Source organism: Hyperolius riggenbachi, chromosome 3, assembly GCF_040937935.1.
Source record: "Hyperolius riggenbachi isolate aHypRig1 chromosome 3, aHypRig1.pri, whole genome shotgun sequence".
In the NCBI taxonomy this organism is placed as follows: domain Eukaryota; kingdom Metazoa; phylum Chordata; class Amphibia; order Anura; family Hyperoliidae; genus Hyperolius; species Hyperolius riggenbachi.
In genome coordinates, this window is record NC_090648.1 from 87,190,346 (window position 1) to 87,430,667 (window position 240,322).

Here is a 240,322-nt window from a genome sequence, read left to right on the forward strand (position 1 = left end):
CATTGTTTTGTGCCTTCAACTTCACATGAGTGTAATGAAAAAGAAAATCCCCAAAGACATCCCATGGCCAGGTTCTCTGCTACCATGTCCAGGTCTTGATTTCATATTATCTGACGCTTTAAAGAGAATCTGTATTGTTAAAATCGCACAAAAGTAAACATACCAGTGCGTTAGGGGACATCTCCTATTACCCTCTGTCACAATTTCGCCGCTCCTCGCCGCATTAAAAGTGGTTAAAAACAGTTTTAAAAAGTTTGTTTATAAACAAACAAAATGGCCACCAAAACAGGAAGTAGGTTGATGTACAGTATGTCCACACATAGAAAATACATCCATACACAAGCAGGCTGTATACACCCTTCCTTTTGAATCTCAAGAGATCATTGTGTGTTTCTTTCCCCCTGCATCTCTCATGCACTGAAGTTTCAGGCTGCTTGTTTTTCTCCTGCAAACAGCTTTGCCCTTGTCTGTAATTCTTCAGTATGTGAAAGCCCAGCCAGCTCAGAGGACGATTTATCCAGCTTGTAAAAGATAAGAGAGAAGCTGCTCTAATCTAAATAATACACAGGCAGTGTGCATAGAGGGGCCTGGAAGGGGGAGTTCATAGCAGAACCACAACACTGAAGAACTTGGCAGCCTTCCAGACACAGGCCGACAAGTCTGACAGGGGAAATATGCATTGATTTATTACAGAGATAGTGATAGCAGAAAGTGCTGCAGTAAGCCAGAACACATTAGAATAGCTTTTGGAACTTGTAGGATGATAAAACACATAATGCAATATTTGTTACGGAGTCTCTTTAAGATCTTCAGTGCCAATACAACCTGTCATCTAATTAGCCACCTTACTTATGACCGGTTTATCAAAATGCATCCCCTCATAAAACACGTCTTTAACATTTGCAGAAGTTTATAGCATTTCACCTTCTTCTTTAGACATTTGCTAAAAACAGAAAAGAGCCCATAGACATCACAGACATAGACTTCACAGACCACCTACAAAATTCACAACGAGCAAAACGAAACCAGGTGGTTGTGGATGCTTGATTATACATTTCATCTGCTACTAACAACTACACTATACAGAAAGGAAGTTATAGTACTAATGTGAACAATCATTTTCTCTTCAGAATCAACTCAATGCTTCTGGACCTCAGCAGGCGTACTTACGGACAAATAGAGGCAGACAAATTGTATGTGAGGAAGGATATCTCTACCACTTTGATCGGTACAGTGTGGATCGAAAAAAGAAATTCTGGCGATGTGAGAAAAAGGGAATCGATCCTCCATGTCTCGGTAGAATCCACACTTGTAGCCAATCGGGAGCTTTGATTAAGATTATAAGAGAACATAATCATGCTCCATTGGCGAATAGAGCAGAAATTTGTGGCATCAGGAACAGGATGAAGGAACGAGCATTAACCACCATGGAAGTACCTGCCCAAGTGATTATAGAAACATTGTCACCAGTACGGCAGGTGGTACTGGGAGATTTACCAGCACGAGAGTCAATGCGTCAAATGGTGAGGTACATTAGAAAATGTAGGAGAGCTGCTCCACCCATGCCAAGAAATCTCTCTGAAATAGATATTCCGGAACGATACAGGAACTATTTTATTGCTGATGGTGTGTGGGAGAGATTCCTGCAGTACGATTTGGGACCAAGTGACCCATATGGAATATTAATTTTCAGTAGAACAGCAAACATGGAGTGGATACATACAGTTAAGTATGTATACGGGGATGGGACTTTCAGAGTTGCTCCGGTGCACTTCGCACAAGTGTTTGTCCTTCTCGGAAAAAGAATACAATTTGTGGTGTCACTGCTGTACTGCCTTCTCCCAGACAAATTTCAACGCACCTACACAAAAATGTTTGAGGCGATAAAAGAAATGTGGCCTAACTTTGAACCAGACCACTACTCCACTGACTTCGAAATCGCAGCAATCAAAGCATTCAGTTCAGTTTACCCCAACTGTCATATCAACGGATGTTATTTTCATCTTCTAAGAAATATAAAATCTAAATTGGACAGCATGGGGTTTAGACGAAGATATACAACGGATGCTGACTTTGCAATACAAGCTCGTATGATAGCTGCCCTCCCATTCGTGCCTCCATACGATTTGGAGGAAGCAGTGGATGTGTTGAAAGCAGAAATTTGCCCAGAACTCGTGCAACTGTTAAATTGGTTCAGTTGGGTTTACATCGGCGTTTGCGAGGGTAGGATTCGTGCACCGATCTTTCCTCCCGCCCTGTGGTCAGTGTACGATCGTACCCTCGCGGACCAAGATCGAACAACAACTATGCAGAAGCTTCACATCGGAGAATTCAAACGGAGTTAGGGATGTCTAGTCCCACTCTATGGAAATTTATAGATGGGGTGTGCAAAGTTCAAAAAGGACGAGATGCAGTGATGGCACAATTTTTGAGAGGAGAGAATCCGCCTCAAAGACGACAAGTTTACAGGGACTGCCATAGCAGATTAAAAAAAAGTGTAGAGGAATATGATCTGCGCACTTTCAATGAGTATTTACGAGGAATTGGATACAACATCCAATTCCACTGAGTTTAATCCATGCTTCTGACACTGAACGATCAGAAATAATATCTATCAATATTGATTTACATTTTCACCTTCAAACCGATTAATGACTAATTCGAAAAGCTTTAGCAGATTACAAACAGGCCAGCAGGGTAAAGAAGGCTCAATGAACTGAAGGGATTGTAGGACATCCACTACCCACCCTATTTGGATATGTGTTGTTAGAAACCATTGCATTGTTGCCCTTGCTTTATGTTTAAGGTCGTAGTCCTGCTGGAAGTTGATCCTCCGCCTCAGTCTCAAGTCTTTTGCAGTCTCCAAGTAGTTTTCTTCAAAGTTTGCCCTGTATTTGGCTCCATCCATCTTCCATTCAACTGTGACCAGCTTCCCTGTCCCTGTTAAAGAGAAGCACCCGCAGACCATGAGGTTGCCTCCAACATATTTTACAGTGGGGATGTTGTGTTCATAGTGATGTGCAGTGTTACTTTACAGCCAAACATACCGTATTACATTTTGCACAAATACCGTTTGTCATTTTGATCAAAAAAACTTCTATTTTGGTCAAAGATGACCAGAGCACCTTCTTCAACATGTTTGCTGTGTCCCCCACATGGCTTATGGCAAACTTGGAAAAGAGTTTATTAAGCTTTTCTATTCACAATGCCTTTCTTCGTGCACGACTAACAGTTGTCCTAAGGTCAAATTCCCACACCTGAGCTGTACATCTCAGCAGCACATCCAGAGTCGCCGTGGACCTCTTGCCGGCCTTGTTGTGACATACTCCTTTAAGGCTGCTTACACACCAAGACGTTCCAGGCGCACGTTAGTGCGCCTGTAACGCTCCCCCAACGCACAGCAATGTAACACAAGTGGGCTGTTCACACAGCCCACGTTGCATTACATGCAACGCTGCACGTTCGGTGCAAAGTGCAGCATGCTACGGCGTTGGAGCGGCTATAGCCGCGTTAGACTGTTTGCACATGCGCAGTGGGGGGCGGAGAGGAGGCGGGGAGAGCCAGCTACAGTAGCCGCGCACATGGCTACTTAATATTCACTGCACTGGCGGGCGCTGATTGGCCGGCAGGACCACGTGATGCGGAGTGTCTCGCTCCGCATCACGTGGTCCCGCTGGCCAATCAGCGCCACTCTGGGAGACATTATAGGAATCGAGCCGCCGAACGCGGCTCACTCTACCGTCGGCTTTTGCAGCACCATACGTTGTGTTAGGTGCACGTTATGCGACCTTAACGTGGCACCTAACACAACGTCTTGGTGTGCAAGAAGCCTTATTCCTGAATGATCACTTGAACAGTGCTCCATGAGATGTTCAAGGCTTTGAAAATCTTTTTGTAGCCTAAGCCTGGTTTACATTTTTCAATAACTTGATCCCTGACCTGTCTGGTGGGTTCTTTGGACTTCACGGTGTTGTTGATACAAAAATTCTCTTAGACAACCTCTGAGGCCCTCACAGAGCAGCTGTATTTGTACTGACATTACATTACACAGAGTTGCACTCGTCAGGCAATGTCTATGGGCAAATGACTGCGCTGAGAACAAAGGGAGATTAATAATTACGCACATCCCAATTTGCAGCTATTGAGTTTGAAAAAATGTATACAATGATGTATGGTTCTCGTTTACATTGTCACAAATACATCACTTTCATTTTTCCTTCATGCGGAATTTCTATAAAATTGATTCATTTCTGTGGTAGTAATCGGACAAAATGTGTAACACTTCAAGGAGGAAGAATACTTTTGTAAGCCACTGTAGGTACACTAGATATTGCTTTACTTACAAACATTGCTTATGTACATTTCTACAAGCCATTCACATGTACTTGTTCGTATGAGTTAATATATATATATTTTTTAATTATTTAATTTTTATTGAAGCATAACATAGAATACAGGTTTCGTTAATAAGAATTGCATGACAGTTTAGTCCAATGAATTTTAAACAATATATCAGCAATGAGTATCATAGTATATCACCTGTTATCTAGTAATTTCTTCCTTTTGAAACATGTAATTACTGTTAATTATAGTAACTGAAGAAGCTAGGCCTTAGGGCCCCTTACTTTTGTTACTTGAGATCAACATAGGGAAAGAGAACTAAAGAAACACGTATATCGTGCATTTAGAAAGGACTGATATAATCATCCATTTCTTTACTTTACCCAGGTATAGCCTACCCTCTAAACTCCATGGTAGGTAACTTAGGTACGCGCAATTTGCCTCAGCAGAATGAGTGTGGGGAGGGGTGGTAATATGGCGTTGGGAAGGGTATGGGACGGGAAGGGTAAGAGGATATTGTAATGGGTTTATTTGTCTACTTATAGGTTTATCTTATTTAATTATTTACTTATTTATTTGTTTATTTTTTTTTCTATTTCGGCTTAGTTATGTCTTAGTCTAGTGTTAATATAAACTTGTCAAGGGTGAATATTAGATATGCTTTAGTGCTAGTTTTGCCCAGTCAATATTAGGGGTAGGAGGGTTGGTGAGTTAATATATTTTATATCTAGTCAAATAAGATGCAGGAATGTTATGTACTATAATTGTCACACAGTTTAGTGACACTTAGCTGTACCTCTTTTTCATGTGAATGTAATAAAAATATATTTTTTTTTTAATTTTATTTTGACTAAAAAGTTATTGAAATATGGGCCATTCATAAAATCAAATCCATGATCACTCACCAGGAGCGTTGCTAAACCTATTTTAGGAGAACTGTGCCCCCAACATGTCCACGGAAGTGCCCAATCTACTTCATGCGGTGCACCGCTGTCTCCCCCAGCCGCTACTGTTACCCCCCCCCCCCCCCACTGGAATCCACTGCCAGCATCCAACATCGATCAGTCAACTACCACTGTGCAGGCGCTACTACATAGAACACCGCTCTGATATTCCGAAGTGACATCTATTACGATAAGTGGTCAAGTCGCACGGTGATCTAGGTCTGATAATGCGGATGGGAGGTGAGTAAGGTGTCCCTGACACTGACTACCTAGCTGGGGTTGCCTGTCACTCATTACCTACAGGGTTGAGAGGGGGCATGCCTGTCACTAACTATCTGACATGGTGGTCCCTGTCATTCACTACCTAACTGGGGGACTCACTATCTAACCTGGGAGTCCCTGTCACTCACTACCTAACTGGGAGTCTGTTTCACTCACTATCTAACCTGGTGGTCCATGTAACCCACTACCTAACTGGGTGGTCAATCAATGTCAATCACTATCTAACCTGGGGAAGCCTGTCACTCAATACCTAACCTGGAAGGCGCCAGTCACTTAATACCTAACCTTGTGATCCATGTCACTGGCTATTTAACAGGGCGGGGGGGGGGGGGGGGGGGCTGACACTCACTAAGTAACCTGGGGGTGCCTGCCACTCACTATCTAACCTGGGGGTCACTGTCACTCACTAAGTAACCGGGGAATCCCTATCAATCACTATGTAACCTGGTGGTCCCGGTTGTTCACTACCTAACTGGGGGGTGCCTGTCACTCACTATCTAAACTGGGAGTCCCTATCACTCACTACCGAACTGGGATGCACCTGTCACTCACTATAGAAACCATACAGAAAAATATAAACCGATAGAGAAATAAATTTATTTTTAAAAACACTACATTATTGTGCTTATTAGTTTACTAACGAGATTAATACATTTAATATTATAATATATGTATATATATATATATATATATATATATATATATACATACATGTATGTATATATATATGTATATATATATATATATATATATATATATATATATATATATATATATATATATATACTGTATATATACACATATATATATATATATATATATATATATATATATATATATATATATATATATATATATACACATCTATATATATATATATATATATTTTATATATATATAATATTTTAATTACATATATGTATATATATATGTGTGTGTGTGTGTGTGTGTGTGTGTGTGTGTGTGTGTGTGTGTGTGTGTGTGTGTGTGTGTGTGTGTGTGTGTGTGTGTGTGTGTGTGTGTGTGTGTGTGTGTGTGTATACACTATATATATATATATATATATATATATATATATATATATATATATATATACTTACATACATATACAAATATACTTACACTAATTGCAATAGACTTACACATTTTAGGTTCATAAATTAAAAATGTTTTATTAGAAATATTTCATACAGTATGTATATCGGATAGATTTACTTTAATGATTACAATAGGGAATTTACAATTAATTGATAGCCGCAACTACTAACAACCAAACAGCTGTATAACCGCTACATTGCCGATATAGCGGCTATACTAAACAATAATTTTGTTACAGTACAGTACAGCTAGCAACCAATAAACTTTGCCACCCTTCTACTACAATAAGGAAATACGAAGTACTTTCACGTTAGTGTTTACAATTAATTGATAGCCGCTATTACTAACAAACAAACCGCTGTATAACCGCTACATTGCCTATATAGCGGCTATACTAAACAATAAGAAGCTTTTACAGTGAAATACATAAGCGGCTTCAGTATACACATAACTACCGGCTAAGGTTCTCCACGTTACTGTTTGTGTAACTAAATACGGCTATGAGCCGGCTAACAACCATTGAACGGTTGCCGTTAGACATTAGCTTTGCGGCCACAGACGCGTCAATTTCTACCTGCGGACAAAATACTCGTACCGCCCTGGGAGTGCATTTCTGTCTGGAATTATAGTGAAAAGCTGTACATTTTTTTCAAGAATTTTAGGCCTCCAATTCTTAAGTCATAACTCACCAAAATATGTCAGAATAAGAGCATGTAGACTTTATGCATACAACTAAAAGACTAGAACACAAACTTGTTAAATTAATTAAATGTATGAATAAACTTAAAACATTGTGAAATTGTACAAATAAGGCAGGCAGAGAGTAGTCAAAATCCAGGCAGATGTCGTGCAGGTGGCAGGCAGAGAGTAGTCAAAATCCAGGCAGAGGTCTGTGCAGGCAGCAGTATATTACATATATATGTATATACATGTATGCAGTGCTGCTCATCCAGATTCCGGATATCCGGGTAACCCGGATAGCCGACCTTTTTTCAGCTATCCAACCAGATTCGGATTCCCGATACCTGGGCCCAAATCCGGATAGCTATCTGCAGATATTTGGGCGCATAATGCGGATATCCGGATCTGAAATACTGTAACTAAGGAGATGACGTCCTGGAGCCAGAGGGCTCCCAGCAGAAGCCCTAGCAACCAATCACAGAGGGGAACCCTGGCCAGCCCCACCTGACCTCATTGAGCCAATCAGAGGGCTCCCAGCCTAAACCCTGGCACTCAATCACAGAAAGGAACACTGGCCAGCCCCCTGTATAATAAGGAGGGCTGCCATGATGAGACATATTGTCCTAGCTTGCTAGATGCTCACTGAGAGACATGCTCCAGTGCTGCTGGCCTAGCAAGGGCTGTACAGTTATAAACCAAAAGCTGTTCAGTGATTAACCCCTTCACTATCACTACTCTATTGTGAAATCGTCAATTAGCATGATGTCATTGTGTGACAGTCAGAGTGTGTGCTCCAGTGCTGCTGGCCTAGCAAGGGCTGTACACAGTGATAAACCCGAAAGCTGTTCAGTGATTAACCCCTTCACTATCACTACACTATTGTTAAATCATTAATTAGCTTGATGTCATTGTGTGACAGTCGGAGTGTGGGCTGCAGGCAGCTGCTATGTGTCTGTGTGTGTGCTGTGCACAGACCAGGCCAGCTGCTGCTTGCTGGCCAGCTATTAGCCTTAGCTAGCTACAGTATAGGTTAGTTAGGTTAGAGATTAGGGGATAGGATTACTGTGTTATTGTGTAGTTAGTACTGTAGTACTGCAGTCAGTGCTAGTAGTTGTTAGAGTAGTAGAACTACTGTGTTAGCTTTCTACAGAACTGCTGTGCTATGAGCAGTGCCAGTGTGACAGTTAGTGTGCACTAGTGTCTTCTCCTCTGCTCTCTGACTGTCACTCGGCACTTGGCACATATCACTTGGCACTTGCCACGGGCACTTGGCATGACTTGCCACGTGGCACTTGGAAAGTGCCACGTGCCAAATACCACGTGACATGTGCCAAGTGCCACATCCGGCATGCTCCTGGCACACGTTACACCTGCTGCTGCTGCATTGCCCTGCTCCTGCTGCATGTGCTGCTCACACCGCCAGGGTGCCAGAGGCCACTACTGCTGTGCTGATACCACCTAAATTTAACCCAAAACACGATTGCTGCGTAATTTTTTGGAGGTGTCTTGGCTGAAAACTGTCATGTCCCAGTTGTGCGGTTGGACTTTGGACACAATGTGGGCTGTTCGACCGCTGTCTGGAACCTAGGCCTGGTGTTAATTTACAGCCATTTTTTTTTGGGGGGGGGGGGGGAGAGATTTCACATCATCAATTAGTGTTCCCCTTTAAAAAATAATGATGCTACATGCCTCATTTACCCTAAAAAACGTTTTTAAACCAATTTAACCACTTAACAACCTCTGCCACGCTTATCTACGCCCCTTTAAAATTCACCTGAGTCACAGGGGCGTAGATAGGCAACTCCTGTTTATTTTCCTGCTGTGCGCGATCGCGTGCGTGCGTGCGGACATGCATACGCGTCGGGCACCCGCTGGTCTGTGATTGGCTGATGTGAACATGTGTTCACAAAGCCAATGACAGTGCTTATTCATGCAGAATGTGTGTAAACATTGTATCAGTCACTATGCTGTTACAGTTACTGAGATCACTCGTGAGAGGATCTCAGATAACTAACACAGCATTAGTGACTGATCAGCATCGGTGAGGTTTTTTTTAAATAAATTATACCCCCATTAAGCCCATTAACCCTTGCCTCCCTTAAATGTGAAAATTGCTGTGGTTTTTAGGTGAAAAACCCCGTGGTAGAGAAGTGGTTAAAGGGCACTTCCGGTTTTTCTATCCGGATATCCGAATCCGGACGGATACCCCGGATACTGAGGTCGGATATACGATCCGGATTGGAAAATTTTGAAATCGGATATCCGACCCGGATTGGATATTAATGAGACTTCAGAGTCTCTTTAAGGAATGGAGAGATGTTGTAGCGAGGTTGAAATGCTAGCTGTTGACAGCATAGAGGTAGTGTGATTAAGGGCTATGAAGGTAGTGTAGTGGAGAGTGGTGGAGTGTGGATGGAAGTAATGGTGTTCATACACGGTACAATAAAAACGTTCGATTTTCCAGTGTTTTCGATATAAACGATTAAATCGAATGAAGGTTGAAAATATTTTTTTTTTTCCATCAAGAGAATTGAACAACTATCCCATTTTTGGGAGAAAAATCTGATTGGACATGTTGGAAAAATGTTGATGATTGTGTGATGAAATTGTATCATGTATGTTGAATTGTATGAAAAGATCTTTTAGATTTAAATTGTAGGAAATGTTTCAAAGTTATTTAACTATATTTGTACTGTGAAATAACATGAGTGAAATTATAATGGTAGTTTTTAAAGTTGTAAACTATTCCTTTTTAAGTTATTATGTTGTGTTTGTATAGCAAGTCGATATTTTAAATAGAAAAGCTTGTTATAGGGGTAAAAACATTTTTGACCTGCTCAGTGTGTGTCTTCCTTTATCCTTTGTCTCATAATGGGTCCCCTTGTAGTTTCTCTTTCCCCTTTCTGGTTTTCTCTTTGTTTAGCCTGTGGATGTCTTTGGTTTTCCCCATATGGTTGTTTTATGTGGATTATGTTGTAGACAGTGTTTCTTACTACTGTGTGTTGCTATAAATTGTGTATGTATATCTGTTTCTGGCCGTTCTGTGATTCTTTGTGTGTGTTTTTATTTTTTTTTCTCTTCGACAGTTTACATTTTTTGGGGGGAATGTCTCTGTGTTTGTTCAGAGTATTTCTATGTGGCCTCTATGGCCTAGGTTCTCAACATGTGGTATGCATAGTCTTACAAAGTGGTAAATCTTATTTAAAGCGGAATATAACCCTGCATTTCAACTTTGCTCTAAAACATTATTTACAGCATATTATATGCAAAAAAGCATTTTTTTTTACTAGACCAGCATTGGAAGGGTTAAACACAGAGGTTTAACGTTCTGTGGAGAGATATGCAGAAGTTCAGATTGTTACATTCTATTTAGTTAAATGTATCTATTGAGAAATGTTACACACTCTTTGGCTGTCCTCCAGCTCCTTCTCAGTCAGAGAGAGTGAGTCACATTCAACACTTAGATACATTTATGTAAACAAAATGTATCTATGTCAGCTTCGGACGCATCTGCAGAAATCTCCAGGAACTTTAAAGCTTTGTGTAACCCTTCTAATGCGGGTCTAGTAAAAAAAAAATGCTGGTTGCATATAATATACTGTAAATAATGTTTTAGAGCAAAGTTAAAATGCAGGGTTATATTCCGCTTTAAACACTAAATAAGTTTTGTAGCCAAATTAAAAATAATAGTAAATGCTTCAATTGTTACTTATTTATTGTTTACTATGCTAGTGTGGACTTGGTGGGTAGAGGGTTTATAAATGGGTACATACCATTAAAATGTTGAGAAATACTGTTCTATGGTACCCCTTTGTTAGTGGTGTATATATTTTGTTGATTGAATTTAACTATTCATGGTAATTTAGTGTGCTGCATGTTGCAATGTACGATGTATTATTTGTTCATATAGGTAGCATGTTGTATGTCATGAAGAAGATGTAGAAAATGGCTTGAGTACAGGCTTGTTTGTACTTATTTGAAAATAGTTTGGCATGACTGTTATAGTTTTGTGTCACTTGTGGTGGGATTTTTCTGCTAGTATAATGAAGCTCAGTAAAAAAAAAATTCTATTGGAATGTTTTGCAAGTAAATGTCACTTTGGTTAATTGAGAAGTGAAGTTAAAAGCGTATGGAGTGGAGTATTGCATTTTGTTTTTTCTTTTGTTAACTACAAGTGTTCTGGTAGTTCTCTAAATATATTTGGATGCCGGTTTTTGAATTACATTATAAAAGAAATGCAATTCATCGTGTCAGTTCTGATAATGTTATGCAAGTGTTTTGTGGCATGCTTGGTCAGGGTATGTGGCTAAAACTATGAAAGAGAAAGGATTCGCTCGGCTGCTAGGCAAATTGTATTGCTTATTTTCTAATATGGTTGATTCATTGTACCTTTTTAATTATTACTATTTTTTTTTTAATCAGTAGGGCTTTGTAGTCACAGCAGCAGGTGGAGTTGATGGTTTCATGATGATTGTTTTCAGATGATTAACATTTTTAAGTACTTTGTGAATATGGACTTAAAGTGTAAAAGAGCTTATAATAAAATTATTTTATACATACCTGGGGCTTCCTACAGCCCCATTCGTTCCGTTTGCTCCTATGCTGCCATGTTTTGGCACACACAGCTTTTGAAACCGGGTTCAGTAACTTTTGTTAGTTGTAGGCAGTGTACTGCAAGAGAAGTGTGCTATTTGGGTACCTTTCCATCAGCTGCTGTAGAGATATGTAGAGTGTGTACGTATCCTGCATAGCTGAAATTGACTTAGGTCTTTGACAGGAGTCTGTAGTTGAAGTTGAGTGCAGGTGAAGATGGAGGCGTGGGAGTGTTTGGAGCAGATGGTTCTAGAGAAAGGCCCATGTATGTAAAAAATCATTTGAATTTTTTTTTTTTAAGTTTGACATACCTTCTTTAAAGGGAATCTCCAAGCAAAATTAAAAAAAATGAGTTTAACCTCCTTGGCGGTAACCCCGAACGTAGTTCGGGGTAAGCTGCGCAGGAGGTTTTCTCAGGCCCTGCTGGGCCGATTTGTTTAATTTTTTTTTTTGCTGCACGCAGCTAGCACTTTGCTAGCTGCGTCAGCACACCGATCGCCTCCGCCCTGCGCTCGATCGCTGCTATCCGCCGCGCCGCGCGCCCCCCCCCCCCCAGACCCTGTGCGCTGCCTGGCCAATCAGTGCCAGGCAGCGCTGAGGGGTGGATCGGGACTCCCAATGACGTCATTGAACCAGTAACGGGTAAAAATTTATGTGTTAATGTTCCTGGACTAGCGGGAATGTGTAAAAATGTACGCAATGCGTCCCGCCGACCTCCGAGGTCGGCAAGCTGCCAGCGGGGGACTGGAGCAGCAGTATGTGACTACGAGGGCACAGGATGGCTGCATGGGGCTGGTGGAAGCCCCAGGTAAGTGAAACTCATTTTTTTATTTTGCTTGGACATTCCCTTTAACCACTTAAGCCCTAGGTCGTGTTCACTTTATGCATCCGAGCAATGTTCACCTCCCATTCATTAGCCTATAACTTTATCACTACTTATCACAATAAACTGATCTATATCTTGTTTTTTCTGCCACCAGTTAGGCTTTCTTTGGGTGGTACATTTTGCTAAGAGCTACCTTACTGTAAATACATTTTAACAGTAATAATAAGAAAAAAACTTAAATAAAAATTCATTATTTCTCAGTTTTTGGCCATTACAGTTTTAAAATAATACATGCCTCCATAATTAAAACCCACGTATTGTATTTGGCCATTTGTCCTGGATATTTCACAGTTTAAATTATGTCCCTATCACAATGTATGGCGACAATATTTTATTTGGAAATAAAAGAGCATTTTTTTCCGATTTGCATCCAGCACTATTTACAAGCTTATAAAAAAAAATAGAAATATTTTATCTTTACATAGATATTTAAAAAGTTTAGACCCTTAGGTAAATATTTGTGGTTTTTTTTTATTGTACTGTTTTTTTTATTATTATTATTAAACATTTTATGTGGGTATTTTTAGGAGGGTGGGATGTAAATAGTATTTGTTTAGGATAAATATACGTGTATTTTTTTTTTACATTTAGATGTAGTTTTACTTTTTGGCCACAAGATGAGTTTGTTTATAATAATAACAGGATTACATTTAATTAAATCGGTGACAATGTAACAGATGAAGCTGCCGGCTTCGGCTCTGCCTCCTCTCCTCCCCCTTGCCTCTCTCCTATAGAATACTGGCAGCCAGGGGACATGCGTGTCCCCCCCCCCCAGAGTCGTTCGTTGTGACAGGGAATCTTTCCATTAGTTCTTGCAGAGCGGGTGCTGGCAGAAGCAATGTCTGCAGCTTCCCCGCTCTAATTGTTTCTTGCGACTGGTATTGTACTGCTATCTCGGGGACACGCATGTCCTCTGGCTGCCAGTGTTTTATAGGAGAGAGGCAAGCTGGAGGCCCCCGGCTGCCCGTAGGAGAGAGGGAGGCAGGGGGGAGGAGAGGAGGCAGAGCTGAAGGCGGCGGCTTGATCTGTTACATTGCCGCCGGCTTAATTCCATTCAATTCACTAAGTTTTGTTACATTTGCCTGCAGGAAAATACATTAATCTTTCAGGAATAAATGTCATTTCTAACATTGGCCGCAGCGCAGCGGCCACTTCGCACATTGGCCGGCCAGAACCTGAAGTGGCCAGCCAGATCGCGAAGTGGCCAAACTTTGGGTTCTGGCCGTAACATATACACAGGTGTACTTTACATGGGGGCTTTTCATATTGCTTGTGACTTATTTGTTATTTTTAAATATTTGTTAATTTTTACAATTCTAATTTATTATTTATTTTATGAAACAGATAAGATGCCTACCTGCATGGTTTACGGCTGCACAAATGGAAGTTTAAAAAAAACTTGAAGACAACTATATATTACATGTATTCCCAAAGGAAAAAGTAGAAATTAAAAAATGGTTAGATTGCATTGGATACAATTCTGTGGACATCGATGAACTAATTGATGAAATTCAGTAGAAAAGAGGAAATGATCCACATCGAATTTGTTCGAAACACTTTACCGATGACAGTTACGAAATTAAAAAAGTTAACAAGCAATAGTTATTGGAGCTGTACGAACTTTATTTATTCTAAATAAATCCAATGACAATGACAAACAGCTGGAAAAAGAGACATTTACAGAACTGGAGATAGTGATCTGTCTGAACAGAATATCCGTACAGGCTTCGATGAAACACAATATGTAGGAAATATACAAAGTGTTCAAACTGATATGGAGACTGTGTCTGCTTTTGAAGAAAACCCAATTGAAAGACAGTCCAAAAATTACACTCAGAACTTTGAGAGGATGCAAAATACTTCACATGTCTTGAAAGAACTTAAATCATCAGCTACACAGACCCTATTCTCTTGGCCAATCGATCAAAACTTCCCAACAGTTAGTAGTTGTATGTGGGAAAGATACATTGAGGAAGACACAACGTTCAACATTACAATACCAGTAACAGAATACACAGAATGAGTTTTCTTCAGAGAGTCAGGGAGAAATGCTGTATAAAAATAGTGATGGTGAAACCATAGAGATGCATCCAAAGAGTGTTGAAGATCCAGAATATGAACCTGAATCAGTTTCTGAAACCTCAGATGAAGAAATTGAAGACAAAATAGAAATACCATCTGGTTTTCAAAAAATCCAGGAGTTAATAGAGGATTGTGGTACACAAAAAATGAGAACTCTCTTGGTTTATGAAGAGTGCATACTAAGTTTGTTTAAAAAAATAAAATGCCAAGGATCCCAACGTTGCTGCAAACCAGTGTTCTATGTTAAAAAAAAAATCATAGGATCGTACATGTCAGTTATGGGAGCATGCGAGAATGGACATCTGTTTAATTTATGGGAGAGTCAACCTAGAAAGAACAGAAATTATTTTGGAAATGTTTCAATTGCAGCTGGTGTTGTGTTGAGTGGGTCATGTTTTTAAAAAAAAATCGAAAAAAAATTCAGGTACTGGGAATGTATGCCATATCAGCAACTACCTATTATCAAATGCAACTAAAATGTATTTTTCCAACAATTGAACATAGTTGGCTTCAACAAAAAACTCTACTGAAAGATGAATTTGCAAATAAAGATTTAGTTATCCTTGGTGATGGGCAGTGTGATTCACCTGGTTTTTCTGCTAAGTACTGCACATACACAAAAATGGAAGAATCCACCCAAAAAATTTTGCATTTTGATATCCAACAAGTAATGCCAGGAGTTTCATCAGTCGGGTTAGAGAAAAAAGCATGCAAAATTTCTTTGGATTGGATAACTGACAATTACAAAATGGGTACTCTGTGTACTGACCGACACACTGGAATTAAAAAACTTCTAAAAGAAGATTACGAAACAATAGACCATCAGTATATTTTATGGCATCTCTGCAAATCTTTGCAAAAAAAACAAAGGCAAGCCACAACAAGCAATGCTCTGAAATTTCAATGTGATTTAAACCGGCAATTAAACATCAATGGTGGTCATCAAAAACATGTTGCAAGAGCAAAATGGCAATGATCGACAAATGGATGTCAATTACGTTGTTAACATTCACAAATGGGAAGAAGGAGGTGTATCGTACAAATGTGAACATAACCAACTATCTGAGTCTGATGTTGAGGAAATTAAGTGGCTAGACTACAAATCGACAGCGTATGACAAATTTAGAGATATAGGCCCATATGCAATTAACTTTTGCACCTGAGTTATCTCATAGGAGATCATTTTCCTCTTCTCTAAAAAGTAACTTTTTAGCATTTTACAATTGAAAAAGTACCCAAAAAATTGCGTGTGCATTCCGATCGCCGCCGCTCCGCACTCGATCGCCGCTGTTCGCCCCGCCGCCCACCCACACCCCCCCCCCAGACCCCGTGCGCTGCCTGGCCAATCAGTGCCAGGCAGCGCTGAGGGGTGGATCGGGACTCCCTTAGACGTCATGACGTCGGTGACATCATCCCGCCCCGTCGCCATGGCGATGGGGGAAGCCCTTCAGGAAATGCCGTTCTTTGAACGGGATTTCCTGATCAAAGATCGCCGGAGGCGATCGAAGTAGGCGGGGGGATGCCGCTGTACAGCAGCTATTTAAAAAATAGTGTTGCACTGCCCCCTGGCGGTTCCTAATAGATCGCCAGGGAGGTTAAAGAAAATTGTGAAATTCAAGTTGTGTCTCATGGCGATGATATTCCTGTAAATATAGCATTATTTGAAAAAACATCAAAAGAAGTATTGCAAAAGAAATACAGCTCACGTTTTTTGTAGTGTAGTTTTGGAAAAGTTTGTAAATTTGCACTGATTTATTTTATTTTTTTTAAATATTCAGAATATTCATATTTCATATTAAAATAAATATGTATATATAGTATTGTTTATCAATGTTTGGAAAATATTTTTTTTTTTCTATATAGAAAAAAAAACATAACCTGGTACTAAATTTATGATACAAAACATTAGTATGTTTTGTTGTTTTTTTTTAAAAATGTTTATACAATTTATTTTGTTATACATCCTGGTTTAAAAAAAAAGCAAAAAAATACTCTTACCTGGGGCTTCCTACAGGCCATTGCAGCTGTCTTGTTTCTTCGCCTAAGCTCTGATGGTTCCCGGTCTTTTCCCCAGGCATAGCTGAACACACTAGGGGCTTGATTCACAAAGCAGTGCTAACCTACTTAGCACGTCTAAAGTCTTTAGACGTGCTAACCAGGGTGCTAAGTAGGTTAGCACCGGATTCCTCAATCAAGTTTTACGCGCGCAAAGTTCTATGCGCGCGCTAAGTCCCATAGGCTTTAATGGGCACTTCGCGCGGAGCGCCCTGCGCTCTGTGCAGTGCGCGCGTAAAGTTTTACGCGCGTAAAGTTTTATGCGCATAAAGTTTTGTGCGCGAAAAGCTAGTTTAGACGTGCTAAGGGGGTTTTCACAGGCGTGCTAACAGTTAGCACCGCTTTGTGAATCAAGCCCCAGGTCTGGTTGTGAGTCAGCTGCTTATGTTCTTCACCGTATGGGTCACTTAATATCTCTGAGGTTATCAGAAAGGTACTACCGTCTTTCCCCGAAAATAATACAGTGTCTTATATTAATTTTTGCTCTAAAAGATGTGCTAGGGCTTATTTTCAGGGGATGTCTTATATTTCTATTAGGAAGCGCCTCTCAGCAGAACATTTCCTGTTCCTTTGTTCTGTCATGTTCATGGATTTGAAAGTATGATACTGTAATGATCAGGCGCCTGCTCTGTCATCCCTGCACACAGCTGATAACCTTGATGTGTGCTGGGATGGCAGGATCAGTGCCCGATTGGCACTGCACCACTGTGTCCCCACTTACTGGCTGCCTCTTCCTCCTCTTTAACTTCCGCTAGGGCTTATTTTCGGGGTAGGGCTTATATTGGTATGCATGCACAGTAATTCTTAGCCTATGTATTATCTTCCTGTTGACTTTAATGGGACCATGAGAACCGCACTTTGGAGCGCAGAAGTAGTCGACTCAGAACTCAACCTGGTGAGGTCAAATGCACCAGGAGAGAAGAGCAGGAGCCATCAGAGCTGCGGTTATGGCATAGAACGTCTACCACGGTCTGAAGGAAGTCCCAGGGGTTTTGTTTATTTAAATTTTTTGTTTTTTAGGAATACTAATTTCCAGGAGATGCTACGCTGCTGGTGCATGCCTCACCAAGAAAGCTCAGATCAGTGCTAGCACCACTCTGCTGTCCTTGAGTCTGATCCTGTTCCACCAGCGGTCCCGTGACATGGGTTGTGGTACGCCTGGCTGTAGCCGGGACCACAACCTCGTCATTGCTGTCGGTCACAGAGCCAATGGTGTTCACCGGTTCGTATTCTGACCCGGATGATTCGTCGGATGAGGCTTCCCAATTGCATTCACCTAACTGGGCCAGAATATCGATAGCCTCTTCAGCGGAATACCCCTTTTTTTTTTGCCATGATGGAATGCAAGATTTAAAATAACCCAGGAAAAAGAACATTACCTAGCAAAAGGGAGTACTTGTGAAGTAGAAAGCTGTGGTCACTGAGTTTTCATTTAAAAGAAAAATCAGAAATGATATTTACAGCTCTACAGTTATGGTACAATGTTTTTTTGCAGTGATCAAGGATAAAAATTCTGTCACTACGGTGAGGTGAGATGAACGCAAGTGTAGGCGAACGAACAGAACTGATCGGTCAAACACAGAGTTTTTAGTGTATCCTAGTTACCCTAATTTAGTTCTGACTGCGATCAGTAATGATCAATTACAGATATTACATAGTAACAATGCTGATCAGCTACAGTGAAGATGCTAATCAGCAACTAATTAGTGACTGTGGTGTGGTGGAGTGGGTGCTAACTGACGCTAACTACCTAATAAAGGGCCCTAGCTAAATAACTGGACAAAACTGTTAACACTAGTGATACTAAAAAAGTGACAGTTTTCACTTAGCACTGTTTTTAGAACACTAGAATAGTGACAGAGGAGTGATCGGGTGGGTTATGAGGGGGGTATGAGTGTTTGGCTGGGTGATCAGAAGCCTGCAGGGGGCAGATTAAGGCCTGATCTGATGATTAGGAGTGTTAAGGGGTGAAAGGTGGAGACCTGAGGTAATTGATGGGTGTCTCAGTGTGTGATTAGAGAGAAGGTTAAATGCAATCAATGCACTGGGGAGGTGATCAGGGAGGATTTGTGGGCAATCTGAGAGTGTGGGCAGGTGTTTGGGTGCCTGCAAGGTGCAGATTAGGGTCTGATGTAATGGGTATCAGTGACAGGTGGTGAAGGAGGGTTATTGATGGGTGATCAGTGGGTGATTAGAGGGTAGAACAGTTTTAAACAATGCACTTGGGAGGTGATATGAGGTCGGGTCTGCGGGCGATCTAAGGGTGTGGGTGGGTGATCGGGTGCCCGCAAGGGGCTGGTTAGGGTCTGATCTGATGGGTGGCAGTGACAGGTGGTGACAGGGGGTGTTTTATAGGTGATTGACAGGTTATTGAGTTTGGGAAAGGTAGAACATGTACCATGTGTGACACGTGTTCAATCTTATAATTCAATTATTCTTGTTGAAGTACTTAGTATTGCAGAATGTTAGGAAGTAGCCTAGGTAAATGTGTGGGAATATCAGGTGGTCCTACATGGCCATGGCATGCTTGGGCAATATTTAGAAGATAAACAACTTGCCGATGAAGTACTTGATTTACAATAACCCTACTTGCTGTAATTTAAATCTCCAAATGTTTCATCACCTGCTACAACAAGAGATAAAACGCAACCAGTATCTGTACAACAACAGTGAAAGGAAATTATTTGGGGACATGGAGTTGTTCTGGCTAAAGTACTGGACACTAATGCAAAATGCCTATAGGCTCATGTGGTCATCTGAGGAAGTGACAAACATGGTGAGTGGCAGTGATGGCGCCATCAGCGACTTGATACAATATGCTTTCTTCCTAGAGCTAGCCATGTGTAGAGTGGTGAATCAATCAGTAGAGTAGTGCGAACAGGAAGAAAAGATAAATTTGTAGGAAACATCACAACCAGAACAAGATTTGTTATCGACAATTGCAGCATCGCAGAGGAGAGGGGTGGAGGAGTAGTCGTCATCTGGTGAAGAGGCGTCAGATGGAGAAGATGTTTTTTTGAGGAGAAGACGGAAGAACATCCGCAGCATGTGTCGCAGGGGGCTTGTACTACTCACCTTTTCATGTGGTACTGTTCGTGGGTGGGTGGGAGAGGAGAAGAGCTTACCTGATATCACTGAGGAAGAAAAAGAGTAGATGAATAGTACGTCGGCATCTAATTTTTTTGTAAATGGCGTCTTTCATGCTGTCCAGTCTGTTGAGGGAACCCTCACATATCCAAGGGGAATGAGTTGTACTCGGTATAGGCACAAAGTGACGAAGATGTTTCCAAATCAGCAGAAGGCAGAAAGGATGCAGCACTTGCAGAACAAGCTGGCAACTATGCTTTACAGTGCGTTTAAGGGTGATGTCACAGCATAGCAGAATAAAGGTACCACTGGCAGTAATTTTCCTCCTCCCATGTCCACGCAGACAAGGACATGATACTCCTGTGAACTCAAGGTGATGATGGAAATGCGTACATTCTTTAGTCCAACGTTTCGCCTTAGACCTTCCAGATTCACCCTTATTCAATGTCTAGACCCGCAGGTAGATGACTACCTGGCCTTTACTGCGGATGTACACAACATCGATGAACCCCTGGACTACTGGGTGCACAGGCTTAACCTGTGACTAGAGCTGTCACAATTTGCCATCCAACTTCTGTCTTGCCCTGCCTCAAGTGACCTGTCAAAAGGGACCTTCAACGCATATGAATGCATAATCACTGATAAAAGAAGTCACCTAGGTGAAATAAGTGTTCAATATCTAGCCTTTAAAGGGAACCTTAACTTATCTTCCGCACACGTAGATATGCGGCAATGCGTATTTTTGTACACGGTGCGTTCCGCAACAGCGCTAATTGCAGCTAAAGAAGAATAATCCGCTACACCATGGGTAGCTTATAAAAGATTTCTTTAACTTTATTAACACATCAGAAGATACACACAAGGCTCACGCGTATCGGAGCTCAAAATGACTCCTTAATCATAGCCAACATACCCAAGGGCCGCCCCATAGTAGCGGGCATTGGCTCCTTGGGAGAGCGTCTGGGCCAATGGGTGGACGGTTGTCTTCAGCCCCTTGTCCGCCGGTTACCCGGTTTCTTACGTGATATCACACATTTACTTAACAGCCTGGAACCTTTAGAATGGTCCAACAATTATACCTGGATCACGATGGATGTGACTGCACTTTATTCTTCCATTCCCCATGACCTTGCCCTCAGAGCATTAGATTTTCATATCCGAAAATATGGCTCCTTTTCTGTAGCCACTAGGGACCTCCTCATGTCGGCGGTAGATCATCTGTTGACCCACAATTATTTTATGTTTGATGGGGTTTTCTATCTCCAAAGGTTTGGAGGTTCTATGGGAGCCAAATTCTCCCTATCCCTGGCGAATTTATTCATGGGATGGTGGGAGGAGCTCCGCATCTTTGGGCGGAGAACCCCTTTTCTGAGTATATTTTTTGGTATGAGAGATATATAGATGATCTGCTGCTGATATGGGGGGGGGGGGGGTCCCCCAGATCTCCTGCCCAATTTCTTGGTTTACTGTAATGATAACAGTTTTAATTTGTCTTTCACCATGTGCCATAGTCCCACTCAGATAGATTATTTGGATCTGACTCTGTGTGGTTCTGAGACATCGGGTAGGATTATCACCAAGACTTTCAGAAAAGCGTGTGCTGGGAATTCGATTTTGTTGGCGTCCAGTTGCCACCCGAGCCATACTCTAAGGTCGATTCCTTATGGGGAAATGGTTAGAGTAGCTCGTAACTGTTCTGACCCTGAACATTTGAAACAGGAGTTGGATGTGGAGGAGAGGAGACTTCGTGAACGGGGGTATACCGCTCATGTGATACGCGATGCGCGACAACGTGTGTCACATAGGGATCGTCGAAACCTTCTGGGGATGAATGCCGAGAGCAGAACGAGGCAAAAAAAGAATTTGACTTTTACAACTCTTTTTAGTTTGGAGTATAAGAAGGTAGTTAACATTATAAAAAAATACTTGCCAGTTCTGCACTCGGATCCCAAACTCCGAAGGATTCTGAATGACGGTTGTGACTTTTCTGCACGCAGAGCTCCCACTTTGGGGACACGTCTTTCTCCTAGTTTTTTCTCCAGCACATCTAAACCGACTCCTACTTGGCTGACTTGCAGAGGTTCTTTTAGGTGCGGATATGGCACCTGCAGATACTGTTGTGTTCACAACCAGACACGGGAAATTATATCACTTACAAAAGGCAACAGTTTTGCCATGAGACAGTATATTAACTGTAATTCTAACAATGTTGTTTACCTCATTACCTGTGTCGCTTGTGAATTACAATATGTGGGATGCACCACCCGCCCCCTGAGGCAGCGGATCTCTGAACATTATAACGGACCGGCTAGGTGCATTAGGAATGAGGCTTATGTCACTCAGGCTTCCAGTGTGTCTAGGCACTTTTTGAGGGTACATGGGGTAATATGGGCAGTTTTGTCTTTCAAGGAATTGACAGACTAGCACATTCCCCCAGGGGAGGAGATTTACATAGGTGTCTATTAAAACGAGAGGCCTTATGGATTTGGAGGTTGGGCACACGTGTACCTACAGGTTTAAATTTGAGACTTGATGTCAGTCTAACTTATGATATCAGGAACTAAATCCTTGCACATATATAGCCCGTTCCTTACTTCACCCCCCCCCCCCCCTCCTTTCCCGCCCAATCACCCTTTCTGATGGCCACCTTGTCTTTGCTATCTGAGATTTATTATATACTGTATATTATATATACATTCAATTTGTCTATATGTCTTGTTGCTGAACCATAACAGCACTGGGTTTTTAATTATTTTTCCATTTTTGTATACTGGCATCACCATTTTACATGTATTTGTATTTGTCACTTTAACCACTTCCCGACCGCCGTACTGACAATTGGCGGCCGGGAAGTGGACCCCGCAAGGACCGCCGTATTGACAAATGGCGGCGGTCCTTGTAGAGGCATGGGCGGAGCGATCGCGTCATCCGCTGTTAACCCGACGATCGCCGCATACAAAGTGTATAATACACTTTGTAATATTTACAAAGTGTATTATACAGGCTGCCTCCTGCCCTGGTGGTCCCAGTGTCCGAGGGACCACCAGGGCAGGCTGCAGCCACCCTATGCCGCACCCAAGCACACTGATTTCTCCCCCTCCTGCCCCAGATCGCCCACAGCACCCCTCAGACCCCCCCGCCCACCCCCCAGACTCCTGTTTGCACCCAATCACCCCCCTAATCACCCATCAATCACTCCCTGTCACTATCTGTCAACGCTATTTTTTTAACCCCTCCCACTGCCCCCACCTGATCACCCCCCACCCCTCAGATTCTCCCCAGACCCCCCCCCCCCCCTTGTGTACTGTATGCATCTATCCCCCCTGATCACCTGTCAATCACCTGTCAATCACCCATCAATCACCCCCTGTCACTGCCACCCATCAATCAGCCCCTAACCTGCCCCTTGCGGGCAATCTGATCACCCACCCACACCGATAGATCGCCCACAGATCCGACATCAGATCACCACCCAAGCGCAGTGTTTACATCTATTCTCTCCTCTAAACACCCACTAATTACCCATCAATCACCCATCAATCACCCCCTATCACCACCTGTCACTGTTACCCATCAGATCAGACCCTAATCTGCCCCTTGCGGGCACCCAATCACCCGCCTACACGCTCAGATTGCCCTCAGACCCCCCCTTATCAATTTGCCAGGGCATTATTTACATCTGTCCTTCCCTGTAATAACCCACTGATCACCTGTCAATCACCCATCAATCACCCCCTGTCACTGCCACCCATCAATCACCCCCTGTCACTGCCACCCATCAATCAGCCCCTAACCTGCCCCTTGCGGGCAATCTGATCACCCACCCACACCAATAGATCGCCCGCAGATCCGACATCAGATCACCACCCAAGCGCAGTGTTTACATCTATTGTCTCCTCTAAACACCCACTAATTACCCATCAATCACCCCCTATCACCACCTGTCACTGTTACCCATCAGATCAGACCCTAATCTGCCCCTTGCGGGCACCCAATCACCCGCCTACACGCTCAGATTGCCCTCAGACCCCCCCCTTATCAATTCGCCAGTGCAATATTTACATCTGTGCTTCCCTGTAATAACCCACTGATCACCTGTCAATCACCCATCAATCACCCCCTGTCACTGCCACCCATCAATCACCCCCTGTCACTGCCACCCATCAATCAGCCCCTAACCTGCCCCTTGCGGGCAATCTGATCACCCACCCACACCAATAGATCGCCCGCAGATCCGACATCAGATCACCACCCAAGCGCAGTGTTTACATCTATTGTCTCCTCTAAACACCCACTAATTACCCATCAATCACCCCCTATCACCACCTGTCACTGTTACCCATCAGATCAGACCCTAATCTGCCCCTTGCGGGCACCCAATCACCCGCCTACACGCTCAGATTGCCCTCAGACCCCCCCTTATCAATTCGCCAGTGCAATATTTACATCTGTGCTTCCCTGTAATAACCCACTGATCACCTGTCAATCACCTGTCAATCACCCATCAATCACCCCCTGTCACTGCCACCCATCAATCACCCCCTGTCACTGCCACCCATCAATCAGCCCCTAACCTGCCCCTTGCGGGCAATCTGATCACCCACCCACACCAATAGATCGCCCGCAGATCCGACATCAGATCACCACCCAACCGCAGTGTTTACATCTAATGTCTCCTCTAAACACCCACTAATTACCCATCAATCACCCCCTATCACCACCTGTCACTGTTACCCATCAGATCAGACCCTAATCTGCCCCTTGCGGGCACCCAATCACCCGCCTACACGCTCAGATTGCCCTCAGACCCCCCCCCCCCTTATCAATTCGCCAGGGCATTATTTACATCTGTCCTTCCCTGTAATAACCCACTGATCACCCATCAATTACCCCCTGTCACTGCCACCCATCAGCCACCCCCTGTCACTGCCACCCATCAATCAGCCCCTAACCTGCCCCTTGCGGGCAATCTGATCACCCACCCACACCAATAGATCGCCCGCAGATCCGACATCAGATCACCTCCCAAGTGCAGTGTTTACATCTGTTCTCTCCTCCAAACACCCACTAATTACCCATCAATCACCCCCTGTCACTGCTACCCATCAGATTAGACCCCTATCTGCCCCTAGGGCACTCAATCACCCGCCCATACCCTCAGAACGCCCTCAGACTCCAGCCCTGATCACCTCGCCAGTGCATTGCTTGCATCTATTCCCCCCTCTAATCACACCTTGAGACACCCATCAATCACCTCCTGTCACCCCCTAGCACACCTACCCATCAGATCAGGCCCTAATTTGCCCCGTGTGGGCTCCTGATCACTCGGCCAAACCTTCAGATCCCCCTCAGACCCCCTTCCGATCACCTCCCCAGTGCATTGATTGCATCTATTTTCCCCTCTAACCACCCCCTGAGACACCCATCAATCACCTCCTGTCACCCCCTAGCACTCCTATCCATCAGATCAGGCCCAATACAACCTGTCATCTAAAAGGCCACCCTGCTTATGACCGGTTCCACAAAATTCGCCCCCTCATAGACCACCTGTCATCAAAATTTTCAGATGCTTATACCCCTGAACAGTCATTTTGAGACATTTGGTTTCCAGACTACTCACGGTTTTGGGCCCGTAAAATGCCAGGGCGGTATAGGAACCCCACAAACTGACCCCATTTTAGAAAAAAGACACCCCAATGTTTTCTGTTAGGTGTATGATGAGTTCATAGAAGATTTTATTTTTTGTCAAAAGTTAGCGGAAATTGATTTTTGTTTTTTTTTCACAAAGTGTCATTTTCCACTAACTTGTGACAAAAAATAAAATCTTCTATGAACTCGCCATACACCTAACGGAATACCTTGGGGTGTCTTCTTTCTAAAATGGGGTCACTTGTGGGGTTCCTATACTGCCCTGGCATTTTAGGGGCCCTAAACCATGAGGAGTAGTCTAGAAAACAAATGCCTCAAAATGACCTGTGATTAGGACGTTGGGCCCCTTAGCGCACCTAGGCTGCAAAAAAATGTCACACATGTGGTATCGCCGTACTCAGGAGAAGTAGTATAATGTGTTTTGGGGTGTATTTTTACACATACCCATGCTGGGTGGGAGAAATCTCTCTGTAAATGGACAATTGTGTGTAAAAAAAATCAAACAATTGTCCTTTACAGAGATATTTCTCCTACCCAGCATGGGTATGTGTAAAAATACACCCCAAAACACATTATACTACTTCTCCTGAGTACGGCGGTACCACATGTGGCACTTTTTTACACCCTAAGTACGCTAAGGGGCCCAAAGTCCAATGAGTACCTTTAGGATTTCACAGGTCATTTTGCGACATTGTTGGTTTCCAGACTACTCCTCACGGTTTAGGGCCCCTAAAATGCCAGGGCAGTATAGGAACCCCACAAATGACCCCATTCTAGAAAGAAGACACCTAAACGTATTCCGTTAGGAGTATGGTAAGTGCATAGAAGATTTTTTTTTTGTCACAAGTTAGCGGAAAATGACACTTTGTGAAAAAAAACAATTAAATAAAATCTTCTATGAACTCACCATACTCCTAACGGAATACCTTGGGGTGTCTTCTTTCTAAAATGGGGTCATTAGTGGGGTTCCTATACTGCCCTGGCATTTTAGGGGCCCTAAACCGTGAGGAGTAGTCTTGAAACAAAAATGACCTGTGAAATCCTAAAGGTACTCATTGGACTTTGGGCCCCTTAGCGCAGTTAGGCTGCGAAAAAGTGCCAATCATGTGGTATCGCCGTACTCGGGAGAAGTAGTATAATGTGTTTTGGGGTGTATTTTTACACATACCCATGCTGGGTGGGAGAAATACCTCTGTAAATGACAATCTTTTGATTTTTTTTACACACAATTGTCTATTTACAGAGTTATTTCTCCCACCCAGCATGGGTATGTGTAAAAATACACCCCAAAACACATTGTACTACTTCTCCCGAGTACGGCCCAAAGTCCAATGAGTACCTTTAGGATTTCACAGGTCATTTTGTGAAATTTTGTTTCAAGACTACTCCTCACGGTTTAGGGCCCCTAAAATGCCAGGACAGTAAAGGAACCCCACAAATGACTCCATTTTAGAAAGAAGACACCCCAAGGTATTCTGTTAGTAGTACGGTGAGTTCATAGAAGATTTTATTTGTTCTCACAACTTAGCGGAAATAGATTTTTATTGTTTTTTTTCACAAAGTGTCATTTTCCGCTAACTTGTGACAAAAAATAAAATCTTCTATGAACTCACCGTACTACTACTTGTCATTTACAGAGATATTTCTCCCACCCAGCATCGGTATGTGTAAAAATACACCCAAAAACACATTATACTACTTCTCCTGAGTAAGGCAATACCACATGTGTGGCACTTTTTTGCAGCCTAACTGCGCTAAGGGGCCCAAAGTCCAATGAGCACCTTTAGGCTTTACAGGGGTGCTTACAAATTAGCGAGGACAGTAAACACACCCCACAAATGACCCCATTGTGAAAAGTAGACACTTCAAGGTATTCAGAGAGGGGCATGGTGAGTCCGTGGCAGATTTCATGTTTTTTTTGTCGCAAGTTAGAAGAAATGGAAACTTTTTTTTTTTGTCACAAAGTGTCATTTTCCGCTTACTTGTGACAAAAATTAATATCTTCTATGAACTCACTATGCCTCTCAGTGAATACTTTGGGATGTCTTCTTTCCAAAATGGGGTCATTTGGGGGGTATTTATACTATCCTGGAATTCTAGCCCCTCATGAAACATGTCAGGTGGTCAGAAAAGTCATAGATGCTTGAAAATGGGAAAATTCACTTTTTGCACCATAGTTTGTAAACGCTATAACTTTTACCCAAACCAATAAATATACACTGAATGGGTTTTTTTTTTATCAAAAACATGTTTGTCCACATTTTTCGCGCTGCATGTATACAGAAATTTTACTTTATTTGAAAAATGTCAGCACAGAAAGTTAAAAAAATATTTTTTTTGCCAAAATTCATGTCTTTTTTAATGAATATAATAAAAAGTAAAAATCGCAGGAGCAATCAAATAGCACCAAAAGAAAGCTTTATTAGTGACAAGAAAAGGAGCCAAAATTCATTTAGGTGGTAGGTTGTATGAGCGAGCAATAAATCGTGAAAGCTGCAGTGGTCTGAATGGAAAAAAAGTGGCCGGTCCTTAAGGGGGGTAAAGCCCACGGTCCTCAAGTGGTTAAGAATAATTGGCCACACCCATTGTGGGTGGGCATTTGACTACTTAAACTTGTGATGACTCTGTGTATGTTGGCTATGATTAAGGAGTCATTTTGAGCTCCTATACGCGTGAGCCTTGTGTGTATCTTCTGATGTGTTAATAAAGTTGAAGAAATCTTTTATACCCTACCCATGGTGTAGCGGATTATCCTTCTTTTGCTGCATGGACTGAGACCAAGATTTCCTGCTCCCCTGGGTTTTTGCAACAATGGTGATAGCGTTTCCATCCTTTGCCTACTATCAAGCGCTAATTGCAGTAGGGAATGCGTCCAATAATACGCATGGCGGCCGGCCGACTGGTGAGTCGTCAAAAATGAAACTAAGTGACAGCGGGGGACCGGAGGATTCCAGAGCGGCTCCGAGGGCACAGGACTGCTGCAGAGGGCTGGTAATAGCCCCAGGTAAGTGAAACTCTTTACCCCACGTTCAGTTAAGGTTCCCTTTTACAACATGAGTGAGGCATGCATACCAAAGGGCTACTGTCTGCCCAAATACTAAATCAGTACCCATACACAGCATCTCAGCTTGCAGGCTGCTTGACTATCTTCTCCGCCACAACCAAAAGGACCCAGGACTCCAGGGGGATTTAACAATTGTAAAGGCCGCTGGTAGCATTCGCCGCTAGCAAAACCATGAAAAAAATTTATTTGATGTGTGCACATACATGCCTTACTTTTCTGGCTGCACTGTGGCTGCAACAACAAAACAAAAGTAATGTACAATTGTCAATACCTCTTCGTAATCGTTACATAGCCACGGTGAAGGGTCTTACGTGTCTCAATGAATTAATGACCATCGGCTGTATTACTTAGTATAGTTGTTCTGTCAGAATGAAGCAGTACAGTAATTTCACTAACTGACTTAAAGTGGATCCGAGATGAAAAACTAACTATAACAAGTAACTTGTCTATATATCTTATGTACAGTTTACATGGTTTAAACAGCAAATCTGTCTGCATACTGCTTTAATAGAATGTGATTATTTCTTCCTGTGATACAATGACAGCAGCCATGTTGTTTGTAAACATTACACAGAGGCAGGCTTATCTGCACCATCAGCACTCAGACTGAAAAAAACCTAATCCCCCTCCTCCTCCCCTCTGCCTCTGAAATCTCTGGCTAGTAATACCTCCCCCTCCTCCTGCCCAGACTGAGCTCCCATGAGCCCTTGCTACTGCCAAGGCTCTCTGAAAACTGTGGGTGGGGTTTATTTAGTTTATAGGGAATTAGAGTATTAAAACAAAAACAAAAAAAGTATTTGGCTTGAGGAATGCCCTATAAACAATAGCAAAAGGAACACAATTATGCAATGAGTAAAAGTTCATCTCTGATCCACTTATGTATACACACTCAAGATGTTTTAAAGCACTGGATGCCTCCAATTATAAATTGTAATGTGATTTCTGCTCTTAAAACGCTGATGTGCTTCAAATCCTTATTTTCCCCCGGGACTTTTGAAGAATATCCCACTCCGCCATGACCCCTTCCAGGTGTTAGACCAATTGAAACAACTTTTCCATCATTTCTGTGGCCAGAATTAATGTTTAAAATTTTCAAAAGTTCACCTGGCCATTTAAGTTTATTTTGGGTTGTACAAATCAGAACTTTTGTTAACCATTTCCGGACCGAGGTGATAGAGATCTACGCCCTGTTTTGATGGGCTCCTGGCTGGCAGGGCGTAGATCTCTATCACCGGCGCCGCCGCTCCCCGCCGCGATCGTGCGCACCGAACCGGCTGCACTTAGCTGTCTTATGACAGCTAAGGCTTCCGGGTATCGGCAGGAGCCGTCACTGATTGGCTCCCTGCCGTGTGATCGCTGTGAGCCAATCACAGCGATCACCCTCCGAAAGGCAACATAGTTGCCGTTCCGCTTCCCTCTCCCTGTCACTGTGGATCTTGTGTGACAGGGAGAGACGCACAGCCTGCAGCCGTGACAGGCTGTGCGATTTTAGTGTAAAAAAACACTTTTTTATCCAGATCTCCCCCCCATGTATCCCTTGATCTCCTCTATATATATATAGATCTATATATATATATATATATAGATATATCTATATAGATATATCTATATATATGTCTATCTATCTATATATATATCTATATATTTTACTGGATTGTGATTTTAACCACTTGCCGACCGCCCCTACCTAGGGGAGGCGGCAAAGTGGAGCCCGCAACGACCGTAATACGCCGATCGGCGGCGGCTCGTTGCGGACTAGCTGGCCGGGGATCGCACGCTGGATGTGCCCACTCGCGACGTCAACCCGCCAGCCAATTAGCAGCGGCGGCGGGTTGTTAACCCCTGATCTGCCGCATGTAAAGCGGATAATACACTTTGTAATGTATACAAAGCGTATTATACAGGCTGCCTCCTGCCCTGGTGGTCCCAGTGATTGAGGGACCACCAGGGCAGGTTACAGCCCTCCTAGTAAGTACCCAAGCACACTGATCCTGCCCCCTGATCGCCCACTGCACCCATCAGACCCCCCCTGCCCACCCCTCAGACACCTGTTTGCACCCAATCACCCCCCTAATCACCCATTAATCACTCCCTGTCACTATCTCAATGCTATTTTTTAGATTAGGTCCTAAACTGCCCCCTGTGGACTCCTGAACACCCCCCCCCCACACCCTCAGATCTTCCCTAGACCCTCCCCCCTGTGTACTGTATACATCTATTCTTCCCTATAATCACCCTCTGATCACCTGTTAATCACCCACTGTCACCACCTGTCACTGCCACCCATCAGATCAGACCCTAACCTGCCTTTTGTGGGCACCTGATCACCCACCCACACCCTCAGATTGTGTGCAGACCCACCCTCAGATCACCTCCGAAAGTGCATTGTTTACATCTGTTCTCCCTTCTAATCATCCACTGATCACCCATCAATCACCCATCAATCACCCCGTCACCACCTGTCACTGCTACCCATCAGATCAGACACTAATCTGCCCCTTGCGGGCACCCAATCACCCGCCCACACCCTCAATTAGCCCCCCAGACCCCCTCTGATCAACTCGCCAGTGCATTGCTTGCATATATTCTCCTCTGTAATCACCTACTGATCACCTATCAGTCACCCCCTGTCACCACCTGTCACTGCTACCCATCAGATCAGGCCCTAATATGCTCCCTGCGGGCTTCTGATCCCCCGGCCAAACCCTCACCCGCCCCACCGCAGTGACAGAAATTTTTTTTCTGATCACTGCTGGTACGACTTAATTGCCATGTCCAGGTCACGATTTGAGAACATTCCTGCACTTCAGTGCCAATACAACCTGTCATCTAAGAAGCCACCCTGCTTATGACCGGTTCCACAAAATTCGGCCCCTCATAGACCACCTGTCATCAAAATTTGCAGATTCTTATACCCCTGAACAGTCATTTTGAGGCATTTGGTTTCCAGACTACTCCTCGTGGTTTTGGGCCCCTAAAATGCCAGGGCAGTATAGGAACCCCACAAGTGACCCCATTTTAGAAAGAAGACACCCCAAGGTATTCCGTTAGGTGTATGACGAGTTCATAGAAGATTTTATTTTTTGTCAAAAGTTAGCGGAAATTGATTTGTATTGTTTTTTTCCACAAAGTGTCATTTTCCACTAACTTGTGACAAAAAATAAAATCTTCTATGAACTCACCATACACCTAACGGAATACCTAGGGGTGTCTTCTTTCTAAAATGGGGTCACTTGTGGGGTTTCTATACTGCCCTGGCATTTTAGGGGCCCTAAACCGTGAGGAGTAGTCTAGAAACCAAATGCCTCAAAATGACCTGTGAATAGGACGTTGGGCCCCTTAGCGCACCTAAGCTGCAAAAAAGTGTCACACATGTGATATCGCCATACTCAGGAGAAGTAGTATAATGTGTTTTGGGGTGTATTTCTGCACATACCCATGCTGGGTGGGAGAAATATCTCTGTAAAGGGACAATTGTGTGTAAAAAAAATCAAAACATTTTAATTTACAGAGATATTTCTCCCACCCAGCATGGGTATGTGTAAAAATACACCCCAAAACACATTATACTACTTCTCCTGAGTACGGCGATACCACATGTGTGACACTTTTTTGCAACCTAGGTGCGCTAAGAGGCCCAACGTCCTATGAGTACCTTTAGGATTTCACAGGTCATTTTGAGGCATTTGGTTTCTAGACTACTCCTCACGGTTTAGGGCCCCTAAAATGCCAGGGCATTATAGGAACCCCACAAGTGACCCCATTTTAGAAAGAAGACACCCCAAGGTATTCAATTAGGTGTATGGGGAATTCATAGAAGATTTTATTTTTTTGTCACAAGTTAGTGGAAAATGACACTTTGTGAAAAAAAACTATAAAAATCAATTTCCCCCCCTTAGCGCAGTTAGGGTGCAAAAAAGTGTCACACATGTGGTATCGCCGTACTCAGGAGAAGTAGTATAATGTGTTTTGGGGTGTATTTTTACACATACCCATGCTGGGTGGGAGAAATATCTCTGTAAATGGACAATTGTGTGTAAAAAAATCAAAAGAAATCTCATTTACAGAGATATTTCTCCCACCCATCATGGGTATGTGTAAAAATACACCCCAAAACACATTATACTATTTCTCCTGAGTAAGGCGATACCACATGTGTGACATCTCTTTTGCAGCCTAGGTGCGCTAAGGGGACCAAAGTCCTATGAGCAACTTTAGGCTTTACAGGCTTTACAGGGGTGCTTACAATTTAGCACCCCCCAAAATGCCAGGACAGTAAACACACCCCACAAATGACCCCATTTTGGAAACTAGACCCTTCAAGGTATTCAGAGACGGGCATGGTGAGTCCGTGGCAGATTTCATTTTTTTTGTCACCAGTTAGCAGAAATGGAAACTTTTTTTTATTTATTTTTTTGTCACAAAGTGTCATTTTCCGCTAACTTGTGACAAAAGATAAAATCTTCTATGAACTCACCATGCCTCTTAGTGAATACTTTGGGGTGTCTTCTTTCCAAAATGGGGTCATTTGGGGGGTATTTATACTATCCTGGAATTCTAACACCTCATGAAACCTGACAGGTGCTCAGAAATGAGAGAAATGCTTCAAAATGGGAAAATTCAATTTTTGCACCATAGTTTGTAAACGCTATAACTTTTACCCAAACCAATAAATATACAATGAATGGTTTTTTTTTCAAAAACATGTTTGTCCACATTTTTCGCGCTGCATGTATACAGAAATTTTACTTTATTTGAAAAATGTCAGCACAGAAAGTTAAAAAAATCATTTTTTTGCCAAAATTCATGTCTTTTTTGATGAATATAATAAAAAGTAAAAATCGCATCAGCAATCAAATAGCACCAAAAGAAAGCTGTATTAGTGACAAGAAAAGGAGGTCAAATTCATTTAGATGGTAGCTTGTATGACTGAGCAATAAACCATTAAAGCTGCAGTGGTCTGAATGGAAAAAAGGCTCAGGTCCTTAAGGGGTGAAAAGACTGTGGTCCTTAAGTGGTTAAAGTTAGCGTTCGTACTTCGTGAACATAAACGTGAAAGTTAAAGCCATTTCTAATATACAGTAGAGTGATTGAAAAAGTTGATAGATTATAAATGTGATAAGTGTGAAAAATATGGATTAGACAACTGTAGAAAGGATGTAAGTAGGAGCACAACAATGAATAGGTGGTCACTGTGGATGGGAGGTTTGCAATGGCACCACTGCCCTAGCCTACACTTTGCAACAGCATTTACATTTCACCTTTCTCAAGATAGCACCTTGAACTCTGCCCAGCCTATACCTTTCACCCTGGCCAGTGTACAATATACAACCTTGGTGGTTTGCATCTTTCACCCTGTCACAGCTAGCAGCAATCTACCTCAGCCATCACCTTTCACTCTTACCTGTTCTGCACCATGCCCCACCTTGCACCAATAAAAATGCTTCAAACTGCTACAGCTAGCACCCTACATCCACCCCCCCTCCCCCAGCACCATGCTAACAGCTCGTTGTCCACAGCCAACTCCCCACCAGCTGGACCATCATCTCCATAACTTTATCGCATAACTATAATCCTTGGCAGCACAGCATCACTGTTAGCCAAGCTAGGCAGTCCAGCATCATGTTTTGGGTTAATTATTTAAATTTTTTAATAAGAGAAATTTTTAATATTCAATACGTGGGGGTGATTGATAATTTAAAAAAAAAACACTTAGCTTTAATGATTGTTTTTATATTTATTTTAAACTACAACCATAGTAAATACATTATACATTATATATATTTATTTAGAAGTCATAGTAATTTTGATTTAAAAGAAATAGTAATTAGTGTTATTGTATAGTTTTTTAACCACTCTGGCGTTCTATTTAAATTGCCAGGGTGGCGGCGGCGGCGGCAGGGTTTTTTTCATGTCATTTTTATTTTCATGCTGCCAACTTAAAGTTGGCAGCATGAAAGCCCACTAGAGGGCGCACATGGTGCACCCTTCTGATCGCTTTCGGCGATCACAAGTAACAAGAAATCCCGCGGAGAGCGGGATTTCTTGTTGGGCTTACCCGTCGCCATGGCGACGATCGGGATGACATCATGGACGTCAGCCGAAGTCCTGACGTCAGACGCCTAAGATCAAGCCCTTTGCGCTGCCTGAAAAGGGTTTGGTCCGGGCAGCGCAGGGCTCTGGCGGGGGGAGGGGCCTCTTCCACGCTGCGTGCGGGCGATCTGATATCTGACGATCAAAGACCACACGCAGCTAGCAAAGTGCTAGCTGCGTGTGACGCACTTTATTTTAAGTAAATCGGCCCAGCAGGGCTAGAGATATCAGCCTCGGCGGCTATTTACAGCACATGCTTTCCTCAAACGTTTCCATTGAAGTACAATTTAAACAAAGTCACCAATCTGTTGTGTTTCTCCTAACATGATTCCTTATCTGTCTTCTGGTTTGTAATTCTTGTGCTGTGTAAGGATCATTTTAAAAAGATCGTTCTCCTTGTGCGTTTTCAACAATTCTTTGAAAATCATATAGCTCATTTATCTTAAAAAAAAATTTAAAATGATTAAATTCAATTAAATTTGAATAATTTAAAAAAATGTAGTAATTCAATTTTTTTTTTCTACAAAATAAATTATAAAAATAATAAGTATCTTAAAAAAATTGATAATTAAAGTGAATTGATGAAGTACACATATTGGGCATGATGCTATTCAAGGTGATTATTAGCTTGCAGATGTGAGCAACTTATCACCAACCAATCGCACGAGGATTACCAGCAAATCCTATTGTCAGTTTCACAAATGAGATGGCCGATCATTTGGGATCATTACTCAGGCGAAAGCCTGAGATATGCTCCCTTACCACGGGCGATGAGGAGCGTGGTTTTGCCATGGGTTGCTGTCCATCAGCATCACAAACTCGTTCCCTACACATACGCACACCAGCCGAAAACCTGCCGCCATCTTCCACCCCTGCATCTAGGGGTCTCCTTTAATAAGGAGACCTCCAGAGTTCTCCGCCGACCACCGCTAGTCTGAGTAACCCCCCACGGGCAGGCTGTGAACCAATGTGGAGCTCCGGCAGCTGATTCAAATATGCTTTGCCTGGAACTCTGCTTTAGAGTAAATACAGTGACTCATACACTTTAATCATACTTCGGCACTTGGGTAGAGATGTGGTGGCTGCCGGGTGTTAAGCGGCAGTAAGGAAATTTCTTTCAAATATCTTTTAAGCAATGTGGGGGGTTACTCAGACTACCAGTGGTTGGCGGAGTATTCTGGAGGTCTCCTTATTAAAGGAGACTCCCAGGTGCAGCGGCGATGGCATGCGTTAGCATTTTTAGACCTGATTTATGCATGTGTAAGGTAACACTCATTTCTACCGGAAAGCATCGATTCCCTGAGGATTGAAATATAATAGGATAGAGGCATGGCGTTCTCCAGTATGCAGTGTTTCTCTCCCTACCCCTAAATAGTATCCTAGTGTACAGTGGCTCCTTTACACCCCTACACATTTCAATGGTGCTTTATTTTCCCCCACATGGCTTAATTTATTTAATTGGACTTTAGGGCCCTTTTCCACCAGCGCGTTTGCGCTGGCTGAATCGCAAAAACGCAAACCGCTAGCGATTTTACAATCGCTACGGTTTGCTTTTTAACATAGGAATCGCGGTAGGTCATTTCCACTACCGCGATTCGCTTTTGTCGGGAACGCGAACGCGCGGCGGAGCGATATTTGCCGCGATTTTGCTATGCAGTGCATAGCATAGCAAAATCGCGGCCGCAAACGTCGGGGGAATCGCCGGTTTTGCGATTCAGCAATCGCTAGCGTTCAGCGTGAACGCTAGCGATTGCAGGTGGAAAAGGGCCCTTACAACAAGTTTAGCTTACCAGGTGGTCTAGAGTGGACCAAACATAAAGCAAAGTTGGAAAACCACTTGAGGGCCACATTTGATGGTTCTGAGGGCCAGTTTAAGTACTTGAACTAGAGTTTACCATTTGTGAATTATATATATATTTTTTTTTATTATTTCATATAAGCCTCCTTTATTGTAATTAGTCAATGTAATTTTGTTAATTTTAAAAATCTAAGTCATTTACAATTTTACCATTCAATTCCATACATACGTGTATGAACACATTTTGTATTTCAAATAGAAAGTTTCATTTTAAATTTCTTGTTAATGTAATGTTAATTTTTGTGAGATCTAAATTTATTTTTGTGATTTAAAAAAAATATAAAAATAGTACACTACTAACACAAAAGTTATACTGATCTCTAACATTTATAATGCTCTAGCAGTGTTATACAGTTGTTTAGTGAGTTGAGTTAAAGAGGAACTGTAAGGAGGAATAAATATTCCTTAAAAAGCAGTATAAGACAGTGATTTAAGTATATAGATAAGAAGGATTGACTAATAAATGTCGTAACCCTGTCAGCAAGGTGCTGTAAAAATGCCATGGGCAGCCTGGGAGGATCCCTGTTTACTACTGGCAGGAGTAGCAAGTTTTTTTTTCTTTATCCCAGCAGTTGAAAACACGCCCACAGTGAAGGTTGTTACACCCTCCTTCCCCAACCTTTTTTTTTCCTAACTGACATAATTTGCAGAAGCCCAGGAAGTATAATATGCACATGTGTAAACAGAAGCAGACAGGGAATGAGCTGGAGATGCTGATTAGTGTATTGTAATATAGCTGAATAGCAGAGGCGTTTCAAGCCACTGGCATTACAGCATAAGGGCCACTAGCTGCGTTTTTGCCAGAAACGCAAAACGCATGCGTTTGCTGATTCTGAAGTGCAGCTTGTTTAAAATAAGAATCTTGGGTGGCCTTTTCCACTGCTACGTTCCGGTTTTTACAAAATGCAAACCCATGTCTGTGCAATTATGATGCGTTTTGTGTTTCAATGTAAAGTATAGTAATGCATGAAAAACGCATAGAAATGTGTTTTGCGTTATGTATTGATTTAACCACCAGTATCTATTTTCAAGACAACACTTGCCATTTGCCAATCAGAAAAACGGAGACTGCAAACGCATAAAAAAACGCACAAAACGAACATCAAAATTGGGGAAACGCAAATGCGTTTGCAGTTGCGTTTTGCAGTGGAAAAGGGCCCTGAAGCACAGAGCTGTCTACAAAGGCACTGTAAATTTTCTGGCAGTCCAGGAAAAAAAAGTTTCTTTTCCATGTCTTGAGAGACTGAAAACTAAAGCTAGCCATACATCAGGCAATGATGGGCAGATTCGACCAAGAGACAAATCTCTCTCTAATCGAATCTGATTAGAGAGAGATCTGTCAGCTGCTCATACACCACAGTCCGATTCCCGATCAATTTCAGCATGAAATCTCCTGGAAATCGGCAGAGCCCGCCGCTGTTCCTCTGTGTATAAATGTATGTACATGTATGTGTATTTATACATTACCTGTCCTGTATCTGTCTTCCACCGCTCCTCCCTATAAATGCCGGCCAGCGTAACGTCGCACATGCACGCCAGCGAGATATGTGCCGGCAGGCGCAGCAAGTATGGGAAGTGTAGCAGCGGATTCAGAAGAGGGCGGTCACTGGGACACAGGACAGGTAATGTGTAAATACACATACACACATAGCGCCAGGAGTTTCGTCACTCACCCCGATATCGCTTGCCTTTTACCGCCATGCACCCGACCAACCACGATAGCCAATTTGCAGCATTTCCGATTGACTCATGTGCCCAAATATCAGCCTGAAATTGGTTGCGTTGTCAATCAGGCATGCACTTGGCGGTGTGATTTTAATCTGATTTGATTATAAGCTTTCTCCCCCCTGCACAATTGTGCTAATGACTGCATCTGCTCGTCCACTGATAAGAAATACAAAGATTTGTAGACAGTCCCTATTCAGTATTCTGCAGGGTCTTGAGTACAGCACCCTGCCTCCAGCCTTTTCACCCCAAATCCCCAAGAGCTTTGTACTGTAGTGATGCTGGAGCAGTCTGCAGAGCCAGCCATCAGAGTAGGACAGATTGGGCCCATTCACACTGGGGATCACAAAATGCTGGCAATTAGCGTTAGCGTTTTGCGGCTGTGATTTTTTTTTTTGCAGCAAACGCATATTTTTGACTACATTTTCATGATTTTTGAGCGATTGGGATTACACAAGCACTTTAATCTGCAGAAACCGCCTACGAATCGCCCCAGTGTGAATGGGCCCTGAAGAGCACACTCATCTGACATCATCTGCAGCACTGTACAGAGTACATATTCATGACGCTGACTGTCCTCAGAGGAGCTCACAATCTAATCCTACCATAGTCATAGTGTAATGTCCTACCATATTATTATTATGTGTTTATATAGCACTGACATCTTCTGCAGCACATTACAGGGTACATAGTCATGTCACTGACTGTCCTAAGAGGAGCTCACAGTCTAATCCTACCATAGTCATAGTCTAATGTCCTACCATATTATTATGTGTTTATATACAGTTACAACTGAATGTGCAAGGTAATGTCCATGTTTCCCTATGGCTCAAGTGGTGTGATATTACAGTTTAACAGTGTGCTGACCAGGAAGCTGTTAAGGGGTAATGGCCATTTTTAAAATGGAGGATGGAGAATTTAATTGATCACAGTGGACAAATGGGACGCAGGAGAGGAGAAAGAGATTGAGGAGTATACAGGAGGTAAGTATGATCTGTGTATGGTTATTTTTACTTTTTATTTTCAAGTCAGGTTCTCTTTAAAGGAGTCATCAAGGGATATGAGGAAAATAAGTGCCACTTACCCGGGGCTTCGTCAAGGCTGACCAGGACGAAGGCTGACCAGGAGGTCAGCCTGTACTGCACCTGCGTGAGCGTCGCTATCACTGCCACGTGGACCGGAGCGTACTGCGCAGGCGTAGTAGTTCTGCGCCTCTGCAGTATGCTCCGGTCCACGTGGCGGTGATTGACAGCACCCCTCACGCAGGTGCAGTACCTCCTGGTCGGCCTGACGTCATCGCCGGGGACCGGAAAGCTTCACAAGCGAACGGCTCATCGCAGAGCTGCACCAAGGGACATGCTGGGAGCTTGTGGCTGGACGAAGCCACGGGTAAGTAGCACTTATTTTCCTTCAATTCCCTTGAGGACTCCTTTAAAGGGAACCAGAGAGGATGGACTATACATACCTGGGGCTTCCTCCAGCCCCATACGCACGGATTGCTCCCACGCCGCCGTCCTCCGCTGCCTGGATCTGCCGCCACCTGGTCCCGTCATTGCCGCGAGTCGGCAAGTCGGCCGGCGGACGCGGCCAATTCTCCGCATCACCGGGTGCTCTCCCCATACAGATACGCATGTGGCTGAATACTGCGCAGCCGCATGCGTACATGTATGGAGGGAGCCCCTGTGATGCGGACAATTGGCCGCGTCCGCCGGAAGTGACGGGCCCGGTACCGGCGGATCCAGGAAGCTGAGGACGGCGGCGTGGGAGCGATTCAGGCTTATGGGGCTGGAAGAAGCCCCAGGTATGTATAAAATCTTTGCCCTTTTTCACCCCTCGTTCCTCTCTGGTTCCCTTTAAGGCATAAATAAGGGACAGCTGGAGAGGTCTGACTTCTAGCTCTGCACTTTTACTACTTTCTAAGCAAAGCACAGGAGACACAGCAGTGTAAAGCATGCTGGCAGCCTGTCACTGAGTCTGCACTGCTCTCTGCTTTGTTTTTGAACTCAAAGTAAAAAAAGTTCAGGCTAAGAAGTCAGACCTCTCTCCCCCTCCCCCAGATGCATCAGACAGGCAGTGTTTTCACACTGTATACATTTTATCAGATGCTGGAGATTACCTGTCATGCCTGTGGGAGAGAAACAGTGAGGAGGACAGTGGATGAGTGAGCAGGCTGCTAGATACACGCTGCTCACTCTCCTGAAAGCTGCTGGCACTGAACGAGATTTGGGGGCGTGGCCGGCTCACTCTGCTGCCTGTCTCTTGTTGAAGGAGACTTTTTTTTCCCCCCAAACACCAGGAGAGAGCTTGTGACGTTTCTAAACGTCACTACCCAGAAGGCACTGAGAGTAGGCTAATTATTATACATCCGCGGAGGCAGCTAGTGTGGTGGGCGTGGCTTACTGGTTAAAGCTACAGAAACTAAGTAAATTTATATTATTTTACTAGGAGATACTTGTTTTTCCCCTATAAAGTGGGCATGATGTACACACTGGTGCTGAGTACAATAGGAGGTTACAGTTCCTCTTTAAGCAATATTTACAAGAAATAGAAACAAAAATGTGAATATTAAACTTAATACCTAATTATAAAATTCAAAACACTACAGGAATACTATATTGTTGTACAGTAACCACAATATCTTAAATCTACATTTTTAATTTAAATAAAAATACTTTCATGTTTAATCTTTATAAAACAAAAACTATAATGTTTTAACTTTAAACACTGAAAAAATTATAGGTAAAAAAAATAATATTATATGATACTAAGTATTTAAAATTAAATATTTTTACCACATCAATAGATACCTCATCACTTGAGTCTTCACTACTAGATCTTACATTAGAATTTATTAAAAAAAAATATTAATTACCTCAAATTAACATAATAAACAAAACAAATATTTTAAATAGTGTGAGTTAAAAAAAAAGAACATTCTTTAAATAAGAAAATGTATTACATTTAATAATACTGATAAAAAAAAAATAAGCAATAGGTCCAACACACAGGACCTCATGTATCTTCACCTGATCACCTTAACTTTACATTTCTTAATATCAATCAACCGTTATGTGGTAGCACATTATTCTAAAATGCAAAAGAACAGCATGCACATTACCATTACTGATTTCTAACAATCTGTATTTTAATTTCAAAATTTTAATCTATTTTAAAAATCCTCTTCTAAAATGTTAGTTGAACATATGTTATAATATAACTGGATAAATGAAAATCTATTAATTTAATTAACCCTTACATAAACTGGACGAATAATTGCATAACTAGCCAAACAAATTAAAACAACCACACTAATCATTAGTAAGGTTACAAGGGAAATTTGGTTGATTATGCTTTTGGACATTTCTTAAAAATTATAAAAAATGTTTTAATAAATTTAAAAAATAAATAAATAAATGAATAAAAACATCTCAAATAGTAAAAAGGAAAGCAAAAAACTACAAAGATAATTTATTTACACTCACCATGAGTGATGATAACATAGCGGTATACAACTTTTCTCCATGTTTCAACATTTGACTAAACTTTAACTCCTTATAAAACATTCAGTTTTTGAACAGGTGTCTTCCAGTATTTTCAAGCTAGGTACAGGTGTATAACCTAAGTAGGTACAAGACAGAAACATGAGGAAGATGTAGACAATAGGTAGAGTAAGCTGAAAGAGACAGAGAGAAGTAGATGAGAGAGAAAAGAGGAAAAGAGAAATATAATCCTATCTCAGATCATCAACACACAACTGTCACAGCAAACCACAACCCCTTATCTGTAAGACAGCAAGCACCTTAACAAACAAAGAGTCAGCCAACTAGCAAATGAACTAAAGGAATACAATACAAACCAGAGTCTCCAAGAAAGCCCTAACTCAACAATTACACAGTTAACCACAACTTCCCAACACCATAGAGAAAGAGATAACAACAAGCATGACAAAAATATAGAAAACCATCTACCCTACAATGGCTTCACAGAGCAATAGAGGGAAGCATTATGGGGGAAATCAGACCTTTACTTTAAAACCAACGAAGTATATTGAGGTGACACCCACAATAGTGTCCATCCTCCGAACTAAAAAATTGAGTCCCATGGAATTTTTTGCCAATTACAATATAAACAGACTGAAAATGACATCCATTATAATCAGCAGCAAGAGCATCCAAGGGCTGAACGCTTCTACTTTTGGAAACGAAACCAATGATCCATATTTTTAAAAGAGACTTACAATAATTGATATCCAAATCAGTCAGGAGACATGTTACCGGGAAGAGGATAAATCTTTCATATCCATGGGGTACCAGGAATTCTATATATATATATATATATATATATATATATATATATATATATATATGTATATATATATATATATATATACAGAAAAACAGGAACATTATACAGTGCTGCCGCTCAAAAGGCATACTAATCTGGAACAAGGAGGAGCTTAGAGAACAAATCAAAGTAATCAAACGAGAAGACAGCCATATCTGAATCAAAATAAACAGCTCAATCCTAACATCTCAGTCAGACATGTACCTATGTACAGCATATATACCACCAATATAGTCCCCTTACTACAAACCTGACATCTATGAGATACTACATAGAGAAACCATCTAATTTTTTTTTAATTGTATTTATAAAGCGCCAACGTATTACGCAGCGCTGGACATTAGTGTAGGTTACAGAAAATATTTAGGGGTGACATACAGCAAAATGACAATACAGGAATACAAGAAAGACTAGATCACGCAGCATAGAATGAGTACAAGGTAATGCTTAGTCAGTCACTGGATGGGAGCATAGAGATTAGGCAAGTTAGGGTTACTCAGATGCATAGCACGGGTTCACAGTAATTGAGGTGCATGATCAAGTAGGATACAAAAGGAGGAGGACCCTTCCCAAAGGCTTACAATCTAGAGGGAGAGGTAGGTAGACGAAAGGTAGGGGCCCAGAGTTCAGCTACTGTTTTAGAGCACTTGTGAGCGGTAGTAGCCCAGAGTGAAAAGGTGAGTTTTAAGGGACTTCTTGAAGGAGGGGGCTACCCTAATGGGTGGAGGTAGAGAGTTGCATAGTTTTGGAGCAGCTCTTGAGAAGTCCTGGAGGCATGCATTGGACTGGTTGATGCGGGGTATGGTCAGGTGAAGTTCATCGGAACTTCGGAGTGAGCGGCTAGGTGTTTACCTCTGAGTAAGATTGGAAATGTAAGTTGGACAGGTTTTGTGGACAGATTTGTAGGTCAGACACAGTATCTTGAATCTGATTCTGGACTGGATAGGAAGCCAGTGGAGGGATTCATGAAAGGGAGCCGCCGTGGATAATTTTGGCTCCCGCATTCATTATGGACTGCAGTGGGGCAATTCAGGTCATATGGAGACCAGACAAAAGAGCATTGCAGTAGTAGCAAGATAGGAAATTATGAGAGCATTAATGAGGAGTTTGGTGAGGTCAGGAAAGGGCGGATCTTGCAGATGTTACGAAGGTGGAAATTGCAGGACCTTGAGAGGTTTTGGATGTGAGGGGTGAAGGAGAGTGCAGAGTCCAGGGTGACACCCAGACATCGGGCTTGAGTATTCGGGCGAGTGGTAGTGTGTTTAACAGTGACATGCACATCTGGGAGGATCATGGATGGCCGGGTGGGAAGATCATAAATTCCATTTTGACTAGATTTAATTTCAAGAACCTAGCGGACATCCAGTAGAAGATGGTTGATAGGCAGGAGGAGACCTTGTCAGGATATGTCAGGGGTGTGGAGGTAGATCTGGTTGTCATCTGCATACAGATGATAGTTAAAAACCATGAAGGAGATAACCTTGCCAGTGGAGGATGTGTATAGGGTGAACAGTAGGGGGCCAAGGACCGAGCCATGGTGGACTCCCCCCACCAAGAGGTGGTTGGTGGTGTACGAGAACTCATTGAAGGTCGTCGTGAAGGAGCGGTTGGAGAGGTAGGATGAAAGCCAGTTCAGGGCAAGATCTTGAATGCCCATGGGCTAGTGGCACTGGAGGATTAGGTAATGTTGTACTGTGTCAAAAGCTGCTGAAAGGTCAAGGAGGAGGAGAATGGAGTATTTACCTTCAGCTTTAGCTAAGGCAAAGTCATTGAGCACTTTGGTGAGAGCAGTTTCAGTTGAATGGGCAAGCCGAAATCCAGATTGCAGTGGGTCTAGCAGTAAGTTGGCATTGAGGTACTGGGTTAGGCGTTTGTGAACCATACACTTAAGGAGTTTTAAGGCAAAGGGGAGGAGGGAGAGAGGGTGGTAGTTGAAGGGTAGCGAGGGGTCAAGGGCAGAGTGCTCATCTATGGTGACTTCAATGCCAGAACAGGCACAGAGAAAGTTTATTTGATCTCTGAGGTAAACACATACATACTTTGATAGAAGAGATATTATAAAGTACTAATACAGACATCAAAAAATAGGTACAATATAACAGCAAACAAAAGTGGAAAAGCCCTACTGAACGTTTGCCATAGCCGCAGCATACATATAATAATTAGTTAAAATAGGGGAGACTCTATAGGGCGATTTATTATGAACTCCAACGTAGACAACAGTGTGGTACATTTTGCTGCCACAGACATAGACACCATTAATATGAATGCCCTCAAATTCACCCCTGAAACACACCTATCAAACCACAACCACATATTGCTGTACCTAAAATTCACCAATAAACCAACCATAAAGCAGCATCACCACAATAGGGGAAACCCTTTTTCAAATGAAACAAAGAGTCTGTCATCAAAATCACTAACAAGAACAACACTGCAAAAAAAACACAAACTGCTAACAAAATGTAAAACCAAACTATATGAACCAAATAAAAAAAAAATGTCAAACATGCATTATAGGACTTCATAAAAATCTAACATAACATGACAGAACTCTCTGGCCTCAAGCAAATCAACTTTTAGATTTTCACAAATAAACAATTCAAAAAATGGTAAGACATTGAGTGCAAAGCTGTACGTAATTCACTAAAGGCAGCCTCTAAACAAAAGCACAGAAACCCCAAAAACCAGGGCCTAAGGGAATCACCTGACCACCTACAGAAATAATACAAAGACAACCTTAAGTGGAAATGAAAAAAAGCAATAACTCGAACAAATTCCAACAGCTAGCATACTCCCTTCAATACTACTCTTTATGGGAAACAATTACCGTATTTTTCGGACCATAAAACGCACTTTTTCTCCTCCAAAAGTGGGGTGAAAAGTCAGTGCGTCTTATGGTCCGAATACTACACTTTGTATCATCGTGGGCCAGCGACACTGACTCTCCTGCACTTCCACTTATCCTTGCCGTAACGTAACTGCCCAAGCAGAAGCCTGTGAATAGTTTGAGCTCCATCTGTGCCCCGTGGGTTTTACTCACCTGCCAGCTGATAGATTTGGGAGAGGGTTGCGATAGGTTGCTGGGTGCTGGGTGCCACGCTGGACCGCGGTGGCTTGCTTGCTGGTGGAGGCAGCAGCTGGTTTCGAAGATGCAGCTGATTCACATGAAGGAGCTGCTGGAGTCTCTGACCTACGTGTCGCTGACCCCTTCTACACACAGGCGTGGGTTGCTGGGTACAGTGGTGTTGGTGGCCCAAAAGTCGGAGGTGGCTGACGCACATGAAGGTGCTGCTGGAGTCCCGGGCTGTCGCGGACTTCCCCCGTCCATACACAGGCACGTGTTGTTGCTGGTCGCGGCTGTGTTGTTGACGCTGGAGGGCGTATTCCGGTACAGAGGTAGGAGGCAGCGGCCGGTGCACGAGGTGGCTGACGCACATGAAGGTGCTGCTGGAGTCCCCGGCTGTCGCTGACTTCCCCCGTCCACACACAGGCACGTGTTGTTGCTGGTCGCGGCCGTGTTGTTGATGCTGGAGGGCGTGTTTTCCGGTGCAGAAGTAGGAAGCAGCGGCCGGTGCACGAGGTGGCTAATGCGCATGAAAGAGCTGCTGGAGTCCCGGGCTGTCGCTGCCTGTCCTCCTCTCATACACAGGCACGTGTTGCTGGTCGCGGCCGGGTTGATGACGCTGGAGGGCATGTTTTCCGGTACTGCAGCGGCCGGTGCATGAGGTGCTGTTTTTCTCCATGCAGGTGAGCCCTGGGCTGCGATGCTGATGCAGTCTCTCACGCAGACAGTGCGCTGCTTTTCCTCATGACAAGACTTCTGGTGGTCCCTAGCAGACTGGAGTGCTACATATTCACCTTCTCTCTGCTGCTCACCACAACTTTGCCAGGGGGTCTTGGGCTGCCGGTCGGCATCATGGCTATGTGAGTGCTTAATATGCTGTAACTGAGGTAAAGGGTGAGGAGACTACTGTAACTGGGGGGGGGGGGGGGGGGGGGGGGGGGGGCGATACATGTAATGAAGATTACTGTAACATGGGGTATTAATGTAACTGAGAGGTTATAGCTGTAAAGGGGCTTGACTGTAACTGCATTACTGTAAGGAGGGGGTAATACTGTAACTGGGGATAGTAACTAGGGGTAATGCTATATCTAGGATGGGTATTACTTTAACTGGGGGGTAGCTGTAACTGAGGGTAGATTACTGTAACTGTGGGATATTAGTGTAACTAGGTTTTTTTTTACAGTAACTAAGGGGGGAGATTATTGTAACTGGGGGGTATTACAGTAACTGGGGATGGGATTATTGTAACTAAGGAGGGATTATGGAGACCGTTTGGTTAAAGAAGCTCCATAAAACACCCCTGCACCATGGACACACCAGGTTTAGTATAGATTTTTTTCCCTAATTTTTTCCCCCTAAACCTAGGTGCGTCTTATGGTCAGGTGCGTCTTATGGTGCGAAATTGATAGAAAACCCAAGAAAATACCTCTTCACATCAACAATGTGCACAAGTGGCTCCACTACTTCAGGGACCTCCACATAGAAATTCCAATCAATGCCCATACCCCCCCCCCCCCCCCCCCCCCAAAGAAACAAATAGTTGCAAAACTGAAGGAAATGGATAAGACAATTAAGGACTTCCAAAACCAACTAAATACTCCAATCATGTTGCAGGAAATAAGAGAAAGAACAAAACTGATATAAAATGCTAGAAGGTTTGTGGTACCAAAGGCAACATGCACAATATAATCAAATACAGCCCCCCAGACATACATAAGGCACATGCAAGACTAATAAACATCATCCTTAGTGTGGGCCAGGGGTGTTCCTATGATCCTGAAAGATCCTGGGCACCCCTGTACAACAAAGGAAAATACGTGTGCAGCTCTCGTAAAGAACCACGGCAAAAAAAAAAAATGGGCGTGACCATGTAACGGTACAGTGGTCATGGGTCATGAGAAAGAAGCATTAAAATATCCATCCACATTCTAATTAATTCTAACATTTCTGTGGTATTTTTTCCCTGTTGGATTCAAACCACTCAAGATCTACAGCCACTAAGGGTACGATCAAGAGACCTCCCCTCCTTCAATGTTACGTAGACATACCCAATAACTTCTTACTGATTAGTTAGTGACCTTAGCCGAGATTCGATTGAATGTCAATAAAATGACTATGTACCCTGTGCAGTGCTGCAGAAGTTGCAAGTGCTATATAAATACATAGTAATAATATGGTAAAACATCAGACTATCAACATATCAGGATTACATTGTGAGCTCTTCTAAGGACAGTAAGTGACATGACTGTATGCAATGTAATATGCTGCAGAAGAGGTCACTGCTATATTAATACTTAAAAAAAACACTATTAGACTATGTGTATGCTAGAATTATGAGCTTCTCTAAGGACAGTAAATGACATTACTATGTACTCTGTAAAATGCTACAGGAGATGTAATTTTATGTCAATAAATAATAATAAAAATTATAATATGGTAGAATATTAAACTATTACTAAAAAAAGGGGAAAAAAAGGGAGAAGCAGAAAGGAGTAAGATGGCAGCATGGGGATAAAAAATTGTCACAATTGCAGGAGGTCCTAGGTACTCAACTAATACAATGCAGAGAAGCAATACAGCGCTGCACATTACCTGCTTCTGACTACACGACAAAGCCTGTTAATTTCTTTAGTGTAGATCATCACCATATTGTGAAACCAATCACCATGTGACACATACTGTCCTGCATCAAGAGCTAAATGGTGATTGGATGCACAGCATGGCAATAATTAACAATTGAGAGAAAATAAGAGGACCTGTCCTGCAAATGGGAATAGGTAATGTAAAATGTACCACCGCTATTTTGACTAAATAGGTGTAACAAACTCACCTGTCAGCGCTGAGTCCCGCGGCGTCTGTCATGGCGTGTCGGCTGTTACACGTGCGTGTGCAATCTGTTGTTTCACCGCCATCTAGCGTCCCCAGCATCCCTGCAGCCGAGCTCCGTCATCCACGGGTGCGCGATGTGACTGAACGCTCGCGCGCGAGATCAGGTGGTTTTTTTATAGACTCAGGAGGCGGGTGCATAGGTGTCAGCAGTGAGGTCATTAGCCACGCTGGAATCATCTGCACAGTATATAAGGCCAGGAGTTTCAGTTGCTAACTGGCCTTGATTCTAATCAATTCGCTGGTTCTTGGCCCTAGCTAGCTTCTTGAGATACATCATATATGGTGGTACACACCATATATATGTACTCCAGTTAGTCAGTCGTTTAGTTGTTCATTGATAGCTGTAAATTGTAATTTACTAGAAAAACATACCTATTGTATATTTATCTGTGTACCGACTTTTGCCTTCCTCTTGACTCCGCTCTTGCCTGTCGATTCTGTACCTCAGTCATCTGATTCCTGTTATCCACTCGGCCTGTCTCTGACTCAGTTATTGACTGATCCTTGTGATTTGACATCTGATATATGTGTATGACACTGCTCAAATTGACTACGATTTGTTTAACGATTTTGTACCTCGACAACTTGTGCACAAGTACTGACTGGTCTAGACCTCATTCTGTATTGTATTTACTGTACCTGTTATCTCGTCACACCCAGCGTGATCATGAGATAGTAAGAAAATGGGGCCTACTTTAACCTATTGCTAGAGGGCCTGAAGGACAGTACTAAAATATAAACTTTCTGAATTGGTAAAAATCTACAGTATAGATGCAGCAGAAATGGTAGCTAGATGCATGTGTTGAAGGCCTTAGTACAGATAGTGATTTACAGTTACTTGAATATTGCTAGTCAGGGGCATTGTAGAACACACAATATAAGAGGCATATATATAGGAACAATAGTTGTGTAATAACATTTAAAATAGATAGATCTAATGTAATTACTACTTTACTGTTAATCACTCACATATATTGCACTCTAAATAAATAATAGGAAAGAGGTGTATTGTTCGTTATAGGTAACTTTCTATAGGAACTATTGAAAATTAAACAAAGTACTTGTGATGCAGTCCTCAGTATACGTAGCTAGCTGTAGGTACTACTGTAACAGTAGCCAGTTGCATGTAGTTTAGGATTTAAAAAAAAGTAACTATCTACATATACTACAACAGTGGTAAACAGGTACATGTGATACAGGCCTACAAACAGGTAACAAGCTATAGGTACTGCTGTAATGGTAGTCAAGTTAGATATTGATGCCTCCATATGAACCTCGATATAGGTACAGTTTTAATGGAAACTAAGGTACATTTGATGCAGTCCTGTAACAATTTCACCTCAGTCCGGCGGATCCTGCAAAGTTTCCCACGACATCTTCTCTGGTACTCGCTCGCACGGGGAATTTCCAGCGCTGTCAGCTTCAGAAGGCATCCCCGGCGTCCCTCGAGCGGCAAATCATGACAAGGCGCAAACACAAGAGCCAGAGCGGTTCTTACAGATACAGACTAAGGAGGCGTGTCTAACGCTTCACCATCCTCATGTAGGGCAGGGCTCATTCCCTCTTCTAGGGTATACTAGACCAAGCAAGGCAATTGCTCACTGGCCTTGATGATAATCAGTTCGCTGGATCTTGGCCTACCTAGCTACTCTTGATCTACTTTAATATATTGTAGACGCCCAACATATATTTAGTCCAGTTAGTCAGTCGTTTGTTATTTTCGTATTGATTATCTATTTTGTAATTAATTCGTAATATCCTAGTGGTATTATTGAAGTAACATCTATTGTATGATTCATATGTTTACCAACTTTTTGCTTGCCTCCTGACCTCGTCTCTGTCTAGTCATACTGTACAGTAGCTATCTGATTTACGTTACCAACTCGGCCTGTCCCTGACTCTGTTACTGTCTGATCCTTGTAATACGACTTACATCTGAAACACGTGCATGACCCTGCTCAAATTGACTACAATTTATCATAACAACTTTGTACCTTGATATCGCTAAACTTGTGCACAAGTTCTGACCGGTCTACGACTACACATTGTACTGTTGTTGTGAATTTATCTGTACGTAATTTTGTCACACACCAACGTGATAAGCCCTCTGTATAGTTAACGATGTATAGCTACTAATTTATTGGTTGCCAAATACATGTAGTGCCCACAGGATAAATAACAACAAATTATTATGTACATCTGTGTAGGTAGAGATCTAAAAGTACTTCAGTAATTTTATCAAAATAGTTGTATTACAGGCCTTTGTATAGGTTACATTCTGTATGTACCTTTGTTATGCTAGACAGGTACATGTGGGAAGCCAGTGGTGGTTCCAGGATTTTTTTGGGGGGGGTTGCTATGCAGGTGCTTGACCAAAATCTGGGGTAGTTGATGACCCACGGTGCACAATAGGTGAGGCTACATTCTACAGCGCATGAAGTGCACTGTGGCAAAAAAGTGGGTATGGATGTAACCTGCGACACGTGAAGTGCGCCGTAGCAAAAAAATTAGCGTGTCCATGACCGGAATAAGGGCGGAGTTAACTATAATTAAAAATTTCAGAGCAAATACAGTGGCCCCAAGTTTTGTTAAAGTGGACCCAAAGTAAAAATACAAGATTACAGAAATAAAATCTATTTTCTAAATTATAATAATAAATAGCAGCCTTTTTTCAGCTGCATGATAACAAATATAAAATATTTTACATTTATTGGAGAAACCCCTCCCTTCCTTTCATACTGCCGGCAAATAATCCGGCAAACTGGTGGAGTATATGGTGTCCAGCAAAGGAGGAATTGCTAATGGCTGCCACCTGTATAACCCTAGTTATGCAAAGAGAAGGGTGAAAAGCATGCACTGAAATGCTCATAGGCTTGAAGGAGTGTTTATTTATATTGTATGTGTCAGAGTGGTGCAACTAAATATTTTGAATTAAAAAAATGTTTGGTTTGGGTCCGCTTTAACCCTTTTCCCGTAAAAAATGTTCAATCATATTGACAGATTTGCCTAGAAAACATGTTCAATCATGTGGCAGATTTGGCCATAAAACACATTCAATCATGCGGCAGATTTGCCCAGAAAATATATTCAATCATGTGGCAAATTTGCCCAGAAAATACGTTCAATCATGTGGCAGATTTAATGTGTAAACAGGGGCCTAATTATTTAAAGAACAACTGAAGTGAGAGTTATATGGAGGCTGCCATATTAATTTCTTTTTGAACAATGCCAATTGCCTGGCTGTCCTGCTGATGTATTTGGCTGAAGTAATGTCTGAATCGCACAACAGAAACAAGCATGCAGCTAATCTTGTCAGAACCAACAATGTCAGAAACACCTAATCTGCTGCATGCTTGTTCAGGTTCTGTGGCTAAAAGTATTAAATGTTGAGGATCAGCAGGATGAGCCAGGCAACTGGTATTGCTTAAAAGGGAATAAATATGGCAGACTTGATATACCTCCCTACAATTGTGCTGTAAGTTACCTGTCTGCCTAAAGACTCATACACGTAATTTGAGCAAATTTGCTCAGAAAATATGCTCAACCATGTCGGCAGATTTAACCAGAAAACTTGTTCAATAATGTGGCAGATTTGCCCAGAAAATACTTTCAATCATTTAACAGATTTGCCCAGAAAATACTTTTAATCATTTAACAGATTTGCCCAGAAAATACGTTCAATCATGTCAACGGATTTGCCCAGAAAACATGTTTTTAATCATGTCGGCAGATTTGCCCAGAAAAAACGCTCAATCATGTTTGCAGATTTGCCCAGAAAACATGTTCAATCATGTCGGAAAATCCAACCCCGGCACTTCCTCATTCCATCTGGATTGGCATCTTGCCAAACTGTGCGTGTTATTATTCATAAGAGCAAACTAAATGACTGAGAAAGATTTATCTAGGTCCTTCAGCATTAATATTTGTTCTAGATCACAAGATGCCAAGGACAGTCTACCAGTCTTGAATTGCACGCTATATGCATGGCGAATTTGCAAATACCTGAAAAACATTTTGTTTGGTAAACTGAAAGTATGTTTGAGAGCATTGAAGGACAGTAGACCCTCTTCACCCACAATGTGCTGTATGGGCTTAATACCCTGAAGGGCCCATATCCCAGGGTCTGGAATTTGCGAGAAGTGTATTAGGAAGGGGTTGTCCCAGATAGGAGTGTGGGGAGATAACATATTTGCTCCACCAGTATATTGAAGCATACCCTTCCAACTTTTAACCGTAGTAAACATAGGGGTTGTACACCTGCAGTCACTCTTAGTCCCTCTGAAAGCCAGAAGAGTGAGCCTTTCATAAGAGCCCAGTCTAGCCACTTCCACTGCAATAGCAGCATGTATGTATCTTGAGAGAACCACCACCGTACTGTTACCAGGACAGCAGCACAATAATACAGGTGCATGTTGGGTAATGCCAAACCACCTTGGTCTGCTGGTAGATGCAGCGTAAGGAGACTAACTCTCGGTACATTCTCTACCCCGATGAAGCTGGAGATTAAGGAATGTAGTTTCTTAAAAAGAAAATACTTAGGAATGATTATTGGTGTTTGGCGTAAAATGTAGAGAAATTTGGGAAAAAATATTATTTTGAAAATATTGATTTTGCCAGTCAGGGAAAGAGGAAGAGTCTCCCACCACTTTTTTGTTTGAGTTTGTCCACGACTGGTTGCACATTAAGGGCCCGTTCAGACTACAAAATGCGGACCGCAACGCTTACGAACGCACGCATGTCTGCGTTCGTATGCGTTGCGTGGCTGATCCCATCACTGAAAAGTGAATGGGACAGCCGCGCGTTTTTGTAAAATCTGCGCGCAGCATGCGTTCCCGGACCGCACAGGTCCGGAACGCATGCTGTGTGAACATCAGACATTGCACTCTATGCAATGTCTGATGTCCTGCGTGTCGGCCCCCCCGCACGCGTTTCCAAAACGCATATGGAAACACGTGCAGTGTGAACGAAACCTAAGATTAAAGAAGTCTGTTGAGTGTTTACTAACATAGATACCTAGATATTTAAATTTTGTTACCCATTGTAGTGGGCTGGGATAGCAATTAGTATCATAATTATCTAAAGGCATTAAAACAGATTTCTCCCAATTTACTCTAAGGCCAGAATAGTCCCCAAACTCATTAATTATAGAAAGGGCAGCTTTAAGAGAGTCCTCCGGATCTCCCAGGTACAATACAGTATCATCTGCATACATTGAAACTTTTTCAATGAGCGAGCCAACTGGTATTCCCTTGACCTCGGTTGAGTCTCTTGATAAAATTGCCAATGGTTCAATGGCTAATGCAAATAGATAAGGAGACATTGGACATCCCTAACGGGTGCCCCGAGACAACGGAAATGGACAAGAGATAGCACCACCGGTTTTTATCCCAGCCATTGGGGCACGGTATAATGCTTTTACCCAGGAGACAAATTTATGCCCAAACCCAAACAGTTTGATTTTAATGACTTGAAGCCGGCCTGGCCAGGTCGGGTGCGCCACTGGAGAAGACCCAGAGCCTGCGTAGCGGCGCCGATGGCACGTCCTGCCTGAAATGGGTGGAAGGAAGCCCCAGATCTTTTTTTTTTTTTCAAAATACAGGAGTGTGGATCTTCCATTTAAATAGGTGTTTACTTTCCTTTTTGAACAGACATAAACATATATCATCCTCATTACTCTACAATTTTAATAACAGTTCATTATACGTTTGAAGAACTGTAGTAGTCATATGTGTATGGAGGCTGTAACATTATCATCTCGCAAAAAAACAGTATAAATTTGCTTAAAAAAAAAAAAAATTATAAACCTACATATAAAGTTTATCAGCCATCATTCATACATTTCTTTTAATTTATTATTTTTTTTTATAAACAAATCATAACTACTAGCCGACCCGCAGCGTAGCATACGCCGCATAAGGGGGTAGAGGGCAGGAAGGGGGTATTGGGCACAGCGGCGGGGAGGGGGGTCGGACGCCCCCTCAACTGGGTCCCTCATGTGTGCTCCCCCTCCAGCTTAAGCTCAGCAGGAACCCCCCCTCCCTCACCTGGGTCCCCCATGTGCGCTCCCCCTCCTGGTTAAGCACAGTAGCAGCCGCCACTATTAGTAAGAGACAGCGGGCGAGGATGCCTCACCTCTTCCGTGTTCCAGCGTGGGTTCCACTGTTGTCACTTCCTGCAATGCCACCCACTGTATTGGTGTAATTTGCCTTTTTAAAACAGAAGGAAATCTGTAATAATTCAGCTATAAGTGAACATTTGTGGTTACCCACAATGCACTGCTACTAAATATGCCAATTACTTTTTTTCACTCTTAGTAACCCAAGCAAGCATCCAGATCCACTGGTGTATAGCAAGCCTTTAGCTTTAAATTTTACACAGCCATATCAAACCCACATGTGACAGCCTGTTTCAGACTTTTGGTCTTCATCTGTACACGGCAAGGATTGATACAGCTGTATGAGATAGGGCTTGGGCCAGTACAACAGAGTAACCAAGCAGCTCAGGGTGACCCAAACCACTCAGAATGTATAGGGGGATAAAAGGGACCAAAAAGACCTTCTACTAAAAAAATCAAAGCTTGGTGTAATTTGGCTTCTTAAAACAGAAGCAAATCTGCAATAATTCAGCTATAAGTGAACATTTGTGGTTACCCACAATGCACCGCTACTAAATATGCAAATTATTCCTTTTCACCCTTGGTAAGTCAAGCAAGCCTATGGGCCTGATTCACAAAGCGGTGCAAACTGTTTAGCACGGGTGTGCTAAACAGTTAGCACGTGAAGTGCCGTTCACGGACTTTTGCACGCGCAAAGTGCCGCGATTTGCGCGATAGCGGTCTTTTGCGCGCGCAATTTGCCGCGAATCGCAGCACTTTGCGCGCGCAAAACTCCACAATCGTGCGATTCACAGCAAATTGTGCACGCAAAAGACCACGATCACACGAATCGCGGCACTTCACGTGCTAACTGTTTAGCACACCCATGCTAAACAGGTTGCATTGCTTTGTGAATCAGGCCCTATAGCTTTACATTTTACACAGTCATATCAGACCCACATGTGACAGCCTATTTCAAACTTTTGGTCCTCATCAGTACTTGGCAGGGATTGATATGGCTGTATGAGATAGGGCTTGGACCAGTACAACAGAGTAACCAAGCAGCTCAGGGTGACCCAAACTACTAAGAATGTATATAGGAGGATAAAAGAGACCAAAAAGCCCTCCTACTAAAAAAAAGCAAAGCTTGGTGTAATTTGCCTTCTTAAAACAGAAGCAAATCTGCAATAATTCAGCTATAAGTGAACATTTGTGGTTACCCACAATGCACCGCTACTAAATATGCAAATTATTCCTTTTCACCCTTGGTAAGTCAAGCAAGCCTATGGGCCTGATTCACAAAGCCGTGCGAGCTGTTAAGCACGGGTGTACTAAACAGTTAGCACGTGAAGTGCCGTTCGCAGACTTTTGCGTGCGCAAAGTGACGCGATTTGCGCGATTGCGGCAAATTGCGCACGTAAAAGACCGCAATAGCGCAAATCACGGCACTTTGCACGCACAAAAGTCCGCGAACGGCACTTCACGTGCTAACTGTTTAGCACACCTGTGCTAAACAGTTTGCACCGCTTTGTGAATCAAGCCTTATAGCTTTAAATTTTACATAGTCATATCAATCCCACATGTGATAGCCTATTTCTGACTTTTGGTCTTCATCAGTACTTGGCAGGGATTGATATGGCTGTATGAGATAGGGCTTGGACCAGTACAACAGAGTAACCAAGCAGCTCAGGGCGACCCAAACCACTCTGAATGTATATAGGAGGATAAAAGAGACCAAAAAGCCCTCCTACTAAAAAAAGCAAAGCTTGGTGTAATTTTCCTTCTTAAAACAGAAGCAAATCTGCAATAATTCAGCTATAAGTGGACATTTATGGTTACCCACAATGCACTGCTACTGAATATGCAAATTATCCCTCTTTGCCCTTGGTTTGATATGACACTACTTCTTCTTCTTGCTTGGACCAGCCCCTTCTTCTTGCTTGGACCGGCCCTGGGGGCAGGGCGCTACTTCTTCTTCTTGTTTGAAGGTTGAGGCACTTACTCTATTATACATATAGATTATGGGCCTGATTGCTAAAGCAGAGCAGCTAAATGTGAAGGAGTGCCCGGTTTGCCTGCCTTACATAGCAGCGCTCGCTGCCTTCCTTAGTTATGCACTTTGCTTACATAGCAATGTGCGTAACTTTAACTGCGGGCGGTCCCGTGAAGTATCGTTACCACAATACTTCACTTGCAGCCGCTACTATTTTTATTTACATAGTGGTAACCATATTTCACAGGACCGCCCGCAGTTAAAGTTACGCGCGTTGCTATGTAAGCAAAGCTCATAACTAAGGAAGGTAGACTCCTTACATAGAAGCCAGCACTGCTATGTAACAACAATAACAACAACAACAAATAACATTTGTAAATCGCTTTTCTCCCGTGGGACTCAAAGCGCATAAGCATGGCTCCGACCATCGTGGTACAGAGGAAGAATTTTATAAGTCTGGAAATGCCAGGCTAAACAGGTGGCTTTTCAGTCTGAATTTGAATAGCTCCAGGGATGGTGCTGTCTTTACTGGGTGTGGCAGGGAGTTCCAAAGAGTAGGGACAGCATGACAGAAGGCTCTATCTCCAGATTTTTTGAGGTGCACTCTGGGAGTGGCCAAGTTTATAGAACTTGCTGATCTGAGGTTGTGAGAGGTGTGGTGCAGCTTCAGCAAGTCCTTCATGTATCCAGGGCCCAGATTGTGCAGGGATTTGAATGTCAGCAGTCCAATCTTGAAGAGTATTCTCCATTCTACTGGTAGCCAGTGCAGTGAGCGAAGTGTAATGTGACAGTGGCGAGGCTGGTTTGTTAGCAATCTGGCAGCAGCATTCTGCACTAATTGCAGGCGACGCAGGTCCTTTTTGGGGAGGCCAGCATGAAGGGCATTGCAGTAGTCCAGCCGTGATGTGATGAAGGCGTGGACTAGGGTTGGAAGATCCTCTGGGGGAATCAGATGTTTAATCTTTGCAATGTTCTTCAGATGAAAGTAGGAAGATTTAACTACAGATGAAATTTGTTTTCTGAAACTCAATTCCCCATCGATTAGTACGCCAAGGCTGCGCACAAGGTTGGAGCTGTTTATGCCTGAATTCCCAATCCTGATTGGTGTTGCTTTAGGATAGAGCTGTTTTGATGGTGAGTGATGGCTTTGGACAAACAGGACCTCAGTTTTGTCAGCATTCAGTTTCAGCCAGTTATCATTCATCCATGCCTGTAGCTCAGCTAAGCAAGAGTTTATTTTTGGAGTAGGGTCTGTTCCACCAGGTTTGAAGGACAGGTATAGCTGTGTGTCATCGGCGTAGCAGTGGTACGTCAGGCCATGACGTTGGATATGTGTACCGAGTGGCAACATGTAGATTGCAAACAGCAGAGGGGATAGGATTGATCCTTGTGGCACTCCGAATTGTAGAGGTGCAGGTTTGGACATTATAGGATCTAGGGATACTCTCTGTGTTCTGTCAGTCAGGAATGATCTGAACCACTGGAGGACTGATCCACTGATGCCACAGTACTCCTGCAGTCTGTTAAGCAGGATTTCGTGGTAAACTGTATCAAAAGCCGCTAAGAGATCCAACAGGATTAGGATGGAGCATTCCCCTCTGTCCCTTGCCATGAGCAGATCGTTGCAGACTTGGATGAGGGCTGTTTCACAGCTGTGGTGTTTCTTAAAGCCAGATTGTAGAGGGTCCAGGATGTTGTTTACTGACAGCCTGGTTTCAAGTTGCAGATAGACAGCCTTTTCAATAACTTTACCTAAGAAGGGAAGGTTGGAGACAGGTCTGTAGCTGCTCATAGCATCTGGATCCATGGAAGGTTTTTTAAGAAGGGGCTTGATGATTCCTTCTTTTAGAGAGGTAGGAAACCTCCCTGCTTGCAGAGAGCAATTTACTATTTTGTGAAATGCTGGACCAAGCAGGTCAGGGCATTTCAGCATATGTTTAGTTGGTCCAGGGTCCAGGTCGCAGGTTGTCTGGCGGAGGCGACGGAGGATGTCTGAGATCTCTTCCTCACTAATACTTTTGAAGTCAGTCCAGGGTGTTAGGTTGTTTTTGCAACTATTTCCATGAGTTGAATAAGTCTTAGGTGCTGTGGACTGAATGAGAGACCGAATAGAGGATACTTTGTCAGCAAAGTAGCAAGCAAATTTCTCGCATAGCTCCTTTGAGGGAGTTATAGTAGGTTTTAGACAGGATGGGTTACATAGTCTATCAACTGTGCGAAATAGTTGGGCTGGCCTGTTGGTGGCCTTTGCGATCTCCTGTGATAGGTAGGAGGATTTTCTGAGATTTTCGCCACTTCCTTTCTAGTCTGCGCACTTCTTTCTTTAGGTCCTTTAGTGAGCTGTCAAACCACCGTGCATGGTGAAGTGGTGTAGACCGTTTAATGCGAACTGGAGCAAGGGCGTCGTAGGCAGATGACACTGCATGGTTGTACATCAGGACCATGGAGTCTGGGTCTGCGCAACGATTGGTTAATGCGTCGAAGTTGAGGGTATTCTGAACGTGCTGGGGTGAGACATCTTTCAGAGAACGGTATTTTATGAGTTCTTTCCCTCTGTGTTTTATCGCTGGTGCTGTCAGAGAGAAGTGGATGGTGTGGTGATCTGACCATACCACTGGGTTTATATCCATGTGTGATATTAAAAGTCCGGAATGAAATATAAGATCCAGGGTGTGCCCTTTCTTGTGGGTGGGGAGGTTGACAGCCTGAGAGAAACCCAGTTCACTCATTATGAGCAGTAGTTCACGTCCTAGGCGGGAGTCGTGATCTTCCACCCATGCATTAAAATCTCCCAGGATGATCCATCTAGGGTGTTCCACTGTTAAGCAGGATAAGAGTTCAGATATTTCCTTAAGAAAGGCTGGACCATTTTCTGGGGGGCGGTATATGAGCAATATGTTGATGTTTACTTCTGCTGACAGTTGGGCTGCAAGACATTCAAAGGTTTCAGTGGGGACTATGGGCAGGGGCCTTATGTTCAAAGAGGATCTGAAGCATATGGCAACCCCCCCCACCCTTGCGGACTTGTCTCTCACAGTGCAAAACTGAATAATTGGTTGGCACCGTTGCTTCAAGAGTTGGCCCTGCATGTTTCCCAAGCCAGGTCTCTGTCAAAAAGTGAGTATCACCCACGTCTTGAGCCGGAAGAAGGCGTGGCTAAGCGCCGAAACGCGCTGTGACGATCAGACGGCTTGCCGAGAGGTGTGGGAGCCGGCGGTTTGTCCCCAGTCCCCCTGCTCACCATCGCAGACGGATCCTTGAAGCCCTGGCCAGGCTCAAGACGTGGGTGATACTCGCTGGCGGCCCCCTACATGTGCAAAACTTGCACACACACTGTAAGTGCAATTGTTTTTAGCGTGGAATTTTGAAATAAAAAGTTAATGCACCATAGGAGCGCACCCTTGTTCTCTTGTTCCCCATACGCTAGATTTCTGGCACCACCCAGTGGAGGGAGCAGCACCGTGGGCATAACATATATTTAAAGGGCCATACCTAGCTGAAGCTAGCGCAGGATAAACTACTTTTCTTTCTCTGTCAAAAAGGTCAAATCAGAGATCTCTATTAGGTCATGTATAGTTGCAGTCTTATTATTTGTCGATCTAGCATTGCAGAGAGTGGCTGTGATTGAGCTTTCCTGGGGACACTTATGTTTTTTAGACTTTGATCCACTACCTCTCCTCCCCCTTCTGCTTTTCTTGAGTATCCCAAAGGATTTTAAGAGGAGAGCTAGTGAGTTGTTAATTTGTAATTGTTTCTTGGGAGGGCAGGCAGAGAGAAGGTCCTTTGATGAGTATTTGTATGTTGACATTAGAGACAATAGACCTGTTTAGATGGCTTTTACTTCTGGAATCCTGCTGAGATCAAAGGGAATCTGTGCAAACTCCTTTCATACCTACACAGAGTTGGATCATAGATTTATTTTAAGTAAAGTTCCTTGTTTTAGAGTTATGGCCCATACTCACGGGCTACAATTGTCACCGCAACACACGGCGCGCGCATGTTGCGGCGACAGGTCGCCCGTGAGTATGCGGCGTTGCACGGGCGCGCACCCCGAAATGTCGCTCGTCGCTAATGTCGCCAGGCGATTGAACCGCTCAATCGCCTGGCGACAGTTGCCGCCGCAACTCCGCCGCAACTGTCGCTAGTCCGCGTGAGTACGCGGACTAGCGACAGCAACAAGATAGGAATACATTGGGCTTCCGGCGGGGGGAGGAGCAACAGCGACAGCTTCTGCCGCATCAGTTTCCAGGTCCCTCGGCCGTGTGTATGCGGAGGGACCTGGCGACAGGCTGTCGCCGGCCTGTCGCGCACACGCTCACATGTGCTGGCGACAGGCCAAAAAAGTTGCCCGTGAGTATGGGCCATTAGATGATAAATGATAACATAAATGTGGAAAATAGTCACTTGGTGCATATGCGTTGGATAATGTATAAAGGATTACTCACAGGGTGGAGTGAGGGCAATCACAGGCAATCATGTAAGGGAAGCAAAGCAAGCGCTCCTTGACATTAAGCTGCGCTGCTTGGCAGCACAGCTTGATGAATCAGGCCCTTTATTAATTAAAGCTGTACTCGGTTGTAAAATGGGACAATAAGTTGTCCTATAGCAATATTTTTATCCGTTCCCTATAAAATACATTCCCTACCATCAGGCCCTAAGACCACTGGCATTTTACAGTCACCAAGTGATTGCTGCCATTATACAAAGACTGAGTGACTACAGCTTAAAGTGGTATAAAACCCTGACATAATACTCAATAAAAACAAGTTTTCCTACTTTTTATATGCCATGCGGTTATCATATTTGCTTTTGTGCATAAGTATTATTATTCATTTAGAAATTAAAAGTTTCCAAAGTACACTTTTTTGCTTTGAGTGCTGACTTTGCATTTTATTCAAAACTGTTTTTTTTCATGATTGAATATAAGCAGAAATACTTTCTGACTGTCTGTCTTTGTTCAGGAGACTCTGCAGTGTCAGAGAAGTGTTTCTTTACATTCCTCACTTGATACAATTGAACACAAGATAACATTATCTCCAGTTCGGATTCATCCAGCTTTCCTGGCATTAAGCTTTTTTGTGTCCTGTGTTTAACCCTTTGAATGCTGTTCTAGTAAAAAAAAAAATGTGGTTGTATATAATATGCTGTAAATAATGTTTTAGAGCAAAGAAGAATTTCTGGGTTTCATTCCGCTTTAATGTCAGAGAGACTGGCTGATGACACTGTGAAGTTATACCGTCTCACTGATCATGAAATGTTCATATGGCTATACATTAAAGGGAACCTTAACTGAACGGGGGGTGAAGAGTTTCACTTACCTGGGGCTATTACCAGCCCCCTGCAGCAGTCCTGTGCCCTCGGAGCCGCTCTGGAATCCTCCGGTCCCCCGCTGTCACTTAGTTTCGTTTTTGACGACTCACCAGTCGGCCGGCCGCCATGCGTTTTATTGGACGCATTCCCTACTGCAATTAGCGCTGTTGCGGATCGCAACGCGTACACAAATACGCGTTGCTGCATATCTACGCATGCGGAATGCGGCAACGCGTATTTTTGTACACGGTGCAGTCCGCAACAGCGCTAATTGCAGTAAATAATGCGTCCAATAATACGCATGGCGGCTGGCCGACTGGTGAGTCATCAAAAACGAAACTAAGTGACAGCGGGGGACCGGAGGATTCCAGAACGGCTCTGAGGGCTCAGGACTGCTGCAGGGGCTGGTAATAGCCCCAGGTAAGTGAAACTCTTCACCCCCCGTTCAGTTAAGGTTCCCTTTAAAGTGACACCGAAGAGAGAAAAAAAAACTTATGATATAATGAATTGTATGTGTAGTACAGATAATTAATAGAACATTAGTAGCAAAGAAAACCAGTCTCATATTTGTATTTTCAGTTATATAGCTTTTTTAAATAACATTGCATCATTCTGTAATATTTGCAGTTTACAAAGTACACTCTGTATTTCAAACTATCAAATAGAGCAGGGCTAATGACCTTTAAACTTCCCTGCAGTGAAACCTTATCTGTAGTTGTATTTCACTGTTTCGTTGATGTATAAGTGCTTCAGAAAACAGCACTGTCTTCAACCCAAGTTGTGTGGAGAGCTCAGAGAAGCTCTTTTGCTTAGCTAACAACTGAAGTTTCTTAATTCTTCCTGTACTGGAAACAAAATTAGACTTTTTTTTTTTGCTACTACTGTTCTATTTCTATTTCTTTCTACACATACAATTCATTATCTCATACATTTATTTTCACTTCAGATTCCCTTTATTTATTCCTCACTTCACTTTGAAAATGCTATTTTCAATTTCACACAACATGGTCAATGAAAACAAAATTCTTTCCCGATGCGAAAATTTACAAAAGCTATGAAAATCGTACCTTTTGCTTGAAAGTCAAATTTTACATTACATTATTTTCATGAAAATAAATGCGTAAAGAATGTTGCCATTTTCGCTCATCACTGCTGGATATCCACATGGTGGAGTTAAAGGAACACTATCGATTAACATTTTTTTTTATCTGCGTTTGAGAGAGTTCCTGAAATGCTGGTAAATTAGGATGTGTACATTTAACTTGCTTATCTCTTTTGTTTACTGTAACGCATTCCTTTCACTCTGAACTGACAGCAGTCTGCTCAATTCTGACTGGAGAGTAAACCATGAGGGGAGGGGAATTCCCTCACAGTGCATTTGTTAACCCTGTGTGTCTGCTCTCAGCAGCTGCCCATGTTTCTAAGCTGTCTGTAGGAGAACAGAGGAAATGTTACTTGTTATAAACATTTGTAATTGTCTGTGACTCCACAGCTCTTCATACTTTTTTTGCTTTCAGAGAAAAATACTCTCTAGTCTGATATGCAAAAAAAAACAACCCTGGTTGTGCATTGAATGCGAATGATTTGTCCAAATAGAGCTAAATCCTACACACAATGAATTACAGCTTTTGCCTCTGATATTTAACATGAAAAGTAGGAAAATCTTTATATAGCTACTTAGACATTATTTGTACATAGTCATTTTAGAACACTTGGGTATTGATAGTGTTCCTTTAAATAAATAATAGTGGCATGTAACTCACTGAACACACTTGATCACACTGTGGACAAGCAGTTTCCATAGCTGACCTGAAGAACTATGTAGCAGCGTGACATCCAAAATTCAGCTCAGCACTGAAATAGGAAGGAAACAATATATTCTGCTGTTCAACTCATCATAAACTTCTTCCATCGTACCAACAACGAAGTTTGTGAAGATAAAAAAAGGATGGGGAAGAGGCATGTGAAAAGAAGGCCTGATTGGGCTATTCTGGTTCTGGGCATGGATACAACTATATCAACCATTCATTATGGTTGATATAGTTGTATCCATGCAAATGCTGTATTCTCCATTCTTCCACCTCAGGCTTCTGAAGTGGTTGGACACATCTTGGAGTATGTTTGGTCAGAAGACAGTTCATACATGTGCTGGAGCCCTGTCCTACTCAGTGCCAACTGATAAATCAACATAAATCAACATCTGAACAACCATTACAACAGTTTATGCATGCCCTAGATTGTACTTGTTCTCTAAAGTTACTCTGTGTCCAAATTCCAAAAGAATCCTATTATTGTTATAAACAAACTTCATTTTTAAAGCAATAACATATTACATAGCACTGTGCATTAGATAGGGAAGACAAAGTAACACATGGACTTTACAGCAATAAAAAAACGGTACACAAAATAGTGATGTAACAAAAAAATAGCAAACTGATTGAAATGTAGGGATAAATATAGCAGATGAGTCACCATATGAACAGATGAGTTCATATGGTGGCAGAGAAGAGACAAGAGGAAAGAGGTCTCTACCAGATAGGCTTGCCTGCTCTTCTATCAGCTTGAATCAGTCGACCCATTCTCCTCTAACCTCTAGCATCAACAAGGCATTTTCGCCCACAGGACTGCCGCATACTGGGTATTTTTCCCTTTTCACACCCTAGAAATGGTTGTGCGTGAAAATCCCTGTAACTGAGCAGATTGTGAAATACTCAGACCAGTCCGTCTGGCACCAACAACCATGCCACGCTCAAAATTGCTTAAATCGCCTTTCTTTTCCATTCTGACATTCAGTTTGGAGTTCAGGATATTGTCTTGACCAGGAGGACCACACCCCTAAATGCATTGGAGCAACTGCCATGTGATTGGTTGATTAGATAATTGCATTAATGAGAAATTGAACAGGTGTTTCTTATAATCCTTTAGGTGAGTGTATATGACTTTGACATGAATTCTACAATAGCCACGCAGATTTCTGAGAGTTTATTATCATTAGCTATGGTGGTGGTCAGCTTCCAACTTAACCCTCAAGAAGACGTTTTTTAATGACAGTCCATTAACAGTCCGACACCGATTGCACCTTCTTCCCTTCTGAACATTTCTTCTTGGTGATCATTGGCACAGAAGTACTGTATACGTGTGTCTGAAAGGAATAATAAGAAGGAATTTTTTCCTTAAGTGATGTAGGAGTTGAGTCATAATAAAGTGGTATGTTGTTACAGATTTACGCATGTTATTTTACTTAAGTAACACTTTATACACCTTGGCACATATGTAATTCACTTTTTCTCTTGAGTTTTCTCCTAGGTGATATTTTCAAACTTGTTAATAAAATATCACTTAAACCACCGAGAAGCAAGAAAATACTCAAAATAATTTTGATAGTACTTTTTCACCAACTTTAAGGTACTGTTTCAATTGTAAAAATGCTTAACCCCCTTGCCGTTCCAATTGTTGCGGCAAGCGGGCAGCGCAGCACTTTTTTTTTTTTAATTTATTTTTTTAAATCACGTAGCTAGCATAGGCATCCCCCTATGTTCTTCGATCGCCGCCGGCGATCTGCGCAAGCAGGAAATCCCGTTGAGAACCATGGCGACGGGGCGGGATGACGTCACCGACGTCATGGACGTCGGGACGTCAGAGGGAATCCCAATCCACCCCTCAGCGCTGCCTGGCACTGATTGGCCAGGCTGCGCAGGGGTCTGGGGGGGGGGCTCGGCGTGGTGGCGATCGCGCACCACACGCAGCTAGCAAAGTGCGGGAAAAAAAATTATGAAAATTGGCCCAGCAGGGCCAGAGCAATCCTCCTGCGCGAGTTACCCCGAGCTCAGCTCGGGATAACCGGCAAGGAGGTTAAAAGTTATTTTAAAGAGAATATGAAAATTATCTCTAAGGAGATAACTCAGGAGAGAAAATTAATTGCATATGGGCCCTTTACGTGTACCAGAGATCAAAAGAACTGAACAATCCATACTTACCCGGGGCCAGGGCTTCCTCCAGCCCCAGAAGCTCATCGGAGTCCCTAGCCGTCCTCCTGCAGTCTGCCGTTTAGCCGCGATCAGCCACCGGTAACTGGCTCAGTCGCATCGTGGCCTTCTACGCATGCATGGGAGGTCCACGCATGTGCAGAAGACCCAGACTAGACCCAACTGAGCCTGTTACGGGGGCTGATTGCAGCTGAACGGCAGACCACGGGAGGGCGGCTAGGGACTCAGACAAACTTATAGGGCTGGAGGAAGCCCTGAGTAAGTATCGATTCTTTAGTTCTTTTTATCTCTGGTTTACTCTAAGTCTTAGGCTAGGTTTACAGTGGCAATTCCGCTGAGTTCTTTGCGACAGCTGGAATGCAGCGCAATGGATCGGGAAAGCAGCGCTGCATGTTATCTGCACATTGCATCACAGTCAGTCACGCATACAGTCAGTTAAAAGCAGGGGCATTGCTAGGATCATTAAAAGATTTGGGGCATCAAGCACAAAGGAAGAGTGTGGCATGCTGCAAAAATGGTCATGATGTGGGTGGTGAAAAATGAGCATGGGCATGATGTGGGCATGTCATAACTATAATGTATGTAACACGTAACTTAAAATCTTCTGGCCACTACAGCATCTATCAGAGGACAGAGAGCAGACTGATAGCACAGGGAAGCCTCTTTCCTCTCTCCCTCCCTGCAGCTGCGAGACTGAATCCAGCCTTGCATCAGCTTCTGAATGAAAGACACACAGCGATAGTGTGCCCACTACTGCTCTAACCCGAGCGGCACTTTTTTCAAATGTTGTCCCTCCCTCCTCTCTGACTGGCTGGCCACAGCAGCACTAGGGTTGGCTAGGGGAAGCAGGTGCTGCCCCTATTGGCAGGAATCTCCCTTCACTGCTGCTCTGCCCGGGATCATCTTTGACTGCAAGATCACGGGGCATAAACTCAGTGTGCAGCGGGACAGAGCCTTGGAAACATTCAGGGCACAGTGAGAGGAGATTCAGGGAAGTGCCCAGTGACCTCCCTGGTTAAAAATTTTGCAGTAACACACTGCAGTGCATTACGATGCTGCACACCATAATACCGCCACCCACCCACCGCACTGTGAGGGTCACATAGGTGGTGAATTGCAGTGGGACAAGCCGTTCTAAAGTGGCCACTATGCTGCACCACAATGCATCACTGTGAACATTGCCTAAAGATACCCATACACATATAGTTACACACACACACTACATAGATTTTTAATGCTTGGCCAAGTTTCCCACTACCACTGGCGTAACAATAGGGGAATTGACCCCTCACCTCGGGCTCTCCTCTCAGCGCTCCCCTCCTGCAATCATTGGTGGTGCTCGTGGCAGCCGCGGTGGTGGCGGCAGGCAAGCTGAGCACATACCTCCTTCTGGCCGGTCTCCGAACTTCCTGTGTAAACAGAAAGTTCCATAAAGCACTTAGTGCCGGAGACTTCCGGCCAGAAGGAGGTATATGCTCAGCTTGCCTGCCACGAGCACCACCAATGATTGCAGGAGGGTAGCACTAAGAGGAGAGCCTGAGGTGAGGGAGGGGGGGGATTTCCCCCCTCCCCACCGATCTGTGGCCACAGCTCTCCTCTTATGCTGCGACCCCTCCTGCCCCCAAAAAGTCCCTGAGCGGGCCCTGGGGGGAGGGGGGGCCCGGAATTTTTTTTTGCAGGGGGGCCCGGGGCTTTCTAGGTACGCCCCTGTTCACTACCATGTCATTTGAGAGCCAACAGATTTTGAATGCTATGACTAGATTGTGTAGGCAGGCTCTCATATTACATGGAAGTGGTAAAACTGGGCAATCAGAATTGGATCTGTCAGGAAGTACAAGACAGGGACTGGGCACTGTCCAATGAGCAGTTTAATGTGATCTATGTTGTCAATTACATTATCGGGTATATTGTGAAATCCACTGGGACAAGATGAAATATAACCCAGTCAGGGCCCCACATTCTGGCTATCCCAGCCTGCATGGGTGACAAAGGGTTAAAGAGGCTGGGAGGGGGACCCCTCGCCGTGCATTTGTATGAAACGTATACAATGTGTATATCTTTTTTAGCATGCTCTTACTGTTCTCTCTAACATGTGGCAAATTTAGTTGATAGCATGTATGAGGGTTTTGCTATTAATGGTGGAAATTGGTGCCATTGACCTCGATAGAAAATGCCTTCAGAACACGAAATTCGGTACTTGCCTGTGGAATGCCGAATTTCGAAATCAGAATTCGGGTGTTCCAAACAACCTTACTCACAACAGCAGCATTGTATGCACATACTCTCTCATTCCTCCCACACTGACACTTACTGACTTTGAGGTTGTTTGAAGAGCTCCGCTGGTGGAGACGTCCAGTGACTGTTTGCTCTGCCTACAGAAGAATTTGCGATACTCTCCTCTCACCTGCAAAGTACAAATAAAAAATAAATTGGATTAAAGCTGATGACCTGGAATGCACTTCAAGGCTCCGCTACCCCTCCTTTTCTTGCATACACATGCAAATAGCGCAACCCACGTTACCTAGGTAATGCGTGTGTTGCTAGTGTAATAGGGCTTCGCACTTAGTGTGATGCACATTATACTGGCAACGTGCCCATTACCTAGGTAACCTGGGTTGCGCTATCAGTAAAATTGCGCCCTCTACTCATTTATTCGACATTATTATTTCATTATTATTATTTATTGGATTTATATAGCACCAACATATTACGCAGCGCTGTACAATACATAGGATTACAGACAATGATAACCGAGGTGACCGACAGCACAATACAGGTAATAGGCAATAGATACAACAGTACAGGTAATAAACAATAAGATGCACAACACAATGCAGGTAGTAATACAATGGCAGATCATATACTGGAGTGGTAGTGCTGATAATACAAGTTCACATATTCTGTGTAGAGTGTACAATCAAGTATGATACACAAGGAGAGAGGGCCCTGCCAAAGGCTTACAATCTAGAGGTAGGGGGTGGTGACACGCAAGGAGGGAGGGTGCATAGAGGGGTTCTTGGCAGAGAGAGGGTACCGTTGAGGTGAGGTAGGCCTCCTGGAAGAGGTGAGTTTTGTGTGCTTTTTTTTTGATGGTGTTGAAGGAGGGGCAAGCCTGATGGGCAGTGGGAGAGAGTTCCACAGGATGGGGGCAGCTCTAGTGAAGTCCTGCATTTGTGCATGGGTGTGTAAGATGCATGGGGTGGTTAGGAGGTTTTTGCGGGCAGCCAGGTATGTATCTGCTGACCAGGTCAGAGATGTAGGTTGGGCAGGATATGTGTATAGATTTGTAGGCCAAACATAGGATCTTGAAGCGGATTCTTTTTCTTTCCAGTGCAAAAAGTCAAGTAAAACGTGAAAAATCTTTATTTTTACTGCAAATTTTAGTGTGGAAATTTGTGAAAAAATAAATCATAAACGTATTACAAAATAATTTTCAAAAATCATTTTAACTTAAAAGTCGAATTTTATTTTTGTGAAAAATAATCAGAACAGAATATTGGCATTTTAGATCATCACTGGTTATGTATTCAGGAGCTCTCATAATACCAATTAAACAAACCACAACAAAAAAGAGACTTTAATGCTCCTGTAAGAGCAAAACATTTTTATTTTTTTTTAATCACCTTTACTAATGGACAACTGAAGTGAGAGAATAATAAAGACTGACATAATTTCTTTCCTTTTAAGCAATGCACATTGCCCGGCAATGCTAATCCACTACCTCTATTACTTTTAGCCATAGACCCTGAACAAGCATGCTGATCAGATATCTGACTGATGTCTGGCTGGATTTGCCGCATGCTTGTTTCAGGTGTGTGATTCAGGCACTACTGCAGATCAGCAGAACACCAGACAACTGGTGTTGTTTAAAAGGAAATATGGCATCCTCCATATCTCTCTCACTTCAGGTGTCCTTTAAATGCAGAGTACAATTAATAACATTTAAAGTAATGGTAAACGCCACAACAACCTACTATAGGGTCACCAAAACCTAGCTCTCACATAAGAACATAATCCTAAATATTCACTGGTATTTCTAACAGAAACATTTGTCATACATCTTTGGAAAATGATTTTTTTGCATTCACTGTAGCAGAGGCCAGAATAATTTGTCATATACATTTTTTGAATTACTGTTTGTTGCAGCCGCTGTAGCAGAGGCCAGAATCATAAGTCATACATTTTTAAAAAAATGATTGTTTGTTGTATCTGTGCTGCACTGTGCTGATGAACTACACGTAGCAGTCAGAACACATTGGTCAGCAACAGTGCACAGCACAAAAACACAAAAAACAAAAAAACAGTCCTGAAAGGACTAGAGGTTCTCTAGTCAGCGCACTACAAGGAGCAGCACACCACTCTAACAGCTACAGTGCACTGAACACACAGAACAGCAATCTAACAATAACCAGTAAAAAAAAAACCTCCTTAGGACTATTGGATTCTTTAGTCGGTGCACTACAAGGAGCAGCACACCTCTCCAACAGCTGTAGTGCATTTAACACACAGAACAGCAAGCTAACAATAACCTGAGAAAAAAACAGTCCTGAGAAAGACTATGGGATTCTCTAGTCGGTGCACTGTAAAGGAGCAGCATATCTCTCCAACAGCTACAGTGCACTGGACACACAGAACAGCAAGCTATTTATGCTATCCCTCACTCAGCAGAGCTCGTTACTAGCACAGCAGTCACAGGCAGAATGTAAAATGGCTGCTATGCTTGTGTTTTTATAGGGGGTGTGTCCCAGGAGAGAGAGATCCCTCATTGGCTGTCAAGTGTCTGCTGACTCTGGGGTGAGGGGTCAATTTTTAGCTCCATGTAAATCTATAGGGCGGATCTAAACTTTTGTTTGCTGGTGGACGAACGTCCGATGATCGCTGGGAGCTGTCCGCCACCCACTATTTGGGTCCACTTTAACTAAATAAAAAATATTTGCAAGGACACTAAACTAGACTTGTATCATATTACTTGGTCTTCATCCAAGTCACAGAGAATAAACAGAAGCGTGTTACCTGCTGGTTGAGCACACAATGCACTAGGAAGATGTACACCCCTTGGAGGCTGTTACAGATGGTGAAGATGTATGAGATTCCCAGGGAAAAAGATCCAAACTGGAAGAAGCCAATACCCCAGGTGCAGCCAAGAATGAATGTCTGGGCCAGAGCTTTGAATGTCAGTAATCTGGGGAGAAAAAAAAATCCAAAAAGCCATAACCATTCTCAGAAAGTATCATTACAGTTCTGTAAAGAGACAACATAAACTACCATTCACCTGACTCTTACCAAACCGAAAGCCAAGGTACAGTATAACAGTAAAGATGCTCCTTAGACCATCTAAACTGTTCCCTGGTGATGTCTTGATCAGTGGTCCCATCCTGTCCTAGTGTGCGTACACATCCAATTTTGATTGGCAAATTTTACCACTGGCAAATTTTACAACTCTCAAGTACTGCTCACCTTCACAATCCATAGTATTGAAAATCGGTTGGCCCTCATATTATTATTTATTTATAAAGCGCCAACATATTCCGTGAGGCTGTACAATGTAAGAAAACAAACAAGGGATACATAATGATACAGACAATGATATACATCAAATATGGACACTGGTACAAATACAGAACTGGTGACTACAATAACAGATTTAACATGATGACTAAAATGTATAACGGTGCAAGCTATTAAATGAATAACATTCCAAGACCCAAATGGAAGTGGTAAATTTGCCCAGTTATTGACCAATAAAAATTGAATGTGTGTAAGCACCATCATTATATTTGTGAAAGCATTCTAAAGGTGCATACACACCACTGACATGTTGTCCGTTAGGGATCAATCCCCTTGAGAAATATCGCTGGGCTGGCCTGTACAGAGTTACAGACACATTTTGTTGCTATTCGGGGGCTGAGGGACGACAAAGAGGCACGTATTTGATGTCACGTGGCAGACTGGGGAGCGGCATGCACAAAGGGGTTGACCGCCGCTTGGCCAAGTTGATCCGCTGGACAGATCGCTTGTAGAGCAGCGGTGGAAGGTCACGGGCTACTGTGCAGACACCAGATTTTCGGCTGAGGCGGTCATTATCAGCCGCCTCAGTCGACTTTAGTCATGCGTGTGTATGACGCTTTAGTGTATGACATTTTTTGTACTTGCCTAAAATGCTTGCACTGCACTGTATACATATGCACTGGTTTATCCAACAGAGAACCTTACCGAGTGTTCTTCAGAGTGGACACATTCGTGTTCAGTGAGGCCAGCCTCTTCCTCAGGAGCCAAACAGTGAGGACTAGCAGAACTGTGTTTACCTGGGAAAATAGGATTAGAAGAAATTCAAAGAAAAATTCAGTAGATGTTGAAACATATGAGGGCGTGGGATAGAAATATGTATACTGGAGCTTATGGGAATACAGTATGTAGTCCCACAAGCAGATAATAACAATATGGGGGCATGGTGCTGCGGGATGAAGCAAAGACTCATGGGAGGGCTTTTGTATAAAGCTTGTGACATATGTGGTACCACATTAACTGTATGATATTGATGTTAAATTTCAGGATTTTTTTTAACTTGAGTCATAATAGGCCATTGTTCCCCACTACAACATCTAGAACACTGCACCAATGTATGAAAAGGTAAATGCCCCTTTATTGTAGATAACAGCTCAGTCCCATGACCAATGGCCATATCCTTTGCTAATTCCTGGTACAAGAAACAGGCTGAGCATCCCCAAAATGCTTTAAATGGGTGTATATTATCCCATCTCCCGTCAGTTGGGCACAGGGTGAGCCGGATGACAGCTCACCCTGCTGCCAATGAAATTTCAGACGGGGTTAAATACCTTTCCCCCTCTAAGTCATAGCAACGCGAAGGGACACATAATTTGGGGTTCGGCTATTGCCAGCATCCAAATTACTCTGAAAATCTTGCTGCAACACTATAGCCTTAATAGCATTACATCTCTGGTGGCGCCCAAGTCAGGCATTCCGTAGCTGTGTGTGGGTGTCAAAACAACCCGTCTCGCTTTAGGCTACTTACACACCAGGACGTTGCGTTTAGGGGACGTTATAGGGCACATAACGTGCAATGCCTGGTGGTGTTGGAGCAGGACGCTGCCAAAAGCCGCGTTACAAGCAGCTCTTGGTGCCCCTGCTCTGTTGGAGGCGCTGCGGAGACCACGTGAGCGGAGCTCTCCGCATCACGTTGTCCCGCCAGCCAATCAGCGGCCGCTCCAAAGAGTAAACACTGCAAGTGCAGTGAATGCCAAGTAGCCATGTGCCTGGCTACGTAGTGGCCTCTCCCCGCCCCTAAAATAAAAAAAATCCACACATACTGAGCATGTGCAAACAGTCTAACGCGGCGTAGCCGCGTATAAAGTACTGCATGCAGTACATTGTCTTGACGTGAAGCGTTACTGTGTAACGCAACGTGGACACTGTGAACAGCCCATTGATTTTTCATTGCTGTGCGGTGGGGGTGCGTTACAGGATGCACTAACGTGCGCCTGTAACGTCCCACTGTGAAAGCAGCCTTAGAGAGAGATGTGCCTTAAACTGTCAAAAATATGGATCTTACATGGAAGTGAGGCCAGCAATCAATAGACTAGAATCATTGGTACGCGAGGGGACCAACTGTGACACAAATAGAGAAGCCCTTGTATTTTGCAATAACATGAATTAAGACACTTTAAAGTAAAAGTAAAAAGTACAGGAAAACAAAGACCATAGTATACCCCCTCCCTTCCCTAGTAATAAACATATTTTATTTCAAATTATGGTAATTATGAAATTTTTGCACAGTAAAAATTTCAGGTTCATACTGTTTTAATTTTCCCTAAACCAATAACAATCAAATTCTTGTCAAAATAAATAAATAAATAAATTGTATGGTGTGTGGCCACCTTAAAGAGACTCTGAAGCCTTACAAAATCTCCCTTTTTACTTACAAACCCTCTTGAGCATTATGGTAGTAGCTGAAACGCTGCTATCTCGCGGCTGAATGAGTCCTCTTTGTCCCCCAAATCCCTGGGGCAAAATTCGGGGAATTGCTTCCTATAAGAGGCAGAGTTTACCGTTGTAGATCTGCCTCTAGGCGCTTCAATCTGCTCCGATCACCGCCTCTCCCCGCCCCTCTCAGTCTTCCTTCACTGAGAGGGGCGGGAGGAGGCGGAGATCCGAGCGCAGATTGACACGCTTGAGGCAGAGCTACAACCGAAAGCCCTGCCTCCCGGGCAGCAAAATCCATGACCAAGAAAGTCGTGGATTTTTGCCCTGGGGATTTGGGGGACAAAGAGGACTCATTCAGCCGCGGGATAGCGGCGTTTCAGCTACTACCATAATGCTCAAGAGGATTTGTAAGTAAAAAGGGAGAGTTTGTAAGGCTTCAGAGTCTCTTTAAGTCAGCTGAAATAGAATTATTAGGAAAAAAAATGTGGTCATCAAACACATATGCCAGTGTAGAGTAGGGTTCTGGTGGGTAACTTTTAAATGGCCAGACAGTATACTTTGAATGTACTTTGAGTGTACTTTGCACATGTGATTCTGGGCTTTTACTGAGATATAAGATTTAGGGCTCGTTTCCACTAGAGCGAATCTGCATGCGTTTCCTGCATGCAGATTCGCTCAAACAATATTAGTGGATGGCGCCGTTTCCACTTGTCAGGAATTCTGTGCGGCTCGCTCTGCAGAAAAAATCTGCACAGCAGAGCCGTCAGAATTCGCACGCCGCACACCCGCACGTGAATCGTCGGTCATGTAACTAAATAGGAAAACCGCAAGCACTTGAGTCTTGCGGTTTTCCCGGCGTTTCCACGCGCGATTTCGTTAAAAAACCCATGTCAATGCTTGCCGGCATTGACATGGTTAAAATCGCGTTGATAAAATCGCGAATGATTCCGAATGAAAATCCGCATGAAAACGTCAACGAATCCGCAACCGTATGCAGATTCGTTGACGCGTTTTCCGCGAGCAAATCGCATCGCACAAGTGGAAACGTACCCTCAAAGTGGACACAAATTAAAAATACAAGATTTCAGAAATAAAATCTATTTTCTAAATTATAATAATAAATAGCAGCCTTTTTTCAGATGCATGATGACAAATATAAAATATTTTACATTTATTGGAGGAACCCCTCCCTTCCTTTCATATTGCCGGGTCAGAATCAGGCAGACTGGTGGTGTCCGGCAAAGGAGGAATTGCTAATGGCTGCCCCCAGTATAATCCTAGCTATGAAAAAAGAAGGGTGAAAAGCATGCTCTGAAATGATCATAGGTTTGAAGGAGTGTTTATTTATCTTTGTATGTGTCAGAGTGGTGCAACTAAATATTTTTAATTAAAAAAAAAGTTTGGTTCGGGTCCGCTTTAAGGTATTGCGGTTCTGTGGATACTTACACAGATAAGCACACAGGCCGGACCAAGGAAACTCCATATAATACTCCTATGAAGCCAGCAGCTGGAGGGGAACATACCAATGTACAAATAATGTCAGGGATTCTTTAGGTAATGAACAGACACTGTTAGTGATTATTTAGGAAATGGTGAATTAACCTACATTTTATATGAAATTGCTATAAACAAAGATTAGTACAGCATAAGCTTTTTTCGTAATTCAATCATATTGCAAATCTTTTTTTTTTTCTTTCATTTCCTTCTACAGCCAGCAAAGACTTTACAAAGCTGAGAGTGTGATGAGTTTGCACTTTTTTGCTTTGCCTTAAATGCATATTTGTGCCCACACTCACCCTTTAGCATGCATAGCTTAAAAAGTATCAACCTATTGAAAGACTGGCAGCACATAACAAAAGTTTTTTTTGATGTGGCAAGATAGTGCATCAATGCCAATCTCACAAGTGAGCAGGCATGCACAATACTTACATGCACAAAAAAAGCAGAGAGTTGGGTTCATGCTTGCAGATGTGGCATCAGTTTAACAGGACTAAGAGAAAACGCATTGGATTTAAACCCAGCCACAAGGTTTACGGGATATAGCAAAGCAAATCAGATAACAAGGGGCACACAGCACACCCATAAATTTGGTAGGCACCATGGGCCACATTGTAATTATCAGCTATGGAAGTGCCAGGGAGTGTAATAACCATGCCTGGTGCCTGATGTTGTTGGCAGGATCACAGTCGCTGTGCTTGCTCACAATTGCTGCACCTCATAGACACAGCCGCAGCAACCTGTTTTTCCGCAGTGGCTGCTCCACCTATAGGCTCACAGCCTCTGCAACTCTGCAGCGGTTTCCTGGAGTAACTGATTTTGCTTGATAAACTATGTTATTTGAGTGCCGGAGGACAATATCGGCACTTTCTTGCACCCATTGCAGATCCAGGTTCATCTCTTAATGGAGGAACTTAAAGGATACCTTAGTGCTAAAAAAAATGCCAAAACTGACGCCTACTGTGTGTGGGGAGTAGTGCAGAGTCTTACCGCCCCTCCCTTGCCCCGGCATCAGTCTCCCGTTTCCTGAAAAGCAGCCCATTGTAAAGTCCTAGTCAAGGGGGTCAGTGTCCTCTGATCTGGACAACTGGCAATCCCGCAGGAAGACGTATCTGGCACACATGCGCACTAGACTTGAGGTTGGCGGGGAATGCAGTCACAAGGCCCCCAAGCGGACATACTGTGCATGCACAGCATAGTACATCCAGATTAGTGGGTACTGGCCCCGCTGCCCAGGACTTTATAAGGGCTGCTTTTCAGGAAACCGGAGACTGACGCGGGGCAAGGGAGGTGCAGTAAAACTCAGCATTACTCCCCACACACACAGTAGGCATCACTTTTGGCAATTTTTTTAGCGCTAAGGTATCCTTTAGCCAAGGTTTGATCTTCATCCCAATCAGTAGCTGATACCTCCTTTCCCTTAAGAAATCTTTACCTTTTCTTGAGTAGATCATGGGGGGGGGGGGGCTGTATGGCTGATATTGAGGTGAAAGCCCTCCCACAATGTGATGTCATGACCTTGGTCCTAATAGTTTGCTGACTGTGAACCTCATTGCATCGCTTTTTCCAACCGGCAAGCAGTATTTCCCTCTGTGCATAGAACTCTAAGTAACAAACATTCCATACAGATCACCTGGCAGAACTAAAGATGCCAGCATCAGTGATACATCTCAGAATGTAAATCAGGAAGAGGAAAGATTTTACAGTAAGCATGTTGGAACTTTCTTCATACTCAGTGTTCTGTACATACAGATAGGCACCCAGTATAACAAGTTAGAACTCTTTACTTAACCTCCCTGGCGGTCTATTAAAACCGTACTTTTTTTTTTAAATCCATGTAGCTAGCCTAGCGCTAGCTACATGATAGCCGCTGTGCAGCGGCATCCCCACACCCCTTCTGAACGCCTCCGGCGACCAAAGCAAACAGGAAATCCCGTTCAGAATGGGATTTCCTGTTTGGCTTCCCCGTCGCCATGGCGACGATCGGGATAACGTCATCCACGTCATGGTGTCTGCGGGAGTCCCGATCCACCCCTTAGCGCAGCCTGGCGGTGATTGGCCAGGCTGCGCAAAGGGTTTTGGGGGGGGGGGCCCTCTAACGCGGCAGGTAGTGGTAAATCAGCGGGGAGCAGCGGCAATCGGCTTGTACACACAGCTAGCGAAGTGCTAGTTGGGTGTAACAAAGCAAACCGCGTCAAAATCGGCCCACCAGGGGCTGAGAAATCCTCCGTGGCGTGTTAGCCCGAGCTCAGCTCGGGCTTACCGCTGAGGAGGTTAAGGAAAACATGCAAACATGTATCATACACAACCATCAGGAAGTTCAGCTTGCTTAGAACAGGGAGAATACAGAGTGAAATACAGGAAATGACAATCTCATTAAGATTACCATCATGTTCTACACACATTGACATCTTATGGCTGTTTTACTATACTGCCGTTTAAGGTAATAATTCTGTTGCTACTTCCAATAGGGCAACGATTAAATAATCTATAAGTAAATTTTTTTCAAAATAAGCAATTTATTCAAGGTAATTCACTGTTCGTTCACTATATACTTACCATCTGAAAAGCAAAAGTTAACACTGAGGCTGGTTTCACAGTGGGACGTTACAGGCGCACGTTAGAGCAGCTTGTAACACATCCCAATGCACAGCAATGAAAAATCAATGGGCTGTTCACAGTGCCCACGTTGCGTTACGTTGTAACGCAGCACGTCTACATAACGTACCTGCATGCAGTACTTTACACGCGGCTAAGCCGCGTTAGACGGTTTGCACATGCTCAGTAGGGGTTGTTTTTTTCATTTTATGGGCGGAGAGGAGGTAGCGTCCTGCTCCAACACCACCAGGGGTTGCGTTAGAGGCACGTTATGCGACCATAACGTCCCCTAAAACGCAACGTCCCACTGTGAAACCAACCTGATACTAATAAAAGAGAGTCAAACTAGTTCTGGATTTTAAAATGGCTGCGGCCCTTTATTAGGGTTTAATCAGGTTTAATTAAGATATCAAATTATAACCAAACATACCCAACCGATCAACTAACTCCAAAACTGTAACCATCAATTTTTTAATATGACTCGGCCAGCTAGCCGTGAGCCAAACAAAAACACATCAGGTTTCCACCCACTACCCGGTGGGTGTCCCATCCCACATAAAGGTGCCAGCGATAAAAATAATTAAAGGAGAGGGTGGGCAGGGAAAGAACACAGCAGGGTGCTCTCACACTTCTCAGGTCTTCTCACAGAGTGGTCCGATCAAGTGACCTTCAGCATATAAGTATCAACTTGACCCTGGCCCCAGGTCAATCTCTTCACCAATCATGACCAGCCTTAGGTCATAGCATCAGTCAGGCTCCTTCTCACCTAGCAGGTGCAAGGCAGAAGTGGAAAAACTTCTAGACCTGTGGAGAAAGCAGATAACACCATCCACCAGCAACCAACTCTCCTCATACATTACCCTTTGCATTACTCAAATAGGCCTCACCGTGAGGTGCTGCTGTTATTCCACAGTAGCACATATCCATTCTGTTATTTTCACTACAGTTCCTGTTTTAAAAAGATAGAAAAGAACAGGGGTGTAGCCATAGGGGGTGCAGAGGTTGCAACCGCATCGGGACCCTTGGGCCAGAGGGGCCCCGAGGGGCCTTACCTCAACTGCAGTATTATCTCTCTATTGGTCCTGTGGTCATAGTAATCACTTCTATAGATACTTTGAATAGCGGTAACCATTAACAAACTGTTCCCCATCCCCTTCTTGCACCTATGACACTGTAGTTGCCATTGGCAGGTTTTGGTGCGCCGTATCAATTGTTATGTATAGAGTGCTTGGGGGGCCCCATTGTAAAACTTGCATCGGGGCCCCATTGTAAAACTTGCATCGGGGCCCACAGCTGCTTAGCTTCGCCACCTGAAAAGAAGGAGGTGCTAAAAGGCTGTGGTGAAATCCTGATTGATAAAAGTGTCTGATTTGGGCCCTGTCTTTCAGCTACAGTGCTTCATGCATTTAATTAATGTATAGTGTAAAAGCTGACAAACAATCCAAAACCCATATGCAATTAACTTTTCCTCCAGAGTTATCTCCTAGGAGATAATTTTAATCTTCTTTTTAAAATATCTTTTTAGCATTTTACATTTGGAAAAAGTACCCTAAAGATAGTGAATAAGTACTAGTAAAAGTATTTTCTTGCTTGCTGGTAGTTGAAAAGTTATTTTGTGACAAGGGCCCCTAAGTAATTAACTTTTCCGCATGAGTTTTCTCCTAGGAGATAATTTTTCATCTTCTATTTAGAATAACTTTTCAGCACTTTACAATTGAAAAAGTAGGTTAAAAAGTACTATCAAAATTTATTTTCTTTTCTTTTTGCTGGTGGCTTAAAGGACCACTATTGCAATAAAATGTAAAATTTAAAATACACGCAAACACATACAACTAAGAAGTGCATTTCTTCCAGAGTTAAATGAGACATACATTACTTTTCTCCTATGTTGCTGTCACTTGCACGAGGTAGTAGAGATCTGATAGAAGCGAGGTTTTGGACTAGTCTGTCTCTTTATCAGGGATTCTCAGGATGGCCTGTGTTCTTTATAAAGATGCTCCCTGAAAAGGATGTATACAAAGATGCTGCACACTTTTTTGGGCAGTTGGACTGAGCAACTGCCATCAGGGGCGCCTCTAGGCATAGGCAGGACAGGCCATTGCCTGGAGTGCCATTGGTCCTGGGGGCGCCATGTTGCTGGATTAAGCCATGCCCCTTGTATGAAGCCACGCCCCCTGCCTAAGCCCCACCTCCTCGGGTGTTCTATTACTTGTTTCTGCTGCCTCTGCTTAGCGTAAGTTGCTGGCAGCTGCCACTGTGTCCCTCTGTGCCTTGTACATCCTTCCCCCCCCCCCTTTGTGCCTCCTTCTGTCCCTTTTGTGCCTCCTTCTACCTCCTTGAGCCTCCTTCAGTCCCTTGTGCCATGTCTGACCCCCTGTTTGTCCTTCTGTCTCTTTTTATGCCTCCTGTCTCCCTTTTTGCCTCCATGTGCCTCTTTCAGTCCCCCTGTGCCACCTGTGCCTCCTTCTGTCCACCTGTGCCTCCTTCTGTCCCCCTGTGCCTCCTTATGTCCCCTTGTGCCTTTCTTTGTTCCCTTGTGCTATCTCTATGCCCCCTGTTCCTCCTTCATTCCCACTCTGCCTCCTTCTGTACTCATGTGCCTCCTTCTGTCACCATGTGCCTCTTCAGTCCCCATGTGCCACCTCTGTCCCCTGCGTCTTCCTCTGTCCCCCTGTGCCTCCTTCTGTGCCCCTTTGTGCCTTCTTCTGTCTCCCTGTGGCTCTGTCTGTCCCCCTCTGCCTCCTGTCTCCCTGTGCCTCCTTACATCCCCCTCTGCCTTCTTCTGTCACCCTTTTGTAGCTCCTTCTGTCCCCCTTTGTGCATCCTTCTGTTCCCCTTTGTACATGCTTCTGTTTTCCTTTGTGCCTCCTACTGTTTCCCTGTGCCTCCTTCTGCCCCTTGTGCTTTTTTCTGTCCCCCATCGTGCCTTCTCCTTTCCCCTGTGTGCCTCCTTTAGTCCCCCTGTGTCTCCTTTCCTCCTGTGCCTCAATCTGTCCCCCTTTGTGCCTCAATCTGTCCCCCATTGTGCCTCCTTCTTTCCCCCTGTGTGCCTCCTTCAGTCCCCCTGTGCCTCCTTCTGGTCCTCATGTCATTTGTTGTGCCTCCTTCTGGCCCTCATGCCTTCTTCTGTCCCCTTGTACCGCCCACTGCCCCTTTGTGTACCTCCTTCCGTCCTCCTGTGCCTCCTTCTGTCCTCCTTTGTGTCTCATTCTGTCCCCCATTGTGCCTCCTTTTGTTGCCCATTGTGCCTCCTTTTGTCCCCTGTGTGCCTCCTTCTGTTCCCTTGTGCCTCCTTCTGTCCTTTTTTGTGACTTCTTCTGACCCTCATGCCGCCTCCTGTCCCCCTGTGCCTCCCTATGTCGCTCTGTGTGCCTTATTCAGTCCCCCTGTGCCTCCTTCTGTCCCCCTTTTTGCCTCATGAAAGTGGAGCCCTGCCTATGTGTATTTTCTGGTGAAACGCTGCCGCATTTACGTGTATTTTTCTGTTGAAACGCTGCTGCAATAAGTGTCATTTCTGATGAAACGCTGCCTCATTATGATTGTTTTTCTGGTGAAACATTGCCGCATTACAATTATATTCTGGTGAAACGCTGCTGCAATACGATTATTTTCTGGTGAAACACTTCCGCAGTACGTGTATTTTCTGATGAAACACTGCCGCATTACGATTATTTTCATGGGGGAGGGGGGGTTGGGGGAGACGCCACAGGTTTTCTTGCCTGGAGTGACAAAATGACTAGAGGCGCCCCTGACTGCCATTCACTAAGTGTTTTTGAAAATGACGAAAACCCGAAATAAAAGGGCTACTCCAAAACCTGTCAGTTCTGTCAGATTTCTACTAACTACTGTAAGTGACAGCAACATAGGAGAAAAGTAATGTATGGCTCATTTTATTCTGGAAGAAATATGCTTGGTATTTGTATGTGTATTTAAAATGTTATGATTTTTGCAATAGTGGTCCTTTAAAAGGCATTTTATTTACATCAACTAGGATAAAACTCAAGAGAAAAACTAATTACATATGGGCCCTAATCTCAAAAGAGTGATAAAAGTTCAATGGATAATGTTTACTCTACACAGGAGCTGAATAAACTAAAACAGTGCTGTCCATCTCCATGGAGACCACAAGGGCTTAGATCCTCACACATTTTTGGCCCAGTTGAAATGAAGTGATGGGACTGAATCAGGAGATGGGACTGATAGGACTGAATCACCAAGCGTCACATGATTATCATGTGACGCTTGGTGTAATGGAGCGCACACGCAGCCCAGAGTAGACGCAGGGGACAGCGTGCTTCTGAGCCGATCGCTATGCGCCGGCCAGAAGTGAAGAGAAGAAGATTATATACAGGTCAAGGGTCAAGCAAGTCGCTGGGACACCGGCATGAATAGTTCAGGACGGAGGTCACAATGGCCTCAATTCACTAAGATCATGCTAGAGATAAAAAGGCAAGAGAAAACTTACCTCCACACGTGAGAGAGTTATCTTACCTCTTCATTCCTTAAGTTACCTCTCCTGTAGTTAATTTACCTCCTCTGTAGTTAATTTACCTCCTCTGTAATTAATTTACCTCCTCTGTAGTTATTTTCACATGCAGCTAATTAACAGCCTGTCTTTAACTCTGGAGTTATTTTAAGGATTGGAGAGTTAATTTAAAGACAGAAGAGTTAACTTTAGGCTTGCCTGAGGTAAAATGTTTCCTGAATACTACATGCCTTATCACCATGGTAACAACTCTAGAAGAGTTATTAAAGACAGGAGATAAGTTTAGTGAATTGAGGCCAATATGTGCTTTTAACCCCACACACACTGGAGTTTTCTGTTTTTTTCAGCTGTGGTATCCTTTAAGTCGAAACAATGTGCTATCTCTGTCCCCTGTACCTCCTCTCTGCCCCCCTGTGCCTCCAGTGCCCCCCTCTGTGTCACCTCTGCCCTCTGTGCTTGCTTATACAAGCTTATTGAAATAGGAAGAGCTGAGATTTGAACCTAGGTCTCCTACGTCAGAGGCAGAGCCCTTAACCATTACACTATCCAGCCACTACTATATGGCTTTATAATAACTGTGACTCCACCCAGACTAATAATTTGATAATCTGTGGCAATGTACTATTAACTTCTAGGTTTTATTTACTGAAAACAAATCACTGTGAACAAAACAGGCCTTTGTGAATGTCTACAATGTTCTATAAACCTTTTATATCTCAGTAATACAGGATAGAAAGGTAGAACTTACTATGTTTTTGTTGAATATCCTTGTGGATGGATAGCTGCTGAGATGCCCACAATCACTGCTGGGATCCCAAACCCCAGAAGACACATGGCTGGGAATTTTGAGCGTCGAGAGGTCATATAGTTGACCGAGTGCAAGTTCTGGATCATCATGAAGAGGAGGACACTCTCAATAGACATCCAGCAGAAAGCACACAGGAACATATACTGTAGACTACCGGCAGTGATGGAGCACATGACCTGTGGAGTTACATAAGAAACACATTTGATAGACTTGCTTTATTTATCTGATTTGTATTTGCAAATCTTATGTTAGGCCAAAACTGATGGGTTTTTTTTAGATGGTGGTTATAGTTCCCCTAAGCTTAACAGAATACCCTAAAAGCTTGGGGTGACCTAAAACCACTAGGATATACCCTGTGTGAATTCCAGCAGTGAGGTATTCCTCAACTGGAAACATTTTGATTCAAAAAGATTGATTGCTTTTTTTAATACAAATGTTTCCAGTTCAACTGGTGTCTATGTCTTCTGGAGAGGTAAGCAATTACCTCTCTTTCGTATTTGTATTTATATTTTAACACTCGTATTAACCACTTCCGGATTTCCTGATTTCAGCCTGATCTGTGCTGTGGGGGCTCTTCAGCCCGCAGCACAGATCAGATATCAGGCAGGGCGATCAGACTTCCCACCTTTTTTCCCCACTAGGGGGATGTCCTTTCGGGGTGGGGGGGGGGGGGTCTGATCGCCGCCGCGCTGCTGTGCCTAGCGGGGGGGCTCCTCGAAGCCCCCCTCCGCAGCGCTATTCCTCCCTCTGCCTCCCTCCCGGCAATCCTTCCTGCGCCGCCTCAGATAGGCTTCAGCCTATCAGATGCCGGCGATCCCCGGCCAATCAGAGGCCGGGGATCGCCGATTTCCTCTATGGCGCTGCTGCGCAGCAGCGCCATATGTATGTAAACAGTGATTACATTTACCCTGCGAGCCGCGATCGGAGGCTCGCAGGGTGTTCACGGAGACACCCTCCGTGAACTGTGATGGAACGTTTCCATGGAAACCGCTTCAGGATTCAGGGGCGTACTTATGCATACGCAGAATCCTGAAGTGGTTAAGCGCCTCCATCCTACCCATTAACAGTAGGGATGAAATTTACAGAATCGCAGAGGCAGGGCTTCATTAGTGACACAAACATTAACCTCATAATTCCATGCACAACCTCTGACCTAAAGTCTGACCTGAAGGCGGTTGCCCATTGGCATTTGTGAACCAGCGTGTCCAATTTAAATACAGTATAGTCACCATAGCAAACTCCATCCCTATTGGCCTCCTAAGATAAAGTCAATGATCATGGTCAGTGGTCATGCTGGACATTAAGAGATGGAAGTTCACTTGCTGCAGCAAATTCAATTTCTATAATCAGTGCCTGTACATTTAAATGTTGCCAAGCCTGGAACATCTCCTCCCCTCCCGCCCAATGCATGTACAGAAAAAAGAAAGATGAATTAGTCAGTTACCTTATTCTGGGTCTGTCGAAGCCCCACCAGAATGAAAATCTGACCGAGGAAAAGGCATCCACACAGAGCTGTCAAGATGGGAGTGTGAGTGTTCCTCAGAGAGCGACACAAGGTAAACGTGAGTAGAGACAGGCACAGGCAGAAAAGAGAAACACTCAGACCAATGTGGGAGATAATTGTAAGACCGTAATGATCCTGTAATGAGAAAGACGTCGGAATCATAGTGTAAGGCAACAAGATGCAGAGTTTCTGTTTAGAAATCAATCAATGTTTATATTTCTACATCTCTCTTCCAAGACAGAAAATTAATGATTGTGCAGTAAGTGCTACCTGATATTGCATAAATTAATAAGTTTTCAGAGGCAATTATCTATAACGCAGGTGTCAAACACTAGGCCCGTGGGCTGAACGTGGCCCTCCTAGCCATTTTATTTGGCCCTCAAGTGCTTTAAATGTGCATCATTGTAAGCAGTAAAAGAAAGACAGCACACTGCCTGCCACTCCATAGGAGCACACCGGTGACAGTGTTTCTGACTGAAGGATTGTTAGCCGGGGTGAAGCAATAACTCACGGGAAATTAGCATGGGGCCCGATTTGGAGATCCAAACTGTTCAACCCCCCACCCCCATGTGGCTGGTAAAACACAAACCTTCCCCACTATCTCCACATAGCAGAGTAGCGCAGCAGAGCAGTTCGATATTTACCTGCTCCAGTGAGGCATCGGGTCCTTTCTGTTCATCCTGGAAGTGACACCTCAATCACATGACATGCCTTAGGAGTCGGAGATATGCAGCATATTGCGTGAGGCTGTCAGGAAGACCAGAGGAGACCCAAAGCAGCACTGGAGCAGGTACATATTAAACTTCTTTACTGTGCTAACCTGCAGAAGGGGGAGAAGCAGGCCCCTCATGGTCACTATAGTACTTACACCACTGAGCTTGAGACTATTCAATAAATGTTGAATCCTGATAAAAAATTTGAACAGCGACTTACACTATGTTTTAGATTTTGGCCCCTTACATATATTCATATTGAGTTTGACACCACTGATCTGCAGCAATTTTTTTATTCTTATTTTTATTATTTGTAGTAGTAGTAGCAGTAGTAGTAGCTTTGAGTCCGCCAGGAGAAAAGCACGATATAAATGTTATTTGTCTTGTCTTGTCTTATTATATCTGCTTTAGAAAAGTAACAAGATAAAAATGACTGACGGTTGTAAACAACATATGATTGATTACTTATTAACATCCCCAAGTACTTCCGATGCCAAGCGCATCCATACTGCACACACACGACTTCAACCCGTGATGGTGCAAGAATGACATGACCTAGCGAGGATCGAGACGTCTCTATGTCATCCAAAGCCTTTTCTCTACTTAGGTATGTATCTAACCTGAAGTGATTTCTCAGGGCATAACTTAACATCATGGGGCCCCCCAGGAAAACTTTAAAGGGGCCCTTAATGTTCACACCCCTTCCCTTGCCTACCCTTGGTGACCATCACCGCCTGGGGGCCCATCTTGGAAGGGTCATCAAATATTTGTGCCCATTACCACCTTTACACTCATAACAAGTGCAACCACAAAATCAACTGATCTAAAGGATCGGCCGCTGTATCTAAGGGAGTGAAGTAGAATTTGGGGCGCCCATACAGCTCTGCCCCCCCCCCCCAGTCTCAAGGGGTTCTCTTTTATAGTTATTCCTCTGGCAATAAATAGATTAATGACGGGGGGAAAATGATCCTTGACTAAATGAAAATGCCTTTGTATAGATTGCATTAGTGCTACAGTAATGTGAATGTTTACAGTACATAAGATGTGACCATTTCGTTTTTAAGTGACTCATCTTAGTGACCTCAATTCCAAATGGTGCCATGAGGACAGCGAAGCTGGAGAGGTGGCAGCAGCTGCAGGTGGTGTGCGTGGCATTAGAATGTTTCGTCGTGCATCCTCTATCCGACCAACCGTTCTCTTCAGGGTTCCAGAATACACAGACTAATTTGTGGAATGGAAGGAGGGACTGAAGAAAAAGCACAGAGAAACACAAGATTCAGAGTTTTTGAAAGTATCAATGCAAACATGCAACTGTGTTCTAGTAAATTGGTGGTACAAGTGGTACAAGCTGGTTAAGTGCTGATACAAACTGACCTTTTCTTGGGCAATTCTGAAGATCACAGAGGAATTCAGGCTGTGTCTATCTGGGTTTGTGATCATGCCAGTCACCACCTTTGAATTGAAAATAGAATCCTCTGCTCTGTCTACCAAAGTCAAACTTAGATATGATGCAAGATCTTCATAGGTGATAAAAACGGCACCACCTGACAAGAGAAAAAGGACTTCAGAAAAGAAAGACATAGCCTTTTATTGTATCACTCATCTTAATAAGGCTCAATTCCCATCTGCAGCCGGACCACATTTGGCCAGCGGGAGGGGTCAGTGTAGCGTCGACTCAGATGGTCCACTGTGGAGCCCGGATGGACAGTCTAGGGTAGATGCATTTCAATGATTGTCTGTATGGGAAACACATCCCCCTGTCCGAGATTATCACAGACGGCACTATAAAATACTGTCAGTTTCCATTGCAGTAAAATGAACAAAACATTTCTGTTTTACTCTCAAATGGTAACACAGCCTTAGCCGTGCATCTTTATACTGTGCAGTGGGTTAGAAGATATTTGTTCCATTATACTTTTCAGATTGATAATATTGGTCTACTGTTCTTTACATAAGTAAGCTTGTTCCTATACCGGGTTTCTCATATGTGAGCTTATTGCTTGCAAGTTGCAATCTTCTTTATTTTATTTATTTATTGTATTTATAAAGCGCCAACATATTACGCAGCGCTGAATACATTGGGGCAACACGCTATCATGCTACATTAACTACCGTATATCCTTGAATATAAGTCGACCTCGTGTATGAGTCAACTCCAATATTTGACCCTCTTAAGCTGGAATTTTTTTATTGAGTCAAGTATAAGTCTACGCAGCAAAGTTAATGGTTTTACTTGGGGATCAGAAAGAATTAACACCTGCATTTGGGGACCAGAAGGGGTTAATGACATTTCTGCATACAGTATTGCAGCCATCAACCCCTCCTGTCCCTTAAAGCGGACCCAAACCAAACATTTTTTTAATTCAAAATATTTAGTTGTGCCACTCTGACACATACAAAGATAAATAAACACTTCTTCAAGCCTATGAACATTTCAGTGCATGCTTTTCACCCTTCGCTTTTCATAACTCGGGTTATACAGGTGGCAGCCATTAGCAATTCCTCCTTTGCTGGACACCATCTACTCCACCAGTCTGCCAGATTCTGCCCCGGCAATATGAAAGGAAGGGAGGGGTTCCTCCAATAAATGTAAAATATTTTATATTTGTCTTCATGCGCCTGAAAAAAAGGCTGCTATTTATTATTATAATTTAGAAAATAGATGTTATTTCTGAAATCTTGTATTTTTCATTTGGGTCCACTTTAAGTGCAGCCAATAATTCCTCCAAGTTCCCAATTGCTGCAATGATTCACTCCCCTTCCTGCAGCCCAGAATTTCCCCCCTGCCCTTTCCTTGTTAATTGTTCAGATCTGTATTCTCTTGGCATTTCCTTTATCAGGAAAGTGGCACTTACCACTCACTGGGTAAATTGCTGCAACTGGGAATGTCACTAATAGTACACACATTACTCAGTGTTGTCCATGACTCATGTATAATTCGACCCCTATACTTTTATTTAGTGAGTCTGACCTAGATTTCTAGACTTATAGTCGAGTATATACAGTAGTATTACATTTCCCCAGCCATTCTAAGCTAAAGAATTACTTCTTGCGACACTTAGGGCCCTTTAACACCCTGTCTGTTGCGTTGCAGCATAATTCTACATGCCTGCTCACTGCCAATACAATTCTAAGGGGCTGTTCACACTTCTGTGTTGTAACAGATCACATTATTCTAACTCACTGCAGGTACTCTACAATTCACTAAGGGGAAGTTCGGTAAAATAATTTGAGTTGGTAAAATACTGCATTCTGTATTTTCTACTATTTTTTGCAAACTCAGATTTCTAGTAGAAGTTCAGTAATATACCCCCCAACAAAACATGCTTTAAACATGCTTTAATTCACTAATCCCTGCTCAGTAAGTCTGTGGAGCAGTTCAGACAGGAAGCTGTGAGTTTCCCACAAGTGCCTGCATGACCAGTTGTTTCCACCGAGGAAGCATCTGAGCATGCTGGTAACCGAGGCACACTTGGGCTTTCTGGGTCACAGAGCACATCGGGGTACACTAGCACAAGAAAAAACCTCAGGACATGTCGGGGAACTGCCAACCTCAGAGCCCGATACGACAAGACCAAAACCAGGACCGGGCAGAAAATCATCACGAGTAATGGTCACAGGTACTGGTCTTTCAAAAGAAGACTTGGAAGTTTCTGTGACTATAATAGTATCTAACCAAAACTCATCATTGACTATGCATGACTGAAGCTCCACAAGAGCTGCAATACCTAGAGGAGCCTCTGGGCTTCCTGCAGGAGGTTAATTGCAATATGTAATATTGACTCATTCAGAGTACGGGGTGGAAAGTCATTACTTCCCTCAGTTTTAGATTCGCAAAACCAAAGCGCTGTCTCACCGCTAGACTCGGCTAACAATGTCGAATCCGAGGAAACAGAATGCAAAATTTGCGAATCCAAGATCGTTTTAGGTTGTGACACTGTGAGAAAACGCGGAAAAGCCGCCACGGGTGCTCAGAGCAAGGCGGCTGATTCCGCGTCCAACACGGTGGGTTGCGCGCGTGGGCCTGCATCTGGCAGCATGGCTGAACGTGGAGAAACCGCCGCATGCTCGGATAGCAGTGCGGCTGGTTCCGCGTCCGGCACAGCAGATACATTGCAACACATGTCTGGTGTGGCTGGGACTGATAGTCCACACAGGTTCAGAAGGACGCGCGTGCGCGTTGAGAGGCAGAGCTTTTATGACAGCCAGAAGGGTGTCAGCTGACCAAGCCGGTCAGCTGACAATTCAACCACTTCTCATTGGTCCAGCACTTAGGGGAGGCGCTGGAGAGCGCTATAGTATATATACTGGGTGCTGGTCATTTCTCTGGTGTCTGCCGTTGCGATCACTACGTGGTATCTGTGTTATTATTATCCTGTTATACTTCAGACTAGTTCCAGGGTGTTGATAATCAGGGAACTCACACCCAAGACTAGGGAACTGTATTACCATCCTGTTATACTTCAGACTAGTTCCAGGGTGTTGATGATCAAGGAACTCACACCCAAGACTAGGGAACTGTATTACCATTCTGTTATACTTCAGACTAGTTCCAGGGTGTTGATGATCAAGGAACTCACACCCAAGACTAGGGAACTGTATTATCACTCTGTTATATATCAGACTAGTTCCAGGGTGTTGATGATCATGGAACTCACACCTAAGACTAGGCATTGTTATTATCTGTTATGACTTTCTGCTTTCCTGACCACTCTCTTGATCTCTGATTTGGTACTTCGCTATATCTGATACTCTGTTGCTGAACCCTGCTTGTCTTAAGATTCCGAATCTGTCTCCTGTCTCTGTATCTGATCTGTCTGTCTGTTGCCGACCTGGCCTGTCCGACCTCGAGAACTATCTCCCCCGTTTTGAGATAGTTCACAGACCTGTCAGTGACACTTCACCATTGGTGTCACTCACACTCTGGTCCTTCCCACTCTCAGCCTGGCTCCGCCCCTTGGGGAGCATCAGGCCATTGGAAGGAACCTGTTCTCTGAGCAATATCTCTTACTGCCTGGCACCCTCTATACGGGTGCTCTCCTCAAAGTATTACTGTTGCACCAAACACTCATATTATTCGGGTGTCCAGAGGTTAGAGATATATCTGATTATCGGTGATACTGCAGATCATCAATAATCGGGTATATATCTGTATTTTAGGTGATACTGCAGATCACCGATAATCAGATCCTCTCTGTGTTACACCGATCGTTATAGAAACGTTATTAGTCATATTAATATCACTCTTGAGGCTGCATGGTTTAGGAATTTTTCCCATAGTAGGGTCATAGATGGAAGATCTTTGAGAATCACTGGGAGAAAAAGATCTGTCTTTAAACGACAAGGGATCCCACACATCTTTTACAAAACTGACACAATCATGTTGATCATAATCTGCCAGAACCTCTGAGAAACAGGCATTAGATTGCGCAGATTCAAACTCCAGACAAGCAGGAGAAAATCTTTCAGAATTCACACAGTTGTCCACCACAGCAGTACACCCATTCATTTCAGATCGCACAGTGTCTAAACTCACTTGCTTTACCCTACCCCAGAAAGGCAAGAACAATTATCTGACAACGGTGTCTCTTTATTGAAGTCGATTGGTTGGTGTGTATGCAATTCATCCAAAATCGTCTGCCACACACAAATCACCGGATCCACAATACATTCGTCACACTCATCAGATTCAATCAAAGTGTACACGGAATCAACACAAGCATTAAGAATCACTTCGATTTTTGCGATGTAAAAATCGCAAAACGCCTTCCAATCAATCTCGAACTCCTCAATCAAAGTTCCAATCTCCCACGGAGCAAATGGAGGTTCAAACAACCCTGTATCAAGGTAACATTCATACGGGTTGGACTCAGGAACATGCATAGACGTTTTTACTCCTTTAATATACTGAATGGTTTTGCATGGAAGGGATAGAACAGCTGACTGATTAGCAGATACAAACTCATCAAAAATGGGTGGTAAACAAGGCAGTTTAAACCAGTGGGAAAAAATCAATGTAAGAAACTGATAAAGATTATCCTCCCAGGAATTGCTTTTCAAAATACCATAAGCTCACACAAACGGATCTCATTGCAATAGCGTATAAGGTAATCGGAGAGCCGACGTGGACGGATCTGTCAATTGGAAGGTGGGATTCAGCAAAAATCTTACACGTTCAGCAAGGAAGTCTTCCTTGGTTTCAGAGTCTAGTCTTTTGAAGCTCTTAAAGGTATAAGAGCAAAATTCGACAAAAACGTACAAATCGGAATTAACTCTACACTGGGAATTTTGGTTTGGCTGGTCATTCTGTAACGATTGTGGAATTATTTCCGTGGTCAGCGCACAAGATGCGTGCTGACACTGCGGAAATCCTCCACAAGCGTGTAATTTAGATAGAACCCAGCTTCAGGAATCAGGAATTCTTTATTTCGCCAAGCATAACTGGGTCATGCCCGGAATTGGGTTTGGCACCGTACATATAGCTCCGAAGAGACAGCGATAGGTAGCGTAGAACCAGGGACGGATCTAGGGGGGGCAAACGGGTATCTTGCCCCAGGCGCAGTTTGTTGAATTCTTAAAAAGGCGGCAAAATGAATGTCAGTTTAGGCGCCAAAACCTGACCTTTAGGTGCCAAAACCTGACCTTGCCCCAGGCGCAACTTGGTCTTGATCCATCCCTGCGTAGAACAGCAGAACAGAAGTTGTATTACACTTATACACAGAGGACAAGCATTTACAGCAGAGGACAAGCATTTACGGAAAAATCACATTATATTGCACTAACGTTTGCAATTACATGCAAGAGCAGCAATTATTCAGTACCCATGGCAGGTCAAAAGACATAGAATGGCCTATCATTAGAATTGTGTGCAGATGGGAGTATGTTGAGGGAATTTAGGAGGCTGACGGCCGCGGGAAAGAAAGAGTTACTGTGTCTGGAAGTCCTTGTGGAGATGGCCCGAAGCCTCCGTCCCAGTGGGAGCTGACAGAAGTAGCGGTGGCCCAGGTGAGTGGGATCGTTAGCGATCCTCAGCGCCCTTGATCTCAGTCTTCTCTTGTGTAGGAGGTCAAGTGGGGGAAGAGGTCTCCCAATGACCCTCTCCGCTGCCCTGATGACTCTCTGAAGTGTGAGCCTGTCGCTGGCGGTGGCGCCAGTGTACCAGACAGGGATGGAGGAGCAGAAAATCGATTCAATGGTGGCGGAGTAGAAGCTGGTCAAGATCTCTGGGGCCATGCCGAACCTCCTCAGCTGGCGAAGGAAGTAGAGTCTCTACTGGGCTTTCCTTTGGATGGCAGTGATGTTAGGCCTCCAGCTGAGGTCACTGGAGATGGTAGTGCCCAGGAGGCGGGCACACGGCACTCTGGCCACTTCCGTACCGTCAATGAGAATTGGTGGTGGGGTGGGTGCGGCCTTCCTGAAGTCGACGATTAGCTCGACAGTTTTTGTAGTGTTCAGCACTAGCTTGTTCTCCTTGCACCATTGGGAAATTCTTTCCACCTGCTGACTGTACTCCTGGATGTTGTCCTTGGTGATGAGACCGACAATGGTGGTGTCGTCGGCAAACTTGATAACCTTGACCGAGTCTGCCTTGGATCTGCAGTTGTTTGTATAGAGGGAAAACAGCAGTGGAGACAAGACACAGCCTTGAGGGGCACCTGTATTCGTGGTCATGGTTTGTGAGTAGATGCCACCCAGCCTGACAGTTTGGGTCCTGTTGGTGAGAATGTCTGTGATCCAGAGGCGCAGGCTTGGGTGCACACCAAGTGTGGCTAGTTCTTCCTGTAGGATGCGTGGACAAATAGCGTTAAATGCCGAGCTAAAATCCAGGAGTAGAATTCTGGCATACGTGCTTGGTCTGTCAAGGTGATCATAAATGGACTCCAGGCAGATGTTAATAGCGTCATCAGTGGACCTATTCGCCCTGTACGCAAACTGATGGGGGTCTAGAAGGGGCAAGGTGGAGATCTTGAGGTTGGATAGGACTACTCGCTCCAGAGTGCAATGCACCTGTAGAGGGCAATTCCCACCGGCAGATGGAGCTGTGGAGTGCAGACGAGCACAGCCTCTGCACGGCCACAGATGCCAGATGGGGATTGTACGAGTTGAAGCAATGCAGGGCAAGATAGCCCCAAAGAGAGAGAGAGCACAGGGACAGAATGAATGTGTGTCCACCAATCTAGTTGCCACCCAGCGATGGTGAACACACATCAGCATAAACAAAGTATGAACGCAATCGCAAGAGTGGCGATTGCCAAAAGTCACACAAGACCGAGCAGGACAGAACACGAGAGTAGCAAAAGGCACAGCAAGCAAGAACAATCAGAACATCAAGGAAAATAACAAACGCTAGCTAAACGCGAACACCGCACTCATTCGCAACAGCAAACGCGTTTACACACGATCACCGCGCGTTAGGCGCCCAGTAATAAGCGTGCCACCCTAACTAACCAATGAAACACAAATTTTAAAATAGAGAACGCGAACGCTTGCTAAACGGTTACCTCACCGAGCCTACAGCAAGCGTTCGTAGCAGACGAGACAGACAGATGGGGCTACCAGTAGCAACCGCTGCTCTGGCTAGCACCCCTAAGGCAGAATACAGAAGAAAGCACTGCCACTACCACTAGGGCGAATGCAATCCAGACAGATGGAGCAGCCAGTAGCAACCGCAGCTCTGGCCTACACTCCCAGACAGACAGAACGATTTCCTGGCGACCGCCGCTGGCGACAAGGCAATCGAGACAGAGAGGGAGAACAAAGTAATACAAATAATACAACCTGACTGCACTAGAAGGGATGCCTAGTGCAGTCCCCAGGAATTACTCTAAGATCATCTTTAGTAAACAAGCAAGGCTGATACTCCAAGAGAGTTTTGCAGAAACAAACCACCATGACCAGCAAAGGATCCTGGGAGAACATGGTATTTATACTGCAAGCCTTCAAAGGAGGCAGGAAGGCAATTTGCATGACAAATGTATGCAAACTCCTCAGCAGATCAACTCTGAAACTTGCAAAGCAAAGACAGATCTCTTTTCCAGAGACCTGCAGCCCTCAGACTTAAAAAATGGACAAACAGCTGTCTGCCCGTGCAGACAGCTGAGAAGATCATTACAATACCCCCATTTGTATACTTCCCATAAAGGGACACCTTTAAGGTAGGACCGCACCTTTTTATCGTTACTGTTGTCTCTGCCATATAGAGCGTATTTATATAATTCCCTAGACCGGGCGCCTCCTAACCCTCCCAAACCAGTTAGTACCCCTATGCTTAGGGGAAAATCAGCATCGGAAGGCTTCCGACAGATCTATTTTTTCGGAGCAGTGACCAACAGCCAAGGCCGAGTGGGGACGGTACTTCCCCACATGCGAGAACGAGTGGTTGCCTCACCCAGCAACCCACTCTTGTGAGTATCCTACCTTTATAATTACGAAAAAAATTTCTGATTCACTAACGTTATTGCACCAGATTGAGCTCCCGTACCTCCCTATGTTCTTTTTTCTCTACCCTTCTACAGGCTCTCCCTATTGTCTATCTGCTACATCTGTCAACTTTTACTGCATGGAGATTGAAAGTTACCAGCTGGTCAGAGCTGGAGATAAATACTGAACACTTTCACTTGATTTACTGAATGCTTTAATCTTTGTGAATTGCAATTCCTTTAGGTATTTACCGCACAACTCAGTAATTTATCTCACTAGTCGGTAATTTCAGGGTTGTAATAAGTTCAGTAAATTGGCTTTTGCCAAGGTGATCGATAAAACCAGCTATTTTCTGCTTCACCAAATGCGGTAATGCTTAGGGCCCATTTCCACTTGCGCGGAAACCGGGTCGAATCTGTAGAGTTTCCCGGCAGGGAAATCTTGTGGAGAAACTCTGCCATAGGGAGTAACAGAGCAGCCAACCGAATCGCTTGTGCTAGTGATTCGGCCGGCTTTTCCATCTGAATTTGTGCCAATCCCATAGCCGTGCATGGCACGGCTTATGGGATTCGTCAGCGTAAACGCAGATCCGGAAGTGCCTCCACGCGTCTGGCAGACGTGTGCGGCAGCAGTGGAAACGGGCCCTAAGTGAATTGTCAATGTCTAGTCTCCATTCCAGTTCTCACTCATAATAATGCATGTGTTATGCAATGCAACGCTGTGAATCCAGCCTGAGGCCTCTTTTTCACAAGCTGCTGAAGTCAGTGAAATGACTGCCCATTAGCTGCTCCCATTTGCCGGCTTGGCACTTGCTAGCGCTCAGCACAGGCGGTAGACAGGTGGCACCTCCATGACCAGACATGGCATAAAGCGTTTATTGCTGCTGGGTTATGCTGCCACAGTCAAACATGACGCACTGTGTTACAAATTTAGTGATGATCGTAATATGTTAATTATGATTACGGTCAAACATAATTACGATTTGAAAATTCAATTGATTTTGTGTAACACATTTGTAATTTTATGTTAATTACACAAATTTAGCTGTTAATAGCAAACCTTGCAAAATATAATTTTACTGAGTTTAAAAAAACATTTTTCCTTTGCATTTATAAGATCGAGGTTCTAAAAAACTCTTTTTGATATTTTTTTTACTTGTTCTCACTATTCCCCTTAACATATGTAGCAATTTTGGTGACAGGGATTTGCTATAAACTACTACTCAGTACAAAATTACGTGTAATTCTGCCAACATTTTGAATTTTTTTTCCACAAAATGTTGCATTACGGTTTTGCATTTTAATTGAAGTTTACAAAGCAAAATTATGATTATGCAAAATTTGTGGTTATCACTAGTTACCAAATATTATTGCCGAACGGCATTTGTGGTCGGCAGCCGCATGGCTGAGCTGCCCGACAAACAAGCCGTTCAGCCATTCTTGGAAAAGAGGCCTAAAGGTGGGTTAGGCTAGATTTACACTGAATCAGTTGCGGTCAGTTATACCACAACGGACAACTTTTGATTAGAAGGAGTTTTCCATGTTTCTCTGTGGGTCAGTTTACATCTATGCGTCATAACATAGACTTGTAACGTGTACCAGAGATGCTGACAACGCAAGATTTAATACTTACCCGGGGCTTCCTTCAGCCCCATAAGCACTGCTGACTCCCTCGTTGTCATCCTGTGATGTCCTCCCGCGGTCTGCCGTTCAGCCGCGATCAACCCCAGTAACTTGTTTATTCGCGTTAGTCTGGGTCCACTGCGCATGAGCAGTAGGTCCGCACATGTGCAGAAGACCCCAACTGACGCAACTGAGCCAGTTACCGGGGCTGATTGCAGCTGAACGGAGGCACGTGGTAGGACGGCGAGGGACTCAGCAGTGCTTATGGGGCTGGAGGAAGCCCCGGATAAGTCTCAAATCTTGCATTGTTAGTGTCTCTGGTACACTTTAACACTTTAAGTCTATGTTATGATGCATAGAGATAAACTGACCCACAGGGAAACATGGAAAATTCTGTCTTATCAATTGCTCATTGCTTTATAGCTGACAGCAACTGATTCAGGGTAAATCCAGCCTAAATAATGTATTTTGTGTTCTGTTAACTGTGGCCAAAAACAAAAGACACAGTTAAAAGCTACTAACTCAAGAATAAAAATGTGAGAAATAGCATAACACGTTAAAGAGGAACTCCAGTGAAAATAATGTAATAAAAAAGTGCTTCATTTTTACAAGAATTATGTATAAATGATTTAGTCAGTGTTTGCCCAGTGTAAAATCTTTTAAATCTGACATTTATTACATGGTGACATAGCTGGTGCATGTTTTTTTTTGCAGTTGGAAGCAGCTGTAAACAGCTATTTCCCACAATGCAGCAAGGTTCCCAGACAGGAAACTGCCAGGAGTACGTACTCAAGAGTTTCTTGTGGTAGGGGTTTCACCACACTATCAGTCATACAGCGCCAGCGAGGGTCTGTTTGTGAAAAGGAATAGATTTCTCATGGGAAAGGGGTTATCAGCTACTGATTGGGATAAAGTTCAATTCTTGGTCAGAGTTTCTCTTTAAACAAGTCATGTGTCACATTACCTCTGTGGCTAGGCACAAGAGTGCAGGGAACTTCCATACTGTTCTGTCCTGATGTCAGAGTGAAGGATGCGGTGTTGGAGATGCAGGAGTCACCTGACTTTGTCATGGCAATATCTAGAGAACAATATGGTAAGTTTAATAAAAAGACTGAAGTTAAGATGGCAAAAATACTGGAGCCCTGTAGTGTAGAGTTGACACACTAAGGTGATGGGGGTGTGTAAGGCAAGACAGGTAATTTGGGTGTTAGCACTAATCAGACTATTACACTACGTAATTACACTGTGTCAGAGACAGAGCTCTTAACCATTACACTGTCCTGAACCTATTCAGTGAGGAGACCTTGGACAAGACTCCCTAATACTACTACTGCCTATAGAGAACGCCCTAGTGGCTGCATCTCTGGTGCTTTGAGTTCACCAGGAGAAAAACCCGATATAATGTTCTTTGCCTTGTCTAATCGGGAAATTAGGCACCACCATAGACCGGAATGATTATTTGTGGACATGACACGCCCAATGATTAAATATGGTGCAGGATCACTTTCACAACTTAGTAATTTGGAATGTTGAGGGCTGGCAAACCTCTTTCATATAATGTGGTGTGGGTTGCATTGTTTTTATACTGAAGAACCAATTAAACCAATCTAATGCACTTCCTGTTGATTTCTAGCTGCATACAATTTATATGAAAAGTGCACACGCTCCAGAATTGTTTATACCCTTGACCATCCCTGCAAGAGAGAGTCGGTGGTCCCTGGAGCAGCTGCTTTGGAACAGGCATCAAATACATCTCAAGCTGCAAACTGGACTGGATGTTAGCTCTTGTTTTGATTTTCTGTTGAGGTGGACTTCAAATGGAGACTGGCATTTCAAATCTGCAGCACCCAAATGGGTGAGATTTATTACGAAACTAACCTAGGAGGATTGGGATGAGGTCTGGGAACTCCCTCGTCAGGTGTCAATAGCAGCTAATGACCGCCTTATACCAATTTTTCTAAGACCTAAGCATCTACTCAAGATAGGAAGAACACAGTCTGAGGGCTCAAAGTGATTTGAAAAAGCTCTTCCTAATGTAATGCTATGGGGGATTTTATAAAATCACACCGCTCTAGTGGGATCACACCCATAGCATTACATTAGCAAGAGCTTCGCAAATCACAAAGCACTCAGAAAAGCACTCCTAGTGGGTTTCAGGCCTGACTCTTGCTCCAGGTGTTATTTATATGCGGCTGTGTTATATGAGAGTTCACTGATATTACTGATATGATGGATGCATATTCTGACATTTTTGACGATATGAGCGTATAACTGTGTATGTCATATGCACATTTGATTGTTTATTCCTTTTGGATGTAAATCGCTTTATTGATATTATCTATCATGTATTCAGTGATATGTTGTTCAATAAAACAAGTTAAAAAAACACACAAAAAAACAAAAAAAGCTGCAGCACCCCACAACCACTTGCTGCAAAAAAAAACCAATTCTTTTATATTTGGAATTAATGGGAAATGATTTTTTTTTGTGTATAGTTACCATAGTGGACCAATGAAGATACTTCCTTGGAGAGAGAGGTTTCCCATTGGTTTCCTCCTGATGAAACCTCGTCACTTAAAGCGCTATAAAACCCTGACATAATATTCAGTAAAGACATGTTTTGTGCATAAGTATTATTATTCATTTAGAAATTACCAGTTCCCAAAGTACAGGTTTTTGCTCTGAGAATTGCCTTTGCATTTTATTCATAACTGTTTTATTCGTCTTGTAATATAAGCAGAAATGCTTTCTGAGTTTCTGACTGTGTTCAGGAGTGTCTGCACAGTCAGTGAAGTATTTACTTAATTGTATCAAGTGAAGAATGTAAACACAAGATAACATTATCTTAAGTTCGGATGCGTCCAGCTTTCTCTGCAGGGAACTTATAAGTCATGTGTTAAACTAATTGAATGCTGTTCTAGTAAAAAAAATGTTGGTAGTGTATAATATGCTGTAAATAATATTTTAGAGCAAAGAAGAAATGCTGGGTTTCATTCCGCTTTAATACTGGAGGTAAACAGGTTCTCACCTAACTGGGAGGTGCTGATCTGCTGGGTCCTGGGATCAGCAGCAAATGATACGATTGCAATACTCTCCACAGCAAGTAGCATCCCAGAAGTCTGAGATTGGTCAATCATGTAGGAATCATTCTTCTCTGCAAGAGCCTGGGTGATCTTGTTTGCAGTCTGTTTTAACTTAATCTACATGTTCAGAAATAAACATTGGTGAATAGGTTAAAAACAAATCCTAGAACCAATTACAAAAGAATCTCCTGATGTTGTTCACATGTACAGCAATCTAACTGAACAATGTTTGTGCAATTCTATTGATTTACCATACTGTAGCCAGAATGCGTAAGTAATTTAATTACTTAGTCATTTTCAAGCTTCTAATACCACCAATCCGCAATAAAGCGTGCAAATACACTAAGTCTAACTCTAGATAAATCCTGTAGAAAAAAGGGTTAGTTCACAACCTGTCTAAAGCTAGCAAAACTAACAATTTTAATATCAAAAACGGTTATGGTAATATCTCTCTCTAAGGAGATGTGAAACCTTGGTGGAGTTTTTTCAGAACAGCACTTCGATAACAATTTTTTAATTGTTTATTTAAAGAAATAATGCAGAACTAAATATAGCAATTGAAACAGATCGGTACAGAAAAATAATGCTCAAACGTGAAAATAATAGCTGATTACAGTCTGAGCAATGGGTCAAGTTACCGTATGTCCTTTGCGATAATAAGTCCAAACGAAAGAGACCTGATATCCAATTATAGGAAGGTCTGTGGATAGAAGTCCATGGATAGAACAGCCAAATCCGTGATGGTATAAGAATGGCTAGAGCCTCTCCCCTCAGTCTGGAGGTCCAATCAATTTAACCCCTTCTCCACTGGAGGGTGTGGATGGTAACAAGAGATGTTCTCCCACCTTTAGCAATCTGACCTCAGGCTGAAGTCCAGACCCTATTGTCTTAGGGACCGAATTGGGTGTTTTCTCCAATTAGGCCATAACTTGGTGGATATCAGACATATCACATAAAAACCAACATTTTACATTCCATCATCATGCTCTGAACCAATGGATATCAAACTTGCTTGGGGTGACACCTTCTCTGACTAGGGAGTCAATATCTCAGGTATAGAAGGTGGCAGATCAACACTTTGGGGACCAGACACCTCCAGCTCAGGTTTAAGGCATATCTGATAAGTTTGACATGCCTGGCATCTATGGAACAAATGACTAGTCTTTCATTGCAAGGTGAATTAAAAGTAATTTCTCTAACTCTGGTCAGGCTATGTGCAGGAATGTGGTCACCTAATGACTTTATGACAGGGTCTGGTTTCACTGTTTGTAGGTCTACTAAGTGGGGACAAAGAATGTGGAGTGGATCTGTCTTTTGAGGGTTTATTGCTTCTCTCAGGAAGCATAAACAAACACTCACATCCCCCAGTGCAGAGTTCTGGCCTGACATGAGCACTGTTTTCTAAAACTCAGGCTAATGAATTAAAGGGGCTCTCCAACTCATATATTGTGAGTATTTTTGTATGATTGCGCAGATGGCACATTTCTGCCGGTGAACCAGACCGTCACTGGTAGGCATTCATATTTTGCTGGGGATGGGGGGGGGGGGGGGGCTGTTAACACTGCGTTGTTTAATAGGGACACTTTCTGTTTACATGAATGAGTGCTGCTATTAGCAGCAATGATCCAATTTTAAGTGAGTGCACGAGCACGTGCACGGGCGTGTGCGGGAATGACGGGAGCGCGCGTGCACGAGCGTGCAGCGAGGGTTTATGGACATGAATTCCACATCCTGGAGGAAAAGCTAATCAGGACGTGAGATTCACGTCCAAAAATCTAAACAGGTTAAAGGATATCCGAGATGATGAAATAAATCTATATTTACTTACCTGCTTAGAAGTCACGTGTGTCCCTCCCCGCAACTCCGGTCTTCTCTCAACTCCAACTGGCAGCCTCTGAAGAATGGCCAACCCCAGATGATACGCCATCTTCTGCACATGCGTCGGTGTGACTATATCACTGGGAGAATACTGCACCTGTGCAGTAGTACTGCGTAAACGCAGTACGCTCTCGACGACGTGGGCGCTCGCACATGCCTGCACAGAAGGCACCGACCCATCAGGGGTCGGCGATCCTTCAGAGGCTGCCAGCAGGACCCAGTTAAAATGATACCCTAAATGCCATATCTCATCACTAGTTGGGAATGTGGTGTACCATTATCGCCAACCTGCGCGTTTGTAGCGATTGGATCCGATCACTACGGCGCACAGTTTGGGAACCCCGGCGCTGTACAGATACATTGCTAGGCAACAGAATAGCAATGTATCTGTACAGTGTTTGGTCTTGGAAATGTCGCTCTAGCGATCACATTCAATCACTATGGGCAGCAGCCATTGCAAGTGTCCATGAACCTTAAAGAGACACTGAAGCGAGAAAAAAAATATGATACAATGAATTGGTTGTGTAGTACAGATAATTACTAGAATATTAGTAGCAAAGAAAATATTCTCATATTTTTATTTTCAGTTATATAGTGTGTTTTATGACATTGCATCATTCTCTAATAATTGCAGTTTACAGAACACCCAGAATTCTAAATTATTTTTTTAGAGCAGTCTTGTGAACTATTGAGCTGTCCTCTGGCAGAAAAAAGAAATTCTTCACTGACAGTTAAGATGATACACTTCAGAAGACATCCCTCTCTGCTACTTCGTAGATGCTACGTCGAAGTCGTAGATGCTCATGGCTTTTTTGCATAGAGATAACAACTGGAGTTTCTTAACTCTTCCTGTACTGGAAACAATTAGACTCATGTCTCTGATCCAAATGTTTTATTTCTTAGCTGTACTACGCATACAAATCATTATATCATATTTTTTTCACTTCAGTGCCTCTTTAAGGCCAAATATAGGTGACATAAGGGGTTAATTAGTTAGGTAGGCGTTAATACTTTGGATCATAGGAGAAAAAGTAACATTCAATCAGGCACTGCAGTTGAATGAGATTTATTCAATATCCAAACGGTGTTCAGTAAATTACAAGTAAGTTGCTGCATGCAGTGGTAGGTGCATAAGTCACAATCATTCAATTTGTGCAAGAGTCAGAAAAATTACGAAACAATTGTGTCCTACCATGACTGAGGCAACTTGCGGTGGGTGCAGGGCAAAACACGGGTAGCCTAATGGCCGTTTTGCCCGCCGGTGCTTCTTGTGAGACTGTCATGTATCAAGAGCACGCAGGATTTGCTACTGAGGAAACAGATTGTGATGTAACCTCCCTATCAGCAATCCGAACTCCCTCCCCTGCATTACACAGTGACTGTGAACCCTTGTAGTGCCGTTTTTTATGCTCTTTTGAATAGACAAAGTTAATACTTTGCTTGGGGGGGGGGGGGGGGGGGTGTTGAAAACTTTATTGTTTAATGGTGTGTGTGCACAAGCGCGGCGGCTATTCAAAGTGCAGGATGTGAGTTTCACATCCTGGAATGCGCAGGAGGGCTAATTAGGACATGAAATTCACGTCCTGAAATCTAAACTGGTTAATGTAAGGCCTGAACGATAGCATTGAGTGAGGGCCTCTTGGGACTTTGTGGCCATACAAAATATATGTATTCAGCTTAGTTTATTTCTAGTAATGTGTATATAGTCTGTGTTTTGTTTCTGTGATACTGGTTTTCCCTCCTTTTCTTTCAGGGTCCTGGGATGTTACTGAGGCTGTCATCTCTGGGCAGAAGTTTGATAGTTAATCTGTCCTGATTGGCATCTGTCAGATGGAGTGGTGAATCGGCAGCCAATGATCAGTGACTGTCTCTCACAGCCTGAGTGATGCTGTCAATTTCTCCTCACTTTTAGTCAGGACAAGCTGTGATTCAGATGTGCTGACAGTTCTCTCTGTGCCTCATTTTCACAGAACCCTAATTTTCATTAATTATTTAATTTCATTTTGTTTCTCTTATTTTATTTCTTTTCTTTGCAATTTATTTATTTATTTATTTTTTTAAAGTTACCGGGTTTTTCCTGACTGATCCTTTTGGATTCTACAATGGATCAAATCTTCACAAGGCTGGCTGCTGTGGCTAGATCCGAGGGGGAAGAGGAGCAGCTCCGCAGGATGCTGGATTGTTTTTTCCCAATATCACCCCCTTCAATTTTCACTGACCTGCCTTCTACTTCAGATGCTTCCAGCCATCAACTCTCCCCTGGTGCTGTGGACGTGACACCTGTGGTCCTTTCTGCATCTTCTCCATTGGATCAGCCTCCCATTCCATCTGCTGGCCGCTCCAGGAAGGATCGTCATCTGGACCAGCTCTGCACCGTATTGGGGACAGGCTGTTTAGAAGCGCCGCCAGCAAAGAGGAGCAAGAAGCCTAGACAGCCCTATTCCCCTGATGTGCAGGGAAGGAAATCTAAGCGCACTGCCCACACAGGAAGCAGCCGCTCTGCTAAGGGCGGAAGTGGGCGTGGTCACGTGACTGGCAGGGGCCATCTAGCCAGTGATCCTAGGATCTGTGTTCCAGGATCTGTCCCTGCTGGCACTGCCTGGAACCTGCCTCCTCAGCAGCTAGCTATAGATTTTTTGCGTCCCTCTGCTCCTGCTACCTGCTCCCCCCTCCTCTCTTCCTGCATCGCTGACCCGGCGCTCCCATCCACCTCTGCGGTCACTCCTCCTGGGGCTCCCATCTTCAATCCACCTCTCATCTCTTCTCCTCCTGTGCAGCATTAAAGCGCTGCCACTGCTGCTGAACCTAGGACTCCGGATGCAGGATCCTCTTTCCACCTTCTGTTGCAACAGCTTCAGGGACTTTCCTCTGGGGATCCTCCATGGGCCGCCTGTTTATCAGGGGCCCCTACTGCCACATACAGCCCGGATCCTTGATCGCTCCAAGGGCCAGCAGCTACTCCTGCCGTCAGCCTGCTTCTGCAGTGAATGCCGTTGCTGGTGACGGGGATTCCAGTTCCTCTGATGGGGAAGCTGATGCTCCAGTCCGAACTACTAGACACAGTGAGAGCAGGGGTGAAAGCGGGGGTTTGAATGAGAGGTTCAATGTTTTAGTTGATTGTTTGAAGCAGGTGGTTGAAAGACTGTCTGCTCCTGGTTATGCTGCTTCACCTGCTGCGGTCTGGGTTCCTCCAGGCAATCAATGCTCTAATGCTGTTGTCTCTCCTCCGGTCTCTGCTCCTTCATTGCCTGCGGCTGATGTTTCTCTTCCAGTTCTTAGATCCGGGGTTTCGGAACTTTTATATAAGGAATCTTTTCCTTATGTTCCGTCACCTTTGGGTTATCATTTGCCCCAGACTGTGAAGGAGAAGATCTGGAGAGGAGAATATGTAGATCTTTTATCGCTATTGCCTTTCAGCAAGGATTACCTTTTGAAAGATAAGAAGGAAGAGGAGGACAGGCACAGGCCTGTTACGAGATCGTTTAATAACTGGTTGCAAGCCTTTTTAATTCTGGCTAGTGTTATTGTTGAAAGGCAGCCTGGGTTGTTTCAGCATTTGGATGCAATATTCGAGGCCCAACGCCAATTTGGAGGGATAGCTTGGTTTCAATATGATGTTGCATTTCGTCAAAAGCTATCAATCTATCCCTCCATGCGTTGGGGCTCGAAGGATCTTACGCTCTGGTTAAGCCTCATGCTACCCCAGCGCTCACAATCTTCGAAACCGGCTCCTTCGAGTAGTAGTTCGGGTACTGTTACTTTTAAAAAAGGTTTTTGTCATGCGTTCAATGATTCACAATGCAAATTTGCGGCTAATTGCCGCTACAAACATGAATGCGTGAACTGCGGCGGCCTGCATCCGGCGACTCGTTGTTACAAGAAAGTCTCTGCTTTCTCTCCACTTAGGAGTCCTTTCTCAGAAGCTCGGACTCCAGTGAAGGTTCCCGAGCTAATGCCGTGGCTAGACCGCTTTCCAAATCCGGAGATCAGTCGATTTCTGGCCAACGGTTTTTCATTCGGTTTTTATATCCCTCCTTTTACTGGCTCAGGTTGTTCCTGGGTCAACAACCTGAAATTGATTAATACTTTGTTGCATATAGTTCAAGAAAAGATTGACAAGGAGATTGGAGCTGGCAGGGTAGCGGGCCCTTTCGTAGCACCGCCATTTCCTGACTTTAGACTGTCACCCTTGGGAATTGTACCAAAAAAGGATCCAGGCGAATGGCGCCTAATTCACCATTTATCTTTTCCCAAGGGTGACTCTCTAAATGACTCAATTGATGCTCATCTAAGATCGGTCTATTATTTGTCTTTCGACCAGGCTGTATCCGTGATCAGAGGTTTTGGTAGAGGTGTTTTGCTCGTGAAAGCTGATATTAAATCAGCCTTTCGTTTACTTCCGATCTGGCCAGGGGGTTATAACTCCCTTGGTTTTCAGTTCAATGGTTTCTTTTACTATGATATGTGTCTCCCCATGGGCTGTGCTCTCTCGTGCTGTTACTTTGAAATTTTTGCTTCATTTTTGGAGTGGGTAGTGCAACAAGAATGTCATCTCGGTTCGGCATTGCACTACTTGGATGATTTCCTTTTCGTCGGAGCCCCTAGTACGGACGAGGCCTATCAACTGTTTATCACTTTTCATCGAATTGCTGACAGATTTGGTGTTCCACTGGCTGAAGAGAAATCAGTCTTACCGACGACCGAATTAGTATTCCTGGGGATTACCATTGACACTGTGTCAATGGAGTTCCGTTTACCTCCAGAAAACATTTCTCTGCTTAAATCTTTGCTTAATCGGTTATTAAGCAAATCGAAAGCGACGGTCAAGGAGTTACAGGAGCTCCTTGGCCGTTTGGCTTTTGCGAGTCGGGTTATGCCCATGGGGAGGGTCTTTTCTCGGCGGACAGCGCGTTTATTATCTCGTTTAAAGAATCCGCTGTGGCATGTATGCCTGACTAGGGAGGTGAAAGAAGACTTACTGGTCTGGTATAGTTTCTTGCTTAACTACAATGGCAAGTCCATGTGGCAAGAGGACTTTGTCAAGGATGAGCATATGGAACTGTTCACGGATGCAGCCGGGTGGATTGGCTATGGTGCATATTGGAGTGGTCACTGGAGTGCTGAGAGATGGCCGCCATCTTGGTTCGAGCACGGGCTAGTTAAGAACATTGTCCTGCTTGAACTGTTCCCTGTATTAGTGGCATTTTCTATTTGGGGGGAGGCATTCGCTAATAAACGCATCCTGCTTCAATCGGACAATAAGGGTGTTGTCTATGCAGTAAATTGCCTTTCTTCCAAGTCTCTCCCGGTTTTGCAGATTCTTCGTCAGTTAGTCCTGCTATGTCTCAAATTTAATGTGTGGTTGAAGGCCACGCATTTACCGGGTAAGTCCAACCTTATTGCTGACGCTTTGTCTCGGCAGCACCTGTCTGTTTTCATGGTTTTGGCTCCAGCAGCAGACGAAGAGGGGATTCAGTGCCCGGCCCGCTTATGGACATTAATTGGGACTTGGTGACAGCTTCTGTGCGTAGCTCACTCTCTGCTAAAACATGGGCTGATTACTCAGCTGCATGGCAGGAGTGGTGCAATCATGCAGAGTTGTTCCTCAGGTCTCCCTTTGCTGATGAGGTTGAACTGATAGTGTCTTTTATTTGTGCAAAAGTTTCTTTAGGGGTCTCTGTCTCGTGCTTGCAGAAGAAGCTATGTGGTATTTCCTTTTTAGGAAGCTGCATCATTCGCCTCCTTGCACGGACTATGGCTTGGTAAGGCAGATGATGAAAGGCTTCCGCACAGGCCTTTCTGTTTCGGATGGCTGTAGACCTATTTCCTTTGAATTATTAGGGGATTTGTTGCAAATACTTCCCTTAATATTCACTTCAGAGTATGAAATCCGTCTTTTTCGTGCTGCATTTTCGTTAGCCTTTTTCGGCGCATTGCGAATATCGGAAATGGTATCGACTTCTAAATCAAAGCATTCAGGTCTGCGATCTAAGGACGTATCTTGTTCGGATAAGTCGGTCCAAATTTATATAAGAAAATCTAAAACGGATCGGTTGGGTTGGATTTCCTTGTTTCATTTAGACGGTTCACTTTCATGCCCGGTTTGCTCGGTTAGCGCATTTTCCGCAGTTCGGTCGTTGTCTCCTTCTTTTTTAGCACATGCTGGTGGATCAGCTCTTTCGATGTTTCAGTTCAGAGCTGTTCTCAGCAAAGGCATGAGCACCTTGGGTTTGCAGAGTTTCAGTTTTTCCAGCCATTCCTTTAGGATTGGAGCCGCGACCGAGGCTGCTAGGTTAGGTTTATCTGAGTCTGGTATTAGGAAAATAGGTCGCTGGGATTCCAATAGGTATCTCCTTTATGTTTGGCCTGCATTGGTTATTTAATTACCTGTATTTCTTTCCTAGGTTTGAAACGAGTGATGTGGATCATCGGCCACTCCTTCGTCTTTTGGGCTCGGAGGAGGGCTAAGATGAGACCTTATAAAGACAATTTGGACCTAAACCTTGATAGTTTTCAAATCTATTGGAAAGGATGTAGGGGTATGAGGTGGGATGCTCTGATGGCTAAATTAGCTTGTCTTCTGGAGGAATGGCCAGTTCCCGATATTTTAATTGTTCACTTAGGTGGCAACGATTTGGGTAAGGTTAAGACTTTAACTCTCTTGGCCAGGATGCGCAGGGATTTTACCCAGCTGCACGAGTCTTTTCCGCATACTATTTTGTTTTTTTTAGAAATAGTCCCTCGCTTGATCTGGTTTTCCACCAAAAAACGTTTTATGGAAAAAATTAGGAAGCTGGTCAATTGGGCTCTTTGCAAATTTTTAACCAGAGTGAGTGTTTTTTCCTTTAGGCACACAGAGTTGAAGGGTGGAGTGCGTGGGTTGTACCGAGGGGATCTAGTCCACCTGTCCCCGATAGGCCTTGACATTTTCAACATGGAGCTCCAAGGTATGGTTGAGAAGGCCGTGGGCTGGGGTGACAGGCTTTAGCCTGTCGTGTGGCGGTAAAAGTTGCCCACGGTGGTGGGCGGGCTAAGTTTTGACCTTTAAGTTTTATGATGATTTATGATTGATGATTTGTTGGATGATATTCTTGTTAATAAAGTTTCATTAAAGTTATATTGGTTTATTTAAACGAATAATATAGATATTTACATTTATTAAAACCGCAATAAATAACACCTCCGGCCAATTATTTATCCACATATGGTTGTTGTGTGCGTTCTTTTAGTTTTGTATTAATTTTGTATATGTGCCTCTTAAAGTCCCATGTAAGGCCTGAACGATAGCATTGAGTGAGGGCCTCTTGGGACTTTGTGGCCATACAAAATATATGTATTCAGCTTAGTTTATTTCTAGTAATGTGTATATAGTCTGTGATATGTTTCTGTGGTACTGGTTTTCCCTCCTTTTCTTTCAGGGTCCTGGGATGTTACTGAGGCTGTCATCTCTGGGCAGAAGTTTGACAGTTAATCTGTCCTGATTGGCATCTGTCAGAGGGAGTGGTGAATCGGCAGCCAATGATCAGTGACTGTCTCTCACAGCCTGAGTGATGCTGTCAATTTCTCCTCACTTTCAGTCAGGACAAGCTGCGATTCCCTCCCACCCACCCTCTTTTTCGGATTTTGGACTGTCGGAGGCTACTGTCTTTATTGGCGGTAAAAGTTGCCCACGGTGGTGGGCGGGCTAAGTTTTGAACTTTAAGTTTTATGATGATTTATGATTGATGATTTGTTGGATGATATTCTTGTTAATAAAGTTTCATTAAAGTTATATTGGTTTATTTAAACGAATAATATAGATATTTACATTTATTAAAACCGCAATAAATAACACCTCCGGCCAATTTTTAATCCACATATGGTTGTTGTGTGCGTTCTTTTAGTTTTGCATTTATTTTGTATATGTGCCTCTTAAAGTCCCAAGCAAACTTGAACCAGTGATAAAAACAATTTAGATAGTTACCTAAAAGAGGGCAGCCTCTAGATCTTCCAGGAGCTTCCCGCATTCTCCTTGATCCCGCCGTTGCTGGCCCAGCAAATGGTTGAGAAATCAACAGTTACGGCAGTAGTCGCAGCTAACAATGCCTTATCATTACAAGTGAGATTTGTTTTACAGCAGGTGACTGTAGAATTGATGTTAAACCTGCAGCCGGCTTAATATCCCAGCCACCTATATGTATATTTTATCATGTAACACTATTTCTCACCTCTTCTGTGATACTGTTGCCATAGCTATCCTTTGCTTTGCAGGAAGAGTTCAGAAACTCAAAAGAGACCTGGAGAACTGCACAGACCGGATCCTGGAAAACAGAAAAGAAGTTGTGTATTGTAGAAGTTAAAGGATACCAGATGTGAAATAACCTAGAGAAACGGGGGAGCATGTATATAATGTTACCCGTCCTGATGCCTCTGTATGCGTATGACGTCACTAGGTCATGCGCCGTGCTGTCCCGGCCACAGGCACACGCTGTAGGACGGGCACAGCCCAGCCAGCACCTGCGCAGTAAAGCCTAACTCTGGCGGCCGAGAAGAGGCTGCAGGAGGGGCATTTAGGTAGAATGCAGGGGCAGAAAGGAGAACGGGGGGGAGGAGTAGGCATCAGGACAGGTCACATTATATGCCTTCTCCGCCCATTTCTCTATGTAAATTAAAGTGGACCCAAATTAAAAATACAAGATTTCAGAAATAAAATCTATATTCTAAATTATAATAATAAATAGCAGGCTTTTTTCAGCTGCATGATGACAAACATAAAATATTTTACATTTATTGGAGGATTCTTTCCTTCCTTTCATATTGCCGGGATTTTTCCAGCAAACTGGTGGAGGATATAAAAATAAAAACAAAACACAGGCTGCTACTGATGATGTCACAGCTTGTGTGAGATTTCACGTAGACGATGCCCCTGGGAGGGAGGGTAGCTGATGACAAGCACACCCATGATCTAAAACCTCCTATTAATCTCAGAAATAATGGCTGCCACCTGTATAACCCTAGTTATGAAAAGAGAAGGGTGAAAAGCATGCACTGAAATGCTCATAGGCTTGATGGAGTGTTTATTTATCTTTGTTTGTGTCAGAGTGGTGCAACTAAATATTTTGAATTTAAAAAATGTTTGGTTCGGGTCCGCTTTAACATCTGGTATCCTTAAAGGAAATAATGCAACTATTTATCATGAGTCTGTGTCAACTTTGAATTCCTTACTGGGCCTGGTTGGGTAATTGGCACGGCTTGCGTGATTCCTCCTGCCATTGCCACTGTTGCTAGCTCTAGTTGCCTGCAGTCCTTTAGGCATTTATGGATCCTTATTATATGTGTAGAGTTTATTATCACTGTGTATTGTCTGTAATGATGCATGAGTAGTGTTACTATTGGCTGATTAGCTGCTAGATGCTTATAATTAGAAATGTCAGTGAGATGCAAATAATTTGGAGTTGATGCAGCATTGCCATTTTTATGCAATTGTATGCAGCTTGAAAATCTAACCAATTAAATCCGGCAGAGGTAAAATATTATCGGTCCATTTTCAAGCAGCATACATTTGCATACAACATTTGCATAATCCTGCATCAATTCAAAATTATGTGCATCTCATTCACCATCCCTACCTACTTACCTACCATTATAGTATGAGCAGGGGGCTATATACTAAATACATTGACCCGGTTCATCTCGAAGAAAGGGGTTTATTGTTTAACCATTTCGCCCTGAAGGGGTTTTTACCCTAACAGATGAGTGATTTTCACCTTTTAGTGCTCATCCATTTCATGTGCTAATAGCTTAATCACTACTAATCACAATGAAATAATCTATATCTTGTTTTTTTTTACCACCAATTGTGCTTTTTGGGGTTGATATTTGTTTTCTGAAAAAAAATGAAAAAATACACTATTACTCCATCTTCATCCCCTATAGTTTTAATATAAACACTGCAACTGTACATAAAACCCACACATTTTATCTGCCTATTTGTCCTGGTTATCACAAGATTTATGTCCCAAGTACAAAGTATGGTGACTATATTATTTGGAAATAAAGATATATTTTTTTCTATGCTGTGTTTTTTGTTTTACTGATCATCCATGCACGTGCGGGAGCGTGCACGCGCACAGCGGCAGCAGCGCTGCTTAACTTATAAAAACATCCTGGAGCCGTTAAGAGGCTCCAGCAGGACGTTTTAATACGCCTGCTTGTCTTTAAAGAGAACCCGAGGGGGGGTTCTTACATCGCAATCCTTATACAGAGGCTGGGTCTGTCTATAGAGCCCAGCCTCTGTTGCTAGTTATTTTCCTCCAAAGACCCCCCTACACGCTGTCAGACCCCATAAAACACAGCCGCGCTATGCGGCTGTATTTACCTCAGGAATGTCAGTCTCGGCTGCTCCCCCACCTCCTGAATCGTTACGGTCCCCGCCCGCGTCATTCCCTCCAATCAGTGGGGAGGGAAGGGACGTGGGCGGGGACCGGAGCGATTCAGGAGGAAGGGGAGAGCGGAGACTGACATTAGTGAGATAAACACAGCCGGCTGCGACACGCTGCATGTTGCCAGCGCGGCTGTGTTTTATGGGGTCTGACAGCGCGCAGGGGGGTCTTTGGAGGAAACTAACTAGCAACAGAGGCTGGGCTCTATAGACAGACCCAGACTCTGTATGCGGATTGCGATGTAAGAATCCCGCCTTGGGTTCTCTTTAAGTGGTTAACTTTATAGAGTGGTTCATTAATCTAAATACTACTGTGTTGTGGGGGTAGAACTCTTGCAAGTGGTCCTCTCTTTTCTTTTTACATTACTGTTTTAATGGTTTTAGAACTTGTTTACTGCTATACGATTTTTTTTAGTACAATTCAAATAAAGGTAATTTTTTGGGTAAATATTGAATAATTATTGACTAATGACTCAGCTTTGGTGCTGAATCATAATTGGCATTTCTCTCTTTGTTTTTAACCACTAGTCGGTACCATTGACTTCAATGCAATTTGCAAAACTGTTTCAGCAAAATTACGCTGAACCACTCGAAGTTTGTGGAAATTTTTGCAAGACTACCAGAGGCGTTCTCGCTCATACCCAGCAGCCGTATTGTGCTTGTGCTATGAAAGTGCATCGAAATGGGCAGCCACCTGCTAGATATTTTATGCGCCTATGTAATAAAAGGGCGCCTGGGAATTTGGGCACACAGGAAAGCAGATATCCTACTTTTAAAGTGTAAACAAAAATCATAAAATATTGGTATTAAATTTTAAAAAAACATAATAATCATAAGCACCCATTGAAATATCGGCATTGAGGGCTAGCTTGGGTGCCTGCTATTTATTGGACACAGTGGGCACCCACCTTTCCCTTCACTGCCGCTATTTCAATGGGCGCCTATGGCGGCACCCAAACTTGCGCCACAAGTGGGCCCCCAAATTGCCTGCTTCGGTTTTATACAGCAGTTCCACAGTTTCTACTATTCATGTGAATAAGCCCTTAATGTTAACAAACAAAAGCATCCCCCTGAAAAAAACGTACATTATTTTGCTCTATAAGGCTACTTTCCCACCAGGACGTTGCGTTTTAGGGGACGTTATGGTCGCATAACGTGCCCCTAACGCAACGCCTGGTGGTGTTGGATGTGGATGTCAGAGCGAGCCGCGTTGTGCAGCTTACTCTGGCGTCAGTGATGCCGTGATGCTCACTCTTGTGCGCATGCGGCATCACGTGGTCCCGCCGGCCAATCACCGCACAGAGCGGCCGCTCCCGGAAGTAAACACTGCACATCACAAAGTGCAGTGAATATTAATTAGCCATGTGCCTGGCCGCTCTCCCCTCCTCCCCAACATTACTGAGCATGTGCAAGCAGTCTAACTCGGCTTAGCCGCGTATAAAGTACTGCATGCAGTACGTTGTCTTGTGACGCAGCGTTACAATGTAACGCAACGTGGGCACTGTGAACAGCCCATTGATTTTTCATTACTGTGCGGTGGGCTGCGTTACAGGATGCACTAACGTGTGCCTGTAAAGTCCCACTGTGAAAGCAGCCTCAAAGTAACAAAGACATCAAAATGGAACATCAAAATTTATTCAAAAAGATTCATTCATTTTTATTATTGAACACACTGCTCGGTATTGTTCCATACTGTACAGCAGAATTATCATATATAGATCACCTGTGAATTCTGCTTGGCACATTCTTCCTGTTGCTCTCGTTGTGAAAGAGCCGATACACAGAAATCAGTCACTGTATATTATGAAGGTATATAAAAGACAGTCAGTGTTCTGTGCATGTTAAAAAAAAAATAGGTGTTCATGTTGTAAAGGCTCTGCCCAGATAGGCACATTAGTCCACATGTTATGGGACTGCTTCATAAGTAAAATGTTATGGTGGGCTGTGGAATTATATATCAAACAATCCTTTATTTCAGATTTTCACCTTACTCCACGCATGGCGCTTCTACACCTAGACTATAAAGAAATTAACCCTGTATATACATCACAGATATGTCATTTCATATTAACTGCACAATCCATGATCATTAGCAACTGGAAATCTACAGAGCCACTTTTATTCTCCAATGTACTCAGCATTTGTAAACGGAAAATGACTATGGAAGCTCATCTGAGGTCAGGTTACCAGGATCCATTAAAGGAGTCATCAGGCAAATAATAGGAAAGCTGATTTACTTACCTAGGGCTTCCTCCAGCCCCTTGCAACTGTCTGTCCCACGCTGATAGGAGCTATCAGAGCTAACGGAGCGTTCCCAGCCGCCGGCCCGGGGTCCCCGCATGCTTGTGCAGTACGCCGCTGACAACGTGGGCTTGATTGACAGCGGCACTTCACGCAGGCACAGTAAGGACGACCTCAAGGTCGTCCTCTGCAGAATGCGGGGACCCAGGGCCTGCGGCTGCGAATGGAGCTGTCAGCGTGGGACAGAAAGCTGCAGGGGGCTGGAGAAAGCCCTAGGTAAGTGAATTGGCTTTCCTATTCTTTTCCTGATGACTCCTTTAATGCTCGATGTAGGAATGCCTTGACTAAGAATAATAATCGTCAATATGACTCTTGAGAATAGAGTGCGTTATTTGTTACCTGGTTGCAGTTACTTATGAGTCGTTGTTTAGTTTTTCGGCCATATAGCTGGAAACACCATAAATTGTTTCACCATGATTCATAATACTTATACACTCACTGATATCGGCCTATTAAAGATTCGGTTATTATGTCAATTGGTGGATCGCTAGATCACTGCTCCAATTGCTCTGTTCGGCTGGGAGCCTGGTCCAAGCAACCAGCCCCAGTAGGTTGTGCTTACTTTGAGATGAGGTAATCCAGTACTAGGCCGATTGTATTTCTATTCCAAACCTGATTAATTCATTATTACATGTTAACTCTCTTGCTTCAGACATTGATGTTGCCTTCACTTGTAAAGCTTTTAAGATTAACATTAATCTTAACATTAACATATTATTATTATTGTTTATTTGATGTATATAGCGCCACCATATTATTTAGAAGTCAAATTATTCCTACTAATTTCCCCTATGGGGTATTATGGAGTAGTGATGAGCACAAATTTCACATAATTGTAATTATAATATTTGTAATTGTAATTTCGCATTGTAATTAGAAATTACAATGTGAAATCATAATGGGAAATTTCAGGTAAAATCATAATTTTGTTTGTGAAACGTAATTGGGGAGTGTAATTTCATAATTTTGTGTAAATGTCATGTATTTTTGTGCCGAATTTAGCGGTTCATAGCAAAGCCCCTATACAAGTTATCACCAAAATAGGTAGGTATGTTAAAGGGAACCTTAACTGGCGAGCAAAAAAAAATTCACTTACCTGGGGGCTTTCCCAAGCCTCCCGCAGCCGTCCGGTGCCCGCGCCGGTCCTTCGGTGCCCTCCGGTCTCCCTCCGCCGCTAAGTTTCGTTTTCGGACGACTGCCAGTTGTCCTCGGGCCACTTCCGCATTCCTCGTCGTAAACTGCAGTAAAGTGCACCGTATGACGCGTTTGGCATCATGCACATGACGCGTTCGGCGTCATGCGGACGCGCTTTACTGCAGTTTATGACGAGGAGTGCGGAAGAGGCCCGAGGACGACTGGCAGTCGTCCGAAAACGAAACTTAGCGGCGGAGGGAGACCGGAGGGCACCGAAGGACCGGCGCGGGCACCGGACGGCTGCGGGAGGCTTGGGAAAGCCCCCAGGTAAGTGAATGTTTTTTTGCTCGCCAGTTAAGGTTCCCTTTAAGGGCAATAGTAGGAACAAGAAAAGTTTTCAAAAAGAACTTGTAGTTTTTGAAAGAATCGATTTTTTAAAATGCAAAGAAAAATGAGTTTTCAACTGTCATTTTTCTGAGTTTAAAAAACATTTTTCCTTTGCATTTTTCAAATCAATTTTCTCAAAAACTACAAGGTCTTTTTGAAATATTATTTTTGTCTTGTTCCCACTGTTCCCCTTAACATACATAGCAATTTTGGTGATGAGGCATAAAAGGGGCCTCAATGATCTCTCCAGGTCAGCCTGAGTTCTCGGTAAACAGTATATGGATTAAGTAAACTTGTCATCTACTTGTCATAAATATCAGTTATATTACCTATAGTTAGAGGTATTACAGGCAGAGGGTCAGCAGGACAGCCAGACAACTGGTATTACTTAAAGGGAACCTAAACTGAGAAGGCTACGTATGTTTCCTTTTAAAATAATACCAGTTGCCTGACTCCAATACAAAAACGTAGAGCAGGATAAACGGTGATCCAGGCAATTCAACCTGGATGCTTGCCGGTGCCTTGCCTCGGCTGGATTGCTCCCACAGCCACAACGTTGTATGGAAAAGGAAAGGAGACGGCACACTACTGGCTGCAAACTTTTGCTGTATTGGGTGGACAAACACTACATGTTACGGATCCAACGATCCTTCATCAGGTGTTAAACAGCAATAACAGATGCAGACATGTATAAATACATCCCACATACAAACAACCCGCCCATCAAGGCTCCGCCCTCGAAGCCATTAACTCTTGAATCCCCAATCTGTAATAAAGTCCAAACGGTCATATGGCACTCCTGTAAGGCTACCAAAAAACATCAATGACTGACCGTAATACAGGTACTTCCGAGAAGGGACTACCTTGAGACCACCTGTAGAAAAACACGTAATATTATAATAAGCTGCAGTGATAAGATACATGCTGGTCACATTGCGATTTGCAAATCTGTTAAAACACAACAATTGTTGTACAGACAACATAAGTTATAAAAAACTTTTGAGTGGCAATCTCTCATTCATCCCTCTAGGGGTCACAACATCTAATGAGTAGATCCACTTTGCTTCTTTTTGCTTCAATTTCTTTTTGCAATTGATACAGCGCACTAAACCTGCCAATTACAACCACAGGGTTAGAGGTGCAAGAAGGGGATGGGGAACAGCTTGTTAATGATTACTACTGTGTAAAGCATCTATAGAAGTGATTATTACCAGCACAGGACAAATGAAGAGCTAACACTGTAGTTGAGGGAAGGTCCTTCAGGGCCCCTCTGGCCCAAAGGCCCCAATGTGGTAGCAACCTCTGCACCCCCTATTGCTAAACCACTGCTTGAGGCCGCTAAGTCCCGCGCTGTCTTCCCGGGTGGCTCCTTTCCCCCCAATACGGCCCGAAAGCCAGGACGAGTTGCGCTTTCTTTGTACATGTGCAGCCAGGAGCACTCCTGTCCCTGGGAGCATTCTGCACCTGCACAGTAGTACTGAGCGAGCACAGAACGCTCCCAGACATGGGAGCATGATGGGGGACTGTGCCTGGCTGGGCTGCGGCTATTCTGCGATTAGGGGTAATTGCCCGCTAATTGCACCAGTGTGAATGGGTCCTAACTATAGCACAAGAGTCCCTAATTCCATTCAAAGTAAGACACTGTTTGCATGGTATTTAAAGGTTTGCTCCATGTGTGTTTGTGTGGTTTCCTCCTAAGTTTCCCAAAAATATTAGTATTAGGTTTACTAGTTGTAGTATACTAAAGTTGAGTATTCACCACCCGATGGGTCCAGTGATGTCCTTTGACGACGAGCATGTGCGATTCCTCTTCCGACATTACATGGCGACATTACATGTCGGCGCACAACGAGCAAGAGCGGGAAGTCAAGCAATCGTGGTACATTGCGTGGAGTCGCCGGGGATTTTAAAGCTCCATTACACTTTTACGTCGTTATCAGCACACATCGCTCACGTGATTGCCTGCCTGTACCCACGTCGCGAGATCATGAAAATAGCCGCTCGTCTCTCAAAAAATTACTGGTCTTCGAAAAAATAAATGGGAACATGATGTGGTGGATACGGGCCTTAAAGAGACACTGAAGCGAAAAAAAAATGATGATATTATGATTTGTATGTGTAGTACAGCTAAGAAAAAAAACATTAAGATCAGATACATCAGTCTAATTGTTTCCAGTACAGGAAGAGTTGAGAAACTCCAGTTGTTATCTCTATGCAAAAAAGCTATTAAGCTCTCCGACTAACTTGGTCATGGAGAGGGCTGTTATCTGACTTTTATTATCTCAACTGTAATTGAACTGTTTACTTTTCCTCTGGCAGAGGAGATGTCATTACTTCACAGACTGCTCTGAAAGACTCATTTTGAATGCTGAGTGTTGTGTAATCTGCACATATTATAGGATAATGCAATGTTAGAAAAAACACTATATACCTGAAAATAAAAGTATGAGAATATTTTCTTTGCTGCTAATCTTCTAGTAATTATTCATAGTACACAACCAATTCATTATATCATATTTTTTTTTTCGCTTCAGTGTCTCTTTAAGCCTGATAGTAGATGTTAAAGAGACTCTGTAACAAAAAATGTCAGCCTTATTCTATCCTATAAGTTCCTATTCCTGTTCTAATGTGGTCTGGGTTACTGCAACCTTCTGTAGTTTCACCGTCTCTGAAATATCCTTACTTGGATCTCATCCAAATTCCTTTGTCAACCCTTGTCCATGCTCGGGAGGAAGGGGCTGCCTCTGTTGTAATGGGGACAAAGTATGCACGCCCCCTCCAGGCACGCCCTGTGTGCAGTGTTATTGTATCACAGACATCCTCTGTGCTCTCAGATTTAGCTGCTCTCTCTGTGAGGCTGTCTGTATGTTTGCTGTCTGTCACATGCTTTACATGCAGAGAAGGTGTGACGAGTGCCACACTTCACTTCACTTCAGCAGCACAGATCCCCAGCAGGAAGAAGCAGAATGAATGAATGTACAGCTGGATCATATAAGCTTGTAGTATACAGCAACATGCCCTAGTGACTGCAGCTCTGGTGCTTTGAGTCTTCCAGGAGAACAGTGAGATATAGCTGTTCTGTGTCTTGTTTATAATACAACACATCTAACTAAATTATTATTGCATGAAAACCAGGATTAAAAGACAGCCAATACAGTCTGAACACTTCTGTGCAGAAATATGAGTTATTGATATAACCGGTCCGGTATGACGTAAAGAGCTATGCTCAACATAAACATGGAGTCTGTATTTAAAAAAAATGTCTAAACACTTCAAAAACAGGAATTTTAGTCATATTAATCACAATCACATAATAAGCTCACCAATTTCCACTGTGCTTGGTGTTGTGCCACTGGCATCACCTGCATTGGTATAGAAACAAATGATGTTATCACTATACAATGGGTAACATACCATAGTTATAATATTGTTATAGGACCACTATCGTGAAAAATGATAACATTTAAAATAAATGTTAACACATACAAATAAAGGGCTTGATTCACAAAGCGGTGCTAACCTACTTAGCACGTCTAAAGTCTTTAGGCGCGCTAACCAGGGTGCTAAGTAGGTTAGCACCGGTTTTCTCAATTGAGAAATCCGGTGCTAACCTACTTAGCACCCTGGTTAGCATGTCTAAAGACTTTAGACGTGCTAAGTAGGTTAGCACCGCTTTGTGAATCAAGCCCAAAAAGTATGTTTCTTCCAAAGTAAAATGGGCCATAAATTACCTTTTGGGTACTTTTACAATTGTCAAATGCGGAAAAGTTTTTTTAAAAAGGATAGGAAAAATATAATATAGAAATTATATTAACCTATTTTAGTTCCTGGACGTAGAAACTACGTCCAGGAACCATGTGCGCTACCGCGTGCTCCCGTGGCCGATCACGTGCGTGCACGCGCGCTCCAGGCCCCCGGTTCGTTAGCCAGGCAATCAGTGAATCGGGCTATCGTGCCCGATCACTGATTCATCTCCCCCGCTTAAAAAGCGACAGCTTCTCTCGGAAGCTGCGCTTTTTCTGGCTGTTGCCTCCCCCATGCGTCTCTCTAAGCGTATGTTACGCTTAGAGTGACATCATGTAAACAAACTCATGGCCGCCATCTTGTGGCCAAAAAGTAAAACTACAACTAAAAGTAAAAAAAATAAAACTCAAGACACATTTACATTATAAAACTATTGTTTACATCCCACCCTCCCAAAAATACCCAAATAAAATGTTTAATATAAAAAAAAAACATTACAATTAAAAAAAAAACCATGTAAATATTTACCTAAGGGTTTAAACTTTTTAAATATTAATGTAAATATGAAATATTTCTATATTTTTTTTATTTTAAACTTGTAAATAGTGATAGATGCAAAATGGAAAAAATGCACCTTTATTTCCAAATAAAATATTGTCGCCATACATTGTGATAGGGACATAATTTTAACGGTGTAATACCCGGGACATATGGGCAAATACAATACGTGAGTTTTAATTATGGAGGAATTGTGAAGAAACGGGCAAAAGCCGCCGCTTCTCAGGGTGAGGCGGCTATTTCCGCGTCCAGCATGGAGTCACAACGCGGAAAAACCGCCGCATGCCGCATAGGCAGAGCGGCGGAATCCGCATTGGGAGCGGCGGAATCCGCATTGGCAGCGGCGGAATCCGCATTGGAGGCGGCGGACTTGCTGCATGGCAGTGTCTCTGACAAGGGGGCTGAGCGTGGGGAAGCCGCCGCTGGTGTAGTGAGCGGTGCGGCGGCTCCCACGCCCAGTCCAATGGATACATTGCAAGACAGTACTGGTGTGGCTGGGACTGATAGTCCACCAAGATTCAAAGTGACACGCGCGCGCGCACAGAGGCAGAGCTTATAACAGCCAGAAGTGAGTCAGCTGACCAGGCCGGTCAGCTGACAGTGGTTACACCTCTCATTGGTCCAGCATTAGGGAGGGGCCTGGAGAGTGTTCTGGTATATATACTGCTGGCTGTTCAGTTGTTCTTTGTCTGGCGTTGCGATCACTACGTGGTTAGTGTTGGGTGAACACCTAGATGTTCGGGTTCGCAAACGTTCGCCGAACATCGCTGCGATGTTCGGGTGTTCGCGCCGAACTCCGAACATAATGGAAGTCAATGGGGACCCGAACTTTCATGCTTTGTAAAGCTTCCTTACATGCTACATACCCCAAATTAGCAGGGTATGTGCACCTTGGGAGTGGGTACAAGAGGAAAAAAAATATTTGAAAAAGAGCTTATAGTTTTTGAGAAAATTGATTGTAAAGTTTCAAAGGAAAAACTGTCTTTTAAATGTGGAAAATGTCATGTTTCTTTGCACAGGTAACATGCTTTTTGTCGCCATGCAGTCATAAATGTAATACAGAGAAGAGGTTCCAGGAAAAGGGACCGGTAACGCTAACCCAGCAGCAGCAGCAGCACACGTGATGGAACAGGAGCAGGCGCAGGAGGAGAAGGCCATGCTTTTTGAGACACAACAACCCAGGCCTTGCATGAGGACAAGAAGCGTGCGGATAGCATGCTTTTTACCGCCATGCAGTCATAAATGTAATAAAGATAAGAGGTTCAATAAACAGGGACCGGGCGTCAACGCTAACCCAGCAGCAGCAGACGTGATGGAACAGGAGGAGGCGCAGGAGGAGAAGGCCACGCTTTCAGGTGCAACTCAGGCCTTGCATGAGGACAAAAAAATGTGTGCGCAAAGCAATGCAATAAGTAGTTTTCAGGACACAATGGGCTATTCGGAGGAGCTATTCCCACCCCCACAATCTTCTACCTGTGAAAGGTCAATGGAACAGCCACAAATGTTGTGCCCGGATTCACAACCTTTTTCTGTGGAAAATTCACCTCGCACTGAAATGCAAGGCGAGGCCGAGGATGAACATGAGGTCAACAACTCAACATGACGCAAAATGGGGGCAGAACAGAAAGCTGCTTTCAATGTTTTGAAGGCCTTAATTGCCTCCGGTGGCCAGTTAGATGCATCATTCATCACACCCAAATCCCAGAGCAATGTGTGCAGGAATTTGAATCGCAGGAGGTGTACCGAGATCATCTGGACAAGTGACCAAGTGACAAGTGACCAAGTGAAAAGTGACAAAGTGACCAGTAACAAAGTGACAAAGTGACAAAATGACAAAGTGACAAGTGACAAAGTGACAAAGTGACAAAATGACAAAGTGACAAGTGACAAAGTGACAAGTGACAAAATGACAAAGTGACCAGTGACAAAGTGACAACTGAGAGGTTGTTCTGGGGAGCTCCACTGCACTCAGTCGCATATGAGGAGAGGTCTCGTCGGGACTGCTGATCCTCCTCAGCTTGCTCAAAGCCTTGAGGGTTCCTGAAGATCCTCTGCTTGGAGTTCGCCGGGGTTCAGCTTGGTGTCGGGGTTGGCGGCGTCCTCCTCACTCCAACGTGGCAGATCTTCTGTTGAAGGAAAAAAAAAAAACATTGTTAAAAGTCCAGTACCGCTTCTGAAGGACTCACCAAGAGATGCAGGAGCGCTTTAATCTAGCGCACCATCGCTCGCTGGGTGATGTCCCTCCCTACGCGCTGGAATTCTACGCTGCACATGCTAGCACGCTTTTGCGCAGTGCCGAGGCGCATTCCAGCAGCTAGCTACCAAGCTTCTGTGGATCTGATTGGGCCACCATGTTGGATCTCTGCCAAGTCCTCCAAAATTTTCAGTAATCCACGTTGCGTGACTGAGCAGTGACAACTCTACAGTCAGCATTACAATACCACTGCTGTGTTTACTGAAGAAATCAATGTTGAAGATGGAAACCGCTGGCATGATGCAAGTGGGGGATTCTGAAGATGAAAACGATCAGCATGATGATACCAACATCAGGCAACCTGCCTCAGGAAACGCTGGTCCCAGCTATGACAAAGAACAGGACGAGGAACAGCTGGAGTTGGAGCAGGAATTGGATGCCCCCACTGCCGAGGGACAGAGCGGTGCACGTTGGACTTCCACAATTTAGCGGGAATGGACAGCAGAAGAGGAAGAAAGTGATGCTGGTGACGAATATGGTGCATCACAACAATCACAACGCTCACAAGAACATGAAGACAGAGGAGTCTGGCAGGACTCTCTTGCACACATGGCTCAATTCATGCTAGACTGCATTGAACGCGGCCCGCGCATTATTCACTATTCATTATTCATTATTATTCATTATTCTGGAATCTGGACAACACCAATTACTGGGTTTATACCCAGTTTATACAAACACAATGTTAAAAAACTGATTGAAGAAAGTGTCAGACAGGTAAAAAATGGAACAATTCCAGCAGGCCCTTGAGGATGGAGACTTTAGAGAGGAGATTGACATCCTCCTCCTTCTCTAGCCAGTTGTACGCCGACAGACTGACTTCAGCAAACCCAGGAGGACCAGGAGGGCAGCAAAGAACACAAGCTGCTGCTAGTGCCGAAAAGGGAATGGTATTGGCAGTGTCCTTGGAGTGGGAACATTTTCTGACACCCATGCAGCAGCCCACAGAACAGCAATCGGGCAGTTCCATGTCCTCCAACACCAATCGCCTGGAGAAGATGGTCAAGGTCCAGGACTACATGTCAGATGGCGTAGCTGTGTTGAACAATCCATCTGCAGACAGACGGTGAGTGTGACAGGCAGCACAGAAGGACCATGGCAACTCACTCATAGTACCACAGTTTGATAGTGCTGCCCAAAAAATTATATGGATCCGTGGACCCGGGCACTGCGGGCAGTACTGGGAAGTGGGAACACAGATTTTAGTACCTAAACACACGATACAACATGTTTTCCGGGGTCGGACTCTGAGGCACATACAGATGGTCCCGATCATCATCCTCATCATACAACTCTTCTACTGAGTCTGACCCACCCACCACCTCTGCCACCCCAACATCCCCAGACACAGACCCCTCATCGTCCCCAACATTAACTTGGGATGCTGGCCTGAGCCAGACCTCCTCCTCCACATCAGGCCCCATCATCTCCTCAATGGCAGCCCTCATTAATCGCTCTGTCGACGGACCGATGGACACAACGTTCTCCTCTGGGGAGGGCTGCTGCTGACCACTGGCTGCTGGGGTGGATGTTATAGCTTGCGTGGGGCGTTGGCTGTTGCTGTTGTTGGGAGTGCTGCTCACAGCGGAGGTCTCTGAGGAACTCATGGTGAGCTCATATAGTGGTTGGCGGTGAGTGGAGTATTACTGATCCCAGCAATATACACACTGACTGGCAGAGTACGCAATGCTATATAGTCTGGCTGAGCGGTGTACACAGAGTGGCAGTACACACAATGCTATATAGTCTGGCTGAGCGGTGTACACAGAGTGGCAGTAAACAATGCTATATAGTCTGGCTGAGCCGTGTACACAGAGTGGCAGTAAACAATGCTATATAGTCTGGCTGAGCGGTGTACACAGAGTGGCAGTGCACACAATGCTATATAGTCTGGCTGAGCCGTGTACACAGAGTGGCAGTACACACAATGCTATATAGTCTGGCTGAGCGGTGTACACAGAGTGGCAGTACACACAATGCTATATAGTCTGGCTGAGCCGTGTACACAGAGTGGCAGTACACACAATGCTATATAGTCTGGCTGAGCGGTGTACACAGAGTGGCAGTAAACACAATGCTATATATAGCGTGGCTGAGCGAGGTACACAGTGGCAGTACACACAATGCTATATAGTCAGGCTGAGCCTTGTACACAGAGTGGCAGTAAGCACAATGCTATATAAAGCATGGCTAAGCGAGGTACACAGTGGCAGTACACACAATGCTATATAGTCTGGCTGAGCCGTGTACACAGAGTGGCAGTAAACACAATGCTATATATAGTGTGGCTGAGCGAGGTACACAGTGGCAGTAAACAATGCTATATATAGTGTGGCTGAGCGAGCGGTGTACTACTGTTCCCAGCAGCGACACACAATGACTGGGGGGGACCCTGGCTAGCGTGGCTGGAGAGCGAACTACCCTGCCTGCCTACCCAAAGCTAAACCCACAGACAAATGGCGGAGATATGACGTGGTTCGGGTATTTATTTACCCGATCCACGTGACCGTTCGGCCAATCAGAGCGCGTTCGGGTCCGAAACCACGTGATCCGTTCGGCCAATCACAGCGCTAGCCGAACGTTCGGGGAACGTTCGGCCATGCGCTCTTAGTTCGGCCATGTGGCCGAACGGTTTGGCCGAACACCTGATGGTGTTCGGCCGAACTCGAACATCACCCGAACAGGGTGATGTTCTGCAGAACCCGAACAGTGGCGAACACTGTTCGCCCAACACTATACGTGGTGGCACGCAGACCTGAGTCAGATCCGAAAGTGTGCCGGGACCAGCTGGAGCTGTAATCCTACACTTAGCTAGATTCTGTTGATAGTTTAAAGTACTAGTTTGATTGTGATTATCTGTTATGACCTTCTGCCTGCCTGACCATTCTCCTGAACTCTGATCCTGTACTTTGTCATTCTGATACTCTGTTGCCGAACCCCGGCTCGTCCATAGACTCTGCATCTGCCTTCTGATTTTGTACCCCGATATTTCTGATACCCTGTTGCCGAACCCTGCCTGTACTTTAGACTCCGCCTTTGCCTTCTGAATCTGTACCTTGTCTGTCCGTGTGGTTACGACCTGATCTGTCCGACCTCGAGAACCGACCTTACTGTTAGAGGCGGTTCCCAGTCCTGATAGTGACACTTCCTCTAGAGTGTCACTCTCGTTCTGTCACTCCTTCTCTCAGCCTGACTCCTCCCTCCGGGAGAGTCCAGTACTCCTTACTGCTCTGAGGCCCAGTCCTCTCATTATTACTGTTTGCACCAAACACTCTACTCAGGTGTCCAGAGGTTAGCTTGTATATCTGATTATCGGTGATACTGCAGATCATCAATAATCAGGTATATATCTGTATTTCCAGTGATACTGCAGATCACCGGTAGTCAGATCCTCTCTGTGTTACACCGATCATTACAGGCATGTATTATTTTAAAACTATAATGGCTGAAACTGAGAAATAATGAATTTTTTCCGTTTTTTTCTTATTCTTCCTGGTAAAATGCATTTACAGTAAAGTAGCTCTTAGAAAAATGTACCCCCCAAAGAAAGCCTAATTGGTGGCGGAAAAAACAAGATATAGATCAGTTCATTGTAATAAGTAGTGATAAAGTTATAGGCTAATGAATGGGAGGTGAACATTGCTCGGATGCATAAAGTGAAAACGACTGAAGGCTGAAGTGGTTAAGTTGGCCAATAAATATTATCCAGATTTAAATCCTCCTGCTTTTACTGATGGCTAACACACTACTAATACAGTACTAATATAGGCTGGATAGTGTACTGGTTAAAGTGACCCAGAGAAAAATAAAAAGCATGTTTTTTACTTACCCTAGGCTTCCTCCACCCCCATAAGCATGGGTGCGTTCTTCGCCATCCTCCTTAGCGCCACCGTTCAGCCGCAATCTGCTCCGGTAAGCGGGTGTGTGACGTCAGCAGGGGACCTTCTGCGCAAGCGCAGTTGGTCCCGGCTGACATCACTCGGTCAGACTGAGCCCGACTGAGCTGTCTAACGGGGTTTGATTGCGGCTCAATGGAGGATTCTGGCTGTACTGCTGGAGGCACGCATGAGGACAGCGAGGGACGCATCCATGCTTATGGGCCTGGAGAAGGCCCCGGGTAAGTAAAAAACAGGCTTTTCATTCATCTCTTCTTTTCTTTAAGGGCTCTGCCTCTGACACAGGAGACCAGGGTTTGAATCTTGGCTTTTCCTGTTCAGTAAGCAAGCACCTATTTAGTAAGCAGGCCTTGGGCAGGACTCCCTATCACTGCTACTGCCAACTGAGCATGCCCTAGTGACTGCAGCTCTGGTGCTTTGAGTCTTCCAGGAGAACAGCGAGATATAGCTGTTCTGTGTCTTGTCTATAATACAACACATCTCACTAAATTATTATTGCATGAAAACCAGGATTAAGACAATACAGTCTGAACACTTCTGTGCAGAAATATGTGTTATTGATATAACCGGTATGACATAAAGAGCTATGCTCAACATAAACATGGAGTCTGTAGTTAAAAAATGTCTAAACACTTCAAAAACAGGAATTTTAGTCATATTAATCACAGTCACATAATAAGCTCACCAATTTCCACTGTGCTTGGTGTTGTGCCACTGGCATCACCTGCATTGGTATAGAAATAAATGATGTTATCACTATACAATGGGTAACATACCATAGTTATAATATTGTTATAGGACCACTATAGCGAAAAAAGATAACATTTAAAATAAATGTTAACACATACAAATAAAAAGTATGTTTCTTCCAGAGTAAAATGGGCCATAAATTACCTCTTTGGTACTTTTACAATTGTCAAATGCAGAAAAGTTATTTTAAAAAGGATAGGAAAAATATAATATAGAAATTATATTAATTTACATTATATTAAATAGAATATAAAAATGATCTCCATGGAGATAACTCAGGAGAATTGCATATGGGCCAGTTTTGGAGGAGGGGATGACAGGTGACTCACTGTTTGCTTTACAAATGTTATTATAATCCAAATTCCTGACCTTGATGGAGTTTGGGACTTGCGTAAAGCCCGGCACACATGGCGTAACTTCTGTTGTAACTTCTGTTGTCCAGCAGGGATCGATCGGTACACAATCCCTCAAAGTAAACCTGAGATGAAAGCAATCTCAGGTTCTATACTTACCTGGGGCTCACTTACTCCCCTTGAGGTCAGTGGCGTACCTAAGGAGCTATGGGCACCGGTGTAAGTTTTCATTGCCCCCCTCACCCACCAAGCACTCTATACATGGCAATTGATACAGCGCACTAAACCTGCCAATTACAACCACAGGGTTAGAGGTGCAAGAAGGGGATGGGGAACAGCTTGTTAATGATTACTACTGTGTAAAGCATCTATAGAAGTGATTATTACCAGCACAGGACAAATGAAGAGCTAACACTGTAGTTGAGGGAAGGTCCTTCAGGGCCCCTCTGGCCCAAAGGCCCCAATGTGGTAGCAACCTCTGCACCCCCTATTGCTAAACCACTGCTTGAGGCCGCTAAGTCCCGCGCTGTCTTCCCGGGTGGCTCCTTTCCCCCCAATACGGCCCGAAAGCCAGGACGAGTTGCGCTTTCTTTGTACATGTGCAGCCAGGAGCACTCCTGTCCCTGGTACCATTCTGCACCTGCACAGTAGTACTGAGCGAGCACAGAACGCTCCCAGACACGGGAGCATGATGGGGGACTGTGCCTGGCTGGGCTGCGGCTATTCTGTGATTAGGGGTAATTGCCCGCTAATTGCACCAGTGTGAATGGGTCCTAACTATAGCACAAGAGTCCCTAATTCCATTCAAAGTAAGACACTGTTTGCATGGTATTTAAAGGTTTGCTCCATGTGTGTTTGTGTGGTTTCCTCCTAAGTTTCCCAAAAATATTAGTATTAGGTTTACTAGTTGTAGTATACTAAAGTTGAGTATTCACCACCCGATGAGTCCAGTGATGTCCTTTGACGACGAGCATGTGGCAATTCCTCTTCCGACATTACATGGCGACATTACATGGCGGCGCACAACGGGCGAGAGCGGGAAGTCAAGCAATCGTGGTACATTGCGTGGAGTCGCCGGGGATTTTAAAGCTCCATTACACTTTTACGTCGTTATCAGCACACATCGCTTACGTGATTGCCTGCCTGTACCCACGTCGCGAGATCATGAAAATAGCCACTCGTCTCTCAAAAAATTACTGGTCTTCGAAAAAATAAATGGGAACATGATGTGGTGGATACGGGCCTTAAGCCTGATAGTAGATGTTAAAGAGACTCTGTAACAAAAATTTCAGCCTTATTCTATCCTATAAGTTCCTAATCCTGTTCTAATGTGGTCTGGGTTACTGCAACCTTCTGTAGTTTCACCGTCTCTGAAATATCCTTACTTGGATCTCATCCAAATTCCTTTGTCAACCCTTGTCGATGCTCGGGAGGAAGGGGCTGCCTCTGTTGTAATGGGGACAAAGTATGCACGCCCCCTCCAGGCACGCCCTGTGTGCAGTGTTATTGTATCACAGACATCCTCTGTGCTACAACACAAAAGTACCCTTTCCAAAGAGGACTGAAGATTAAGACTTAACTTTTAATAATATGTATTAAAAAAGACCTATTTGTTAAACACATAGAAAGTGACCAATTGGTAGGGGGCTATTATCGGTGGTAGCAAATTACCGTCCTCCCCTTTTCCAATATCTAACCAGTAACTCTACACATAACTCGACATGTTTCATTTCCTAAGGTGGAAATTTCGTCAGGAGTGAAGGTGCTCAGTGCTAGAGTGCCATATTGCTAAAACAAGTTACATTAATTACAAATCACATATCTGGTGTAACAAAACAACAGAGTAACGGCCGTAAAAAACAGCCTGCTAAAGTTCATCATGGTGGCTGCCTTTTTATAGTGTGTAGTCAGGCCCAAAGGTTGCTGGGTAAGGCGGGAGCCGACTCCTCCTCTCCGGGGGGAGTATCCCCTTATCCAATAGGCCACAGATAGAGTCCATCAATCACAATGTCCAATCAGCCCATTCCCCATACTCACTAATATAGTTGAAAAAGCATGCAGTCATCCGCTACCAAGATCCCCTTTCCCCACTATCCAATCCTCCATTGTAGATAGAAGCTATAGCACTGAGAAGCAGTGTAGCGGCAAAGCACTATATCTCCATAAAGGAGAAATAACGTATTCCGCGCCCTCTGATTGGTCCAGGCAGGGGCGCTGGGGGCGTGGTCCGGCATAGCGCTCGGAGGCCTACGTCAGAGCTGTGTAGCCAATAGGACGCCGCTAAACCTCCGTCAACGCTCGCTCCAGTCCGCATATGCGCATGGAAGGTACGCTTATGGACGTCAACACGTCCCATTGCGTTACCATAGTAATCCCATGCGCGTCTAGTCTGCGCTGGTAAGAGCAGGCTGCGTGCCAGTAGTCATGGCAACGCATAAACAAGACCCAGATACGACCATAATAAGCACCGCATCTGCAACTCAATAAGCGGACAGTGGACATTTATAAAACAGGGGGGGGCTGAGAAGATATAAGGAGGCTAATAATAGGGTCCATAGAGGATTAATAGTGAATAATGTATATAGGAGGAGGGGGGAAAAACCATTTAGCAACCTAAAGAATAAATATAGACCTGATCAAACACACAAGTAAAGAGGCACAGAGGGAAAACAAAAGAATCCCTCTGGTCCACAATAGAGTAGAAAATAAATTCCAAATACTCATCCTATAGGGCCTATTGATGAACTATAAAATGTACATATTCACATGAGGGACAATTATTATTCCAGTCCCCATCAATTACCAATATTTACAAAAAGGGAGAAAAAGTAAAACCCTCATTAAGGCCCAAAGGGCTGAGAGTGCCCAGTCTATATATCCAACGGGCCTCCAATTGCCGCAGCCTCTGATCCAGGTTTCCCCCTCGGGGCCCCATCTTCCATCTTTGTATAACCCAAAATTTCAAACTAGACGGATCCCCGCCATGTTTCTCATGGAAGTGTCGGGCGACTGAGGTGTTGCGTTTGTGGTTAACATCCCCTAAATGCTCAAGGATTCTCTCCTTGACAACCCTTGTGGTCTCCCCCACATAGATTAGAGGGCAAGGGCACTGAATAGCATATACTACTCCTTCACTGTTACAGTTGAAAAAATCCCACAATTCAAAAATACGTCCGTCCTTAGGGGCAACAAAGTTCTTACAATTGAGGACGTTAACGCAGGCCTTACATTTCCCACACTTATACATTCCCTTGGGGGGGTTAGAATTTAGCCAAGTTTTCCTTTCCCTAGCAGTGTTTCTATCAATTGGGGGCAAAAAGGAGTGTGTTAAATTGTCCCCCAAATTTTTTCCCCTTCTATAAGTAATGAGGGGTGCCCTTGGTAGAAAATCTTGTAATTGTGGGTCTAGTTTTAAAATGGACCAGTGTCGCCCCAAAATTCGTTTTACATTGTTTGATTGATTGGAGAAAGTACTGACCATTCTCACCTTTGTGCATTCTTTTGAAGAGTCCCTATTTTTTGGGATTAGGAGATCCTTACGCTCAACTGTTTGTGCTTTTTCATACGCTTCCCTTATCACCTCTTTAGGGTAACCCCGGTCAGAGAAACGTTTCCCTAGGGTTTGACATTCTGCAGTGAAGTCTGATTCATTAGTACAGTTCCTGCGAGCCCGCAGGAACTGACCCTTTGGGATGCCCCTTTTTAGTGGTTCAGGATGAAAACTGCGCCATTCCAAGGTTTAGCGGCGTCCTATTGGCTACACAGCTCTGACGTAGGCCTCCGAGCGCTATGCCGGACCACGCCCCCAGCGCCCCTGCCTGGACCAATCAGAGGGCGCGGAATACGTTATTTCTCCTTTATGGAGATATAGTGCTTTGCCGCTACACTGCTTCTCAGTGCTATAGCTTCTATCTACAATGGAGGATTGGATAGTGGGGAAAGGGGATCTTGGTAGCGAATGACTGCATGCTTTTTCAACTATATTAGTGAGTATGGGGAATGGGCTAATTGGACATTGTGATTGATGGACTCTATCTGTGGCCTATTGGATAAGGGGATACTCCCCCCGGAGAGGAGGAGTCGGCTCCCGCCTTACCCAGCAACCTTTGGGCCTGACTACACACTATAAAAAGGCAGCCACCATGATGAACTTTAGCAGGCTGTTTTTTACGGCCGTTACTCTGTTATTTTGTTACACCAGATATGTGATTTGTAATTAATGTAACTTGTTTTAGCAATATGGCACTCTAGCACTGAGCACCTTCACTCCTGACGAAATTTCCACCTTAGGAAATGAAACATGTCGAGTTAAGTGTAGAGTTACTGGTTAGATATTGGAAAAGGGGAGGACGGTAATTTGCTACCACCGATAATACCCCCCTACCAATTGGTCACTTTCTATGTGTTTAACAAATAGGTCTTTTTTAATACATATTATTAAAAGTTAAGTCTTAATCTTCAGTCCTCTTTGGAAAGGGTACTTTTGTGTTGTATTCAAAATCAGGTGTGTTTTTTGTAGATCCTCTGTGCTCTCAGATTTAGCTGCTCTCTCTGTGAGGCTGTCTGTATGTTTGCTGTCTGTCACATGCTTTACATGCAGAGAAGGTGTGACGAGTGCCACACTTCACTTCACTTCAGCAGCACAGATCCCCAGCAGGAAGGAGCAGACTGAATGAATGTACAGCTGGATCATATAAGCTTGTAGTATACAGCAACATGCCCTAGTGACTGCAGCTCTGGTGCTTTGAGTCTTCCAGGAGAACAGTGAGATATAGCTGTTCTGTGTCTTGTTTATAATACAACACATCTAACTAAATTATTATTGCATGAAAACCAGGATTAAAAGACAGCCAATACAGTCTGAACACTTCTGTGCAGAAATATGAGTTATTGATATAACCGGTCCGGTATGTCGTAAAGAGCTATGCTCAACATAAACATGGAGTCTGTATTTAAAAAAAATGTCTAAACACTTCAAAAACAGGAATTTTAGTCATATTAATCACAATCACATAATAAGCTCACCAATTTCCACTGTGCTTGGTGTTGTGCCACTGGCATCACCTGCATTGGTATAGAAACAAATGATGTTATCACTATACAATGGGTAACATACCATAGTTATAATATTGTTACAGGACCACTATCGTGAAAAATGATAACATTTAAAATAAATGTTAACACATACAAATAAAGGGCTTGATTCACAAAGCGGTGCTAACCTACTTAGCACGTCTAAAGTCTTTAGGCGCGCTAACCAGGGTGCTAAGTAGGTTAGCACCGGTTTTCTCAATTGAGAAATCCGGTGCTATCCTACTTAGCACCCTGGTTAGCATGTCTAAAGACTTTAGACGTGCTAAGTAGGTTAGCACCGCTTTGTGAATCAAGCCCAAAAAGTATGTTTCTTCCAAAGTAAAATGGGCCATAAATTACCTTTTGGGTACTTTTACAATTGTCAAATGCGGAAAAGTTTTTTTAAAAAGGATAGGAAAAATATAATATAGAAATTATATTAACCTATTTTAGTTCCTGGACGTAGAAACTACGTCCAGGAACCATGTGCGCTACCGCGCGCTCCCGTGGCCGATCACGTGCGTGCACGCGCGCTCCCAGCCCCCGGTTCGTTAGCCATGCAATCAGTGAATCGGGCTATCATGCCCGATCACTGATTCATCTCCCCCGCTTAAAAAGCGACAGCTTCTCTCGGAAGCTGCACTTTTTCTGGCTGTTGCCTCCCCCATGCGTCTCTCTAAGCGTATGTTACGCTTAGAGTGACATCATGTAAACAAACTCATGGCCGCCATCTTGTGGCCAAAAAGTAAAACTACAACTAAAAGTAAAAAAAATAAAACTCAAGACACATTTACATTATAAAACTATTGTTTACATCCCACCCTCCCAAAAATACCCAAATAAAATGTTTAATATAAAAAAAAAAACATTACAATTAAAAAAAAAAACCATGTAAATATTTACCTAAGGGTTTAAACTTTTTAAATATTAATGTAAAGATGAAATATTTCTATATTTTTTTTTATTTTAAACTTGTAAATAGTGATAGATGCAAAATGGAAAAAATGCACCTTTATTTCCAAATAAAATATTGTCGCCATACATTGTGATAGGGACATAATTTTAACGGTGTAATAACCGGGACATATGGGCAAATACAATACGTGAGTTTTAATTATGGAGGCATTGTGAAGAAACGGGGAAAAGCCGCCGCTTCTCAGGGTGAGGCGGCTATTTCCGCGTCCAGCATGGCGTCACAACGCGGAAAAACCGCCACATAGGCAGAGCGGCGGAATCCGCATTGGGAGCGGCGGAATCCGCATTGGCAGAAGCCGCCGCTGGTGTAGTGAGCGGTGCGGCGGCTCCCACGCCCGGTCCAATGGATACATTGCAAGACAGTAGTGGTGTGGCTGGGACTGATAGTCCACCAAGATTCAGAGTGACACGCGCGCGCACACAGAGGCAGAGCTTATAACAGCCAGAAGTGAGTCAGCTGACCAGGCCGGTCAGCTGACAGTGGTTACACCTCTCATTGGTCCAGCATTAGGGAGGGGCCTGGAGAGTGTTCTGGTATATATACTGCTGGCTGTTCAGTTGTTCTTTGTCTGGCGTTATTATTATTATTATTATTTATTGTATTTATAAAGCGCCAACATATTACGCAGCGCTGCACAATAGATAAATGGGTTAACATACAGGTAGAACATACGGAAACTCACAACAAAACAAGATCATGCAAATGATTTGATAACAATACAGTGTCATAGGTCAAGATAGAGACTGTTCGATTCTACAAGAAGGGTGGTTGTGAGTAAGATTGCATAATCAAGATGGATACATTAGGGAGGATGGCCCTGCCAGAGGCTTACAATCTAAAGGGTGGGGTGGAGACAATAGGTGCGTCTTTTGAGAGGGGGCCTAACAGAACATATTATGATACTGGTGTAGGGGGGTATGCGAGCGTGAAGAGGTGAGTCTTGAGAGCTTGTTTGAAGGTATTAAAGGTGGGGGCGAGTCTGACGGCTGGTGGGAGAGAGTTCCAGAGAGTAGGGGCAGCCCTGGTGAAGTCCTGCAATCGTGCGTGTGACTGAGTTATGCGTGGTGCGACTAGGCGCAGGTCATTGGAGGATCGGAGGGGGCGGGCTGGTATGTGCCTGTGGACCAGATCAGAGATGTAGGTCGGGCAGGTCTTGTGCACTGATTTGTAGGCCAAGCACAGGATTTTGAAATTGAGCCAGTGTAGTGCTTTACAGAGCGATCACTACGTGGTTAGTGTTGGGCGAACATCTAGATGTTTGGGTTCGCGAACGCTCGCCGAACATCGCCGCGATGTTCGGGTGTTCGCGCCGAACTCCGAACATAATGGAAGTCAATGGGGACCCGAACTTTCGTGCTTTGTAAAGCTTCCTTACATGCTACATACCCCAAATTAGCAGGGTATGTGCACCTTGGGAGTGGGTACAAGAGGAAAAAAAATATTTGAAAAAGAGCTTATAGTTTTTGAGAAAATTGATTGTAAAGTTTCAAAGGAAAAACTGTCTTTTAAATGTGGAAAATGTCATGTTTCTTTGCACAGGTAACATGCTTTTTGTCGCCATGCAGTCATAAATGTAATACAGAGAAGAGGTTCCAGGAAAAGGGACCGGTAACGCTAACCCAGCAGCAGCAGCACACGTGATGGAACAGGAGCAGGCGCAGGAGGAGAAGGCCATGCTTTTTGAGACACAACAACCCAGGCCTTGCATGAGGACAAGAAGCGTGCGGATAGCATGCTTTTTACCGCCATGCAGTCATAAATGTAATAAAGATAAGAGGTTCAATAAACAGGGACCGGGCGTCAACGCTAACCCAGCAGCAGCAGACGTGATGGAACAGGAGGAGGCGCAGGAGGAGAAGGCCACGCTTTCAGGTGCAACTCAGGCCTTGCATGAGGACAAAAAAATGTGTGCGCAAAGCAATGCAATGAGTAGTTTTCAGGACACAATGGGCTATTCGGAGGAGCTATTCCCACCCCCACAATCTTCTACCTGTGAAAGGTCAATGGAACAGCCACAAATGTTGTGCCCGGATTCACAACCTTTTTCTGTGGAAAATGCACCTCGCACTGAAATGCAAGGCGAGGCAGAGGAGGAACATGACGTCAACAACTCAACATGATGCAAAATGGGGGCGGAACAGAAAGCTGCTTTCAATGTTTTGAAGGCCTTAATTGCCTCCGGTGGCCAGTTAGATGCATCATTCATCACACCCAAATCCCAGAGCAATGTGTGCAGGAATTTGAATCGCAGGAGGTGTACCGAGATCATCTGGACAAGTGACCAAGAGACAAGTGACCAAGTGAAAAGTGACAAAGTGACCAGTGACAAAGTGACAAAGTGACAAAATGACAAAGTGACAAAATGACAAAGTGACAAGTGACAAAGTGACAAGTGACAAAGTGACAAAATGACAAAGTGACAAGTGACAAAGTGACAAGTGACAAAATGACAAAGTGACCAGTGACAAAGTGACAACTGAGAGGTTGTTCTGGGTAGAGATGTCGCGAACCTCCGATTTTCGGTTCGCGAACCGGGTTCGCGAACTTCCGCAGAAGGTTCGGTTCGCGGAAAAATTCGCGAACTGCAATAGACTTCAATGGGGAGGCGAACTTTGAAAAATAGAAAAAATTATGCTGGCCACAAAAGTGATGGAAAAGATGTTTCAAGGGGTCTAACACCTGGAGGGGGGCATGGCGGAGTGGGATACATGCCAAAAGTCCCGGTGAAAAATCTGGATGTGACACAAAGCAGCGTTTTAAGGGCAGAAATCACATTGAATGCTAAATTGTAGGCCTAACGTGCTTTCAAACATCTTGCATGTGTATACATCAAACAGGGAGTGTAATTAGAGTTCTGCTTCACACTGACACACCAAACTCACTGTGTAACGCACCGCAAACAGCTGTTTGTGTAGTGACGGCCATGCTGGACTACTGCGCAACATGGCGTGATTGCTCTTCCTTACTCAGTGATGTCAGGTAATGTGTGACTTCCTTCTCAACTTTCCATGGCATTGTTAAAAAGCTTATGTTTTGTTTTTAATTTACATTTTCTACTTGCTGTGTACTTGTTCAGTACCGCTACAATGAGAATCCTGTGGAGGCGGGCAAGTCTGCCATTGTGACCCCGGGTAATGGCCGGGGAATGAGAGGTTTGAATCCGGTGTGGAGCCTGAGCAACGGCTACCACTACACATCCAAGGAGGGCAGCGGGCAGGCATGCACGCCCGCCCGCCCCGAGGTAGTGACCAAAAATAACAATACAGGAGGAGGACTTTCGAGGCCCTGCTGTGTATTTGAAATGAATGTACTTTAAATCCTTTAACGAGAACCAGTTATGGCGGGCAAAGATGACACCACATTCCTTTCACGAGAATCATATGGAGGCGGGCGAGTCTGTCATTTGTGACCCCGGGTAATGGCCGGGGAATGAGGGATGGAATCCGGTGTGGAGCCTGAGAAACGGCTACCACCACACATCCAAGGAGGGCAGCAGGTAGGCATGCACGCCCGCCCTGAGGTAGTGACCAAAAATAACAATACAGGAGGCGGACTTTCGAGGCCCTGCTGTGTATTTGAAATGAATGTACTTTAAATCCTTTAACGAGAACCAGTTATGGCGGGCAAAGATGACACCACATTCCTTTCACGAGAATCATATGGAGGCGGGCAAGTCTGTCATTTGTGACCCCGGGTAATGGCCGGGAAATGAGGGATGGAATCCGGTGTGGAGCCTGAGAAACGGCTACCACTACACATCCAAGGAGGGCAGCAGGTAGGCATGCACGCCCGCCCCGAGGTAGTGACCAAAAATAACAATACAGGAGGCGGACTTTCGAGGCCCTGCTGTGTAGTTGAAATGAATTAACTTTAAATCCTTTAACGGGAATCCGTTATGGAGGGCAAGTCTGCCATTGTCACCGCGGGGAATGAAAGTTGGATTGCGGCCCGAAGTGGGAGCCTGCTGAGACCCATGCTGTAGCTGCCCTGACCGTGCTTTGCAGACCAGGCATCTGTGGTCAGATGGACCCTTGAGCCAGCGGAAGACAAACCAAGTCGAAAGCATTTGCCAAGAATGTTTTACGGAGGGCAAGTTTTTTTGCCCTTTTTTTAAATTTTTTGAAAATGATAGATGGTTGTATTTTTAAATTGTTTGAAAGTTTAGATGGTTGTATTTTTAAATTGTTTGAAAGTTTAGATGGTTGTATTTTTAAATTGTTTGAAAGTTTAGATGGTTGTATTTTTAAATTGTTAAAAAGTGTATCCATTCTTCCTCCCCCCAGCCACGAACAATACCATGGGAACGTGGAGCAGCAGAAGCCCCCTGTGACGGCTGCCACGGTTGTTCTCCGCTGCTTGTCTTTTGAGGGGTGCTTCTTTTCCTCAGGTGTTCTTGCCATAGCTGTTTGTGCCTTCTCTCCAGGTGCCTTCGTAAAGCACTTGTCCCTACGTGACAGTTGGCCTTTCCACGGCTCAATTTTTGCTGGCAGAGACAACAGATGGCTTTGCTCCGATCTGAGACACACACGTGAAAAAATTTCCAAACCGCTGAGCCCCCCTGGGGTGATGGCGCTACGGTGGCATCAGCAGCAGCTGACGTTGAAGGGCATGTGTGCTCCCTGGCCATAGCTGGCGATACATGGCACCGGACACTGCCCCCAGCTGTTTCTGAGGACGAGCTCCCTCTGCTTCTATCATGGGGTCGTCTCCTCCTACTCCTCTCTGACTCCTCCTCTGAACTGTCCCCCTGGTCATCTCCTCTACCGGGAACATATGTGGTATCCGTATAATCGTCATCATAATCCTCCTGGCCAGCTGCGCTTTCCTCAGACACCTCCTCAAGTGCACCAACTTCAGGTGGTCCACCATCATCCCCATCCACACAAGTTACGTCCATACTATCGCCACCTAACTCAGACGTATGAGGTGGTGTACCTGCGCCTTCTTGTTGTTGTTGCAGTAGTGGCTGGGAATCAGTGATTTCACCACCACCACCAAATAACTCCTGCGAAGTGTCAAATGCAGCGGATGTGGTGCTTGTTGTAGCGCTGGTGGCTGCGGGAGATGAGGTGTTCTGTGTTAAATGCTCAATCACCTCCTCACGATTTTGGGAAGTGATGGCACGTGCCTTCTTCTGAGCACTGTATTTTGGGGCAGGTCCGCATGAAATCACAGCAACACCACCTCGCACAGCCACAGACCTGCCGGTGCCTGGTGGCCTTCCTCTGGGTCTGCCTCTACCTCTTCCTCTACCTGGTTTGTCCATTTTGTCCATCTCGGGGGTATGCTAGCTATATGCAGTGAGGTGGGTTCTCACTCAACACAACAGGTAGTTAGATGCAGTGAGCTGGGTTCACTCAACAGTAAAGGTACTTAAGATACAGTGAGGTGGGTTCTCACTCAACACAACAGGTAGTTAGATGCAGTGAGGTGGCCAGGTGGGTTCACACTCAACACAACAGGTAATTAGATGCAGTGAGCTGGGTTCACTCAACACAAGGCTAGGTATATGCAGTGATGAGGTGGGTTAAGTAAACACAACAGGTACTGGGTAGTTAGATGCAGTGAGCTGGGTTCACTCAACAGTAAAGGTACTTAAGATGCAGTGAGGTGGGTTCTCACTCAACACAACAGGTAGTTAGATGCAGTGAGGTGGCCAGGTGGGTTCACACTCAACACAACAGGTAGTTAGATGCAGTGAGCTGGGTTCACTCAACAGTAAAGGTACTTAAGATGCAGTGAGGTGGGTTCTCACTCAACACAACAGGTAGTTAGATGCAGTGAGCTGGGTTCACTCAACAGTAAAGGTACTTAAGATGCAGTGAGGTGGGTTCTCACTCAACACAACAGGTAGTTAGATGCAGTGAGGTGACCAGGTGGGTTCACACTCAACACAACAGGTAATTAGATGCAGTGAGCTGGGTTCACTCAACACAAGGCTAGGTATATGCAGTGATGAGGTGGGTTAAGTAAACACAACAGGTACTGGGTAGTTAGATGCAGTGAGCTGGGTTCACTCAACAGTAAAGGTACTTAAGATGCAGTGAGGTGGGTTCTCACTCAACACAACAGGTAGTTAGATGCAGTTAGGTGGCCAGGTGGGTTCACACTCAACACAACAGGTAGTTAGATGCAGTGAGCTGGGTTCACTCAACAGTAAAGGTACTTAAGATGCAGTGAGGTGGGTTCTCACTCAACACAACAGGTAGTTAGATGCAGTGAGGTGGCCAGGTGGGTTCACACTCAACACAACAGGTAGTTAGATGCAGTGAGCTGGGTTCACTCAACACTACGCTAGGTATATGCAGTGATGATGTGGGTTAAGTAAACACAACAGGTACTGGGTAATTAGATGCAGTGAGCTGGGTTCACTGAACAGTATACAGTAAAGGTACTTAAGATGCAGTGAGGTGGGTTCTCACTCAACACAACAGGTAGTTAGACTTAGATGCAGTGAGCTGGGTTCACTCAACACAACGCTAGGTATATGCAGTGATGAGGTGGGTTAAGTAAACACAACAGGTACTGGGTAGTTAGATGCAGTGAGCTGGGTTCACTCAACACAAAGCTAGGTATATGCAGTGATGAGGTGGGTTAAGTAAACACAACAGGTACTGGGGTATATGCAGTACTGGGTAGTACAATGTGCAGCTCCCTGTCACACACACAGGCAGTCAGTCACTGAATGTGCTGGGCTGCTGGCAGTGGCACACACACTATCAATTAGCAAGGCTGTGCATGCAACAAAAGTGTCAGAAAAAAAAATGTACAGGTTGAGCTCTGAAAAGAGCTGTTGCTGGGTGCTTTAAAAGCAATATTAATCAGTCAGGAACAAGCAAAGCAGCCTAGAACCTAACTAATCTGTCCCTAAGAGAAAAAGTCTGCAGCAGCTGTCCCTTTCCTCTCTCTAGCAGGCACACGAGTGACTGTAATGGCCGCCGGAGGCTGCCTTATATAAGGGGGGGTGGGGCTCCAGGGCTTACTGTAGCCTGAATGGCTACAATGTGCCTGCTGACTGTGATGCAGAGGGTCAAAGTTGACCCTCATAGTGCATTGTGGGGCGAATCGAACTTCCGGAAAAGTTCGCCTGGCGCAGGCGAACGCGAACCCCCAATGTTCGCCTGGAACCGTTCGCCGGCGAACCATTCGGTACACCTCTAGTTCTGGGGAGCTCCACTGCACTCAGTCGCATATGAGGAGAGGTCTAGTCGGGACTGCTGATCCTCCTCAGCTTGCTCAAAGCCTTGAGGGTTCCTGAAGATCCTCTGCTTGGAGTTCGCCGGGGTTCAGCTTGGTGTCGGGGTCGGCGGCGTCCTCCTCACTCCAACGTGGCAGATCTTCTGTTGAAGGAAAAAAAAAAAAACATTGTTAAAAGTCCAGTACCGCTTCTGAAGGACTCACCAAGAGATGCAGGAGCGCTTTAATCTAGCGCACCATCGCTTGCTGGGTGATGTCCCTCCCTACGCGCTGGAATTCTACGCTGCACATGCTAGCACGCTTTTGCGCAGTGCCGAGGCACATTCCAGCAGCTAGCTACCAAGCTTCTGTGGATCTGATTGGGCCACCATGTTGGATCTCTGCCAAGTCCTCCAAAATTTTGAGCAATCCACGTTGCATGACTGAGCAGTGACAACTCTACAGTCAGCATTACAATACCACTGCTGTGTTTACTGAAGAAATCAATGTTGAAGATGGAAACCGCTGGCATGATGCAAGTGGGGTATTCTGAAGATGAAAACGATCAGCGTGATGATACCAACATCAGGCAACCTGCCTCAGGAAACGCTGGTCCCAGCTATGACAAAGAACAGGACGAGGAACAGCTGGAGTTGGAGCAGGAATTGGATGCCCCCACTGCCGAGGGACAGAGCGGTGCACGTTGGACTTCCACAATTTAGCGGGAATGGACAGCAGAAGAGGAAGAAAGTGATGCTGGTGACGAATATGGTGCATCACAACAATCACAACGCTTACAAGAACATGAAGACAGAGGAGTCTGGCAGGACTCTCTGGCACACATGGCTCAATTCATGCTAGACTGCATTGAACGCGGCCCGCGCATTATTCACTATTCATTATTCTGGAATCTGGACAACACCAATTACTGGGTTTATACCCAGTTTATACAAACACAATGTTAAAAAACTGATTGAAGAAAGTGTCAGACAGGTCAAAAATGGAACAATTCCAGCAGGCCCTTGAGGATGGAGACTTTAGAGAGGAGATTGACATCCTCCTCCTTCTCTAGCCAGTTGTACGCTGACAGACTGACTTCAGCAAACCCAGGAGGACCAGGAGGGCATCAAAGAACACAAGCTGCTGCTAGTGCCGAAAAGGGAATGGTATTGGCAGTGTCCTTGGAGTGGGAAAATTTTCTGACACCCATGCAGCAGCCCACAGAACAGCAATCGGGCAGTTCCACGTCCTCCAACACCAATCGCCTGGAGAAGATGGTCAAGGTCCAGGACTACATGTCAGATGGCGTAGCTGTGTTGAACAATCCATCTGCAGACAGACGGTGAGTGTGACAGGCAGCACAGAAGGACCATGGCAACTCACTCATAGTACCACAGTTTGATAGTGCTGCCCAAAAAATTATATGGATCCGTGGACCCGGGCACTGCGGGCAGTACTGGGAAGTGGGAACGCAGATTTTAGTACCTAAACACACGATACAACATGTTTTCCGGGGTCGGACTCTGAGGCACATACAGATGGTCCCGATCATCATCCTCATCATACAACTCTTCTACTGAGTCTGACCCACCCACCACCTCTGCCACCCCAACATCCCCAGACACAGACCCCTCATCGTCCCCAACATTAACTTGGGATGCTGGCCTGAGCCAGACCTCCTCCTCCACATCAGGCCCCACCATCTCCTCAATGGCAGCCCTCATTAATCGCTCTGGCGACGGACCGATGGACACAACGTTCTCCTCCGGGGAGGGCTGCTGCTGACCACTGGCTGCTGGGGTGGATGTTATAGCTTGCGTGGGGCGTTGGCTGTTGCTGTTGTTGGGAGTGCTGCTCACAGCGGAGGTCTCTGAGGAACTCATGGTGAGCTCATATAGTGGTTGGCGGTGAGTGGAGTATTACTGATCCCAGCAATATACACACTGACTGGCAGAGTACGCAATGCTATATAGTCTGGCTGAGCGGTGTACACAGAGTGGCAGTACACACAATGCTATATAGTCTGGCTGAGCGGTGTACACAGAGTGGCAGTAAACAATGCTATATAGTCTGGCTGAGCCGTGTACACAGAGTGGCAGTAAACAATGCTATATAGTCTGGCTGAGCGGTGTACACAGAGTGGCAGTACACACAATGCTATATAGTCTGGCTGAGCCGTGTACACAGAGTGGCAGTACACACAATGCTATATAGTCTGGCTGAGCGGTGTACACAGAGTGGCAGTACACACAATGCTATATAGTCTGGCTGAGCCGTGTACACAGAGTGGCAGTACACACAATGCTATATAGTCTGGCTGAGCGGTGTACACAGAGTGGCAGTAAACACAATGCTATATATAGCGTGGCTGAGCGAGGTACACAGTGGCAGTACACACAATGCTATATAGTCTGGCTGAGCCGTGTACACAGAGTGGCAGTAAACACAATGCTATATATAGCGTGGCTGAGCGAGGTACACAGTGGCAGTACACACAATGCTATATAGTCTGGCTGAGCCGTGTACACAGAGTGGCAGTAAACACAATGCTATATATAGTGTGGCTGAGCGAGGTACACAGTGGCAGTAAACAATGCTATATATAGTGTGGCTGAGCGAGCGGTGTACTACTGTTCCCAGCAGTGACACAATGACTGGGGGGGACCCTGGCTAGCGTGGCTGGAGAGCGAACTACCCTGCCTGCCTACCCAAAGCTAAACCCACAGACAAATGGCGGAGATATGACGTGGTTCGGGTATTTATTTACCCGAACCACGTGACCGTTCGGCCAATCAGAGCGCGTTCGGGTCCGAACCACGTGACCCGTTCGGCCAATCACAGCGCTAGCCGAACGTTCTGGGAACGTTCGGCCATGCGCTCTTAGTTCGGCCATGTGGCCGAACGGTTTGGCCGAACACCTGATGGTGTTCGGCCGAACTCGAACATCACCCGAACAGGGTGATGTTCTGCAGAACCCGAACAGTGGCGAACACTGTTCGCCCAACACTATACGTGGTAGCACGCAGACCTGAGTCAGATCCGAAAGTGTGCCGGGACCAGCTGGAGCTGTAATCCTACACTTAGCTAGATTCTGTTGATAGTTTAAAGTACTAGTTTGATTGTGATTATCTGTTATGACCTTCTGCCTGCCTGACCATTCTCCTGAACTCTGATCCTGTACTTTGTCATTCTGATACTCTGTTGCCGAACCCCGGCTCGTCCATAGACTCTGCATCTGCCTTCTGATTTTGTACCCCGATATTTCTGATACCCTGTTGCCGAACCCTGCCTGTACTTTAGACTCCGCCTTTGCCTTCTGAATCTGTACCTTGTCTGTCCGTGTGGTTACGACCTGATCTGTCCGACCTCGAGAACCGACCTTACTGTTAGAGGCGGTTCCCAGTCCTGATAGTGACACTTCCTCTAGAGTGTCACTCTCGTTCTGTCACTCCTTCTCTCAGCCTGACTCCTCCCTCCGGGAGAGTCCAGTACTCCTTACTGCTCTGAGGCCCAGTCCTCTCATTATTACTGTTTGCACCAAACACTCTACTCAGGTGTCCAGAGGTTAGCTTGTATATCTGATTATCGGTGATACTGCAGATCATCAATAATCAGGTATATATCTGTATTTCCAGTGATACTGCAGATCACCGGTAGTCAGATCCTCTCTGTGTTACACCGATCATTACAGGCATGTATTATTTTAAAACTATAATGGCTGAAACTGAGAAATAATGCATTTTTTCCGTTTTTTTCTTATTCTTCCTGGTAAAATGCATTTACAGTAAAGTGGCTCTTAGAAAAATGTACCCCCCAAAGAAAGCCTAATTGGTGGCGGAAAAAACAAGATATAGATCAGTTCATTGTAATAAGTAGTGATAAAGTTATAGGCTAATGAATGGGAGGTGAACATTGCTTGGATGCATAAAGTGAAAACGACTGAAGGCTGAAGTGGTTAAGTTAGCCAATAAATATTATCCAGATTTAAATCCTTCTGCTTTTACTGATGGCTAACACACTACTAATACAGTACTAATATAGGCTGGATAGTGTACTGGTTAAAGTGACCCAGAGAAAAATAAAAAGCATGTTTTTTACTTACCCTAGGCTTCCTCCACCCCCATAAGCATGGGTGCGTTCTTCGCCATCCTCCTTAGCGCCACCGTTCAGCCGCAATCTGCTCCGGTAAGCGGCTGTGTGACGTCAGCAGGGGACCTTCTGCACAAGCGCAGTTGGTCCCGGCTGACATCACTCGGTCAGACTGAGCCCGACTGAGCTGTCTAACGGGGTTTGATTGCGGCTCAATGGAGGATTCTGGCTGTACTGCTGGAGGCACGCATGAGGACAGCGAGGGACGCATCTATGCTTATGGGCCTGGAGGAAGCCCCGGGTAAGTAAAAAACAGGCTTTTCATTCATCTCTTCTTTTCTTTAAGGGCTCTGCCTCTGACACAGGAGACCAGGGTTTGAATCTTGGCTTTCCCTGTTCAGTAAGCAAGCACCTATTTAGTAAGCAGGCCTTGGGCAAGACTCCCTAGCACTGCTGCTGCCAACTGAGCATGCCCTAGTGACTGCAGCTCTGGTGCTTTGAGTCTTCCAGGAGAACAGTGAGATATAGCTGTTCTGTGTCTTGTCTATAATACAACACATCTCACTAAATTATTATTGCATGAAAACCAGGATTAAAAGACAATACAGTCTGAACACTTCTGTGCAGAAACATGGGTTATTGATATAACCGGTATGACATAAAGAGCTATGCTCAACATAAACATGGAGTCTGTAGTTAAAAAAATGTCTAAACACTTCAAAAACAGGAATTTTAGTCATATTAATCACAGTCACATAATAAGCTCACCAATTTCCACTGTGCTTGGTGTTGCGCCACTGGCATCACCTGCATTGGTATAGAAATAAATGATGTTATCACTATACAATGGGTAACATACCATAGTTATAATATTGTTATAGGACCACTATAGCGAAAAAAGATAACATTTAAAATAAATGTTAACACATACAAATAAAAAGTATGTTTCTTCCAGAGTAAAATGGGCCATAAATGACCTTTTTGGTACTTTTACAATTGTCAAATGCAGAAAAGTTATTTTAAAAAGGATAGGAAAAATATAATATAGAAATTATATTAATTTACATTATATTAAATAGAATATAAAAATGATCTCCATGGAGATAACTCAGGAGAATTGCATATGGGCCAGTTTTGGAGGAGGGGATGACAGGTGACTCACTGTTTGCTTTACAAATGTTATTATAATCCAAATTCCTGACCTTGATGGAGTTTGGGACTTGCATAAAGCCCGGCACACATGGCGTAACTTCTGTTGTAACTTCTGTTGTCCAGCAGGGATCGATCGGTACACAATCCCTCAAAGTAAACCTGAGATGAAAGCAATCTCAGGTTCTATACTTACCTGGGGCTTCCTTACGCCCCCTTGAGGTCAGTGGCGTACCTAAGGAGCTATGGGCACCGGTGTAAGTTTTCATTGCCCCCCTCACCCACCAAGCACTCTATACATGGCAATTGATACAGCGCACTAAACCTGCCAATTACAACCACAGGGTTAGAGGTGCAAGAAGGGGATGGGGAACAGCTTGTTAATGATTACTACTGTGTAAAGCATCTATAGAAGTGATTATTACCAGCACAGGACAAATGAAGAGCTAACATTGTAGTTGAGGGAAGGTCCTTCAGGGCCCCTCTGGCCCAAAGGCCCCAATGTGGTATAACCTCTGCACCCGCTATTGCTAAACCACTGCTTGAGGCCGCTAAGTCCCGCACTGTCTTCCCGGGTGGCTCCTTTCCCCCCAATACGGCCCGAAAGCCAGGACGAGTTGCGCTTTCTTTGTACATGTGCAGCCAGGAGCACTCCTGTCCCTGGGAGCATTCTGCACCTGCACAGTAGTACTGAGCGAGCACAGAACGCTCCCAGACATGGGAGCATGATGGGGGACTGTGCCTGGCTGGGCTGCGGCTATTCTGCGATTAGGGGTAATTGCCCGCTAATTGCACCAGTGTGAATGGGTCCTAACTATAGCACAAGAGTCCCTAATTCCATTCAAAGTAAGACACTGTTTGCATGGTATTTAAAGGTTTGCTCCATGTGTGTTTGTGTGGTTTCCTCCTAAGTTTCCCAAAAATATTAGTATTAGGTTTACTAGTTGTAGTATACTAAAGTTGAGTACTCACTACCCGATGGGTCCAGTGATGTCCTTTGACGACGAGCATGTGGCGATTCCTCTTCCGACATTACATGGCGACATTACATGTCGGCGCACAACGAGCGAGAGCGGGAAGTCAAGCAATCGTGGTACATTGCGTGGAGTCGCCGGGGATTTTAAAGCTCCATTACACTTTTACGTCGTTATCAGCACACATCGCTCACGTGATTGCCTGCCTGTACCCACGTCGCGAGATCATGAAAATAGCCGCTCGTCTCTCAAAAAATTACTGGTCTTAGAAAAAATAAATGGGAACATGATGTGGTGGATACGGGCCTTAAGCCTGATAGTAGATGTTAAAGAGACTCTGTAACAAAAAATGTCAGCCTTATTCTATCCTATAAGTTCCTATTCCTGTTCTAATGTGGTCTGGGTTACTGCAACCTTCTGTAGTTTCACCGTCTCTGAAATATCCTTACTAGAGTTAGGCCGAACGGTTCGCCGGCGAACGTGGTTCGCGCGAATTTAGGTGGTTCGCGTGCGGGTACCGCACGCGAACGTTTTGCGGAAGAAGTTCGGTTCGCCCCATAATGCACCTGAGGGTCAACTTTGACCCTCTACATCACAGTCAGCAGGCCCAGTGTAGCCAATTAGGCTACACTAGCCCCTGAAGCCCCACCCCCCTTATATAAGGCAGGCAGCGGCGGCCATTACGGCCACTCGTGTGCCTGCATTAGTGAGAGTAGGGCGAGCTGCTGCAGTCTCTCATATAGGGAAAGATTAGTTAGGCTTAACTTCTTCCTGGCTGCATACCTGTTCTGTTCAGTGAGCCCTCAGCCCACTGCATACCTGTGCTGTGATCCTGCCACTGCATACCTGTTCAGTGATCCTGCCACTGCATACCTGTTCTGTGAACCCACCCACCACCACTGCATACCTGTTCAGTGATCCTGCCACTGCATACCTGTTCAGTGATCCTGCTGCCACTGCATACCTGTTCTGTGAACCCACCCACCACTGCATACCTGTTCAGTGATCCTGCCAGTGCATACTTGTTCTGTGAACCCACCCACCACCACTGCATACCTGTTCAGTGATCCTGCCACTGCATACCTGTTCTGTGAACCCACCACTGCATACCTGTTCTGTGAACCCACCCACCACTGCATACCTGTTCAGTGATCCTGCTGCCACTGCATACCTGTTCTGTGAACCCACCCACCACTGCATACCTGTTCAGTGATCCTGCTGCCACTGCATACCTGTTCTGTGAACCCACCACTGCATACCTGTTCTGTGAACCCGCCACTGCATACCTGTTCTGTTCAGTGGAGTTTGGTGTGTCAGTGTGAAGCAGTACCTTAATTACACTACCTGATTGATGTATACACATGCAAGATGTTTTAAAGCACTTTAGGCCTGTCATTTAGCATTCAATGTGATTTCTGCCCTTAAAACGCTGCTTTTCGTCAAATCCAGATTTTTTCCCGGGGACTTTTGGCGTGTATCCCACTCCGCCATGCCCCCCTCCAGGTGTTAGACCCCTTGAAACATCTTTTCCATCACTTTTGTGGCCAGCATAATTATTTTTTTTTTCAAAGTTCGCATCCCCATTGAAGTCTATTGCGGTTCGCGAACTTTAACGCGAACCGAACCTTCCGCGGAAGTTCGCGAACCCGGTTCGCAAACCTAAAATCGGAGGTTCGGCCCAACTCTAATCCTTACTTGGATCTCATCCAAATTCCTTTGTCAACCCTTGTCCATGCTCGGGAGGAAGGGGCTGCCTCTGTTGTAATGGGGACAAAGTATGCACTCCCCCTCCAGGCACGCCCTGTGTGCAGTGTTATTGTATCACAGACATCCTCTGTGCTCTCAGATTTAGCTGCTCTCTCTGTGAGGCTGTCTGTATGTTTGCTGTCTGTCACATGCTTTACATGCAGAGAAGGTGTGACGAGTGCCACACTTCACTTCACTTCAGCAGCACAGATCCCCAGCAGGAAGGAGCAGACTGAATGAATGTACAGCTGGATCATATAAGCTTGTAGTATACAGCAACATGCCCTAGTGGCTGCAGCTCTGGTGCTTTGAGTCTTCCAGGAGAACAGTGAGATATAGCTGTTCTGTGTCTTGTTTATAATACAACACATCTAACTAAATTATTATTGCATGAAAACCAGGATTAAAAGACAGACAATACAGTCTGAACACTTCTGTGCAGAAATATGGGTTATTGATATAACCGGTATGACGTAAAGAGCTATGCTCAACATAAACATGGAGTCTGTATTTAAAAAAAATGTCTAAACACTTCAAAAACAGGAATTTTAGTCATATTAATCACAATCACATAATAAGCTCACCAATTTCCACTGTGCTTGGTGTTGTGCCACTGGCATCACCTGCATTGGTATAGAAACAAATGATGTTATCACTATACAATGGGTAACATACCATAGTTATAATATTGTTATAGGACCACTATCGTGAAAAATGATAACATTTAAAATAAATGTTAACACATACAAATAAAGGGCTTGATTCACAAAGCGGTGCTAACCTACTTAGCACGTCTAAAGTCTTTAGGCGCGCTAACCAGGGTGCTAAGTAGGTTAGCACCGGTTTTCTCAATTGAGAAATCCGGTGCTAACCTACTTAGCACCCTGGTTAGCATGTCTAAAGACTTTAGACGTGCTAAGTAGGTTAGCACCGCTTTGTGAATCAAGCCCAAAAAGTATGTTTCTTCCAAAGTAAAATGGGCCATAAATTACCTTTTGGGTACTTTTACAATTGTCAAATGCAGAAAAAAGTTTTTTTTAAAAAGGATAGGAAAAATATAATATAGAAATTATATTAACCTATTTTAGTTCCTGGACGTAGAAACTACGTCCAGGAACCATGTGCGCTACCGCGCGCTCCCGTGGCCGATCACGTGCGTGCACGCGCGCTCCCGACCCCGGGTTCGTTAGCCAGGCAATCAGTGAATCGGGCTATCGTGCCCGATCACTGATTCATCTCCCCCGCTTAAAAAGCGACAGCTTCTCTCGGAAGTTGCGCTTTTTCTGGCTGTTGCCTCCCCCATGCGTCTCTCTAAGCGTATGTTACGCTTAGAGTGACATCATGTAAACAAACTCATGGCCGCCATCTTGTGGCCAAAAAGTAAAACTACAACTAAAAGTAAAAAAAATAAAACTCAAGACACATTTACATTATAAAAGTATTGTTTACATCCCACCCTCCCAAAAATACCCAAATAAAATGTTTAATATAAAAAAAAACATTACAATTAAAAAAAAAACATGTAAATATTTACCTAAGGGTTTAAACTTTTTAAATATTAATGTAAAGATGAAATATTTCTATATTTTTTTTATTTTAAACTTGTAAATAGTGATAGATGCAAAATGGAAAAAATGCACCTTTATTTCCAAATAAAATATTGTCGCCATACATTGTGATAGGGACATAATTTTAACGGTGTAATAACCGGGACATATGGGCAAATACAATACGTGAGTTTTAATTATGGAGGCATTGTGAAGAAACGGGGAAAAGCCGCCGCTTCTCAGGGTGAGGCGGCTATTTCCGCGTCCAGCATGGAGTCACAACGCGGAAAAACCGCCGCATGCCGCATAGGCAGAGCGGCGGAATCCGCATTGGGAGCGGCGGAATCCGCATTGGAGGCGGCGGACTTGCCGCATGGCAGTGTCTCTGACAAGGGGGCTGAGCGTGGGGAAGCCGCCGCTGGTGTAGTGAGCGGTGCGGCGGCTCCCACGCCCGGTCCAATGGATACATTGCAAGACAGTAGTGGTGTGGCTGGGACTGATAGTCCACCAAGATTCAGAGTGACACGCGCGCGCGCACAGAGGCAGAGCTTATAACAGCCAGAAGTGAGTCAGCTGACCAGGCCGGTCAGCTGACAGTGGTTACACCTCTCATTGGTCCAGCATTAGGGAGGGGCCTGGAGAGTGTTCTGGTATATATACTGCTGGCTGTTCAGTTGTTCTTTGTCTGGCATTGCGATCACTACGTGGTTAGTGTTGGGTGAACACCTAGATGTTCGGGTTCGCGAACGTTCGCCGAACATCGCCGCGATGTTCGGGTGTTCGCGCCGAACTCCGAACATAATGGAAGTCAATGGGGACCCGAACTTTCGTGCTTTGTAAAGCTTCCTTACATGCTACATACCCCAAATTAGCAGGGTATGTGCACCTTGGGAGTGGGTACAAGAGGAAAAAAAATATTTGAAAAAGAGCTTATAGTTTTTGAGAAAATTGATTGTAAAGTTTCAAAGGAAAAACTGTCTTTTAAATGTGGAAAATGTCATGTTTCTTTGCACAGGTAACATGCTTTTTGTCGCCATGCAGTCATAAATGTAATACAGAGAAGAGGTTCCAGGAAAAGGGACCGGTAACGCTAACCCAGCAGCAGCAGCACACGTGATGGAACAGGAGCAGGAGGAGAAGGCCATGCTTTTTGAGACACAACAACCCAGGCCTTGCATGAGGACAAGAAGCGTGCGGATAGCATGCTTTTTACCGCCATGCAGTCATAAATGTAATAAAGATAAGAGGTTCAATAAACAGGGACCGGGCGTCAACGCTAACCCAGCAGCAGCAGACGTGATGGAACAGGAGGAGGCGCAGGAGGAGAAGGCCACGCTTTCAGGTGCAACTCAGGCCTTGCATGAGGACAAAAAAATGTGTGCGCAAAGCAATGCAATGAGTAGTTTTCAGGACACAATGGGCTATTCGGAGGAGCTATTCCCACCCCCACAATCTTCTACCTGTGAAAGGTCAATGGAACAGCCACAAATGTTGTGCCCGGATTCACAACCTTTTTCTGTGGAAAATGCACCTCCCACTGAAATGCAAGGCGAGGCCGAGGATGAACATGACGTCAACAACTCAACATGACGCAAAATGGGGGCAGAACAGAAAGCTGCTTTCAATGTTTTGAAGGCCTTAATTGCCTCCGGTGGCCAGTTAGATGCATCATTCATCACACCCAAATCCCAGAGCAATGTGTGCAGGAATTTGAATCGCAGGAGGTGTACCGAGATCATCTGGACAAGTGACCAAGTGACAAGTGACCAAGTGAAAAGTGACAAAGTGACAAAATGACAAAGTGACAAGTGACAAAGTGACAAGTGACAAAGTGACAAGTGACAAAGTGACAAAATGACAAAGTGACAAGTGACAAAGTGACAAGTGACAAAATGACAAAGTGACCAGTGACAAAGTGACAACTGAGAGGTTGTTCTGGGGAGCTCCACTGCACTCAGTCGCATATGAGGAGAGGTCTAGTCGGGACTGCTGATCCTCCTCAGCTTGCTCAAAGCCTTGAGGGTTCCTGAAGATCCTCTGCTTGGAGTTCGCCGGGGTTCAGCTTGGTGTCGGGGTTGGCGGCGTCCTCCTCACTCCAACGTGGCAGATCTTCTGTTGAAGGAAAAAAAAAAACATTGTTAAAAGTCCAGTACCGCTTCTGAAGGACTCACCAAGAGATGCAGGAGCGCTTTAATCTAGCGCACCATCGCTCGCTGGGTGATGTCCCTCCCTACGCGCTGGAATTCTACGCTGCACATGCTAGCACGCTTTTGCGCAGTGCCGAGGCGCATTCCAGCAGCTAGCTACCAAGCTTCTGTGGATCTGATTGGGCCACCATGTTGGATCTCTGCCAAGTCCTCCAAAATTTTGAGCAATCCACGTTGCGTGACTGAGCAGTGACAACTCTACAGTCAGCATTACAATACCACTGCTGTGTTTACTGAAGAAATCAATGTTGAAGATGGAAACCGCTGGCATGATGCAAGTGGGGGATTCTGAAGATGAAAACCATCAGCGTGATGATACCAACATCAGGCAACCTGCCTCAGGAAACGCTGGTCCCAGCTATGACAAAGAACAGGACGAGGAACAGCTGGAGTTGGAGCAGGAATTGGATGCCCCCACTGCCGAGGGACAGAGCGGTGCACGTTGGACTTCCACAATTTAGCGGGAATGGACAGCAGAAGAGGAAGAAAGTGATGCTGGTGACGAATATGGTGCATCACAACAATCACAACGCTCACAAGAACATGAAGACAGAGGAGTCTGGCAGGACTCTCTTGCACACATGGCTCAATTCATGCTAGACTGCATTGAACGCGGCCCGCGCATTATTCACTATTCATTATTATTCATTATTCTGGAATCTGGACAACACCAATTACTGGGTTTATACCCAGTTTATACAAACACAATGTTAAAAAACTGATTGAAGAAAGTGTCAGACAGGTCAAAAATGGAACAATTCCAGCAGGCCCTTGAGGATGGAGACTTTAGAGAGGAGATTGACATCCTCCTCCTTCTCTAGCCAGTTGTACGCCGACAGACTGACTTCAGCAAACCCAGGAGGACCAGGAGGGCAGCAAAGAACACAAGCTGCTGCTAGTGCCGAAAAGGGAATGGTATTGGCAGTGTCCTTGGAGTGGGAACATTTTCTGACACCCATGCAGCAGCCCACAGAACAGCAATCGGGCAGTTCCACGTCCTCCAACACCAATCGCCTGGAGAAGATGGTCAAGGTCCAGGACTACATGTCAGATGGCGTAGCTGTGTTGAACAATCCATCTGCAAATGCCAGCTCCTACACATTAGGTAGGATTATTAACAGAAAGAAGTGCAACTCTTCATTTAGCGTTACTACTTTAATCTGTTAATATCAATGGGTATTAAGCCACTGAAAGCTTGCATATATTTGTTTTTAGCATATCCCAGGTTGAAATAAACAGAACACGCAGACAAGAGAATTATCACTAAATATAATGTATTCTTGTGATAATATACAGAGAATATACAAAAATTACATATAAGCAAGTTATGATTAAGATGCCAATTACTAAGATATCTGCTAACATATTATAAGGTCCACCAAAAAAGATATTGCATGAGATACATTACCAGTTCCTAGAGACCGTTTAAGCAAGAGCAGCAGCCTAAAAATCTCTCGTTACCTATCTTTATAATGTTAGAACAAAGAAAGAAATCTAACTCCTCCTGCTGATTAACATACGCGTATGTCAGCACATCACATTCCAGAAATTCATTCCGATGATGTAATGTGCTTTTGGTTTTACTTTCTATCTTATTAGTCATTCTAGGAGACCTTGCCAACTATTAGCTACTTGCTAAAATATTTCAGCTATTAGTTACGTCATTTGCAGCATGAGAAAAACCAAGTGTGGGAATACATGAGAATAGTTTCACATCATTACACTCTATGCGTGATATAAGACTGGTTATACAACAGTAATTTTTAGACTATGGGTTAGGAATAAATCAAAAGATATGAATTCATGATATATAAAAGGAATACAACGTTAAATACTTGACACAGACAGACGGTGAGTGTGACAGGCAGCACAGAAGGACCATGGCAACTCACTCATAGTACCACAGTTTGATAGTGCTGCCCAAAAAATTATATGGATCCGTGGACCCGGGCACTGCGGGCAGTACTGGGAAGTGGGAACACAGATTTTAGTACCTAAACACACGATACAACATGTTTTCTGGGGTCGGACTCTGAGGCACATACAGATGGTCCCGATCATCATCCTCATCATACAACTCTTCTACTGAGTCTGACCCACCCACCACCTCTGCCACCCCAACATCCCCAGACACAGACCCCTCATCGTCCCCAACATTAACTTGGGATGCTGGCCTGAGCCAGACCTCCTCCTCCACATCAGGCCCCATCATCTCCTCAATGGCAGCCCTCATTAATCGCTCTGGCGAAGGACCGATGGACACAACGTTCTCCTCCGGGGAGGGCTGCTGCTGACCACTGGCTGCTGGGGTGGATGTTATAGCTTGCGTGGGGCGTTGGCTGTTGCTGTTGTTGGGAGTGCTGCTCACAGCGGAGGTCTCTGAGGAACTCATGGTGAGCTCATATAGTGGTTGGCGGTGAGTGGAGTATTACTGATCCCAGCAATATACACACTGACTGGCAGAGTACGCAATGCTATATAGTCTGGCTGAGCGGTGTACACAGAGTGGCAGTACACACAATGCTATATAGTCTGGCTGAGCGGTGTACACAGAGTGGCAGTAAACAATGCTATATAGTCTGGCTGAGCCGTGTACACAGAGTGGCAGTAAACAATGCTATATAGTCTGGCTAAGCGGTGTACACAGAGTGGCAGTGCACACAATGCTATATAGTCTGGCTGAGCCGTGTACACAGAGTGGCAGTACACACAATGCTATATAGTCTGGCTGAGCGGTGTACACAGAGTGGCAGTAAACACAATGCTATATATAGCGTGGCTGAGCGAGGTACACAGTGGCAGTACACACAATGCTATATAGTCTGGCTGAGCCGTGTACACAGAGTGGCAGTAAACACAATGCTATATATAGCGTGGCTGAGCGAGGTACACAGTGGCAGTACACACAATGCTATATAGTCTGGCTGAGCCGTGTACACAGAGTGGCAGTAAACACAATGCTATATATAGTGTGGCTGAGCGAGGTACACAGTGGCAGTAAACAATGCTATATATAGTGTGGCTGAGCGAGCGGTGTACTACTGTTCCCAGCAGCGACACACAATGACTGGGGGGGACCCTGGCTAGCGTGGCTGGAGAGCGAACTACCCTGCCTGTCTACCCAAAGCTAAACCCACAGACAAATGGCGGAGATATGACGTGGTTCGGGTATTTATTTACCCGAACCACGTGACCGTTCGGCCAATCAGAGCGCGTTCAGGTCCGAACCACATGACCTGTTCGGCCAATCACAGCGCTAGCCGAACGTTCGGGGAACGTTCGGCCATGCGCTCTTAGTTCGGCCATGTGGCCGAACGGTTTGGCCGAACACCTGATGGTGTTCGGCCGAACTCGAACATCACCCGAACAGGGTGATGTTCTGCAGAACCCAAACAGTGGCGAACACTGTTCGCCCAACACTATACGTGGTGGCACGCAGACCTGAGTCAGATCCGAAAGTGTGCCGGGACCAGCTGGAGCTGTAATCCTACACTTAGCTAGATTCTGTTGATAGTTTAAAGTACTAGTTTGATTGTGATTATCTGTTATGACCTTCTGCCTGCCTGACCATTCTCCTGAACTCTGATCCTGTACTTTGTCATTCTGATACTCTGTTGCTGAACCCCGGCTCATCAATAGACTCTGCATCTGCCTTCTGATTTTGTACCCCGATATTTCTGATACCCTGTTGCCGAACCCTGCCTGTACTTTAGACTCCGCCTTTGCCTTCTGAATCTGTACCTTGTCTGTCCATGTGGTTACGACCTGATCTGTCCGACCTCGAGAACCGACCTTACTGTTAGAGGCAGTTCCCAGTCCTGATAGTGACACTTCCTCTAAAGTGTCACTCTCGTTCTGTCACTCCTTCTCTCAGCCTGACTCCTCCCTCCGGGAGAGTCCAGTACTCCTTACTGCTCTGAGGCCCAGTCCTCTCATTATTACTGTTTGCACCAAACACTCTACTCAGGTGTCCAGAGGTTAGCTTGTATATCTGATTATCGGTGATACTGCAGATCATCAATAATCAGGTATATATCTGTATTTCCAGTGATACTGCAGATCACCGGTAGTCAGATAAGCATGGGTGCGTTCTTCGCCATCCTCCTTAGTGCCTCCTTCAGCCGCAATCTGCTCCGGTAAGCGGCTGTGTGACGTCAGCAGGGGACCTTCTGCGCAAGCGCAGTTGGTCCCGGCTGACATCACTCGGTCAGACTGAGCCCGACTGAGCTGTCTAACGGGGTTTGATTGCGGCTCAATGGAGGATTCTGGCTGTACTGCTGGAGGCACGCATGAGGACAGCGAGGGACGCATCCATGCTTATGGGCCTGGAGGAAGCCCCGGGTAAGTAAAAAACAGGCTTTTCATTCATCTCTTCTTTTCTTTAAGGGCTCTGCCTCTGACACAGGAGACCAGGGTTTGAATCTTGGCTTTTCCTGTTCAGTAAGCAAGCACCTATTTAGTAAGCAGGCCTTGGGCAGGACTTCCTATCACTGCTACTGCCAACTGAGCATGCCCTAGTGGCTGCAGCTCTGGTGCTTTGAGTCTTCCAGGAGAACAGTGAGATATAGCTGTTCTGTGTCTTGTCTATAATACAACACATCTCACTAAATTATTATTGCATGAAAACCAGGATTAAAAGACAATACAGTCTGAACACTTCTGTGCAGAAATATGGGTTATTGATATAACCGGTATGACATAAAGAGCTATGCTCAACATAAACATGGAGTCTGTATTTAAAAAAATGTCTAAACACTTCAAAAACAGGAATTTTAGTCATATTATTCACAGTCACATAATAAGCTCACCAATTTCCACTGTGCTTGGTGTTGTGCCACTGGCATCACCTGCATTGGTATAGAAATACATGATGTTATCACTATACAATGGGTAACATACCATAGTTATAATATTGTTATAGGACCACTATAGCGAAAAAAGATAACATTTAAAATAAATGTTCACACATACAAATAAAAAGTATGTTTCTTCCAGAGTAAAATGGGCCATAAATTACCTTTTTGGTACTTTTACAATTGTCAAATGCAGAAAAGTTATTTTAAAAAGGATAGGAAAAATATAATATAGAAATTATATTAATTTACATTATATTAAATAGAATATAAAAATGATCTCCATGGAGATAACTCAGGAGAATTGCATATGGGCCAGTTTTGGAGGAGGGGATGACAGGTGACTCACTGTTTGCTTTACAAATGTTATTATAATCCAAATTCCTGACCTTGATGGAGTTTGGGACTTGCATAAAGCCCGGCACACATGGCGTAACTTCTGTTGTAACTTCTGTTGTCCAGCAGGGATCGATCGGTACACAATCCCTCAAAGTAAACCTGAGATGAAAGCAATCTCAGGTTCTATACTTACCTGGGGCTTCCTTACGCCCCCTTGAGGTCAGTGGCGTACCTAAGGAGCTATGGGCACCGGTGTAAGTTTTCATTGCCCCCCTCACCCACCAAGCACTCTATACATGGCAATTGATACAGCGCACTAAACCTGCCAATTACAACCACAGGGTTAGAGGTGCAAGAAGGGGATGGGGAACAGCTTGTTAATGATTACTACTGTGTAAAGCATCTATAGAAGTGATTATTACCAGCACAGGACAAATGAAGAGCTAACATTGTAGTTGAGGGAAGGTCCTTCAGGGCCCCTCTGGCCCAAAGGCCCCAATGTGGTAGCAACCTCTGCACCCCCTATTGCTAAACCACTGCTTGAGGCCGCTAAGTCCCGCACTGTCTTCCCGGGTGGCTCCTTTCCCCCCAATACGGCCCGAAAGCCAGGACGAGTTGCGCTTTCTTTGTACATGTGCAGCCAGGAGCACTCCTGTCCCTGGGAGCATTCTGCACCTGCACAGTAGTACTGAGCGAGCACAGAACGCTCCCAGACACGGGAGCATGATGGGGGACTGTGCCTGGCTGGGCTGCGGCTATTCTGCGATTAGGGGTAATTGCTCGCTAATTGCACCAGTGTGAATGGGTCCTAACTATAGCACAAGAGTCCCTAATTCCATTCAAAGTAAGACACTGTTTGCATGGTATTTAAAGGTTTGCTCCATGTGTGTTTGTGTGGTTTCCTCCTAAGTTTCCCAAAAATATTAGTATTAGGTTTACTAGTTGTAGTATACTAAAGTTGAGTATTCACCACCCGATGAGTCCAGTGATGTCCTTTGACGACGAGCATGTGGCAATTCCTCTTCCGACATTACATGGCGACATTACATGGCGGCGCACAACGGGCGAGAGCGGGAAGTCAAGCAATCGTGGTACATTGCGTGGAGTTGCCGGGGATTTTAAAGCTCCATTACACTTTTACGTCGTTATCAGCACACATCGCTCACGTGATTGCCTGCCTGTACCCACGTCGCGAGATCATGAAAATAGCCGCTCGTCTCTCAAAAAATTACTGGTCTTAGAAAAAATAAATGGGAACATGATGTGGTGGATACGGGCCTTAAGCCTGATAGTAGATGTTAAAGAGACTCTGTAACAAAAAATGTCAGCCTTATTCTATCCTATAAGTTCCTATTCCTGTTCTAATGTGGTCTGGGTTACTGCAACCTTCTGTAGTTTCACCGTCTCTGAAATATCCTTACTAGAGTTGGGCCGAACGGTTCGCCGGCGAACGTGGTTCGCGCGAACTTAGGTGGTTCGCGTGCGGGTACCGCACGCGAACGTTTTGCGGAAGAAGTTCGGTTCGCCCCATAATGCACCTGAGGGTCAACTTTGACCCTCTACATCACAGTCAGCAGGCCCAGTGTAGCCAATTAGGCTACACTAGCCCCTGAAGCCCCACCCCCCTTATATAAGGCAGGCAGCGGCGGCCATTACGGCCACTCGTGTGCCTGCATTAGTGAGAGTAGGGCGAGCTGCTGCAGTCTCTCATATAGGGAAAGATTAGTTAGGCTTAACTTCTTCCTGGCTGCATACCTGTTCTGTTCAGTGAGCCCTCAGCCCACTGCATACCTGTGCTGTGATCCTGCCACTGCATACCTGTTCAGTGATCCTGCCACTGCATACCTGTTCTGTGAACCCACCCACCACCACTGCATACCTGTTCAGTGATCCTGCCACTGCATACCTGTTCAGTGATCCTGCTGCCACTGCATACCTGTTCTGTGAACCCACCCACCACTGCATACCTGTTCAGTGATCCTGCCAGTGCATACTTGTTCTGTGAACCCACCCACCACCACTGCATACCTGTTCAGTGATCCTGCCACTGCATACCTGTTCTGTGAACCCACCCACCACCACTGCATACCTGTTCAGTGATCCTGCCACTGCATACCTGTTCAGTGATCCTGCTGCCACTGCATACCTGTTCTGTGAACCCACCCACCACTGCATACCTGTTCAGTGATCCTGCCAGTGCATACTTGTTCTGTGAACCCACCCACCACCACTGCATACCTGTTCAGTGATCCTGCCACTGCATACCTGTTCTGTGAACCCACCACTGCATACCTGTTCTGTGAACCCACCCACCACTGCATACCTGTTCAGTGATCCTGCTGCCACTGCATACCTGTTCTGTGAACCCACCCACCACTGCATACCTGTTCAGTGATCCTGCTGCCACTGCATACCTGTTCTGTGAACCCACCACTGCATACCTGTTCTGTGAACCCGCCACTGCATACCTGTTCTGTTCAGTGGAGTTTGGTGTGTCAGTGTGAAGCAGTACCTTAATTACACTACCTGATTGATGTATACACATGCAAGATGTTTTAAAGCACTTTAGGCCTGTCATTTAGCATTCAATGTGATTTCTGCCCTTAAAACGCTGCTTTTCGTCAAATCCAGATTTTTTCCCGGGGACTTTTGGCGTGTATCCCACTCCGCCATGCCCCCCTCCAGGTGTTAGACCCCTTGAAACATCTTTTCCATCACTTTTGTGGCCAGCATAATTATTTTTTTTTTCAAAGTTCGCATCCCCATTGAAGTCTATTGCGGTTCGCGAACTTTAACGCGAACCGAACCTTCCGCGGAAGTTCGCAAACCCGGTTCGCAAACCTAAAATCGGAGGTTCGGCCCAACTCTAATCCTTACTTGGATCTCATCCAAATTCCTTTGTCAACCCTTGTCCATGCTCGGGAGGAAGGGGCTGCCTCTGTTGTAATGGGGACAAAGTATGCACTCCCCCTCCAGGCACGCCCTGTGTGCAGTGTTATTGTATCACAGACATCCTCTGTGCTCTCAGATTTAGCTGCTCTCTCTGTGAGGCTGTCTGTATGTTTGCTGTCTGTCACATGCTTTACATGCAGAGAAGGTGTGACGAGTGCCACACTTCACTTCACTTCAGCAGCACAGATCCCCAGCAGGAAGGAGCAGACTGAATGAATGTACAGCTGGATCATATAAGCTTGTAGTATACAGCAACATGCCCTAGTGACTGCAGCTCTGGTGCTTTGAGTCTTTCAGGAGAAAAGCGAGATATAGCTGTTCTGTGACTTGTCTATAATACAACACATCTAACTAAATTATTATTGCATGAAAACCAGGATTAAGACAATACAGTCTGAACACTTCTGTGCAGAAATATGGGTTATTGATATAACCGGTATGACATAAAGAGCTATGCTCAACATAAACATGGAGTCTGTATTTAAAAAAAATGTCTAAACACTTCAAAAACAGGAATTTTAGTCATATTAATCACAATCACATAATAAGCTCACCAATTTCCACTGTGCTTGGTGTTGTGCCACTGGCATCACCTGCATTGGTATAGAAACAAATGATGTTATCACTATACAATGGGTAACATACCATAGTTATAATATTGTTATAGGACCACTATCGTGAAAAATGATAACATTTAAAATAAATGTTAACACATACAAATGTAAGGGTTTTTTCGCCTTCCTCTGGATCAACAGGGATATGTGAGGGAGCAGGCTGGTGTTGTACTTTATACTGGTTGAACTCGATGGACGTATGTCTTTTTTCAACCAAAATAACTATGTAACTATGTAAATAAAGGGCTTGATTCACAAAGCGGTGCTAACCTACTTAGCACGTCTAAAGTCTTTAGGCGCGCTAACCAGGGTGCTAAGTAGGTTAGCACCGGTTTTCTCAATTGAGAAATCCGGTGCTAACCTACTTAGCACCCTGGTTAGCATGTCTAAAGACTTTAGACGTGCTAAGTAGGTTAGCACCGCTTTGTGAATCAAGCCCAAAAAGTATGTTTCTTCCAAAGTAAAATGGGCCATAAATTACCTTTTGGGTACTTTTACAATTGTCAAATGCAGAAAAAAGTTTTTTTAAAAAGGATAGGAAAAATATAATATAGAAATTATATTAACCTATTTTAGTTCCTGGACGTAGAAACTACGTCCAGGAACCATGTGCGCTACCGCGCGCTCCCGTGGCCGATCACGTGCGTGCACGCGCGCTCCCGACCCCGGGTTCGTTAGCCAGGCAATCAGTGAATCGGGCTATCGTGCCCGATCACTGATTCATCTCCCCCGCTTAAAAAGCGACAGCTTCTCTCGGAAGTTGCGCTTTTTCTGGCTGTTGCCTCCCCCATGCGTCTCTCTAAGCGTATGTTACGCTTAGAGTGACATCATGTAAACAAACTCATGGCCGCCATCTTGTGGCCAAAAAGTAAAACTACAACTAAAAGTAAAAAAAATAAAACTCAAGACACATTTACATTATAAAACTATTGTTTACATCCCACCCTCCCAAAAATACCCAAATAAAATGTTTAATAAAAAAAAAAACATTACAATTAAAAAAAAAACATGTAAATATTTACCTAAGGGTTTAAACTTTTTAAATATTAATGTAAAGATGAAATATTTCTATATTTTTTTTTATTTTAAACTTGTAAATAGTGATAGATGCAAAATGGAAAAAATGCACCTTTATTTCCAAATAAAATATTGTCGCCATACATTGTGATAGGGACATAATTTTAACGGTGTAATAACCGGGACATATGGGCAAATACAATACGTGAGTTTTAATTATGGAGGCATTGTGAAGAAACGGGGAAAAGCCGCCGCTTCTCAGGGTGAGGCAGCTATTTCCGCGTCCAGCATGGAGTCACAACGCGGAAAAACCGCCGCATGCCGCATAGGCAGAGCGGCGGAATCCGCATTGGGAGCGGCGGAATCCGCATTGGAGGCGGCGGACTTGCCGCATGGCAGTGTCTCTGACAAGGGGGCTGAGCGTGGGGAAGCCGCCGCTGGTGTAGTGAGCGGTGCGGCGGCTCCCACGCCCGGTCCAATGGATACATTGCAAGACAGTAGTGGTGTGGCTGGGACTGATAGTCCACCAAGATTCAGAGTGACACGCGCGCGCGCACAGAGGCAGAGCTTATAACAGCCAGAAGTGAGTCAGCTGACCAGGCCGGTCAGCTGACAGTGGTTACACCTCTCATTGGTCCAGCATTAGGGAGGGGCCTGGAGAGTGTTCTGGTATATATACTGCTGGCTGTTCAGTTGTTCTTTGTCTGGCATTGCGATCACTACGTGGTTAGTGTTGGGTGAACACCTAGATGTTCGGGTTCGCGAACGTTCGCCGAACATCGCCGCGATGTTCGGGTGTTCGCGCCGAACTCCGAACATAATGGAAGTCAATGGGGACCCGAACTTTCGTGCTTTGTAAAGCTTCCTTACATGCTACATACCCCAAATTAGCAGGGTATGTGCACCTTGGGAGTGGGTACAAGAGGAAAAAAAATATTTGAAAAAGAGCTTATAGTTTTTGAGAAAATTGATTGTAAAGTTTCAAAGGAAAAACTGTCTTTTAAATGTGGAAAATGTCATGTTTCTTTGCACAGGTAACATGCTTTTTGTCGCCATGCAGTCATAAATGTAATACAGAGAAGAGGTTCCAGGAAAAGGGACCGGTAACGCTAACCCAGCAGCAGCAGCACACGTGATGGAACAGGAGCAGGCGCAGGAGGAGAAGGCCATGCTTTTTGAGACACAACAACCCAGGCCTTGCATGAGGACAAGAAGCGTGCGGATAGCATGCTTTTTACCGCCATGCAGTCATAAATGTAATAAAGATAAGAGGTTCAATAAACAGGGACCGGGCGTCAACGCTAACCCAGCAGCAGCAGACGTGATGGAACAGGAGGAGGCGCAGGAGGAGAAGGCCACGCTTTCAGGTGCAACTCAGGCCTTGCATGAGGACAAAAAAATGTGTGCGCAAAGCAATGCAATGAGTAGTTTTCAGGACACAATGGGCTATTCGGAGGAGCTATTCCCACCCCCACAATCTTCTACCTGAGAAAGGTCAATGGAACAGCCACAAATGTTGTGCCCGGATTCACAACCTTTTTCTGTGGAAAATGCACCTCCCACTGAAATGCAAGGCGAGGCCGAGGATGAACATGACGTCAACAACTCAACATGACGCAAAATGGGGGCAGAACAGAAAGCTGCTTTCAATGTTTTGAAGGCCTTAATTGCCTCCGGTGGCCAGTTAGATGCATCATTCATCACACCCAAATCCCAGAGCAATGTGTGCAGGAATTTGAATCGCAGGAGGTGTACCGAGATCATCTGGACAAGTGACCAAGTGACAAGTGACCAAGTGAAAAGTGACAAAGTGACCAGTGACAAAGTGACAAAATGACAAAGTGACAAGTGACAAAGTGACAAGTGACAAAGTGACAAAATGACAAAGTGACAAGTGACAAAGTGACAAGTGACAAAGTGACAAGTGACAAAATGACAAAGTGACCAGTGACAAAGTGACAACTGAGAGGTTGTTCTGGGGAGCTCCACTGCACTCAGTCGCATATGAGGAGAGGTCTAGTCGGGACTGCTGATCCTCCTCAGCTTGCTCAAAGCCTTGAGGGTTCCTGAAGATCCTCTGCTTGGAGTTCGCCGGGGTTCAGCTTGGTGTCGGGGTTGGCGGCGTCCTCCTCACTCCAACGTGGCAGATCTTCTGTTGAAGGAAAAAAAAAAACATTGTTAAAAGTCCAGTACCGCTTCTGAAGGACTCACCAAGAGATGCAGGAGCGCTTTAATCTAGCGCACCATCGCTCGCTGGGTGATGTCCCTCCCTACGCGCTGGAATTCTACGCTGCACATGCTAGCACGCTTTTGCGCAGTGCCGAGGCGCATTCCAGCAGCTAGCTACCAAGCTTCTGTGGATCTGATTGGGCCACCATGTTGGATCTCTGCCAAGTCCTCCAAAATTTTGAGCAATCCACGTTGCGTGACTGAGCAGTGACAACTCTACAGTCAGCATTACAATACCACTGCTGTGTTTACTGAAGAAATCAATGTTGAAGATGGAAACCGCTGGCATGATGCAAGTGGGGGATTCTGAAGATGAAAACCATCAGCGTGATGATACCAACATCAGGCAACCTGCCTCAGGAAACGCTGGTCCCAGCTATGACAAAGAACAGGACGAGGAACAGCTGGAGTTGGAGCAGGAATTGGATGCCCCCACTGCCGAGGGACAGAGCGGTGCACGTTGGACTTCCACAATTTAGCGGGAATGGACAGCAGAAGAGGAAGAAAGTGATGCTGGTGACGAATATGGTGCATCACAACAATCACAACGCTCACAAGAACATGAAGACAGAGGAGTCTGGCAGGACTCTCTTGCACACATGGCTCAATTCATGCTAGACTGCATTGAACGCGGCCCGCGCATTATTCACTATTCATTATTATTCATTATTCTGGAATCTGGACAACACCAATTACTGGGTTTATACCCAGTTTATACAAACACAATGTTAAAAAACTGATTGAAGAAAGTGTCAGACAGGTCAAAAATGGAACAATTCCAGCAGGCCCTTGAGGATGGAGACTTTAGAGAGGAGATTGACATCCTCCTCCTTCTCTAGCCAGTTGTACGCCGACAGACTGACTTCAGCAAACCCAGGAGGACCAGGAGGGCAGCAAAGAACACAAGCTGCTGCTAGTGCCGAAAAGGGAATGGTATTGGCAGTGTCCTTGGAGTGGGAACATTTTCTGACACCCATGCAGCAGCCCACAGAACAGCAATCGGGCAGTTCCACGTCCTCCAACACCAATCGCCTGGAGAAGATGGTCAAGGTCCAGGACTACATGTCAGATGGCGTAGCTGTGTTGAACAATCCATCTGCAGACAGACGGTGAGTGTGACAGGCAGCACAGAAGGACCATGGCAACTCACTCATAGTACCACAGTTTGATAGTGCTGCCCAAAAAATTATATGGATCCGTGGACCCGGGCACTGCGGGCAGTACTGGGAAGTGGGAACACAGATTTTAGTACCTAAACACACGATACAACATGTTTTCTGGGGTCGGACTCTGAGGCACATACAGATGGTCCCGATCATCATCCTCATCATACAACTCTTCTACTGAGTCTGACCCACCCACCACCTCTGCCACCCCAACATCCCCAGACACAGACCCCTCATCGTCCCCAACATTAACTTGGGATGCTGGCCTGAGCCAGACCTCCTCCTCCACATCAGGCCCCATCATCTCCTCAATGGCAGCCCTCATTAATCGCTCTGGCGAAGGACCGATGGACACAACGTTCTCCTCCGGGGAGGGCTGCTGCTGACCACTGGCTGCTGGGGTGGATGTTATAGCTTGCGTGGGGCGTTGGCTGTTGCTGTTGTTGGGAGTGCTGCTCACAGCGGAGGTCTCTGAGGAACTCATGGTGAGCTCATATAGTGGTTGGCGGTGAGTGGAGTATTACTGATCCCAGCAATATACACACTGACTGGCAGAGTACGCAATGCTATATAGTCTGGCTGAGCGGTGTACACAGAGTGGCAGTACACACAATGCTATATAGTCTGGCTGAGCGGTGTACACAGAGTGGCAGTAAACAATGCTATATAGTCTGGCTGAGCCGTGTACACAGAGTGGCAGTAAACAATGCTATATAGTCTGGCTAAGCGGTGTACACAGAGTGGCAGTGCACACAATGCTATATAGTCTGGCTGAGCCGTGTACACAGAGTGGCAGTACACACAATGCTATATAGTCTGGCTGAGCGGTGTACACAGAGTGGCAGTAAACACAATGCTATATATAGCGTGGCTGAGCGAGGTACACAGTGGCAGTACACACAATGCTATATAGTCTGGCTGAGCCGTGTACACAGAGTGGCAGTAAACACAATGCTATATATAGCGTGGCTGAGCGAGGTACACAGTGGCAGTACACACAATGCTATATAGTCTGGCTGAGCCGTGTACACAGAGTGGCAGTAAACACAATGCTATATATAGTGTGGCTGAGCGAGGTACACAGTGGCAGTAAACAATGCTATATATAGTGTGGCTGAGCGAGCGGTGTACTACTGTTCCCAGCAGCGACACACAATGACTGGGGGGGACCCTGGCTAGCGTGGCTGGAGAGCGAACTACCCTGCCTGTCTACCCAAAGCTAAACCCACAGACAAATGGCGGAGATATGACGTGGTTCGGGTATTTATTTACCCGAACCACGTGACCGTTCGGCCAATCAGAGCGCGTTCGGGTCCGAACCACATGACCTGTTCGGCCAATCACAGCGCTATGTGGCCGAACGGTTTGGCCGAACACCTGATGGTGTTCGGCCGAGCTCGAACATCACCCGAACAGGGTGATGTTCTGCAGAACCCAAACAGTGGCGAACACTGTTCGCCCAACACTATACGTGGTGGCACGCAGACCTGAGTCAGATCCGAAAGTGTGCCGGGACCAGCTGGAGCTGTAATCCTACACTTAGCTAGATTCTGTTGATAGTTTAAAGTACTAGTTTGATTGTGATTATCTGTTATGACCTTCTGCCTGCCTGACCATTCTCCTGAACTCTGATCCTGTACTTTGTCATTCTGATACTCTGTTGCTGAACCCCGGCTCATCCATAGACTCTGCATCTGCCTTCTGATTTTGTACCCCGATATTTCTGATACCCTGTTGCCGAACCCTGCCTGTACTTTAGACTCCGCCTTTGCCTTCTGAATCTGTACCTTGTCTGTCCATGTGGTTACGACCTGATCTGTCCGACCTCGAGAACCGACCTTACTGTTAGAGGCAGTTCCCAGTCCTGATAGTGACACTTCCTCTAAAGTGTCACTCTCGTTCTGTCACTCCTTCTCTCAGCCTGATTCCTCCCTCCGGGAGAGTCCAGTACTCCTTACTGCTCTGAGGCCCAGTCCTCTCATTATTACTGTTTGCACCAAACACTCTACTCAGGTGTCCAGAGGTTAGCTTGTATATCTGATTATCGGTGATACTGCAGATCATCAATAATCAGGTATATATCTGTATTTCCAGTGATACTGCAGATCACCGGTAGTCAGATAAGCATGGGTGCGTTCTTCGCCATCCTCCTTAGTGCCTCCTTCAGCCGCAATCTGCTCCGGTAAGCGGCTGTGTGACGTCAGCAGGGGACCTTCTGCGCAAGCGCAGTTGGTCCCGGCTGACATCACTCGGTCAGACTGAGCCCGACTGAGCTGTCTAACGGGGTTTGATTGCGGCTCAATGGAGGATTCTGGCTGTACTGCTGGAGGCACGCATGAGGACAGCGAGGGACGCATCCATGCTTATGGGCCTGGAGGAAGCCCCGGGTAAGTAAAAAACAGGCTTTTCATTCATCTCTTCTTTTCTTTAAGGGCTCTGCCTCTGACACAGGAGACCAGGGTTTGAATCTTGGCTTTTCCTGTTCAGTAAGCCAGCACCTATTTAGTAAGCAGGCCTTGGGCAGGACTTCCTATCACTGCTACTGCCAACTGAGCATGCCCTAGTGGCTGCAGCTCTGGTGCTTTGAGTCTTCCAGGAGAACAGTGAGATATAGCTGTTCTGTGTCTTGTCTATAATACAACACATCTCACTAAATTATTATTGCATGAAAACCAGGATTAAAAGACAATACAGTCTGAACACTTCTGTGCAGAAATATGGGTTATTGATATAAACGGTATGACATAAAGAGCTATGCTCAACATAAACATGGAGTCTGTATTTAAAAAAATGTCTAAACACTTCAAAAACAGGAATTTTAGTCATATTAATCACAGTCACATAATAAGCTGCTCACCAATTTCCACTGTGCTTGGTGTTGTGCCACTGGCATCACCTGCATTGGTATAGAAATACATGATGTTATCACTATACAATGGGTAACATACCATAGTTATAATATTGTTATAGGACCACTATAGCGAAAAAAGATAACATTTAAAATAAATGTTAACACATACAAATAAAAAGTATGTTTCTTCCAGAGTAAAATGGGCCATAAATTACCTTTTTGGTACTTTTACAATTGTCAAATGCAGAAAAGTTATTTTAAAAAGGATAGGAAAAATATAATATAGAAATTATATTAATTTACATTATATTAAATAGAATATAAAAATGATCTCCATGGAGATAACTCAGGAGAATTGCATATGGGCCAGTTTTGGAGGAGGGGATGACAAGGTGACTCACTGTTTGCTTTACAAATGTTATTATAATCCAAATTCCTGACCTTGATGGAGTTTGGGACTTGCATAAAGCCCGGCACACATGGCATAACTTCTGTTGTAACTTCTGTTGTCCAGCAGGGATCGATCGGTACACAATCCCTCAAAGTAAACCTGAGATGAAAGCAATCTCAGGTTCTATACTTACCTGGGGCTTCCTTACGCCCCCTTGAGGTCAGTGGCGTACCTAAGGAGCTATGGGCACCGGTGTAAGTTTTCATTGCCCCCCTCACCCACCAAGCACTCTATACATGGCAATTGATACAGCGCACTAAACCTGCCAATTACAACCACAGGGTTAGAGGTGCAAGAAGGGGATGGGGAACAGCTTGTTAATGATTACTACTGTGTAAAGCATCTATAGAAGTGATTATTACCAGCACAGGACATATGAAGAGCTAACACTGTAGTTGAGGGAAGGTCCTTCAGGGCCCCTCTGGCCCAAAGGCCCCAATGTGGTAGCAACCTCTGCACCCCCTATTGCTAAACCACTGCTTGAGGCCGCTAAGTCCCGCACTGTCTTCCCGGGTGGCTCCTTTCCCCCCAATACGGCCCGAAAGCCAGGACGAGTTGCGCTTTCTTTGTACATGTGCAGCCAGGAGCACTCCTGTCCCTGGGAGCATTCTGCACCTGCACAGTAGTACTGAGCGAGCACAGAACGCTCCCAGACACGGGAGCATGATGGGGGACTGTGCCTGGCTGGGCTGCGGCTATTCTGCGATTAGGGGTAATTGCTCGCTAATTGCACCAGTGTGAATGGGTCCTAACTATAGCACAAGAGTCCCTAATTCCATTCAAAGTAAGACACTGTTTGCATGGTATTTAAAGGTTTGCTCCATGTGTGTTTGTGTGGTTTCCTCCTAAGTTTCCCAAAAATATTAGTATTAGGTTTACTAGTTGTAGTATACTAAAGTTGAGTATTCACCACCCGATGAGTCCAGTGATGTCCTTTGACGACGAGCATGTGGCAATTCCTCTTCCGACATTACATGGCGACATTACATGGCGGCGCACAACGGGCGAGAGCGGGAAGTCAAGCAATCGTGGTACATTGCGTGGAGTCGCCGGGGATTTTAAAGCTCCATTACACTTTTACGTCGTTATCAGCACACATCGCTTACGTGATTGCCTGCCTGTACCCACGTCGCGAGATCATGAAAATAGCCGCTCGTCTCTCAAAAAATTACTGGTCTTCGAAAAAATAAATGGGAACATGATGTGGTGGATACGGGCCTTAAGCCTGATAGTAGATGTTAAAGAGACTCTGTAACAAAAATTTCAGCCTTATTCTATCCTATAAGTTCCTAATCCTGTTCTAATGTGATCTGGGTTACTGCAACCTTCTGTAGTTTCACCGTCTCTGAAATATCCTTACTTGGATCTCATCCAAATTCCTTTGTCAACCCTTGTCCATGCTCGGGAGGAAGGGGCTGCCTCTGTTGTAATGGGGACAAAGTATGCACTCCCCCTCCAGGCACGCCCTGTGTGCAGTGTTATTGTATCACAGACATCCTCTGTGCTCTCAGATTTAGCTGCTCTCTCTGTGAGGCTGTCTGTGTGTTTGCTGTCTGTCACATGCTTTACATGCAGAGAAGGTGTGACGAGTGCCACACTTCACTTCAGCAGCACAGATCCCCAGCAGGAAGGAGCAGACTGAATGAATGTACAGCTGGATCATATAAGCTTGTAGTATACAGCAACATGCCCTAGTGACTGCAGCTCTGGTGCTTTGAGTCTTCCAGGAGAACAGTGAGATATAGCTGTTCTGTGTCTTGTTTATAATACAACACATCTAACTAAATTATTATTGCATGAAAACCAGGATTAAAAGACAGACAATACAGTCTGAACACTTCTGTGCAGAAATATGGGTTATTGATATAACCGGTATGACGTAAAGAGCTATGCTCAACATAAACATGGAGTCTGTATTTAAAAAAAATGTCTGAACACTTCAAAAACAGGAATTTTAGTCATATTAATCACAGTCACATAATAAGCTCACCAATTTCCACTGTGCTTGGTGTTGCGCCACTGGCATCACCTGCATTGGTATAGAAACAAATGATGTTATCACTATACAATGGGTAACATACCATAGTTATAATATTGTTATAGGACCACTATCGTGAAAAATGATCACATTTAAAATAAATGTTAACACATACAAATAAAAAGTATGTTTCTTCCAAAGTAAAATGGGCCATAAATTACCTTTTGGGTACTTTTACAATTGTCAAATGCGAAAAAGTTATTTTAAAAAGGATAGGAAAAATATAATATAGAAATTATATTAACCTATTTTAGTTCCTGGACGTAGAAACTACGTCCAGGAACCATGTGCGCTACCGCGCGCTCCCGTGGCCAATCACGTGCGTGCACGCGCGCTCCCGGCCCCCGGTTCGTTAGCCAGGCAATCAGTGAATCGGGCTATCGTGCCCGATCACTGATTCATCTCCCCCGCTTAAAAAGCGACAGCTTCTCTCGGAAGCTGCACTTTTTCTGGCTGTTGCCTCCCCCATGCGTCTCTCTAAGCGTATGTTACGCTTAGAGTGACATCATGTAAACAAACTCATGGCCGCCATCTTGTGGCCAAAAAGTAAAACTACAACTAAAAGTAAAAAAAAATAAAACTCAAGACACATTTACATTATAAAACTATTGTTTACATCCCACCCTCCCAAAAATACCCAAATAAAATGTTTAATATAAAAAAACAAAAAACATTACAATTAAAAAAAAAACATGTAAATATTTACCTAAGGGTTTAAACTTTTTAAATATTAATGTAAAGATGAAATATTTCTATATTTTTTTTTTTATTTTAAACTTGTAAATAGTGATAGATGCAAAATGGAAAAAATGCACCTTTATTTCCAAATAAAATATTGTCGCCATACATTGTGATAGGGACATAATTTTAACGGTGTAATAACCGGGACATATGGGCAAATACAATACGTGAGTTTTAATTATGGAGGCATTGTGAAGAAACGGGGAAAAGCCGCCGCTTCTAAGGGTGAGGCGGCTATTTCCGCGTCCAGCATGGCGTCACAACGCGGAAAAACCGCCGCATGCCGCATAGGCAGAGCGGCGGAATCCGCATTGGGAGCGGCGGAATCCGCATTGGCAGCGGCGGAATCCGCATTGGAGGCGGCGGACTTGCCGCATGGCAGTGTCTCTGACAAGGGGGCTGAGCGTGGGGAAGCCGCCACTGGTGTAGTGAGCGGTGCAGCGGCTCCCACGCCCGGTCCAATGGATACATTGCAAGACAGTAGTGGTGTGGCTGGGACTGATAGTCCACCAAGATTCAGAGTGACACGCGCCCGTGCACAGAGGCAGAGCTTATAACAGCCAGAAGTGAGTCAGCTGACCAGGCCGGTCAGCTGACAGTGGTTACACCTCTCATTGGTCCAGCATTAGGGAGGGGCCTGGAGAGTGTTCTGGTATATATACTGCTGGCTGTTCAGTTGTTCTTTGTCTGGCGTTGCGATCACTACGTGGTAGCACGCAGACCTGAGTCAGATCCGAAAGTGTGCCGGGACCAGCTGGAGCTGTAATCCTACACTTAGCTAGATTCTGTTGATAGTTTAAAGTACTAGTTTGATTGTGATTATCTGTTATGACCTTCTGCCTGCCTGACCATTCTCCTGAACTCTGATCCTGTACTTTGTCATTCTGATACTCTGTTGCCGAACCCCGGCTCGTTCCATAGACTCTGCATCTGCCTTCTGATTTTGTACCCCGATATTTCTGATACCCTGTTGCCGAACCCTGCCTGTACTTTAGACTCCGCCTTTGCCTTCTGAATCTGTACCTTGTCTGTCCGTGTGGTTACGACCTGATCTGTCCGACCTCGAGAACCGACCTTACTGTTAGAGGCGGTTCCCAGTCCTGATAGTGACACTTCCTCTAGAGTGTCACTCTCGTTCTGTCACTCCTTCTCTCAGCCTGACTCCTCCCTCCGGGAGAGTCCAGTACTCCTTACTGCTCTGAGGCCCAGTCCTCTCATTATTACTGTTTGCACCAAACACTCTACTCAGGTGTCCAGAGGTTAGCTTGTATATCTGATTATCGGTGATACTGCAGATCATCAATAATCAGGTATATATCTGTATTTCCAGTGATACTGCAGATCACCGGTAGTCAGATCCTCTCTGTGTTACACCGATCATTACAGGCATGTATTATTTTAAAACTATAATGGCTGAAACTGAGAAATAATGAATTTTTTCCGTTTTTTTCTTATTCTTCCTGTTAAAATGCATTTACAGTGAAGTAGCTCTTAGAAAAATGTACCCCCCAAAGAAAGCCTAATTGGTGGCGGAAAAAACAAGCTATAGATCAGTTCATTGTAATAAGTAGTGATAAAGTTATAGGCTAATGAATGGGAGGTGAACATTGCTCGGATGCATAAAGTGAAAACGACTGAAGGCTGAAGTGGTTAAGTTCGCCAATAAATATTATCCAGATTTAAATCCTCCTGCTTTTACTGATGGCTAACACACTACTAATACAGTACTAATATAGGCTGGATAGTGTGCTGGTTAAAGTGACCCAGAGAAAAATAAAAAGCATGTTTTTTACTTACCCTAGGCTTCCTCCACCCCCGTAAGCATGGGTGCGTTCTTCGCCATCCTCCTTAGCGCCACCGTTCAGCCGCAATCTGCTCCGGTAAGCGGCTGTGTGACGTCAGCAGGGGACCTTCTGCGCAAGCGCAGTTGGTCCCGGCTGACATCACTCGGTCAGACTGAGCCCGACTGAGCTGTCTAACGGGGTTTGATTGCGGCTCAATGGAGGATTCTGGCTGTACTGCTGGAGGCACGCATGAGGACAGCCAGGGACGCATCCATGCTTATGGGCCTGGAGGAAGCCCCGGGTAAGTAAAAAACAGGCTTTTCATTCATCTCTTCTTTTCTTTAAGGGCTCTGCCTCTGACACAGGAGACCAGGGTTTGAATCTTGGCTTTTCCTGTTCAGTAAGCAAGCACCTATTTAGTAAGCAGGCCTTGGGCAGGACTCCCTATCACTGCTACTGCCAACTGAGCATGCCCTAGTGGCTGCAGCTCTGGTGCTTTGAGTCTTCCAGGAGAACAGTGAGATATAGCTGTTCTGTGTCTTGTCTATAATACAACACATCTAACTAAATTATTATTGCATGAAAACCAGGATTAAGACAATACAGTCTGAACACTTCTGTGCAGAAATATGGGTTATTGATATAACTGGTATGAGGTAAAGAGCTATGCTCAACATAAACATGGAGTCTGTATTTAAAAAAAATGTCTAAACACTTCAAAAACAGGAATTTTAGTCATATTAATCACAGTCACATAATAAGCTCACCAATTTCCACTGTGCTTGGTGTTGCGCCACTGGCATCACCTGCATTGGTATAGAAATAAATGATGTTATCACTATACAATGGGTAACATACCATAGTTATAATATTGTTATAGGACCACTATAGCGAAAAAAGATAACATTTAAAATAAATGCTAACACATACAAATAAAAAGTATGTTTCTTCCAGAGTAAAATGGGCCATAAATTACCTTTTTGGTACTTTTACAATTGTCAAATGCAGAAAAGTTATTTTAAAAAGGATAGGAAAAATATAATATAGAAATTATATTAATTTACATTATATTAAATAGAATATAAAAATGATCTCCATGGAGATAACTCAGGAGAATTGCATATGGGCCAGTTTTGGAGGAGGGGATGACAGGTGACTCACTGTTTGCTTTACAAATGTTATTATAATCCAAATTCCTGACCTTGATGGAGTTTGGGACTTGCATAAAGCCCGGCACACATGGCGTAACTTCTGTTGTAACTTCTGTTGTCCAGCAGGGATCGATCGGTACACAATCCCTCAAAGTAAACCTGAGATGAAAGCAATCTCAGGTTCTATACTTACCTGGGGCTTCCTTACGCCCCCTTGAGGTCAGTGGCGTACCTAAGGAGCTATGGGCACCGGTGTAAGTTTTCATTGCCCCCCTCACCCACCAAGCACTCTATACATGGCAATTGATACAGCGCACTAAACCTGCCAATTACAACCACAGGGTTAGAGGTGCAAGAAGGGGATGGGGAACAGCTTGTTAATGATTACTACTGTGTAAAGCATCTATAGAAGTGATTATTACCAGCACAGGACATATGAAGAGCTAACACTGTAGTTGAGGGAAGGTCCTTCAGGGCCCCTCTGGCCCAAAGGCCCTAATGTGGTAGCAACCTCTGCACCCGCTATTGCTAAACCACTGCTTGAGGCCGCTAAGTCCCGCGCTGTCTTCCCGGGTGGCTCCTTTCCCCCCAATACGGCCCGAAAGCCAGGACGAGTTGCGCTTTCTTTGTACATGTGCAGCCAGGAGCACTCCTGTCCCTGGGAACATTCTGCACCTGCACAGTAGTACTGAGCGAGCACAGAACGCTCCCAGACATGGGAGCATGATGGGGGACTGTGCCTGGCTGGGCTGCGGCTATTCTGCGATTAGGGGTAATTGCCCGCTAATTGCACCAGTGTGAATGGGTCCTAATTATAGCACAAGAGTCCCTAATTCCATTCAACGTAAGACACAATTTGCATGGTATTTAAAGGTTTGCTCCATGTGTGTTTGTGTGGTTTCCACCTAAGTTTCCCAAAAATATTAGTATTAGGTTTACTAGTTGTAGTATACTAAAGTTGAGTACTCACTACCCGATGGGTCCAGTGATGTCCCTTGACGACGAGCATGTGCGATTCCTCTTCCTGCACGCAACATTACATGTCGGCGCACAACGAGCGAGAACGGGAAGTCAAGCAATCGTGGTACATTGCGTGGAGTTGCCGGGGACTTTAAAGCTCCATTACGCTTTTACGGTCGTTATCGGCACACATCGCTCACGTGATTGTCTGCCTGTATCCACGTTGCAAGATCATGGAAATGACCGCTCGTCTCTCAAAAAATTGCTGGTCTTCGAAAAAATAAACGGTAAAATGACGTGAAGGATACGGGCCTTAAGCCTGATATTAGATGTTAAAAAGACTCTGTAACAAAAATGTCAGCCTTATTTCTTCTATCCTAAAAGTTCCTATTCCTGCTGTAATGTGCTCTGGAATACTGCAGCCTTCTGTAGTTTCACAGTCTCTGAAATATCCTTACTTGGATCTCATCCAAATTCCTTTGTCAACCCTTGTAGAGGCTCCGGAGGAAGGGGCTGCCTCTGTTGTAATGGGGACAAAGTATTCACGCCCCCTCCACGCCCCCTCCAGGCACGCCCTGTGTGCAGTGTTATTGTATCACAGACGTCCTCTGTGCTCTCAGATTTATCTGCTCTCTCTGTGAGGCTGTCTGTGTATTTGCCGGGGGGGGGGGGGGGGGGGTTGGAGTAACCAAGCCAAAGTTCGGTTACAAAATTAGATACTTACCTAAAGAGACGAAAGCCTCAAGATCCTATTGAGGCTTCCCTCGGTGGTCTGCTGTCCCCCGCCACTGAGGGCAGCCCCCCAGAAGATTAGCGATAATGCATTGTCGCTAATTATATTGTGGCCACGCAGCTCTTCTTCTTCCAGCGTGGCCGCGCAATAGCCCTATAATATCCCTCGCATGCGCAGTAAGCCGGAGGTGTAGGTTCCGAGGTACTGTGCATGCGCGGGCTCAAGCAGCAACTGCGCGGCCACGCTTTATGAAGAAGAGCCGCGCAACCTAGATGTGGAGGGGGGGCCGCGCTCGGCAATGGGGGGGGGGCTTTACAGCAGCGAGGAAGGCCTCAATAGCATCCTGAGGCTGCCTTCTCTTAAGACATGTATCTGATTTTGATCCTGTATTTTGGCTCGGGTACACTTTAAAGCTAGTAATTAATAATTATCCTTTTTATTAATTAATCATTTAATAATTGTCTTTAATCAAATGATGTAAGTTCAAACAAAAAGAGTATCATGTACATCAATCTATGTCTGGAGGTCACGTTTCCTTAAAGGGACAACAGTCATTCAAATTATCATGCGTAGCAAACATTTTCGTTGCAATTATTTCAAAATGTACCTGAAAAGTCAATATCGAGAGAATCTTCTTCATCTGTAAAATATAAGATTACATTATTACGTTTTCATGTTCTGTTTTCTTAATCTCATTTTTTTTTCTTAATAAAGCTTTTGGCCATACACGCATCAATTTTTAACGGCAGATTTGCACACCGTGATCAAATCTGCAGGTTACCTGTGCCACAATGAGCCATATTGATTGTAATTTCAATCGATCCATGGCAAAAACCGATTGAAATTGCAATTCGACCAAATGGTAATTTTTTTATGTCTGTGGGACACTGCAGGAGAGCAGCAGAAGACCGACGGCCCATAGCATTGCAATGTATGGAACAGTGCAATGCTGCAGTTTGATAGGTTTTCCATAGAGTTCATGGTGAAATTTATTGAAAATCTGTGTGCCATGTGTGGAAGGATTTTATCCCACTTTGATCAGATTCACATCAGAGAGGGATTAATCTGTTTGCTATATTGTATGGCAATCTAACTGTATATGGCGACCTCTATTGCGAAAAATAGTAAAATGTGTGTGATCATATCCAAAATAAGAAGTATTTTTCTTGCAGAGTCAGTGGCGGCTCCAGGAATTTTTTTAGGGGGTGCTATGCAGGTGCTGGACCAATTTCCGGGGGAGCGCGCCGCGGCAAAAATGGGTGTGGCTAGTGGCTACAACCGAATGAGGGCGGGGCTAACTGTAATTTAAATTGAACCCAGGGTGAGAGTGATATGGTGGCTGCCATATTTATTTCCTTTTAAACAATTCTAGTTGCCTGGCAGCCCTGCTGATCTATTGGCTGCAGTAGTGAACTGAATTACACCAGAAACAAGCATGCAGCTAATCTTGTCAATTCTGACAATATTGTCAGAAACCCCTGACCTACTGCATGCTTGTTCAGGGTCTATGTTTGAAAGAATTAGAGGCAGAGGACCAACACGACAGCCAGGCAGCTGGTATTACTTAAAAGGAGATAAATATGGCAGCCTCAATATTATTCTCACCTCGGGTTCCCTTTAAAAGTGCAACGCAAAGACAGAGGGCACAAGTTTTGGTGACCCTTTCCCCAGAAAATTCACATAATTGTGCAGGTTTTCTCAAAAAAATATACGTAATGTGAGCAGATTTGAACAAAAAACACGTTCAATGACCCTAATATGCTCAATCGTTATCAGATATGACCCCAATATGCACAATCGTTATCAGATATGACCCCAATATGCACAATCGTTATCAGATATGACCCCAATATGCACAATCGTTATCAGATATGACCCCAATATGCACAACCGTTGTCAGATATGACCCCAATATGCACAACCGTTATCAGATATGACCCCAATATGCACAACCGTTATCAGATATGACCCCAATATGCACAACCGTTATCAGATATGACCCCAATATGCACAATCGTTATCAGATATGACCCCAATATGCACAACCGTTATCAGATATGACAATAATATGCACAACCGTTATCAGATGAGACCCCAATATGCACAACCGTTATCAGATATGACCCCAATATGCACAACCGTTATCAGATATGACCCCAATATGCAAAATCCTTATCAGATCTGACCCCAATATGCACAATCCTTATCAGATCTGACCACAATCAGCAGCACCACCTGAAAAAGAAAAGAAAAACCCATTTACTCACCTAGTCAGAAGACCTCTTGTTCCAAACTCCTCCTCTTCCGACCTCCTTGTGGCGCGCAGCTCAGCTCCCACGATCCTCTTCCTTCCTGCAGCAGCCTGCATCCAGCTAGCAGGGCTACGGTAAGATGGCCGCCCGACGCCCTGCACTGCAGTCTGCAGAGCAGGGCTTCGGGCGGCCATCTTACCGTAGCCCTGCCTGCTGCTCCGGGCTGCCGCTGTGAACTGACTCGGCGTCTCTTAGACGCCTGAAGTCAGTTCACGCCAGGGGGTGCTTTGGGGGTGCTTGGACAAATTTAGGGGGTGCTTGAGCACCCCCTGGCGCCGCCACTGTGCAGAATAAAATGAGCCATACATTACTTTTCTCCTATGTTGCTATCACTGACAGTAGGTAGTAGAAATCTGACAGAACCGACAGGTTTTGGACTAGTCAATCTCTTCATGGGAGATTCTCAGCAAGACTCTTATTCTTTATAAAGCCATTCCCTGGAAAGGATTTATTAAAAGATGCTGGCCAGCCGGTCTGTCCGCTGAACATTTTTTTTTGGCAGCTGGACAGAGCAACTGCCATTCACTAAGTGCTTTTGAAAATAAACAAAACCATGAGAATCCCCTATTAGGAGATGGGCTAGTCGAAAACCTGTCGGTTCTGTCAGATTTCTACTAATTACTGTAAGTGACAGAAATATAGGAGAAAGGTAATTTATGGCTCTTTTTACTTTGGAATGGACTTCTTATTTTGTATGTGTACATTTATTTTAAAATTTTACGATTTTCGCAATAGTGGTCCTTTAATTAGATAGCAGGACAATAACACCTAGGACCTTATTGGAAACACGTGCAGGAGGCCGACACGCACGACATCAGACAGTGCATAGAGTGCACTGTCTGATGTTCACACTGCATGCGTTCCGGACTGTGCGGTCCGAGAACGCACGCTGCACGCAGATTTTGCAAAAACGCGCGGCTGTCCCATTCACTTTTCAGTGATGGGATCAGCCACGCAACGCATACAAACGCGGATGGCGTGCGTTTGCATGCGTTGCGTTCCGCATGCGTGGCCGTCCGCGTTTTGTTATGTGAACCGACCTTAAGCCTACAGTGATGAGAGAATATGCCAATATTGTTTTTGCATTCATTTTCACAAAAAAAATGTTAAATTTGATTTTCAAGCGAAAATTCCATTGAAAATTCATTTTATTTTTCAAGTTTTTTTGCACATTTTTACAGTAAAATATTGTTGTTGTTTTTTTGCATCTTTGTGGTAAAATTGTTGCAGTAAAATATTTTTTTTTTCTGTGATGTGCTTTTCACGGTAAAAATATCGTTATTGCAGTAAAAATATCTCATTTTTACAAAACTGGAAAAATACAAGCCTATTTTTTTGCGAATCAAACCTAGCATTTTTTATATGAAAATGGCTTTGGCGAAAATTTGTATGCAATACTGAAAGCTGGAAAACTGGAATCCAGCATAAGCACATTTTACAGTTGAGTCTGTGTGGTTGCTGGCAACCCAGGATCTAACCAGTATACTGTATTATATATTTTAGACACTCTCTTCTTCTTGTGTCTGCACTCCTGCCCGTGTACTAGCTTCGTAGAAATAGTGGGAGGCTAATGTAGTAAGTATATCCTTAGTGGTGTTCCACTTACACCAAATAGTCCCATAAATTCTTTATGAGGATCAGAAGGACAAGTAGAGCTCCCTAAACCAAAAAAAAAAGAGACTCAGGGATGATTCCTACAACAGTTTTTTTTACTTACCCGGGGATTCCTCCAGCCCCATAAACATGGATGTGTCCCTCACTGTCCTCCTACAATGTCCCGTTCAGCCACGGAGAGCCCAGTAAGCGGCTCAGTGACGTCAGTGGTGGACCTTCTGCGCATGCATGGACCTTCTGCGCAAGCGCAGAAAGCCCCGGCTGACGTCACTCAGTCAGACTGAGTCCAACTGAACCGCTTGCCGGGGTTTTACTGCGGGAGAACGGCAACGCTGAGGAGGATGGTGAGGGACACATCCATGCTTATGGGGCTGGAGGAAGCCCCTGGTAAGTAAAAAACTGCAGTGAGGCTCATCTCTAATTTTAACTTTATAATTCAAAATTGCAAACAAAATTAACAAACGGATCTTTTGAAAACCGCATAGGCAATTGAAACCCACCATACATTTTAACAATATAGACTTCTATTCTTTTTTTTTTTATTAAGTCTATATTGTTAAAATTTATGGTGGGCGATTTAATGTATTTTCATGATTTTGGCATGTGCAAAAAATGTATGGTTGCTACAAAAGTATCACGATCATCCACAATTATAAGTATACTATAGACTGCCAGAAGAGTGACATGTTGGTTACCCGGATTATGGATTGGGTGAAGGCAACCAGTTTATGGGTAATAGTGACTTCATTAATTATGAGGAAGGTGATATGATAGCTGTATCTCCTATAGAGCTGAGATAGGGTGACATAGTAGCCAGGGATGACCTCTCCACCCCCCTACTCCAACCTTAGTAGGTAAAATGCAGAGCAGGCGCTGCAGTGGAAGCTACTGGTAGTCACTTACTAATCCAGTCAGCGGCGTAGCTAGAGATCGTGGGGCCCCATATCAAAATTTTCATGGGGCCATCAGAACTAGGCACTCTTGAGCAATGCCACCTACCCCTACCCAATAGATATGAGTTGCTTGAGCAGATTACATTACCATGCAATGTGCAAAGGAGAGCTAATAGTAAACACATCAAGTACAACTTGTGCCCCCTCTGATCCAGGGCCCCATGGCAGGTGCTATGACTGCTATGGCTATTGCTACGCCCCTTAATCCAGTGCCTGACGCAACGGCCTCTTCCTCACTCTTGCTGGTCTGCGCGGATTAGCGTAGCTCTGGCTCCCAAAATCACACGACATCAGAAGCTGGAGTTCCACTAATGCTCTAAGACCAGCATCAGTGAGGGAGAAGATGTTGCGCCCGCGCTGCATCTGTGAGTGATAGCTTGCACTGTGGCACTCTCTCTGCATATGATAACATAAGGAGGGGGGATAGAAAGAACCCAGCCCCTTTTGGTCGTGGGTGGGGAGGTAAAGCATGGGGAGGTAAAGCTGTGGCTCTGGGGGAGAGGGTGTTGACTATAAATATACTGGCCAGTGGCCACAATATAGGAGAAGCATGGGGACACATAGTAGCTACACTGAAAGCTGGCCGGGAGACACATGGTGGGCACACCAAAAGGTGGCAGGGCGACAGGTAATGGCCTCACTAAAAGGTGGCAGGGGGATAGATAGTGACCTCACTAAAAGGTGGTTGGGGGACAGATACTGGCCACAATGTGGTATGGGGACATATCAGAGAGTTAATGGCTGCATGTGGGGGCCTGGAGGAGTTATTGGCTGCACCCGGAGGCCAGGAGGGGTTAATGGCTACAATATTTTTGCAGTGCAGCCATTAACCCATACTGGTCCTCAAGTGCAGCCATTTACTTTGTTGGGTAGACTTATACTTGATTAATTAAAAATATGTGGTTGACGTATATCCAAATATATATGGCATGTAGAAATCTGGAAGTTGAGTCACTAAGTGTATAGATCCCTAGAAGGGAAGTTAGTTCTAAACTACTTAAGCCTTTTGGATGTAGCTGCTACGTCTAAAAGCCTGCCCCTGCTGCCGCTCAGCGCACACGTTCTCAACGCCGCTTGTTAGCCCGGAGACCAATAAATGGGAACGCAGTTCCCATTTATTGATCTAAGTATCTGTAAGAATGATCTCTGGCTTCTATGAGAAGCCACAATCTTTCTAAGTTACACATCCGCTCTTCACTTCCTGTAAGCATAAATAGTATCCTTACAGGACTCCTAGAAAAAAATGACTGAGGCCATCTTGTGGCCAAATAATAAAGTTACACCTACATTATTTTACATAAACATTTACATTTTTTAAGTAAACATACCCACACAATTACAGTTAAATTTAACTATTTACTTCCCACACTCACCTAAAAATACCTAAATAAAACTTTTAATAATAATAAAAAAATACAATAAAAAAACACATAAATAGTTACCTTAGGGTCTGAACTTTAGGGGTCTATTACTATTATTTTTTTTAAATCATTAGCTTGTAAATAATAGTGATGGATGCAAAACTGAAAAATACACCTTTATTTCCAAATAAAATATTGGTGTCATACATTGTGATAGGGAAATAATTTAAATGGTGTAATAACCGGGACAAATAGGCAAATAATACATGGGTTTTAAATATGGTACCATGTATTATTTTAAAACTAGAATGGCCGAAAACTGAGAAATAATTAATTTTTCCCATTTTTTTTTATTTTATGTTTTAAAATGCATTTAGAATAAAATAATTCTTAGCAAAATGTACCACCCAAAGAAAGCCTAAATGGTGTTGGAAAAAACAAGATATAGATCCTTCCATTGTGATAAGTAGTGATAAAGTTATTGGCAAATGAATGGGAGGTGAAAGTTGCTCAGATGCATAAGATGAAAAACACTAAAGGTTGAAGTAGTTAAAGTTAAAGCTCGGGTTCAAAATCTGATACTTACTATTTAGAGAGGGAAGCCTCAGGATCCTAATGAAGCTTTCCTTGGTTGTAACAAGGCCCCAGTTGCTGAGCGCTGTCCCCCCATTGGTGAGCGAGGCCCCCCTTCACCTCGGAGCCGCACAGGTGCTCTTCCTGGTTTAAGTGCGCGCAATGGCCACACAAGCCCAGTGCTTCTGCGCATGTGCGGGCGGGCTCAGTTGGCTATTGCACACACCAGGAAGAGGAGCTGCATGGCCCCGATGTCATCAGCGACAATGCATTGTCGCTAATCTTTCGGGGGTCCCGCTCAGCATTGGGGGACCAAGGAATAGCGAGGGAAGCCTCAATAGGAGCCTGAGGCTTCCCTCTATTAAGGTAAGTATCTTACGTTGTACCCAAGCTTCGGCTCTGGTACACTTTAGGCCCGGTTCACACTTGCGGTGGCCCTCCGGAATCGCCGTGCCGGAGCCGCACCGCCTGCAGAACGGACGGAACGGACGCACGTCATAGCAATTAAAGCCTATGCGTCCGTTCACATGGGTCCGTTCTGCAGAACCGGAGCCGGACCGGATCCGGGCCGGATCCGGACTCCGGCCTCCATTCCAACATGCGCTATTTTTTCATCCGGCCCCTCCGGCAGCCGTATCCGGGGCGGAGCCGGACTGCACCATCCGGCCAATACAAACAAATGGGAACCGGAGGCCGCACAACACACTGGCTGAGAAATCCGGATCTTCTACCCCACTTCCTATGCGGATTTTTGCGGCGATATTGGCTGGGGACACATGGGCAAGCATTTTGGAGTGGAGCAGCACGAGCTGGAGGTGTTGGCAGGATGTTGGCAGCATGTCGGAGGTGGAGGTGAGTGCTAAACAGCAGAGGGCCTGATTCCACAGGTCCCCCTTCTGCTGACCTCCCAGACCCCAACCTTTTTTTTTTTTTTTACGTATATTTTGCCAAACGGATCCGGATCGCATCCTGATTACCACCTGATGCAACCTGACCGGATCCGGATCGGATCCGGATCAGAACCGTACGGTTCCGATCCGGATCCGGTCCGGATCCGGTCAGGTCATCCGGTCCGTTTGGCAAACAACCGCTAATGTGAACCGGGCCTTAGAAAAAAAATGTTAGTCCAAATAAAGAGAATATTATGTACATCAATCTTTATCTGAAGTTCACATGTTTCCTGAAAATCACAAGAGTTATCCAAATTATCATACATAGGAAAATAGATAAGAATACAAATATCTTAATTTTTCACTGCATTTATTTTGACATTTACTTGGATAATGGTCATAGCGTCCTTACTGTAAAATAAGAAAAATTAAACTATTACTATTTTTTCATGTACTGTTTTGTTATTTTCATGATTTTTTTGAGTAATCCTGGCCATACACGCAGTGATTTTTACCCGCAGATTCGATCACTGTGATCAAATCTGACAATCAGTGCTGCAACAACCATAATTAAGATCAATCCATGACAAAAATCTGTCAAAATTCTGATTGGCCCGGACGGTAAGCTTTGCTCTATCGGACGCGGCGGTAGACCTATGGCCCATAGCATTGCACTGTATCAAACAAAAAGTTTGATAGATATTTAATAGATTTAAAGGAAACCAGAGCTCAAGAAAAGAAAAAAGTTTTATACATACCTAGGGCTTCCTCCAACCCCATGACCTCGCATTGCTCCCACATCGCCGTCCTCTGCTGTCTGCAGCTCCGGTACCTGGTCCCGTCACTTCTGTCAGTCGCGGCCAGTCTGACGTAAGAGTAAACTCTTTGCGTATCTCTCCAGCAGCCGCTAGAGAGATACATAGAGCGCGCACCTCTCCTGTGTAGACTGGCCCCCGACTGGCTGAAGTAACGGGACGAAGCTGCAGACAGTGGAGGATGGCGGCGTGGGAGTGATCCGAGCTTATGGGGCTGGAGGAAGCCCCAGGTATGTATAAAACGTTTTCTTTTTCTGGAGCTCTGGTACACTTTAATGGGGAAATTTATTGAAAATCTGTGTGAAGGGGGATTCGATCCCACTCTGATCAGAAATGTGTATGACCACCTTTAAAGGACCACTGTCGTAAAAATCTGAAAAAATGTTAAATATTTATATAGACACATACAAATAAGAAGTACATTTCTTCCAGAGTAAGATGAGCCATACATTACTTTTCTCCTATGTTGCTGGCACTCACAGTAGGTAGTAGAAATCTGACAGAACCGACTGGTTTTGGGCTAGTCCATCTTTTCATGGGGGATTCTCAACATGCCCTTAATTGTTTTTACAGACACTCCCTGAAAAGGATTTATATAAAGATGCCGGCCAGCCTCCCTACTCACCGGACACTTTTTTGGCAAATGGAAGGAAAAACTGCCACTCATTAAGTGCTTTTAAAAATAAAGAAATCCCAGAGAATCCCCCCTGAGGAGATGGGCTAGTCCAAAACCTGTTGGTTCTGTCGGATTTCTGTTACTTACTGTAAGCGACAGCAACATAGAAAAGTGATGTATGGCTCATTTTACTCTGGAAGAAATGTACTTCTTATCTGTATATGTTTACATATATTTTAAATTTGAAGATTTTCGAGACAGCAGAACAGTAGAGTAACGATTGTGTAATTCTTTCCGTGGGCAGCGCACAGGATGCGCGCTGACACTGCGGAGATCCTCCACAAGCGTATAATCTGAGAGAACCCAGCAATGGTGCTATGCACCTGTAGAGGGGAGTTCCTGCCAGCAGATGGAGCTGTGGAGTGCAGAGGAACAGATCCTCTGCACAGCCACAGATGCCCGATAGGAATTGTATGAGGGGAAGCAATGCAGGGAAAGATAGCCCTTAAAAAGAGAGAGCACAGAGACAGGGTGTATGTGTGTCCTTCAATCTAGTCGCCACCCAGCGAGGATGAACACACAACCGTGAAGACCAGGTGGGAAGCAATCGCAAGAGATGGCGATTGCTAACAGCGACACAAGACTGAATAAGCACAGAGAAGAAATGTATGTATGTCCACCAATCTAGTCGTCAACCTGCGACGGTGAATATACAACAGTGAAAACCCAGTGAGAATGCAATCGCAAGAGATGCGATTGCCAATGAGAATGAGCACAGGGACAGAATGTATGTGTGTGCGCCAATCTAGTCACCAACCAGCGACGGTGAACACACAACAGCAGAAACAAAGTAGGAACGCAATCGCAAGGGTGGCTATTGCCAATAGTGACAGAGTAAAGGTTAAACACAGGAACCGAGAGAAAGGCACAGCATATCATACAATGAGAATGTCAACGAAAATAACAAACGCAATACCTAAACGCGGTCTCCGCACGTTAAGCGCAACAGAGACAAGCACGCCACCCTGACTAACGAATAAACAAATAACAGGAATGCTTGCTAAAAGGCTGCCTTACCTCAGGCAACTGCAAGCGTTTGCTCCAGACAGACAGACGAATGGAAAACAGGAATAGGTCAGATAAGATCCACCGCTCTTCCGCCAGAGCAAGTGCGATCCGCATTCAGGGACAGGACAGGAAAGATCCACTGCTCTTTCCACCAGAGCGAGTGTAAACCAAGTAGAGAAACAAAGCTAGCAGGATCCACTGCTCTTTTCCTCCAGAGCAAGTGTGATCCAAGTACAGAAACGGAGCTAGTAGGATCCACTGCTCTTTTCCACCAGAGCAAGTGTGATCCAAGTACAGAAACAGAGCTAGCAGGATCCACTGCTCTTTTCCACCAGAGCAAGTGTGATCCAAGTACAGAAACAGAGCTAGCAGGATACACTGCTCTTTTCCACCAGAGCAAGTGTGATCCACACGGCAAGACAGATAGAAGGAGTAACCAGTAGCAACCGCCGCTACGGTAAAACTCCAAGACATAGACTAGAGAGATCCACTAACGCTAGGGCAAGTGCGATCCAGGTTATGGACCAAACGATTCACCATCGCCAAGCGCTGACGACAGTGCAATTGCAAGGACAAGACCAGACAGGACAGGCAATACAGATAATACCAACTGACTGCACTAGAGGGATGCCTAGCGCAGTCCCCAGGAATACTCTAAGATAATCTTAGCAAACAATAGCAAGGCTGACAGTCTAGGATTGTTTAAGCAGTAACAAACCATCATGACCAGCAAAGGATTGTGGGAGCACATGGTATTTATACTGCAAGCCTTCAAAGGAGGCAGCTAGGCGATTTGCATGACAAGTGTATGCAAATTCCTCAGCAGCAGAGCAGGTCTGAAACTTGCAAAATGAAGACAGGTCTCTTTTCCAGAGACCTGCAGCCCACAAACTTAAGGAATGGTCAAGCAGCTGTCTGCCTGTGCAGACAGCTGAGCGGATCATTACAGTACCCCCCCTCTAGAGACGGCTTCCAGACGTCTCTCAAAACTGATATCAGCAAAAAACTCTGACTGAAGACTCATGAAGGTCAGGACAGCCCGACAAGGCCCAATTCCAGAGTCAATCCCCTTGAAACCGACCCCGCGGGAAGAAGAAGCCACCGAAACATGCCCACCAGTACTACAAGTCTCAGCGTTACACCCATCAGAACTGCGAACGCCAGAGAAGCACCCATCGACACCCTCTGAGCGATGCCCGCCACCTTCCAGGGACCGTCCAGAAATACCAAACCTGCCACAATACCTATTTGAAGTGTCCCTTTCCACATAGAAACCACTGTTGATCTCATCCAGGGTACCAGGAAATATTTCTCCCAGAATCTCCCAGAACACTTTGAAGCTCCGCAGAGATCCCAAGAGGGCAGAACGATCACCAGGCTCACATGGAGAACTATCAAGAACCCCTATGGAACCAATGACAATTCTGGATTCAAGATTACCAGGACAAGCATCAAGATCAGGGCTTTCAGGGACCAGTTCTGGGCATGCAGGCAGGCAGGCAACATCAGAACATGTTTCCACCGAGAAAGCATCTGAGCATGCTGGCAACCGGGACTCACTTGGGCTTTCTGGGTCACAGAGCGCATCGGGGTACACTAGCACAAGAGAAACCTCAGGACATGTCGAGGAACTGCCAACCTCAGAGTCCGTCACGACAAGATCAACACCAAAAGCGGGCAGAGAATCATCACAAGTAGTGGTCACAAGCACTGGACTTCCAAAAGAAGACCTGAACTCCGACTTAGAAATTTCTGTGACTGTACTGGTATCTAACCAACACACAACATTGACTACGCATGACTGAAGCTCCACCAGAGCTGCAAAAGTAGTCAATATAGCAGCGATGCCTACTGAAGTGGGCAACACCTCAGACGGCCCTGCGGGACAGGAGGCACCTCCTAAAAGTTCTGCACCCTTTGGGAGGAACTCGGAGACCTCCAAAACATAAAACAAAAACCCAGGAGCATTGTTTTCCAAGTTTTCTGACAAAGAAATCAAGGACTCTGAACTATCCATGTTACAGGGCAAAACATCAAATACATTTTGCGGACATAGCAAATGTCCCAGGGATGGTTCTACAATCCGCTGAGACTGAGTTTTATCTTAACGAACAGGATGCACAGGAATATTTACTGGAACACACCCTGACTTCCTAACTTTAATCTTACTGCACGCAGAATACTGCATTGCAGTCAAACTAGACTGCTATTCCAAAATGGCAGAAAAACAGGTGAGAATGGTAGCAATACCGAGACGAGCCTCTAGGGTCACTGCAGAAGAATTTATGCAAAGCAATATTTACGCATCCAGAGTACAGGGTGGAGAGTCAGTACTATCTGCTGAGCAAGAAAGGGACTCGCAAATGTCAGTACAAGTGGACATCATGGTTTTACTCATGGTACAGGGCAGGCTCACAGAGACCTTCTCTAGACAAGGCACATATTTCCCAATATCAGATTCGCAAAACCAAAGCGCTGTCTCACCCTTAGATTCGGCTAACAATGTCAAATCCGAGGAGTCAGAACGCAAAATTTGCGAATCCAAGATCGCTTTAAGTTGTGAAACTGACGCTTCCAAAGCGCAAACCTCCGCAATCTGTGGACCAGACTGCAAGGTGTTCAGAACAGAAACACTAGAGCAACTGTCATCAGGCAACGGGCCTCTACAGGTGTGAACAGAGTGAGACATAGATTCATTTGCAGAAGAAGTTGCGACAACAACAGGAGAAACTTTATTAGACATATTAACATTACTTTTGATGCTGCATAGTTTAGGAATTTTCTCCATAGCAGGATCATAGATGGAAGGTCTTAAAGAATTACTGCGAGAAAAAGATCTGTTTTTAATTGACAAAGGATCCCACATATCTTTGACAAAACTGACACATTTATGTTGATCACAATCTGCAAAAACGCCGGAGATACAGGCATCAGATCACACAGATTCACACTCCACAGAAACAGAAGAGAATCTTTCAGAATTCACACAGGTGTCCATCACCGTAGTACATCCATTCATTTCAGACCTCACAGTGTCTAAACTCACTTGCTTTACCCCAGAAAGACAGGAACAATCATCAGACAATGGTGTCGCTTTATTGGAGTCAATTGGTTGGTGTGTGTGCAATTCATCCAAAATCGTCTGCCACACACAAATCAGCGGATCCACAAAACATTCGTCACACTCATCCGATCCAATCAAAGTGTACACCGACTCAACACAAGCATTAAGAGTCACCTCACTTTTTGCGATGTAAAAATCGCAAAAGGCCTTCCAATCAAACTCAAACTCCTCAACCAAACCCCCAACCTCCCACAGAGCGAATGGTGGTTCAAACAATTCTGTATCAAAGAAACACTCACAGGGTTTGGGATCAGAAACGAGCATAGATTTTCTTACATCTTTAATATACCAAATAATTCGGCCTATCATAGGCTCCACATATGCTTTAGCCTGGGGCAACACAACCTGAGACTGAGAAGTCTCTCTGAGTTTGTCACATTCAAGTGTTTTACACATTTCAGACTTTACAGTAGTTGCTACAGGCAACGGATTTTTCCGCTTGGAAGTTTTCCTAGATTTTCTCTTTTTTGCTTCAGCCGCTACAAGTGGCTGCTGTCTAGATACCAGGGAGCTGTTACTGCATTTATTATCAAACTGAATGGTTTTGCATGAAAGGGATAGAACAGCTGACTGATTAGCAGATACATACTCATCAAGCATGGGTGGTAAGTAAGGCAGCTTAAACCAGTGGGAAAAAATCTATGTAAGACACTGATAAAGATTATGCTCCCAGGAATTGCTTTTCAATACCTCATAAGCCCACACAAACAGATCTCCTTGCAATAGCGTATAAACGAATTGGAGAGCTGACGTGGACGGGTCAGTAATTTGAAAGGTAGGATTCAGCAAAAATCTTACACATTCAGCAAGGAAGTTTTCCTTGGTTTCAGAGTCTAGTCTTTTGAAGCTCTTAAAGATATAAGAACCAAATTCGACAAACACGTACAAATCGGAAATTCCCTCTACACTGGGAATTTTGGTTTGGCTGGTCATACTGTAACGATTGTGTAATTCTTTCCGTGGTCAGCGCACAGGATGCGCGCTGACACTGCGGAGATCCTCCACAAGCGTATAATCTGAGAGAACCCAGCAATGGTGCTATGCACCTGTAGGGGGGAATTCCAGATGGAGCTGTGGAGTGCAGAGGAACAGATCCTCTGCACAGCCACAGATGCCAGATAGGAATTGTATGAGGGGAAGCAATGCAGCGCAAGATAGCCCTTAAAGAGAGAGAGCACAGAGACAGGGTGTATGTGTGTCCACCAATCTAGTCGCCACCCAGCGACGATGAACACACAACCGTGAAGACCAGGTGGAAAGCAATAGCAAGAGATGGCGATTGCTAACAGCGACACAAGACTGAGTAAGCACAGAGAAGGAATGTATGTATGTCCACCAATCTAGTCGCCAACCAGCGACGGTGAACACACAACAGTGAAAACCCAGTGAGAACACAATCGCAAGATATGTGATTGCCAATGAGAATGAGCACAGGGACAGAATGCATGTGTGTGCACCAATCTAGTCACCAACCAGCGACGGTGAACACACAACAGCAGAAACAAAGTAGGAACGCAATCGCAAGTGTGGCGATTGCCAATAGTGACAGAAGACAGAGTAAAGGTTAAACACAGGAGCCGAGAGAAAGGCACAGCATATCATACAATGAGAATGTCAACGAAAATAACAAACGCAATACCTAAACGTGGTCACCGCGCGTTAGGCACAACAGCGACAAGCGCGTTTACGGCGCGGTCTCCGCACGTTAAGCGCAACAGAGACAAGCACGCCACCCTGACTAACGAATGAACACAAATAAACAAATAACAGGAACGTTTGCTAAACGGCTGCCTTACCTCAGGCAACTGCAAGCGTTTGCTCCAGACAGACAGACGAACGGAAAACAGGAATAGGTCAGATAAGATCCACCGCTCTTCCGCCAGAGCGAGTGCGATCTGCGTTCAGGGACAGGACAGATCCACTGCTCTTTCCACCAGAGTGAGTGTGAACCAAGTAGAGAAACAAAGCTAGCAGGATCCACTGTTCTTTTCCACCAGAGCAAGTGTGATCCAAGTACAGAAACAGAGCTAGCAGGATCCACTGCTCTTTTCCACCAGAGCAAGTGTGATCCACATGGCAAGACAGACAGAAGGAGTAACCAGTAGCAACCGCTGCTACGGTAAAACTCCAAGACATAGACTAGAGAGATCTACTGCCACTAACGCTAGGGCAAGTGCGATCCAGGTTATGGACCAAACGATTCACCATCGCCAAGCGCTGACGACAGTGCAATCGCAAGGACAAGACCAGACAGAACAGGCAATACAGATAATACCAAGGCATGCCTAGTGCAGTCCCCAGGAATACTCTAAGATAATCTTAGCAAACAATAGCAAGGCTGACAGTCTAGGATTGTTTAAGCAGTAACAAACCATCATGACCAGCAAAGGATTGTGGGAGCACATGGTATTTATACTGCAAGCCTTCAAAGGAGCAGCTAGGCGATTTGCATGACAAGTGTATGCAAATTCCTCATCAGCAGAGCAGGTCGGAAACTTGCAAAATGAAGAGTCCTGCCTTTTGCCCAAGCTAAGGACGCAAAGCCGCATATCAGATACTGATGAGCATGCAGAGCATGCCTATGTCTGCCCGACCCCCCTCTCCCCCCAGGACCAGGTGCCGATCTATTCGCACCACAAACAGCTGACCGCTCTGACAGGGAGAGAGAGCGGCAGCACTTCCAGCGCAGCCACGCAGAGCAGCCGCCGCCGAGTCACATGTGAGACATGTGAGAGAGATGCACAACGGCGGCTGCTCTGCCGTGGCTGCGCTGGAAGTGCTGCCGCTCTCTCTCCCTGTCAGAGCGGTCAGCTGTTTGTGGTGCGAATAGATCGGCACCTGGTCCTGGGGAGGAGAGGGGGGTCGGGCAGACATAGGCATGCTCTGCATGCTCATCAGTATCTGATATGCGGCTTTGCGTCCTTAGCTTGGGCAAAAGGCTACATAGTAACAAAATTATATTGATTTTTAAGTTCTGCATTGGCTTTTTGGATCACTTTAATACTAAATAAAACATTGCTGTAGAGATTTAAATTTCACTTTGGGGGCTAACAGTTACTCTTTAAGGAATGGGCAAACAGCTGTCTGCCTGTGCAGACAGCTGAGCGGATCATTACAAGTAGGACCTTATTTAGGAGCCTAATCTGGTATAAGCACATTTTACAGTACTGTGTGGTTGCTGGTAAACCCAGGATCTTCCTTATTATTTATGAGGATGTCTGTGGTGTGATAATCCTATTAAATATCTAGTTCCATTCAAATACAAAAGTGTATAGTTTTGCTGCTGCACACACACAGAACCAGAAATTTTTAAGGTTCAGCCCTACAGCAGATTTGATCTTGCAGAGATCTATCTGATGGTGGAATCTGGCCATCTGTAAGTGTATGGCCATCCCCCATCCTTTAAGTGGGAAGGGCTTGTGATTAATGTCAAAAGACACTAAAAAGCAATCCCCACATTTGCAAGTTCCCTTTGCACTGCCCAGTAAGCACTGCTCAGCAGAATGAAGCTGTTTGGAATTAAAGCAGCTGGCTGCTGTGGGTCTGGGGAATAGGGGGTTGGCTATAAAAATACTGAGTAGTGACCACCATAAAGGGGGAGCATGGGGAAGCATATTAGCCACACTGAAAGCTGGCAGGGGAACACATGGTGGCCACACCAAAAGCTGACAGTGGGACAGACAGTGGTTACACTAAAATGTGGCAGGGGGACAGATAGTGGCCACACTGATAGGAGGTATGGGGGCAGATCAGAGGGTTAACCTCCCTGGCAGTAACCCCAAGCTACACTCAGGCTAGCCGCTGGGAGCTCAGTGCAGAGCAATGGCTTGCAGCAGGCGTTTTTACTCACCTCCCGAGGGGATCCCGATGCAGGCAGCCATTCTTCTACCTTTCCACAGAGGCTCTGAATCACTATGGTGAGATTGCCGTCAATGATCTCACTACAGAGTTACAGCGCCACCCGGAGGACGAAGGGAAAATTGCAGCGCTTGATTCTAGGAAGGTGAGTAAGTGCTGGGGCTGCTGTTGGCTTTTTGGTAGCATGATGTTTTCCTAATTTTAGGGTCTGAAACATTCGGAAAAAACCCTACAATCTTAAAATAATCATACTGCATGATACATGAATGTGGCAGCCAGAATTATCCACTCCTCCCATTGCTCCACCATGGTGGCTCCCCTCTGTTAATCCCTCCACTTGCTTCCTATCCAGTCCAGAATCTGATTCAAGATACTGTGTCTGGCCTACAAATCTGTCCACACAACCTGCCCAACCTACATTTCCAATCTTACCCAGAAGTACATATCTAGCCGCTCACTCCGCTCCTCCAACGAACTTCGCCTGGCCGCCCCTACATCACCCAACCTCATGCAAGCCTCCAGTACTTCTCAAGAGCTGCTCCAAAACTATGGATCTCCCTACCTCCCCCCATTAGGGTTTTCCCTCCTTCAACATATTCAAGAAGGCTCTCAAAACCCAACTTTTCACTCTGGCCTACCCACCTCACTAGTGCTCTAAACCTGCAGCTGAACCCTGGTCCCCTACCTTTTGTGTCCCCACCTCACACTCCAGATTGTAAGCCTTCGGGCAGGGCCCTCCTCCTTATGTCTCCTACCTGTTCACGCACCTCCATCACTGTACACCCATCCTATGGATCTGAGTGAACTCTTGAGTGAACTCAACTTGCCTAATCTCCATGCTCCCATCCAGTGACTAAGCATTACCTTGTACTTATATCGTGCTGTGTGATCTGATTTGCATGTATTCCTGTATTGTCTTATTGCTGATTTGCTGTATGTCACCCCTAAATTATCTGTAACTTTAACTAATGTACAGCGCTGCGTAATATGTTGGTGCTTTATAATTACAATAAATAAATAATACTGCCAGGGAGGGTAATGGATTCATGTGCGGGACTAAAGGAGTTATTGACGGCACCTAGGAGCCAGGAGTGGTCAGAAGCTACAATACTTTAGGCAGTGCCGCCATTAAACTAGCCTGATCCCCAAGTGCAGCCGTTAACTCCTCCAGGTCCCCAAGTGCAGCCATTTAATTTGCTGAATAGACTTATACTTGAATAATTAAAATTCCAGCTTAAGAGGGGCAAATATTGGGGTCGACTCATATCCGAGTATATAAGGTAAGTATAAATCTGGAAGTTGAATCAGTATGGTCACTGGGGAGCTAGTCCTTAAAAAGGTCTTTATCTGGAGTTTCCATGTTTCCTGTAAATGACAACAATTATCCAAATTATCATACTGTAAAGGATAGCGGAGATACCGCCGCATGGCCAAGCGGCATGGCGGCTATCTCCGCGTATCAGCCGGCGGCCTCTGCCGCGCAGCTACATGCTGCTGCTTTGCCTGGTCCTTCTAGTGCACATAGATTGAGAGCTACGCGCGCGGGTACCAGGCGACAGGACCTTTATGCAAGTAAAAGAGGAGTCAGCTGATCATCCGGTCAGCTGACTCCAGTTGTGCTCCGGATTGGCTGAGTGACTGGGGCGACACTGTGGAGCGCTCTGAGTATATATAGGACCTGCCTGTCAGTTGCTGGTTGTCTGCTGTTGCAAACGCTAACGTGCTAGCGCTCAGACCTTAGTCAGATCTTACAGTGTGTTAGAACCACCTGGAGCTGGGAATTCACACTTAGCCAGTTTCCATTGATAGCTTAAAGTACTAATTGCATTGTGATATCTGTGTACTATTCTTTAGTCTAGATCCCAGGTGTTGAAACCAAGGACTTCACACCTAGACTAGGATATTGCTATATTGCTACTATTTATCTGTTATGATCTTCTGCTTTCCCGAATACTCTCCTGTGTGCTGATTCGGTACTTCTGTCTATCTGATTACTGTTGCCGACACTGCCTGAACCGTACTCTGAATCAGCCTTCTGTCTTTGTATCTCATCTGTCCGTACGTTGCTGACCCTGCTTGTCTGACTTCCTATCCTCACTAGTGGGTCTAGCCATTAGTGAGGAATTCCTGAGAGCTGTCACCTACTCCCTAGGTGATCAGTCTTTGCAGCCCTGTCTGCAACACTTGCTCCTCAAGTGTCTGCTAGCTGCAGTAGAGTCTTAATCATCTGCTCCTCAGGTAATCATCCTTGCAGCTCAGTCAGTGGTCCCTGCTCCTCAGGTGTCCACTGGCTGCAGTACAGTCTGAATCCCCTGCTCCTCAGAGGATCCCTGGCTGTAGTATAGTCTTAATCACCTGCTCCTCAGGTGGGTATCCTTGCAGTACAGTCAGTGGTTCCTGCTCCTCAGGTGCTCACTGGCTGCAGTGCAGTCGGAATTCCCTGCCCCTCAGGGAATTCTTGGCTGCAGTATTGTCTGTATCTTCCGATTCTCAGGAGATCTCCTCTTTTATTACTGTCGCACCAAAACACAATTCCACATTGGTTGTCCTGTGTCTAGCTATACTAGTATTATTGGTGGTTCTACAGGTCAGCACATAATCAGGTATAGCATCTGTATTATTGGTGATACTGCAGATCATCAATAATCAGAAAAATCTGTGTTGCTGACACCAATCGTTACACATACATAGCAAAATAGATAACACAAATATCTTAATTTTTTGCTGCATTCATTTCTACATTTATTTTTACCTTCGAAGTCAGGTACTGCATCTGTAAAATAAGAAAATTAAACTATTACTTTTTAATGTACTGTTTTGTTATTTTCATGTTTCTTTTTTTTGGGGGGGGGGGAGGGATTGAGTAAAACTGGCCATGCACACGTCAATTTTTACTGGTAAATACGATCACCTTGATCAAATCTGAACTGGTTATCAGTGCTGCAATGACCATAATTTGGATCGATCACTGACAAAAATCAATCAAAATTATGATTGGACCGGACGGTAAGTTTTGGTCTATTGGACACAATGGTAGACCTACAGCCCATAGCGTTGCTCTGTATCAAGCAGTGTAACACTGCAGTTCATTTGCAGTGAGAATAAAAAATGGTATCGTTTTCCTGCTGCACACACAGAACCATAAGATTAGAAAGTAATCGTCCATAGATATTAGTGGGTTTGCAGTGACAGACGTTCAAATATTCCTTACTGCGCTCACCACTTACGGTAGGTCCTGTTTCATATGCGGTGTGATGCGGCTACATAGCCGCATTGCACCGCGGGTGTCCTGAAACCATTGCACGACAATGGGACAGTTTCCATTGCGTGCATTGTGTACGGAACGGTGCGGAGCGATTCAGAAATCTTCAGCATGCTGAAGATACTCGCACAGCGCATCCGCCCGCCGTCCCCTCCATACACTTCCACATCTGGAGATGCGGAAGTGACGAAGCCAGCAGTGGAAGTGATGCGATGGGGTGAGGTAGCCGCATTCGCATCACTTTACAGTAAAAAAGGGCCCTAAATCGTATTCAACAGTCACCTATTGGGGGTAATAAACGCTAACATAGCGTAAAACTATAAAAACAATAGTAGCAAATTCAGATGACCCACCCGGGTATTTGTATAAGACACTCCAAATTCACCCTCAGTGCAGATAGATTCCCCCCACCAACAGTAAAGGGGCTCACCAAATAGTCGCCATCCCAGACTCAGGTGGATCTAGCACTTAATCAACCAATCACTGACCCTTTTAAAGCAGTAGGTAATCTCCAACATTTCAGAATCAGTCACTTTATTCAACAAGGACAGTACCATTGCTCAAAAAGAAAGGATGGTCCGCAACAATGTCTCTCCAAAAGATGCTCAAATGTATTTAGGACATATCCTCAAAGCGTTAAAAAGTACAAAGCTGACATGTTTCGGGCCATTCTGCCCTTAATCATAGCTTTAGCTAAATTTGAGCATCTTTAGGAGAGACATCGTTGCGGACCATCCTTTCTTTTTGAGTTTACTTCCATTGGGCCTGGCAGCCTGGGGTCCAGCACTGTCTCCACTCTCCAACTAGTGCAGCTGACCGGTGATTTCTCCTTTTTTACAATACCATAGCGTAAAGCATTTGATAAAAATGCCTATTAATCTATCTGCACTGAGGGTGAATTTAAAGTGTCTTATACAAACACTCAGGTGGCTCATCTGAATTTGCTACTATTGTTTTTTCAGTTTTACACTATGTTAGCATTTTTTATCCTCTATAGGTATAAAGGAATATTTCACTTTATAATCCCCATATTTGCAAGGTCAAAAGCTAGTCTTTTTGGAGAGATGCGAAATTGCATTAGCAGTCTATTACCTTTTTGATTCCATATATGAAAAGTCAAAGTATATGTTATTTACCATGTACACATATTGTTTGCTCGCTATAAACAGCAATTACAATTATAAATGTAAACATAACATTCCAGTTTCAAGTGAACCCAAGCTAGGGCGAAAAGGAAATACTTACCTAAGAAGAACAAAAGTTTGCCTTTTTTAAAACAGAGGGTATTTGCGATAACTCGGATTGGAGTGAGCATATGATGTTCATCACTGCTGAGTATGTAAATCATCCTTTGTTGTCCATGTAAATTAAACACACACCCAAAACCGCTGGAATGCAATGATATGTCAGCTTGCCGTTATTTAACCAATGGCCGGTGTTGGCCCCCTCCGCAGTTGGCACTTCTGTTTGGATGTGATTTTCAGCAATGCAAATGCAATTTCATTTATTATAGTGAATGAAAATTGCAATGCATTTCTGATGCGTAGCCTCGTCCATTTTTCTGGCGGACTAGTTAGGGAGTTTGAAGAACGTTGTCCGTAGGGGCTGAAAACCTTAGCTACGCCTCTGCATAGTCTGGCATAGGATTGGAAATGGTAAAGTGGGACAATCCCTCTTTGGGAGCCAAATCCTTTGTCCCTCTTTCTTCCTTATTAGCCCTTCTTTCAGGACTGATGTACAGATCCTTGTAAATACTTCTCTAGAACTCCTCTAGACATAAAATCTGTGACTCAAATCTATTTCTGTTCTATGAAATGATATATTGCTTATTTTCAAATTTTAATGTTAAAGAGAAACCGTAACCAAGAATTGAGCTTCATCCTAATCAGTAGTTGATACACCCTTTCCCAAGAGAAATCTTTTCCTTTTCTCAAACGGATCATCAGGGGGGGTCTGTATGGCTAATATTGTGGTGAAACCCCTCCCACAGTGTGATGTCAGGACCATGGTCCTGACAGTTTCCTGTCTGTGAACCTCATTGCATTGTGGGAAATAACAGCTGTTTACAGCTGATTCCAACTGCCAAAAAAGCAAGCCGCACCTCCTTCCACTGACATCACCTGCCAGCAGTGAAAATGTCACCATGTGATAAATGTCAGAATGTAAATCAGGGAGCTGAAAGATTTTACAATGGGCAAACACTGACTAAATCATTTATACATAATTATTGTAAAAATGAAGCTTTTTTTTTATTACATTATTTTCACTGGAGTTCCTCTTTTAACTAATTAATCACTAAGAGTTTTTTTTCCCCTTAAAGGAGTTCAGAGGTTACACAAAAAGCAAGCTTTACATACCTGGGGCTTCTTGCAGCTCTGGTGTTCCCCGCTGTCCTCCTGGCCGCCAGTGAAGCTCACCGACCCCTCGGCGGCTCAGTGCTTCTGTGCATGTGAGGGGAAACGTGGCTAGCTGCACACAACCGCTCCGTCATCATTGTGTACTGTGCCGCATGGTCGGCGAGCTTCACGAGCAGCCATGGAGGACAGCGGGAACACTGGAGCTGTGACGAAAAGTATTCCAGGCCATTGCTTAGAGTGCTATACGTCCTGCCAAGCCCCACCCCCAAAACTAAGCCCCATCCCAAACTAAGCCCCACCTCCCATGGGTGTTCAATCATCTGCTTTTGCTGCGTGTGTGCAGCAGGAAATTCTGTGTCCTGAGCAGACGCATCATTGCTGGTCCCGGGAGAGCAGACATCACAAGGTCCAGATAGTGCGCATCCCTTTGTCACCCTTTGCTTTCTTCTGTCCCCCTTACACAGGACTTCTTGCCTTTTTTTTCAAAAAGGTGCACTGATACTCCATAAAGTGATGATTCAGCCATTCTTGCTTCATAAATGAATGGTGTGACTCCTCCGCTCAATGTGGTCAATTGCCTCCAAAACAGTTCATAATATGCATCTATGTTTTAAAAATCCAAGCGTGCATGCAACACAAATGAGCAGTCCGCAATAAGCCAAAAAGTAACAAACATCCAGTGGCAAAGCATAGGACAGATGCAAAGCGTAAAGCAGTTCAAATAGAGCGTGTGGATCTCACACAATCCTCGACTACTCCTCAGCTGCCTCTGCTGCGTTATACTCATGATATGTGGAGTGTCCAAAAAGGGGTCATAAACTGTATCCCTGGTGGCGAAGTTAGCACCTAGGGAACCAGTGATAGCTCTGTCCAGGAAGCAGCGTGGCTCCAATATGGAGGATGACCGGCAACGTGGCAGTGTACACAGTCTTCTAGTGATGGAGAAGTCGGCAAAGTAGTGCGTCCCCTCACTATGTTGGAGGAGAAGACGGATTGCAGGAGGATGCACGGGTGTAGAGGTCGCCTGCTGGTGGCCATCTCAGAGGGTGCACGGCCCTAACATGTTTCGCCGGCTTCCGGCGTCATCAGAAGGCGTGGCCCTGTACTACGATCCATGCGTACAAATACATTCATGCGGCCAATCAGTCGCGAGGGGCGGGAGCGGTAGGCGGAAGTGACGCACGCGTCCCAAGCAGAGGAAGCCAATGCGCTCCACCACTCGTGCGTGCCGACACTCCCACCCACCACACACGCCCACCCACCTCTTCTGATGATATTTAAGCCCTGATCATTCAATTTTCTCCTAATGCTCTTCACCAGTTTTCCTAAACCTGCTGCACCGATCATGCCAGATTCCCTTCCCCTGAGCACTTGCCATATTTTTCTGCATCTCATTCCTGGTTTCCTTCCCTGACTCCTTACTGCAGGTACTGTATGTATGCACTATGCTGCTCTTCCCTCCCTGGTTTGCTCCTCACTGCTGTTATTTAAGCATCTATCAGCATATCATGTTTCACGGCAAATGAAGCGTTCCACATCACTCCTGCTACTTATCCATAACTGGTAAAGAGGACCTGGACTCAGAAGTCCTCTCTGCTCTAAAAGATACACAACAGCATAATAACCTTCAAACAAAAAACATTTCTTTGTTACAACTGGTACAAATTTTAAATAAATAAGCATTGTTTCTACTTCCTGTTTCATGGAAGCTGACATACTGTTAACATCCACATCCAGTGCTTTCAAATGGGCTTGACTGCCATCTCTGCCATAGGCATGTGACACAGGGGAGAGATCAGATTACAGCTAGTTATTATAAGCAAAGGAGGGGGAATTAAACAGGCTAAAGTCTCTACATACATACAGGGTGCATTTCTCTCTGTATTCCTTCTGTCTTGTGCAAGAGTTCAGGTCCACTTTAAAAAGGCTGGATAGTGTAATGGTTAAGGGCTCTGGGTTCAAATCTCAGCTCTATCTGCTCACTAATCCTGCACCTGTTCAGTAAGGAGACCTTGGACTCCCTAAAGGTGGCCACACACACGATACAATAAAGTGATACTATTTTACGTTCATTCGATAAAAACGATCGGATTTTTTACATTCGACTGAAAAATCCGATCGGATTTCCCGTTTTCTTCTATTTTAATCGATCCAGAATGCCAGATATTTTTCTTCAATCCTTCTAAAGATTGTATGGTGTTTGTTGTATTGTCAATTTGTGAATACACATACCCTAGCAATTTTGTCAGAGTTTCCAGTCATTTTTATCATAATTGGGGAAAAATTGAACATACGTGTGTGGTACAGTGGTCATATTTTTGAAATGTTACAATCAGCCAGAAAAATTTATTGCAATTCTTAAATTGAACAGATATTTAAAAAATTGTATGGTGTGTAAGTGCCTACTGAGTGTGCTCTAGTGGCTGCAGCTCAAGCAGTTCGAGTCCTCCGGGACAAAAGCGCAATATAAAAGTTATTTGTCTTGCCTACCTTAATATAATAATACACAGTATTATTTTTTAGCACTAGGTGGTGCTCTTTTAAGATATGCGTATTGCACCGTCACTGGGGATATGTATGCAAGATGAACTTGAAGCCTGGTATCTTAACCCTAAATTAAAGTGACCCTGCTGTTTGGGGGGGGGGGGGGGGGTATGTACGCAAGATGTGCTTGAAGCCTATCTGAACCAAAGTTCATCTTGCATGCATATACCCATTCTCCCCCCTCCCCCACAACTACAGGGTCACTTTAATTTAAAATGGCAATCTTCAAGTTAATCTTTGTTTGTGTATCCCCAGCATCTCTCCCCCCCCCCCCCCCCTCCCCCCCAGCAGAGACAGAGCAGTTAATGAGCACAATAGCGCAGCCTGCTGTGCAGCATGCCTGACTCACCTCTACCAATGTCATTTGAGTCAGGCACATCCGTCCAGGCCAGCCGGCCGCAGCCACTCCAGAATCCACCCCGAGCAGCTAGATGCCGCCCCTTTTATCCTCGCAGGCATGGACGTACTGACGTGATTTCTATGCCTGCATCATGTGACATCGCGGAGCGCCGCTGCGGTTGGCAGCATGTAATGCAGTACCAGCATCACACGCTGGAATCCATCAAAACCGGGAAGCCACAGCCGGGAGCTAATTATAGTTCCAGCCTCTCTCCCCTGCCCCTATCTCAAAGCCTGTTGCGCACACAGGGACATGCAGGTGGCAGCCAGCCAGAGCATCCGGCAGCTGCCAAAGTCGGACATTTTGGGCTGGCAAAGTCCGAAGAAGGTTTATTAGCAGAAAGATTACTTTTTTCTTTTAAGCTAATAAATGGTATCATTCTGATTCAAAACTCTCTGCTTTCACTGATGGCTAAGATGGTACAATGCCTTACTACCGGTACTACAGGAAACAAGAAGGATGCCAAACCATACACACTAGCATAGAGTTAGTAACAGCTCAGGTGACAGTGACAGTTTAGCAATGCAAGGAAAGCAAACAGCTGTTAGGAACTGAAGGACAGAAAATGAGTCAGGAAAGAGTTAACTGAGACCACTGCTGGCTAGGAAGAAAAAAAAACCTAAAGCCATAAATTTAGATAAGAAAGTGTAATTTACAGCTGCTGGGGTCAGTCTGACAACTGCTACATACACATGAGGCACGGATGTCTGCAGTTGCATGGAGAAATGCAACAGTTGAAAGTCTCCAGCAACGACAGTTGTATACAAGCAACGATTGTATACACGCGGCAACAACCTGTCTGCAACATAGCGGAAACTGTTGCTCAGCAACTTCTGTCGCAGGTTCAATGAACTGTCGGACTCACAAGAGTTGCCAGAGACTAGCATACACACGACTGCACCGACTTGAGACTAGGGACGGTTGCTGCAACAGCTGTTGCCGGGGATTGAACAAGTCAATCGCCTGGAGACAGCTCTGATTAGCAACAGTTGCTTGCGCGCGCCTCATACACATGGAGGACCTGTTGCCGCAACATGCGCGCGCCATGTGTTTCCAGCAACAGTTGTAGCCTGTGTGTATGGGCCTTATAGGAGAAGGTGAAGAAACCAGCAGAGCTCAGTGATGTTTGTGAATGCCTGCATTCAAACTTAGCGGAACTTAGTTCTATCTGCTTTGTAATGTAAATATGTAAATCCCTGATTTACACTAGGAATTGTGAGAGAGAGATGCAGGGATTGGGGAACTCTGGAATTCAGCTATTAGCGCAGAGCAGGGCGCTGGCTGGCTGCGCTGCGGGACCAGAAGGGATGATTTACTTTGACATATGACCTCTTCTCTCTCCAAGTCCTTCCGCCCCTCTGATTTTATCAGATTTTAATGCCCTAGGCCTTGGCTTTTGTGGCCTTCCCAGAAATCCGTCCCTGCTGGCTTTTTGGCAGCATGATGTTTTCCTAATTTTAGGTTCTGAAACATTCGGAAAAGACCCTAAAATCTGGAAATAATCATACTGCCAGGTAGGTTAATGGATGCATGTGCGGGACTAAAGGCAGTACCACCTTAAACCATCCTGGTCCCCAAGTGCAGCCGTTAACTCTGCCTGGTCCTCAAGTGCAGCCATTTAATGTGCTAGATAGACTTATACTTGAGTAATTAAAAATTTCCGTTTAAGAGGGTCAAATATCGGGGTCGACTTATATCTGAGTATATACTGTATGTATAAATCTGGAAGTTGAATTGGTCACAGGTGTGCTAGTCCTTAAAAAAATCTTTGTCTGGAGTTCATGTTTCCTGTAAATGACAACAATCGTCCAAATTATCATACATAGCAAAATAGATAACACAAATATCTTAATGTTTTGCTACCTTTATTTTTAAATTTATTTTTACCTTCAAAGGCAGGTACAGCATCTGTAAAATAAGAAAATTAAACTATTACTTTTTCATGTACTGTTTTGTTATTTTCATGATTTATTTTTTATTTGTTATGTTTTTTTTTTGAGTAAAGCTGGCCATACTCACGTCAATTTTTTTCTGGCAAATTTGATCACCTTGATCAAATCTGAACTGGTTATCAGTGCTGCAATATCCATAATTTGGATTAATCCCTGACAAAAATCGATCAAAATGATGATTGGACCAGACGGTAAGTTTTGGTCTATTGGACACAATGGTAGACCATGGCCCATAGCGTTGCTCTGTATCAAGCAGTGCAACACTCCGGTTCATTTGCAGTGAGAATACAAAAGTGTATAGTTTTGCTGCTGCACACACAGAACCATAAGATTAAAAGTAATCGTCCTTAGATATTAGTGGGTTAGCAGTGACAGACGTTCCAGATGTGGTAAATATAAAGTCAAATATTCCTTACTGCGCTCACCACTTAGGGCTCACCACTTAGTTTCCATTATGCGGTGTGATGCGGCTACATAGCCGCATTGCACCGCGGGTGTCCTGAAACCAATGCACGACAATGGGACAGTTTCCATTGCATGCATTGTGTACAGAACGGTGCAGAGCGATCCAGGAATCTTCAGCATGCTGCAGATACTCGCACAGCCGCATCTGCCCGCCGTCCCCTCCATACACTTCCACATCTGAAGATGCAGAAGTGACGCAGCCAGCAGTGGAAGTGATGCGATGGGGTGAGGTAGCCGCATTCGCATCACTTTACAGTAAAAAAGGGCCCTAAATCGTATTCAACAGTCACCTATAGGGGATATAAAACACGAACATAGCGTAAAACTATAAAAACAATAGTAGCAAATTCAGATGACCCACACGGGTATTTGTATAAGACACTCCAAATTCACCCTCAGTGCAGATAGATTCCCCCCACCAACAGTAAAGGGGCTCACCAAATAGTCGCCATCCCAGACTCAGGTGGATCTAGCACTTAATCAACCAATCACTGACCCTTTTAAAGCAGTAGGTAATCTCCAACATTTCAAAATCAGTCACTTTATTCAACAAGGCCAGTACCATTGCTCAAAAAGAAAGGATGGTCCGCAACAATGTCTCTCCAAAAGATGCTCAAATTTATTTAGGACATATCCTCAAAGCGTTAAAAAGTACAAAGCTGACATGTTTCGGGCCATTCAGCCCTTAATCATAGCTTTAGCTAAATTTGAGCATCTTTTGAAGAGACATCGTTGCGGACCATCCTTTCTTTTTGAGTTTACCTCCATTGGGCCTGGCAGCCTGGGGTCCAGCACTGTCTCCACTCTCCAACTAGTGCAGCTGAGCGGTGATTTCTCCTTTTTTACAATATCATAGCGTAAAGCATTTGATAAAAACGCCTATCAATCTATCTGCACTGAGGGTGAATTTGGAGTGTCTTATACAAACACTCAGGTGGCTCATCTGAATTTGCTACTATTGTTTTTTCAGTTTTACACTATGTTAGCATTTTTTATCCCCTATAGGTGACTGTTGAATATGATTAGGTGGTGAGCGCAGTAAGGAATAATTCACTTTGTAATCCCCATATTTGCAATGTCAAAGCTAGTCTTTTTGGAGAGATGCAAAATTGCATTAGCAATCTTCCTCGTTGTAACGATCGGTGTCAGCACGCAGAGAGAATCTGATTATTGGTGATCTGCAGTATCACCAAGAATACAGATATATACCTGATTATTGATGATCTGCAGAATCACCGATAATACAGATATATTGCTAACCTCTGGACACCTGGATAATGTGAGTGTTTGGTGTAACGGTAGTACTTTGAGTATAGCACAGGAAATTTGAGACAGTATGGGCAATACTGCTCTAGAGATAGGAAACCTTCCAGTAGCTCGAGACTCGCCAAGGGGCGGAGTCAGGCTGGAAGAAGGAAGATTCAGAGAGAGAGTGACAATAAAGACCAATGTCACTGAGTGATCTGGAGACTATCTCTTAATAGTAGAGATAGCTCTCGTGGTCGGGCAAGCCAGGTCGGCAACACATGGTCAGATAAGGTACATAGACGGCAGATTCGGTATCCAAAGCAAGCAGGGTTTGGCAACAGAGTATCAGATGTGCGAGGTACCGAATCAGAGATCAGAGGAGTAGTCAGGAAAGCAATAAGTCATAACAGATATCAACAATGCCTAGTCTGGGTGTGAGGTCCTTGGTCTCTACACCCTGGAACTAGTCTGATGTATAACAAAATGGTAGCACAAGTTCCCTAGTCTGGGTGTGAGGTCCGTGGTCTCTACACCCTGGAACTAGTCTGATGTATAACAGAATGGTAACACAAGTTCCGTAGTCTGGGTGTGAGGTCCGTGGTCTCTACACCCTGGAACTAGTCTGATGTATAACAGATTGATAACACAGGTTCCCTAGTCTGGGTGTGAGGTCCGTGGTCTCTACACCCTGGAACTAGTCTGATGTATAACAGAATGGTAACACAAGTTCCCTAGTCTGGGTGTGAGGTCCGTGGTCTCTACACCCACCCTGGAACTAGTCTGATGTATAACAGATTGATAACACAGGTTCCCTAGTGTGGGTGTGAGGTCCGTGGTCTCTACACCCTGGAACTGATCTAAGCATAAACAGTTTGATAACACAGGTTCCCTAGTCTGGGTGTGAGGTCTGTGGTCTCTACACCCTGGAACTGGTCTAAGCATAAACAGAATACAATTCAAGTAATCTGGCTCAGTGTGAATTCCCAGGTCCACCTGGTTCAAACACACTGCAGGATCTGACTAAGGTTTGAGTGCTTCCACGTAGTGTTCGCAACGGCAGACAACTTGTGACTAGCCAGCAGCAACTATATATAGTGTAGCGCTCTCTGGCGCCACCTCTAAGTAATGGACCAATAGAAACTTGCTCTGGCATCAGCTGACCAGTCTGGTCAGCTGGTCCCCTCTTGGCCGTCATAAAAGTTCTGCCTCTCAGCGCGCGTGCGTGTATTCCTAAACCTGTGTGAACTAACAGACTCAGCCACACCAGAGGCACGTTGCTGTGTGCAAACCGCTGCGCTGGACGCAGAACCAGCCGCCTCGCTGTCAGTACATGCGGCGGCTTTTCCGCGTTCTGCCATGTTACCAGACGCACGCCTCCGCGTGCAAACCGCCGCATTGGACGCGGAATCAGCCGCCTTGCTGTCAGCACAAGCGGTGGCTTTTCCGCGTTTTCTCACACTCGTATTTTTTTTTTGAGTTAACTTTTTCATTCCATATATGAAAAGTCAAAGTATATATTATTCACCATGTATACATATTGTTTGCTCGCTATAAACAGCAATTACAATTATAATTGTAAACATTCCAGTTTAAAGTGAACCCAAGCTAGGGCGAAAAGGAAATACTTACCTAAGAAGAACAAAAGTTTGCCTTTTTAAAACAGAGGGTATTTGCGATGACTCGGATTGGAGTGAGCATATGATGTTCATCACTGCTGAGTATGTAAATCATCCTTTGTTGTCCATGTAAATTAAACACACATCCAAAACCGCTGGAATGCAATGATATGTCAGCTTGCCGTTATTTAACCAATGGCCGGTGTTGGCCCCCTCCGCAGTTGGCACTTCTGTTTGGATGTGATTTTCAGCAATGCAAATGCAATTTCATTCATTATAGTGAATGAAAATTGCAATGCATTTCTGATGCGTAGCCTCGCCCATTTTTCTGGCGGACTAGTTGGGGAGTTTCAAGAACGTTGTCCGTAGGGGCTGAAAACCTTAGCTACGCCTCTGCATAGTCTGGCATAGGATTGGAAATGGTAAAGTGGGACAATCCCTCTTTGGGAGCCAAATCCTTTGTCCCTCTTTCTTCCTTATTAGCCCTTCTTTCAGGACCGATGTACAGATCCTTGTAAATACTTCTCTAGAACTCCTCTAGACATAAAATCTGTGACTCAAATCTATTTCTGTTCTATGAAATGATATATTGCTTATTTTCAAATTTTAATGTTAAAGAGAAACCGTAACCAAGAATTGAACTTCATCCCAATCAGTAGCTGGTATCCCCTTTCCCAAGAGAAATCTTTTCCTTTTCTCAAACGGATCATCAGGGGGGTCTGTATGGCTGATATTGTGGTGAAATCCCTCTCACAGTGTGATGTCAGGACCATGGTCCTGACAGTTTCCTGTCTGTGAACCTAATTGCATTGTGGGAAACGGCTGTTTACAGCTGATTCCAACTGCCAAAAAAGCAAGCCGTAACTCCTTCCACTGACATCACCTGCCAGCAGTAAAAATGTCACCATGTGATAAATGTCAGAATGTAAATCAGGGAGATGAAAGATTTTACAATGGGCAAACATTGACTAAATCATTTATACATAATTATTGTAAAAATGAAGCACTTTTTTTATTACATTATTTTCATTGTAGTTCCTCTTTTAACTAATTAATCACTAAGAGTTTTTTCCCCTTAAAGGAGTTCAGAGGTTACACAAAAAGCAAGCTTTACATACCTGGGGCTTCTTGCAGCTCTGGTGTTCCCCGCTGTCCTCCTGGCCACCCGTGAAGCTCACCGACCTCTCAGCGGCTCGGTGCTTCTGTGCATGTGAGGGGGCACGTGGCCAGCCGCACACAACACTGTTCGACACTGTTCCCCACTAAAGTCTGGTGCAAAAGTTGAGGATGCAAGGACTGGGGAACAGTCTGTGTGCATGGATAGGGAACTGGCTAATGGACAGAAAACAAAGAGTTGTGGTCAATGGATCGTACTCAAAATGGGAGACTGTTAGCATTGGGGTCCCACAGGGGTCTGTACTGGGTCCAGTGCTCTTCAATTTATTTATTACCTAGTAGATGCAGTAGTGAGCAATGTTGCTATTTTTGCAGATGATACAAAATTGTGCAGAATCATCAACTCTCAGGAAGATAGTGTCATATTGCAACAGGATCTGGATAGGATGGCTGTATGGGCACATACATGGCAGATGAAATTCAATGTTGAAAAATGTAAAGTCATGCATTTTGGTCGTACCAATGGTCTAGCACCATACAAAATAAATGGGATACAGTTGGGGACATCAAACTTGGAGAAGGACTTACGAGTACTCATCGACAACAAGTTAAATAATCGTACTCAATGCCAAGCCGCTGCAGCTAAAGCTAACAAAATATTGGGATGCATGAAAAGGGAAATAAAAACTCGAGATGCTAGCATAATGTTGCCCCTGTTTAACTCTCTAGTAAGGCCACATCTGGAATATGGAATTCAGTTCTGGGCACCACATTACAGGAAAGATATTGCAGTCTTAGAGCAGGTGCAGAGACGAGCAACAAAATTGATACGTGGGATGGAAGGTTTCGCTTACCAAGAAAGGTTAGATAAACTGGGTTTATTTAGTCTAGAGAAAAGACGCCTTAGAGGAGATCTAATTAACATGTATAAATACATCAGAGGGCAATATAATAGCTTGGCGGATGAGCTTTTTGTCCCTAGGCCTTCTCAAAGGACTAGAGGACATGATCTGCGCATGGAGGAAAAACGTTTTAGCCATTTATTTAGGAAAGGGTTCTTTACAGTAAGAGTGATTAAGATATGGAATGCATTGCTACAGGAAGTCGTTATGGCAAACTCTATACCTGTATTTAAAGGGGGCTTAGATGCTTTCCTTGCGTTGAAAGACATCCATGGCTACAATTACTAGGTAATGCCTAATGATGTTGATCCAGGGATTTTATCTGATTGCCATCTGGAGTCGGGAAGGAATTTTTCCCTTTTGGGGCTAATAGGACCATGCCTTGTAAGGGTTTTTCACCTTCCTCTGGATCAACAGGGATATGTGAGGGAGCAGGCTGGAGTTGTACTTTGTACTGGTTGAACTCGATGGACGTATGTCTTTTTTCAACCAAAATAACTTTGTAACTATGTAACAACCGCTCCGTCATCGTCGTGTACTGTGCCGCCTGGTCGGCGAGCTTCACGAGCAGCCATGGAGGACAGCGGAAACACTGGAGCTGTGGCGAAAAGTATTCCAGGCCATTGCTTAGAGTGCTATACGTCCTGCCAAACCCCACCCCCAAAACTAAGCCCCATCCCAAACTAAGCCCCACCTCCCATGGCTGTTCAATCATCTGCTTTTGCTGCGTGTGTGCAGCAGGAAATTCTGTGTCCAGAGCAGACGCATCATTGCTGGTCCCGGGAGAGCAGACATCACAAGGTCCAGATAGTGTGCATCCCTTTGTCACCTTTTGCTTCCCTCTATCCCCCTTACACAGGACTTCTTGCCTGGGGTGACAAAAGGCTAGAAAGGGCACTGAGTGCAGCTTCCAGCAAAACAGATAAAAATGGCCCACAGCCTAACCGAAAATTATGGTGCTGCCATTGAAGTCAATGGCAAAAGCTGTAATACTGGCATGAAGGTTAAAATATGGTGCATGGCCACACTATACAACTTCAAGGCTTAAATTATGGTGCATTGCTGAAACATGATTGTTAAATGCTTGCTCAAATGCGTACATTTGAAAAATATACCCCCGTCTGCCCTTTCATCCCTCTCGCGCCCACCCACCTCTTCTGAGGATATTTAAGCCCTGATCATTCAATTTTCTCTTAATGCTCTTCGCCAGTTTTCCTAAACCTGCTGCACCGATCATGCCAGATTCCCTTCCCCTGAGCACTTGCCATATTTTTCTGCATCTCATCCCTGGTTTCCTTCCCTGACTCCTTACTGCAGGTACTGTATGTATGCACTATGCTGCTCTTCCCTCCCTGGTTTGCTCCTCACTGCTGTTATTTAAGCATCTATCAGCATATCATGTTTCACGGCAAATGAAGCGTTCCACATCACTCCTGCTACTTATCCATAACTGGTAAAGCGGACCTGGACTCAGAAGTCCTCTCTGCTCTAAAAGATACACAACAGCATAATAACCTTCAAACAAAAAACATTTCTTTGTTACAACTGGTACAAATTTTGAATAAATAAGCATTGTTTCTACTTCCTGTTTCATGGAAGCAGATATACTGTTAATATCCACAACCAGTGCTTTCAAATGGGCTTGTCTGTCTTCTCTGCCATAGGCATGTGACACAGGGGGAGAGATCAGATTACAGCTAGTTATTATAAGCAAAGGAGGGGGAATTAAACAGGCTAAAGTCTCTACATACATGCAAGGTGCATTTCTCATTTCAGGTCCACTTTAAAAAGGCTGGAAAGTGCAATGGTTAAGGGGCTCTGGGTTCAAATCTCAGCTCTATCTGCTCACTAATCCTGCACCTGTTCAGTAAGGAGACCTTGGACTCCCTAACACTGTTAGTGCCTACTAGAGTTGGGCCGAACGGTTCGCCTGCGAACGGTTCCATGCAAACTTCCGTGGTTCGCGTTCGCATCCCGCAGGCGAACGTTTGCGGAAGTTCGGTTCGCCCCATAATGCACCATGGAGGGTCAACTTTGACCCTCTACATCACAGTCAGCAGGCCCAGTGTAGCCAATTAAACTACACTAGCCCCTGGAGCCCCACCCTCCTTTTATAAGGCAGGCAGCGGCGGCCATTACGGTCACTCGTGTGCCTGCATTAGTGAGAGTAGGGCGAGCTGCTGCAGACTGTCTCTCATAGGGAAAGATTAGTTAGGCTTAGCTTGTTCCTGGCTGCATACCTGTTCTGTGAACCCACCACTGCATACCTGTACTGTGAACCCACCACTGCATACCTGTTCTGTGAACCCACCACTGCATACCTGTACTGTGAACCCACCACTGCATACCTGTTCATTGAACCCACCACTGCATACCTGTTCAGTGAACCCACCACTGCATACCTGTTCAGTGAACCTGCCACTGCATACCTGTTCTGTGAACCCACCACTGCATACCTGTTCTGTGAACCTGCCACTGCATACCTGTTCTGTGAACCCACCACTGCATACCTGTTCTGTGAACCCACCACTGCATACCTGTTCAGTGAACCCACCACTACATACCTGTTGTGTTCAGTGAACCCGCCACTGCATACCTGTTCTGTTCAGTGGACCCGCCACTGTATACCTGTTCAGTGAACCCGCCACTGCATACCTGTTGTGTTCAGTGAACCTGCCACTGCATACCTGTTCTGTGAACCCGCCACTGCATACCTGTTCTGTGAACCCACCACTGCATACCTGTACTGTGAACCCACCACTGCATACCTTCTCTGCCACCACCAACAGGGTCCGGGACTCCAGGCGGATTGCTGAATTTTTAAGGCCGCTGCTAGCAGCGGCCGCTGTAATAATTTTTCTGGTGCGTGTACATGACTGCCTAATTTTTCTGGCTGCACTGCGGGCAGCTGCAACAACAAAAGAAAAGGCATGTACATGCGCCCATTCCCCTTCGTGATCATTACCTTGCCGTGGTGAAGGGGCTTGCGTATCACAATGAAGCAATGACCGGCGCCTAGATGAGTGTCTCGGGGGGCACACAAAAGATAATAAGGTCGTTGCTTCATTGTGGTCAGACCAAATTTGATCAGCTGGACAGTCACTGTTCTGTCATTCAGCTACATCAGCCAGGCGACCATATGGGCTGTAAAGCCACCAAAACCTGCACTCTCGCCATGGTGCGCACCAGTCCAGCACGGCCGTCACTACACAAACAGCTGTTTGCGGTGCGTTACACGGTGAGTTTGGTGTGTCAGTGTGAAGCAGTACCTTAATTACACTACCTGATTGATGTATACACATCAGAGCCGGATTAAGGCTAAATGGGGCCCTAAGCAAAGTAACTGATTTGGGCCCCCCCATCATGTCGTAATAGAATCAGAAGATGCAGCTGCACAGCAACATGCCGCACACACCGGGGCAGCCGAGCTACTGGTTGCTTTGGGCAACAGCCCGCTTTCCTCTGTGGGTGCACAATGCAGGGAATAGCAGCGGCAAAATGCAGAGTGAGAGATGAATGGCTGGGACATTTGCACTCAGGGGCTGGGGCACCCCTGTGAAGAGGGCGTCAGATATCACAGCAGCAGCACTTTCCCCCTGCATCTCCAGCCTGGCAATAGCAGAAAGCTCTGGACACCGCCAAACCGGAAGCCGTTACCCAGACAGAATTACATAACCACTCTCACCACCGAACAACCAATTTCCTCCCAAACTAGACAGCCACCATGCAGCCTCCATCCCAGTGAATACGATAGTCCAGCAGAGAAGGCAGCCGCAGCGGGGAGAATGACAGCACCAGATGAATCACATTCACCTATTGCGATCCAAGCAATAGAGGTCCCGTCATCCGGAGCCCATCTGTCTCCTCTAGAGTGCTGCCGCTCTGTTACTACTACTATTACTACTTCCTACTTTATGTCTGATCTGAGAATCAGGAAGTTCAGAGCGAGCGGCTGCACTGTAGAAGAGACAGATGGGTTTCAGATGACGGGATCTCTATTGCTTGGATCATGGATAGGTGAGTGAGCGTTTGCCATCTGCTGCTATCATTCTTGCTGCAGCTGTGGTTCTCTGTGGGAAGGGAGGGTGGAGTGGGCAGCGGCAGAGCGCACAGTAGCAGGAGGGGGACCTAGGAGGAGAGCCTGGCTCTGAAAACAATCAGCAGCGCACGGCATCATTTGACAAGACAAGACAAATAACATTTATATCGCGCTTTTCTCCTGGTGGACTCAAAGCGCCAGAGCTGCAGCCACTAGGACACGCCCTATAGGCAGTAGCAGGGGCGTAACTAGGCCCCACCGGGCCCCCCTGCAGATTTTCAGAGCGGGCCCCCTCCCCCCCTGGGGCCCGCTCGTGGCCGGTTTTTGGGTGCTGGAGGGGTGGCAGCATGAGGGGAAAGCCTTGCCCACAGTCGGCGGGGAGAGGGGAAGTTCCCCCCTCTCACTCACCTCGGGGCTCTCCCCTCTGCGCTCCCCTCCAGCTAGTTAGTGTGTGGGCAAAGGCCAGTGGCCAGCGAGCGGCGGGCAAATACATACCTTCTTCCTTGCGTTCCATCGCCGCCTTCTCGCTCTAGCGGCTGACGTCACTTCCGGAAGCGGAAGTGATGTCAGCCGCTAGAGCGAGAAGTCTCCGATGGAACGCACGGAAGAAGGTATGTATCTGCCCGCCGCTCGCTGCCCGCTGGCCTTTGCCCACACACTAACTAGCTGGAGGGGAGCGCAGAGGGGAGAGCCCCGAGGTGAGGGAGAGGGGGGAACTTCCCCTCTCCCCGCCGACTGTGGGCAAGGCTTTCCCCTCATGCTGCCACCCCTCCAGCCCCCAAAAAACGGCCCCGAGCGGGCCCCAGGGGGGGGGCCGGGCCCCCCCCGCGGGCGCAGGCGCTGCAGGGCCTATTGCTACGCCCCTGGGCAGTAGCAGTGTTAGAGAGACTTGCCTACGGTCTCCTACTGAATAGGTGCTGGCTTACTGAACAGGCAGAGCTGAGACTCGAACCCTGGTCTCCTGTGTCAGCGGCAGAGCCCTTAAAGGGACTCCAAGCAGTACCTGTGGATATGCCTTTAAGCATACCCACAACTAATTCATTACATCCTCACACCTACCAGCATGATGTTTGTAAATTATATCCCCCTGGGTTCCTTATATTTCATTGCATTGTGCTGAATCGAGCTGCCAACTTTGGAGAAAAGTCGTCCTGTGGCCGCGATTTCGATCGCGAAAATATCGAAAACTAAAAGGCATAGAGCAGCTGTTTATATATCATTGGAAAGAGGAGAAAGAGAGTTTTAAAATGATATGAATCTTTCCATAGTTACTGCACTGCTCAGAGTCCCTTTAACCATTATACCATCCAGCCACCGCTGACTTTGGAGAAAAGTCGTCCTGTGGCCGCGATTTCAATCGCGAAAATATCGAAAACTAAAAGGCATAGAGCAGCTGTTTATATATCATTGGAAAGAGGAGAAAGAGAGCTTTAAAATGATATGAATCTTTCCATAGCTACTGCACTGCTCAGAGTCCCTTTAACCATTATACCATCCAGCCACCGCTGACTTTGGAGAAAAGTCGTCCTGTGGCCGCGATTTCAATCGCGAAAATATCGAAAACTAAAAGGCATAGAGCAGCTGTTTATATATCATTGGAAAGAGGAGAAAGAGAGCTTTAAAATGATATGCATCTTTCCATAGTTACTGCACTGCTCAGAGTCCCTTTAACCATTATACCATCCAACCACTGCTGACAGGATGGCAAGGGCTGGTTTATGTGCTAATGGGGCCCCTTTGACTCTGAATGGGGCCCCAAGCGACTGCTTTTGTTGCCTGGTCAGTAATCCGGCCCTGATACACATGCAAGATGTTTTAAAGCACTTTAGGCCTGTCATTTAGCATTCAATGTGATTTCTGCCCTTAAAACGCTGCTTTGCGTCAAATCCAGATTTTTCCCGGGGACTTTTGGCATGTATCCCACTCCGCCATGCCCCCCTCCAGGTGTTAGACCCCTTGAAACATCTTTTCCATCACTTTTGTGGCCAGCATAATTATTTTTTTTTTTCAAAGTTCGCATCCCCATTGAAGTCTATTGCGGTTCGCGAACTTTTCCAAGAACCAAACGTTCCGCGGAAGTTCGCGAACCCGGTTCGCGAACCTAAAATCGGAGGTTCGGCCCAACTCTAGTGCCTACTGAGTGTGCTCTAGTGGCTGCAGCTCAAGCAGTTTGAGTCCTCCGGGACAAAAGCGCAATATAAAAGTTATTTGTCTTGCCTACCTTAATATAATAATACACAGTATTATTTTTTAGCACTAGATGGTGCTCTTTTAAGATATGTGTATTGAACTGGTGTTCCATGGATCACAAACCATAATGTTAAGAAATCAGACTTAAACAGACAAGTGCTGTAGGAGAATGGAAAACGAATTTCTACTCCAGGTACTATTTTATCATTATTAACAATATTGTAAATGGATGCTCTACCTCCCCTTCCAAAGTAATTTCTAAGGGCTGGGGACCGAAACTAAACTAGAATTGATTGTCACTGTAAAAATAAACCCAATGAACACTGATAAATAGGGGCAGTGAGCAGTGTATGTATCAGTGTTCGCTGCCCCTCGTCCGGTCAGACCAGTTTTCACAGAGCAGGATCATCCACAAGGCAACCTAGGCAGGTGCCTGGGGCCTAATGGGTTTCAGTGGGCCCATTACCCACTTTCTCTGTCCCGCCTACAACCTCAAATTGCCAAAAGGACCATCAGGATGGTCAGCCGAAGCTACTACCTTGCCTACTATCTTTATCCATCATTGCTTTTGTCAGATGATGTACATATATGCATAAATGTCACTAATATGTATGAGAAATTTGCAATTCAACCATGACGATCGGCCCATAGACATAAATGGAAATGCAAATAAATATCAAATTTTGTCTGCTGAAATTAAAGGGAAGGTCCAAGCACAAAAAAACAAAACAAAATCCACTTACCTGGGGCTTCCTCCAGCTCCTGGCTGCCGTCCTGTGCCCTCGCCGCAGCTCAAGTGGCTCCCAGTGTCCTCCGCTGCAGAAGCTGATCTCGCCAGGTCGGCTTCCTGTGCGCTCCACGTGGTCCGGCTGATGTCATCAGGTCTATACTGTGCTGTACAGACCTGATGACGTCAGCCGGACCACGTGACCCGCGCCGTGGAGCACACAGGAAGCCGACCAGGAAGCCGACCCGGAAGCCGACCTGGCGAGGTTGGCTTCTGCAGCAGAGGACACCGGGAGCCACTGGAGCTGCGGTGAGGGCACAGGACGGCAGCCAGGGGCTGGAGGAAGCCCCAGGTAAGTGGATTTTTTTTTTTGTGCTTGGATGTTTCCTTGAAGTTAGGAAATTTTGCCTGCTCATCCCAACTAGCAGACTGCCCCCCCCCCCCCCCCCATGTGCCAAAAACATCCCTTTCTGATCTGTATGTGATAGGGATGGTTTGAAATGTCAGATTCTGCAAAAACGCCGATTTCCACCAATGTCAATTTCTGTTTTTCTGGTTTTCTATTTTTCCGATTTCTGAGGAATATTGTATTTGTCATTTTTGCATCAGGGAATGCAGAAAATTAAAAAAAAATTACAGTGGTAATCCATTTTGATTGGTCCAATGCTTCCGAGTTCTGTGATTGGGCTAAAATTAACAAGTTGTGTTAAATCGGATTTCCGCCGATCGGAAAAGTGGAAACGTCAATCCCACAGAATGGAAATGAGCATCCCTAGTACCTGATGAGAAAGGGATCTATGCCATCCATACTCTGCACACAGATTCTCAATCTATTAAAGGTCAATTGAACCGCAGGGTTGCACTGGATGCAGTGCAATGCTATGGGCTAGTGACCTGCCTCCAATCCTGCTCTGTCAATCAATCAAACTTTTACATCCAATCAATCATTTTGAGCAGAAAATCAATTGAAATTACAATGGTGTGGGCATTTTGGGGGCGTAGATTTCTGGCTGATTTTGTTTCAGTAATTGAATCTGCTTGGAAAATCGACAAGTGTGTGGCTACCTTATCTATCTATGCTTGTGTCTCTCTATATATTTATCTACCCATCCATCTATGTGTTTTTCTCTCTCTCTCTCTCTCTCTCTCTCTCTCTCTCTCTCTCTCTCTCTCTCTCTCTCTCTCTCTCTCTCTCTCTCTATATATATATATATATATATATATACATATACTGGATGTATACATTAGCATTTCTATATCTACTCATCTATGTATGTCTTTCTATTTTTTTTTCATCTATCCAACTTCATGTATCTACCGTGTTTCCATGAAAATAAGACACTGTCTTATATTATTTTTTCCTTCAAAATATGTGCTAGGGATTATTTTTGGGGAGGTCTTATCAGGGGCTTATCTGGGTAATATAGCACCTATGGCAAACACTGAAATTGTGCCCCCATCGGAGCACCCACCTTTCCTCTCTAAACCCACCCCCAGTCAGACCCCCCTCCCATCCCTGCCCCCTCTAAAAACAAAACCCTTTCTCGTGTACATATGTCATGGTTGCCTGTATTTTTTTGACTTGGGATATTACTGAAGTTACTTTTTTGGAAATATGGGCAGGCATGGGGCACAGCACAGGGGCAGGCATGGCAGCGCAGCACAGGAGCAGGCATGGGGGCACAGCACAGGGGCAGGCATGGCAGCGCAGCACAGGAGCAGGCATGGCGCCCATGTTGCTGTGACACCCATGGCATGAGCCATGCCTGCACCCCTCTAGATACGCTTCTGGGTCTTATATTTTGTCGGGGTAGCCAGATCCCCTTTAGTACATATCCAGATCTGCCCTTCCCAGTATATACCCTGACACCATCACACAAGTATATAGCCTTATCCCCCTAGTATACAGCTAGATCTGCCCTAACCCCCCCCCCCCCAGTACATACTCAGACCTCCTCACCCCAGTATATAGCCTTACCCCCCCCCCCCCCAGAGTACCCTCTTTTCCCCTGATGCTGCTGCCGCTGATTTACCTCCTCTACTCCGGCCCCCACTCCTCCAGAAAGTCGAATCCCCCCTGCTGGCTGCGGCTAATGCTGTGTATCATTCAGTTGTCAGATCAACGGTGAAGGCAGCTAAAGTAACAGAGTCGGTATACAGGAAGTGATCTCTGTTTACTTCCTGTAGAGGGCGGCGTTGTTACTGCAGAACTTTACCGTAGCTGCCTTCACCGCTGATCCGACAACTGAATGATACACAACACTAGCCGCAGCCCGCAGGGGGGATCCGACTTTCTGGAGGAGTGGGGGCCGGAGTAGAGGAGGTAAATCAGTGGCACGGCGCAACGCGGAGGGGCACTCGGGTGGGGGGTCTGAACAGTGTACATTACCCCAGCGACGGCCGTTGCTATTCATTTTTCCCTGTAGCTAGGTCTTATTTTCCAGGGATGTCTTATATTTCAAGGTTGTTTGAAATATAAGCTAGGGCTTACTTTCAGAGGATGTCTTATTTTAGGGGAAAGACGTTATCTATGTCTGTCTGTCTATCAATCTCCTGTATCTATGACTGTGTTTCCATCTATACATATAACCCACTTGCTGCAATCTTTATCTGTGTGTGTGTGTGTGTCCATTTATTTCTATATCTACCGATCTCTATCTGTATTTCTACATCTCTCTCTCTCTCTCTCTCTCTCTCTCTCTCTCACTCTCTCTCTCTCTCTCTCTCTGTCTATGGCCATCAGTGCATTTAAGAAAAAAAAATATTGAATTTGAATAAATTTTTGAGGGCTTGTTGAGTTTCATGTCACACATCCTCTTGCTAGATATCAAAACATATTTATTTTAATCCCATTTAAATTACTACTACACAACACTATTTCTCTATTAAAAAGCACTTAAAAGTTATTTTAGAAAAAAAACTAAAAGATTTAGAAAAAAAAGAGTAAGAAGATATGTTGCACTAGACAAGTTTAGTAAATCAACCCCAAGGACTCATATTGGTGGAAAGTGTAATGGTTAAGGGCTCTGCCTCTGACACAGGAGACCTGGGTTCAAATCTCGGCTCTGCTTGTTCAGTAATCCAGCACCTATTTCAGTAAGGAGTTTATTGGGCAAGTCTCCTTAAAGGTGGCCACACACGATACAATAAAATGATCTGATTTTACAGTAATTCGATAAAAACGATCATATCTCTCGAAAAAATCGAAAGCTTTTTTTTCATTTGACTGAAAAATCTGATCGGATTTCCCTTTTTTTCGATTTAAATCGAACCGGAATGCCAGATATTTCTCTTCAATTTCTTCTAAAGATTGTATGGTGTGTGTTGGATTGTTTATTTATTAATATACACACCCTAGCATTTTTCTCTGAGTTTCCAATCATTTTTTATCATAATTGAGGAAAAAATTGAACATAGGTGTGTGGTACATTGGTCATATTTTTGACACGTTACAATCGGCCAGAAAAATTGATTGCAATTCTTAAATTGAACAGATATTTAAAAAAATTGTATGGTGTGCGGCCACCTTAACACTGCTACTGCCTACTGAGTGCGCTCTAGTTGCTGCCTCGCAAGCGCTTTGAGTCCGACTGGAGAAAGGCGCTATGCAAATACTGCAATTATTATTATAATGAGCATGACTGATTGCCAGAGACACACGTGGTCTGTTACCTGTTGTCAGCAGGAGGCAGTATAGCATCCAACACCTTGCACGTCTCATTCTGGATAATTGGCCTCTGGTTCTGCTTTCTATATGGACCTGAGGAGCTCTGTCAGTATGTAGATGACTCCTGATAGCATCAATCGTATTTTGCCGTCTTCACTTGTTTTCTTTTGTTTTTATCTGTTCTACTCAGATTTGCATGTCAAGTTAACTTCTGTATTTTTTGGTTTACGTAAACCAAAAGTGGCAGGTTCCTTTTTTGTTGCTTTTTATACATGTAAGCTTTTTTGAAAAGTGTGAAAAATATCTGTGAAAAAGATACTAAGCTTTAAGCGTGAAAGTTCTGAATGTTGACAGCTATAGAAAAGACTAATGCAAAGTATTATGAAGACATTATGGGCCTGATTGCTAAAGCAGAGCAGCTAAATGTGAAGGAGTGCCCGGTTTGCCTGCCTTACATAGCAGCGCTCGCTGCCTTCCTTAGTTATGCACTTTGCTTACATAGCAATGCGCGTAACTTTAACTGCGGGCGGTCCCGTGAAGTATCGTTACCACAATACTTCACTTGCGGCCGCTACTATTTTTATTTACATAGTGGTAACGATATTTCACAGGACCGCCCGCAGTTAAAGTTACGTGCGTTGCTATGTAAGCAAAGTGCATAACTAAGAAAGGTACACTCCTTACATAGAAGCCAGCACTGCTATGTAAGGGAAGCAAAGCAGGCGCTCCTTCACATTAAGCTGCGCTGCTTAGCAGCACAGCTTGATGAATCAGGCCCTTTATTAACTAAAGCTGTACTCGGTTGTAAAATGGGACAATAAGTTGGCCTATAGCAATATTTTTATCCATTCCCTATAAAATACATTTCCTACCATCAGGCCCTAAGACCACTGGCATTTTACAGTCACCAAGTGATTGCTGCCATTATACAAAGACTGAGTGACTACAGCTTAAAGTGGTATAAAACCCTGACATAATACTCAATAAAAACAAGTTTTCCTACTTTTTATATGCCATACGGTTATCATATTTGCTTTTGTGCATAAGTATTATTATTCATTTAGAAATTACAAGTTTCCAAAGTACACTTTTTTTGCTTTGAGAGCCAACTTTGCATTTTATTCATAACTGGTTTATTTTCCATGATGAAATATAAGCAGAAATACTTTCTGACTGTCTGTCTTTGTTCAGGAGACTCTGCAGTGTCAGAGAAGTGTTTCTTTACATTCCTCACTTGATACAATTGAACACTAGATAACATTATCTCCAGTTCGGATGCGTCCAGCTTTCCTGGCATTGAGCTTTTCTGTTCTGTGTTTAACCCTTTGAATGCTGTTCTAGTAAAAAAAAAATGCTGATTGTATATAATATGTTGTAAATAATGTTTTAGAGCAGAGAAGGATTGCTGGGTTTCATTCCGCTTTAATGTCAGAGAGACTGGCTGATGACACTGTGAAGTTATACCGTCTCACTGATCATGAAATGTTCATAGGGCTTTACATTAAAGTGACACTGAAAAGAGAATTTTTTTTTTTTGATATAATGAATTGTATGTGTAGTACAGATAATTAATAGAACATTAGAAGTAAAGAAAAGAGTCTCATACTTTTATTTTCAGTTATATAGCGGTTTTAAATAACATTGCATCATTCTGTAATATTTGCAGTTTACAAAGTACACTCTGTATTTCAAACTATCAAATAGAGACGGGCTAATGACCTTTGAACCTCCCTGCAGTAAAACCTTATCTGTAGTTGTAATTCACTGTTTCTTTGATGTACAAGTGCTTCAGAAAACAGCACTGTAGCCGACCTAAGTTGTGTAGAGAGCTCAGAGAAGCTCTTTTGCTTAGCTAACAACTAAAGTTTCTTAAATCTTCCTGTACTGGAAACAATATGAGATTTTTTTTTGCTACTACTGTTTCTACTACTATTTCTTAGCTGTACTACACATACAATTCACTGGCGTAACAATAGGGCCTGCAGCCCCTGCACCCGGGGGATGCGTTCCACTCGGCGCTCGCGTGACTTCAAACACTTCCTCCTTCCGGGTAGAGTTGGGCCGAACCTCCGATTTTAGGTTCGCGAACCCTGTTCGCGAACTTCCGCAAAAGGTTCGGTTCACGAAAAAGTTCGCGAACCGCAATAGACTTCAATGGGGAGGCGAACTTTGAAAGTTTAAAAAAATTCTATCAACTGGAAAAATGATATAAAACATGTTTCAAAAGCTCTAATACCTGGAGCCACACCTAATTGAGTGAAAGACACATCACTGCTGGAGGACCCACCCACCCTCCCTCCTCCTCCTCCTCCAAGCAAGGTCCTTTATACCATTTGCCTGCCTACACTAATTACTTATGGGACAGCTGCTACACACTCTGCTAGGGAGATTTTAATTGGCCTCCCTTCTCCCCCCTACCAGAGGGAGGAGGGTCTCTTCTGCCAGGGAATTATACTATTTTAAAAACCAGTATACATCATACCATAGCTGGGAATACATACATGAGTATACATCATACCATAGCTGGGGATACATACATGAGTATACATCATACCATAGCTGGGAATTGAACCTAGATCTCACTGTGTGGTGGGCACGTCACCCTAAGCACTGTACCACTACAGAAGTAAGTGAAGCTAGTCTAAAATTTTACATTTATGCTCAATGCAATAGAACCAAAGGAGAACTGTAGTGAGAGGTATATGGAGGCTGCCATATTGATTTCCTTTTAAGCTATACCAGTTGCCTGGCAGCCCTGCTGATCTATTTGGCTGCAGTAGTGTGAATCACACCAGAAACAAACATGCAGCTAATCTTGTCAGATCTTACAAAAATGTCAAACACCAGATCATACCATAGCTGGGAATTGAACCCAGATCTCACTGTGTGGTGGGCATGTCACCCTAAGCACTGTACCACTACAGAAGTAAGTGAAGCTAGCCTAAAATTTTGCATTCATGCTCAATGCAATAGAACCATTAGGTTGCTTAAAGGAGATCTGTAGTGAGAGGTATATGGAGGCTGCCATATTGATTTCCTTTTAAGCTATACCAGTTGCCTGGCAGCCCTGCTGATCTATTTGGCTGCAGTAGTGTGAATCACACCAGAAACAAGCATGCAGCTAATCTTGTCAGATCTTACAAAAATGTCAAACACCAGATCATACCATCAGGGACGGATCTAGGGGGGGGCAAGCGGGTCTCTTGCCCCAGGCTCAGTTTGCTGAATTCTTAAAAAGGCGGCAAAATTTGGATGGGGAATGGCAGTTTAGGCGCCAAAACCTGACCTTGCCCCAGGCGCAAGTTGGGACAGCTTGGTCTAGATCCGTCCCTGCATACCATAGCTGGGAATTGAACCCAGATCTCACTGTGTGGTGGGCACGTCACCCTAAGCACTGTACCACTACAGAAGTAAGTGAAGGTAGCCTAAAATTTTACATTTATGCTCAATGCAATAGAACCATTAGGTTGCTTAAAGGAGAACTGTAGTGAAAGGTATATGGAGGCTACCATATTGATTTCCTTTTAAGCAATACCAGTTACCTGGCTATCCTGCAGATCCTCTGCCTCCAATACTTTTAGCCCTAGACCCTGAACAAGCATGCAGCAGATCTGGTGTTTGACATTTTTGTAAGATCTGACAAGATTAGCTGCATGCTTGTTTCTGGTGTGATTCACACTACAGTGGCTGGATAGTGTACTGGTTAAGGGCTCTGCCTTCGACATGGGAGACCAGGGTTTGAATCCTGGCTAGGTCAAGTACCTATTCAGTAAGGAGTTCAAGGCAAGACTCCCTAACACTGCAGGGTGGCCTCTTGAGCGCGTCCCTGTGGCTTGCAGCTCTTGAGCGCTTTGAGTCTGACAGGAGAAAAGCACTATACAAATGTTTGGATTATTATTATTACTGCAGCCAAATAGATCAGCAGGGCTGCCAGGCAACTGGTATAGCTTAAAAGGAAATCAATATGGCAGCCTCCATATACCTCTCACTACAGTTCTCCTTTAAGCAACCTAATGGTTCTATTGCATTGAGCATAAATGTAAAATTTTAGGCTAGCTTCACTTACTTCTGTAGTGGTACAGTGCTTAGGGTGATGTGCCCACCACACAGTGAGATCTGGGTTCGATTCCCAGCTATGGTATGATGTATACTCATGTATGTATCCCCAGCTATGGTATGATGTATACTCATGTATGTATTCCCAGCTATGGTATGATGTATACTGGTTTTTAAAATAGTATAATTCCCTGGCAGAAGAGACCCTCCTCCCTCCGGTAGGAGGTAGAAGGGGAGGAGGGCCAATTAAAATCTCCCTAGCAGAGTGTGTAGCAGCTGTCCCATAACTAATTAGTGTAGCCAGACAACTGAGTCAAATGGTATAAAAGACCTAGCTTGAAGGGAGGGTGGGCGGGTTCTCTAGCACTGAAAGCAGTGTGTTTGACAATAACATGTCTGCTGACAGTGAAATGGAGGCTAAAAATTTTGCTCAATACAGCATTATGGGGCGAATCGAACTTCCGCAAAAGTTCGCCTGATGCAGGCGAACGCGAACCCCCAAAGTTCGCCGGCGAACCGTTCGGCCCATCTCTACTTCCGGGTTGGAGGAGGAAGTGTTTGAAGTCACGTGAGCGCCGAGTGGAACGCATCGTGGGAGGCGCCGAGAAGACGTCAGAAGGGTAAGCTTGATCCTCTGCCCAGCCCGCACAGCACAGCAGTACTGGGTGTCATCCGGATAACTACTATCCGGATCACCCGAAGATTGCCCGACGCTGCCCAGACACTGCCTGGACTTAGATGTAAGGCGGAGGGGAGCGCAGAGGGGAGAGCCCCGAGGTGAGGGAGGGGGGGACCTTCTAGAGTTGAGCTGAAATTTTCGTAATTTCGCATTACTATAATTACGCATGCGAAATTTGCGATTACGATGCGAAATTAGCGTAGCGAAATTGCCATTAAAATCGTAATTGAAAATACCGTAAGCGTAATTTTCAACGCGAAATTTCGCGTTTCGTATCATGCCGTAATTTCGCATTAAACGCTACCGTAATTTCGCGTTAAACCGTAACGCTCCGTATAATATAAAAAAGCCGCCGACTTTAAGGGTTAATAGCAAAGCCCCCTTAAATGTTAAGAGCCTCAAATTTGGAGAATATATTAAGGAGATCAGGAGGAATAAGAGGAAAAATTTTTTTTTCAAAAAGACCTTATAGTTTTTGAGAAAATCGATGTTAAAGTTTCAAAGGAAAAATGTAAACATTTAAAAACCCGCCGACTTTAACGGTTAATAGCAAAGCCTGCTTAAAGTTTAGGAACACCAAATTCCCAGGGTATATTAAGGGGATCAGTGGGAATAAGAGGAAAAATTTTTTTTTCAAAAAGACCTTATAGTTTTTGAGAAAATCGATTTTTAAGTTTCAAGGGCGAAAATGTCTTTTAAATGTGGAAAATGTCAGTTTTTTTTGCACAGGTAACAATAGTGTATTATTTTCATAGATTCCCCCAAGTGGGAAGAGTTTTACTTACTTCGTTCTGAGTGTGGGAAATATAAAAAAAAAACGACGTGGGGTCCCCCCTCCCAGACCTCTTTAACCCCTTGTCCCCCATGCAGGCTGGGATAGCCAGAATGCGGAGCACCGGCCGCGTGGGGCTCCGCACCCTGACTATACCAGCCCGCATGGTCCATGGATTGGGGGGTCTCGGAAGGGGAGGGGCAGCCAAGCTTTCCCCTCCCCCTCCGAGCCCTTGTCCAATCCAAGGACAAGGGGCTCTTCTCCACCTCCGATGGGCGGTGGAGGTGGAGGCCGCGATTTCCTGGGGGGGAGGTTCATGGTGGAATCTGGGAGTCCCCTTTAAAAAGGGGTCCCCCAGATGCCCACCCCCCCTCCCAGGAGAAATGAGTATAGAGGTACTTGTACCCCATACCCATTTCCTTTAAGAGTTAAAGTAAATAAACACACAGACACTTAGAAAAAGTATTTTAATTGAACAAAAAACATAACCACGAAAAAAGTCCTTTAATATTCTTAATTAACCATTAATACTTACCTGTCCCTTTAAATAAATGATCCCTCGCAATATCCTCGGAAATGTTCTATCAGTTACAATGTAACAAAGTTATTACAATGTATCAACTTTGTTACATTGTAACTACGCCGCACCCGACGCCACTCGCCGCTCAGCCGCCGCATACGCGTCCGTGCAGGACGCTAAGTCCCCGCAGCTCCCGCTGTCCACCCCGCCCACATCTGTCACCCACATGTCACCCACATGTGGGTGACATGTGGGTGACATGTGGGAGAGGCGGGGAGGGCAGCGGAGCCGGCGGGGACTTAGCGTCCTGCACGGACCCGACAGAGCTCTGAGCTATAGCTCAGAGCTCTCTAAAGCATCTTTGTATTTGGGCTCCAAGGAGCCCCATTGGTCCTTAGCAGACCAATGGGGTTCCTTCAAATCAGAAGGAACCCCATTGGTCTGCTAAGGACCAATGGGGCTCCTTGGAGCCCAAATACAAAGATGCTTAGAGAGCTCTGAGCTATAGCTCAGAGCTCTGTCGGGTCCTGCAGCGCAGACGCGGTGGCGGCGGCGGCGGTGAGTGACGTCGGGTGCGGCGTAGTTACAATGTAACAAAGTTGATACATTGTAATAACTTTGTTACAATGGAGGTTTTTTTATATTTCCCACACTCAGAACGAAGTAAGTAAAACTCTTCCCACTTGGGGGAATCTATGAAAATAATACACTATTGTTACCTGTGCAAAAAAAACTGACATTTTCCACATTTAAAAGACATTTTCGCCCTTGAAACTTAAAAATCGATTTTCTCAAAAACTATAAGGTCTTTTTGAAAAAAATTTTTTTCCTCTTATTCCCACTGATCCCCTTAATATACCCTGGGAATTTGGTGTTCCTAAACTTTAAGCAGGCTTTGCTATTAACCGTTAAAGTCGGCGGGTTTTTAAATGTTTACATTTTTCCTTTGAAACTTTAACATCGATTTCTCAAAAACTATAAGGTCTTTTTGAAAAAAAAATTTTTCCTCTTATTCCTCCTGATCTCCTTAATATATTCTCCAAATTTGAGGCTCTTAACATTTAAGGGGGCTTTGCTATTAACCCTTAAAGTCGGCGGCTTTTTTATATTATACGGAGCGTTACGGTTTAACGCGAAATTACGGTAGCGTTTAATGCGAAATTACGGCATGATACGACTGTAATGCGAAAATTACGCGAAAATTACGCTTACGCGAAATTTCGCGAAATCCTTCTTCATTACGATTATGTACTTACGGCCATAATCGTAATTACACTAATTACGCGAAATTTCGCAAAATCGTAATTAGGTCATTACGCTCATCTCTAGGACCTTCCCCCCTCCCCGCCGAATTGCTGCATGGCTTTCCCCTCATGCTGCGTCCCCTCCAACCCCCACAAACCGGCCCGAGGGGGGGGGGGGGTATGCGCTCAGAAATTCTGCAGGGGGGCCCGGTGGGGCCTAGTTACGCCCCTGATACAATTCATTATCTCATACATTTATTTTCACTTCAGATTCCCTTTATTTATTCCTCACTTCACTTTGAAAATGCTATTTTCAATTTCACACAACATGGTCAATGAAAACAAAATTCTTTCCCGATACGAAAATTTACAAAAGCTATGAAAATCGTTCCTTTTAATGCAAAAAATCACAAACGTATTATAAAATGAATTTCAAAGGCATTTTTGCTTGAAAGTCGAATTTTACATTACATTATTTTCACGAAAATAAATGTGTAAAGAATGTTGTCATTTTCGCTCATCACTGCTGGATATCCACATGGTGGAGTTAAAGGAACACTATCGATTAACATTTTTGTAACCTGCGTTTGAGAGAGTTCCTGAAGTGCTGGTAAATTATGATGTACAGTGGCTTGCAAAAGTATTCGGCCCCTTTGAAGTTTTCCACATTTTGTCACATTACTGCCACAAACATGAATCAATTTTATTGGAATTCCACGTGAAAGACCAATACAAAGTGGTGTACAAGTGAGAAGTGGAACGAAAATCATACATGATTCCAAACATTTTTTACAAATAAATAACTGCAAAGTGGGGTGTGCGTAATTATTCAGCCCCCTGAGTCAATATTTTGTAGAACCACCTTTTGCTGCAATTACAGCTGCCAGTCTTTTAGGGTATGTCTCTACCAGTTTTGCACATCTAGAGACTGAAATCCTTGCCCATTCTTCTTTGCAAAACAGCTCCAGCTCAGTCAGATTAGATGGACAGCGTTTGTGAACAGCAGTTTTCAGATCTTGCCACAGATTCTCGTTTGGATTTAGATCTGGACTTTGACTGGGCCATTCTAACACATGGATATGTTTTGTTTTAAGCCATTCCATTGTTGCCCTGGCTTTATGTTTAGGGTTGTTGTCCTGCTGGAAGGTGAACCTCTGCCCAAGTCTCAAGTCTTTGCAGTCTCCAAGAGGTTTTCTTCCAAGTTTGCCCTGTATTTGGCTCCATCCATCTTCCCATCAACTCTGACCAGCTTCCCTGTCCCTACTGAAGAGAAGCACCCCCAGAGCATGATGCTGCCACCACCATTACTGACAGTGGGGATGGTGTGTTCGGAGTGATGTGCAGTGTTAGTTTACTGCCACACATAGCGTTTTGCATTTTGGCCAAAAAGTTCAATTTTGGTCTCATCTGACCAGAGCAACTTCTTCCACATGTTTGCTGTGTCCCCCACATGGCTTGTGGCAAACTGTAAACGGGACTTTTTATGCTTTTCTGTTAACAATGGCTTTCTTCTTGCTACTCTTCCATAAAGGCCAACTTTGTGCAGTGCACAACTAATAGTTGTCCTATGGACAGATTCCCCCACCTGAGCTGTAGATCTCTGCAGCTTATCCAGAGTCACCATGGGCCTCTTGACTGCATTTCTGATCAGCGCTCTCCTTGTTCGGCCTGTGAGTTTAGGTGGACGGCCTTGTCTTGGTAGGTTTACAGTTGTGTCATACTCCTTCCATTTCTGAATGATCGCTTGAACAGTGCTCCGTGGGATGTTCAAGGCTTTGGAAATCTTTTTGTAGCCTAAGCCTGCTTTAAATTTCTCAATAACTTTATCCCTGACCTGTCTGGGGTGTTCTTTGGACTTTGCTAATATATACGTATACTAGTATTATAGACCAAAGGGGGCTGAATAATTACGCACACCCCGCTTTGCAGTTATTAATTTGTAAAAAATGTTTGGAATCATGTATGGTTTTTGTTCCACTTCTCACGTGTGCACCACTTCGTATTGGTATTTCATGTGGAATTCCAATAAAATTGATTCATGTTTGTGGCAGTAATATGACAAAATGTGGAAAACTTCAAGGGGGCCTAATACTTTTGCAAGCCACTGTATACATTTCATTTGCTTATCTCTTTTGTTTACTGTAACACATTCCTTTCACTCTGAACTGACAGCAGTCTGCTCAATTCTGACTGGAGAGTGAACCATGAGGGGAGGGGGAATTCCCTCACAGTGCATTTGTTAACCCTGTGTGTCTGCTCTCAGCAGCTGCCCATGTTTCTAAGCTGTCTGTAGGAGAACAGAGAAAATGTTACTTGTTATAAACATTTGTAATTGTCTGTGACTCCACAGCTTTTCATACTTTTTTTGCTTTCAAAGAAAAATACTCTCTAGCCTAATATGCAAAAAAAACCAACCCTGGCTGTGCATTGAATGCGAATGATTTGTCCAAATAGAGCTAAATCCTACACACAATGAATTACAGCTTTTGCCTCTGATATTTAACATGAAAAGTAGGAAAATGTTTATATAGCTACTTAGACATTATTTGTACATAGTCATTTTAGAACACTTGGGTATTGATAGTGTTCCTTCAAATAAATAAATAATAGTGGCACGTAACACAGACTGACTGATCACTTGATCACACTGTGGACATGCAGTTTCTATAGCTGACCAACTTTTTTTTTATGAAGAACTATGTAGCAGAGTGACATCCAAAATTCAGCTCAGCACTGAAATAGGAAGGAAACAATATATTCTGCTGTTCAACTCATCATAAACTTCTTCTATCGTACCAACAACGAAGTATGTGAAGATAAAAAAAGGAAGGGGAAGTGGCATGTGAAAAGAAAGCCTGGTTCTGGGCAAGGATACAACTATATTAACCATTCATTATGGTTGATATAGTTGTATCCATGCAAATGCTGTATTCTCCATTCTTCCACCTCAGGCTTCTGAAGTGGTTGGAAACATCTTGGCGTGTGTTAGATAGGGAAGACAAAGTAACACATGGACTTTACAGCAATAAAAAAACCGTACACAAAATAGTGATGTAACAAAAAAAGGCGAACTGATTGAAATGTAGGGATAAATATAGCAGATGAGTCACTGAGTTCATATGGTGGCAGAGAAGAGACAAGAGAAAAGAGGTCTCTACCAGATAGGCTTACCATCTAAGAGGTGAGGGAGAGGGACAAGTGGATGGTGTCAGTCCAAGGGAAGGGATTGGAGCTATGAAGATGGTGGGTAAGCTATGTTGAACAGATGGGCCTTTAAAGCTGGCTTAAATGAGTTGTAGGTGGGGTGAGCCAGATGGGGGGAAATTTCCATAGAGTATGCGCTGCTCTGGAGAAGTCCTTGAGGAAGTCCTGGAGACTTGTGAGTGAGCAAGTAATGCAAGGCGTGGACATAAGAGCAGTGGAGAAACAGAGAGCGCGGGTTGGGGAGTATCTCTGGACGAGACCCGATATGTACAAAGGGAAGTTTTGGTGGATGGATTTGTATGCCAGGCAGAGCAGTTTAAATTTAATTTTGAGTGCAACAGGAAGCCTCTGTAGGGACTTGCGGAGTGGGCCAGCTTAAGAGAAGCAAAAGAGGGAGTGGATGCGCCTGGCAACTGCTGATTGCAAGGGTTGGAGCCTGGTCATGGCGTTGCAGTAGTCCAGTTGGAAGATAACCAGAGAATGGGCTGGAAATTTGGTAATGTCAGGGTCTAGGTAGGGACGAATTTTTGGGGATGTAGTGGAGACATGGAGACATTCTGGATGGGGGGGGGGGGGGGGGGTGAAGAAGAGTGCTACGACCTGTTTTGTTTTGTTTTTTCTTGTCATTTCACAATTGCTCCATGTCTTATTTGCTCCACATCATACTTCACTATTATTTTTCTTTATTTTTATATATGCTTTTTTGTACTAGTTCATCTCAATAAGTTAGAATATTATCAAAGAATTAATGCATGTCAGTAATTTAATTCAAAAAGTGAAACTCATATTTTATACAGATTTATTACACTCAGAATAATATATTTCAAGTGTTTATTGCTTTTCATTTTGCCAAAAATTGCTTACAGCTAATGAAAAACTAAAATTTAGGATCATAGAAAATTTGAATATTGTGAAAAAGTTCAATACTGTATACTGTGCCTGGAGTCAGTGCTTCAAGAGTCAACACACACAAACATATCCGGGACATGGGCTACAACTCATGATCAACAGCAGGTCCCCCCACCCCACCCTACCTCTGAGGCTTGCTGCCTGGGCGTCACCCTGAATTCTTCTCTCTCGTTCAGCCCCCACATCCAAAATGTTACCATAGCCTACAACTTCCACCTCCGTAACATTTCCAAGATCCAATCCTTTCTGACACCGGACATTACCAAGTTTCTCATCCACACCCTCATCATCTGCTGCTTTGACTATTGCTGCGCCCTACTGTCAGGCCTCCCTTTGAACCGCATCTCCCCTGTTCAATTAGTCATGAATGCGGCAGATAGACTCATCCATTCTTTACACCCCTCTGCATCCATGTCTCTGGGTTCACCTTTCACAGATTCTTCTACCTAAGCCTTATACTTTTTGCATTGTATATGCATTGTACCTATGTATCTTTATGCATGGTATGTATCTCTTGTACATCTACTGTATCTACTGTATCCTACTGCCACTGTACCACCACCAACCCTGTTGTTCCAAAACCAATTCTGGGTACAACTCACGCTGTACTTGGCAAAATGAATTCTGATTCTGAGGATCAGTTTCAAGATTCTGCGCATGGCCTACAAATCTGTGCACAAGACCAACCTACATCTCTGAGCTCGTCCACAGATGTATACCTAGCCTCCCCCTTCAGTCCTCCAATGATCTCTGCCTCATGCATACATATTATCACACCGCCGAGCAGTTGGGCACAGGGTGAGCCAAATGACTGTTCGCCCTGCTGCTGCTGCTAAAAATCCCTGGCGACATTAAAGGAAACCTAAACTGAAAAAAAAGACTTTAACTTACGTGTGGCTTCTACTACCCCCCTGCACCTACCCTGTGCCTGTGCTGTCACTAAGTGTTCCTTCAGTCCCCCGCAGCGACCCTCTTCCAGCCAGCCAATGGGTGAGTGCAGGGGAGCGCAATGAGGAGATGCGCAGACCGGGACCACGCATCAAAATGAAACTAGGGAGCTGCGGGGAACTGGTGGATCGTTAAGTGACGGCGCGGGCACAGGATGGCTGCAGGGGGCTGGTAGAAGTCCCAAGTAAGTTCAAGTATTTTATTTTTCAGTTTAGGTTCACTTTAAATATTATTTTGCCTCCAAGTCGACTGACCACTTCACGCATTCCTCACTCCCTTGCACGACTGCTAAACTCCTCCAGAGCTGCCCCCACCCTATGGAACTCCCCCTCAACCGTCTTTCAGACTTGCCCCTATCTTCAATGCCTTCAAGCAAGTCCTCAAAACACACCTCTTAAAGAGACACTGAAGTGATAAAAAATGATGATATAATGACTTGGTTGTGTAGTAGGGGTAATTACTAGAACATTGATAGCAAAAAAAAATCATATTTTTATTTTCAGTTATACAGCTTTTTTTTTTATTTTTTTTTTTTATAACATTGCATCATTCTCTAATATTTGCAGTTTACACATTACTCAGCATTCTAAAAAGTGCATTCTAAAACGTTTTTGAAGAACGGTCAGTGGACTTTTGACCTGACCTGAACTGTTCTCTTGAAAAGAAAAACACAATACAGTTTGGATAACCTAATCAGAAGTGAGAGCTCTCTGCAACTTTCAAAGTCGCAGAGCTCAATGGCTATTTGCATAGTTAACAACTGGAGTTTCTTAACTCTTCCTGTACTGGAAGCAAATATTAGACTTATGTCTCTGCTCCTAATGATTTATTTCTAAGCTGTACTACACAGCCAAAAAATTATGATATAATGAATTGGTTGTGTAGTACCGATAATTACTAGAATATTAGAAGCAAATAAAATATCTTCATATTTTTATTTTCAGTTATATAGTGTTTTTTTAATAACATTGCATCATTCTCTAATATTTGCAGTTTCCCCACTACTCAATATTCTAAATGATTTTTACAGAGCAGGCTGTGAACTTTTGACCTGTCCTGAACTGTGTCTGCAGAAGAAAAAGCCTGACAGCTGAGCTAATAAACTTCAGATAACAGAGCTCTCTGCGTCTTTGAAAGTCGTGGAGCTGAATGGCTTGTTTTGCATAGATAACAACTAGAGTGTCTTAACTCTTCCTGTACTGGAAACCATTTAAGACTTATGTCTCTGCTCCCAATGTTGTATTTCTTAGCTGTACTACACATACAAGTCATTATATCATAATTTTTTTCCGCTTCAGTGTCTCTTCAGTGTCCACTATCTATCACACCTTAACTTTCTCAGCCAAACACCTATTCCACAGCCCTACCTAGTATATCCACCTTCTTTGTCCAATCAGAGAATGCAAAAAATGACAAAAAAAAAGACTCAACAGAAATAAAAAATCCACAGAATCAGTAACCGGCATTGGCGGAAATCAGAATTTCCAAAGAACCTGAAGTTTGCATATCTCTAGTCTGGAGCAAAAATGGAAAGGTGCAGAATCCAAGTTGCACGAGGTCAAGTGTGAAGTTTCCACAGTCAGCAATGATTTAGGGATTCATGTCATCTGCTGGTGTTGGACCACGATGTTTTATCAAGTCCAAAGTCAGCTCATCATCAGCCAGGAAATGTTAGAGCAGTTTATGCTTCCCTCTGCTATCAAGCTATAGGGAAGTGTTTATTTCATTTTCCAGCAGGACTTGGCACTTGCCCACATTGCCAAAAATGCCAATACCTGGCTTAGTGACTTAGTGTATCAATATGTTTTGACTGGTCAGCAAACTTGTCTGACCTAAATTCCTTAGAGAATCTATGGATTCTCAAGCAGAGTATGGGAGACACCATTTTTATTGAATTTGGTATTGTATTTTTTTGAGATACTGAATCTGGGATTTTCAATTGCTTGTGGGCCAAAGTCAGCAATGTGAAAAGAGATAAAAGCTTGAAATATATCACTTTTTGTGTAATGAATCTATATTATATTCAAATCAATAATAAAAGCGCTTGCTCCACACAAAAATATCAGCTGTCAATAATTTGACTAGCTAGAATGACAGTCAATGTTCAGTAGTTAAATTTGCCAAGTGCTGCAATTAAGTCTCTGGGTTATGACCAGCGATATAGGAACGTTATAGACAGTAATTGCGCTCTCAGCATAACAGCTCATTTATCCACCTCTCCCCCCTTCATGGACTCACTCACCAGATGTTGCGGTGTTAGCAAGACCAAACTGCGCCTTCGGGGTATATGGCCCCCCGTCGCCTTACGAGCTCACTTGTTCCCCTCCTTATCAGGTGCAGAACTGCTCCATGTCTGGTTAGGTCCTTGAGGTGTAAAGCATGCAGGGAGAAAAAATAATAGGAAGACCAGCCTCCTATAGAGTCATTCTGATTTATTTAATAAAAAAGATTTAAAAAGCAATAAAAAAGGAGTCAGCAATGTCTGGTACACTTGTGGTTTTAGGTGGAGTCAAATTCAAGTGGCCGCCAATGGCCCACATCACCTCAGTGAAACCGCCGTATGCTGCTCACTAACACTGAGACACCAGGCTAGCTGCCAGCGCTCGCTCTGCTCTACGTGTTGCGTCACTCCGTGGCGTATGCTGCTCACTAACGCTGAGATGCCAGGACAGCTGCCAGCGCTCGCTCTGCTCTACATGCTGCGTCACTCCGTGCAGAGCCACAGGGTGACGCAACACGTAGAGCAGAGCGAACGCTGGCAGCTGGCCTGGCGTCTCAGCGTTAGTGAGCAGCATACGGCGGTTTCACTGAGGGGTGATGTGGGTCATTGGCGGCCGCTTGAATTTGACTCCACCTAAAACCACAAGTGTACCAGACATTGCTGACTCATTTTTTATTGCTTTTTAAATCTTTTTTATCAAATAAATCGGAATGACACTATAGGAGGCTGGTCTTCCTATTATTTTTTTCTCCCTGCATGCTTTACACCTCAAGGACCTAACCAGACACGGAGCAGTTCTGCACCTGATAAGGAGGGAAACAAGTGAGCTTGTAAGGCAACAGGGGGCCATATACCCCAAAGGTGCAGTTTGGTCTTGCTAAGACCGCAACATCTGGTGAGTGAGTCCATGAAGGGGGGAGAGGTGGATAAATGAACTGTTATGCTGAGAACGCAATTACTGTCTATAACGAATCTATATTATATGTTAGTGTCACTTTTTGCAGAGAGAATATAAAATGGCCCCACACCTGGAAACGCTACAAAACTCTCAAGAGAGGAAAAACCCGAGTGTCTACAGACTGAGTGTTCACAACCTCGAAATAGAGTCTGGGAGACACAGACAGACATACAAACCCAGGGAGGAGAGACTATACCAACACTGTGAGCAGGAAACCCTTGAGGATGAAAGCCACTTCCTACTGTACTGCCCCAAATATACTGCAACCAGGGACACTTACTTTAATAAATTGATGGAACTATTCCCAGACGTTCTCACATTAGAAGATGAGAGAAAAACATATATCCTACTGGGAGAAGAGGAATCCACAGTGACAATTGCTGTACACTACGTCACAGCATGCCACAGAATGAGAGGAGCATAACGGAACCGTAAACCTAAAAATGTCCACAGACTGCTAAGCCACTGTCCCCCTACCCCACCCCCTCCCATGCCCCCCTTTTCCCCTTGCTTTGGTAATACCCGTTTGAACCTTGGTCATGCCAATAAAGCTATCTTTGATTTGATTTTAATTACTGAAATAAATACATTTTTTGGTCAGAAATGCCTGTTTCCGATTCTGCAGAAATTCCTATTTTCACCAATGCCAATTTCTGATTTTCCATTTTTCCGATTTTCAGCTTTTTAAATTTTATTTATTATTTTTTGCATCAGAGAATGCAAAAAAAATCATAAAAAAAAGAACCTTCAGTCTTGTGATTGGTCTAACCACAGTCTCTGACTGGCCCAATGCTTCCGAGTTCTGTTAAAAATTACTAACAGAACAGGGCTAATATTACTGAGTTGTGGTAAATCGGATTTCTGCGGAATTCCGATTTCCGATCAGAATTGAAATGTCCACAGAATCCGAATGAGTATCCCTATTGAGATGTACCAGTATAAGTTTATGGCGTAAAAGAACGTCACAAATTGTTGCCAAATCTTTCCTACTTCATTAACCTCCTTGGCGGTAACCCCGTGTGTGACACGGGGTAAGCCGCCGGAGGGTGCCGCTCAGGCCCTGCTGGGCCGATTTACTTAATTTTTTTTTTGCTGGACGCAGCTAGCACTTTGCTAGCTGCGCCAGCACCCCGATCGCCGCCGCCGCGCGCCCGATCGCCGCTATCCGGTGCGGCGCGCGCCCCCCCCCCCCAGACCCCGAGCGCTGCCTGGCCAATCAGTGCCAGGCAGCGCCGAGGGGTGGATCGGGTCTCCCAATGACGTCCCGACGTCGGTGACGTCATCCCGCCCCGTCGCCATGGCGACGGGGGAAGCCCTCCAGGAAATCCCGTTCTTTGAACGGGATTTCCTGATCGCCTATCGCCGGAGGCGATCGGCGGGGCTGGGGGATGCCGCTGAGCAGCGGCTATCATGTAGCGAGCCCTCGGCTCGCTACATGATAAAAAAAAAAAAAAAATTAAAAAAAACTGTTGCGCTTCCCCCTGGCGGTATTTTTCATACCGCCAAGAGGGTTAAGCTGCTTCATCTTTTGTCATCATCTCTTGAATGATTTTCAAAAATCTTTTTAGTAAGGAGACAGAATTGCAACTCAGAACTTCCTGCGTGGTAAACATTTGGGCTTATTGCCTGTGGCAATCAGTGACTGTTCTTTTTCATTTCCAAATAAACACAGTAAAAAGTTGATCTCTACATTTAGAAAAAAGAACTACTGTTAGGAGCAAGACAAACATTTTAAGAGAACCAACAGTCACTTTCACATTCACTGAAGAGGGCAAATAAAAAGTACAGACTTAGACCTAGCAAAGATTCAAACCTACAATGATAAAACCTGCAGAGCAAAAAAAAAAAATGATGAATAGACAGGGAATAAATATTAACAATAATACTTACTCATTTAAGTTATCAATCACCTTTTTTTTTTGTTACACAGGTTTGCCACTTCTTACCAGAGGACGGGAAAATAAATCATTGCAGTCTCCTCTCTACAAAATCCTAGAAAACACTGTTTATTCATCTCTGAGCTGATAAAAAGGCTACAGAGTTGAAAAAGAATGACAGAAAACCCCAACTCCTGGGAATTCAATGGCAGGACTAGAGAGTTAATGTGTAAAATAAAAATTGAAGGAGAAGAGAGAGGCAACAGTGAGTAAAGTATAAATTCTGTGCTTAATACATGAACACAAATTAACTGTTTTCATAAACAGGCGAGATAGGAAAATAGAATGTGTGAGTTTAACCACTTTACCCCCAGCCGTACGGATTTCTCCGTCCTTTTTTCCACCCTGTTACCACCAAGGGACGGAGAAATCTGTACCTGATGCCGCTCCCGCCGCTGTCCGCGCTCCCGCTTGATTGTCCGCGCGCCCCCGCACTCGTGCACGCCGCCGCCCACTCGCCCGGAGATCAATGAACTTTATCTAAGCCCCCTGCAATGATCAGCTGCTTCTACGAGAAACAGCGCGATCATTGTGAAAAAAAAGTTGCCCAGCCTCCCTGAACTTCCTGCAAGCATACTTCCTGTACGCTTGCAGGTCGCATAAACAAAAACTCACTGTGGCCATCTTGTGGCCAAAAAGTAAAACTACACCCTAAAGCATTTTTCATATACAAATACATTAGCTATACATTAAAAATTAACTAATTACCTCCCACACTCCCCAATTTATTTATTTTTTGTAATAAAAAAAAATACAATAAAAAAAATACATAGTTACCTTAGGGACTGAACTTTTTAAATATTTATGCCAAGAGGGTATAACACTGTTATAAACTATGGGCTTGTAATTAGGGATGGACGCACAACTGAAAAAAATGCACCTTTAGTTCCAAATAAAATATTGGCGCTGAACATTGTGATAGGGACACAATTTAAACAGTTTTATAATCGGGACAAATGGGCAAATAAATTTCATGGGTTTTATTTACAGTAGCATGCATTATTTAAAAACTATAAAGGCCGAAAACTGAAATATAATACATTTTTTCCCACATTTTTTCCTATTTTCCCATTAAGAATAAAATAATTCTTGGCATAATGTCCCACCTAAAGAAAGCCTAATTGGTGGCGACAAATACAAGATATAGTTCATTTCATTGTGATAAGTAATGATAAAGTTATAGACGAATGAATGGAAGGAGCGCTGAAAGGTGAAAATTGCTCTGGTGCTCAAGGGGTAAAACCCCTCAGTGGTGAAGTGGTTAATGTATAATAGGACTGTATACATTAAAGCTATAATGGATGAAAATGGGTAAATAGTGTATTCTTTATTATTTTCCCTTTAAAATGCATAGTAAATAAGGTAATTACAAAAAAAAAAGAAAAACACCCACAAAAAAGCCAAATTTGTCCTGAAAAAAAATATTATTTAGGTGTGATAAGTAGTGATAATGTTATTGCCAAAGTAATCAGAGCTGCACTGAACTGTGAAAACAACGTCAGTAGCAAAGTATACTGCAGGGCTTTCCTAGAGATGTTGGAGTTGGTAAGTGGGGGGAAAAATGTGTTTTATCTTAAAGAGACTCTGTATTAAAAAAAAATGCCCCTGGCGGTACTCATCTTGGGAAGGGGAAGCCTCTGGATCCTATTGTGGCTTCCCCCGTCCTCATCCATCCCACAGTGGTCTCTGTCTGCCCCTCGGAAGGCACATCGAACAGTATGTCAGGCTGTTCAAGATTTACCTTCCCCGGCTCCAGCGGGTGGTGCTGTTGCGGCTCTCTGCTCGGAAATAGACAGAAATAGCCAATCCCAGTCAGGTCCAGTCTACTGCGCAGGCACAGGATCGGCTATTTCGAAGCCAAGAGCCCTGGAGCCGGGAAGGTAAATATTTACATCCCCGCTGTTCGGGGAGCTGTATCGCCACCGCCGTGGGACAGAGGAGGATGGGGAAAGCCTCGATAGGATCCAGAGGCTTCCCCCTCCCGAGGTGAGTACCTCCGAGGGGTGTTTTTATTATTACAGATTTTCTTTAAAATAGCAATCGACAAGCAAGACAATTGTTGTGGTATGCTTGAAATGGGGGTTCTTCTCTGGACCCCATCTTGATGTGCCACTTTTTCCACGTTGACAGAAGTTTTTTTTAAAGAGAATCTGTACTCTAATATTCTTACAATAAAAAGCATACCATTCTATTCCTTGTTTTCTCCTGTGCCCCTCTGTGCTGTTTCTGCCACTCCCTGCTGCAATCCTGGCTTGTAATGTTTTAGGCAGTGTTTACAAACAAATGACATGGCTTCTAACCAGAGTATCATAGGCTGTGAACAGCTTACTGTGTGACTCATGCAGAGCTTGGAGGGGGTGTGTAAAGCTTCTTCCAATGACAAGCAGTGCTGCACGTTCCACACATTCCAGCCTTAGCCCGACAGACACGACAGAGGAAAGGAGATAAGATTTATCACAGAGAAAGTGCAAGTAGGAAAGGCTGCAGTAAGACAGACCACATTAGAACAGTAATAGGAACTTATAGGACAGAAGAAATAAGGCACAAAACTTTGTTACAGAGTCTCTTTAAGGTTGCTAAATGAATGAGTCATCTGGATTGCAGCGCTGTACTTTCTGTTGATTGTAGTTTCCGTGACAATATCTTAAAATGTGTGTAATCGTAAAGACTTAAAATAAAGACTTAGGCCCAGTTCCCACTTGCTGCAAAAATGTACCCATTCAGCAATTTTTTTGCAGCTCGCAGGAAGAGAATCCTGTTGTTAAAACTAGGAGTCGCTTCCACCTGGTGAAACAAAAAACGGATCCGTTTGTGGCGTTGCATCAAACAGTACGCAAAGTCCAGACCTGCTCTATTTTTCCAGATGAGTGGATTTGGTACCCGCACCTATGGAGCAACGCATCCGCCCTTGGACGTGAACG

At 44.4% G+C, this 240,322-nt stretch overlaps 1 protein-coding gene and 1 long non-coding RNA gene across 2 annotated transcripts; both read right to left on the bottom strand.

The window, feature by feature from the left end:
* Nucleotides 1-65,102: 65,102 nt before the first annotated feature.
* On the bottom strand, nt 65,103-168,457 carry LOC137562808 (adhesion G protein-coupled receptor E1-like). The gene is made up of 17 exons (XM_068274516.1): nt 168,433-168,457; nt 157,214-157,252; nt 119,237-119,275; nt 116,746-116,787; nt 113,815-113,885; nt 109,879-109,971; nt 99,739-99,910; nt 97,675-97,788; nt 87,043-87,212; nt 86,750-86,914; nt 84,896-85,090; nt 83,392-83,627; nt 75,509-75,569; nt 72,335-72,426; nt 71,135-71,303; nt 68,433-68,525; nt 65,103-65,277 (listed from the first exon to the last, which is right to left on the bottom strand). The coding sequence occupies exons 7-17, from the start codon at nt 99,845-99,847 to the stop codon at nt 65,191-65,193; spliced, it is 1,491 nt and encodes a 496-aa protein (XP_068130617.1). The 5' UTR covers nt 99,848-99,910; nt 109,879-109,971; nt 113,815-113,885; nt 116,746-116,787; nt 119,237-119,275; nt 157,214-157,252; nt 168,433-168,457; the 3' UTR covers nt 65,103-65,190.
* A 5,762-nt stretch (nt 168,458-174,219) lies between these two features.
* LOC137562809 (uncharacterized) lies at nt 174,220-220,057 on the bottom strand. The gene is made up of 5 exons (XR_011030196.1): nt 219,959-220,057; nt 203,919-203,939; nt 196,221-196,241; nt 176,892-176,924; nt 174,220-174,246 (listed from the first exon to the last, which is right to left on the bottom strand). It is a non-coding gene; the product is annotated as an uncharacterized lncRNA (long non-coding RNA).
* Between the last annotated feature and the right edge of the window lie 20,265 nt (nt 220,058-240,322).

Bases quoted from the DNA above. Each gene is read 5' to 3' on its own strand.
- LOC137562808 (XM_068274516.1), bottom strand. From the start codon at position 99,847: ATGATTGACCAATCTCAGACTTCTGGGATGCTACTTGCTGTGGAGAGT. The intron at 86,915-87,042 runs GTCAGTTTGTAT...CTTTTTCTTCAG, and splicing joins TCAGAATTGCCCAAGAAAAG to TCCCTCCTTCCATTCCACAA. The intron at 71,304-72,334 runs GTAAGGTTCTCT...TTTTCTCCCCAG, and splicing joins TCCACTCTGAAGAACACTCG to ATTACTGACATTCAAAGCTC.